This window comes from Denticeps clupeoides, chromosome 6 (assembly GCF_900700375.1).
Source record: "Denticeps clupeoides chromosome 6, fDenClu1.1, whole genome shotgun sequence".
NCBI classification, from domain to species: Eukaryota; Metazoa; Chordata; class Actinopteri; order Clupeiformes; family Denticipitidae; genus Denticeps; species Denticeps clupeoides.
Genome location: NC_041712.1, coordinates 1,552,966 through 1,787,258, shown reverse-complemented (window position 1 = coordinate 1,787,258; position 234,293 = coordinate 1,552,966). Strand labels below are relative to the sequence as shown.

Here is a 234,293-nt window from a genome sequence, read left to right as displayed (position 1 = left end):
CTCTTCTTAATCTTTCATGCGCCGGACTGAATTTTTTAGGGACTTTTCTGGCTGCACTTCCTGGCTTGGGCACGTAATTGAAAATCTTGTCGCAGATTTCGTCAGCATTTAAGAAGCACTTTCATCAGCAAGTCCCAGCCCTCAGGTGGTCAGAGACGCTGAAATTATCACTGGGCAGTGGGTCGGGGGTCATTTCCACGCCCCTGACATTGATTTTGTATCTCAGCAGTAATGATGAATTTTCATTTGCTCATATCAGGGCGGAAAGAAGTCTAACAAGTCTAGCAAGAAAAGTGAATGGTCACATGACTGCTCCATTTTGCCATTACTAAATGTTGCCATTACTAAAACCCCACATGCTAATTTCATCCATACTGACCTTGAAGATGTGTCCTGTTCCGCCATTCTACGTTCTGGATTTTTTTTCTCAAATCACCATTATCTAGGCTTAAGTGCCACATTGCATCTGACAGAACATTTGTCTTCATTTGAATCCAGATTTTCCTTAAATCCCCATAAATCCCCATTTTCTCATATTTCAGATGCATCTTGAAATCTGCGCAACAGCACTTTTCCAAAGTAACTTGTTACCAGAGCAGTGAAGATTTCGGGGGAGAAAGAGGAAGCACCTGCACCTCAGCGCCTCTCAGAGGAACGCAGAGAGCATGAAGCAGAAAGCACAGCAGCAAAAAACCTCGACTGCTCCCGACACCATATCAACACAAATCAGCTTCACCCGCCATGGTTCTATACATAAAATACACAGAGGGAACAGATGGGACTAAGGGCTTTGGTTTTCTCTGTTTGGGAGGGGGTGTTTAATGTATGAAATAACTTTATTTAGCAACTCCTTTTACTTTAATTACAGCAGAAACAAAGCAGAACCCATCCCTGATCTTAGGCACACTGTACACAAACTGTCCATAAACTTGATGCATGTTCTGCCTTTAATCAGGCCGTGCTGTGCTTCTGTTTCATTTTGGATTCATCTCTTGGAAGAGGTGCATGTTTGCCGACTTCGGAATTAAATGCAAAGGTATAAAGGGCCACCAGAAGGACTCGGTGGAAACCGTTTCATTCATGTCACCCCACGGTCACATGAGCGAGACAAAAGAGAGAGAGAGAGAGACAAAGCGAGCAGCTGTCGTTTGCGTTCTGTAAGAGCTGAAAGCAATTCACTGCGCAAGAGGCCATTGCATCACCACACAGGAGGAGAGCATTCAATCTTCTGTTAAAAATCTTCTCGGTTCCTTCATAAACACCAGATACAGCAGGTTTTCCCACTTACAAAGAATGGAGAGAATGTACTTTTCATCATTGAGACAACTGTGAGAGACAGAAAATCCAAAAATCACACTGTATCATTTATAAATAATTATTTTGCATGAAATAAGTATTTGATACAATGTAAAAAAATTATATTTGGTACAGAAAAGTTTGTTTACAGGGGTCAAAAACTACACTTCCTGTAGTTTTTGACCAGGGATTTTGTCCCACTCCTCCATACAGATCTTCTCCAGAGCTTTAAGGGCTGTCGCTATAAAGAGCTTCAACTAGTTTATAGATTTTCTATTGGGTTCAGGTCTGGACACTGGTTGGATACTGCAGGACCTCGAAATGTTTTTTTTATGGAGCCTCAATACTATTACTGAGGGAAGGAGGTTATTAGCCTAAATCTCATGATACATGGGATACTCCGTAATATGCTAAAGAAAATACAGTGTAGCCCAGAGCCTGATGTTTCCACTCCCATTTTTTAACGGTTGGGTTGGAGTTCTTGTTCTTTCTTCTTCCTCCAAATACAGCATGTGGAGTTATTTACATACAGCACAAAAAAAAGAGAATGTTGGTTGAAAATTATTGACAAAAGCAGTGATATAAGTGACCCAGTGGCTGGCCACAACTGGATATATTAAATAATGCAAAATTTAGAAAGTAGAGAGCCGTCAATCATGCTTATTTATTCATTCTCTTTAAACATATTTAAAGTGAATCTTGTCAGATTATATCGACAAAAAAGGGGCTGGGTGGGTCGAAGATACCAATAAGTAGCAAACAGACCTTTCTATTATCTCTCTGTTAATTTCTGTAAATACTGAAGAAAGATTTGATGTGACATTAGGGAACGCTTCTCATCTGCTGTTTTATGGATTACACCCAAAATTGGTCAGTACATGTTAATATATTTAGGCATAATAGGCCTTTAGCAAAAGTTATTCTGAAACGAGTGAGAAAAAAAAGTGTGTCTTGTCAGAACCCCCTATATCCCAGTATACACCCCACTTTTATAAACACCACCTGTTAGCCGCAGGCTTCTGTCTCACTTTGCATGCAGAGACACTGCAACTTCACTGGGCTTTTTTAGGAAACCTTAGCCTTTGCCCAGAAACGCCAAATGTTTAATTTGGCCAGAAGTGACATAGAGCCTTGTCATTATTAGTCATACAAGACAGATAATCATGATGCTGAAAGCATGGCTACGGATTAAAGTCTGAGTTATTTGTCTCATTTTCAGGACACCTTTTTTCAAGAACACAATCAATACATTTCTTCCATTTAAATTTGGATGATATGTATTTATATATATATGTATTATTGGTATATATATATATGTGTGTGTGTGTGTGTGTGTGTGTGTGTGTATGTATGTGTATATATATATATATATATATATATATATATATATATATATATGTGTGTGTGTGTGTGTGTGTGTGTGTGTGTGTGTGTATATATGTATATATGGGCATAGATTAATTTTCTTAATCTAGATTAATCTCACTGTAATCTTGGAATTAATCTGGAGTAATATACATTAATCTAGATTAAAATGGATCATTTGAATTCTGCCGAAGGCATTCAGAATATGTGTGCTACCCAAATAATGACTAAAAGTAAGTCTTTGAGAACGGGTTTCTCAAGCCAGGTGGCGCATAAGACCAGGGGCTCATCTCCTGTTTCCAAAATGCATCACAAACTGCTTGAGAAAGCTGTTCTACTATGATATGGGGTGATGAAAATAAATTATGTTCAATAAGATGTACTTGTGTTTACCAACTGTTTATTCAGTTTATTATGTTTATTATGTTAAACATTAACATAAAGCATTCACAATTTACAATACTGCATACCTGTACAAAAATCAAGGTTGCGTCAGACATCGCGTCTTTCTGCACCTCTCTCTACAATATACAGTATTAAAAGAACATAAAAAAATATTCACAAAATAACACACATGCAAAATATTCCTAATATGTACATAAAATGAAAGAAATAACTTTTTGCACACAAACCGCACGCACCTCTCACAACTCACGCCATGTGCTTCAGGGAAAATTTATTTTTAAAATGAATCTAGATTAATCTAGATTAATTTAGATTGCTATAGATTAATCTAGATTAATTCCAAGATTACAGTGATATTAATCTAGATTAAGAAAATGCCCACCTCTAATATTTATATATATCTTCCAAATATATTAGAAATTATAACAGAATAATTTTGCAATTAAGTGAACATTTGTATAAATGTATCTATTTATTTATAGAAATTAATTGCAAAATTATTCTGTTATTAAATTCATGGCCACTGGGTGTCTGTGTGAAGTTTCAAACCGATGCAGATAACAAAAGTTCAGCAAACTGCAAAATTGCTTTGGCAATTAGGCAGATATCCTCAGTGATTAGTTAAAAATGTTTCAGTTTAAGAAAAAATGTGTATTATTGGTGTGCGTTAATATTGGAATGAGACCCATTTAAACAGCTTAATTGACTCCCGGTCAGTGCTTTGTGCTTTTGAACCTGAGGAGGGCAATACTATAAAAACGTCTAGCCAGAGGGCCTCGAAGAATTTGATTTAGAAACGCTGACCTTAATACTCAAATAAGAAAGACCTGATCCTAATTAAAGCGGGGTTGGAAAAAGTGAAAATGTTTAGCCAGGGGGTTTGAAAACTGCTGTGATCATCGGCTGTCTGGGTTTTAAATGAAATGTAAATTATTACTATTAATTTATATATACATATTATTTGACAAGTATGTACGGTAACATTGTTTCAAATTTCATAAGAATCCTTATCATGCCGGTACTTAACAGTCTTAAGGACTTCTGTAGCATATTGTCAGACAACTTGAAATGATTTATGGCACTAGTGATTTAAAGAATAATCAAAGTATTTTTAGATCAAGTATAAAAGAAACAGGCAGCCTGTGAAGACTTTGTAAAATGTGGGTAATAGTGCAAGTAAATTCAAGTTGTCCATTTAAGGCAGTTTTGTGAGAACTTGTTTTTAAGGTAGTTAAACAACAGCCTTTTGTCATGATCCGCTCCGGAAGGGGTTACTCTGGGTCCGGGATCCGGAGTTTCATGTTTGTCCTGTGTCCTGATCATGTTCATCTGTGTCTGATCTTATAAATCTGCCCTGTTCATGTCTCTTCACCATCGGGTCATTGTTACATGTTCATCATGTATTAAACCCGTTTCGTGACGTTGTGTGTATGCGTCCTTCATTGTCATGTCCAGCCATCATTCAAGATCATCTGCCTTGCCATGTCTAACACCTTTGACAATGTTTTTCTCTCTGCATGTCTTTATCAATACCAATAAGAAGTAGCTCACATTTACCTTCATTACTATTTACTTTACTCTTAATACTGAATAAACATTTTACAATACTGTTTTAGAATGTTAAAGGTGAGTTCCATAAATACATTTATTATGGATATTGTGTCAAAATTTCATTTTGCAACATGAGACGTGTAAGAAAAAACATATGACAGGTGACAGAAATAAAAACTGCTTCAGCTGCTGAATACACACAAGTCATACAGTTTCCCAGCAACGGCTGCCTTGATTGACACCAAACATACCAATGCTCGGCCTTGGTTCTTCTGGCCATATGTTGCACATTCTCAAGATCAAGCTAAAAAAATCTCAAAAGATCCCGTCAGCCAAATTTTCTTAAATATGAAAACAGTTGATTAAATCCTGGAACAACTGGCATGATTGACATACATCAGAGATCATAACCATGGCATAATTTTACAAGCACACAAACACACATACAAATGGGCTCATGCAGGCAAGTAAAGCAGTATTACATCATTGTCCTACAGTTGGGCTCTAGACAGGACCTCCAGGTGACAATTGTCTGTCACGGCCATCAGTTGTCCAAAAGTAATTCTCCTTCAGAATGTACACATTCAGACTGTTTTCCAGAGACCATGCTTGGCAGTTTAATGCCACATTTCATACACAGGGTAGTTCTTCACAAATGCAAGGGAACAAAGACAATAAAAAAATATGTGATGAAATGTATGTAAAATAGCTAAAAGAGTGGAAGTCATGTTGTGAGTCTGGATATGAAAAATGTTGGATGAGCTGATCTGAGATCAGACGTGCGAAGTTGATGTGCGATTCAGAGGCTAAAATGCAAAATACTTTAAAGTGAAGTGATTGTCACTTGTGATACACAGCACACGGTGCACACAGTGAAATTTGTCCTCTGCATATAACCCATCACCATGAGTGAGCAGTCGGTAGCCATGACAGGTGCCCGGGGAGCAATTTGTGGGGACGGTGCTTTGCTCAGTGACACCTCAGTGGAACCTTGGCGAATCGGGATTCAAACCGGCAACCTTCTGATTACGGGGCCGCTTCCTTAACCGCTAGGCCACCACTGGCCTAAATTGTAAATTGCTAACATGTGAAAAAAGGAGACCTAAAAAAAAAATGTCTTGCAGCTTCCATAGATATGACAGGAAGTTAAAGCAACATAAAGGGAAAATGCAAACATATTGTAATTTGTCCCACAGCAGGCAGTGGGACAAATTACACATGATCAATTTATTGAGTTAAAGTGGTTTCAAAGTGACACAAAAACCATGTGTTTATTGTATAAATGGTTGATCTTTGTGATCCAAAATTGGAATGGCTGTCTACCAACCAAAGACTACCAATTCCTTATTATTTGAACAGACCAGTTTGTAAACATAGCTAAAGTAAGATGAAAATTATATGACTATGAAGTTATGTAAACCATAAATTTTTTTTTTTTTTGACTTTTTCTACATCATTATATGGGCTGTCACTTTAAAGGCAAGGTAAGTGTGCAAGAGCCTTTATTTTCAGCCAAGTCAAGTGCAAACACATTCAAATCCTAAAAATATCACTGGGCACCAGATATTAAAAAATAGAAGACAATGAAGATCAAAGCAAGGTTCAAAACAGGATAGGACACTGACCCAAAGCCCATAGGATCATCATGTAATCATCAAACAAAACTCATAGCTATGCATGGAAGTAGCACATGTTGCATGACAAAGTGACATGTGGACCTGATTTACCTTCATATGCCAATATTTATTCTGGTTATTATGCAGATTCACAGTTTTATATGTGATCACACAGTGATCTGCCCACTGCTCACTAAAGGTGATGGGTTAAAAGCAGAGAACACATTTTGTTGTGTGCACGTGTGCTGTGCTGCAGTGTATCACAATGACAATTACTCCACTTTCACTTCAGCTGAAGCATGCAAGCCATCCTTGCCTCATGACAGACATTAAGTTTTTATTGCTGTCACCACAAATATTACAGTACAGTCATGGCCAAACATTTTGAATGTGACACAAACACTGAATGTGTATGTGTCACAATGTTTTTCAGTGTTTTTGTTTGTTTACCAAATTGTTCTTTGATGGTTGGGAGAAGTTGCCATTGGAGGATGTTTTGGTTCCATTCTTTCTGTTCTCAGGAACAATTGTGAGTGATCCCACTCCCTTAGATGAGAAGCAGCCCTACTAATGAATGGTCTCAGGAGGCTCTACTTTTGACAAAAGGGGACTCATCAGAGAAAATGACTTTGCCCCAGTCCTCAGCAGTCCAATCCCAGTACTGCAGAATATCAGATTCTTCTTGATGTTTTTCTTGGAGAGAAGTGGCTTCTTTGCTGCCCTTCTTGACACCAGGCCATTCTCCAAAAGTGCTCTCACACCTGCCTGCTGCTATTCCTGGGCAAGCTCTGCAATGGTGACACCCCAATCCCACAGCTAAATCATCTTTAGGAGATGGTCCTGTGAGCATTCTTGGGAATCCTGAAGCCTTCCTCACAACACTTCACAAAGTTTTTAATAAATGGTTGATTTAGGTGCAATCTTAGTAGCAGCAATGATGACTGCATGTGTTTCCTTGCAGGTAACCATGGTAAACAGAGGAAGAACTATGATTTCAAGCATCAACCTCTTTTTAAAGCATCCAGTCTGCTATTCTAACTCAATCAGCATGATAGAATGATCTCCAGCCTTGTGCTTTTCAACAGTCTCACGTGTGTTAACGAGAGGATGACTGAAATTATGTCAGCAGGCACTTTTGTGGCAGGGCTGAACTGCAATGGAAATGATTTTGGGGGGATTACGTTAATTTTCATGGCAAAGGGGGACTTCGCAATTCATCTGATCACTCTTCATAACATTTTGGAATACATGCAAATTACCATAATAAAAATGGAAGCAGCAAACTTTTAAAAACAGTATTTGTGTCATTCTCAAAACTATACCACGACTATACAATACATACAATCTCTGCTACGTTCAGGAATGGAGGATTATAACATGCTAATTTAACTTTGAGGGTTTACAGGAATTCATAGAAATGTATTCTACTTAATAGAAATAAGGAAGTATTGCCTGGATGTTACAATGTCTTGTTGAGGAGAAACTAACTACTTTTTGTTGGGGTGTAATTATTTCTAAATCCCAGAATTTTATAATGCATCTAGTGACTGTCTAGTGTCTAGTAAGCAATGTTTAATAATGTGAGGAGACCATTGGGATGACTAACAGCTGTCATACACCCTACTTCCTCATTCTGTCTCATGCTAAGAAGCAAGCACCAGAACTTGTCATGCTACTAATCATAAAACCGAGTGAGGAAGAAGAGGTTGTGTGTGCAAGGAAGCCTCTTTCCTCCCGGCACATTGATATCATCATAAATCACAGTCTCATTAGTTCAGAGAAGCCAAACACTTCTGTCATGACCCGGTCCGGAAAGGGTTGAGTTTCATGTTTGTCATGTGTAATGTTCCCTAATCGTTTTCACCTGTGTCTAATGTATAAAGCTGCCCTGTTCTGTTCACCATCGGTTTCATGACGTCGTGCAATTGCGTCCTTCTTCCATCTTTTCTCATCATCTCCGTTCACCTGCTTCGCCATTTCAGATGATTGTGACATGATGAACTCTTTGAGGCAAATGTAGGTTTGTGCATTGAGAGAAGTAATATGGTTTTAAGGGAGAAAAGGACATTACTCTCAGTCTGGTGCACTCTAGACCAGTAATCCAGAATGTACTACATTTATACAGAACACTGTAGTAAAAAAGTCACGCTTTTAAGGTGATCTGATCAAATGAAAGTGTGCTGATCCTGCATCCTTTGGGTCCCACAAACCCTTGGGTGTGAAGCAAGTACACCTGCTGGACAGTATTACAGGCCTCTAGAAGATTTAGTAGCTAGTACAGAATTTACTGGCTAGTACAATTGTTTCAAATGTGACATCACAATCACAGGCAGCATAAATTTAAATCATGTTTTTATTAAGTACTCGGCATCAGCGAGTACTGAAATGCAAGTACTCGTACTCGTTTTCCAAAAAAATGGTATCGCTGCATCCCTAATTAGGAATTAGGATTGAATTGGGATTAGGACTAGAAATTGGGGTCTTTCCAACGAATGCCAAATTACTGTTCAACCTTCCCAAATTCTCCCACATCACCCCACTGCTATACTCCCAACACTAAATGATGCTGTGAATCACAGTAGATTCAGATTCAAAATGATGGCCTACAAAGCCCAGGTAGCACCTTCCTACCTCAGAGCCCTCACACTGCACCTCACACTCTCCAACCCTCCAGTATTACATGCCTGGTCCTCTCCTCTGTCTTGGCTCCTAGGTGGTGGAATGAACTTCTCCTTGAGGTCAGAACAGAACAGTCACTGCATATTTTCAAACAGCAGATTAAGACCTTCCTCTTTAAAGAATACCTAGACTAACTTGTAACTTTCTTATAGTCTGACTTATGCAAGGAAAAAGTACAACAGACTGAATAAAAGGATTGTATTCATGGTTTGAGTTCTAGTGAACCAGAAACAATTGATCTAAAACAAGTAAACAAGTAAACAATTACTTCAATGATGGTAACATGACAGCTATGTGATCCCTTGGTGCTGCCTCGGCTCCCTCAGATGGCACCCATTCACACATTTTAATAAGTACAAATTCTATTAAAAGCACTTTTTCAGTATCCCTGTTAATGTGTATTCTAATCTCTTGCCTGTTCCTACCCTCGGCGGGTGACTTGAATGAAGAATGAAGATGTTTGGTAAAAATAATGCAAAATATCAGAAGACTGAGATGAACCCTTGGTGATTTTGGCAGTCAGGCTACACTTGGACCATCCAGGTCACCTACCACACCAGATCGCAAGAGATGTCAAAAACCCACCATGCCTACTTCTGAACAGGTGGGGCTTCCCCTAAGCATTTTAAATTGTGCATGGAAGAGTTGAGGTGGAGCCTTCTGAGTTCATACACTCTAAAAACTTCTGGGTTAAAAACAACCCAATTTGAAACAAAGCAGGCACCTAAGAACAACTATGCAGTAAGGATCAGAGTTGGTAAAAATAAACTTGCAACTTTTCTAAAATGTGCCCTCTGTAAAAAAAAAAAAAACAATACAATTCTAGACACATCTAGCACAAGAAGAATCAGACAAAATAAACAACTGCAAGCCTATTTGCTCTAATCAGTGCAAAGTAATTGTGCAACAATCCAGACACAGGCATCAAGAGCTGTGCTATAAGCATAATTGTGTCTAACCCTGCTAACTCATTCTTGAGCTTCTGAACCAGCTTCTGAGGTAGCTCACTTTGTGCTAAATATAGCATTAAATGCTGAATGAAGGTAAAAGTGTTTTTCAAGCACTTCAGGTACTGCAGGTGAAGTGTGCAGGTAAAGTAAAAAAAGAGGCACATTGCTTGAGGTAGGTTGGTGAGGGCTTCCATTGCAAGGTTGCCCTCTAGGATGATGCCCACTCTTGAGGGGTTGAGTTGTGGCAATGCTGGGCTTGCAGAACTGTTGTCCTCATAGCAGAGGATTCCTACTGGGATGTCCATGGAGTCTCTCTCAGTAAGCTATTTTGTGTGCGTTTATAAGTAGGCGTCTTTCATGTTGTGACAGTAGGTGGTATATTGCACAATTTGATATTTTATTATTTTACTCACTGAACTGCTCTTGAAGAACATAGATGTGTCCTAGTCTTCTTTTTATAACCTCTTGACCTTCTTAAGGGGGACTAATAATAGTATAGTACCTTTTTGCAGAACCTTTTCAACAACAAACAACAGCAGTAGACCATTTTCCACCCTCCACCCTCAGTTCCACCGTCAAACAGCAAGGAGAATTTTTTTTTTTTTTAATAAATCTAAATAAATAAGTAAAATAAAACAGAAAAGGGGGAAGGGAAGCAGTCTCCTCTCAGTGTTACAGAATTTCACTTTGTATATGCGTTAGGAAATTAAATGCCTATGCTGTACATGAATCTGGATGATTTAACAAAATCAATGAATGGTGACCATATCTCCTTGAACTTTTCCTGATGATTACCTTGACTGCATTGCAGTTTTTCCAACTGCAACATGGAGAGCATATTCTTGATACAACCAAGAGGGGGGCTTGTCTGATTTCCACAACAGCAGAATAAGTCTTCTGGTCATTAATGAGGCTAAAGCTACCACCTTGGCTTGAGATATCGTAAGAATTATATCTGGAGGGGGACCCCAAAAACAGTAATGATGTAGGTTCAATCGTTCTATTACATAAAGATGATGAGACTATATTTTCCCAGAAATTATACAAAGACTGGCAGTTCCAGAACATGTGGCCTAAAGTAGCTGGCCCTTGGTGACATTGTAGGCTCTCTGAGCTGGTATTACGAAACATTTCTGCTATCTTATCTTCTGAGTAGTGCAGATGATGTAGTACTTTAAACTGGATCAGACATTGTCTAATACAGACTGAGGAGGTATGAATAGCTTCTAGGCACTTTTGGCAGCTCTCACCCATAACTACGATGTTAAGATCCTGTTCTCATACCACTTTAGGTTTCTCCCATGAGAGTAAATAAATGTTCTGGATCAGACTATATAATTTTGATTGTCCAGAGCAAGAATTTCATCTGCAGTATTTTTAGCTGGTGAATGTAGAGATCTAAAGTGTTTGCTTGCGAGTGTTTGCTCGAAATGGCTTGATAAAGATCAAGCCATTGTTGTGCCAGGTTTGAAATGCTGCATCCATTTCAGATGGTAAGATGGTTATTCAAAAGGGGAGAGAATAAGGTTAGTTGCTTTATACAAAATGCTTTCTAAACTGGAGAAAAAACTTAATTGAGTGTTTTACAAGAGGATTAAGGAGGTGTGAGTACGGCTGCATAGGTGTAGGCGTGCTCATTAAGGAAATAGTAGAAAGCGCTCAAACATTGTGCAATTCCATGTCTGCCCAAGCATGGTCAGGATTATCATGCCTAAGATCCAGTATGCTGCTTTAGGCATTTAGGCATACCTGCTGCTTTAGGCATTTCAAGGAAAATATTCCTCATCTGCGGAACAGATTTATTCCACAAAAGTGAAGAAATCAAAGCACCTAACTCCTTGAAGTCAGACTTGGGTCGGAAAATAGGAATTGTTTAGAATAAATACAGAAAGCGGGTAGGACTATCCTCTTTTTGCCCATTCCTTATTGCCCATTTCTTCCAGCCAAAGAAATGGGCAATAAGGACCATCGTGAGACATAATTTTTTGTGCGCTCAAGTAAAGGTCCTTATCAAGGTTCTTACAAGAACGGGGGGCATTAATTCCCAGATCGGTAAATTCCTCAACCTGCTTAAATGGAAAGGACCTAAGATCCAGTGATCCAGCTAACTGATTAACCTGCAAAACTGTGCTTTTAGAAAAATTCAGTTTATAGTCTGCAATTATATGACCATAATAGTCACCTCCACCTTATCGTGGTGGAGGAGTTTGAGAGCCCTAATAATCCTAGGACCTATGTTGTCTGGGGCGCATGGTGCCCCTGGTAGGGTCTCCCATGACAAACTGATCCTAGTTAAAGGGTGAGACAACGAACGGTTCAGAAGAACTTTCATGGAAATATCAGCCTGGAGGGTTACAGGAGCCAGGCCTGGGGTTAGGGCCCTGGCCGGGCTTTCACCCATGGGGCCCGACCTGGCCCACCCCGAACTGGATACAAGGGCTCATCCAACTGTGGACCCACCACTCACAGGAGGAACATGAAGGGTCCGGTGCAATGTGCATCGGGTGGCAGACCAAGGCGGGAGGCGGTCTGATCCCCGGACAAGGAAACTGGCTATTGGGACATAGAACTCTCTGGTGGGGAAGGAGCTGGAGCTTGTGGAAGATGTTGAGCGATACCGGCTAGATACAGTCGGACTCACCTTGACACATGGCATTGGCTCTGGAACCCAAGTCCTTGAGAGAGGCTGGACACTCTCCTTTGCTGGAGTTGCTCCGGGTGAGAGGTGAAGGGCTGGGGTTGGCTTTTTGTTAGCACTTAGACTCTCAGTCTGTTTGTTGGGGTTTACCCCGGGGGACAAGACTGTAGCTTCCCTTCACCCTCGGGTCAGGGAATGGGTCCTGACTGTTGTTTGCTCTTATGTGGCAAATAACAGCTCAGAATACCAACCCTTTTTGGAGTCCCTGCAATGAGTGCTAGATGGTGCTCCAACTGGGGACTCCATTGTCCTGCTGGGGGACTTCAACGCTCACATGGGCAATGACAGAGTGCCGTGATTGGGAGGAACGGCCCGCCAGATCTGAACTTACGTGGTGTTTCGTTATTGGACTTCTGTGCAAGTCGCATTTTGGCCATGACAAGCACCATGTTCGAACATAAGGATGCCCATCGGTACACTTGGTACCAGGTTGATGATTGACTTTGTAGTTGTATCATCTGACCTGCGGCCATAAGTTTTGGACACTCGGGTGAAGAGAAGAGTTGGATCAGATGGCAGGGGAAGATTCCACAGAGACCTGGCAGACCCAAAAGTATAGTGAGGGTCTGCTGGGAACGCCTGGCAGAAGAACCTGTCAAGAAGGTCTTTAATTCCTATCTGACCATATCCCGAGAGCAGTGGGGCACATTGAGACCAAATGGACCTTGTTCTGCTCTGCAGTTGTTGAGGCGGCTGTTGCTTGCTGTGCTATGGACTGTCCAATCTCAGGGGCAGAAGTTGCTGAGTTAGTCAAACAGCTACACAGCACTGGAAACCCGAGGGTGGATGAGAAGTGGTGGACAGGAAGTGCTGCTGGCCTTCTTTAAAGAAGGATGTACAGACCAGCTGTTTGTGTCTGTGCTGTTTGTGCGACCACATAAAGTCCACATAGCCCACCTGCTGGGAAATTAATGCCTCTTCCCGTACCGGAGAGACCGTGGTCCCACATAGCAGTGGATTTTGTGATGGATCTGCCGGCATTGAAAGGCTACACTACGACTCTGGTTGTCGTTGATCGATTCTCAAAGGGGTGTAAATTCATACCGTTTTGGCCTCTCCCTTCTGCCCTCCAGGTGGCTGTGGCCCTATTTCAACACCTCTTTTAGGTCTATCGCATTCCGGAGGACATCCTCTCTGACCATGGCCCCCAATTCACCTCCCGAGTGTGGAAGCCATTCTTTCAGCAGCTGGGCGTCGCTGTAAGCCTCACATCGGGGTATCACCCACTGCCGGTACAATCAACACAATTGCCTCGTGTGGGCAGAATACGCCCAGAACTCCTTGTGTCACTCCGCCACGGTCCTGACTCCTTTCCAGTGCCTGCTTGGGCGCTCTGCTCCCCCCTCGCACGTTCACATTCCCCAGAGTATTAGACTGTGCATATGTGTCTGTGTGAAGCCGCAGGTGCCCTGGTAAGTCCAAATTCCCTAGTGTGCACTGAGCATGTCTGCTCTCCACAACTGTCCCCCGTCCATCCTTCATTAGACAAAACCTTCACACTGTCTCACCTTCATCTGTATCTTCCTGCATTCTTTCACATCTCCCAACCCCTGACTCATTCCTCTCCTTACCACTAGAGACCGCTACTAACTCTCTCCTCACCTCACATTCCCTTTCCATTGATCAACTCTGTCCTATATCAACTAAACCCAAAAGGACTTCTCCCCCTGCGCCCTGGCTCTCCGATACATTGCGTAGCAATCAAAGAGTTCTTCGAGCAGCGGAGAGAAAATACAAGAAGTCTCAACTTGACTCAGACCTACTGGATTACCAGAATCTTCTGCACAAATTTTCTACTAACCTCACTACTGCTAAAACTGCTTTCTACAAAACAAAACTAGAAGCCTCTGCCCACAACCCTCAAAAACTCCACAACATCTTCTTATCCCTACTCAACCCCCCGACTTCCCCTGCCCCAACTTCATTAACAGCTGATGATTTTGCCAACTTCTTCACAGGGAAGATTGAAAAAATCTGTGAGACATTCTCCACCACTAATCCTACTCTTCCCTCTGAAAATTCGACAACTACTCTAAATCAATTTTCTAAAATCACATCTGATGAAATCATTCAGATTATTTCCACAGGCAACCCAACCACCTGTCCACTAGATCCAATACCTTCTGCAATGTTTCAAACTATCTCCCCTGACCTCATCCCTTTCATTTCTTATATCATAAACGGCTCAATCTCATCTGGCCACGTACCATCCGCCTTCAAAACAGCCAGGGTTCTTCCAATCCTAAAGAAACCCACTGCTGATCCTACAGACATTAACAATTACAGACCAGTTTCCCTCCTCTCGTTTCTATCCAAAATCCTTGAGCGCTGTGTCTACAACCAGCTATCACTCCATTTATCACAGAACAACCTCCTGGATCCTAACCAGTCTGGCTTCAGAACAGCTCATTCCACCGAGACTGCCCTTTTGGCGGTTACCGAGCAGCTACATGCAGCCAGATTGGCAAAACTGTCATCAGTTCTTATTCTCCTTGACCTATCTGCTGCATTTGACACCGTTAACCACAAGACTCTCTTGTCAATCCTGAAGAGGCTTGGAATTCGGGGCTCAGCATGGCAGTGGTTTGCTTCCTACCTTGATGAGCGATCTTACCAAGTGACTTGGAAAGGATCCACCTCTACCTCACGTAGACTCTCCACTGGTGTCCCTCAAGGCTCGGTGCTAGGTCCTCTCCTTTTCTCCCTCTACACGAGATCACTTGGTGAGGTCATTTCCTCACATGGATTATCCTACCACTGCTATGCTGACGACACACAACTCCTCTTCTCCTTTCCTCCCTCTGATCTTCATGCTGCTTCCAAAATCTCTGCATGTCTAACAGACATCTCGTCTTGGATGGCAGCCCATCACCTCCAACTCAATCCCACCAAAACTGAACTAATATTCATTCCAGCAGATTCTTCACCACATCAGGATCTTGCTATTTACCTAGACAACTCGCAGCTCTCTCCTTCTGCAACAGCCCGCAACCTTGGCGTAACAATAGACAACCAACTCTCCTTCTCAACTCACATCAGCAATCTTTCCCGCTCATGTAGATTCCTTCTCTACAATATCAGACGAATCCGCCCTTACCTGTCAACCCAGGCCACCCAACTACTGGTTCAGTCCTTAGTAATCTCACGACTGGACTACTGCAACTCCCTTCTAGCTGGTCTACCTCTATGTACCATCCGACCTCTACAACTCATACAAAATGCAGCAGCACGACTGATCTTCAACCTTCCCAAATTCTCCCATACCACCCCTCTGCTACGTTCCCTTCACTGGCTCCCAGTAGCTGCACGCATCAGGTTCAAAATACTGATGCTGGCCTACAAAGCCAAACATGGAGCAGCACCATCCTACCTCACAGCCCTTATTACACCCCGCACTGCACCTCGTCTACTCCGAGCCTCCAGTACTGCTCGCCTGGTCCCTCCATCTCTGAAGGTAAAAGGAAAACATTCATCTAGACTCTTCTCCGTCTTGGCCCCTCGGTGGTGGAATGAACTTCCCCTCGAGGTCAGAACAGCTCAGTCACTGAGCACCTTCAAACGACAGCTCAAGACCTTCCTCTTTAAAGAATATTTAGATTAAATTGTAATTTTCTTGTCAAACTTTGTGTACAGAATCTACAACAGAGTGAATTAAATAGATGTATTCATAGTTGGGGTCCTAGTGAACCGGAATTGATCTCTTCATCGATGGTAACTTGAAAGCACGTTGTAAGTCGCTCTGGATAAGGGCGTCTGCCAAATGCCGTAAATGTAAATGTAAATGCTCTCACAGTGCCGGGTCGTGGGTTCGTCAACAGGTTCCCTCCCTAGGCTCCCTCGGCACGGATAGTGATCCTCACGGGATAACGAGCGTTAAGTGCTGCTGGTTATGTCTAATCTGCCTCACCATAAAAGACCCACGTGATCCAGAGTCTACAGAGCGATTCTCCAATGTGACATCCGGAGTCTTATCCCTATTTGTCTTTGGAGTGTGTATGTGTATGTATGTACAAAGGACCAGGCGGACTGTCACGAGCCTGAATGAAATCTCATACAGGAGAGATTGTGAGCCTGAGGGTCGAGTGGAACCCCGTCCTTTTCCTTTGTTCAGCACACGGCGTGGTGGATCTGTTGACTGTTTTTGGACATTTCCCTGGTTTTTGTCATTCTTTAAAATAAATTGTTCTTCCCATGGCACTTTACCATCCATCATCCTTTCCCATCACAGACTCTGGCGTGACACCTCTCTTTAATTTTGAGTGTTCTTTAACACGAAGATGAGTCTCCAGTATAAATATAATCTCAGGTGCCAGGGCTTTCAGATGGGTAAAAACCCTGCAACATTTTATAGAGTGGTGTCATCGCACCACGTCATCACACTTATTTTGCAACATTTCTTTCAATGATGTAAGGCAACCTACTTCTTAGGTTTGCCTAAGAATTAGGTTTGCCGTGTAATATCGTCAGTGCATGTCGAGAGGCTTTCTTTCATGTTGTTCATTTTAACGCTCAGTGCAGACAACTCAGTAGTAACAGTCTCCCTGTATTCGTTCAGCTCGGACCGGACCGCTCTTATGTCCGATTTAATAGAGGCCAGCTCACTCTCCAACACCGCCCGGACCTCGGTTTTTAAGGAATCGACCAAATCCACTCGTTCAGCTTTGAAAAAATCAATGTTAGTCGCTAACGAAGCTGCGTCCATTCCTGCATCTTCTGCGCAGCGAGCCTGAGGTCAGAGGTGGCGCCATAGGCCTCAAAGTCGGAAGGGTAGCTTGTCTGGATGATTTACCAGCCATTTCTCCAGATTATATATGTACAGATTCCTTTGAGACCAAAGCACAACTGACAGTTCACCTAATAAATATGCCTAAAACGGTACTATTTAAAACATGGTCAGCTCAACACTAATCCGTTCACTCCATAGCACGCTCAGCAGCGCCGCCCTGTATATGTACTCTTGCCTGTGTTTTATTGTCATTGATCATATCTCTCACTCACTAACTGTAACCTCTGAATCCAGGTCTGGATTGCGAATTACAGACTCCATAACTGGAACAATGGTTGCAGGAGAGGGGTGCCATTCAGCACACCACAATGTTGGTCTTATGTTAAAATAATAATTTAAAAAAGTTGATGTTGAGTATTTGCCTTTTCAGAAATGTTTTTTATGACTGCATATTTTGTGCGTGACTGTCTGCAGACTGTAAAACTGAAAGCAATTAAAATAATTTTATCCAAGGATGCGGATGAGGCATGTATCAGTGCAAAATAAACATCTCCAGTATAATGGCATGATCTTGCATTTGTCAGAGAAAATGGAAGTAGATCTTGTGTCTCGTCTACATAACAGGTGGATGGAGGTTAATTACTGCAAAAGCAATCGACTAAATCTGGCCCCGGGTGAACATTTCAGCAATTAGAACTCAGTGGGCACTATTTATGAGTTGTTAAGTGGAGGTGCCATCCACAAACTCACTGTTGTTGCAACTAATGTGGCCGTGTGCCAACACTGCATGCTTCTGCCCAGGGAACTTGCTGAATAGGATGGGGAGCACAGAGAATTCACATTTGCCAAAGCCAATTGGTGACAAGAGATCCTGATTTTATTTTTAAAAATGGCATTCATCTACTATTGCTTCTGGAGGCAGAATAGCTTGTCTGGAGTGAATCCATGAGCCCGTTTTTTTTTTGTCCCCATTTTGGACTTGTTTTAGACCATTGATACATTGCATGACTGTACAGTGACACAGTGTGACAGATCACAAGGGCCACTGTTTTTGAGATTGCACTAAGAACAGTTTGCTGATGCAATGACCTCATGATAAATAGATAAAACAAGAACCCACCCTCTTGGCTGGTGAGTAATTATTTCAGTCATTTGATTCAGGTACCTTGCCAGGGTGAATTTACCCCACCCCACTGCACTGAAGTGTACTAAATAAAAGGAAACAACAACCAGAGATACTGGTGTTTTTGAAACAAGACTGTCTTTAGGGGTTGATCTCGGTCTCTGTGTGAACTCACTAACAAAACTTTCACATCAACAACCTACTACTGGTGTGTGTGCTGTACACAAAGCCTGACTGTACCAGAATGGTACAAAAAGAAAAGGGAAATGTGTATGGAAATGAGCGCGTTATAGTAAATAGTGGGATGTTGCATTTTGAGATGCAATTTGTTCCATATTTGTAAAACTGGGATACACAGTTTAGTGTAGGTGGGCAGTTAGGCACCGTCTCCACTTTGCAGTGCCAAAAAGAGAAGCAGGTTCTCATTACTCAGTAAGCTCAATGTCACATCGGCAAGCTGACGGGAAGTAAGAGCAGAGGCGGGACATAATGAAAAGAAGGATTTAGTAATAAACACAAATAAACACGGTGCGACGGCCGAAAACAGGGAAATAACGGGGAGATTGAAAACTAGCCTGCAGGCGTTTGGCAATTGCCAGAACTCAAACACATCAAACAGTTGTCAGGTCCACAAAAATGGTCAAGTTCACGACAATGTCAGAGCTGCAGATAGGCAGAACCACAGCGCCTTTTAAAACACAGGTGAGTCCTCAGGGGCCATCAATCCTCCTGGACCCTCCAGCGACCCTTCACCGCACCTCTGCCTGCTGCATTCGGGGTACATGAGGCCCCTCTCACTGCATGTCCCTGCTGGCAGTGTGCCCAGATTTTCTCCCTCCTATGATGCCTTCTGGTGCCAGTGTGGGGGCTTCGCCAGACCATCCGAACAGCCCTTTCTGTGTCCTCATGCCTTCCAGGGGGCTCTGTGGTGCTCCGCCCCTCTTGAGGCGGACGCAGGCCCATGCCTTGCCTGCCCTCCTTACTGGCTACCAGAGGACCCAGTTTTGTCATTTGCCCACACACAGACAGAGACAGACTGAAGAGAGGGTCATCTGGGACCTCCACAGGGGGCAGCCAGGATCACGGGAGGCATGACCCTCTCACCGCCCGCCAGTGCTGGGTCTTCTTGCACAGGATCCTGACTGGCCCTGGGTGTGGTGGTGGCTCTGACCGATCAAACTCCGCCCTCAGTCTTTCCAGGAAGTCCCAAACACCCATTCCGTCTGTCTCTCCCCACTGACAAAGGTCTTTGCCCCAGCCCCATGCTGACCCAGTCAGACGCGTGCACATTTTTGACCTTATAAGTTGATCTGAAAAAATCTGAGAAAATTTTTTTTGGAACCTCGTTTCAGGGGTCTCTAACGTCCTGTACCACAAAGTGTAGTGATGGGCACTGCAGTTCTTTTAGATGTACAGAATCTGCCTTAGTGTGTTGTGTCTGTGTTCCATTAACAAACACATTTGTAAAAATAAACTTGTTCATCAAAACTTGTTTATTTAACTGGTCTACTCTGAAAATTGGGCTTAGTGAGTGATGCCCAAAAGTACATCGTGGCAGAATAGTGGCAGTCGTGGGTCCAGGGTGGAGGACAACAGGGTCTTCATATATTTCATGACAAGCCTCTTGAAGCACTTCATCATGATGGGTGTAAGTGCAATGGGAAGGTAGTCAGAGAGACATGACACTGAAGACTTGTTTGGCACAGGCACTATGGTGGTGGCCTTGAGATACGTTGGAACAATGGCCATGCTCACTGAGATGTTAAAGATGTTGGTTGCACGCTTTGCTGGTGTAATGACTCGAGAGAGTTTGGCCCTTGGCATACTTAGGGCCACCTTTTCACCCTTCCCGAAGGCGATGTCTCGAGCTTTGAGCAGTTTATGTACCTCTGCAGTCACAGCTTTTTGATTGGTCTTGTGGTGGCTTGGTTTGGCCAAGCCACTTTAAATGTTCCTTTTTTCTCTTTGTGTGGGAGGTTATGTTAACTAGTTTAATTAGGTTTACATGATATCCTAGTGTTTGCGATTTATTTTGATCTAGGTATGTTCAGTTGTCCTATTTTTCATTTGTTTGGTCCCTTTGCAATGTTTATTGTTTGGATAATAAACCCCTGCTTTCCAACAAATAATCTGTTATTCTTTGCCTGACTGTTTGGTCCCTTGTGACATACTGTGTCCCAATTAAGCATAGTTTTTATAAGTTCATTTTCTCTGAGGTACACTTGAGGATTCCTTATCTCGCCCAATCTGTGAACACCGGGTCTAATAGTGAGGGTTTAAAGGCGATGTTATGAAAGACAGCAGCAAAAGAGGAAGTATTTGTCAGTTTAAATGTCTTACTAATCTTACGCTTACGCATATCCTGAGAGAGTTATTAATCATGAAGTGTGATCTAACTGCAACTTTAGATTTCTCTGGGGCAGCGAATAGCAAAGAAGAGAAAGATGAGTTTAAAGCACCACACTCAATCACAAGCCAGGAAGGGAGATCAGCCAGAAGACTATCGGGGCATGGGTCCTGCCAAAAAGTTAAGCAATTAGCAGCCCAGTAGTAGTGATGAGTTTGGCAAATCTAACCCCCCACTGACCTAGGCTTACACACATGCAATTTAGATATTCTATGTGCTTTGAAGCCCCATATGAATGGCAGTATGATAGATTCCAATGTTTTGAAAAATGTTTTGGGCAAATAAATTGGTAGATTCTGAAAAAGTTACAGGAATCTGTGTAATATCACCATCTTAATGGCATTCACCCACCCCATTGTTTTGGCATTCACCCGTCCTCCACTGTTTTATATTGGTTTTCAGATTTTCTAACATCGGTAAAAAAATTATTTGTATATATCCTTAGGGCTCTAGATATTTCAAACTGTGTGTGGCTATCTTAAAAGGAAGACTACTCAAAAAAATGTAGTCTATATTTTAGTCACAGCTACTTTTTTGCCAGTTTACTGAATATCCTGAGAATTTACCAAATGTTTCCAATAAATACTGCAGGGGCGGTACAGACTGTACTGGGTTGCGGAGGTACAAAATAATGTCATTTCATAGAGAGAAATATGATGATCAACTTTATATTAAAGGGTTCTTTTTAATGGCAAGAGTGAGGGGTTCAACTGCGATTGCAAAAAGAAGAAGGCGAGAGAGGGCAGCCCTGCTGAGTGCCTCTATGTAATAAAAATTGAGATGATGTTTTAAAATTGGTTAAAATTTAAGCTCTAGGGTGAGCATATAACATTTTTACCCAAGAGGCAAATGTATCACCCATGTCAAATTCTCTAATCACAGCTAAAAAAACTCAATTTGGTCAAACGCCTTTTCTGCGTCCAAGGCAAGAACTGCAATATTAGCTTGAGGCTCAAACCTAGTATACAAGATATTCATTAGTCGCCTAACATTAAAAAAGGAAAAGCAGCCGGGAATGAAAACAAAGTGGTCATGATAAACAGTTTTTTCAATACAATTATTTAGTCTCTTAGCAAGAATCTTAGTGAGTATTTAAAGAGTTCAAGAGAGATATGGGTCGATATGATGATGGATTTGTTTCTTCTTTATCTTTTTTCAAAATTAAGGTGATGTTTGCCTCGTACAGGGACTGGGGAAGCTGATGTACACCAGCTGAGTGGTTAAACATTCTCAACAGCAAAGGGGTCTGAGCAGCCCATTTTACAATTTTTTTCTTCATACAATTCTTTAAATGTATTGTTAATTTCTGTGGGATTTGTTAAAAAAAACTCCCTCCTTGTTTTTGATTTTATGAACTGGCTTGGAGCCCTCTTAGCTGGCAAGATAGCAAATTGTCTGGTTTATCACCAAGTTCAAATTGTTTTTGCTTAACTTTTAACATGTTACATGTAACTCGATTTGAAAGAATTGAGTTATATTGCAATTTAAGTGCTGCAATTTCATTAAGCAAATCTGAATCGGTAGAATCTCTGTATGCATCTTCCAGCTGAGAAAGAAATAATATGTCCTCTGAGAATAGACTTCCCAGACTTATCATTAAATTTGAGAAACTCAGCAAGCAACTCTGTTAAATGTTCACAGTACCCAGAGTCCAAAAGCAGGGTAGGATTAAACTGGCAATTACAGCTGGGTCTAATTTCTGAAGTGAAGTGATTGTCACTTGTGATACACAGCAGCACAGCACACGGTGCACAAAGTGAAATTTGTCCTCTGCATTTAAACCATCACCCTGAGTGAGCAGTGGGCAGTGTGTGGGGGGCGGTGCTTTGCCACCACCTCTCCTGACAGATATAGGGAAAGTGTCAATGCTGAATGATCAGAGTTTATTCTATTATGATGTTTAATTGATTTAAAACATTTTAGAGTCCATTAAAAAGAGATCTATCCTAGAGTATGATTTGTGGACCTGCGAAAAAAAAAAAAAAGTGTACTGCTTGTCTGTTGAATATTTTAATCTCCAGATATCAACCAAATCTAAGGAAGCCACCAGATCATTAAGAACAAGGGCAGAGTTAGTCAAGGATATATCAGTGTGTGTCACGACTACGGACTTACGGGGGAAGGAAGCGCAGAGGTCTGACATGTTGGGAAGGGGTTTTATTCATAAACAAACAAATCAATGGCGCGGTGGCCAAAAACGGGAAATAAAAGGGAAAAACACAAACTAACCCGTAGGCGTGTGGCGATTGCCAGAACTGAAAACACATACATTCACCCACTGAAGTCAAGTTCATGTCTGAGTTCACGAAAATGCCGGAGACCTAGAAGGGGCGGAAACATCCGGCATTTATGGGGCGTCAGGATTGGAGTCAGGTGTGGAGCCCAGCTGCAGGCAATCCTGACAGAGCCCCCCCTCCAAGGGCTACGTCCTCGGAGCCCCAGCAGTACAATCAGTGGAGGCGGCGGGGCGGACGGCGGCAACCACAGGGCTCCTGCCCTGCTGTATCCTCCCCTTGGAGGACCCGGTCCCTCGGGCTGGCTCCCCGGCGTGGTCAGGCGTGGCGGCCCCGGTCCCTCGAGCTGGCTCCCCGGCGTGGTCAGGCGTGGCGGCCCCGGTCCCTCGGGCTGGCTCCCCGGCGTGGTCAGGCGTGGCGGCCCCGGACCCTCGGCCTGGCTCCCCGGCGTGGTCCCGCTTGGCGGCCCCGGACTCCCATACCTGCACACAATAATCAGGGCCGATCCATCTGGGTACGTGTGGGCTCTGTCTCCACATGTCCCCTCTGACACGTCTTGTGTCACCCCCTGCACCGCGCAGGGAGATTGTCCCAGAGCCTCCGGCGACTGTTCCAGGCACCCCAGGCTGGTGCCTTCTGGGACTATGCAGCCCCTCTCGCTGCACGGCCCTGGTGCCACGGGGGGGCATTGCCAGACCATCCGGCTAGCCCCTTCTGCGTCCATTGGGACAAGCAGGCCCTCTTCCTGCCTGTCCCAGCTGGGTCCTCATGCCTACCCGGGGGCTCAATTACGCTCCACCCCTCTGGAGGCGGACGCAGGCCCATGCCTGGCCCGCCCTCCTCACCGGCTACCAGAGGACCCAGCTCAATCGCTTCCCCACCTACCCTCCCCCTTATTTGGGGAAGCACCCCCCCCCCCGGCTGGACTTAGGGGTACCTTGGGGCTCGTCCACCTCACCTTGGACCGGTGCAGTCAGGTTGGGAACTCCCTCCCTGGGGTTCGGCTCTGCTGCTGGGTCACCATCTGGTGGACACAAAGAGGGGAAGTGGGGGCGACATACGGACACATATACCACGCACACACACACACACAGACAGAGACAGACAGAAGAGAGGGTCGTCTGGCTCCCTCTCTGGGCTCTCCGGGATCTCCTCAGTGGGCACGGCCAGGATCTCGGGAGGAGCGACCTTCTCGTCGCCCACCAGTGCTGGGTCTTCTTGCCCCGGATCCTGACTGGCGCTGGATGTGGTGGAGGGGCAGAGTTCGATCCCTGGCTCAGGCTCTAGCCGATCAAACTCCGCCCTCAGTCTCTGCTGGAAGTCCCGAAAACTCCTGTCTGTCTCTCCCTGCTGCCAGAGGGCTGCGCTCCAGCCCCATGCTGACCCAAGCAGACACGCGAGGATGGTGGTGGTCTTATCAGTGTCTGCTGCCCCACTGAAGGGTCCCAGGACAATTGGGCTGTCCCACACGGGGCTGGGCTCGTGGGTGGAGATGGTGGTAGGTGTGTGGTGTGGAGGGGGGTGGACGTCTTCTCCAGCAGGTGTGGGCGCTGGTGCTGCGCTGCCATTTCGCTGGGGAACGTCCGGGCAGAGGGAAGGTGGGTCGGCGACTGGAGCAGGAATGGAGGATTCCCTGTGAGGCAGTCCCGGCAGCGCAGTTGCTGGCTGGCGACCTCCCGTCGCCCTCTTCCACCAGCTTTCCTCACACTGCTGGGAGGGACGTGGGTCTCCACGGACCTCGTGACGATCCTGGATGGGCGCGATGGGCGGTTCTTGGCTCGACATGCCGAAGATCGTGGGGGTCGCATCTTCTGCGCTCGCTGCCCACGTCACTTCCTCGCTGCTGCCGACGCCAACGTCCTCGCTCCACCCACTCACCCGCTGACGTTGTCACTTCCGGGTTTCGCGGAGTTTCCCGGGGGTGACGTCATCACGCGGCGGCGCGTACCATGGCTTCTCGGGGAGAAAACGCTCCACCAGAACGGGCGGCGCGTCTCTCCCCTGGCGTCCGCGTTCGCCGCGCCGGGCTGCGTCCTTCGCGGCGTTTCTTCTCCTCTGTTTTTGACCTCTGCGCTTTTGGGTGGGTCTCCGGTTTTCTGTCACGACTACGGACTTACGGGGGAAGGAAGCGCAGAGGTCTGACATGTTGGGAAGGGGTTTTATTCATAAACAAACAAATAAACAATGGCGCGGTGGCCAAAAACGGGAAATAAAAGGGAAAAACACAAACTAACCCGTAGGCGTGTGGCGATTGCCAGAACTGAAAACACATACATTCACCCACTGAAGTCAAGTTCATGTCTGAGTTCACGAAAATGCCGGAGACCTAGAAGGGGCGGAAACATCCGGCATTTATGGGGCGTCAGGATTGGAGTCAGATGTGGAGCCCAGCTGCAGGCAATCCTGACAGCGTGTGAAGGAAATCTGTCCACAACAGGGTCTAATACTAAATTGAAATTGCTACCTATTATCAGATGGTGGTTGGTAAAAGATTAAAAACTTGTGGGATCATCAAAATTATGTCCATACACATTCAGCAAAGTGACATGAGTAGAGGATAGTAAACCTGATACAATTACATAACAACCATTAGGATCATTGATAGTCGATATGTCCTTAAAAGGGATAGATTTACGAATTAAAATAACTACCCCTCTGGCCTTGGATGAAAAAGAAGACTGGAATACCTGAGAGATCCAACTGTATCTCAGTCGCCTTTGTTTAGAGTGCCTTATATGGGTCTCTTGTAGAAATAATATGTCGGCAGCAATAGATTTTAAAAATTAGAGAAAATTTTGGCTCTTTTAATCTGATTATTTAATCCCCGGACATTTCAGCTAGCAAGGGTGACACTGCCAGCTTTAGATGAAGACCTACTACAAGTCATAATGTATAATATTTGTTTCTATTGAGTGGCTGCTGTAAGTAAATTTAGAGAAATACTAGCCAGTGAAGGAGGTGCACAAACACAACAAACTTCATACACAATAAAAAACAAAAAAAGAGAACATCGCCCACCCCTCCCTTTTCAACAGCTTCCCAAAATGAAAAAAAAAAAACAGTGGAGCTGCTGGGCAGCATAAGGGGTGAAAGAAAAACCTATCTATCAAATTAACCTCAAATAGAGAACCAGGGGCTCCCTCGCAGCCCCCATCCAAAAAAAATAAGGAAATCAATTGCTCAATGAACCTGAGCTATGGACTTCGAACTCTATTAACAGCAATAAAACTGTTTCTAAGATTATTTAAAGACAATTTAGGAAAATATAATGGTCTCAACATTCACATGCAAACAGGGGCATCAAAAACCATAATCCAATAACAGACCGTGAGCGATCAATAAATGCCCCCCCCTCTCTCTCTCCACATGGGAATATGCTTTTTTATGGAAATAGTGAAACGCATTCGTGCCCAGGTCATGTCACCTCTTGGCCACCCATCAATTGCACCACTGAATGTTGCAGTGTTTGACCAATTTGAGCTGGTCTCTCTCTCAAATGTAGAGCAGCTTATTGCTGAACTTAAACCCTTGGGTTCCCCTTTAGACGTTATTCCTCCTTGCCTTTTAAAAAAGGCATTCCCAACTTTAAGGCATTTATTCTCTCTATCATTAACAGTAGCCTCGTCTCCGGTGTGGTGCCAAAAGTTTTATGTCTGCTGTTGCTAACCCCTGTTAAAAAAAACATGACACCACTGCCTTATTAAGCTTTAGGCCGATTTCAAAGTTACCTTTTATTTCTAAACTTGAAAACGGTTGTTCATGTCTAGTTACAGCTCTTTTTGAACAGCAATTTTAGTCTGGGTTTAATCACATCACAGTTTTAATGACATTCTCTTAGCAAATGATTCTGGGGACTACTTGTGCTTCTCGAATTAACAGCAGCTTTTGATACAATTCATCATGTTATTCTTGCTTCAAGGCTGGAGCATTGAGTGGGTATTAGGGGCCCTGCCCTCAAATGGTTCAAATCATATCTGTGTGATAGAAGCCTGCATGAAAGGACTCTTTCTCATCTTGGGTGAATGGGTGAAAAGTGTGGTGGTTGGAGGGCTGAAAGTGTGACCACTGTTGCTCTATAAAATTCATGGGAGTGAATTAGGATGATGGTGGGATGAAAGGAGGAATGTAGGATAGGGGATGAGTAGAGAAAGGTTAAATGTGGTTGAATTGGTCACATTGGTTGAATGGGTGAAATGTTGTGGTGGTTGGAAGACTGAAAGTGTGACCAATGTTGTTCTGTAAAATGCATGGGAGTGGATGGTAGGATGGAAGGATGAAAGGAGTAGTGGAGGATAGGGGGGTGAGAGGAAGGAGGTTAAATGTTGTTAAATTGGTTACAGTGGTTGAATGGGTGAAATGTGTGGTGGTTGGAAGTCTAAAAGTGTTACTGTTGTTGCTCTGTAAAATGCTTGGGAGTAAATGGAGACATAAAAATGGCAGAAGAAAAAGCAAAAGAGAAAATTTAATGTTTCATGTCAAAATGATGAAATGTGAGAAAATAAGGACAGGTTAAATTTGAAATGGGAAGAAGAAGACTTTTACACTTAGAGCATTTATCAGACACCCTTATCCAGAGCGACTTACAATCAGTACTGAGAGGGACAGTCCCTCTGGAGCATATTAGGGTTAAGTGTCTTGCTCAGTGTCAGGATTGACTGCAGCTGGGCTCATCACCGGTGGCCAATCCTGACAGTGCTTAAAAGCCAGACATTTCCGCCCCTTCGGAAGGGACAGCATTTTCGTGAACTTCACTTGACAACCGTGTGTATGTTTGTATTTTGAGTTCTGGCAATCCCCACACACCTACAGGTTAGTTTTAGTTGTTCCCCTTTTATTTCCCGTTCTTGGCCACCGCACTATTGTTTATTTGTAATTGTTTATTGTTTATTTCATAATAAAAACCCCTTCCCAGCATGTAAGACCTCTGCGCTTCCTTCCCCCGTAAGTCCATAGATGTGACAGAATGCCGTCCCTCCCGACAAAAGCGCAGAGGAAAAAAGCAGAGGAGAAGAAACGGCACATAGGATGCAGCCCGGCGCGATGAACGCGGGCGCCGGGGGAGAGACACGCTGCCCATTCCATGAAGACTCCTGTGACTTCCGGAGGTACGAGGTTGACCCGGACGATGACCAGGATGACGGCGTTTGGGCGGTCGGTGCCGGGATGGCTCCACCCATCGCGCCCATCCAGGATCGTCACGAACTCTGTGGAGACCCACGTCCCTCCCAGCAGTGTGAGGAAAGCTGGTGGAAGAGGGCGGCGGGAGGTCGCCAGCCAGCAACTGCGCTGCCGGGACTACCTTGTAGGGAATCCACCTCTCCAGCTCCGGTCGCCGACCCGCCTTCCCTCTGCCCGGACGTTCCCCAGCAGAATGGCAGCGCAGCACCAGCGCCCATGCCTGCTATAGAAGACGTCCACCCCCCTCCACGCCACACACCCACCACCATCTCCAACGACGTGCCCAGCCCCGTGGGGGACCCAGGACCCTTCAGTGGGGCAGCAGACACGGATGAGATCACCACCATCCTCGCGTGTCCCTCTGGCAGCAGGGAGAGACAGACAGAAGGAGTTTTCGGGACTTCCTGCCGAGACTGAGGGCGGAGTTTGATCGGCCAGAGCCTGAGCCAGGGATCAAACTCTGCCCCTCCACCACATCAAGTGCCAGTCAGGATCCGGGGCAAGAAGACTCAGCACTGGTGGGCAACGAGAAGGTCGCGCCTCCCGAGATTTTGGCTGTGCCCCCTGAGGATGTCCCGGAGAGCCCAGAGAGGGAGCCAGACGACCGTCTGTTCTGTCTGTCTCTGTCTGTGTGTGTGCAGCGGAGCCGAACCCCAGGGAGGGAGTTCCCAACCTGACTGCACCGGTCCAAGGCGAGGTGGACGAGCCCCATGGTACCCCTAAGTCCAGCTGGGAGGGGTGCTCCCCCAAATAATTTTTTGGGGGGGTGCAGAGAGCCCACGGGTAGACGCAGAAGGGGCTAGCCGGATGGTCTGGCAATGCCCCCCCCTTGGCACCAGAAGGCACCAGCCTGGGGTGCCTGGAATGGTCGCCGGAGGCTCCGGGGCCACCTCCCTGTGCGGTGCAGGGTAGCCCTTGGAGGGGGGGCTCTGTCAGGATTGACTGCAGCTGGGCTCATCACCGGTGGCCAATCCTGACAGCGCTTAAAAGCCAGACATTTCCGCCCCTTCAGAAGAGACGGCATTTTCGTGAACTTCACTTGACAACCGTGTGTATGTTTGTATTTTGAGTTCTGCCAATCGCCAGAAACTAACCTACGGGTTAGTTTTAGTTGTTCCCCTTTTATTTCCCATTCTTGGCCACCGCGCCATTGTTTATTTGTAATTGTTTATTGTTTATTTCATAATAAAACTCCCTTCCCAGCATGTCAGACCTCTGTTCATACTCGAGTGTGCTACCACTAGGCTACTACCACCCTACTACCCCACCCTAGAAGAGATGAGCCGTTAGGGCGTGGCCACTTGGGAAAAATATATCAACTCAAAGAGGGGATCATGGAGATACAGTATATTGAGTAACAAGTGTCTACGATAAAATTGTAGATGTGAGAGCTTGTCAAAAAGGATCCCATTTTAAGTCAATGGGAAAAATCGGTCTAAAAAATGGGTGTGGCACACAGGTGGAGTCGCGGATAGCAGTAGTACAAGCTGCGGCTATAGGCCAGATAAAGATGTGTAAAAACAAAACACATTTAGGAGAACACATTGTGATTTTTCCTGGTTGTTTCCTGTTGTGGGGTAAACACATAATTCAAACTGTACAAATAAATCGCATGCAAAAAATTAAAAGCTCACGATTTCTGTGCACTTACTGCACTTCTCAGATGCGACCTAACCAGATGCTACACTACACAAGCAATATGAACACATGGGAAGTAGGAGAAGAAGAACCCACATTAGTAGTAATGCTGAACAAAGCGAAATGTGCTGCTTTGGCCATTTAATGCGTAGAAAAAAATAACAATAAGCCCAAACCCACGGCAAGGAGTACTACCTGGTTCTAGGAAGGGGGCAGAGTTAGAGGAAATCAAATCAACTCAGACTCAGAGGGAATTTGTTTAAATTTAAAAGAGTTTGGTGATGAATGTAATTATTTATTGTTGAATGTAATGTATTATTTAGATTAATATATATGTATATCTGTCACAACCTTTAGGCATGACGAGTCAGGTGAACAGAGAGGAGGACGAAGAGGTGACGAGGAAGAAGGACGCAATCGCACAACATCACTATACAGGGGTTTAATTAGTGCAGAACAAGACAGAGGCAGTTATCACCCCTGTTACAGTATACTAACAGTAATTAGATGTTTAGTTGTGGGAAGGTGAACTGGGGATCTGGGATCACAGAGGGAAGGAGCGAAGAAAAAGGTGAACCTGTCATCTTATTTGCGTTTTTTACAAAATCTTTTTTACTAAATCTTTTCCATGTTTAGGATAAGGGTAAAGGATAAGGATTTGGGTAATTTGTTGTTTTCTTTCATTTTTATCAAAGTTTGATTTAAGGAGGCAGATGTTTGTTTAAGGACGCATTGCCTCCTATTGCCCCAGTGTAGAGCTGTGTTTGGGAATGTTTTTTGCTGCATTTTTAAAGCAACAGTTAACAGTTAAATGTACACAATGTACATTTCGCATAGTGTATGTATCTTTTGCGGTGACAGAAATACACAATTCACATACTTTAATTTAATATTAAACTACTCTATGTGTGAGTGACAGACTTTGGGTTCACTGATTATATGAACTGTTGAATATGTCCATTGAGCTACGGTTGATGATTTCATGAATATGATGTTTTATTCCTATATGTACAGATTTGTCTTATTTTGCTATAGACGAACAGCTGCAAACACCTTACGAACAAACTGAAAGAGCTGGACCCACCAACTTTCATGGCTATTTCTTAGACTTACTGGATGATTCAAACACAGTCCTCCGAACAGCAAGAATGGACAAATAACAGTTCACTTCTGAAGTTCCATTCTGATGGGCTCTGTTCTGTGCTACTGTATGCCTGAACTAATGACCATTAGTTGGCAAGAAAATCTCTCAATCACAAAAACATTTCATCATTTTTTTAATGAGCAACAGCTCCATTTTTTTAGTTGGATTTTGTGGCCTACACTTTATTTTATTCATGTCTAGGTCAAAACTTTCCAAGTCCTTGTCCTATTCAAACTGAATCTTTTTTGAACATCTGCTCCAGTTTCAGTTTTATTGGCAAATGCATGATATGAAATCAGATTTAAAAAATAATTAAAGATCAGGGCCACTGACCTCCTGAAAGCCCTGCTTCAATTGGCTACAGTTTGTTCATCAGCGGTCAGGTCTGGCACACCACAACTGTTGTGTTTTTCAGTGTGAACTTTTAAAAGATCAGAGAAGCAGCAGTTTGTTTACTCAACTTCTCTGTCGAGAACATTGCCAGCTTGAACAGAAGTTCTTCTCATCCTCTCCAGCTCAGCAAGAGTCAAGCAACGGCTGTATAAAGAGATAGCAACACACAATGCAGAATTTATCACAGCTTAGTGTCAAAATCCAATTGAAATTTGTCTTTGTGTGAAAATAAAAGAAAGCAGAGACTCAGAAGCCCACAGAAAGATGGCTGACTGCAGCCATATGAGTGTGAGTTACGTGGGCTGCGCACTTCAGTCTGAATTCACCAAATACTGCTATCAAAATGTATGTGAGCACAACCTTGGCCAGTGTTGTTCATGTGTGAATGGCTTTGTTTCGCTGCATATTGAAGGATGACTTGCAGCACTTTTATGGGACATCATAGGCCTAAAACCTAGTGGGTAAGGATGCAAACTGGTTATCGGAAGGTTTCCGGTTTCAATCCTAAACCGCCAAACTGCCACTGAGCTGCTGCTGAGCAAAGTACCGTCCCCACACACTGTTCCTGTCATGGCTGCCCACTGCTCACTAAGGATGCAGAGTTAAGTGCAGAGGACACGTTTCATTCTGCTGCACCGTATGCTGTCCTGCAGTGTTTCACAATGAAAATCACTTCACTTTTACTTTCACTTTGAAATGTATAGATGCCATGAAAACTAACTAACTGAGACCGCCCCCATAGCAACATAGAGTAAGTTGACTTCCCTAAACTTTCATAAGCAATCTGTTGTTTAAAGTCACTGGTAATGGGTGAATGATGAGTCACTTTATATGTGGATGACCAATTGCCTTTTTTATCCAAAAAATACCATCAGAACAATAGAGAAGGTGAAGCACGGAGACAGAGAATAGCAAGAAAAAATTACAATCAATTACATTAAATAGCCCACGTAATTGCCAGAAAGGGACCAGGTCATTCAAAGCAACCTACATACAACCTCCCCAGCATGGCTAGCTCATGGGTTACTATTCGCCTGCTTTTTGTGAAGAAAGTCTTTCATAGTAATGAGTAGATAACAATGATATGAATCATATGAACTAATACATCTCGACATATCAGCACAGGGTTATAGTTAATCCAGCAATTCGGCTCAAGAAGTATTTAGAATTGTCACAGAGAAAGATTTTACATCTTACTGTTGGTCCACTTCAGGGCACATATTTATTATACATGTCAGAGCTGCTCCAAGAAATACTGCCAAAAGCTGCGGCACATTTAGAGGGGGTTTCCCAGTTTCTAGGCCACATCAAAAATTGAAACCATTAGATGGGTAGTTTTGCTTCATAATTAGAACTAAAAGCATGGTGTAGGCAGGTCTGCATGGTGACATCTTCCATCACTAAAGGACCATGTTTAACTGGGCTGGGACTTCATGGCTTGACTCTTATCTGATCTCCATGTTAAGTTATGTATTTTTACTGTCCTTTTGGATCCTATCCCAGCTGCATTTTCCCAGACTGACTGGACACAATCATCCACACATCAACATGTATAATTAATTTGGTCATTAGCGGCTCTCACTGGCACAAAAAAATAGTCTGTTTTATATTAAAAAGATATTCTATTCTAATCTGGAATGGGAGTAATTTTTCTGGATTTTAGATTGAAGAGGTAATGGCATACAGTATGTAGTTGTGCTTCCTTAAATAACATTGAATGCTATTAAGTGAAAGTGAAGTGATTGTCATTGTGATACATTGTCACAGCTCATGCTGCACACAACAAAATCTGTCCTCTGCATTTAATCCATCACTCTTAGTGAGCAGTGGGCAGCCAAGGAGACCTCAGTGGCACCTTGGCAGTTTGGGATTTGAACCCACAACCTTGCAATATTGGGTCCATTTCCTTACCCTCTAGGCCAAGTATTCAGAAATTAGGATTCATAAATGTATTTATTAGCATCTATTTTGTGTCATATTGTAATCATCTGGGTTTATTTTGTTAGTGAAAGATTACTTGTCTTTTCACTTCAGCTACTTGTTGACTAATCATCGTTTCAACATTTACTCATGAATGAATCTCCTCCTGGAGTTAGCTAGTCAGTAGTGAAACCTCTAGTTACGCTCAAAGTTACACTCACTGTATGGCACATGGACACTATAATCTCAAATTGTCTGTCTACGCTTGGAGCAGTAGACTTATGTGAAGTTAACTTCATAATGCGTTATGGTCTGAGCTGCTATCTGGCAATGTGAATGGAGTGTGTACAGAAATCCACAGGAAAATCATTTCTGTTAAAGATTCTCTAATTTTGTGGAGCTGTTTTGTCAGGTCAATGGTGTCATATCTGCACAAGTGTTAATGGTAGTCTGCTTATTAATGCAAAGCACCCAAAATGGCTACATTTGAGACTTTATTATGAAATGTTAAACCCTAAACATATTTGAAACTAATAATTTGCATTAAATTTAAAACACTTGTATTTAAATAGCTTCAGCAGAGAAGATGGCAGTCAATTTAATGGCAACCTAGTCCATTGTTCCATATGCATTTGAAGTATTATAGACACATGTGAGGTGATTGTTCATTTCTGTTACTAGATGCATTGAATGATATTAATAGTGCTTTCAGAGATTCTTACAGAAGTGTTGACGGCCCGTTTATCAGACAGGTTCATGTGTGATGCGAGAGCTTGTGTTCCTGCAGTTGTCAAGTGCTGTATTAACACGCTGAGCACAACTGTCATGACATGGCTTAACCCTGTATGTCTTTGTAAGTCAACATCTCCAACATCTCAAAATTATCTCCTAAGACCAAAAACCTCCAAAAATGGTTCGGTTTCAGAGATTATTATCTTAAAAAAAATATTCACCATGAACATTCAGTGCCATGTCAAAAGCAGAAATAACACAAGGCAGCAATCATGGAATGGAGAGCATAATATGAAACATGTTTCACCAGTTTGGGGGCATTTTCATTTCACATTTTATTTATTTAATTGAACCACTTTTGTATCTGAACTGAAGCTTTTTTTAAAAACATATATGCCGCCTTGATGCTCACTTAAGTTTCTAAAGACCACAGTCTTTTGGGGAAAAAGGTCAATATCAGTACCCAGAAGGAAGTAAAAGTGTTTTCCCTGCTCAGAGCTCAGGTTACTCCCTGTTTCATCATTTTTACCATTATGCTTGTCTGAAGTGTGTGTGTGTGTGTACAGTATGTGTTAAAAAAAAGACTGAGAGCAGGAGACAGTCACTGCCATTGTTCGGTGTGGGAAGGAAATAATGTTGTTGATATTGGTAGCAGCTATTAGTATTTCTAATTACAATTCATTTGTCATTATGTGTTAAAATAGTTATATATTTTTATTATTATTATTATTATTTATTTTCATTTTTAAGGAGTGCTGCAATACATGATGCAATTGTGTGAAACCCATCCTGGGTGATTAATTACAAAACAGGTTATTCTGACATTTTTCAAACGTCTAATAGAACTGGTGAACAATAGCAGATTCACAGGATCAACATTGTTTTTGTCAACAAATGGCTCTCATTTCAATGCCAATTAGCAATATATGAATTTCTAAATCTGCAGAAATCATTTCCATTTGTTTTACTGCAACAGCAGCCCCACTATAAACAAATGAATTGCTTGACTAATAGAAACGAGCCGGAGGACGCAAATCAGGAGCAAATGAACTGTTAGATGAAGAATTTATTTTGTGTGGTAAATGAACAGGAGGATGGATCAGGCATTAATACCAGTGTTGCAGCTCCAGAGTTACAGCTCCATCCGAAGGCAGAAATAGGAACTCCTCATTGCAGATACCCCATTCTCGCCACATTGGAAATGCAATAATTAGATGGTCTTAAATTTATGCTGATTCAATTGATATGTTCAAACTTCAATTACATTTTTGTCCTGTTTTTTATGCAATAACTACATAAAAACTTTAATGCTCAATCCTGTTTATTATTCCTGAAAGTAAAATGCCAGACATACAGCATGGAGAATACATATGTAATAAATAAACATATATCTCTCTCTCTTTTTGTAATTTAATTAACAATGCCAAAATGGTTCCACATTCCCTAGCTTAATTAGGATGTGGTGATTCTTAATGACCTAACTTGATGTGTGTGCAAGATAATAAGAACAAAAGGCTGAAATGAGAAATGGGAGCAGAACTGAAAAGCAATCCTGCAGTGAATTATGTGAATTATCTTGTCAGCACAACCGGTCTTTGCTCCCCTCTGGTGGTCGAGAAGCTCACAGTTAAGTTAACATGACTGTTCTACCAGGCCACATGGTGGCGTGGTGGTTAGTGATGTGACCTCACCCCTCCAAGGTGGTGACTTTGAATCCTGACTCAAACGTTGTGTGTGTCGAGTTTGCATGTTCTCCCTGTGTTGGTGCGGGTTCTCTGGTTTCCTTCTGCCGTGAGTCCCTGCTCTGCACCCAATGTACTACAGTACACATTCCTTCTACAACAGCCTGCAACTTTGGAGTAACAATAGACAAACAACTCTCCTTCTCTACTCACTTCAGCAATCTTTCCCGCTCCTGTAGATTCCTTCTCTACAATATCAGACAAATCCATCCTGGTTCAGTCCTTAGTAATCTCACAACTGGACTCCCTTCTAGCTGGTCTACCTCTATGTACCATCCGACCTGTACAACTAATGCAAAATCAGCACTACTGATCTTCAACCTTCCCAAATTCTTCTACACCACCCCTCTGATACGTTCCCTCCACTGGCTCCCAGTAGCTGCACGCATCAGATTCAAAATACTGATGCTGGCCTACAAAGCCAAACATGGAGTAGCACCATCCTACCTCACAGCCCTTATTACACCTCGCACTGCACCTCGTATACTCCGAGCCTCCAGTACTGGTCGCCTGGTCCCTCCATCTCTGAAGGTAAAAGGAAGACACTCACTCAATGAATACCAATGTTTGCATATTTACTACTCAGACAGTTATAAGACTGTTTACACTTTCAAGCTCTGTTGCACTACACTGTTCACATTGTTTATGTGGATTGCACTCTCCACCATGTGCCCTTATTTGTATATTGTGTTTTTAAATTTTATATATTATGCTTATTTTTAGACCCTTGTATTTAATGTTATTCTTGTATTTAATGTTACTGTTTGTATTTTAATGTTACTTGTATGCACCATGGGTCTGAGAGTAGCGCAATTTCAATTCACTGTATGTCCTGTACATGTGGCAGAATTGACAATAAAGCTGACTTTGACTTTGACTTTGATATTTAATCGATGGCAGTGGCTTAGACTAGTAATGGCCTACTGGGACTTTCACTTGCTTATAAACCAGAAGACAACAAAGTACCAGGTTCAACCCCCACTTACTACCATTGTCTTCCCTGAGCAAGACACTTAACCCTGAGTGTCTCCAGGGAAACTGTAACTACTGATTGTAAGGCGCTCTGGATAAATGGCATCAATAATTTTTATTTTTATTTTTTTTATCTCTACATTAACTATCATCTGAAGACATATCGTCTAACAACTGTGGAACAGACGAATGTCTGTTTCAGAGCAAATGGGTTCTTCTCTCAAATTATGGCAATTTTGTCTGTTACATCCAGTAACTGTATCATACTGTTCTGTAAGGGAAGAAAACACCCCCTGATTTCAATCTTGTCCGTTCTCTTAAAACTGCTGCCGAAAGCAAACCTTGTCATAAAGAAATTATTATATGGAAATTATATGAATAATTGATTTATGTTAGCCAATTGTAACCGCTTCTCATGCCTGTGTTCATTTGTTTAAATCAATGAAAGATGGTGGAGTTGTCTCTTGAGATGTCTGTGTGCTGTTAATATTTGTATGAATTTACCTTTAAGTGTTCATGGCCTGAATATGAATAGTAATCAAGAAAATAAAAGATTCCACTAGAGGTTTTTTTTTGTATTTTGTCACTCAAGCATCACTCTGCTTCTGGCAATATGCTTTCTTCCCAAAGTGCATCTTGGTGCCAAGAAAGCTACATTTATGAATCCAGAAGACAATACCACATTAGTAAAATACTGTTCCTCATAGCGTGCATGTGGTGACATTACTGCAAGACAACACAAAGATATATTATAACGTATATTACACAAAACTCAACTGTAGTTGCAATCTGCATTTTTCTTTTCTTGGTAAGCAAGAAAACACACTATTTGTGTGTTATAAATTAAATGTACAGTAACCTGGTTTTAACTAAGCCCCAAATATGATTATTTGCTCTTAGCAAATATTCATATTTGCTGAGAGCAAAATGCAAGGTGGGATGCATTAAACATTTAAAAAAGAAGACATGAGTAATATTCATGATGCAAAGTTGTTGAGTTTGAACTGAATTCTGTATGCCATAATAACACAAAAACACTGTCACAAAACTGTATTAAAATTATACTATTCTACTAAGAAAATATATACTATTCATTGCTCCTGGGACACCCATGCCATCCATCATGGTTATATGATAATTGGGGCTCGGAATGCTCCCTACAGTGTGTTACAGCAAAATTTAATTAACAGAGGAAAAATACCTAATTTGCCATGGCCTAGGTTATCCTTAATAAACATTTACAGACATTCAGCTAATTATTGCTTATTGTACGAAACAGTGTCAGTGGTGCTTTGAAGTTTCTGTCCGTCATGCAGGAACAATTCATGCTGACTTTTTAATTTAATTAATAAGTAGAATATCTGAGAACAGACCGTCAGTGACTCCGCAGTTGTGGCTTGTAGAGGACGTTTCATTCCAGAGAAGATTGTAGATGCACTGCTGGGCAGAGCTGGTGTCTGTACCCACGCCACCAGGCTCGTCTCGGCGCATGAAGCCTCCACGGACGCCAGGGGGCGCTACGCGTGTGTAAATGCGCGATTTGGGTAGAATAATGTCTGCGCGCGCGCGCTGTGTGAAACTTTTCTGCGGCTTTATTCGCGGTAACGGGGCCACCCTCAGCAGCAGCAGCAGCAGCTACCGGCAGCGGGGCTGTGCGACGGGGGACGGGCTCGGAAGGAACATGTCAACCTCCTCGCCACCGTCCGCGACAGATGGGATGAAGCAGAGGATGGTGTGGGTGGATTTGGAGGTGACCAGTCATCCTCATCTTCAGCCGTGTTAGCTGGCGTGCTAACCAAACACACGTGCTGGCATATTTGTACCCTGTTACGCTCATTCTGTATGTCCACTTTCACAAAGTCGCCTATTTCTACACGCACTCGATGGTTTTTCAATTGCTGCAGAGAAATAAATTGTGAAAATGTTAAATAATACAGCCGCTGTTGCACTCTGCGCTTTTGATGGAATACGACGTTTAAAAATAAAAGCCCAAACTTTACTCTTACACATGTAGTATGACCCCAGCTGACAGGCACTATATTAAATGTATATTAAATATTTTCAATCTAAATTGGAAGAACGGCAGTATTATTTAACATTTTCACAATTTATTGGCTGCAGTAATTGAAAAACCAACGTGTGTGTACCCATGCATGACTGTGAAAGTGGATATTTAAAAAGAAATTTAATGAGTAAGTGAATATCCAGTAAAGATCTGTGAATGTCTGTCATACAGAACTCACTGCTAACTTTTACTCAGGTTTACCGAGTTAGATATTTGTAATGTTTATCTGACCAAAATCATATTGGGAGTGTGCTCTAATGTCTTTTTAGAGAAATAACCTGATAGTTTGGTGAATATCTGTGGTTTGAACGAACTTTGGTGTGTTATTTCTGTCGCCTGTACATTGCCTCTCGAGACCAGGTCCCAGACAAACATGCAGGTCCATCATTGGCACTTTAATTCAAACATGAAAATGAATCTGTTTCTCTCTTGTTGTTCTTTTCAGATGACTGGACTTGAGATTGAGAAGGACCAGATCATTGAAATGGCCTGCATCATTACCGACTCTGATTTGAACATTTTGGCAGAAGTGAGCATTTTATTGAAATATTCAAACGTTTCGGTTCATTTAGAAATTTTGCATAGTCCAAAGTTTGTGACATACCTATTCTGGCAGTTATGCTCATTAACATGACTGACTGATAAGAAAGTGTTCAGCATAAACCTTCAGGACTGTTTGAAACGTTCCCCATTGTCCAACTTAAGGTAGTGGGTAGGAGACACGAGTGTGAAATTCTGCTGTCACTGCCATCATTAACAGCCAGAATCACAGTAGAGTAAAAAGTGTTTGGTAACCTAAACTTTGTATTAAACGTTTGAAAGGGTCCCAATCTTATCATCAACCAGCCAGACGAGCTGCTGGATGGCATGTCAGACTGGTGCAAGGAGCACCACGGCAGGGTTAGTGCAGCACGTTCCACCAGCACTGAAACACCCCCAGTCTCACAGTTCTTCACGCCGAGCTCTTCATACCCCAGTCAGGACTGACACAGGCAGTGCGGGACAGCAGGATTACCCTCCAGCAGGCAGAGTACGAGTTCCTATCCTTCATCAGACAACACACCCCACCCGGCCATTGTCCTCTTGCAGGTAATGCGTTTTGACAGAGTGCGATGCAATGGAAATGTCATGTCTACAGTGTATGTGAATCTAGGGCTGGGTTTTCTATAATTCATGTGTTGAAAATGTATATTCTTTTTTAGATGTAATTGATCAACTCCTCCAACAAGCTCTTACCTTGTACATTGTGAATTTTTGGGAAGCACATATTTGAAAACCATTAAAAAAAAAAAAATAAATAATTTAATGTATGTGTATACATTAGAGGTGGGCATAGATTAATTTTCTTAATTTTCTTAGATTAATCTCACTGTAATATTGGAATTAATCTAGATTAATCTCACTGTAATCTAAATTAATCTATATTTTAAATAAATCTACATTAATCTAGATTAAAAATGGCTCATTTGAATTCTGCCGAAGGCATTCAGAATATGTGTGCTACCCAAATAATGACTAAAAGTAAGTCTTTGAGAACGGGTTTCTCAAGCCAGGTGGCGCATTAGACCAGGGGCTCATCTCCTGTTTCCAAAATACATCACAAATTGCTTGAGAAAGCTGTTCTACTATGATAATTGGTGATGAAAATAAATTATGTTCAATAAAATGTACTTGTGTTTACCAACTGTCATTTCACAGTTCGAAGACTCGCCCCCTACAGTGCAATTCGGCTAGGTATACATCCGCGCTAAAATATCAAGGTGAAAGTCATCATAGTGTAGCAGTTCTTCTTCTGCGTTGTGTAATTTTTTGATTTTCGTTTCTTGAACCACAAATGATGAGCTGACACCCAAAAGATTTTCTGTGCAAAGTGTATTCTGTACAAAAAGCAAGGTCGCGTCAGAACATCGCGTCACACATCGCGTCTTTCTGCACCTCTCTCTACAATATACAGTATTAAAAGAACATAAAAAATATTCACAAAATAACACACATGCAAAATATTCCTAATATGTACATAAATTCAAATGAAAGAAATTACTTTTTGCACTCAAACCCCTCGCACCTCTCACAACTCACGCCATGTGTCCAAGAGACTTGAACCGGGTCTCAAAAACAAAATAAAAGTCTTTAGGAAATAAGAAACTAAAAGACACAAGAAAGAAGAAATATACTTATAAATCTAGTGTAACCATTTAACTCTGACACAATAGCTTGCGTAGTATAGACCCAGCTCCCAACCCAACTTTGTGAATAGATTAACGGCGATGTTTTTTTTAGCGCCCGATAAGAATCTCACGTTAACGCAGCACGTTTTTAATCGCCCGATAAAGAGTCTCACGTTAACGCAGCACGTTAACACCGATAACGGCCCACCACTAGCATACATACATATATATAAAATAAATAATGCTGATCACACTATGACAGATTTCCTTGGACCTATAAGTGGTTAAATTGTATTTTACTTAAATTGTATTTAAATTTTGGAGCTTAAGAACACTGGACTGGATCAGAAAAATAACATATTTGTTCTGAACAAATCCCTGATTAGAACATTTTATGGTATTTATCAGACGCTCTTATCCATATCCATAGCAATTTACAATCATTAGTTACAGGGACAGTCCCCATGGGATTTGAACCTGGGTCTTCTGGTTCATAGATGAGGTGAGTAGCCTAACCGGTAACAACCACCATGATCATGCAAGAAAACAAGTGTTTCAGCTTCATCACCAACTGGTTGTGATGTTTTTAGCTCCATGTGAAGCTGAACCCAGCACATTTCACCTTGTTTCAGGCAATTCAGTTCATGCTGATAAGAAGTTCCTCGACAAGTACATGCCACAGTTCATGTGTCACCTTCACTATCGGATCATTGACGTGAGCACCATCAAGGAGCTGTGCAGGTACAGTCAGGCTTTTGTTTGTGGCTCTGACATGTTCAAGTGGTAATGAAGTTCTGATAATGTCCGTGTGTTAAACTTCTGTCTTTTTTTTTTTTTCTTCTCTCCACTTTTGGCGGAAGTTTACACGGAAGTTTACATGTGTCCCCAGTGGCTGGGTTACACCAAACATGCTGAATATATCTTTATTTTTTTCAGACGGTGGTTTCCAGAGGAATATACCCATGCTCCCCAGAAAAAAGCATCACACAGGTAGTGTCTATGTTGCACTTTTGCAAATGAATCAGGATCCCTCCAGATTCTTCTAGACTTTGTTTGCAGTTGTTGTGGTCTAAGAAGCCTTAAGTTTTTTTTTGTTTTTTTTTTAAATGGAAAAAAAAACAATTGTGCATGTATATTAACAGAAGTCAGATTCTGATTGATATGTGCCACTTTCTCCAGTGATTGGTTAAACTCATGAGAGCTGTTACTGTTTTTGCAGATTTGTAGGAAAGTTGCAGTGATTGGACAAAACTGGTTGTGCAGCGGCAGGATAATTCCATTAATTGTTGCCCATTTTTTTCTCCCTCCTCAAAATTAGGGCACTGGATGATATTCAGGAGAGCATCAAAGAGTTGCAGTTCTACAGAGAAAATGTTTTCAAAATGAGAATGGACAGGAAACGGAAAATTGTTGAAAATGGAAAGTGAGTCCTTATGGGAACCTTATGTCTTAAACTAAATTAGTGATTTGTGCACTCAATTTTTTTTGTTTTGCATGTAAAAAAGAGCACTGTGGGAATGTTCCAGTCCAATGTTTTTTTTAGCAAAATTATTTGAGTATTTGTGTTCTGTTGGAAGTCTTGGGTTTGTTTTGAGCTGCAATTTGTCTGCTTTGCTCAGATCTGAGCAGCAGGTGGCAGCACTGCCCTGCAGTGAAGTTTGAGTGAGGACCACCTGGCTGTTTAATAAACGGCTTTTTTTTTCTGCGTGCTTTTTTTCTATGCCTGCAGTACCACTGCATTTGGGGTGATGTTTGAAGGCTTCACCTTGAATGGCTATTGATGCTCACAACCTGGGCAGAAATGACATTCACATTTGTGGCATTTGGCAGATGCCCTTATCCTGAGCAACCTACAGCATAAATTCAGATTACCATCAGTGAAGTAAACAATTCTGGTTCACTAGGACCCCAACTATGAGTACAATCCTTTTATTTACTCTGTTTTTCTTACATAAGTCATCTTATAAGAAAGTTACAAGTTTGTTTTAAGTAGTCTCTAAAGAAGAAGGTGTTAAGCTGACGTTTGGAAATACCCAGTGACTGTGCTGTTCTTACCTTGAGGGGAAGTTCATTCCACCACCGAGTGGCCAAGACAAAGAAGAGTTTAGATTATGTTCGTCCGCAGTTCTCTGAATTCATGGACTGAAATCACCAAGCCAGATGTTTACTTTGCTCAAGGCCTTTTGTCTTTTTGCCTTTTTCACTGTGTGTTGTCTGAATACTGCAACAATGAGCATTCTCGGTTGATCTTTCAAAAGATCATGAACTCATGATCCTTTACACCATCTGTCTTCATTTGAATGTCTTTTATTTACTTACTTTTTATAGAGAAATGCTTTCATTTGATATTTTGATGTCAGAGAATCGATGCAGAGTTCCTCATTTTTCAATCACTGTAAAATGATTACAGGAAGACTATGCTGTGTCCAGTGGGACTTGGAGATCCATGATGCGGCTCAGATTCCTCTGCTGACCATCCCGAACCATGCTGGATTAAACCAAGCTGGTTTCAGTTTTCCTCTTCATGAATTGTCAGAAGCTGCCAAGTCATGGTATAATGTTTGCAGCAGCCACTGCAAGTGGAATTCAATGAAATTACTTCAAATGTGTCCTTTGCTTTTATCCATCACCCTTGGTGAGCAGTGGGCAGCCATGACAGGTGCTCGGGGAGCAGTGTGTGGGGATGGTGCTTTGCTCAGTGGCACCTTGGCGGATCAGGATTCAAACCTTCTGATTACGGGGTCGCTTCCTTAACCACTAGGCCACCACTGTAGGCCAATAAAACCAGCATGAGGTCAGAATTATGATGTAGATGTCCCTGGACTAAAACTATTACATCGTAGTGGGGGGAACTGATGAATAATAATTTGTTTTTTTAAGGTTATTAATTTATTGTAAATAATGACACAAATACTGGTTATCACAAAGTTTGCTGCTTATGTTTTTTATGGCAATTTGCATATACTCCAGAATGAAGAGTGAGCAGATGAATTGCAAAGTCCCTCTTTGCATGAAAAAGAACTTAAATCCCCCCAAAAAACATTTCCACTGCATTTTAGCCCTGTCACAAAAGGACCTGCTGAGATCATTTCAGTGATCCTCTTGTTAACAGTGTTGAGTGTTGAGGAGCACAAAGCTGGAGATCATTCTGTCATGCAGATTGAGTTAGAGGACTGGATGCTATAAAAGGAGGGTGATGCTTGAAATTATTGTTCTTCAATAATTCAACTTCATGCATAACTTCAAGGAGAGATATTCAAGTGTTGTGAAGAAGGCTTCAGAGTGCCCAAGAAAATCTGGCAAGCACCAGGACCTCCTAAAGATGATTAGGCTGTGGGATTGGGGTGCCACAAGTGCAGAGCTTGCTCAGGAATGGCAGCAGGCGTGAGTGCATCTGTATGCACAGTGAATCGAAGACTTTTGGAGGATGACCTGGTGTCAATAGGGGCAGCAAAGAACAACAGCAGCATGTATTTCTTATGTAGCCCAAAATCACATACAGGATGTCTCAATGGGCTTTGACAGGCTCTACAGTTGACACCCCCACACTTGACCCTTCTGCACACAAGGAAGAACTCCACACAAAAAAAGCTCTAGGAGAGAGATAAAAGAAAGAAAGAAACCTTGGGAAAGAGTCATACAGAGAGTGACCCCCTTTCAGGGTATAGTGAGCCTGCAAGTGGTGTCAGTGCAGGGTTTGTGATTGTCCAATAAGAGAAAAAGGCATATAGAAGTGGAGAAGTGTCATGGTGTACATTACGTGTCCATTATGATGCTACTGGTCCATTTGAAGATCCCTGAAGCTGTAGTTGTTACAGTGGTGGTGGCTGCGGTGTCCTGGTTCTCTAGCTCTACAACCCCTGGAAGGGGGTCCCTCTCTATCACTTTTTTCTCTCTCCTAGAGCTTTTTTTGTGTGGAGATTTTCCTTGTGTGCAGAAGGGTCAAGTGTGGGGGTGTCAACTGTAGGGCCTGTCAAAGCCGATTGAGACATGCAGTATCTGATTTTGGGCTATATAAGAAATAAATGTTGTTCTTATTATGTTTGTATAGAGAATCACAAAATAGTTAAATCCATGTCTGGGTTTATGTGTAATAACGAGTTTATCATTCTAAATTACTGCGACGCCACCTCTTCTTCTAGTTAAGTGAAGTTGGTGTACATCCAGGAGGGCTAGACTCGTTTAATGCAACAAATTCAATTTGTTTTAACCAAGTTTCGGTCAGGCACAGTACATCAAACCCCTGACCTGTATTAATTTCATTTTAAGTGTGAGAGATCATAACATTTAATAATCCTATTCTTAAATCAGAGGTGCTGGTGGTACGTTCAGAGGGAATGATAGTAATGGTTAATAAATTGCTGAAACACCCCGTCCAGCCCCGGGAACAGACACAGTGTCAGCATATTTATGAGTTTTATTATTAATTTTAGTGTTTCTTGTAAGATCTCTTGTTTTAATAGAGCGAGGTAAAGACACAGTGTCAATAGTCTACACACTGGATGGTGGCTCTACGCAAATGGCAGACGCTCAGTTTAGCCAGTCTGTCTGCCTCCTGGTCTCGGCTCTGGTGAGTCAGGTTAGTTTTTTGTTCTAAAACTATGAACCAGATTTTTAGATAACTTAGTGGTGCCCGCCCAGTTGGGGTGGATGCCATTTCGCCCACAAAAATCTGGCTTCCCCTGAAATGTTGGCCAGTTATTAATAAAACCCACTTTAATTTTTGGGCACCACTCCGACAACCAGCGATTTTTATCAAGGAGTCTGCTACAGGTCTCGTCACTACGCCAAAACTGTGGTAATGGGCGAGAGCAGATTACTTTTTCCAACATCGTTTTAGCCAGTTGAAGCATCTCTATAAAATTATCTTTAGTTTTTTCAGACTGGCGTAGCCCAATATCGTTAGCGCCGACATGAACCCCCATACTAGAAAATCTACTAAAATATATAGAAGAGACTCATATTCTGTAAAACGTAGAGTGATTGGACTGCTGAGGACTAGGGCTGCTTCTCATCCAAGGCAGTGGGCTAACACAAAAGAAAAGAATGGTACCAAAACATCCTCTGACAACAACCATCCCAGAACAGTTTGATGAAGAACAATGTATTTTCCAGCACGATTGAGCACTGTGCCATAAGGCCAAAGTGATAACTAAGTGGCTCAGGGACATTTTGGGTCCATGGCCAGGAAACTCCCTAGACCTTAATCCAATTTCATCTGGTGGTTGGATTTAAAAGTAATAATCATTATATTTTGTTCTTATGCTACTGTTAGCTCATGTTACTGATTGAATTTCATAAATATTTATTCAAAAAGAATGCTTGAATATTTTTAAATGAAACTACACCAGATTAAACTACTTTTACTTGTCATCAATCGAGTAAAATTCTTCATCCAACCAAAAGCCTGAATACATAAAGTGCAGAAATTTATGACCTTGTTATTTTGGGAGTTTATTGCTACAGTTCAATGACAAAGCATGTATTGTCACCACTAATGGGGACAACAGACATGCCCCTGCCAGAGTTGCTGTTGTTTGGCGTTTAGATTTGACTGACATTCTGACATGCTGGCGTCACTCTGTCAGTGTTTTAAAGTGACTCTCGTTCCAGTTGATGCACCATCAGCTATAATTCTGGTTTGATAATGGTTACATCCAAGTGACAGGTGTCATTTAGCTGTCAGTAGGGACAGATCTGACCAGTCAGCATCTAAATGTGGAACAAATCTTTACTGTGGACACTAGATTAGAATTAATCTATAATAATGCTATGTTTTATAGGAGTATATAAAGATTTTTGAAAGACCTTGTTTATGAATTAGGATCTGTATAAATATCTACTGTTTCCACTTCCATATATGATATTCCAACATCATTCTTTTTATCCAGCAGCTTCTGAAGGGCAAGCATATTGTCCCACCAGCAGCTTTCTCTGTCGGCAAAGCTAATGTAGTGGTGACCCAGGGCAGATGCCCTTCTGAACTACGTTATCTGAACACACACTGGTTACATGTAGATGGAGAAATCTTAATTGAATTAATTGAGTTGAGTTTAACAGAATTATTTCTATTTCCTGAATTTTGTTATTTATTGAGTGTATACTGGAGATCATGTCAGGTTTTCAGAGAAAATGGTGACAAATACCATTTCATCATCCCTTGTGATCAGTCACAATCACTCGGTATTGATTTGTTTTTATCCTTTCTTATAAGAAAGTATGCAAAATATTAATTGGAATACCAAAAAAGTGTTTCTTTTACAATGCCACAAAATACACATGACGTATCTGTCAGGATTGACTGCAGCTGGGCTCATCACCTGTGGCCAATCCTGACGGCGCATAAAAGCCGGAGATTTCCGCCCCTTCGGAAGCTCCGGCATTGTAGTGAACTTTTGTGAACTTGACCTTGCAACTGTGTCTGTGTTTTTCAGTTCTGGCAATTGCCACACGCCTGCGGGTTTGTTTGTGTTGTTTGTATTTATTTATTGTTTATTAATAAAATCCCTTCCCAGCATGTCCTGCCTCTGTGCTTCTCTCCCCCGTCAGCACATCGGCGTGACAATATCACAGAATTTTTAGCACTAAGAGTAACATTATGATCTGATGGGACAGTAAATACAGTGGATGCTGTATTTCCAGATGATAACATGTCTTTTATTCTGATTGATTTCCCCACTTCTTTATAAGAAAGTACAAATCATCTTCTCCGCAGGCTGATCCCCAGGGATCCATACTTTGTCACACTCCTTTCATTATTTAATTATTACCCTGAGTTCATATGCTTCACCAGTACATAAGAGGCTCATACTTTGGCAAAATTATATATATGTATATATGTCTGTGTTTGTGTGTGTGTGTGTGTGTGTGTATATATATATATATTAGTTATTCTTCTGTATGTTACAGAAATAATGAACTGTGTTGCCTCTTTGATCCATTTCAATGTAAAACGATTATGCTAACACTCCAAATGATGAAGGATCATAACTCTGCATATTGATTTGTGCAGTGATGGATCTCATTTTCAGTGCTGAGAATAGAAAAGGTGAGTGATGACACGCTTTACTGATTACTTATGATCTCCAGAAAAACACTGATTCATTTCAAACAATTTAAACACCACAGGTGCCTTCAAATGCAGGTAAAAAAATGTACGTTTAAGTCCTATCATATAAAGAAACTGTTGTTGCATTCACTCGCTCACAGACTCACTTGTTACTACCTATTCCTGAGCAGGGCAGGACGACACACACCTACAGACAATCTAGTCACCAATCCACCTAGTGTGAAGTGAAAGTGATTAGTTGTCACATGTGACACAGCACAGCACCCAGTGCATACAGTAAAATGTGGTCTCTGCAATTAACCCATCCCTTGAGAGAGCAGTGAGCAACCATGACCGGCACCTGGGGAGCAGTGTGTGGGGACGGTGATTTACTCAGTGGCACCTTGGCGGGTCAGGATTCGAATCAGCAACCTTCTGATTACGTTTCCTTACCCGTTAAGCCACCGCTGCCCCGCATGGCTTTGGAAACTGGAGAATGCAGAGGAAACCCACCCCCATACGGGAATAACACGTGAACTCCAGCACACACAAGGTCCAAGTCGGGATTCAGACTCACAGCCATGGAGGTGTTGCCTTGTGACCATGTTTAGTGCATATTTCAAATATATTATCATTTTGATATTTCTTATTATATAGGGTCAGCGTTGGCTTAATTTTCAGCTTGTTTTACAATTATCTAAATTAGACTACAGTAAAACAATTGTTGTATTGAGGGTATAGTGTACTTTGTAGGACTATGTGTTTAATTTTTATACTAATGGGCAAGCCTCAGAAAAAAATATTGAATGATAATGATTTTTATTATTGAACCATATTATACATTGACAGCTTAGATGCTCTTCATTTGAGTGTCACTAATAATAGTGGCATCTGTTTTATTTAGACAATTCCATGCCATGGAATGGTTTCTGGATGCTATAAATGTTGTATTTTCATCAGGAAATTTAGAAGAAGAATTTTTTTCCCCATTCGAATATCTGGATATCTGTGTATTCCTTTGGTTGGAGGAACAGCAGATTCACGGCTTCCACCATGTCCACTATAAAACCAATTACAGTTCTTTCAGCAAAACACCCTCTCCATATGCATAAAAGAATGGGCATGAGACCAGATTCTCCCTCTCTATCTCGCCCACTCACTCAGGCCATCAGAACATTACACTGAATTGATTTTGCAGCTAGGCTTCATTGGAGGAAAGTTGCATCTGAGTAATGGCCGCCGGCCTCCGCCGGCATACCAACGAGGAGCTGCAAGGAAAGTGCTGATGCTATTTTCTGTTATATAGGATTGTCTCATCTTGTAAGTGACGGTATGGATTGAATATTGACGCCCGCTTTCAGCCAGCAAAACACCGGGCGCACGGGCAGGAGCAATAAAACTCAAATTGCTCACCTCATACTTGCTCTAAAGACTCCAAAAGGAACTGACAGTGGCTGTGGTCTGAGGGAATTCTGCGCTCCTGAATAATACAGGGCCAGGTGAACAGAGGCAGGGTGTCACGCTGCACAACTTCTTTGTCTGAGATGAAACAGGGAGAGACAGACTGGTCAAGTTGGAAGGCAGACTCTGGTAATTGTCTTGACAAAAAGTGCCAGTTAAAGAGGAAAGTCACTTTGGCAAAAGAAATGTCACATGATGAGAGGTCTGCTCAGGGGGAAAAAAAAGTTAGTCTAAAAAAGAAGAAAGAAAACCTCTTTGCAATGTTTAATTGATGACCATAAAAAGCATGTTTCCCTCCTGAGCATCCACATTCTGTCACGTAAGTCGATGACTGAAGCTCGGTTATGACTCCACATCACTGACCTTAATCAACAGATTCTATTTTGAGAGAGTGGTCACGATGGCCTGGTTAACATTCTGAGGACAGCATCAACTTAACATGCATACATATTCAGAGTGAATGATTTATTTTAATGTGAAGTCTCTTCCCTGTATAAATAAGTTGCCTCATTGCTGGCAGCATTGGTTAGACTGTGGCGTATGCAAAGCACAGGGAATTATCTGCCCTTTATTCCATTTGAAATTCCTGAATTATTATATCTGTCTCTCAGGTCCATAAATTCATTTCTTAATTAAATTTTAATGCCTTTTTTCCCCAGTCAGTAAGTAGGAATCAGTTGAGAGGTCACTCATTAATCACCAAGCGAGCAGAATCAATCACATTAATCACAGTTCTACTCATAGATCTTCTTCCAAACACAATTCCAGATCCTAGATACCCAGTCTTCACACGAGACTCACAGATAATGTCAGATAACAGCTATATTGAAAACAGTCTATTTCCTCCCACCACACAATTATGAACAACAAAATGTGCAAGGAAGTGAGGAGCTGAGGAGGGGCGCGACCTCAAAAAACATTATCATTGGTTTCACCTAATTTAAATTTAAGTAGATTTAAAATTTAAATCATCGATCAACCATGGATTATTTTAGATGCCATTTTGAGTAATTTTTAATAAAACAAAGAATGACGTAAGAAAAAAATATATTGCTCTTGCCTTGACTGGTTTCAGTACAGTTGTCATGATGTTTAGTTTAATGCTCAAAAAACATTTGTATCATCTCATTACCTTCCACCTCATTTTAAGAACAAGTCTTTTACAGTCCTAAAGCATTGCAAAATTAGAAGTATATATCAATACACTGCAGTATATCGGCTGTAACTATCCTCTCTTTTTCTCATCATTGCTCTCTTTTGGGAAGAGGACATTTTCTCTAACCATCTGCTTTCTACCACCTCTCCTTCACAGACTAATGCCAAAGGTCAGTTACTTTCCCAGTTAGAGAGATGGTTCGAGTCATCCCATAGTAATAACAGTGTAATGCAAATGCAAAACAACAAAGCATTTCACAATTCTGCTGAGCTGTAGAAAAACTGTCCTTGAAGAGGTCAAATTCACAGGGATTGTTTTCTTTTTAGAAGCACAATATGGATTTCATAGCAAACTGAATAATAATGGACTTAAGTATATATACGAAATGTATAGTTAAATGTGTATAAATGTGACTTTAAAGTCAGAAAATATGCATGGCTGAGCTCTAGAGTTGGGAGCCAGGCATTGTGAAAGGCGTTTAATGGCAATGAAGCAGAAATGAAAGGTGTTGTGGTCTGTATGGAAGAAAATTGGAATTTTTTTGAAAGCGAGATTGCAGTGTCCAGTCAGCTGAGGAGGACAATTTTCAGTGATTTGTAGGTGAAAGGTTAGTATGGGAACCTGATATCCAGACTAAGCACTTTACCTGCATGTCTATCAAATGCAGAGCAGCAATAAAGTGAAAAGCATTTTTTGTTCCAATAGATTAACTTAAATTGTACAATATACAAAATGTTGTTCATACAGGAGGATTTTATTTGTCTGATATCTGTAACACCACATGCTTCATCTGTTTTCATCATTTGATAATTGTGCAAACTGGATTAAGAGACTGGAACTGTGCTGATGACATGATAATTATTACTCTATCGTGGTTATAAATTAAATGGGCCATCCAATTTATACTTTTCAAATAAAATAATAATAGACATGCTCTCAGTTTAATACGCTTAATAAGCTCATCAGTCAGATCAGTCTCTGTCCAATGTAGCCTTTTTAATTTCTGTACAATGTTTCTATAGAATTTAAATGAGAAATAAAATGTGTAATTTGATGAAAAGGGGTGGTAGTAATTTAGCAGGTAAGAAACTTGCCTAGGAACCAGAAAACTCCAAAGTCACTGGTTGAAACCCCACTTACTACCATTATGTTCCTGGGCAAGGCACTTAACCCTGAGTGCATTAATGATGCATTAACGTTTTGCATGTTGCTGCTTGTTGCTTGCTTAATTTAAAATTTGTGCTATAGACTGTCTTTTTGTTTAGACTGTGGCATATATATATACACACACTCTCTCTGTTACCATAGTTACCAAGTGATGATCACCAGTGCATATAATTTGAGGATACTTTTTTCAGAATTAAAATCAACCTATATAACAACCTATATCAAGCAGGTGCTTTAATAAAGTTTTGTTCATTATTTATTTTACCAGAATGATTGCAACGATGGAAAATTCTGTTCGTCTGGTCTGGCTTTCATCTTCCCCATAACCATCTCTAGATCTTCCTGACAGATCTCAACTCTACCCTGAAATGCAGTGCTTCCTTGTACCACTAATAATGACTGCAAGATACTGGAATATCTCCAATAGAGGAAAAAGCAGTAACTTGTGTGTAGATTTAACCTGAATATAGAAAACTATGCCAGAAAATGTAGCAATTCTGCACCACAGATCATGACTATATGGTCCTTGAACTAATATTCAATTACTTAGTGTGGACAATTTAAGGTAATGCAAAAAGTAGGGACATATCCCTATTATCCCAGCCATAAATAATGTCTGGGCTCCACCCCTTCAGTATTGGCAGCAAATTGCAGCCTGAAGGTCACGAACAATAAAGGAAAATAAAAAGGAGTAGGGAGGGAGTAGACAGCCAGAACCTCTGTCCAAATTCTCTTCTACATCACACATACACTATCAATCAATGTTCGGACACACTTACTTATTTAACGGGGATAACGGGGATGATCTCCAACAGTCTTGAAGGTTTATGCTGAACACTATCTATTCAATCCCTCATGTCATGAAGTGGCTTTTAATGATGACAAAAATTAAGAAAGCAGTCATGAAGGTAAAAAGATGTGACTCAACAAACTTACATGACTTTCTCCTGATAAAACAAATACTAAATATGTTTTTTGCATTTGATTCCTCAAAATGGCTTCATCTTAGTCTCCACAACCGCTAAACGTTTGACTGGCAGTGTAAATCCAACACCTTAAGTCAGACTGTTCACTTTTTGTACATTTTTGGTCCCCCCACTTGCCCCATGCTTCAAATCCAATTCATGAGTACTTATTGTCTGACCCTTTTAGTCCAAAAATCCATTATGTACATTCTGGAGCACTCCAGAGTTTAAGTGGTTTTAGCAAAATTAGAAAAGTTATCAGACCTGTTCAAAGGTTTTCCTTTGTGGGGTTATCGCATTGTATGATTGTATAGCTTTTCTTTAAACTAGACCTTAAAAGTACAGTAACTAAAGGTAAGTGTAACTTGCCAGATATGAGGAAACCAGGCTTCCTCCTTGGTGCCAGGCCAGGGGTGGGTTCCAGGAAATCACATTGTATGTATCACGGCAAGGTGCAGCTGGACTCACAGCCAGCACCAATCAGTCTGACAACAGGGCTCTAATCACAGACAACTGATTAGGTATCCATGATTAGAGCCCTGTAAAGGGGAAGTGAGTGCAGCAGGACAATGCCGCTGCATTGATGTCGACTAACCCTTTTGACACACGCCTCCGGGTTTGTTTGTTCCCTTTGTGTTTCTTAATCCATTTTGGCCCTTGTGCTGTGTTTAAGTTTATAAATCCCTTTTTGTCATCATTATGCCTCACTTCTGCAAACTGCTTCCCCCTCCGACCCAAAGTCGTGCTTTAGTCTATAAAATGCTTTAGTATGATTTGCACAATCGGTAAATTGAGGTGAACTTTTGCTATTTACCAAATACCAAATTTTCTGCACATTTAAGTGGGACAAATTGCACAATCAGTGGCTGATAAATACTTTTCTGACCCAAAATATATATAGTTTTTTTTTTTTTTTTCAGCTCAATTATTTTTATGTTCTTCTGTGGTACTAGTCTGTCTATAAGATTTTACATTTTCATGTGAAGCCACATGATTAAATGTTTATTTGAAGGTGTTAGCATTACAAACAGCAGTATCCTGGCTGTACAGTTCATAATGCCTCCTGATCACCCATGTTTTTATCTACCAAGCAATTAAAAATACACAAGAGTGTATTTATATAAATCTCAGTCTTGATGCTGGACTATATCCAGGACATGGTAAACCTTAAAGGCAAGTTTATCTATGTGCCCATTAAGCAATTTAAGAACCTCAAAGGCTTTGGTATTATTATCACTTGGTGCATCAAGATTGAAAGATTTATTGTGGCTGTTTTGGAATATTGATCCAGTGAATGTAGTTATAAACCATGGGTCAGACCATGGTTTCAGCACACTAACAGTAAGAATGCTTTATAGGTAATAAAGCATATTGTGTGAAGGTGGTGGAGAGCGTTTTTTCCCATCCCCCTCACAAAAATCAGCAGGGGTTCTGACTTCCTGCTTCCAATTGGCGTGCATTGTTCTCCACATGCAGGTTTTGAATTTTACACTGCCACAGATGGAAGCTGGTATGTCTATCTGTTGCTATGATACTGCATCACTTCCAGTGGTGTCTGAAATCACTGCAGCTTGCTACCTAATTAGGAAAATAATCTATTCATAAATTAATTAACACAGAGGTTACAGCTGCAAACAAAGTGAGACGTAATGGTCAGACGACCGTGTTCAGAGACAAGTTGCCTTGCGCCATCAATATTTTGGCAGAATAGACATTAAGCCTGGACTCATCGCTCATCCCCTGCTCTTACCAAAGTAAATTCATTTACATTGACACCAACACAGCCCAGATCTGAATGATGTTTTGTATGCAGTTATTTTTATTGCTAAACTGGGTCAAAGATTTCTAATGGGTTATTGTCCTCTTTAACCATTTCCCTTCATTATCTACAAGCTGTAAATAAAAATGTTCCAGACAAATACAGTTTATTTCAAATTCTTGGTGGTGGTAATATCTTGTAGGTGATAAAGACAAATGCTTTAGGTTTTGTTTTTTTTAGGTGATTTGTGTAATCACAATACTAGTAAGTACAAGTAATCATGCATATATAATTCTGCTGTATTGCATTGTACTGTAATTGTTTATTATGCTAAATGTCCTTTATTCTTTTGGAAGACATATTTTACAGGGAAATTGTTTTTATTTTCAGGCTTTAACTAATGCATTCAGAAAGCTGCTTATTAGCATAATTGGTGCAAGCTCACAAAGAGGGCACTGCTCATTTATGAATATTCCAAAATACAGCCAACTGGAAGGATTTCCAGATATATACTTTGTATTTAAAAAGCCAACATTTATTTTAAGAATTATTCTAAATATATTGTGACAGAGCATATTCAAATGTAATAATTTTTGTGAGACTGTTGCCTTTGCTATTTATCACACTGCAATGCACTGAACCCTGATATTCCACATTGGTGTTGGTGTTGGTGGAGATGGTGATGCACAAAATTGTGCAAGATGTGGTAGACTTGGTAGAGTGATGTACAACTGAGGTTATGTAAATCATAAATTAAATGAACACAGTGAACTGACTGTATTTAAGAATATAAAAATATACTAAAATCAATAACCAAACCAAAGCAAGAATGTAAGCACAAAACAGAAAATTAAATTCAGTTGGAGAAAAAGAATGATGTCAAATAGCGGCAGTGTTTTAGGTTGCCAGCGTAGCTCCAGAAAGCCAATATATGGGTGGAGCAGTAGAAGGGAAACCAGAAGGGCCATGATGGGCTGGCAGGGGTGATCACAGGGCCTTCCAGGGTTGGCTCAGATGACAGCCCAGTCAGTCCTCCAGCCCAGCCATGTGCTGCAATGTGGATACTCCTCCCTCAGGTTGGCAAACCTGGACCATTTGTCCACAAACCTTGTCCACAGAGCCCTGCGCCCAGGTGGATGTAGTGACCAGTAGTGATGTAGCGCTCGAAAAAATCAAAATCGATCAGCCACTGAGGCAAAATGAACAGGGATTCTGCTCATGTGCCAGTTTCAGGCAACTGCCCTGGACTGCAATGACACCCAGCATGAAACTTTCTTTGGCTAGAGTAGTCTGGTAAATGTTAGACTTAAATAAATAGTGATAAAGACTAAAGCAGAAGAAAATGGGTAATAGTAAGTCCATTGAGACTTGTGGATCAAAATGTTTGTTAGTTAACTCTGTGTTTTAAATAAGAACTAGCAAATAGCCAAATATTTGATTTAGGTTTATGCGAAAAATAATGATTAAACTTTTGCAAAAATACATTATTTCTGATTTAGTGAAGTAAATTTTACCATCTAAAACTAATATTTATATATGCAATAAAGCAGCATATGTACATAAGGAAAAATCATAATCCATCATTCTTGCCAGAAAATACTGAAAACAGCATGGGGCTATAGTGACAGCACTTACTCACTGCAGAGTAGTTAGCACTTCTCCTTTCCCAAGATGATCCATATCAAGGTGCTGAATAGACAGCATGAAAGTGTGCCGTAGACTGCCCACAATAAAAGACCACTCTGAAATGGTAATACTTTTGCTTTTGTAGGAAGGGGGGTCAGAAAACCAGTCAGTATCTGGTGTGGCCACTATTTGCCTCACACAGTTCAACACATCGACGTTGCATAGAAAGTGAAAGTGAAGTGATGGTCACTTGTGATACACAGCAGCACAGCACATGGTGCACACAGTGAGTGCACACATTTACATTTACATTTACGGCATTTGGCAGACACCCTTATCCAGAGTTTTCAAGTTTCCATCGATGAAGAGATCAATTCCGGTTCACTAGGACCCCCAACTATGAATACAATCTTTTTATTCACGCTGTTATAGATTCTGTACACAAGTTCGACAATAAGAAGGTCTCTAAAGAGGAAGGACTTGAGCTGTCGTTTGAAAGTGCTCAGAGACTGAGGGGAAGTTCATTCCACCACCGAGGGGCCAAGACAGAGAAGAGTCTAGATGAATGTTTTCCTTTTACCTTTAGTGATAGAGGGACCAGGCGAGCAGTACTGGAGGCTCGGAGAATACGAGGTGAAGTGCGGGGTGTAATAAGGGCTGTGAGGTAGGATGGTGCTACTCCATGTTTGGCTTTGTAGGCCAGCATCAGTATTTTGAATCTGATGCGTGCAGCTACTGGGAGCCAGTGGAGGGAACGGAGCAGAGGGGTGTTTTGGGAGAATTTGGGAAGGTTGAAGATCAGTTGTGCTGCTGCATTTTGTATGAGTTGTAGAGGTCGGATGGTGCATAGTGGTAGACATAGTCCTCTGCATTTAACCCATCATCCTTGGTGAACAGTGGGTAGCCATGACAGGCATCCGGGGAGCAGTGTGTGGGGACGGTGCTTTGCTCAGTGGCACCTCAGTGGCACCGTGGCAATTCGGGATTCAAACTGGCAACCTCTTCCTTCACTGCTAGGCCACCACTGCCCCGAGTTGATCAGGGCGTTGATTGTGACCTGTGGAATGTCAGCGTGCCTCTCCAATGTGCCAGATATCATCGAATGTGAGCATTTACCCACTTAAGTAATTTGCAGACAGGTCCAGACCCTGATGAGGACAATGAGCTGTAGCTGTCATTAGGCTGGTCTCAGACGATCATGGAGATGAACATGCTGTATGTGGAGGTCCTGGGCTGGTGTGGTTACACGTGGTCTAAGATTGTGAGGCTGGTTGCATGTACTGCCAAATTCTCTGAAATGTCTTTGTAGAGGGCTTGTGATAAAGAAATGAGCAAGAGCTCTGGAAGACATCTTGCAGTCAGCATGCCAAATGGATGTTCCCTCAAAAGTTGCGACATCTAGGCCATTGTGCATCGTGATAAAAATGCACATTTCAAAGTGGCCTTTTATTGTGGGCAGTCTCAGGCACCTGTGCAATATTCATGTTGTCTAATCAGCACAGAAAATGTTCATGAGTTCAGTTCATGAAAAATGGGAGCAGAAACAAGAGTATTGCATTAATATTTTTGTTCAGTAGTAACTATATTAGAGGATATTACATTAGTAACCATATTACAGGATTTAATCACTTTGTTTATCCATATTAGATGTAGGATACTGAGCCTTATAATATTAGAAGCAGTTTTTTTTTCAATTTGCATTTTATAACAAGGAGGCATTTATTGTACTGAGAATGGTAGAGCATTGGTTGGGTAGATCTGATGGAGACTCAGTCAGACTTACATAGCATCCTTACTAAATATCGCCCAGCCCGGTCTCAATATGTGGAACCAATCCAGACAGATACCACATGTTTGGTGTCTTTGTTTTCCCCATGTTTACCCCAGGGTGTGGCCATGAATTCCGTGAAGCTGGATGCAGTGTCGTCATGGCCCCTACTCATGTAGCAAATAATTATTTCCCCACTGTAACAGATCTCTAAGTGACTTTTGTTTTTATGAATACAAAATGTGAAAGAATACAGCAAGAACCATGCCTCCTGTCATAAAACGTCTTCCTATATTTGCATGTCCACTATGCTACTATGTTACATTGCCATCAGATTTTCACATTGTAATGCACATATATTGGAATAACATAAGCATATCATCATGACTCAGTTACTGTAAAATACTGTTCTGAATTAACAATGAACACTCATGTTGCAAACAGCATCTTATTAACAGGAAACCACTGGGATCCGATTGTGTTCATTCATTGAAGGTCTTCAGCTTTAATGACAGCCGTGTGCATCATATTGTCCCACACTTCTGAATGAACTAGGGAGGTTCAAATAAATGACTCAGTGCACATTTGAGCTTTGCTCAGTCAGGTTAGATCAGAAGAGACTAGTGGGATCTGATGTTTTCGGCAGGAAGTTGTCTTCATTGTGCTGGTTCCAGCGACTGTCCTACAGTCACGACTGGAGCGTGAATCACGTGACCGCAGTCCCCTCTGCCCGTCAGTGTTGGGAGTAGAACCCGAACCTGCCTCTCCTCTCCAGCTGCCGGCTTCTGTGTTGCGCTGATAGGGAAGCAGGAGAAGAGCAGAGGAGCGAGAGAGAAAGAGAGAGAGAGAGAGCTGGGCATCACGGCGCGTCCATACACTGAACTGAACGGAACTGAACTGAACTGAACGGACGGGGAAGATGCGCCAGCGCCGGGCCGCTGGTTCTGTCCTACAGCCCGCCCTGCCCCTCACGGCGCAGACCTGAAGGACCGTGGCGCCCGCGCCGAGGAGCGCAGAGGACGTTCTGCGTGGGATTTTCGGAGCGGACCGGAGCCGTGATGCTGGCCGCGTTTCTCGGTGAGTTGCACGCGTAACCTCGCCGCCGCCGCCGCCGCCGTGAAGGGGTGCGGGGCTGCGGCGTGTCCACTCCGCCCGAAGCCCACGGTACAGGTGACATTGCGTTTAACCACTTTTACTGACCCTCCTGCCACGATCACATTCAAATTCCATTAAGCAGTAATAACCAGGTTGACTAGTTCCACCCAGGGTTGGACAGACTTTCTAACTTAAACCGTTCTGTACATGCACCTCTCGCACTAAGAAAAGTACGCAACTACATGCAGAGGTTTATCTAGAACAATTCATTAAAATAATGGCAATTAATTTACTGCTACTACACACACACACATATTGTGAACATCATCTTGTAATGCAACTTATTTAATATATATATATATATATATATATATATATATAAAATGATTTAAAATAAACATATTTAAATATTATAGAAAATACCACTTCTAACAAACAATACTTATTTTTTTAATGAACAGTAACTGCATTTATTTAACCCCCAAAGCTGACAGGCACAAACACTATTTTTAGAAAATGTTGACCTTTGAATTCATTATTTTTTTTGTAACAATATAATAGTATTGTGTGGTTTGCTCCAAGGGAGTCAAGTTTATCTCCACAACGAGTCAAACACCATATCTGTCCCCTGTCTATATTTAGACTCGCATCTCCAGGGCTGGGCAAAGTATCTGTCAAGTCTGGAGATGACACGGGGCTGCTGAAGCAGAGGTTAGGAAGTGACATCTTGCTGTGCACTGGCCCCAAATCACAGCCATGCTCCCTCGTGATCCCTCTGAACGCTGCTGTCAAGTGGCCTTGAATAACACAAGTGCCTTTGTCTGAGGTGGGGTGTAGCACTTGCCTCCACATGCTCACGCCGCAGCCTTTCTAGGCTTATTAAGCATGAGCTGATTAACGTTCCTCCGGTATCCATGGCATCTCCAGCTGCGTGGGGTGGCGCCATGTTTGACATTCAGAGGTGGCAGGTATTAAAACATGTGTGGCTTGCCGAAAGCTCTCTTTCCTGCATCATGATTTAATGACATGTAGTCAGTTTTCCCTGTTTATTATATCACTGGAGGGGCTACTGATGGAAATTACATGTCCGTGTCTGTTGTTGACACCGTATATGATAGTGTACACTATCATGTATCTGGAATTGATATCTGTTCAGATTTTGTGGAATTTATACATACTACTGCATGCATACTATAGAATGCATTTATCATATTGATATAAAACATAATGGTAAAAAACATGTGTATATGCTGCTTTATTGCATATATAAATATTAGTTTTAGGTGGTAAAATTTACTTCTCTAAATCAGGTAAAATATACATAATGTTTTTTTTAATTAGTTTAATCATTATTGAACTATTTATTGTTACTGCAGATCTTGAACAATTTTATCACTCAAACAAAACCAATAACATTTTGAAGGATTTTTTTTTGGCACGCAAGCGTCTCACATGGCCCCTGTCACCTCCCTTAGTGTGGCTGTGACTGTGTGGTGCGTCAACGTGTCCCCGGAGGGAGACGAGCTTTAATTAGCAGAGCGCCGCACAGCAGGGGACACCCCTCACAGAGCACCTCATCATTCAGCTCATCAAAATCACAGTGACAGCCCTCCCCTCCCACCAAACACGCGGCACCATACCCAGACCAACACTCGCGCAGCGGCGCACTGACCTTTACACCCTCACGATGGCATCACAGCTAGCGAGGCGCTGAGAAAAAGCGTGATGCCTGACTTGAAGATACAGTCCTCGACTCTCACAGGCACTCCAGTCATCATCAGGCACTGATCGCTTTAAAAACATACAACATATAACCAATAATAAATCAATGGGAGCAAATACCATTTTTTTATTTCTGAGTGGCGGACAATAAGGCCAACAAATATCAGATTTCATATTTTGGTTTGAATGGAAGGGCTAGGTCATGTTAATTCAGTAAAAATGTGAGGTTGCTGGTTCTGATATAGAAATGATGAGATATAATGTTGATTATATATAATGTTATAAATGTTGATTTTATTTCTTGTTGCTAAGATACTTGTGAACCTCTTGTAATTCCACATATAGCTTATACCTTCACTATGTTTTTCTTACATTTGCACCCAACCTCAAAATTTATAAGCATTCCTCAGTGATGTGGGCTACATGCAGATCATATGCGGAACATATGGAATAATGTTCTCACATATCTGGACTTGGTTTTCCAGGGAAGGCCTTAATGAACAGAAAAGTCACCAGTGCACTCATGAAGTCATTTTCTAAGTGAAGGAACATGATTAAAAAAAGTATCCTTTTCATCAGTGTGGGCATCTCCATAAAGTAACCTTTCAGGTTTTGTTGCTGTCGCTGGGCAGCAGAGTTTCAGCTCCTTTATAGATTTTCCATTGGATTCAGATCTGCATACAGTCTTGGCCACTCCTGGACCTGGAAATGTTTTTTTTATGGAGCCACTTAGAAGGTGTGAGTGTGTGTAAGGAAGGAGGTTGTTGGCCAAAATTTCATGATACAAGGACCCCATCCATCCTCGTCCTGTCCCCTTGGCAGAAAAGCAGCCCAGATCCTGATTTTTCCACCCCAATCCCTCATGGTTTGGATGGTGTTCTTTTTCACCCTTATTCTTCCTCCGAACATGATGAGTGGAGTTCATACTAAAAAGTTCTATTTGACTCCCATGCCTCCTCTGGATCATCCAGATGGTCTTTGGTGAACTTCAGACAGGCCTGGACATGTGCTGGCTTGAGCAGCGGGACCTTGTGCTCACTGCAGGACTTTAGTCCATGATGGTGTAGTGTGTTACTAATGGTAACCTTTGTTACTGTGGTCTCTTCAGGTCATTGACTAGGTCCTCCCGTGTAGTTCTGTGCTGATCCCTCACCATTTTTTTAATCATTGACACACCTCAAGGTGAGATCTTGCATGGAGCCCCAGTCCAAGGGAGACTGAGAGTCATCTTGATTTTATAATTTTTTATACGTTTTTTGCTTCTCACCAAGCTGTTTGCTGGTTGTCCTGCCTATCCCAGCCTTGTACAGGTCTTAAGTTTGGACCCTGGTGTCCTTAGACGCTTTTGCCCAAAATGGAGATCTGATTGATTGGGTATTGTAGACAGGTGACTTTCATACAGGTAACGAGAGGAGATAAGGAGAGCTTCTTAAAGAAGAAGTAACAGGTCTATGAGAGCCAGAATTTTTGCTGGTTGGTAGGTGATCAACTACTCATTTCATGTCGTAAAATGCTAAATGATTCCTGAGGGGCAGTGGTGGCCTAGCGGTTAAGGAAGCGGCCCCGTAATCAGAAGGTTGCCGGTTCGAATCCTGATCTGCCAAGGTGCCACTGAGGTGCCACTGAGCAAAGCACCGTCCCCACACACTGCTCCCCGGGCGCCTGTCATGGCTGCCCACTGCTCACTCAGGGTGATGGGTTAAATGCAGAGGACAAATTTCACTGTGTGCACCATGTGCTGTGCTGCTGTGTATCACATGTGACAATCACTTCACTTTGAAAGTGTACCTACAATGAAAATTCTTTCTAAGTGGGAAAATTTGTTATTCTGTCACTTTCAAATATCACAACTAATTGCAAACCAAAGTGGTGTTTGACTTGAATTACCATATTTTTGTAGCCATCTGAAGGATGAATGTTATTTTTGTTACACTAACAGTGCAATGTGATTTGCAGTCACTGCGCTATTGACTATGTTACTTGGAAACAGAGCTTTCCTGAAAGCCATTGAGCAATTCAAACCTTGTTAGAAGGCCAGTGAACGGTATATATGTATAAGAATTTCTTGCATCACTGTGATAGATGTCTTTAAATATTTGATTACTGTTAAATTGTCACATGACCAGCTGCTGCCTTCTTTTTTTTTAGATAGATGGAACTGTTTCTTAGTAGGGGATTTGAAAGTTTTAATTATTGCAAAAGTTACAAATAACTATATAACACAAATATCAAGCTCAGCCGGTATAAGGTATATTTTTGTATGATTTGTATTGATTGTAATAGAATCGTTTTGATTATTCAGCTACGGTCACACACTTTGCATGGAGTGGTGCAGCATGGGATGGTTCGTACTGCAGCTCGTGGTGCACAGCGAGTGCTGAGGGGGCGTTATCTCTTCCTCTGGCTTTGCTGGTTGTGGTGAAACAGATGGTACCACCATCTCGGCTTCTTTACGAGTCGTTAGACTTGACATCTTGGTGGAATTCTTATGCACGTTGGTGTGTGCTCACGCTGTATGTTTGGACTTTGGGTGGAGGTGCTGCAGCACTGCGTTTGTAGGGTTTTCTGTGACAGAGTCTGTGGTAAAATATCTGCACCCACCTGTCTTCTTTCGGTTTCAGACATGGCACCAAGTTAGTGGCTGGTTATTAAAAGCCTATATTTAGCCCACTGGAGGTGTGTTGAATGCAGGCACCATTTCCCTTCTGCTACTGTTTATTCTGTCACCATTTTACAGCCAGCTCTATTCTGAGCCCCTTTACCTTGCCATTCATGTGCTTCAACATCATAACTGCAATGTGCATGGCTCCTGAAAAGGAAAAAAGAAACAAAAGACTAAGGTCTCTGGGAGATGCCCACACAGACTTGGTGGTGTGTTGAAACGCGGCATTTAGAGGCAGACATGCCATTTACCGCGCACAGGGAGGTGGGGTCAAAGTTGCGTGGTAAGAATCACTGCTGATTAAAGGTTAAGCTGATGAAGTGGAAGGAAAGACTGCTAGTCCATCTTGTTTCCCTTGCTTCATTGCATGCACAACATTGTCATTTTGCTAGTGTCTTGTTTGACTGGCACGAGTCAAGACAAAAAAAAATGTACCTCTTTTTTTAATTCTACTTATTTGTCAATCATCTGTCTAATATATTATCTTTTATTAGCCGAGATTAATAACAACAGCAATGTTATTATCTCTCCTGAGAAACACCAATCATACAAAAGTTGGTTACAGTCTTTACTGCTGTTCTACCAGAAATAGTACTAAAAATCAGCTCGTCATGTTAAAGAAGAAATTCATCAAATAATGTCAATTATATTGTTACCATAGAAATAAAAATGCTTTATCCAAAGCTCTGTTGTGTCCAAGGTTCTCCAACTGCAAAAATAATGAAGCATGACTGTTTAGCTCCTGAGATGTTTTTGTGGGAAAGAGAGAAAGAAACACACAAACATTACCCTTGTCAAACAGGACACGCTAGTCAGTCCATTAACCTCTCATCTCCCATGCTCTCGTGACATTGAGTAATGTGGAAATGCCGACCCTTCAGAAGGATGCCAGTTAACGAGGCAATTAAGCCGAGCGGCCCAGGTCCGCCACAGCCAAAGAGATGCTGCTGCCTCAGCAGAGAATGGCTGGCTGCCGTTACACAGGAAGCACAAAAGAGATGCATCTGCCGTGCTTAGCAGGCATATCTCCCACTCGGTCTGTCTCTCTACTCAGGATTTGGTTTTGGATTTTGCAGGGTGATGATGATGGTGATAGAATTGGAAAACATAGATGATTTCACCTGCCATTGGTCTTGACATGGATCCATTTCAGCGTTCTGAACCATGTTTTTCCAACACATGTGCTTCCTATACTCCTGTGATTTGAAAACTCCAATACGTACATTTAGTTTATTTTTTTTGCTGGTACTGGTGGTGTGGTGTGAGTACATGGCTGTGAAATAGTGGTACAAATAGGTGTATTCAGTGATGGAAGTGATTCTGAAATATATTTATTAAAAGTGAAAAGTGGAAGAGAAGTGATTTACATTGTGAAACACTGCAGCACAGCACACAGTGCACACAACAAAATGAGTCTTATTGAGCAGTGGGGAGCCCTGCCCGGCGCCCAGGGAGCAGTGTGTGGGTATGGTGCTTTGCTCAGTGGCACCTCAGCGACACCTTGGCGGTTCGGATTCGAAATCTATTAACACAATTTTATTTAATCCCTAATTTACATTAATTCCATATGCAGTGTATGTGGCTCACATTGTTTGACTTTGTACATGAGAAAATGTGTTTCTTCAGCTACAAACATGATAGCAATCAGCAATAGATATTGCATCCCTGCCTCTTCAAGATGAGGTTATGAGAAATTCTGATTGGCTTATCACATGTGTTGCCCTCTGAATAACAAAGACAGTTATGACACCCTTCGTCCACTTTACAAAGACTTTTTTTTTTTTCTTGTCAGAAAAGCAAAATTAACTTGGACATGCTCATAAATGTTTTTTGTGATTTCCACCTTGCTTAAGATGACTGGTAATAAACACAGACAAAAAAGACACAACACACCCAGAGGGAACCTAATCTGACCAGTAAATACCCAAAGGTTGCATACAGTGTCTCCAGCAAAATTAAAACATACTTCTTTTGTTCTCGTCATCATTCCACAAGATACATGCATAGCCATGGAGCAGGATGCGTTCACTGGACTATTTCTCACTGACATCATCCTGAAAGCTGAATGCTGCTGAGATGTGGACTGCAGTGGTAGGCACCCTGATATCATCCACACGATGATGCTTAAGAAAAGAATAGAGCACTTTGCAAAACATCTGCAAGGATCTGAGGAGCAGTGACTGCATTACCACAAGATAGCCTCCGCCCTGTCATTATGATGTAAAAACGATGGAGAAGCAGTTCTCTGGGAAGAGTTCTCCCAACTGGAGTATTTCATTTGCACCTCACAGAGGGGCATCAGGCTTGCTTCTTGTCTGTAATCATTGTATATGGGTGAGTGTGTGTGTGTGTATATACTGTATATATTTTATTCCTCTCTCTTTGTAGCTGCACACTATTCATGAGTGCATCTGAGAAATGAAAAAACTGCCGACTGTATTCTGATCTCTGTCCATTCTGTCTGGTATTTTCGACACATTTCACTCTAAATATGGCAAACCCACCCGCCTATCTCAGCCCACCCGCCTAGTATTATACATGGTGTTCAGTTGATGCTGTGCGTTGGAGGGTAGATGTTGTGCCTGATTTGTGCCACGACAGGGTCAAGGTGACAGAAAAGCCCTTCGTCGGTCCAGTTTGAGCAGCAACATGCACGACAGTCCACCCCTCGCCCGCATGTGAGTCGGAGAAGCTGCAAGAACCCATCCGTCATCCTCCAAGGAGTGCGGCGTTGTCCCTGTGACATTGGGCTCATTTTGGCAAAGACAAATAAGAGAGCCCAGCGCCGCAGTGGCATCCCCACTGTGCACCACGATGGCAGAGGAACGCTCACCCCTCTCCAGCCCCTGTCTTTGTTTAGCTCTGTAGCCTGGTCTGTGCTGACTGGATCCTCTGCTGACACTGTTTTTGGTTCAGTGATTGTGGGATACAGCACAACTGCAAAACCAAATCTGAAGTCACATCTTTTTGTGTATGTGATGGCTGGACACATACCTAAATGTTGGACTTTTATTGTAATTTCTGTCATCTACACAGTACATATTGAAATGAGGCAATGTTCCACTGGGAACATGGTGCAACAGAACAGAGGTGCCGTGTGGACAGAACAGACTACATCTAGAACAAATGTAGTGTTTGTACAAATAATGTCTTTGCTTGTGCAAATAGGTTCAATATTAATAATGCTAACGATGTAGTAACAAATAGTAATCGCATTAACCATAATCAACACTTCACATTTGAAGATAAACAAAGGTTTACCTTGAACTAAATTAGTAAAAACAAATTACCTTTAATCATTATATTTTTTTATATGCTACTGTTTTTTTTTTGGACGTGCCTTGTCAGTTTCTGATACGGTATACAGTACGGAGTGACTGTTATCTTGTCCTTTTGTTAACGCCGCAGGCAGGCTAATCAGCATAAAGTATTGACGTGACATCCTGAGCACTAAAGATGTGTGTGGTAGAGGATGAATGCATGCAGTGACTAACCAGTGTCCTTCACACTGGAGCCGTCCTGCCTCTGCGCAGCAGAGCAGAGGTCCCTGGCGTTCCCCGCATCTTGGTGCCGCCCAGCCCGTATCTGCAGTGCTGGCACACACCACTCCCTGCTTCGACCTGCTGTTGCTGCAGCTGCACTGTCGCCATGCAGGAGGAGAGCCTCTCGCCACCCTTTCTGCAGGACAGCCTGTCTCTCTGCATGCAGCACTGAACACACACCCATCCTCCTACACACCATAATGGCAGCTCCCAGACCCCCCTCCACCCGCAGGATTACACAGCGCCAGGATCCCCCATTTAAATGTCAATTCCACATAAAGATCACATAACTGCCATATAATCCCGTCATCTGTCTCTGACGTTTTTATGCGGCATGCAGAGTAAGATGCCTGGCTGGGTTCCGCTGCACATTTGGCCTCTCATGCTGCTTTGTGTGTACGGTTATTTATGCCCACACTCTCTGGGTGCGAAGGCTGGTGTAATGCCATCCACAAAACCAGCTGCGAAGGCAAATAATATGCGCCATGGCAGCAAGCACAATACTCTAGTCCTGCCATCTCTGAACCACATCCATATAACTGCCTTAAGTCAGCAGGTTTTTTTAATTAAGCCTTCTCCCCCTCCTTTCTTCCTTGGACCAAAGAGATGTGTTTGCACAACCAATTGATCGTTTAAGTATCCTCAGAAATCAATGTTAAACCATTGGGCTTCTAAGGAAAAGTTTTTTTCCCCCACTAACAATGAAAATCCTTCATTGCAATAAGGTTTCTCTTCATCATTCTCTCTCATCCATAACATTTCATTTGTTGTATTTAGTTCCATGTGCTGTGCAAAAGATAGACTTCTGCTGTGCAAAAGTTCTTACTTCTCAGTTTGGAAATCGTAATTTTGACTCATTGCGTGTTTGGGTGCTTAACTGGGCAATTTGGATTTATAAGGAAAAAGTAAAATGAACAACCTGTCAAAAACACTGTTTTTGTGGCTAGGGATTATAAAATACCATCTTACCATCGACTGATGTGTTGTCCCACTCCATATTTCTATGTATTAACTCGGCTACTTGACTAATAATTTCCCATTGATAAATATGCCATTGTTTGTCCATTCATGTGCTACCTAAACAAATCAGAGAAACTTTTATTTGTTTTATTATTATAACAAAAAAGATGATCTGATCATACTATTATTCTCCAACTACCTAGCATATTAACAAAACTACTGGGATCCTCAAATTCATAACAGTCCAATCTGGCAACACTGAGAACATGATCCTGTCTCTTCCCTTCCTTCTCTTTTATTCTTAATTTTCACAGCACTGTCAGTGTCACTCCGTATAGTAAAAGGCATAGTAACAGTACCACCCTCAGATGGTACTGATCCAATGCAGGCAAAGCCTATCAATGCACTTGAATGAAATGAACACAGCATTGCCTTGCATTGAGGATTTTCCCAGAACCTCATTAATCCATTCATTTTCTGTTCATCTGGATATTGCCTGTTCATGTGTTCATGTTAAGGATTCTTCTAAAGGACCATCCTTCCTGACTTAATGAAGAAGAGCAATTGTGGTTCTTCTAAAGAGTCTTTGCCGAGTCTTTGCGGCAATCTCTTGTGGATAACAAATTAGGCCTTTGAAATCTTTCTTGTTCCATTTGGAAGATTCATTCATGGTTTATGCAGGATTTAATGGAACAGATGCTGAAGTGCATTAAATTTGGCATAGCACATTAGCCACATCTAGATTTGGGTTTGTCTGCTGAATATGACTGCTCATTTTGCCACAGTTTATTATCCAATTCTCCTCAAACCACATAAATGCATTCATTTGTGTTGGCTCATTCTTTCCAGTCATAGAAGGTAAGTGGTACATTGTGAAATGCAATGTAATACAAACATAAGCACTATAAGCACAGCACTATTCAACCAAGCCAGTACTAATAACACCATTAAATATGAATTAGAAGGGGTTAGTTAACATTTCTGTCTTTTCATTTCTGGCTCTGAAGTAATTGGGACATCTCACACATTTTTGTCCATAACTCTATTTTAATGTCATCAATTAAATTCCCTTCTCATTTTAATGAAACCGTATAGGAACATTCATCACTGTACATTGACGAGGGGAGCTTCATTAGTGTTAGATCTCCCCTTGTTGCTTATTTTAGTGTAATTGAATTTTTCTAGAGTGACTCAGTCACTGCTTTCTGTGAATCACTTGAAAATATGTTTGAATTAAATTGGCTTATTAATTGGTTATATAAGCCATGATTTAGTCCTCTTAAATCAACAGAACCAACTAAAAGGTTCATCTGATAAAAATGATATAGCATATACCCGACCTGGAAATGTGCAGTATGTAAAAAGCTTTTTATTTCAGATGAAGCAATGAGTTTCTTGGTATGCTGAAGAAGTATGTAAAAATACTGCAGTACAGCACTGATTGTGTATGAATACAGATTATGGTGACCTTGAGCAAGGTGGTCCAATGAACCCTAAATGACAAATGCGTTCCATTCACCGTGAGCTGCCTGTGCTGCATGATGAAGCAGCGTGTGTGCTGCCTAAGTGAATAAGCAGTGTTTAGCTCAGAAAAGCTGAGGCAAGCGCTTTCATGGTGATGTTTCTGTGCCTTACAGGGGTGGCGTACACCCTTATAAAAGACATGCCTCTCAATGAGTGTCCAAGCTCCACAGGTAAATGTGAACAAAATAACAAAAGGTTCTTGTACCAGAAGACACATAGGCTCCATTTTAGTAGTGTATCCTACTGGGATATGAAGAAGAATGTTCTTGTCTGATCAGTGAACACTGCTGAACATGTTGGAATCGAGGTCTGGTTCCTGTTCCCGTGTCACGTCCCCATCTAGGGGTTGGGAAACGTGAGAACGAAGGAGAGGGATGTGTGAGGGAATACACACATACCAGGCCAAAGTGAAGTATTGTGCTTTTATTTAAGGTGAGAAGTGAACAACAAACCAAAACCTAGAGTGTACACAACAACACACAGCAGAACACACCATAAAAGGAGAGACTATACAGTTTACACAACAGAAACACAGTAACCAACACTGACCACTAACACACAAAAAACATTAACATTTAAGGCATTTGCCAGACGCCCTTATCCAGAGCGACTTACAATGTGCTTTCAAGTTACTGTGTGCTTTCTCTACACTCTCAACACTCCGAAACTCTCCTCTCTATCCTCCTCTGGCTCCACAACAATGGGCCCCGTCTGGTGGGAATAGGTAGGCGGAACCATCAATTCCAATCTCCACCCTGCAAACAGCCTAAAAGGGAAACACACACCAGACAGAGCACCCCTAAACCACTCTATGGCCCAGAAACACTAGAGGGTTAAGAACGGTGAACACAACAAAAGGGAGTAGTAGAACCGATGTCAACTTCACAATATTGAAGTGCCAGAAGTAATGCCAGTGCCTCTTTCTCTATAGTACTATAATTTAGCTGGTGCTTTACAAACTAGCAGATGGGGTGATCAATCCCTTCGGCGTCCTCCTGCAACAGCACTGCACCAGCTCCGGTGGCACTTGCATCTACCTCAAACCACCTGGCAGGCATGGCATGCACGGCAAAGTTTGACAACATCAGATTTGAGGCCAGGCCAGAAGAATTATTGTACAATCATACGTTATCTTAACTCCCAAATTACCTGCTAAATCGTGACCATGTCTCAGAGTAGGAATATGCACCCGAAATCTAGCTGGAACCACCAGCTGGTAAACTGTATTCCAGCCCAAATCCACACTTCGTGGTGGACTCCATTTACGCATGAGTACAGAGTCATCCCAATAATATACCACAGATTCACAGATTGATTTTTTTTCTGTAACCTTCCCACGGAGGACAATAATTTTGACTTGTAAATGAATGAGTTTAATACAATTTGGAATACGTCTTTAACATAACAGAATGTGGAAAAAGTGATGTGCTGTGAATACTTTTCTGTCATGATCCGGACCGGCAGGGGTTACTCCGGATCCGGAGTCCGGACCGGAGTTTCATGTTCGTCTTGTGCAATGTTCCCTGATCGTGTTCACCTGCTGTCTATTTATATAATTGTATAAAACTATCCTGTTCGTGTCTGTTCACCGTTGGGTCATTGTGCAAGTTAATGTTCCCTTGTCTCGTGAAGTTGTATTAAACCCCTGTCCTGTGATTGTGCGAATGCGTCCTTCTTCATGCCATGTCCAGCCCACCCGTGACATTTTCAGATGCACTGTAGGCAGGAAGTTTAAAATTCTGGTGGATTTCCTGAGGACCATGCAGGCTGCTTCTGCTCTTGCTGTATTAGGCTGATCTTTTGGCTTCAGAAAACAGCTCTAAAACTAAAACAGTGTGGCCTAAATATTGTTTATATAGCTACAGGGCTGAACCGGCAACCAACAAGAATTGTAGGATGAACATAGATGAAGAATGGAACATGAATTCAGTTGTTCAAGAGTAAAAACATTATTTTCATTTTAAAATGATAGGTAAATATTGTTATTTATTGTTCCAGAAAAACAAACCAGAAGTGATCAACTTGTCCATGCATCACTTGGTTGCAATACATCAGCTGTTATAATAACTAAAATTCTTTTAGAAATAATGCAAATGACAACAAATTTACATATTCTCTGAATCAGGTAAATAATTCAATAATTATTCACCTGATTCAGAGCATATTTTTATATTAAGTTCTCAAGCAATAATGAAGTAATGTCCACAATTCTTAGCAAATTCTGGACTAAACCAATTATTCCTATCAACTATGGTCTTGCATTGTTTACATTATAGAACAATACTAAAGACACAGGACTATGAAATAACATGTGAGGTTATGTAATAAATGTATGTAATAATGTAATTCAACCATGTTAATGAGCATCTTATGAAGCAGATTATTCCTTAGCTGTAGTTTTGAATGATATGTTGTTGATATGTTGCCCTCATATCATCTGTTCAGACATGGTAAACATGTTTGCCTGATTAAAGTCACAAGACTATCTTCAGACTTCTGGTCGACAGTCCCTGACAAAAGTCTTGTCTCTTATCTATTTTGTAGAAACACCTGCTATTAACCTTTTAATGAATCAATTGGTGTTAGAAATAGCTTATATGAAAAGCTAAAACCCTACCAAATGATGTTTAATGCATTGAAATGAATTAGTTTCTCTGAAAAAAGATTTAACATTTAATCAGGACAGAAAGATAAAATTTTGGCAGTCTTGCATGCCTCCCAGAGTTCATCAATATTGTTTGGTTTCGTCTTCCATGCTTCCTCTTCCATCCTACCACACACATGCTCAGTGATGTTCATGTCTGGTGACTGGGCTGGCCAATCCTGGAGCATCCTGATCTTTTTCGCCTTGAGGAACTTTGATGTGGAGATGGAAGTACGTGATGGAGCACCATCCTGCTGCAGAACTTGGCTTATTTTATGGTTGGGAATATAATAGGTAGCTAAGATTTCTTACATTTTCAGACTATTGATGTTGCCTTCCACCCTGCAGATCTCATCCATACCCCCAACCTTGGAGGTAAATGTGAACAAAATAACAAAAGGTTCTTGTACCAGAAGACACATAGGCTCCATTTTAGTAGTGTATCCTACTGGGATATGAAGAAGAATGTTCTTGTCTGATCAGTGAACACTGCTGAACATGTTGGAATCGAGGTCTGGTTCCTGTTCCCGTGTCACGTCCCCGTCTAGGGGTTGGGAAACGTGAGAACGAAGGAGAGGGATGTGTGAGGGAATACACACATACCAGGCCAAAGTGAAGTATTGTGCTTTTATTTAAGGTGAGAAGTGAACAACAAACCAAAACCTAGAGTGTACACAACAACACACAGCAGAACACACCATAAAAGGAGAGACTATACAGTTTACACAACAGAAACACAGTAACCAACACTGACCACTAACACACAAAAAACATTAACATTTAAGGCATTTGCCAGACGCCCTTATCCAGAGCGACTTACAATGTGCTTTCAAGTTACTGTGTGCTTTCTCTACACTCTCAACACTCCGAAACTCTCCTCTCTATCCTCCTCTGGCTCCACAACAATGGGCCCCGTCTGGTGGGAATAGGTAGGCGGAACCATCAATTCCAATCTCCACCCTGCAAACAGCCTAAAAGGGAAACACACACCAGACAGAGCACCCCTAAACCACTCTATGGCCCAGAAACACTAGAGGGTTAAGAACGGTGAACACAACAAAAGGGAGTAGTAGAACCGATGTCAACTTCACAATATTGAAGTGCCAGAAGTAATGCCAGTGCCTCTTTCTCTATAGTACTATAATTTAGCTGGTGCTTTACAAACTAGCAGATGGGGTGATCAATCCCTTCGGCGTCCTCCTGCAACAGCACTGCACCAGCTCCGGTGGCACTTGCATCTACCTCAAACCACCTGGCAGGCATGGCATGCACGGCAAAGTTTGACAACATCAGATTTGAGGCCAGGCCAGAAGAATTATTGTACAATCATACGTTATCTTAACTCCCAAATTACCTGCTAAATCGTGACCATGTCTCAGAGTAGGAATATGCACCCGAAATCTAGCTGGAACCACCAGCTGGTAAACTGTATTCCAGCCCAAATCCACACTTCGTGGTGGACTCCATTTACGCATGAGTACAGAGTCATCCCAATAATATACCACAGATTCACAGATTGATTTTTTTTCTGTAACCTTCCCACGGAGGACAATAATTTTGACTTGTAAATGAATGAGTTTAATACAATTTGGAATACGTCTTTAACATAACAGAATGTGGAAAAAGTGATGTGCTGTGAATACTTTTCTGTCATGATCCGGACCGGCAGGGGTTACTCCGGATCCGGAGTCCGTACCGGAGTTTCATGTTCGTCTTGTGCAATGTTCCCTGATCGTGTTCACCTGCTGTCTATTTATATAATTGTATAAAACTATCCTGTTCGTGTCTGTTCACCGTTGGGTCATTGTGCAAGTTAATGTTCCCTTGTCTCGTGAAGTTGTATTAAACCCCTGTCCTGTGATTGTGCGAATGCGTCCTTCTTCATGCCATGTCCAGCCCACCCGTGACATTTTCAGATGCACTGTAGGCAGGAAGTTTAAAATTCTGGTGGATTTCCTGAGGACCATGCAGGCTGCTTCTGCTCTTGCTGTATTAGGCTGATCTTTTGGCTTCAGAAAACAGCTCTAAAACTAAAACAGTGTGGCCTAAATATTGTTTATATAGCTACAGGGCTGAACCGGCAACCAACAAGAATTGTAGGATGAACATAGATGAAGAATGGAACATGAATTCAGTTGTTCAAGAGTAAAAACATTATTTTCATTTTAAAATGATAGGTAAATATTGTTATTTATTGTTCCAGAAAAACAAACCAGAAGTGATCAACTTGTCCATGCATCACTTGGTTGCAATACATCAGCTGTTATAATAACTAAAATTCTTTTAGAAATAATGCAAATGACAACAAATTTACATATTCTCTGAATCAGGTAAATAATTCAATAATTATTCACCTGATTCAGAGCATATTTTTATATTAAGTTCTCAAGCAATAATGAAGTAATGTCCACAATTCTTAGCAAATTCTGGACTAAACCAATTATTCCTATCAACTATGGTCTTGCATTGTTTACATTATAGAACAATACTAAAGACACAGGACTATGAAATAACATGTGAGGTTATGTAATAAATGTATGTAATAATGTAATTCAACCATGTTAATGAGCATCTTATGAAGCAGATTATTCCTTAGCTGTAGTTTTGAATGATATGTTGTTGATATGTTGCCCTCATATCATCTGTTCAGACATGGTAAACATGTTTGCCTGATTAAAGTCACAAGACTATCTTCAGACTTCTGGTCGACAGTCCCTGACAAAAGTCTTGTCTCTTATCTATTTTGTAGAAACACCTGCTATTAACCTTTTAATGAATCAATTGGTGTTAGAAATAGCTTATATGAAAAGCTAAAACCCTACCAAATGATGTTTAATGCATTGAAATGAATTAGTTTCTCTGAAAAAAGATTTAACATTTAATCAGGACAGAAAGATAAAATTTTGGCAGTCTTGCATGCCTCCCAGAGTTCATCAATATTGTTTGGTTTCGTCTTCCATGCTTCCTCTTCCATCCTACCACACACATGCTCAGTGATGTTCATGTCTGGTGACTGGGCTGGCCAATCCTGGAGCATCCTGATCTTTTTCGCCTTGAGGAACTTTGATGTGGAGATGGAAGTACGTGATGGAGCACCATCCTGCTGCAGAACTTGGCTTATTTTATGGTTGGGAATATAATAGGTAGCTAAGATTTCTTACATTTTCAGACTATTGATGTTGCCTTCCACCCTGCAGATCTCATCCATACCCCCAACCTTGGATCCATGCAGGCTCCAGTAGGTCTCCAGTAGGTCTCCTGCAATATTTGCGGCGACTGTAGTGTAATTCAACAGAAGATTAATCTGAAAAATCCACCTTCTGCTACGTTTCCAGCGTCCATCCTTTTAGCAGGCTGTGGGCCTTGGCAAATGCCACATGGTTTTTCAATTGTCTTTTGTTTAGTGTTTGCTTCTGAGCACTGATTCGACCATGGAGGCCATTTCAAGACAGAATCTGACAAACTTTTGCGGTTGACAGGGACTTCAGGTGACCAGGTCTCATGGAGGTCTGCTGCAGTGGAAAATGGGCTGGCCTTGGATTTTGAGCCAACAAACGGTCCTCTCGAGCAGTTGTCTTGCGGGGCCTGCCTGACCTGGGCTTGTCAAAAACATCTCCAGTCTCTTCAAGTCTTATTTTTTATCCTCTGTACTTTACGCTGAGACACATTGAAGGTGTCTGCCACATCAGCGGTGGATCTGGTCTTCAGCCTCTTGATAATCAACACTTTAGTCTCAGGGTGAATCTTAGGCATGTTTGAAGGTCTAGTTGCAGTTGATGTGAAGGTCTAGTGTACTGGGTCTAGTGTTTTTATACACACCCGAGACCTAATTGATCCATTATTAGTCACAGGTGAAGCTCATATGATAAGGCGACAACACTTATGTCTTTGTGTCACATTGGGCTGGACATGGCAAGGAAGATCCGGTCCGATCCGAACTCCGGATCCGGAGAAACCCCTGCCGGTATAAATAAAATGAGCCATTTCTTGTACACAAATCTTGATTAGAAATATATTTCAGTGGCACTTGAGGTCAATTTGTACACAAGCAACAAGACTTTTGTCAGGGACTGTAAAGCTCTGACCTTTATACCTTATATATCTTGAGCCATATGGCTACTCCTCTTTCATCATTTCCTCCTTTCACACTGCTGCTGACCCTTGAGTGCAGTGTGGCCACTTTTAAAGAAGAAATGGTTTTAGGCTGCTGTAATACTAGACAGGGAAAAATAAGCCAAAATGAAGACTTCTGATTTAATTTTTCTCAAAAACAAAATAAAAGTCTTAAAATAAGGAAAATAAAAGACACAAGAAAGAAGAAATCTACATATAAATCTAGTGTAACCATTTAACTCCGGCACAATAGCTTGCGTAGTATAGACCCAGCTCTCAACCCAACTTTGTGAATAGATTAACGACGATATTTTTTTTATCGTCCGATAAGAGTCTCACGTTAACGCAGCACGTTAACGCCGATAACGGCCCACCACTAATTTTAATACATCAGTAAAGGATTCTGACTGTCCCATTGGTTCACCCTGGCAAAGGGTTGGAGAAAAGTGCACAGACACTTCTTGAAGGTGAGGGGCCGGTAGCAGGAAAAAGTTTAATTATTTGATTGACAAAAGGTCTGGTGTGGTGTTGCTGGTATGCAGAAGTACCAAGGCTCATAGATGTTCAGGTGTAATGAAGACTGGTCTGATACTATGGAGGAGCTACTGCAGCACAAATCACACTTTCTGGTGACGATAGAAAAACTTCAGAAGAAACTCTGAAGCTAGTTTACTATAAAAAATGCATACAATGTGAAAGTGATTGTCATTGTGAAACACTGCAGCACAGCATATGGTGCACACAATGAAATTTGTCCTCTGCTTTTAACCCATCACCCTTGGTGAGCAGTGAGCAGCCATGACAAGCAGTGTGTGGGGACGGTGCTTTTGCTCAGTGGCACCTCAGTGGTACCATGGCAGCTCAGGATTTGAACCAGCAACCTTCTGTTTACGTGTTAGCTTCCTTACCTGCTAGGCCACCACTGCCCCACGTACATGCAACCATCAGAACTTGTCCATGCAGCAATGGATAACATTTTAAACTACAGCATTTATCAGACGTCCTTATCTGGAATCTGGTCTGAGGAATCATCTTTTCTTGTTGGCCAGACAGTTCTGGACAGTTTTCACATTAGAGATGTAACATTTGCATTTTTAACCAATTGGCAGGCTAATGAAGACCATATTCTTCCTTTTTTTGGAGTTGTTTAAGGAACCCAACAATGAATTTGATGTGTTCACCTGCCCACAAGTTCTCCTGGAAGAGCATATCTGGTATCATCTGCCCTAATTTCTTTATGTTTTTTCCCAAATCTGATAAATTCCCACTGTATTTCTCTGCTGTGTCCAGTTTCTATGTCACACTTACTTAGTTTGGTGTTGAATAGACTCTTATCAAGTATAGGATAAATTTCCATATCCATCAAAAACAGTCACTCAGGATTATTTATCAGCACGGACCAGTGCGCTGATCTATGTGCAGGTCTGTTGCAGGCGTAGGAGGATAATGCTTAGGTTTGGGTCTCCTAACTCAACTTGGTGACAGCATCCCTTCATCCGCCCTGCTGACAGAAGTGAAAAGCCAGGGGCTCTGATGGATGACTGCAGTTAACATGACACGGTGTGACCATCAATCTTACCGCACTGATTAAAATACATGGTGACAAATGGTATTTACTGTGAGAGAGCAAGGACATGGGCCACACAGGAGCTACGCGCCCAACACACCTGGCTTCTGATGTAATGGCGCTTGGCACGCAGCGATTGAAGGTGTGCCTCTGACACAAAGGTATCACCTCGTACTAAGTAACGTTTTTAAAGGCAAAACATTCTCAGTTGCAAAGTGTGCTGTCAGGGTTCTGTTGCCTTGCTCTGACACTTACAGCAGCATGGCTGCATGTCTGTGGAGGAATCGTGTCATAACTTTCATCATTGCTGAGTCTTACAGATCTCTCGGACACCTCTCCGACACCCCCACCCCTCTCCCTCTCTTTTTTCTTTCCAGGTTTCTAACTGCAATGCAGCATAGAGCAGAACCTGACTTCAGCTTTGCACATTGTTTTTTTTATTTCATCCTAAAAGAGGGTTATTGACCACCTTTACCTCTCTGATCTAATACCAACTGTTGCTGGTTTTGGGAAGTGTAAGGTATTGAATTATTGAGAATGGATAGCTTGACCTTTGCTTACTGTATGAATCAAACATTAGCTGGCCTGGAGCGGGAGAAATTTACAGGTGCCATGTCTAATAAATGCAGGCCAGTGGGGTGAAAAGAATTGCTGAGGTTTGAAATCCCAGAGATCCATTACCCAATAATTCACAGGAGGCTAGGAGCAGTGCAAGCTGCCGATCTCTACAGAGTCTTCATAGCATCTTGAAATAATATTAGGAGCATGTTTAATTTAATTAAGTGACATTTTACAGAAAGGGGTCACCACAGAAGCTAACTCTCACTATCCTAACCAAAAAACCTAAATAATCTATCAATCATCAGGTAGTAGCTTTGATATCAGTCACCTCACATCGTGCGTCCAATAGATTTTCTCGGTAAACTGTAAAAAAAAAAAGAGAGCAGGTCCTTTGTTACCAGGTCCCTTTTATAATCTGGTCATAGCAGGATTATGGTTTGAGGTAGCTATTTACCACTGAGTAACATGTTTTTTTTCATCAATTCACAACACACACCAGTAAGTTTCATAGAATGAAATAATGAATACCTCATATACCCCAGTGAAAGATGCCACTGACTACCATTGTATCCTGATAATCCTGAGTGTGTATGCTGTGGTGGATTTAGGATAAACACTCTACAATCCATTGAGTTGCCTTATAATGTGGACTGTGTCAATGCAATTTGGTTGAGTAAAAAATGCGAGATGCACACACATGGGCAGAAGTGGCCTAGTGGTTAAGGAAGCAGCCCTGTAATCACAAGGTTGCCGGTTCGAAACCCGATCCCACTGAGGTGGCACTGAGCAAAGAACCATCCCTGACATTGCTGCCCACTGCTCACCAAGGGTGATGGGGTAAAAGCAAAGGGCACATTTTGCTGTGTGCACCGTGTGCTGTGCTGCTTTCATAATGACAATCAATTTACTTTTATAAGGTCTTTTCCCTCACTCATTAACTCGGTCTACAACTCTAACCAGGACTCGGGAGATTACCCACAACTCAAATGATGATGATGACATTTGCTGCATGTATGTTGTTGTGTATTATACCGAATAATACATTTATTTAATTAAAAGTTAAAAAAAATCTTTCCTGTAATATATTGCTCTGTGTCATGGCCAACACGCATCCAGCCCACCAGAGAGCGCCAGACCAACCAGAAAGACCACGACCCGAAAGAGGAAGCATGCAGCGTCGAGTATAAAAGTCGGGTGACCCCGATGAGACGCTGAACGCTCTTTGTATGAGACTACTCATTCGAGACGCTCGCTCCTTTAAACCACGTCCTTGACCTATCGACCCATGAATTACGACCTGCGCCTGCCCCCGACTCCGAGAATTGCTTGACCCTTCGAAATATACGACGACATCCATGTTCCCCTGCCTTCCGTCGCTTATATAATCACCCGGCTGATGGGACGCGCGCTGGAGTGGGTCACGCCGCTGGTGGAACGACGCAACCCGGTCTGCCTCTCTGTCCCCGCCTTCCTGGACCGCCTCCAGCTCGTGTTTCAGGGCGAAACTGGGCAACGCACGGCGTCACTGCGGCTCATGTCGCTACATCAGGGAAATTGGAGCGTAAGTGATTACGCGGTTGAGTTCCGAACCCTGGCGAGCGACAGCGAGTGGACTGACACCGCTCTCCCCGCCACGTTCTACAACCGCCTCCGGGAGGCGGTAAAGGACGAGATGGTAAACCGCGATTGGGGGGACACTCTGGACAGTATAATCACTCTGGCCACGTCCATTGACAGGCGTCTCGCCGAGCGCGGCCACGAGTGGCGTAACCCCGTCCCTACTTATTATGCTCCGGCAGCACGCCGATCTGACGCCCCGACGGCTCCGCCCCCCCGAAGTTTTGACGAACCCATGCAGCTGGGCCAAGCTCGACCCCTGATCACTCCACAGGAACGCAGAAGACGAGAAAACCTGGGACTATGCTACTACTGTGGAGCTCAGAATCATTTTAGCGCCGGCTGTCCCAACTGGCGAATCCCACCACAACTCCCCCGCTCACCCAAGGTTCGGAACCCCCTGGTGAGCACCAAATCCCCCCCCTGCTCCGCCACCCGCTGCTTGCTCCCAATCGCCCTCTGCTGGAGGATTCCCAAACCCGGACGATATCAGGGACAAGCGCTGGTGGATCCGGGGCGGCCATGAATCTGATGGATATTGACTTGGCCACCCGACTCCAGCACCCGGTGCGATCCACCTCGCGCAATCATGGGATTGGATGGAAGCCCGTTGGGTTCGGGTCGGGTTCTGTTCCAGACTCAACCCCTACTCATCTACCTCAAACCCAACTATATCGAAAACATGACCTTTTACCTGACCACGACTCCCCATGACCCCATCGTGCTGGGCTACCCTGGCTGACCACCCACGAACCCCACATTGACTGGACCAAGAGCCGAATTAAACAGTGGGGACGCCAATGCTTCCGCCACAAACCCCAACATACCACACCAACGAATCGCTCTCGTCCCCAGAACATCTCTACGGTACGACTTGGCCATGCCCCTCGACCAATGCCATGTTGCCTACCCAAGCCCACATCCCCGGTTCAAAGGGAACGAGACCACGCCCCCAGGCAGCCACATGCCCCTGTCCAAGCCAGCCCCTCGTCCACCCTGCTCCCTTGTGCAACCCTGACCAAACCATGTCCCCCTTTACCAGGCATCCCCGATTGTTACCATGACCTTGCCCCCGTGTTCGACAAGGACAGGGTCCACACCGACCCTATGACTTGGCGATCGATCTGCTCCCTGGCGCATTACCCCCGCGGGGCCGTTTATACTCCCTCCCAAGATGGATGAATACATCTCGGCGTCCCTGTCCAGTGGCATCATCCGCCCCTCCACCTCTCCAGCGGCCGCTCCGTTCTTCTTTGTGGGGAAGAAGGATGGGGGCCTACGACCCTGTATTGACTACCGCAAACTAAACATGGTAACCAAGAAGAACTGGTACCCCCTCCCACTCCTGAACACCGCATTCGAACTCCTGTCGGGGGGCACCATCTTTACCAAACTGGACCTCCGAAACACATACCACCTCGTTCGGATACGGGAGGGGGACGAGTGGAAGACTGGCTTCATCACACCGTCGGGACACTATGAGTACCTGGTCATGCCCTTTGGCCTGTCCAACAGCCCAGCCGCCCTCCAGGCGCTTGTCAACGACGTCCTCAGGGACATGTTAGACCGATTCGTGTTCGTCTACCTAGACATCATCCTTATCTACTCCCCCAACCTCTCGACCCATATCTCCCACGTCCGAAAAGTCCTCCAGCGTCTCCTACAAAACCGTCGTTCGTCAAGTTAGAAAAGAGCACCTTCCACGCCACTGAAATCTCCTTCCTGGGATTCCTCATCAGTCCCCAAGGAATCGCCATGGATACGGTCAAAACCACCGCAGTCACTGAGTGGCCTGTGCCCACCACCATCAGACACCTCCAACAGTTTCTGGGATTTGCTAACTTCTACCGCAGATTCATCTGTAACTTTAGCAAGGTGGCCCAACCCATGACTTCCGGACAATCAGCCCTCACCCATCCTCTCACAACCCTTCCTCCTGTGCACTGGACCCTCATGCAGGAAGTCACTGCTGATCACGCACTCCACCCCCCACCTTTAACCACGCCTCCCAACCTCACGTACGTCTCACCCCCTCTCCGTCCACGCGTCCTACAATGGGGGCATGACACACCACTAGCCGGACACCCCGGACACCACGTTTTGGTGGCCGGACCTGGCTGCCGATGTACAGGAGTACGTCACCGCCTGTTCCATCTGCGCAGCACATAAAGTCGATAATCAGAGACCACAAGGCCTTCTCCTCCCTCTACCTCGCCCCCATCGCCCCTGGTCTCACGTATCCATGGACTTTGTCACAGGCATACCCGAGCCAGAGGTATGACCACCATAATGGTCCTAGTGGACCGATTTTCCAAGATGGCCAGGTTTGTGGCCCTTCCCGGACTCCCCAAACTGCCAACATAGTCCTCCACGAAGTGGTACGCCAGTTTGGTCCACCGGAGAATCTCCTCTCCGACCGCGGGCCCCAATTCATCGCCCGATTCTGGCGCCACTTCTGGGGACAACTTGGGGTGTCCGTCAGCTTGTCCTCGGGGTACCACCCCCAATCCAATGGCCAGACGGAGAGAATCAACCAGGAGATGGAGACATACCTCCGGTGTTACTGCTCGACCCGACCCACCTCTTGGCCTCAACATCTCCTGGCGGAACTGGCGCAGAACCAGCACCGATCCTCAGCCACAGAACGCTCCCCCTTTGAGGTGGTCACCGGCCTCCGACCCACCTGGTTCCCTACGGCCGAGGCGGAAAGACCAGTACCAACGGTCAACGCCCGAATCCGCCTGCTTCACAGGGTCTGGTCCCAAGTCCACCGAGCCCTCAACCACACAGCTGATCGGATGAAACGACAGGCTGACCGACGGCGCCGACCGGCCTTACTCTACCACCCCGGGGACAGGGTCTGGGTCTCCACCCGAGGCCTACCCATGCAGTCCAACCACCGAAAACTTGGACCCCGCTTCATACGTCCCTTCCGCATCACCCGCCGCATCAACCCTGTGGCTTATCAGATAGCCATTCCTCGCACCCTCAGCGTCAGTCCTGTCTTTCACGTCTCCCACCTCCGCAAAGCTCACTTGTCCCCCCTGTAGCCCCCACCGTCTCGGCCACCGTCTCCGCGGCGCATCGACGGATCACTCGCCTACACAGTCCGTTGCCTCCTGGACATACGCAGACGGGGCCGCGGCCTGGAATACTTGGTGGACTGGGAGGGCTACGGGCCAGCGGACCGGTCCTGGGTTCCCTGCCGGGATATCCTGGATCCGGCCCTACTCCTAGAGTTCCATGACCGCTATCCTGATATGCCGGGCCCTTCAGGAGCCTAGGAGGTGGGGCTCTGTCATGGCCAACACGCATCCAGCCCACCAGAGAGCGCCAGACCAACCAGAAAGACCACGACCCGGAAGACTCATTCGAGACGCTCGCTCCTTTAAACCACGTCCTAGATCTATCGACCCATGAATTACGACCTTCGCCTGCCCCCGACTCCGAGAATTGCTTGACCCTTCGTTATACGACGACATCAATGTTCCCCTGCCTTCCTGCCTCCCTAGACGTCTTCCCGTCCCGCCCACGTTCCTGGACAACCCTGAAACCCGCCGTCTTCCTATTCTCCTCTGCCCCGGTAACCCCCATGGATCCCGACTTCCCTTCCCGCCGCACTGCAGCGCGTCCACTACTTCCTCCACGTCCCCATTCCCCGCCAGTCTCTCCCCCACAGACCAAACGCCCCCGATCCTCCTCCCCAGCCCCTAGCATGTCTGCAAATGCGTCACAGAACTCACCGTGTGACACTCTGGTAATATCTCATGTTTGAACAGGGACACCTGTGGCTTGCAGACAAGTGCATCTTATGTATGTACAATTTCTAGATATATATATTTTAGGAGGTGTGGCTTATATAAAGGGAATTGTACAAAATTGCCGATTACTGAACCTGAAAGATTAATAGAGGTTTAAGACCATTTGGGTTTATATAATTTAACTGTGAATGCAGGACCTTCATACAAAACGTACTGTCAGTGAGGTGGCATTACATTTGTTTTGAACAAAACTATTTTGAGCAAATTAATCTTTTCTACCTATTACATTTCTCCCTTGAGGCTCTATATGTCTGGTGCCAAGAATGCTTCAGTATATTGAACATGATTTGTAACAAACTAATAAAACACATCTATACCCTATTTGCTCAGAAGACTGGGGCTCTGTAGGTAAATTTGCCCTTTGTACTTCTGGAATCCCGATAGCTTGTGCTGAACCATAAAAAATACCATAAATACCATATCACGAATAAATATTAAATTAATTGGAGTCTGTAATAAAAACATGCTTTCATGTTTTATGACTTCACCAGTTATGGTTCTGGAGACTTAGCTTTGATTCCCCTAAAGGGAAAGAGTGTTCAGATCAGTCTGAACAATGAGCCAGTCAGTTGTACATTGTTGAGCGTGTTACATAGTTTCATGAGATGCTTTCTTATCAATTCATAAGTAAATCTTCTCGGAATTCGGGGTTTGATTGGATGTCTGATGGACATGATGGATTACGATGATTAGATATGAGGCAATGCCATATCACAGATATATAGAGTGCAGACCACTTCATGCCAATGCTAGAACAGTTTTCTGAGCTTCGCTCCAGCCTAGCTATACAGAATGATGGTTTCTTATTAACCTGTATTCAGTGCCGTCTTAAGGCCAGTCTTTACTAGATATGCATACATAAAAGTGCATTACGGTACGGTCATGATGTTTGTAATGTGGAGCGAATGAGCTCATTACTGTTCAGAAAAAGATGGACCTGCTGTAGGCTTCTGCTGCTTCATTGGGTTTTACGTGGCAAGTTACACTAGCTACCCTGCTCCAGTCTACTAGAGTATCTGCTTTAAATGACATTATTGAGGACCATTATTCAGCAGGCTAAGGACTATCAGCAGATTTTATGTTCAAATGTGTTCAAAATTAGCGAAGTTAAGTTTAATTGAGCTGTTGAATCAGTTTTATGCACAAATGACTGTAGGTAAACTAAAACAAGAAGAATAGTGACTGATTTCTTTAAAAACAAAGCAAATGAAAGGCAAACAAGGAAAAGTGCACATGAAGTAGTTCATTTTTATTTTAAATGAACTGGACTTTGAATGCTAGCTGACGGTTAATTGGTTGCATTTTAATAAACCGTATTTTACCAAAACAGTTTTAAAAAGCTGTTGTCTAAAGAGACATATAACCAGCCAAATACTCATATTCTTGGCTATGTATTCTGAAATCACATCATTACGTATTTCATATACAAATCAGCACAGAAAGACACCTCTGCTGCAGGATTTGCTGAATTTTATTCTTTCCCTTTAAAGGAGATTTCTGGTGCCATATGTCTGTAACCTCGAGGTCCGTGGATGTAGGGAGACTGGTGTGTAAGACACGTGCCACTTGGAGTTGTCACTCTTTTTCGAGGCAGGCATTTGGCCTTGTGTAGATTATACGATTTTGCGAGCTTCCCAGAAGACCTCAGGAAGGTCCATTCTCATAAATAAAACAGTGTATTAACTCAAATGAAAAAAGTGGTGCTTGATGTGTGGAGGAAGCAGCCAGCCCTGTGAAAATAATCTGGGAAAATTGGCAGCAGATCAGATATAGCAGAGCTGGACGAATTCTGGTGAGTGTTCCACATGTCCTGTAGCTAGGATCAGATATGAATGACTCTTCCATTTACAGAGTCCAATTAAAATGCACTGACATTCCAGATGGAGCACACAGGACTGAAATGGTTTTTTTTCTGAAATGTGAGGTGGGTACAACCAGCAGTGTTGGACATATAATCTTTTTAACCTATAATCAATATATTCCACATCTATATTTTTTGTAAATTCAAGTACCACCTAATTGTGTTTTCTCTGGGTCACACATTATTATCTCATGGACAATAAACACTCACACACACATCCATCATAAATAATTATTATACTGGCTATTGAATTAGTTAATTCATAAAAACAATTTGAGGAAATGTTCAATATTGAAAAATCAGTGATGGCCCAACCCCATAGCCCTGGGAAATCAGGGATTCTGCTTTATGTCCAAAAACAAGCAACTGAGAAATTGTATCAGTGCAGGCTGAATGCTGATTCTTAGTCCAATCTGGGCCATCCCCCTATTTAGACTAATGGCACAGAGAGAAGTTGGAGGAGGGAGATGCTCATTAGATGCGTCCTCATAAGTAAACAGCCAGAGGATTATTGTTAACGGATACTTGTGTCTTATGCCACTGGACAAGAGAATGGTCCGCAGAGTTGCTCAGAGGTGTTATTGGTATTTTTAATAAATAGAAAATAATTAGAGGTGGGCATAGATTAATTTTCTTAATCTAGATTAATCTCACTGCAATCTTGGAATTAATATAGATTCATGTAGAGTAAGAAAAATTAATCTAGATTAATCTAATCTAGATTAAAATAATTGGTGATGAAAATAAATTATGTTCAATAAGATGTACTTGTGTTTACCAACAGTTTATTCAGTTAAATAGCTGCATCCATGTTACCACGTCACGTCTGATGTGGTAATTTCACAGCTCAAAGACTCGTTCTCGCCCCCTACAGTGCAATTCGGCTAGGTATACATCCGCGCTAAAATATCAAGGTGAAAGTCATCATAGTGTAGCGGTTCTTCTTCTGCGTTGTGTAACGTTTTGATTTTGTTTCTTGAACCACAAATGATGAGCTGACACCCAAGAGATTTTATGTATTCTGTACAAAAATCAAGGTCGCGTCAGAACATCGCGTCACACATTGCGTCTTTCTGCACCTCTCTCTACAGTATACAGTATTAAAAGAATATAAAAACGGGTGTAAAATAACACATGCAAAATATTGCTAATATGTACAGAAATTAAAATGAAAGAAATAACTTTTTGCACACAAACCCCACGCACCTCTCACAGCTCACGCCATGTGTCCAAGAGACCTGAACCGGGTCTCAAAAACAAAATAAAAGTCTTTAGGAAATAAGAAACTAAAAGACACAAGAAATATACTTATAAATCTAGTGTAACCATTTAACACAATAGCTGGCGTAGTATAGACCCAGCTCTCAACCCAACTTTGTGAATAGATTAACGGTGATATTTTTTTATCGCCCGATAAGAGTCTAACGTTAACGCAGCACGTTAACGCCGATAACGGCCCACCACTAAAAATAATATATAATTCTTTTTTCCTATAATGAATGCAATGATCCTGGAGTAATTATTTCTGTCAGCCAGAAGGTGTACTTTAAGGAAAGTTTGTTTGGTGACTCTCATCCTCCCAGCTTCCTCATTAGGTTACATTTAAACATACAGTACTTAAACTGAAATTGAAACATACTTTTGACATGTTTTTCCCCAAACATATCATCTTTAAATCTGTCCAGAATACAATCTTTTTTCTTTTCACTCTAATTCCACTCTTTTTTTATTCTAACATTCTAAACATCAAGAATTCTAATTGTGAATCTGAATCTACACTCTATACACCGCAACACAGTGTAAAAAAATGTGTAAGTGTAATGTAAGCCTAAATTCACAATCCCTATATGGTCGTAAGATGTAACACTCTACCAAATCCACAGGAGGGTAGGAAGTAGATGGAAGGCGCGTGCTGTATGCCGTGATAGACACATAGCTGTCAGTTCTGACTCTGCAGCACACTGCAGAAGATTTTGTCATGCTGGTTACTGAACTTTGTGAGACTTGAAGGTTCATGGGTTGGGACTGTCTTCTAATATGAATGCATTGGGTGACAGATCACAGGCCAGAATGATTACATTTTTCTTCTTACATGAGACTAATTTCAGTGCTTGGCAGAACCCCCTAAGGGGAATTCAGTGGGGAACCACGGTGGGTGTCCTGCAAGCGTAGCACATATATATTTAATTTAATTTACTTAATTGGCTAACTCTTTTGTTCTTGTATTCATTGCTACATTTGTATTCAATGAGATGCTGTCAGGGCTTTACAACAATGCTGCTGAAGTTAACATTCAAGAACAAAAAACTTCAACATACTGTACCATAAGAAAGATTAAATTTGTAAACTATTAATCCAACTGGGGTTAACACAGTACAGTTTACCATATCTAATTTTAAGATGAACTTCCATAAAATCATAATTAATATTTAAGCTTGATATAATGCATTTTTAAAATGTGAAGTGACAGGGACATGTGTACAGTTTTTTAAAATAAAAAATAAATAAAAAGGAAATAAAATGTATTGCACATAATGTCAGTGAATGAACATGTTAATAAAAATTACCTAATTGGTGATTCAGTGCTGCTGTACCGATACTGTGTGTGTTTAAATATTTTCACTGTCTGTTACCAGCTCCATGAATGGATTGTTTCTTTTTGGGATTATTTTTACCTTTCACACAGGAAGTAAAAAAAATACAAATTGCTGTAATTGTAATCAATTACAGCAATTATTTTTGATAGCCTTGATACTAATGCAACCCTCTAAATGTAATGTGTCTGATTAGGCAGAAAGTTTCTGGTTTAATTATAACAAAAAAATCTCCCCTCACAGTAAAGATTGTCACATTGTTTATGAAAAAAAATGGAAAAATCTTTTTAACAGCACTTGTGGGGGAGCACACACCTCCCCCATTCCATTAGGTGAAAGAAACCATGGAACAGAGCTCCTCCATCAGTCAGACGAGATGGTGCCCTGAGTTCACTATTCCCGCTCTTTGTTTTCCGTCTTCCCCACATTTGCCTCTTCCTTCCTAAGTGGAACAGATAGTAGTTGAGGCACTGGCCATGTTCACCCTGAAATGAGGTTTGTATTCTGTTGTGAAAAGAAAACCCATTTATTTGGTACTCAGGGGCTTGTGCAGGTAGAAGGTGATCTGCGTAAATTACATTTGGTGTGCTATAATGCCTTGAGTGTTTAAATGCGTCCAGAAATTTAATGAAAGAAAAGCAAGTGTGTGTTTTTTTTCCAGCAAAGGTGCAAAGATGGCGGAAGAGATGAAGATGTGTCCTTACTGGCCCCAGATAACCATCATATGTGAGCATGTAATGAGGAATTATCCAATAAATGATGTAGGGTGATTCTCTATGTGATGCATGGGACATTTTGATAATACTTTATCCTCATAACTGTGGTCATGTCTATGAACAAATGTGACATGTATGTAGTATTTGTCATGCTTTACTACTGGGTAGTTTAATATAAAGTTATGACAAAAGTCATACAAGCAGTTTGAAAACTTGACATGTGACGCACGGAACACAGAAAACTATTCTCACTTATTAAAACCAACTTCCAAAATAAACATTTGTAAACTCTTTAAGCATTCAGACAAAACTGTTGCACCAAATATTTCAATGTATAATGGGCGTCAAAACAGTTTAACACTAATAAAATAATGTTTATGCAATATCAATATATGCAACTAAAATGACCAAGATGGTGTGATGCATGGGACGCCACATGAGTGAGTTTAACATATAATAGCCAGTACAAAGAGTTAAAATGTGCATTGTATGATTATTTTAATCAAGCCCGATGCACTCATCCGTAGAACATATGCAAAGTGAACTTTGAAAGTCTGTTTTACTATAGTAATTCATGTTTCAAATATCTGCAAAACCTTCAGTTTTTTAAATACATTGAAATTAAATGATGTTCCACATTATTTGAGTAGCTATTGTAAATATTAGGAGAAATAAAAGAGCAAATATATTTTTTTAAATATTTTTTTTATCATTTTTGGTTTCATTTTCCAGAGACTCCCCCTGCAATTTCACATTGTGCCTACAGCCTGAGGTTTTCAGTGCTCTCCTCATTCTTTTCTTCCGCAGAATGTGGCTTCTTGGAGTGCTTTGTGTCCCTGTGAAAATTATTATGCAGTATGTGCAGGGTTTTTCTGGAGGACCATTTTCAGAGGGCTGCGGGTTGCATTTTGGCACACACCCCTCAGGGAATGTATGCCTTGGCCCAGTTTCTCTCCTCATTGTTTCAGTCTAGGAGCTTAACTTTGGAGCCTCATTGATGTGCTTCCAGTCTGCTCCTTGCATTGTGCTAGAGAGGCTCATTCACATCATAATAGCCAGGTCAGAATAAAATGATTGGGATAGATACTGGGGATAGATGAGCTACATAAAACAATGAAACAATACTGAACATTGTCAACAAACACCACTGCTGAAACACAATTACCCATCTATAAGTCCAGGATTTAGTTTTAATCATTTTATTGCTGGCAGACATGGTTATTTTCCACCGGGCATCAGTGTTAATGTAATACAAATGCTGTGCATCTGTTTAGCCACTGGATTGTGTCCCATCCTGCAGAAAAGTGGAAGCCTCCATCTGCTGCTCGGACGCCACATTTCTGCTTTTAGGGGATTTGTAGGTTTCTGTTCTGGTTATTAAAGAGTGATTAAAACTAAAATAGTAAACACTTTATGATGAGTGTAGACCATAATTATGTGTGACAAATATGTAAACTTCGCTCCGATGCATCAAATAGCTGATCTTTAAAATTCAGTAGAATTCAACCTCAATAAAATCACATGAATTGTGCTGAACTCATGATCTGTTATTATTAGCAACATAGACAGACATTCAATTAGTTCTAAAAGAAGCAATCTTGAATTACTAAATGAAAAGATATGCCATGACATTTTTTCAGAATAGTGTTCAATTTTGAGTATGTCTCTATCTAAATAATAAGGATAACTAGAAACCCAAATTCTATAGGAAATTTTTATGGGCTTGTCCGGGCGTGGGTCGCAAGAGCGGGTGTAACCTGAAGAGCTGGTGTCAGCTGTAAGAGCAGGCAGTATTAGTGACCGATAGACCATGACTTTAGGTGACATTTGGAACATGTTGAAAAATTATCATATTAGCACACTAATGCAAGCATGTTAAAATCAAAAATAGTAACCATGGCCAAAATGCATCACATTAAATTTGGTGAGGTTTGGGGCTCATTGAAAAATATGCATGTTTCTTAGCTTGTTTCTTTGCATGTCATGGTCTTAGAGTCTTAAATGTAACAGATGTTCTTTTTTGTCTTTTTCGCTGCTTCCCGGGTTTTTTCTGGGTTTTCCTAACCTCTGTTTGCGGCTAGCTTCAATGGCTACCCACAGGGAGCCAAAAACGTGTTCCCAGCACAACAGTAAATGCTCTGTCATTCTGACAGGCCAAATAAAAGCTAAGGGACTCAACGCAGATGTTTAGGCTAAATAAGATGGGGTTTTACCTATTCATTTGTTTTGATGGGAGTCAAGCGTTTCCTTTAATCCACACTCGCCCCTTAATGGTAAGAAAAAAGTTTTTTTACGTTTTTATTTCACTGAATGCAGTGCAATATTGCATTTTCATTGCGTTCTTACTACTGCAAGGCAATGACAGTAAAACTAGAGCCTACGGTAAATGAGAGCCTGCTTTCGATTAACTCACAGAATGCTTAGAATTTTGCTCTGAGGCGGTTTCCTCACTTAAAGAGTGAGAAACGCTGGCCTCAACAGTTCACTGATGCAACGGCAAGACACATTAGAGGCCAGGCTGTCAGTTTAGGGATGACACCAAAGTGAAGTGACAAAGCTTTATCTTGCATGCACTGCAGGAACAGAACCACATGTGTTTAGTAGCATTATGGAAGATTTTTTAGCAGATTGCAGACCATTAATATTTTTATTGCTTCCCTTCAAGTGGTGAAAGAATATGTTGGGTGGAGTGTATTGAATGACGTCTAGGTGGGGTGGCAGTAGCCAGTGAGTAAAACACTCACCTATGAACCAGCCAGGTTCAAATCCCACTTACTACCATTGTGTCCCTGAGCAAGACACTTAAACCTAAGTTGCTCCAGGGGGACTGTCCCTGTAACTACTGATTGCAAGTCGCTCTAGATAAGGGCGTCTGATAAATGCTGTAAATGTAAATGTCTCATAAATGGTAAAGCGAGCAGGACTGTAAGATGTTACTGTGGAGCACTCAGCAGAACATTCTCGTGGACAAAAATGCATTTTGCTGCATCTCTTTGCTTCCATAGTCAGCTATATTTTCTACCTAATGAGCATAAAAGTTGCAAATTGCAGCAAAATTGGCATGGTGGAGGAAACAGCATACCATGTATTGATCTGCACAGGTCAACGTTAAACTGCAGCACTCCTCTCATTAAAACAGTCATAGAATTAACTTAAATAGCAACACTGACACATGGATAAATGGGTTAAGCTAGTATAACGCAAGCTGTTTCTATGATCATGTTAAAACTTTTTCCACTCATTCCACATGTATATGAGTGGTTGATTGAGGTTTTTCTTTTGCATTATTTATATTTTATATAGTGGTGGGCTATTATCGGCGTTAACATGCTGCGTTAACGTGAGACTCTTATCAGGCAATAAAAAAAATATCGCCGTTAATCTATTCACAAAGTTGGCTTGGGAGCTGGGTCTATACTACGCAAGCTATTGTGCCGGAGTTAAATGGTTACACTAGATTTATAAGTATATTTCTTCTTTCTTGTGTGTTTTATTTTCTTATTTTCTAAAGACTTTTATTTTGTTTACCTGTATTCTGATGTGGGTAAGGTAATTATAATGACAATCCGGGTGTTTGTTTAATTGTAGAATGTTAAAGTGTGTTAATGTTTCTGGTTATGTCAAATATGTTTCTGTATTTTTGTTTGTTCAATTTATGGTTATTGTAAAACGTTATGTGGGTTCTAAAACTTTGATCTTCCCCTGAAAATTGTTTGGATGCAGCCGTGCCCTTGGGTTAGTGGGTTGGAGACCCGGTTTAGTTCTCTTGGACACATGGCGTGAGTTGTGAGAGGTGCGTGGGGTTTGTGTGCAAAAAGTTATTTCTTTAATTTTAATTTTTGTACATATTAGGAATATTTTGCATGTGTGTTATTTTGTGCATTTTTTAATGTTCTTTTAATACTGTATATTGTAGAGAGAGGTGCAGAAAGACGCAATGTGTGACGCGATGTTCTGACGCGACCTTGCTTTTTGTACAGAATACACTTTGTCAGCTCATCATTTGTGGTTCAAGAAACGTTACACAACGCAGAAGATGAACCGCTACACTATGGTGACTTTCACCTTGATATTTTAGCGCGGATGTATACCTAGCCGAATTGCACTGTAGGGGGCGAGAACGAGTCTTCGAACTGTGAAATTACTACATCAAACGTGACGTGGTAACATGGATGCAGCTATTTAACTGAATAAACTGTTGGTAAACACAAGTACATCTTATTGAACATAATTTATTTTCATCACCAATTATCATAGTAGAACAGCTTTCTCAAGCAGTTTGTGATGCATTTTGGAAACAGGAGATGAGCCCCTGGTCTAATGCGCCACCTGGCTTGAGAAACCCGTTCTCAAAGACTTACTTTTAGTCATTATTTGGGTAGCACACATATTCTGAATGCCTTCGGCAGGATTCAAATGAGCCATTTTAATCTAGATTAATCTAGATTAATGTAAAATATAGATTAATCTATATTAATTTAGATTACTCTAGATTAATCGAGATTAATTCTAAGATTACAGTGAGATTAATCTAGTTTAAGAAAATTAATCTAAGCCCACCTCTAATTTTATATTGATTGACTGTGTATTGCATTAGACTTCACAATCAAAAGCAGCACTAATTTATTTTTTATACAGTGTAACAAGTGAACATGATGATGGCCCTATATTTACGCATTGATGGAAGAGAGATAAAATGTATTTTCTTTGAAATGTATTTGTTAAACAGATGCTTGTGCCCAGTGGGAGTTAGAAGAAGAAAAAAACACAGCTCATAAGCATAGAGATCTGAACCATACAGAAGGAGACGGGATATTTACAGAAGCCTGCAGCTGATTTCGAGCCAATTTCATATAACAAGCAGTTTACAGGCAACAGAACAGATCCAGCAACACTTTAGTCAATGGTGGTGATAAGAGTGGACTTGGCTCAGGCTTCGGCTGTTACTGGGAAGTGGTGATCGAGATCTGATGGCGGGTGACAGGTTGTTCCACAATCTTGCGCTGTTGATGAGGATGGCCTGTAGTTGTGTCTTTGCAACCGATGTGGTGGTGCTGAGGGTTATAGCCCTCTTTGAAATGATGAACAGCATGGGTGAGCTGGAACATTTATATTGACAGAGCACTGAATGAGGGGCAGTCATTGTGCCTGTGTAGATTTTACTCATTTTAATCACTTTAATAAATCACTTTATGCTTCATTGCAATACTTCTGCTATTTGAATTAGTAATTATAGTATATTTCTAATGATAAACTGTCTTAGGACTGAGTGGGTCCAACCACAGTCCTGATTTGTCACTCCATTGTCTCTAAAAAAAAGCCCACACACACTGACTGACTGTAGTAGAGTTTTTATGACATGTCTTTCAAACAACAATCATTGCCAAAAAAACATGTCATTCTTTCCTCATAAAATGTGTTTTTGAACATTCTTCTTCTGAATTATAACAGGGCATGGTTTCATTTCCATTTCCATTTACAGCATTTGGCAGATGCCCTTATCCAGAGCGACTTACAACGTGCTTAAGTTACCATCGATGAAGAGATCAATTCTGGTTCACTAGGACCCCAACTATGAAAACATCTATTTTATTCACTCTGTTGTAGATTCTGTACACAAGTTCGACAACAAGAAAATTACAATTTAATCTAAATATTCTTTAAAGAGGAAGGTCTTGAGCTGTCGTTTGAAGGTGCTCAGTGACTGAGCTGTTCTGACCTCGAGGGGAAGTTCATTCCACCACCGAGGGGCCAAGACAGAGAAGAGTCTAGATGAATGTTTTCCTTTTACATTCAGAGATGGAGGGACCAGGCGAGCAGTACTGGAGTCTCGGAGTATACGAGGTGCAGTGCGAAGTGTAATAAGGGCTGTGAGGTAGGATGGTGCTACTCCATGTTTGGCTTTGTAGGCCAGCATCGGTATTTTGAACCTGATGCGTGCAGCTACAGGGAGCCAGTGGAGGGAGCGTAGCAGAGGGGTGGTGTGGGAGAATTTGGGAAGGTTTCAATTGCAGTGACTGACAGCTTAGGTTGGAAGTGACTAGATGACTTTCATGACTAAATGTACCAGACAACTCTCAACTCAAATTTTAAATTCACAACAGCCACCAGAAATAATGTAGTGAGATATAACATTGTAGGTTAAATGTATTTATGTCTGCTGTATGTTTGCATTGCTACATCTGCTGTGAGTCTTTGCTCCCATGAGATCAGCCTAGAAAAAAACAACAGTGTGGCCACCCAGGCCTATTCCACCATATACAGAATTACTCTTGCAGCCTGGCTCCGGGTTCTCTGCATTGCCTGAGGCATTCTGAGGCACTGAGAAGCATATCCAGGGCTCTCTTGAGTTTTATCTTCGGCATGACAGGTCATTTAGAATTTGGTTGCAGTCATTAAGAGTGTCCTTTTGTCTTTAAATTCAACTGTTACATTTTTTCCTCAATAATATGGAGAATTTGGATAGAAAATGTATGAGAACATTAATTAAACACAAGATGTTTACAAGGGTCAACAAAATGAATGAAATTTTTTCATAGTATTTTATTTTTTCCACTTGTAATGCTTAAGTTTTATAACCCTATCAACAAGGCTCTAGTCTAGGCGTCCATGATTAGGGCACTGTTAAAAGGAACAGGAAGGCAGTGGACAGACGCAACATCTTGACCTGAGTGATGTCCCGCTTCAGCGCTTCCTTTTCCATTTGACCCAGAGACGTGACAATTTGTTACAGGCTTTCATCACCATTTCCAGCACAGATTCTGCAGTGCACTCAACAGATATGCATTATCAACAGTATGACTATCATAAAAAAAAAAGTCCCCAGAAACCCAAAAAACAGGCTAGATGTCTAGCATGTACGTAGGAAGTATTACACAGCAAATAAAATACAAACCAAAGTAATATAAAGAAGCAGGGGTAACTAATCAACAGAACTAAGCACAATATACAAGAGAAGAGGTCAGCTAAAGACCACAACAAGATGGTGGAGCAAAATTATTAGTCACTACAACCTGGAGCTGAACATGCTCAAGACATCTCAAAACACTGCTCCTCCCTCACTGTGATCAAGAAGGCGGTTCACCAAGAGCGAGGCTCAGCCTTTGCACTCTGGCTGTGCTGACCCCTGCGAATTCCCCAAATGTGGGAATCTCGACTGCATAATTTCTGAAAGTGGGGGACTGCGTTCGCACTCTATTCTGTGGCAGTGGTGGCCTAGCGATTAAGGAAGCAGCCCATAAAACTGCCGTCTTTGGTGTAGACTGGTGTCATAAAACTGGCCTCACATTGTTTTAGCCAGTTAAGCCTTTCAGTTAAGCCTTTTTTGTTGTTGTTGGTAAAGAGACTGCGTTGTTTTAGATATTCATCTTTTTTAACCATCAGTCTGTCACAGAGAGTGTTAGATTGTAGACCTGAAAGCAGACCTGTCAGACTTTTCTATCAACAGACCATCCCCACTGGAGAGGTAAATATTGACCTGGGTAATGGTCTAATTTCTCAAGATTAGAGGCAAACACCCAGCCCAACACTAACAGTCCTCATCACACATCTGGTGACACATCTGGATATCAACATCAGCGGAGGAAGGACGGCCATCAGTGGGAGCTGAATCCATTCACTGCTCACCCATCACAGTCTCTTTTGAAGCAGCCACCAGGAAAATACTGCAACAGAGAGTAAAAAATAAAAATCAGTGCTCCCATATCTTCCATGTCAAGATCCAAGAGATGGGCAGAACTCTCGCTTTGTATGCCTCCCACGTTGGCAGATGAAGCAGACCTTTGCCAACCAGAACAAGCCAAAAGATGAACAGCTTCCTCCCTCATGCATTCACCTTCATAAAATGCTGACCTCTTTCACCTGCAGTGACACAGATGCACTTGCTTTTTAGACATTTATTACACCCTGCTCTACAGTTAATTTATCCTATAATACCAATACAAAAAAAGCCAAAAAATCAATCATTTAGCTGATTGTACCTTGCATTGTGTTTTATTGTCATTTTTGTGTTGACTCAGAATTCTGATGCAGCGCATTCACACTCACCATTGATTGGAACAGTAAGGCAGACCTCTTAAGCTTAGCATTTTCTTAATTTTTCTTCTTCTACCTTCAGACCACATCCCATTATTATGCACTTTGTGTTGCTTTTGCATGCAGAGTGTCATATAAATACATTCTGATTGTTTGGTTTACCTGTAGATTCTCCCAATAATCAATATGATGCTCTTTAATACTTTTAGGAATTTTGCGTAGAACAGAGAGTGTTCTCTACATTTACATTTACAGCATTTATCAGACGCTCTTATCCAGAGCAACTTACAATCAGTAGTTACAGGGACAGGGCAACTTTAAGTTAAGAGTAGTAATTGTAGTAAGTGGGATTTGAACCTGGGTCTTCTGGTTCATAGGCAAGTGTGTTACCCTCTCGGCTAGTACCACCATTTTTTGATGAGAGATCAGAAAAACCTTAGCCATCCTGAAAAAAATTAGAAGGTAGAACTGATCTGGTGTGTGCACTGTGTGCAGTGACAACACAGTCCACATTGGAAGCACCATCTGATAGGAAAGAAGAACAGCCCTAGTCAGCAGGAGGAAAGGATTATGGAACTTGTCCTTCCTTCAAAGTCTCGCCTCCAGTCACTGAAGACAGAGGCTTTGATTTTAATGGGAAGGAAATATTCATAACCTCAACCCGGCAGGCCAGATGCAGAAGAGGGGCTCAGGCAGAATACTTGATTGAGTTGGGTAAGTAATTGCTGCTGCTGTTGCAGTGATTCAGGTTACCACATCAGGCAGCCACACAATTAATTAAAGATGTTGTTGATGTTTGGAACGATGCAGAATTCCTACATTGCTGCAATTCCCATAAAACAAATGACTTCTGGATATCTAATGGCTATTGAAATAGGAAAAAATAACATTTATTTATGTTCTGAGGATTGGTCAGATTTCAGCAGTTGAATGGTCTACACCACAGATAGGATGTGAAATGTAAATGTTTCAACACAATCTGCTTATACAGTGCAGGTTCTTTGTCTGTCCAGTCACTTCAAGAAGAAACGATAACAAGCGGCAAAAAATAAACCTCCATGGCCGCATTCTTAATTTTGTGCATGCTGTCATGTACCTTAGTGCACATGCCGTAATGTAAAATCTCATTTTGATTGCGGTCTAGCAAGGCATTAGAGTTAATTAAGTCCTTAAATTCGAAACCCGACTTAATGTGCAACTCTTCGTACCCTATCAATAAAACTCGCAATTTGCATCTCCTGGGGTTTCATTATGCAGATACTGTACATGGGATGAACATCTCCTCCCTGAAACAGAAACCTCCCTCATGGGGCCACAATGTTTTCATACATCCATGGTATTTATAGCTATTAGATCATGTTTGGATTCTTTCGTCAGATAGTGTAGCTAAAGGGCATGGACTTCCTTTTCTTTAGTTTTTCATGTTTGCAATATTGCGGAGGGTGAACTCCGAGCCCCAGAGCCAACACAGTATGCTGACTCGGATGTGTAACATGACTTTGGACAGTTTGAAGGGTATGGGACTGATGTGTTCCATTGGCTGTGCTATAATAAGATTGCAAGGGTCTTTGGGGAGGAGAATTTAGTGGAGCACAACTCCCCCTAGGGCATCTTCATAGAAATCCGCTCCTCTGTTGGCTTTGGCTCCATCTCGGCCAAGCAGCTTTGTGTTTTTTGTTAATAATCACACATTCTTGCTTGCCTCTCCATCCATACAGGGCGAGAAAAGCACAGGCTGAAGCTGATTGTTTTTTGGGTGGGTAGAAAGGGAGCAACTGAAGTTCTGAGACTTCATATGTTCATGAGCAGCTGTGGCTGGGGGCTGAGCTTTCATCATTCTTTAAAGACCTGGATACATACTATATCATTTCAGAAATCGAGCACGAAGTATTAAGAGGTGAGAGGAGGCCTTATATTTAAACTTTAAAGTTATATCATCAGCACCTTGTTCTATTTATATATTAATATTATTAAAAATACAATGAAGTAATTTCTTAAATAAAATATAAGTAATACTTGAAAGAAAAATAGATGTAACAGTATAATAAAGCACGTTAATTGTTTTCCCTTTCTGCTATATGAAAACACATGTAATCATATAGCATTTGAATTCTTGTGAATCCATGTCCGCTAGCACCGCAGGCAATTTAAGTTGGCACAGTCCTTAATGTCCTTGGCAATTTCCTCCCTAATAAATAAAAAAGATTAATAGTTCAGCAAAAAGCTTCCTTAAATGCTCCTGAGGACAGAGTACAGCAGTCTTCTGAGAGCGTTAACAGCCCTGGTGACACTGCGTTGTCCCTGTGTAACATGCAGCGAATCTGCAGAGGTGGCAGCATGAAAAAACATTCTCAGAGGGAGGCACTTTCATTTACACATCACCCCTCCAACGTCTGAATGGCAGCATAGTTAATTTAATTATCCCCTGATTGAGTAATCATTAATAATTATCCCGCTGTCCTCACTCCAGCTCACTTTAATTGCATGTGCTAATTGTAACCATCAAGTATCGCGAAGGCAAGAAGAAGCAGAGATAACAGCAATTTATGGGCCCGTTTCTTGCACCACATTCTCACAAGGTCTGAACTGTTGAATCACTTTGCAGTAATTAACAGCTTTTTGCCTAAAATCCCCATTTTCAGTGGTGATCATCATCTCCAAATCTATCCTGAGCTGTTCTCCATTAAAGACAGTATTTCTCTGTGTCTCAGAATACAGCTTTTTAAATAGCTGTAGGGTCACTGAATGATGCGGTTGTCTACTTAAATCATAATAATTTTCAGCGACGTCTATTATTAGACAGCTGGGTGACCATTATAGCTTGGAGATGAGAAGAGTGAAGGGTAGAGGATACAAGTGGATGGGATCAGATGGGAGGTTGCCGTGTAAAGTGATCCAGACTGCAGTACACGGTCAGGCCAGTTTGAGGTCCTCAGTGCACCAGCTCTAAATGTGTGGTATCACCTCTTATTATCACTTATCAAGCAGTTGCCCAGCCTCTCACAGCGTAATCTTTTACTTTTGTTGCTATAATAAAAGAAAAATTAATTTGTAGTAAAGCTGATCTGAGGAGTTTTGGACTCTTCTGCTCCGGACTTATCTGTACTGTTGCACTGTGAAGCTTTAACGCTCCTCAGACGCACCACACCCATTCCTTGACCTTATAATGGGTAGTTACTGCATTAATTACCCACAGTTACTGTGCAAACAAACATGGCTGTGTTAGTTGTGTTTGTTTTAGGACATTCATAAATATTCATGAAGTAATTGCAACAATGATTATGTTTGTTTTGACAGCCCTAGTTAAATTTTGGTTAATGTGGTTTATGGTATTGCTATGCACACACACACACATATTGAATGTAGCTTCAGATCAACACATTAGATGACAGTGAGATTTTCCTTGAGCCACGTTGCAGCTTAAGGGCTTTTTCATGTGGTATTCCCTCTGTGGACACCACAGAATCCAAGGAGCTGCCAGGCGTCCTGCAGTAAAGCTCCTTCACAGTCCGGCTCTCATGGCCTCTGCTTCCTTCCCCAGTTCTGCTGAGCCTGCTGACAGCGTATGCCAAGACGGAGATGAAGAGGGTGGTGGGGGACAACGCCACGCTTCCCTGTCACCATCAGCTGTGGCAGGCCAACACGGCCACCATGGACATCGAGTGGCTGCTGGTGAAACCAAACGCAAAGCAGAATGTGGTAAGAAGACTCATATAAAATATCTTTGCTTTCATTTTTGTAGAGTTTTTGTACGTGGGTGAGTTCAAGTGACTTGTCAGTTGAATTTTGTTGTCTCCCATCATGGAAGGCTCATTATGTAAAAAAAAAATAACACACACACACACAGGGTCATTGCTAATCACCCAGACAATGACTCTAGAAGCTGCATGCCCGAGTACCATAAGTGATTATACTATACTGACAGTACAGTAAAGATTAAAACACACTCTTAATTCTAAAATGTAAGTGGGTGGTTGACCCATTTCAAGCACTGGTTTGTTTGCATTAAGATTATTCATGATGGAATATGTAGACTTTTTTTTGACCACTTTTTTGAGTTGTAATTTTTATGCGTTCTTTTCCCTTCTGCACCAGACTAAATGTTCATATAAACATTCCCTCATCACAAAGACTGTTCTCTGACCGAATGTAATCACTATGACAACCTTTTCAGGCCGACCTTCTCACTGTGTTCAATGCTTTAGCTGGGATTTCATTCCCAATTCTTGCTGGTTTTGCTTCAACCCTTGCCTGTTATTTATTTTACAAGCTCATGATTTATACCTATAAAACTGTTGAGAATAGTATAAAAACACTCTCTACACACAAAAAGCACTGTATTAAACCACTCCAACCTGATGTTACCTGTCAGAAAGAGGCATGGCACAATAGAGGTTAAAAGAATGAACATTCCCGTCGCCCTCTTTCACCAGCTTACCCCCGCGTCACAGTCTCATGGTCCTCACACCACCAAAAGTGACGTGGGTCCCCATGGACCTTGCAACGATCATGGATGAGTGCGATGGACAGAGCCATCCCGGCACCGACCGCCCAACTCGCATCATCATCGCTCTCGTCGTCGCCCGTGTCTTCCCAGTTCACAGGGAGCCTTGCCAGCAGAGTTCCTGGCCTGACATGGCAAAGATCATGGGGGTTGCATCCCCTGCGCTCGCTGCCCACGTCACTTCCTCGCTACCACCGATGCCCTCGTCCTTGCTCCGCCCACTCACCCACCCATGTTGCCAATTCCGGGTTTAGCCGACGTCTGCTCACCACTGCTCAACTCCTGTATAGCCGGGAAGAAATCGCTCAACCAGTACGTGGGGGTTGTACGCACGGTGTGATGGGGATGCGACCCCTGCGACTAGACAGAGCAATGGCATCCATTTGTGGGGGTCACGCCATGGTACGTGACTGACCAGTGCGGACCTTGACAAAATTCTTGCCGATGGCCAAGAGGACTGGGAGAATGCACAACCAGAAGATTTCATGAGGGTCGTATGCACCACCCAACACCGGTAGAAACTGTAAGAGAAAAGGCCAGCGTTGAGTTATTGAGGGTCCTGCCTCCCCAACCCAACTCCCCTTGGGTCTCCCAACCCAACTCCCCTTCTTCCAGGGGATGTCTTGGAGAGCCTTGTTAGAGAGCCAGATGACCCTCTCTTTTTGTATGTCTCGGTGTGTGTTTGTGATATTTTGTGTCCGTATGTCGCCTCTGCTTCCCCTCATTGTGTCAACCAGATGGCAATCATGCAGAGCAGCAGAACCCCAGGGAGGAACTCCCTGACCCAACAGCGCCAGGGGCTGCACATCACCAGAATGCATCACCCTGGGGTGCATTAAGTGGTCACCGGAGGGTCCGGGGGCCGCCTCCCATTGTCTTGTTAGAAGGTAAACCTTCGGTCCAGTCTGAGTTCCTGAGCATTCTGGAGAAGGCATTCACCGAGGATATCCCTGTACTTTGCCACATTCATCTTTCCCTTGATTGTAGCCAGTCGTTCTGTCCCTGCAGCTGCAAAACAGCCCGACAGCATGATGCTGTAAGATGGGAAATCCAGGGTCCATGGCATTTTTTTGCTTTTGTATTTCGTGAAGGTCCCGTTCCTGAGTCAAATGTATAAAATAATTTTCTGTTGGAGGCTGAGACTTCTCACATCATCCTCCATGGGGAGCTGGGGGCTTCTCCCACCAGTTTCTGAGTCTGCTGCTCTGCAGCTTGGCACCTGGCTTTTCAACTCAACTTCCCTTAACCCGTTCTCTTTTCTTTTATTATTTTTTTTTCTGTAACATTTGTACCATTTTAACATACCATATTTACATACATCTACTGGTATTAATACATTGGATACTGTTCATACTTGTAACCTCTATTGTGCCATGCCTCTTTATGTCCAGGTAACATCAGATGGATTGTTTTAATACAGTACATGCATGCGTCTTTTTTACAATGTTACCACCACCATGCTTCACTGTTGGGACTGTATTGGACAGGTGATGAGTAGTGGCCAAATTAGAATTAAGGCCAAAAATTTCTATCTTGGTCTCATCAGACCAGAGAATCTTATTCTCACCACCTTGGAGTCCTTCAGGTGTTTTTTAGCAAACTCCATGCGGGATTCCACGTGTCTTGCACTGAGGAAAGGCATCCGTAAGGCCACTCTGCCAAAGCCCCGACTGGTGGAGGGCTACAGTGACGGTTGACGTTCTACAACTTTCTTCCATCTCTCGACTGCATCTCTGGAGCTTAGCCACAGTGATCTTTGGGTTCTTCTTTACCTCTCTCACCAAGGCTCTTCTCCCCTGATAGTTCAGTTTGGCCGGAAGGCCAGCTCTAGGAAGGGTTTTGGTCATCCCAAATTTCTTCCATTTAAGGATTATTGAGGTCACTGTGCTCTAAAGAACCTTAAGTGCAGCAATTTCTTTTGTAACCATGGCAAGATCTTGCCACAATTCTGTCTCTGAACTCTTCAGGCAGTTCATCTGACCTCATGATTCTCATTTGCTCTGACATGCATTGTTAGCTCTTATATAGACAGGTTTGTGGCTTTCCTAATCAAGTCCAATCAGTATAATCAAACACAGCTGGTCTCAAATGAAGGTGAGGAACGCACTTGAGTTAAATATATGAGTGTCACAGTAAAGGGTCTGAATACTTAGGACCATGTGATCTTTGTTTTTGGGGTGCTTTGTGTACATTGAGAAGTGAAAAAAACAACTTTAAAATTTTTTAAAAAAATGGCAAATTCCTGCAATGTTACAAAGAGGGAGACTAAATGCTTTTTGATCCCAATGTACATAATTGATTATTACGGCGGTGCAGGGCAGGGAGGACACAAACACGCACATTCATTACCAAAACAGATTGCAGAGAAAGAGATCAAATCTACACAAATCTGTTACCCAGACATCTTATGAATTCTAATATAATATTGTTTTCCATCTGAAGCCTTTTGCAACTAGGAGATCATTCATATGAGATCATTCCATTTATTCTACCTTTATCTTCATCATGTCTGTCACTCAGATTTTCCTTTCCTTCCCGCCAGGTGATCACATATTTTGCAGGTCAGGTGTTTGACCCCAATGAGGAGGATGCAGGTCGAGTGTCATTTGCAGCGGACTACCTTAGAGGCGACGCCTCGTTGCTGATCAGTGACCTCTCACTCACTGACACCGGAGAGTACACTTGCAAGGTCAAGAACGGAGGGAAGTACCACTGGAGCACAGTCAACCTCATAGTGCTGGGTGAGTGTGGAGCCTGGAGCCTGGTGTTAATTAACTTCTCTCATGGGCCACAGTGCAATAAGAGACAAACTGGTGCCCAGAAATAGCACAGGGATATTTCCCTCTGGTGTCCTGGAGTGCTGTATGTTCAGTTGAAATGTCACCATCCTTGTTATTTTACTTTATGTTGAACTTGTGCAAGAGAACTTCGAATTTTGTCTGGTAATTTTCTTTCAGAGGCTGAAAAATTCATAGTCAATATTGAACAGAAGGCTTCGTGGCACTATGATAAACTCATGGATTTTCTTGATCAAACAACCAACTTGTTGCTTTCCACATAGCCCAAAGCATCATTGTGCATTTTGACAACTTGATACCTTGAAATATGACATCATGGACTAGCTGCTGTATGAACATTGAAAATGTATGTATATTAACTGTATATTGCTGCTACAGCCAAAAATCTTACTTTCCTACATTGATGACTTACTCCAAAATAAAACTTCAACCACAGCCCTAATCATCTAATGAGCAGCTTCTGGTTGTCCCTCGAACACGCTTAAAAAAGTGATAGGGCTTTTGCAGCTATAGCTCCTTTAACACTGTTCATCAAACTCTCTATTATTATCAGCTTTTAAAAAACAGCTGAAAACATATCTTTGCGCACAGGCATTCTGAGTTCTAATTTATTATTATTATTGTTGTTGTTTTTTACTTCATTTTAATTATTTTCTTGTTTTTTTCTTTTGTTGTTCACTAATGTCCTCAGTGTATTATTCAGTGTATTATTACTACGTCTGTACAGCACATAGGTGAACCGTTCTCTGTTTTTGAAACTGTGCTTTAAAAGATAAATTTATTATTCTAATTAGTATTTAAAAAAGAATACTAATGGGTAAACTGTTTTGAGAGCAAAGTTAAAATACGGAAAACATACTATAACATTTAACATAATTTCACTCTTTTTCCATTAATTGCTTGGTCCTACTCAGGGTTGTCCTACACTGGGCCATCTTAATTTAGCCATACCTGTTAATCTGAATAATTCTGTGAAATGATTTCTGTGTCCATGTGTAACTGTGTTTACATGCAGGATATTCATCATCATCTATTATGTTCATTGTGTAGGCGATGCAAAATAAAGGCTGAATTGCAGTAATGGAAATGTAATTAAATCGTATCAAGGAATTGCATGGGAACACGCTCCAGCTGTTGCTTACTTTAACAGTCTACATAAAGACGTTTAAGTAGAGCATCACAGATTTGCACGTACATTTGAACAAATTGCCAGCAGCTTTGCAACAACAGTTTCGATCTTGAGAGACAAACATTAGCATTTGTCTTGTTCAACACAGAGATAATGGCTTGGCAGGGAACCCAAAGGCTGCCACTGTAGTGCGGCATAAGTGATCCTGACACAGACACAAGATGTAAGGGCCCTGGCATCACCCCCCAGCCCCATAATTGCATCCCTCAGTGAAGAGGCAGATTTCCCCCACTCAGCAGAACTAGGGGAGCAGTGCAGATGTGTGTGTGTTGGTGTTGGTGGATGTGGGAGGAAGAGTGGAGGTCTACAGACTGTCAAAGTTAAACATGCTAACAGGCTCTCACAGTCTCTGTTTTTCCCTCCTTGTTATTTGTAATAAAATCACTGCACACATGGTAATATATTGTGCCTTAGCATATATTGTGCTTTAGCATATAAAAATAACAGTTTAGATCAGTACCAAGGACATCATTAACAAAAATATGATAGTCTCTATCCAGATATATCCAGTGGTCTGCATGTCCCGTTGGAGGTGCCACTTGTCATTCTTACATAAGAACACACTCATAGATGATGAGCCAGGATAGGGCAGACCATACATCTGCCTTGGGGTGGTCATAAAAGGACACATGTTAAAATAAAAAATGATAGGACAGATCAGTCATCGCCGTCATTTCCTGATGAGCCATCACCATGTCAGAGGCCTGCTCTGTGGAACTGATTTGGCTGTGTACACAAAATTGATGGCGGTTGCTGTGTGGCTAAAAAAATTACCCTCTCACTGATGAAATGAATCGTTTAATAAATTATTATAAAAATTTGCAGTGTAATGGTGATAATACATTATCAGGTATGGGGTTTATTGTCCATGTTTCACTGGCAGTGCAAGATGCTTTAGGGTCATTTGTACTGCATCTTGTGACAAAGTGTCACTGCTCACCTGCAGTGAAGCCCTCGAAGCCACGTTGCTTGATGGAGGGACGCCTCCTGGAGGGCAGCGATGTGAAGATGAGCTGTAAATCCTCTGATGGATCGGACCCCATTCTCTACAAGTGGGAGAGAGTGCTGGACAAGGCAAAATATGGGGGAAAGCTGCCCCCATTGGCACTGATCGGTAAGATGTCTTCCATTCCTAACTTCCCTAATCAGCCTAACTGAAATGAGCCTAAAACAAGCTAAGTGACTGGATTACATATCTGTTCTCATATCTGGCGTAGTGATGAGATACCTCACCATCTATATTTTTCCACAAAAACAGGGCAATCCTGGTGGCTAATTCTTGTGATAACGCATAATCATTTATCATTTCTTTACATTTACATGTACAGGATTTGTCAGCACAACTTACATACAGTAAGTGCTTTAAAATGTCTATCATAAAAATCCCTCATTTTAAATACCACTAGAACTCAGAACACAACCTTTTTTTTTTGTTTTGTTTTATTAGAAATATAGGTAAGAGGCCTGTTTTTTCTTTATTTTCATGACCGTTTACATTGGTAGATTCACACTGAAGGCATCAATACTATGAATGAACACATGTGGAGTTATATACTTAAAAAAAGGTGAAATAACTGAAAACATGTTTTATATTCTAGTTTCTTCAAAAAAGCCACCCTCTGATTACTGCTTTGCACACTCTTGCCTCTTGAGCTTCAAGGGGTCGTCACCTGAAATGGTTTTCCAAATTTCTTGAAGGAGTTCCCAGAGGTGTAGCACATGTTGGCCCCTTTGCCTTCACTCTATAGTCCAGATCACACCAAACCATCTCGATAGGGTTCAGGTCCAGTGACTGTGGAGGCCAGGTCTCCACTGCCATTCTACCAAATGTAAATGGTCATGAAAATAAAGAAAACACATTGAATGAGAACGTGTGTCCAAACTTTTGGCCTGCACTGTATATAGTTTTTTAATGTATAGATTTGCGATTTGGTCTGATAATATTTATTATCTTAATTCCAATAAGAAAAAAAATATATTATAATATATTACATTAATATATTAACAATTAAACATTGTTTAAGCATTTCATCATTTAAAAATTTAAGCTTGGTCAAAGTACAAAAGTTTGTATAGTAATGTATAAAGAAATAGAAGAATAAAAAAAATCTTGTAGCTAAAACCAGGATATTTATTTCAAAATGGACAGAAATAGTCATTAGTAGGCAAAGGGGTCATGTCTTAAGATCCAGGGCATCTCAGAGCTGCTCGATGGCAGTTAAGGTCAGGGGAGAAGGGATGCCAGGGTAGCATCTGCCAACTAGCATAACAACGGTGACCATAGCAACCTATTCTTTATCATGGAAAAAATAAACTATCATGTTTACATTTACATTTATGGTATTTATCAGATGCTCTTATCCAGAGCGACTTCAGTAGTTACAGGGACAGTCCCCCTGGAGCAATTTTAGGGTTAAGTGTCTTGCTCAGGGACACAATGGTAGTAAGTGGGATTTGAACCTGTGACTCTGTAGTCTTCTGGTTCATAGGCAAGTGTGTTACCCACTAGGCTACTACCATCCCATGTTCCAAGAAGCATGCATTGAGAGCATGTGAGAGAAGGACTGTTGGGATTTGAACTCTATGGGCAGGTCTTCACCACGTTTTTTAATTCTGGGAAATATCATGAATAATTTTTTTCTGTTAATGTATATTGCCATTTTTACAGATAAAAAAATACACGTGTAAATATGGAATTCAGAACAAGGTGCTGAACATTGATGCACAAAGTGATACCTAATTTCATACTAGCAGTTGTCACATAACTAATATTCTGAGGCGGAATTTCTTTGAGGTGAGGGTGAAAAATAACTTACTACCTAGTCAGTTAGAAGTGAATACAAGCAACTGCAGTCAGAAGACTGCAGATCCTCTGTGTTTCTGCACACTTTGAGAACTGGTCAAAAGGATTTATCCCCAGATGGCCCACTGCTCCTCTTTTGATGCAGTCTTAAGGCACTGAGCCACTTTTGTCTTTTGTACCTGTGTGTAATAATGAACCTTTAAACATGTATGTACATGTGTGTATTTCCCCAGGTTTAATATTTTAATGGAAAGCCAATCAAGAAATATTTAATGATCTGTGACATATTTATTGAACGAAAGCCAATACATTTCAATTGAAACCTGAAATATATACAATAAAAGTCAATATATATAAATGGAATCCTGCAATATATTCAATGAGTATATATAAATACACATAGGGGGAAATAGTTATTTGATCTGTTTATATTTTCAATATTTATTTGAACAGAGAGAGAGGACAAATTATGCATTTCAGAAAAGCTTTAAAATAGTTTTATCCCCTATCAGCAAGATTTCTCTCTCCGAGACATTGCTGACATTGATTAATTCTCAACTTACCTGTATCAAAGACACCAGTCCATAGAAGCAATAATTTTATCCAGATTGTCTTGTCTGCAATTCTGCACCATAATTAAGACCAAAGAGTTTTCCAAGGATGTCAGGGACATGATTGTGGACCTACAGAAGGCTGGAATGGGCTACAAAATGATAACCAAATAGCTGGGTGAAAAGGTGAGATCACAGTTGGTGTGATTATTCACAAATGGATGAACTATAAAATAACTGTCAGTACCCCTTGGTCTGGAGTAGTTTCAATGATAATGAGAACAGTGTGGAACCAGCCCAAAACTATTCAATGAGCTCAAAGCAGCTGGGAACATAGTCACAGTCAATCAAAACAGTTGGTAACACACATTGCTATAAAGGGCTATAATCCTGCAGCCCGCAAGGTCCCCCTGCTCAAGAAAGCTCCTGTACAGTTTACCACTGAACATCTAAATGATTCAGAGGAGGACTGGGTGAAAATGTTGTGGTCAGATGAGATGAAAATCAAGCTCTTTGGCATCAATTCAACTCGCCTTGTTTGGAGGAGGAATGCTGCCTGTGACTCCCAAGAACACCATCCACACAGTGGAAACATCATGCTCTTTTCTGCCAAGAGGACAGCACCGCATCAAAGGGAGGATGGACGAGGCCATGTACTATCAAATCTTGGGGGAAAACCTCATTCCCTGGAAAGACATTGAAAATGGGTTGTGGGTGGGTATTCCAATATGAAAATGATCCAAAACTTGCAATCAAGGCAACAAAGGAGTGGCTCAAGAAGGAGCAGATTTAAGGTCTTGAAGTGGCCTAGTCAGTGTCCAGACCTTAATCCCGCAGAAAATCTTGAGATATGTGCAAACCGTGTGACCAACAAGAAACGTCTGACCTCTGTGATTTTGCAAAAACAGCACAGCACAGCACGGTAAGTGCGGTAATGCAAAATACTGGATTGGAACTTACCACTGTTACCACCAACATGACACACAGGCACAGACACTGTTCCTAATACTCACGGGAGGGGCTTTGGGGGTGGAGCCATTGTGGATTTGACACTACACTACAAAAATGTCCTTTGAAATTCCTTTACGAAAATGTTCAGTTTATCAAATGTAACCTTGGATCCATTATTTACCTGAGCATATATACATGTAATGACTGTATTTGTATTTCTTTGCTGTGTAAGATGACATTTTGGGAAAGGAAATAGAGGTTCAGAAGTTTAGAAGACAGAATCAAGCAAGCGTTAATGTTGTGGCTGATACAGATATAATTTGAGTGCCAGGAGCAATGTAAACCATTTAAATAGCAGTTCATGGATTTGCATGTCATAGATAGTATGGGTCTTTCCTTCACATTATCCTTGACTTGTGTTTGTACTTGCTGCTCCACCATCAATGCTTCTTTTTTGCTCCTCTGACAGTGGAACTGAGAAGATTTCTCTGAAGGGTCAAATTTGCTTTCAGAGGCTATAGAAGAGCACTTCAAACATGGCCATACAGAACAGGAAGTGGCTGATGCATGAGTGCCAGTGCCATTCATAACCTTTGGAAATCTAATACTGGTAGAGAATGTAATGCTTGATCCCTGTGTTATAGATTTGAAGAACCCTGAGATTGTGACCCTGAAGAACCTGACCAAGGAGAGCGCGGGTGTCTATAAATGCACAGCCAGCAACGATGTTGGGGAGGAGAGTTGCATTGTGGAGGTCAAGTTGCACTGTGAGTCACAGCGTTTTCTAAGCAGCAGGGCTGGGAACGTGCTCTTAGTGAACATGCATGTACACACACACACATACACACATTCCTTTAGTCCCGTTCAGATGAATGATGCACACAGACAGCTAGGCCTGAACAAGTCAACACTGCACTAAGCAAAGTGATTCATCAGTTCCATTTAAAATACAAATATTAAAAATAAATAAATAGTTAGCTCCGTAGTTCATTTTTATTATTTTCACTGATTCAGTTTTATTAACTAATAAATAACTTTAATAAATCTTCTGACAACTCATTGAAAGTATAATTAAATTCAATAAAATAGATTTATTAGGAAATAATCCAATGAACGAGAGAAAATATTAAACATGTCTCTGTTACTCTGGAGCTCCGGTGGTTCTGGTACATTTTACTGTGAGATTCCTTGCTTTACATATCAAATCTTGCATTGTTACTCTGGAGCTCTGGTTGTTCTGGTACATGGTACTGTGAGGTTTCCTTCACATATCTGAATATGAATTGTTACTCTGGAGCTCCGGTGGTATTGGTACATGATACTGTGACATGGTTTGATTTACGTGTCTCTGAATATGAACTGTTACTCTGGAGCTTCAGTGATATTTCTACATGGTACTGTGATGAAATCACTGACCATGTGCATGCTGTGTAAATTCTGTAGGGCAGCCAATCAACGTTATAGATTACTGACATTTATTTCTTTAAAATCCAGACTACCTTATTTTTTTCATTAATTTTATGATCCAGTTGAATGCACATTCTGACTGCTACACTGACAACCCTGCCTGACTGGTGTTTCAGGCAGGGTGCAGGTTTGCCAGTGTGTAAGATCCACAGATTGATTGAAATACTTGTGTGTCAGGCATGTGTGCGTGAGCTGCATGAGTATATTTCCTGAAAGGAGGACACTGTGACAGGCTGCTGTCCCTATGGTTGAGTAGGCATTCTGACTACCAATACCAATGAGCTTTTTGGTGTCGTGGTCCAAGGTTCAAGGCCAAATGGAGTGTTCTCTCCATTCGCTCCAGGCTCATACACAGCACTACACAAGATACAAGTCGGATATTATCTATAAATCAATTTGCATTATACATTTAAAAACTTTCACAAATGTGTGTGTATATTATTCACATCAGCGCAAATGAAATATCAACATTATTATTGACCCTCATTCACATGTCCTCATACATCATGCATGGGGATTTTAAAATAATTACATTTGAGTCATGGTCAAAAATAAGGGGAGTACCAGGTGGGACTAACGAATTTAGCCTAAATATGGCACGTCCCAGCTACTACAGTGGACAACTAGAAAACACATCAACACAAATAACTTTCAACATTTGAATCCTAAGAGCAGATTGATTTTAACTTTTTGGGGGCATATGTAACATTATTCTAATTTCTAAATACTGTAATATAAACACAGATACTTTACTTTTGTCTTCTGGATATGTAACACTGTATCCCATTACATTTTAACACTGTTGCCATTCCTTCGCAGATGTTCACGGCATGGGTGTGGTAGCGGGGGCTGTAGTTGGCGTGTCCTTTGGGGTCCTCCTCATCGTTCTCATCATCTGGCTGGTGTTCCGCAAGAAAGAAAAGAAAAAATATGAAGAAGAGGAGGCTCCTAATGAAATCAGGTGCATACGATCTCTGTCAGGAGCACAAAAGAAATGAGCTGGACCACACTGATAATAACTAGGAAAGACAGATGGCCCACCACCACTGTGCTATCCATCCAAGGCATCAAGGAATGCTGATTACATACTTGCTCTAAGTTATGCCCACAAACACCAACATCTTAAAGTAGCCCTTGATGTTCTCTCCTTAAAACTAAGTGTCCTTGTGTTTGCTTTATTTGTGAGTGTCAGGATGAATTATGCAAGTTCAGAGGATGACACAACATCAATAATGCAGACTCCTGAGGAAAGGGTGGTGAGAAAGGAGCAGACAAATACGTCTCTCCTGTTTCCACAGTTGCCGTAACTTGCGGCACATTGAGCCAGGTCACAGCTATTTAAAAAAGATGACAGGGTTTCATCTATAAACCATAATCCTCCTGAATTAAAACTGTTCTGATGGCATCAAGGCATCTTTTAAAAACATTATGACAGTGGAGGGGGTCTGCGTTCAAACTCTGACAACAGTTTCGCTTACGTGTTCCAGGGAGGATGCTGAAGCCCCAAAGGCCAAGCTGGTGAAGCCGAACTCCATCTCCTCGTCGCGCTCCGGCAGCTCACGCTCCGGTGCGTCCTCCACCCAGTCCATGGTCCACAACACCACCCCCCGAGGACCCAAGCCACACCTGCCTGCGGTGGCAGCTCTCAGGGAAAACAGACAGCAGTCGCCAACAGCCTACAACCACGTGGTTCCCAAAACTCTGGAACATAGCAGCCCCAAGCCCAGCCCACCAAAACCCAGCCCCCCAAAGCTCAGTCCTGGAAACCTGACCAGAATGGGTGCCACGCCTGTCATGATCCCTGCCCAGACCAAGGCATTCCAGACTGTGTAGGATGAGGTGATGCTCACATGAGGCGATGCTCTCAAACAGGAAGTGTGTGAACTAAGTCAATCCATGCTGGAGACTCAAGGCCTAATGCAGCATCAAGTCAAAAATACGGACTGAGTGAACAAGCTGATGGAATGTCTCTTTCCAGTAGGAGACAACATGTTTCCCTCTCCTGAATGCACAATGAAAAGTTTATTTTTATTTATTTATTTTGTGATGACACTACTGGTGATGTGCACACCATAGTAGACCAATACCCCTTTTTTATGGTAAAAATTTAGTTGACAGCAGTGTGGGGGTTGCCATGTGTTCTGCGGCAGACGCTTTCACTAAACGTCTCTTCAGAGACACCCTGTCTACCTGGCCACATATTTCCTTGGTGCTTTAGGTCCAAGGAGACAGCTATGAGGAAAACAAGAAAAAAAGACAACCAAAAGCATCCCTTTTTTTCTGCCTCCATGAGGTTCTGTACCTGCCTTTCCCTATCCCTGGCCTATCAGCATCTCCCAGGCTGCACTGTATGCATTGTATCCCACATCCCAGTGCCAGTATTCCTGCCAACCTCAGGTTCTGGGACAAGCAGAAAGCAGAGAGGGTACATACAGAAGCTGAAAATGTCCTCTAACAGACCTTCCAGATGTAGCAGAGTCAACCCAAAGGCGATAAACCTGGCAACATGAGCATGTTAATATGAACCTCTTCACAATGTTTCCTGTGTGTTGGGCTTTGTGTGAACTAAAGCTACTCTCCCTGTATTTTAATGTTCTGCGTCTACACCATTATCCATGTTTCATTCTTTGACAGGTTTTTTTTTACCCTGTTTTATAATATGTTATTGTTGTGTTGCATATTCTCTTTGCCACATACTATGAATGAACTTTCCCTGTTCACTTCAGTATCTCAGTGATGAGCCACATAGTTTTATTTTTGCTCTATTTTGATGATGTCAATGGTTTAAACGTTTATAATGAATAAACAAAAGCTATGAATGTTGACTTGGATTGATAGTATGCATCTTATTTAAGTGCAGGAAGGATTATGTGTTCCAAAAAATGTTCATGAACACATCAGTCGTTATGATATAGATATGGAACTGTTCTTTTTGAAGAGTGCCTTCTGTTAAGTCACCAAAATAGATATTATTCTGAAATGGCTCAGTAAATTTTATATTAAAATGGCACCGATTTGTCCTTTTGTTCCATTGATGATCCATTACTTGTGTCTATGATGCAGACTGCAATTGATACCATATCTTTGGGTTTCTGCAATTCAGCCTATGGCCTACCTTTTGATTTACAACTCTTATTGCATATAGTTAATAACAGTACTGGGGCTCATTCATTATTGTTCGAAAGTAATTACATTTCCAGAGTAACTTGGCCCGTTTCCATTAGATATGTAAAAATGATTTGTCCTCACGTGATCACAGGGCCCGTTACAACAGAGCAATGCTTCTACAAAACAGTGGTTGTTATTTTTGTTCCATCAAAATGCATTTGATAGATTAAATGCCAAGTAGCATTAGGAGTGAATCACTGTGAGATGCCCACAAGGACATTGCAGAGTATTCCTTCTAGATAACCCAGGAAAGGAGCTCTGCAGAGGGAGAGGATCACTTAAGGGACAGCCAGACACCATGCCTGGCATTAGCTGCATTGTCTGAAAGTCCATAAGAGGCCAGTGGATGACAGACTTCATCAAAAGGCATCTGAAATTAACAAATAAATCCATAATAATATAAGATAATATCTTAAAATAAGGGACCATTTGATTGTGAGGGAATTTTGTTTTCTTTATGCATGGTCCAAGATATTTTTTTTACAATCCTCTATGTTGAGCCAGTCTGTATCATTTCTGGTCTTTTTTCAGATCAGGTTGGAAGATTACTTATAGAAACATGGTATTTCCATTTACAGGACAAAGGAATATGACAAAGTTTTAAATATTTGGTACCCAATTTGAAATATTATGCATATTGAAACAAAAGGGAAAGTGATGGAACTGCATGATACTATAAATAAAGGTGAATCAATTGTTTTGCCTCAATACTTATATAAAATATCAGTAGCATTGCAGTGTGCACAAAATGTGGACTTTCTTTATTCTGTAAATAGGTATGATTTTTAATTTACTTTGCCTTATGTTTTGGTTTAAATGACATGTATTGAAGCTCTTTACTCTTTATCAGGACAGTGTAAATTCTATTCTAAGCCAGTTTGTTTGGATGTATTTTAGAGGAGACTGATGATATGGTCTTTAAAGGGAATGAGAAGAGACTGTTTCCAACAGTCACTACTTTTAATGGTTTGAATTTTTTTCATCTAAATATGTACATATGCTATATGTGTTAAAATAATATGTAAATTTGTACAGGACCTGAAATATTCTCCTTTGGTTTATAATAAAGTATTCATTGGCAAGTCAACAACAATGGCTTTTTTTCAATTTAAATAATATAATACACTAATACACTGTTTTCTTGAAATGATCCAATTTTTCTTTGTTCCATATCAGTAACAAAAAGTTGTGAGCCACTACACAAGATATTATTAATTCATCTAAGCCCCACTTTCAAAAACGCATGCAGTACAATCAATAGTTTTTCTGGTAAAGTCCACAACATTTCAAAGGATAATGAGAAGCACTGGCCACTCTAAAGAGGAAAAGAGTCTTTCTGTTATTTGGAGTCATAATCCCTTAGTTTTGAAATTTGCTCACACAGACTATGAAATCTTGTTCTAAATCCTCCCACTTATGTCTTGCATCATTATCATGCTCTATAAAACCAAATTCAATGTGGAATGCTAGCTGTGAATTTTGTGCTGGTTGCTTGAACCCTACCCACGTTTATTAAGGTCGCACCACGTCCATAGAGGCATGAGTACAACATCATCTTGAGACTCAGCCTGCCCATTCATATATCAGCAACCTGCAGCAGTGATAAAAAAAAAACTGTCTATAATGTACATAATGCTCTACAGTTTAGTGTTTAAATGTAGTACAGTGATGAAAACAAATGCTGTTTAGTACTTGGGGGGCAGTGGTGGCCTAGCGGTTAAGGAAGCGGCCCCGTAATCAGAAGGTTGCCGGTTCGAATCCCGATCTGTCAAGGTGCCACTGAGGTGCCACTGAGCAAAGCACCGTCCCCACACACTGCTCCCCGGGCGCCTGTCATGGCTGCTCACTGCTCACTCAGGGTGATGGGTTAAATGCAGAGGACAAATTTCACTGTGTGCACCGTGTGCTGTGCTGCTGTGTATCACATGTGACAATCACTTCAATTTATTTATTATTTATTTGTAACTGAGTACAGCGAAAAAACATCAATAAATGTTTTATTTTTTCACCAAAAATAAAAAATATGAATAATTGTATAAATGTTCTGTTTGCAAGATTTAAAATGTACTGATGTGAGTAGAGGTAAAAGAAGAGGAGTGGTTATGGGTTTAAAGTGTAAAAACAGGCAAGGAATGTAAAGTTAACTGAGGAGTCACTGAAATCCAACCAGTCCTGACTGATCAACTGCGCCCCCTGCTGTAAGCGGCTATAAATCGTTTGTTTTTGTTTTCTGTTATTGGTGCATTGTCTCCCCCAGGTGGTGACACTAAAATAAATCACTATGTGACACTGTGTGTTGGAGGTTATGTCTCTGGCAGTAACTGAAAATCCAGATAATGACCTAGCATCTGCAAAAAGTCTGCTATACAGACACACTTCTGTATGGCCAAGGTGCAAAGACATTGCAAGTTGCTTGAAAAAGTAGCATCTGTGTGCAGATAGATGCCTGAAAGTTCAACATTAAACACACAACATAAAGGTGGGCAAAAAATTATTTTAAGTTTGTGGACAATCAATAATTAGCACATCACTATTAAGTTGATTTTACTGTAAACAGCAAAAATGATGGATTCTAGGAAAAAACCTTGAGTGCATCACGTATTCATAAGACACAGTCTGACAGGCAAAGCTGCATTGCTGAATAAATGGAAGTCGGTTTAATTAAAAGCTCTAATTAAAGTGCTTACATAGAGGATCTGGGATAGGAGTGATAACTCAAGACAACTAATGGTTACTTGGCAGCAGACTGGCAGATCCAGTGATAATTAAATCTGGAACTGATGATTGCAGCTGAAATGTACAACAAAGAGCTTAAGTAATCAAACATAAGCTTTAGGGGAAAAATTAGAGTGAGATTAAGGGCTCTTTTTTTGTTCTCCTGATTGATGCTTCTATAAATATAGCCAATTGTCACTATCAATGGTTCATATCATTGCATGTAGATGCATGCTTATTTTTAAAGATGTGTATGTAACATTACAGCTGCAAACGGAGCTGAGTGAAAAGGTGATGACAATCTTCTAAGGAATATTCAAGCACCATTAGCTGACACTGTATCATTTCTATTTAAACTAAAATTTAAAAAGAATGTGAAGAAATAACTTCTGGTTATTACTGGTGTTATGGTATGTTGTGTCAAATGTGCATATTTACATAAGGTATGATAAACATAAAATGATTTGGTGGAGTTTACATTTGGCAGCTCATCCAATCTTACACATTGTACCATTTAAGAGGCTCTTTCATTTTCACAGCAGTGCCAGACACATTGTGAAAGTGAAGTACACTCTAGCTTTGTTTGATATGAAAACAGGTCTGTTAATAGCACTGCATGTGACAACAAGTGAGTTAATGAAATCTGTTCTGTTTGTTGAGCAGATTCTCCTATAGGATGCCACTCAGACAGAATTCATAACTTAACATAGTATTATTCTGCTGCCTGTTATGGTATAAAATGAAAGAAGGATCAATTTGTAAGAGAAGCAACAGACCTTCTTCAAACTAAAACCAGTGTGGAACATACAGGAGTTACAATTAAAAGCTGCAGGATTTAACAATTATAAGCCAGTAGCAGTATCAAAATAACGATCATTTAGAGGTGTGTGCTTCTGTGCACTTTGTCATCTCTTTAATCTTTAAATGGGATTGGCAAACCAGCTTTGGGCTGAAATGGTTTGGTGGAGTGTACATTTGGCAGCTCATCCAGTCTTACACATTGCACCATTTAAGAGGCTCTTTCATTTACACAGCAGTGCCAGACACATTGTGGAAGTGAAGTACACTCTTGCTTTGTTTGATATGAAGACAAACTTGCAATTCTGTCCCTCTGGGAACAAATGCCCTGCGACCTGGATGTTGTTGTTTTCTTATACATTCTTATACACATTTAACAGCTTTATAGGAAATATAATTTTTGGACTCTTCATTAAGGTAAAAGCCTAATGATCAGCTAACTGACAAATAAAAATACCAAGAACATCTAAAAAAGAAATGTTCCTGTAGCATTTCCATAGCTAATGGTTAATAGAGGGTGGTAGTAACCCAAGTCAACACACTCACCTAAGAAACAGAAGACCCAGGTTCAAATCCCGCTTACTACCATTGTGTCCCTGAGCAAGACACTTAACCCTAAATTGCTCCAGGGAGACTGTCCCTGTAACTACTGATTGTAAGTCGCTCTGGATGAGGGCGTCTTATAAATGCTGTAAATGTAAATGTAATTTAATATCTTATTGTAAACAAGGGTGAAGTTCCAGCTAGCAAAGTTGATTTGTGACTGTTGTCATGAAGAGGATATGGCTACATTTCTCACCAAAGCCTAACAATATTAAACACAGAAACATAAAATAATAATCCAGAAACATGATAAAGCCATCCACCCTCATTAAGTGTCTATAATCTCTAGATAATGTATCTGTAGAGGAAGGGGTATTCAGTCATTTTATATAAGATTTTAAAATGTGGGAAGTAAAAGTTAAAAGCAAAAGTCTGAATGGAACTGTAAAGTGTGTAGGGAATAAGTGGTTCACATTAATCATTTAAACAACATTACCCACGAGGCATTGCAGGAGCTCCAATAAAGCAAACAAAAAGGAGTTTAAGGAGTCTTAAAAAGGAGTCTTAAATGGATATTGCGGTTTATTGTTTACTCCACCAGTAAAATGTCTGCAGTAGCAGAAGTAGAGACATTATGTGTGCCCTGGTGATGTTGCAGGATGGTCCAAAGGGAGCAGTTTAATTGACAGCAGGAATAAAGCAACACTGGCTACATACAATGGAGATTATCAATCAAACTTTTGCTATTCGGTAATGGTCCTGGGACTGAGGTACACTTGATCAAGTTTTCGTCCCTACTGGCCTCATGGCTGCCCTCTACTCACTAAGGGTGATGGGTTAAATGCAGAGGACGCATTTAGTTGTGTCACCGTGTGCAGTGCTGCAGTCGATCACAATCACTTTACTTAATAGTAAACAACATATATAATTGTATTGTGTGTACATCAGTGTGTACAGTGAAGCAGGGCAGTGGGTTCACAATCTTCCACCTTCATCTCCTCCAGCACTGGCTTGGTTTCTGTTTCTGTCAGCCCATTCTCTCTCCCTCCCTCTTTCCCCGCTCTCTATGCCTCTCCCTCTCTCTCTCACACTCTCTCCTCTCTCCTCGCTGTCAGATGTCCTCACGCTGAACGCTGCAGCTGCAGTGCTGTCGGACTGGACATGGCTTCTGGAAACCAAGGACCAGTGATTCCTACGCTGAAGCTGGAGGAGGCAGTGGAGGACATGGTGTGTGAGTGGGTCCCATCGTCTTATCCGAGAGGACGGCGCAGGTACACTGCTCTAAAAAAAGGTTTATTCTCAGAAAATTACAACCAGACTGCCTTGATCAGAGATGCAGATCCTGACTGTAGTTCACTGCAGTTTTGAATGAGTTGAAGACACTAAATGACCTTGGAGAATTGTAAATCTCTCAATCTAATAACACTTTGAACTAATAATGGAACGGAATCCACAAACAACTATGCTGAAAAGGAGGGAAAACCATGCAGGTCCTGTCAGAGAGAGGGTTGAGAATAAAGTTTAACTTTAGCCCTATTTGAGTGTACTTTCATAATAGTCAAGGGGTTCAAATGAACTGAAAAATAAAAAAAAAAGTTATAAATGACCATCTGAACGTAATAAATGAAAATAAGAAACAGCATATATTTTTTGTAGTGACGTCATTATTTTGTTAATTTGGATGTATACTTGGGGTCATTTTCATGTGGAAAGGTGAAGTTCATCTTCAGCAGATGCCTAAAGGGCTAAAAGTTACTAGAATTTAGAATCATTCATAAATCGCTCCACCTTGACTGAAGAAAGGCAACTTCAAAGAATGATACTGTCACAGCATGCTTCACCTTGGGTATAGTGATCTTTTGTTGAAGCGTTGTTTTTGAGGTGAATGTACCTTTTTAAAGTTCAACTGTGGGTCCTATGACTGGCCCTATATTTTTTTACATTCTATTGGGAGACTTAATGTACTTTTTGGAAATTTTAACCACATCTGGAAGTTTTTCTTTGAAGAAAAGTCTTCCATCTTGCAACCCTATGCAGTAGTACAGACATCTGATTGTCACATGCCATTTCTTGCCAGAAATACCGGCAGCTCCTTCAATGTTGCTGTAAGATGAAGAGTTGTCTTGTCTTTTGATTAATTTTGGAGACACATCCAGTTCTTGGTAACGTCATTGTTGTCCTATATAATCTACACTTGATGAAGTCTCTGTCTTCAGTGTTTGCCATAGTATATTCAATAATGTGTATTTTTTGGTACCCTTTTACTGACTGATAACTTTCAACTATGAGATCCATTTGATATTCTATGAACCATGGCTTTTTCTCTAGCAGCAATTGATTAAATGTCTGGAAAATACAATTGAACTTTATTTGAGGTTAATCAGATGCTCTTTAATTGATATTTACATTTACAGCATTTATCAGACGCCCTTATCCAGAGCGACTTACAATCAGTATTACAGGGACAGTCTCCCTGGAGCAATTTAGGGTTAAGTGTCTTGCTCAGGAACACAATGGTAGTGAGTGGGATTCGAACCCGGGTCTTCTGGTTCATAGGCGAGTGTGTTACCCACTAGGCTACTACCACCCATATTAGGTTTGTGACCCCAAGAAGACTGAATCCTGTAATTTAAACAGAAGGGGCTTCAACAAAGTATTAGATTAAAAATGTACACACTCATTCAACCAGTTTATTTTATTTTATTTTTTTCTGTATATTGTCCAGATTTGTTTGTTTTTCAATTGCAGGTAATAGGTCACATTTAAAGGGACAAGTTTGAAATTTAGGCATTTTAAGAGGGATGTGTACACATATCCAGCATAATAATTTTTCCTAATAATCCTCTGTAAAATACTGGAATTTATTTGTACTGACATTTCCATGTTTTTTTATTTCAGTAATAAAAATAAAGAGTCTCTTTAAAAGATCTTAATGCACAGGGTTTGTAATGGAGTTAATGTATCTCAGCGCATTAACTTTCAAATTCTGTAAATCCTGTCATTTTAAATGACATTTAACAATAGTTGCATTGATTTCTATAGACTTTCTGCAGCCCGATCCTGCATGGTGTAAGAAATGCCAAAACAGGTATCATTACCTTACATTTTTAATGCTGCTTATTCTACTTGCTTGTGTCCTCAACCAGTTAAATGAAAGGGAATGTATAGGAAGGTATAGGATTCTATATTCTCACTTGGTTTATTTAAAACATGAATGCTTTTAGATAGTGTAATGTGTATATACACTATAGACAGCTGCATGTAGGTACAATATATTTGATTAGATATATTTATATGTAATAAATCTATGTTTGAAACTCAAGTCCTGGCCTGCACAAAGGCAAATTTTACCTAAGAAATTAATGATTTTAGACTGTGTAATGTGCATATACACTATAGACAGCTGCATGTAGGGACAATATATTTGTACCAATGTCACTTCTTTCATGGTAACATGAAAGCGTGTTGTAAGTCGCTCTGGATAAGGGCGTCTGCCAAATGCCTTAAATGTAAATGTTAATGATTGGACATATTTATATGTAACAAATCTATATTTGAAACACAAGTCCTGGCCAGCACTAAGGGAAATTTTACTCAATAATCTAGTATCCAGTTTCCACTCAAATCACATGAAAAAAAAACATTTTAGATACAGTTTGGTAAGTTTACTTGTCTTTAGTTGTCCTTTCTATTGTCAGAGCAGGAGGAAATGGGTGCCTAACCCTATTGTATGTCACTATTTGATCTTTAACATTGTCTTTTGGTCAAAGCTATTGACTGTGGTAAGAACTATTGACCAGTAAGAGCCACATGATAGGATCACATGCTGCGCTGCAGACAAGAGCTGAAACTCAACCCCTCCATTATGTGCCAGTGACATGGTAGCCAGTGCATTGTGAGTCCTATTATTCATCATTGATTAACTGTCCATTAGCTGTGACCTCTGTGAAGTCTGCAATGCTGAAGCAGAAATAGCTGCAGTGTAATATTTCAAACACAATGCATTCTTCCGTTACTAGATAATGTTCTGTAAAAAATGCAATATTAGAACATAACACAAGCATGTTTGATGGAATTAAACCATCTGGGCATTTTGGCCAGATTTACTCATATAATTCCATTTATTTTTGTTCTATGCAATGTAAATGGTATTTTAAGTTTTATTTATGAATAAAGACAAAATTAATTAACTCAGTTTGTTTCAGACAAATATAGGCATATAGTTGTTAAGAGTGTTATAGACAGATAGTTGTTCATAGACTGTAATAATAATATTTAGTATACATGGTAAATATTGCAAAGAATGTGGTACTCTTTATTGTTAACATGCTGAATGCTACAGCTCACAAATGTGTGATTGTTCACCACATGGTGGCAGACTTGGTATTTATGAATTCTGAATGCACTTGAAGTCTGTATCTTTTTCTTCTTCTCAACATGCATTTACATATACATGCAGACAATACATACAGAAAAAAAAAGGTTGTACTAATTTACTTGGTCTGAGGTCCATGAAAATTCTGTAAGTTATAATTGTTTCATTATTTCGCATGAAAGTGGAAAATGTAATTTCAATTAATTAAAATCTTCGGTTGAGAATGTTTACTATGGTTTACATTGTCACTGTGAAATGATTACTGGGGTAAATCATTTCACATAATCTCTTATCAAACAGATTTTACTGTGTAAAGAGACATGCAGGGACATGTATGTGGGTTCATATTAAGGCGTTGAAGATGTAATATCTCGCCTACAAAATGGCATAAGGCAAAAAGAGTAATCAGCCTCGCCACATCATTCATGCTGAGTGAAATAAAGAGGTAACTTGAATGCTAAGATTTGCACACAACTGTAGCAGAACCTTTTTAACCTTTTAAACCTTTTAAAGTGTAGGTGGACGTTCTTCAGAAAACAAAGCATAAAATAATGCATAAATAAATAAATATATAAAAAAGAGAAAGTTTTCTCTGTAGTTTTTAACAAGGAACCATATGATATATATGTAAATCCAAAATCACATTACTGTGATGGGCTCAATAGGCCCTACATTTGACACCTACCATAATTTGACTCTTTCTGCACACTACTTTCAATGTGGTGGTGGGGTTCAGTGCAAAACCAAACCACTAAACCCAAAAAGTGTGTGACATAATTTTGGCTTGTGCAGTTCAGCCAGGTTCCATCTGATGCTCCGCATGATGAATTGAAGCTAAAAGAGCCGCCTTAGGACATTGTTCAGCATGTAAACTGTGATTGCTTAATACTTATTCTTGGTATGTGTGCTATTAAAATAATAATAAACTGGAAAAGGGCCCATTCATATGGTAAAAGGCCAAAAGGAATGTTGCGTTCCTAATTCAAGGAAAAAATGTCATCACTTAATAAGACTACTCGAACAGCTACCGCTATCATATTTATTCGATTTAAAGAACTTGAGCTAGATTAATGATTAATTCCTTCTCATTTCGTTGCAAAGAATAATTAGTGGTGATAGGACAGTTTGAAGCATTCCAGTTAGTGCATCATGGTGATAGGATATAAATCATATTAAATTGCTTTTATTGTCACATCACATGACAACAATACAGAGGTACACTACATATGAGTGAAATTCTTCTGTGCACAGCTTTCTCACGCAGCAGTGGTGTGACAAAAGAAGTGCACATTTATGTGTTTAAATAAATTGTGCGTGCATTGTAAAAACAACGAACAATACACCTACAGTTGAAACCAAAAGTTTACATACACTGTATAAAAAGACATTTAATTTCTTTTTTCTTTCTGTCTGATATTAAATGATACAAAACCCTTTCAGTTTTAGGCTCGTTCGGATACCCAAAATAATTTCTATTTGCTAAATGTCAAAATAATGTTTTATTACTTTCTTCAAAGTCAAAAGTTTACATACACTAAGGTTACTATGCCTTTAGACTATTTGGGAAAGCCCAGATGATGATGTCATGGCTTTGGAAGTGTCTGATAGTGTCACTGTGCGAGTTCGGGGATGCATTTGCAGGCATGCTTGGAGTGAGGGGACAAGTCGTTGTACGGGGAGAGGACACTGGACGAGCTGAAGAGGAGGACCCAGGCCTCGAGTGGAGACCCAAACCCTGTCTCTGGGGTGGTACACAAGGGCTGAATTGGGGGTGGTACCCCGACGACAGACTGACCGACACCCCAGTTGGCCCCAGACGTTACGGCAGAACCTGGCGATGAACTGGGGGCAGCGGTCTGAGAGGAGGTCTACTGGTGGTCCAAACTGCTGCACCACTTCCTGGATGACTCTCAGCTCAGAGTGTCACCTGCTACCTGTCAGTGGATCACCAGCTTCCTGACAGACAGGAAGCAGCAAGTGAGGCTGGGGGAGATCACTTATGGAATATGGTCTCTCAGTACTGGTGCCACTCAAGGATGTGTCCTCTCCCCACTGCTCTTCTCCCTCTACACCAACGAATGCACCTCCAGGATGTCAGCTGTAAAACCCCTGAAGTTTGCAGACGACACCACCATCATTGGGCTCATTCAGGATGGTGATGAGTCTGCATACCGACAAGAAGTTGAGCGGCTGGTACTCTGGTGCAGTCAGCACAACCTGGAGCTGAAGACACTCAAGAATGTAGAGGTGGCACTGGACTTAAGGAGACATCCCACAACATTGATATGGTGAGGGGGAGCAGACAGCCCAGTGTCTATTGTGGAGACCTTCAAGTTCCTGGGCACCACCATATCCCAGGACCTGAAGTGGGAGACAAACATTTCCTCTATCCTCAAAAAGACCCAGCAGAGGATGTACTTCCTGAGGCAACTGGGGAAATACAGTCTTCCACAAGAGCTGCTGATCCAGTTCTACTCTGCAGTCATTGAGTATGTCCTGTGCTCCTCCATCACCGCCTCGTATGGAGCAGCCACTAAAAGAGACATGATCAGACTGCAGCGGACTGTACGGACAGCAGAAAGGACCACCGGTGCCCCCCTGCCCACCATCCAGGACCTCAAGATCCAGGAAAAGGGCAGGGAAAATCATTTCAGATCCCTCACACCCTGGTCCCAGACTTTTTGACCTGCTGCCCTCTGGCAGATGTTTTAGAAGCCTGCAGACCAGGACCACCCATCACAGGAACATTTACATTTTACATTTACAGCATTTATCAGACACCCTTATCCAGAGCGACTTACAATCAATCAATAGTTACAGGGACAGTCCCCCCTGGAGCAACTTAGGGTTAAGTGTCTTGCCCAGGGACACAATGGTAGTAGGTGGGGTTTGAACCTGGGTCAAACCCCACTAAGCTATTACCACCCTATTAGGAACACTTTCTTCCTCCTCGCCATCTCGCTCCTAAACAGCTGAAACTTTCACACTGCGAATCACCTTAACATTGCACTGCTCTTTATGTACACTCTTATGTACACTCCGTTTATAAGATTTCGATTTTTTGTCTATTATATTGTACTGCACATTGTTCATCTATAAACACTTATAGACCTATTCATACACATATTTATATTTAGTACATATATTTAGAAACAGTATAAATATATTCTACAATTTTCTACAACAAATAACACACACATCCTTACACATTGTTGTTGTTAATTTTTGTTGTTGTTTTTTTTTTACTCTGTACTTGAGAGACACCGTCAACCGGAATTAAATTCCTTGTATGTGCTTGCACATACTTGGCCAATAAACATGATTCTGACATGGGAATGTCCAGCAATCATACCGCTCAGGAAGGAAAGGCTCCTGAGTCCAAGAGATGAATGTTCTGGTGCGGAATGTGCGTATAACTCTCAGAACAAAAGCAAAAGACCTTGTGGAGATGCTGGCTGAAGCTGGTAAGAGTGTATCACTATCCACAGCGAAGGGATTCCTGTTCCGACATGCGCTGAAAGGCTACTCAGCAAGGAAAGGCTACTCAGCCAATACTCCAAAAGCGAAATAAAAAAAGTCAGATTACACTTTATAAATACACACAGGGACAAAGACCCTAATTTCTGAAGGCATGTGTCTGATGAAAGAAAAAATGTAACCGTTTAGCCATAATGACCATCATCATATTTGGAGGGAAAAAAAAGCATTCAAGCCTGAGAACACCATTCCAACTGTGAAGAGGTGGCAGCATCATGTTTTGGGGGTGTTTTGCTGCAGGAGGGACTGGTGCACTACAAAAAATAGATGGCATCATGAAGAAAGAACAGTATGTTGAAATATTGAAGCAGCATCTCAAGGCATCAACCAGGTCTTCCAAATGGACAATGACCCTAAGCATACAGCAAAATTGATTACAAAGTGGCTTAAGAACAACAGAGTGTCCATCACAAAACCCTGATCTCAATCCCATAGAAAATTTGTGATCAGAGCTGAAAAAATGTGTGAGAGCAAGGCAACCTACAAACCTGACTCAATGATACTAGAAGGAATGGACCAAAATTCCATTAAACTGTTGTGAGAAGCTTGTGGAAGGATACCCAAACCGTTTGCATCAAGTTATTCAGTTTAAATGTAAAAAAATCTCTAAAAAATTCTCTCACACATTATTTTGACATTTAGCAAATAGAAATTATTTTGGGGATCCGAACAGGCCTTAAACTGAACGGGTTTTGTATGATTTAATATCAGACAGTAGGAAAAAAAGTTAAATGTCTTTTTATACAGTAAACTTATGGTTTCAACTGTATATATCGAATATCCAGACAGTATTTTAGTTTAACTAACTGTATTGAGCAAATTGGGAAAATTTAGGTTGTGATGTGCTGTTTTGTAGTCCCAGTTCAACAGTCTGAAAGTCTGACTGCTGGTAAAATGCTCGTTCGGGATCAGATGCTGCTGTACCGTCTGCCTGACGGTAGCAGTTTGGTGACTTTATGGGTGACTGGGGTCTTTGATGACCCCAGTTATCTTTTCAGTTCACCACACTACTCTCTACAGAGCTTTGCAGTTGTAAGCGGTGCTGTTTCCATGCCAGGTTGTGATGCATCCAGTTAAGATAATCTTAATTTCACAGTTACAGAAATTCCTGAGGATGCGAGGGCTCATGCTGAACTTTTTCTGTCTCCTCTGTGTGCACTCCCACTAATGGCATCTCTCACTAAGATGCCATTTCAACTGTCTAGAGAAGGTGGCCTAGCGGTTAAGGAAGTGGCCCCGTAATCAGAAGGTTGCAGGTTCTGCTCCCCAGGTGCCTGTCATGGCTGCCCACAGCTCACTAAGAGTGATTGGTTAAAAGCAGAGGACACATTTGCTGCAGTGAATCACAATGATAATCACTTCACTTTCATCATGCCACACAGCTACTTATGTATCTCGTCAAAAAAAAGTTATGAACGACATTGGTGTTATTGTAAAAATATTAAACAAATATTAACCAAAACATGTTGACTCAAAGATGCTGCAAAGTAGCAAAGATACTATTTGTGTGTTTTGATTACCTGGCAGACTCCAAGCAGCATGTGTTATGTTAAAATGCTCTTCATTGACTACAGTTCAGCATTTAACACAATAATCCCTTCCACACTCACCACCAAGCTGGAGCACCTGGGACTCAGCTCATCTCTCTGTCAGTGGATCTCCAACTTCTTAACCGGGAGACCACAGGCAGTAAGGATGGGTGGACATGTCTCAGCCTCCATCACTCTCAGCACTGGAGCCCCCCAGGGCTGTGTTTTGAGCCCCCTGCTGTACTCCCTGTACACCCATGACTGTACAGCCACTACTAACTCCACCACCATCATCAAGTTTGCTGACGACACTGTCGTGGTGGGCCTGATCTCTGACAACGATGAGACGGCCTACCTGGAGGAGGTTGGAAATCTGGCGAACTGGTGCCAGAGGAACAATCTCCACCTGAACGTCAGCAAGACAAAGGAGTTAATAGTGGACTTCAGTACAAAGCAGGAGAGGACCTACCAGACCCCTGTCATCAACAGGAGCCCAGTGGAGAGAGTGGACAGCTTCCGTTACCTCGGTGTTAACATCACGCAGGACCTGTCATGGTCCTGTCACATCAACACCGTGGTGAAAAAGGCCCGGCAGCGTCTCTACCACCTCAGACGCCTGAGAGACTTCAGACTGCCCTCCAAGGTGCTCAGGAACTTCTACTCCTGCACCATAGAGAGCATCCTGACGGGAAATATCTCAACCTGGTTCGGGAACAGCACCATGAAGGACAGGCGAGCCCTACAGAGGGTGGTTCGATCAGCCGAACGAATCATCCGTACCAAGCTCCCTGACCTTCAATCTATCTACAGCAAACGGTGCTGCACCAGGGCCAGGAAGATAGTGAAGGACCTCACCCACCCCAACAATGGACTCTTCTCTCTGCTGCGATCTGGGAAGCGCTTTCGCTCCCTGAAGTCCAACACAGAGAGAATGAGGAGGAGCTTCTTCCCGCAGGCTGTCCAAGCTCTCAACATCAAGAGTACATAGAACTCCAGCACTTTCACCTCCAATCACTCCGGACTCTTTTGCACAAAACCACTTTGCACAAAACCACTTTGCACATAATCACTTTGCCCTTACTGCTCTTTCTTTTATGGCTCTTTCTTCTTTCTTAAACATTGTAAAAAACTGTAACTCCTTTGCACTCCTTCACCCTACCAGTTACACATATTTTATGTTAAAGACGTAAAAGTGTAATATTTGGTTATGTTTGCAATATTTGCATATTGGTTCACTGTTTACTTGCAACATTTGCAATACTGTGGTCTGTAGCAGTTGCAGAAAGCATTTCACTGCACATCATACCGTGTATGACTGTGTATGTGACAAATAAAATTTGAATTGAATTTGAATTTGAATTTGGAAGTAACACTGCTCATAGAGCAGATAATCCGGTTACTTTGTATCATGAGAGGATGCCAGAGTCCCAGTGCTTATTCTGATCATCCCAGTGACAGTTGAGCAGACAAACTCTGTAACACATTCAACCAAAGAACCCATTGCTGGAGGAAAGGCACTGAATTTAGCATACTCAGAGTTCTGGTTTCTTTTGACATGTAAAAAGTCACTGGACACTCAAATTTCTGGTAAATACCCAGATATATATATATATGGGTAAGGAATATTTTCTGATGATTGCTAAATATTGCCATTTTATGTTAAATTAATAGTTACAATAGTTAAATTAATAATATACAAAATACAGTGATGTAAAAAAAATACAGAAGACAGGTCTGTTTCCTGTGTCGAATAATTTGAATGGGCTTGAATTGTAAAATATGCTACCACGTCAGGCGCTACATGTATTAGTTTAGTAAAGTGCTCATGATGTGCAAGGAATTTAATTTAAATAGGCATACAGCAACCAGTGAAATCAGTGAAGTAATATATAGTTTCAATCCAGGACCAAGAGCTGCAGCCTTTAAAGCCAATGGCTTGTCTTATGTAATAATGTGTGTGGAAGTGAAGCTCTATAGAAGAGAAGATTGTGTATTTTCCTTATTTTCAAGATCCATTCACAAGACAGACATATATTGGAAACATTTCCACATTCCACATGTTTAAATTCATAAATTCGACTTCTTGTCCTCGTCCTCGTCTTCCTCCGCCTTCCTATCCGGGTCCGGGTTGCGGGGGCAGCATCCCAAGTAGGGAATCCCATACATCCCTCTCCCCAGCCACCTCCACAAGCATTACCAAACCAGACTGGAGATATAATTTGACCATAGGTGAGGATTGGGACGTAGATCGATCGGTAAATCGAGAGCCTTGCTTTCTGGCTCAGCTCCCTCTTCACCATGACAGATCGGTTCAGCGTCTGCATCACAGCAGACACTGCCCCAATCTGCCTGTCGATCTCCTGCTCCCTTTTTCCCTCACTCGTGAACAAGACCCCGAGATACTTAAACTCCTCCAATTGAGACAGGACCTCTCTCCCAACCCGGAGTTGGCAAGCCACCCTTTTCCGGTCGAGAACCATGGTCTCAGATTTGGAGGTGCTGATCCTCATCCCAGCCACTTCACATTTGGCTGCGAACCTACCCAGCAAGAGCTGAAGGGCAGAGCCTGATGAGGCTAGCAGGACCACATCATCTGCAAAAAGCAGAGATGAGATTCTCCTGCCACAGACTTATCACTGGACACTCTTCAGGACGCTCTGGATGACACAGATTGGAAGATGTTTCGTAACAGTTCTGGAAGCATCAGTGAATATATGTAAGCGGTTGTAAGCTTTGCTGGGAAACTAACGGACAATACCATTCAGAAAACGATCTTCAGAACATTTCCCAATCAGATGCCATGGGTGGATAAAACCATCCACGACGCTCTGAAATCTTGCACCGCAACCTATAACGCGGGGCTTGCTTCCGGGGACATGGGACCATATGAGGCCGCATCATACAACGTCAAGAAAGCGGTGAAGGAGGTGAAGCAATGCTACGGGAAGAAACTGGAGTCACAACTTGAACAGAGTGACTCTAGGAGCCTGTGGCAGGGACGGATCACGGATTACAAAGCACCAACATCCGGTATGACGAACGCGGACGTGTCTATGCCAGACGAGCTGAGCACATTCTATGCTGGCTTCGAGGCTGTAGCTAAAGACGCTAGCGAAACTAAGGCTAGCTGCGCCAATGGCTGCAGACAGGGAGACAATGACAGCACCGAAAATGCGTTCATCATCAGCATGATGTGAGGAGAGCCTTCAGGAGAGTAAACACCAGGAAAGCAGCAGGACCAGACGGCATCTCAGGGGTGGAGAATCCTCAGAGCCTGCACAGACCAGCTAACACCTGTGTTTACAGAGATATTCAACCTCTCTTTATCTCAAGTCAGTGATCCCCGCATGCTTCAAGGAATCCATCATTGTTCTGGTCCCAAAGAAACCCCCTCCTGCCTCCCTCAAGGACTACCGCCCTGTAGCGACTACCACCTCTGTAGTGATGAAGATCTTTGAGACTTCATATTTTCTTCATTACCGGACACACTCGACCCACTACAGTTTGCCTACCGTCCCAGTCGATTTACAGACAACGCCATCTCTCTTCTCCTCCACACAGCACTCACCCACCTGGACACTCGGAAGGGAAATTATGTTAAAATTATTTTCATTGACTATAGTTCAGCATTTCACACGATAATCCCTTCTACACTCACCACCAAGCTGGAGCACCTGGGACTCAGCTCATCTCTCTGTCAGTGGATCTCCAACTTCCTAACAGGGAGACCAAAGGCAGTAAGGATCGGCAGACACGTCTCAGCCACCATCACTTTCAGCACTGGAGCCCCCCAGGGCTGTGTTTTGAACCCCCTGCTGTACTCTCTGTACACCCATGACTGTGCAGGCACTACAAACTCCACACTCCACCACCATCATTAAGTTTGCTGACGACCCCTATCAGACCCCTGTCATCAACAGGAACCCAGTGGAGAGAGTGGACAGCCTCTGATACCTCAGTGTTCACATCACGCAGGACCAGTCATAGTCCTGTCAAGTCTAAGTCAAGTCAAAGTCAGCTTTATTGTCAATTGTCAATTCTGCCACATGTACAGGACATGCAGAGAATTGAAATTGCATTACTCATAGTGCTTACAAGTAACATTAAATATAAACAGACAAAGGTATAAATTCAATTTTAAAAACACAATATACAAATAAGGGCACATGGTAGGGAGTGCAAACCATGTAAACAATGTGAACAATGTAGTGCAACAGAGCTTGTAAGTGTACAAGTGACAAAGTGGCAAAGTGAGGTAGTTGGCAGATCAATGCTGCACAGAGTGACTGGTGCACGGTCAGTTTGTGTGTGTGTGTGTGTGTGTGTGTGTGTGTGTTAGAGTTCAGAAAGTTTGTGGAGCGGGTGAGGGGAGTGGGGGCAGAGCCGGGAGATAGTTGAGCTTCCTGACCTGGGTGAAGCTGTCCTTCAGTCTGCTGGTCTTGGCCTGGAGACTCCACAGTCTCCTCCCTGATAGCATCAGGCTGAAGAAAGTTTGCATTGGATGGGTGGGATCGGCTGCTATGCAGAGGGCTTTTTTTGTGAGGCGTGTGCTGTAGATGTCTTGGAGGGAGGGGAGAGGGACACAGATGATTCTCTCAGCTGCTCTGACTATGCGTGGGAGAGTTTTTTGGCAGGACGCATTGCAGGCTCCAAACCACACAGTGATGCAGCTAGACAGGATGCTCTCGATGGTTCCTCAGTAGAATGTGTACATGATGGGGGCTTGTGCTCTTGCTCTTCTTAGTTTGCGGAGGAAGTAGAGACGCTGCTGTGCTTTCTTGGCCAGTGCAGTGGTGTTATTTGTCCAGGAGAGATCCTCAGTGATGTGCACACATCAACAATGTGGTGAAAAAGGCCCAGCAGCGTCTCTACAACCTCAGATGCCTGAGAGACTTTAGACTGCCCTCCAAGGTGCTCAGGAACTTCTACTCCTGCACCATAGAGAGCATTCTGATGGGAAACATCTGTTTGGGAACAGCACCATGCAGGACAGGCAAGCCCTACAGTTGGTGGTTCGATCAGCTGAACGCATCATCTGTACCAAACTCCCTGACCTTCAATCAACCTACAGCAAGCAGTGCTGTACCAGGGCCAGGAAAATTGTGAAGGACCTCAGCCACCCCAACAATGGACTGTTCTCAATGCTGCAATCAGGGAAGCAAAGCATTTCTGCTTCCTGAAATCCAACAAAGAGAGAATGAGGAGGAGCTTTTTCCCACAGGCTCTCAACAATCACAATATTACATAGAACTCTAATTGTCACAAGGTGAGTTCTGTGACACATTTGCAGACATGCTAGGGGCTGGGGAGGAGGATCGGGGGTGTTTGGTCTGTCGGGGAGAGACTGGCGGGGACGTGGAGGGAGCTGTGGACGTGCCGCAGCGCAGCGGGAAGTGAAGTCGGGATCCGTGGGGGTTACCGGGAGGAAGTCTTGGAAGGCAGGAAGGCAGGGGAACATGGATTTCGTCAAGGTCCGAAGGATCAAGAAATTCTCAGAGTCGGGGGCAGGCGAAGGTTGTTATTCATGGGTCAATATATCTAGTTATTGATTTAAGCGAGCGAGCGTCTCGAATGAGTAATCTCATACAAAGAGCGTGCAGCGTCTCCTCAGGGTCACCCATCTTTTATACTCGACGCTTCCGTTTCCTCTTCCGGGTTGTGGTCTTCCTGGCTGGTCTGGCACTCTCTGGTGGGCTGGATGCGTGTTGGCCATGACACTAATACACTCCAGCACTTTCAATTTCAATCACTCTGGACTCAATCCTCCCTAGACATTTTGCACAAACTCTTTACTCTTTTTTGCTCTTGCACAAATGTTTATTTTTTTTTACTTTTCACTTTATACTTTGACTTCACTCATTTGCACACCTCCACCCTACCTGTTTATGTTAAAGACATAAAAGTGTAATTATTGGTTATGTTTGCAATATTTGCATATTGGTTCATTGTTACTTGCAATATTTGCAATATTACTGTGGTCAGTAGCAGTTACTAAAGCATTTCACTGCATATCATACCATTTATGACTATGTATGTGACAGATAAATTTGAGTTTTGGAGACATCTGACACATTTCCAAAATGCATATGTGCCTTTATTAACAAAAAAATAAGACAGTGAGGGGAATTGCTGCAATCTTTTAGGATGCTTCTCATATATGTATCAGGAGAATTCCATGCCTCATTTTGCTGGGATTTGCTATTTTACCGCATGCTGTGTGTCTTTCATCATCACATTAAATACAGAAAAAATGTGCTTCCTCCCGTATGACCTGTCTTATTTTGTGCACTTTGGCACTGGAGCATGCAGGCTGCTCACTGATGACACATCAAACGCAGCAGGCTTGGTTTATTTCCAGGCCGCCTGCACAGTTTACGCCAGTGCAGGCAGTCACAAAAGAGCATGTCTATCGCCAGCATCACGCTGTGTCACCCCATGTATGCGGTCTCACAGAAAGTCAGAGTAGCACTAAATGTACTGTACAAAACAAACCACACAACAAAAAGCTATTTTAAAAAGAGAATGAATGAAAGTGACAATATTCATGATGTCCATGAATCTTTAAAAGTAGCATAGAAAGCAGATTTGCTTTTTGGAGTGAACTGTGAAGCACAACCTCAGCAGGCTAAGAAAGCGAGTGTGTTATATTCATCACAGGTGCACAAGCCTTTTAAAAACACCATGTTTTTTTTTATTATTTAAGCGCATCTCAAGAAATGGACTAATCTTTATTGCCGTTGCATAAGCTGACATCTTCATGTGCAAGCATCACAGTTTCTTTCAGCTTACTGTAACAAGTCAACAAAAGGCAGCTGCATGGTAGCAGATGGAGGCGATTTAGAGGTGAAGGAGTATGTGTCTGTGAGAGAGAGAGAGAGAGAGAGAGAGAGAGAGAGGAAGGTGGGATGGGGTGCCGAGAGGAAGAGAATGCAGAGAGAACACAAGCAAGCCTGAGCGCATGGAATGCATCCTCTCCTCTCCGTGTGAAATTGTGTGGAGTCCTTGGTACTCAGTACTGCAGCTCCTGCTCTGCAGTTTATATTTGGCTTCAGCACAGAAGTAAGAAGGTTTTAAGAAGACAAGTACTGTTGTCAGTGTCAGGTAGTACCTTGTTTGGATTTTCTTTCCTCTCTGCGTGTTATATAAAAAGATGCTGTGAATAGCTTTGCATTTGTATTATACCCATTGCAGAACAGTTCATGCTGCATGTGGATCTTCTGCACACATGTTCACATGCATGAGAAGACAAATGTATGAAAGGTGGCTTTAATAACTGATTCTTATGCTGAAAAACTTTCTTCATGTGATGCTTTCACTGATGGCATAGAATAGATAGGACAATTAGCACCAATCGTGTGCCAGGCTGAGATGTCTGGCAGTTGTGAATGATAGCATGGTTATTTCTGTGTAGTCTGAGAGTCAGGAAAAAGTCGGAAAGCTTTTGCATGCTTGTGTGAATTTATAGCATTTTTACATTCATGGACACAATGGTAGTAAGTGGGATTTGAACCTGGGTCTTCTGGTTCATAGGCAAGTGTATTACCCACTAGGCTAAAACCAGCCATTTTCCTTCTCAGCCTCACAAAAACATGCTAATCGGCCGTTAAAAAAACCATCAGAACACTCAGCCCCCTCCAAACCCCATACACTCAAAGGGGCAAACAAGTATGTTCCACTTGCTGTTTTCAGTGTAGACATGGTGCACCTCAGAAAAAAAATGCCTCTATGAAAAAAAGTGTGTCAAATCTTTTACAAATATGCACGTAAATTTGACCTTTTTAGCATTCATTGTTCTGCAGAATGTTTTAAAGCAGTGACAGGAAACTGTCATACACCTTCCTGCCCAGGGATCGTCTCTGTGAAAATTGCACCTAATTTTGGTGATTTATGATGTTGAATGCCTAAAAGAAAGAACAACTATAATAAATGTGGTGTCTGCCAAAGGTGTCTGTTACATCTAAATATGAGAATAAATTAAGAATGTTTAATGAACATCTTTTGTCTGGTAATGTAAAATAATTTCCAAATCTTATTTATAAATGGGACGATAAGCCTGTGGCCACATGACTATATGCACAGCCCTACATTTTGGTGAGAAAAGAAAAACCCAGTGGTACCAACACAGAAAGCTGGAGCCGCTTCTGCTTAACTATTTGACAGCCTGGAGCTTTTAACTTCATGAATCCTTTTTCTACAGGTCACTATGGTAACAAGTAATGAAGACTAGCATTACTTACTGAAGAGACATTGTTATCCACATTGTTATTCTGTAGTAAATTAACAGAAAAAAAAAAAACAACAAATGATGCCATAATTTCTGTCATATGTAATCTTGAATTAATCCAGCAATCTGTAATATTTGTAGAATATCATAATACGATTAATCAAAAGTAGGTGAAGAATTCGATAATGAATAGCTATGAATAATGTAATAAAGAGATAACAATGTAGCAGTAATATCTGCGGACACCTTACTTGAGGACATTTTTGGTTTACTGTCCCCTTGCATAATGCAAATATGCACTGGGCTTCTTGATACATTTGGACACATTTGCTTTAGGCACTGTGTAGCATGCAAGCTCATCCATCCACACCGCATTTGTCTGCATCACGCTCTGAGACGTTTATAATGCCCACAGCTCCTGGAGACAGCCTATTAAGCCCAGTTTGTGTTAAACCCAGTGCTGTTAAAAAGGAACAGCACCAACAAATATACCTTAAATTTGAACCAGTTACTGAACAACCAAAATTCTGTGACTATTGGACTGGGATACGTTTCTATAGGGGCAGTGGTGAGTTAAGGAAGTGGCCCCATAATCAGAAGGTTGATAGTTTGAATCCTGATCTGCCAAGGTGCCACTGAGCAATCTCTATTCTCCATATATGTATATATGTGTGGCATGTAAATTGGATTTTGACTGCCAAATGCCGTAAATGAGCAAAGCACCGTCACCACACACTGCTCCCCACTGCTCACTAAGGATGATGGGTTAAAAGCAGAGTGTTTGTGCTGTGCTGCAGTGTTTCACAATCACATTACTTTCAGTTTCAAAGTGATCATCTATGTGGGTGTTTGATGTTTATTTTGGAATTTCGTCTGAGATTGGATTCTAAATTGGAGAGCATCTATTACGATGTCTGGTGCAAGTACATCATCTGTTCCACCAAATTGTAACTGCATTCAGTATTATGTAAATATTCTACAAATTAAAATAGGATTTATGCTTGTCATGCCATGGTGTTAGGGAGGGAGAGGTGCAAACGTTGTGAAAAAAGGACAACCAATCTGTCTTGCAGGTGCACTTCTTAAAGGGCCCTGATCACTCGAGCGTAATGAGCAGTAGCTGTGAGTGATCAGGACCCAATACTCCTGTGAATGGGTGCCAGCTGGGTGAGCCCAGTGGCACTCGTTATTTAATAATAGAAGAAATTGTAACAACAATACAAAAGGTGCCCCATCCTGATGTAATTCATTTCATTTCCAAATATATCTTCTTAAATATTTTTAATAAAACTCTGTGTATGTTAAAAACATAGTATAATTACAGTGGCATAAAATAGCAATACACAAACAATACACCCTACCAAACTTCATTTAATGTAAATTAGTGTAAATGTATCCAGGTAGTAAGAAGCAGAAATGGGGACCATGTGCATAATTCTATACTATATTATTTTTTATTATACTATGTTCAATATTACATTGAAATGTTTTCCCCCAATGGGGTTCTGGCTTGAAAAATTTAGAATAAAAGTCATTACTGATAAGAGTTAAGAGATCATATTTGTCTTAAACAGTTTTGTTTTTAGCTTCGTTCCAATCTCCCCTTTCTAGGAGTCAGAGAGTCAGAAGAATTTAAATCAATTATGAATGTGTAAAGCAGAACATTAACTCCTGCTAATGACAATGCAGAGGTAGGGAAACATTAGAGGCAAAACCAGCAGACTTACGTTATTTAAGAATATTACATGAAAATGTTTGAGTACCAGAGCAATTATTTGTTCTTGTACATCAGAGTGAGATACATTTTTATAGCCATGCCCAATTCTTCCAAACAGACTTATTTACACTGCAGTACATTTACTTATATTGTTTACTTAATTCAGCATATCATAGGGCTGTCGATATTTTATTTTTATAATGCTTATATTTCTCACCCACACACTCAATTTCTATTACCACTTATTTTACTCAGGGTGACGACTGCTGGTGTCTGGGACACTGAGCACAGGACGGGCTATAACCAAAGGAAGGGCAGACACACACACAGACCAACAAGGGGAGAGCATGCAAATTCTGCACACACAAGGTCCAAGCTGGGATTCAAATTCACAGTTTTGAAGGTGTGATGTCACTATGCTAACCGCCATGCCACTGTGCGACACACTTGTAGATTATTGTTATTTTAAGATATAGTTCGTTTTTTTTACTTCTTGTGATATTGTAGAATAGCCTGATTAGTGCTTTCTGTCTGGGCTTTACATGGTCTTTATGTGTTTGCATGGGTTTGATCAGTGTGGTCAGGTTTTACAGTTTGGGTGATATATGTACCCTATATCAGTGTATCATACATGTTCACCCTCACATACCGGCACCCTGCTCAGAAGTCTGTGCCTTGCATCCCTACATTGCCTCTGGTTCATCTTTGACCTTGACCTTGAATTTCTGATTACATAAGTATAACCTCCATCAATATCCATCATGTCTCAAAGTCTAGTTCTTTTTTTTCTCAAAATAATGCTTCCACATATAATATGTGACCTGAAGAAATTATTCCTGTGTACCTGACATTTAAAAAAAAAAGATATTTAAAAGTCACTATGAGGAACTGTCCAATTTAATAGAAATGTCATTTGAAGCATTTGTAGCATGAGCTGCAATTTACATTCTGGGGCACAAAATGAAATGAAATTAAAATAATAAAAAAGATTAAAAAGAAAAGAGTCGTCGGTCAAAAATCATTGGCTTCTTTTTTGGAGGAAACATTGCTGTGTTAGACAGTTAACATTTGACTAATACCAATAATAATGAAAAGATATTCAAGCATGCAGTGAGTTGGTGCCTGGCCCTGGGTGAGTCCCCTCCGTATGGCCAGTGTCCCAGGATGGGCTCCAGCAGCTGCCACCCAGAGTAACAGGACCAAGCTGTTATGGAAACTGAGTGAGAGAAATGCAAGCTTTCAAAATATGCATACAATAATACATATACTACACTATGCATTTCTTATATTAGTCATATATTCTCATGCTTCTAATAATTTCTATTTGTACTCAAATATTTCTGGAAACAAATGAATGAAGTCCTCCTCCACTACTGTCTGTTCAGAGAGAACAAAATAGAGAGGACTTGAAAAATAGCATTCAGTGCCTCGAGATGCAGATCTTGTTCTGCTGACTAAATCATTCCCTCTAATGCTAATGGTTTTCTGTCTTTCTTTATTAATAGATTGATTTACAGTGACAGTTTCCTGTCCATCTGCTCTATTCACGATTGTGGGTGGTGAGCAGGTTTTTTTCTATCATCACCTATGCAGCACAATCCCAATCTGCAGCACAATCCCTAATTAAATTTTACCTACACATCTTGTGAATTAAATGCAAATCATAAAAAATATACTTTTAATACATTTTATACATGCTGTACCCAGAGTTTAGCTCTACATTTTTTTGTTTTACATGTCACAGTTAAAGGGTATTACGTAACTCCAGTCCATTTACAGCGTACAAAGCTTTTAAAATGCTAGTGTCTGTGTAGGCTGTTTACAGGATTTCAGACAAAATTCAGACTTTGTTTTAGTTCAACATATTATTATTTTATATCACTACTACAAAAGGCAATTACAAACCAACACAGTATTGACTGATTGGATGACTAGAGATTGGTTGGTTGATTGGTTTGCCTGTAGTTTTTTTTCTGGGCTGGTGGAAAATGAGTGTATCTGTATCACAAAATTATCTGTTAGATTAGGATAACAGTTATAGAATAGGCACATTCTTTTTATCATTACCAGTGTAAAGGTAAAAGAAAATAAGACTCAGCCCAAATGTTTGTTTTTGTTTACACCACCAGTTAAAAGTTTGTACATATATTATATTGAAACTATCCAGTCCAGTAGTGATGGTAAATTCGGCTCTTGTGGCACAACTCCCCAAAGAAGAGCCAGCTTTTTCTGCTACAAAACAGCTCTTAATTTTTTATCAGAATCAGAATCGTGTTTATTGGCCAAGTAAGTGCAAGCACATACACGGAATTTGATTCCGGTAGATGGTGTCTCTCAAGTACAATATAGGAAAAAACAACAACAACAAACAACAACAACAATGTGCAAGGATGTGGTAAGTGTTATTGTACAAGTTGTGGATTTGTTTGTGATTTATAAATAACTATATCTACTTTTTATGAAATAAATAGGCAAAAAAACTAAATCCTATATACAAGTGTACATAAAGTGCATTGTGCAATGATGGAGGTGATTTTCAGTATCAGCTGTTTAGGAGGGAGATGGCGAGGGGGAAGAAGCTGTTCCTGTGTCGAGTGGTCCTGGTCTGCAGGCTTCTATAACGTCTGCCAGAGGGCAGCAGGTCAAAGAGCCTGTGTCTTTTAGTGGTTGCTCCATACCAGGCGGTGATGGAGGAGCACAGGACAGACTCAATGACCACAGTGTAGAAATGGATCAGCAGCTCCTGTGGAAGACTGTACTTCCCCAGTTGGGTCTTTTTGAGGATGGAGGAGATGTTGGTCTCCCACTTCAGGTCCTGGGAAATGGTGGTGCCCAGGAACTTGAAGGTCTCCACGATAGACACCGAGTTGTCTGATATGGTGAGGGGGAGCAATGTTGAATGTCTCCTGAAGTCCACCGTCATCTCCACAGTCTTGAGCATGTTCAGCTCCAGGTTGTGTTGAATGCACCAGAGTACCAGCCGCTCAACTTCCTGTCGATATGCAGATTCATCGCCATCCTGAATGAGCCCAATGACGGTGGTGTCGTCTGCAAACTTCAGGAGTTTTACAGTTGAGTTCCTGGAGGTGCATTCGTTGGTGTACAGGGAGAAGAGCAGTGGGGAGAGGACACATCCTTGAGGGGCACCAATACTGAGGGACCGTGTTCCAGAAGTGATCTCCCCCAGCCTCACTTGCTGCTTCCTGTCTGTCAGGAAGCTGGTGATCCACTGGCAGGTAGCAGGTGACACGCTGAGCTGGGAGAGTTTGGAGGTGAGGAGTTCAGGAACAATGGTGTTGAACGCCGAGCTGAAGTCCACAAACAGGATCCTGGCCTAGGTTCCCGGGCGGTCGAGATGTTGCAGGATGTAATGCAGACCCATATTGACTACATCATCCACCAACCTGTTTGCCCTGTAGGCAAACTGCAGGGGTCCAGCTGGTGTCCAGTGATGTACTTTAGATGGGCTAAAACCAGGCGTTCAAAGGGTCATTGGCTGAGAAACGATCTTTCAGTTTCTCAGAGTAGCTTCTTTTAGCCACTTTGATCTCCTTGGTCAGCATGTTCCTGGCTTGCTTGTACAGGACCCTGTCGCCACTTCTGTAGGCCTCCTCCTTGGCCTGGCAAAGATGCTGCAGTTTGGGACTGAACCATGGTTTATTGTTGTTGTATGTGCAGAAGGTCTTGGTTGGTACACACCCGTCTTCACAGAAACTGATGAATGATGTCACAGTGTCTGTCAGCTCATCCAGATTTTTAGATGCAGCTTCAGTGCAGTCAAAACAGTCTTGCAGTTCCTGCTTTGCTGCATTGGTCCACTTCTTCACAGTTTTGACCACAGGCTTGGCCCGTTTGAGTTGTTGCCTGTAAACTGGAATAAGATGGACCAGGCAGTGATCAGAATGTCCCAAAGCTGCCCGGGGAACAGAGCAATACACATCTTTTATGGTGGTGTAACAATACATTGACCAGGGTATAAACTGCATTTATGAACGTTTTAAGATGGCGACCCCTCAGTTACAACCATAAATCATACATTGCACTGAATAAAAGTGAACGTTTTGTCATTGTGATACACAAGCACACAGTGTACACAATAAAATGTGTCTTCTGCATTTAACTTATCACCTTTAGTAAGCAGTGGGAAGCCATGCCTAGGGAGTAGTGTGTTGGGAGAGTACCTTGCTCAGTGGCTCCTTGGCAGTTCAGGATTTAATCCAACAACCACTACCCTGAAAATGTGGAATTCTCACAGAGACAGATTTGTTTGCTTTTGCAAGCTGTAAATTACATTACATTTTGACCTCAACCATTTAATGACTCTGTTCATTTGAGCCAAATTAATTAATTAATTGTTTCTGAAGCCCCTTTTTCATTAAAATGCACTGTGGTTTCAGTTTTGAATATCATGGCCTCTATCATTTGCTTTGTAGAGTGTGGATGCAGTGCATGTGCCATGTTTGTGTTCGTGCATGCCACTGTGATTTTCTTTGTACACCATATTTGCTCCCAGGCGCTTTGTATAGGCCACTGTTGGGGTTAAATCCTATTGCTTTTACTTTCCAGCACATTCTGCATCAGTATCTCAGCTGATGATGGAAACCCAGTATGTTCCCTTTTTTCTGGGCACCCTTTGCTCTTGAGGATGGCACTTTAAACATTTGAAGACTGCTCATGTATAGATGGAATGTGAAACCCAGAGATATGATGGAATGACCCTGTGCTTTTTTGTCACCACTGTTGTGTCTTTTTACTGCTGGAGGAAGCACAAAGCAAGTCATTCTTCTTCCATTCGCATCAATTCCAATCTCTGTCTGAGTGGGATCCCATGAAGTAAAGTCAGCCCATCATGTCCGAGACATTGCAGCTCCCTGTGCTCCATGTTCAGGCCCCAGGTGACTGGGACCACAACACAACAGGAGGAGAACCAGCCCTTTCAAGCTCCTCCAGCCCATCGCTGCGTCGCAAGCGCCTCCAAATGCAGCGAATGAAGAATGTTTTCAGCGAGAAGGACTGCCCACAAGGCAACTCTGGATCTAAGGAGTACCTCCAGCTCCCCTGTATTGAGATCACACCTTCCAGTGATGAGGACGCGCCCTGGTCCAGCTGCTCCACTCCCACGGCATCCCCGCGCCGCAAGCGCTTCCTCCTCAGGAAGTGGCTGAAGGTGCGTGAGAAGAAGGATCATGGCAGTGAGAGCAGGTCGGTATGACTGCCAGTCCTGGCTGACACCAGAACAAGATGTGATGAGATTCAAAATGTCAGGCACCAAACATTTTAAGAATCATTTAATAACACCTGCATATGTGTAATTCTAAATAAAATTAAAGATTTTTATATCTCAGTTTTTAAAAACTTTGAATTGGAACATTCACCACTGCCGACTATAATGTCATACATATTCATTGTTTTAATTAGCATTCAATGACAATATAAGGGCATTATAATGCAGAGCAGACATGCAAAATATGACCCACTGACCTGAGGCTATTCAAATAAGCATAAAATGATAACATGATATCATGAGAAATGCACACAGACAGTTACTGCTGTTCCACATTTCTGGTTCAGTTTTTGGTTCGGTTGATGGGAGAGCCTAATTAAATTGGTAATGACATTGGATTTTAAAAATATCTGTTGTGTGTTTTTTTCTGTTTAAAGGGAATTTGGCTATGCAATATAAATGTTTGTAATGTTCCACATTTTGATTATTTCCTCTCATCAGCCAACCTGATGGCAGGTTGGCAAATATGAGTAAATAAAAAGGCTGTTTTAATGAGCATTGTGCTATAACTCAATGCAGATTCTAGAAGAGTGCAGATTCTGAAAAGAAGTTGAATTGCTGGTCTCTGAACTCTTTCAGTTACATTGTTTCTGTTGTCAGTGCAAGTCAGGATTATTTATGTATCTCCAGACACATTGTTCATCTTTGTGTATAAAGTAATGGTCTGTGTATAAATACTTTGATTTTGTATGTTATGACTGGAATAAAGATAAATACATAGAAGTGCATAGAAGATATACTGTACATCATAGTCAATTTGCTATATTATGTTTAACTGTTACTAGATCTATTCTTATTGTTTATTTTAGTTATTAGTGGTTATATAACCTTGAGTGGGTCACAGAGCTCAGGATCTGGATTATGCATTCTCACATCCCATTCCTCATTCCATTCAGAGCATTTAAAAGTGAAATGGATCAGCGGGCATGATGCCTACAGATTTATGGTGAGCATTTAACATCATATGTAAATGAGAGAAGAAAAGAAGTTCATTGTTTGTCTCTGAAGACTGAAGTTTTTTTTCATTTTGTTTTTAATGCATCTGATGCTTTAAAGCAACACACATTTTATAAGGCTATACAGAAGAAGGTAGTATTATATTTTCATATTTTATCAAGAGCTGGTAATAGTATATTAAGATTTATTCTTAATATACTATTACCCCATACGATTGAGTAATAAATAACTAAGTTAGACATTGAGGGTGATTCCAATCTCATCATAGTCTGAGGGTTGATTGATTGTGTCTGAGGGCTATTGCAGCAGCTTCTTCCAGAAAATCTCTGAAAATCATCCAAACCCACAGTTACACTGTGACAGTAAGCTGATGACAGTTCAACACCAGATACAATATACTCTTGTTAATGATATTACCATATGAGAATAATACAAAGAAACTAATCTCTAAATATTATTTTCAAAACTATGCTATTTTGTAGTATCTAGTTTTTTAATAGTGTCAGTAAATTATTGTAATGTTTGTGTTGCTTTCATGTCTGTGCTCCAGTTTCTCTGTAAGATCAACCTGGATAATAATTTTTACAGAATGAATGGATGGTAATTTATGTGGTTTCTAAGACTACATGGATGTCTCTTATACTGGTGGCCAGAAATGTTGATGAAAGTAGGTGAAATGAAGGTTGGATTCATCACTTTCCAAAAAAGTATTGAATTTCAAGCAACATATGGAATTTTGGGGAGCAAAAACCAATTTATTAGTATTTATTTAAACATAAATTAATTTAGAATATACTTATTCTGTATTTTGTGTGATTTTTGCAAGAATCTTCTGATTCTTATCTGAGAGGGTTGACTGCCCTCTTGTGTTCTCTGTTACAGCAGCCAACAGAGCAGCTTGCAGAGCAGTCATGAAGATGAGACACCCCGCTTCCTGAGCCCCTACATCAGTGAGGAGAGGTAGCCAATTCCGTGTGTGTGTGTGTGTGTGCACGTGTGTGTGTTGCAGTTACTTGCGTTCCTCAGTGGATATATGCTGTTGGTGTGTCCTGCTGAAGCCATTTTCTGCTTTCTGTTGTTGTTTAGTCTGATCAGTAGAGGGCAGAACACAATCACAAAATCAAAAGTCCGACCTTTCATTTCACCCAGGTAACTGGCAATAAAAGTGTTGCTCTGTCTTTAGTGGTTATGGAGAGTGTATAAATGTTGAACAATTCATATTACATTTGTTCTCTGTTGAACCAACTCTGTTAAACCAACAAATATTCTATAACCGAGTAGTAAACTGGTTGTCTGAAATTTCTCTGACATCATAAAAAGCTTAGTACTAGTATAGTGTTATGTATTGTCAAAGATGACCGGCCTATGGCACTATAACAGTAAACGCAGAGAAGAAATGCAGAAATGAAATAAAATAGGAAATTGTAACAGCCACTGTCTCACCACAGGGAATGCATGATCTATCATGGGCATGATCACCCGGTTGCGAAAGAAGATAAGATAAGATAAAATAAGATAAAGTTATAATTTATTAGTCCAACAAGTGAAGAATTTGTCACAGCAGGAAGTCGACAGTACAAGATAAGAGCAGCAAAAGACAATAACACAAGCACTGTACAAATAGTCCTAGAATAGCAAAATAAACCAGTGAATGTGAGTTGTAACAATAAAACATTTCAGTATGTACATAAAATATATATTTATGAGATTTTACATATACAGTATAAAGAGTGTAGATATACACATATTGCACTCCAAGAGAAATGGAGATGGTGTACTGGATTTGTGCGTTTGTGTGGTCAGCTGTAATATAGCCTGACAGCAGTTGGCAGGAAAGACCTTCTGAATCTCTCCACATCGTGAGTGCCGCAGCCTGCCACTGAAGGAGCTGCTCAGTCCTGTCAGGGTCTCTGGGGTGGGAGATGTTGTCCAGCAGAGATGATAGCTTAGCCACCATTCTCCTGTCACTCACCACCTCCACTGGGTCCAGAGGGCATCCTAGAAAAGAGCTGCCCCTCCAGATCAGCCTGTTCAGTCTCTTCCTGTCCCCAGCAGAGATGCTACCTCCCCAGCAGACCACACCATAAAAGATGACTGAGGCCACAGAGTCATACAAGGTCTTCAAGAGTAGACCCACAAAAGACCTAAGCCTCTGCAGCAGGTGCAGCCTGTTCTGCCGTTTCCTGTAGAGGTCATCAGAGTTGTTTGTCCATTCCAGTTTATTGTTCAGATGAACATCAAGGTAGGTACCTGTAGCTCTCCACAGCCTCAATGTCTATACCCTGGATGTTCAGTGTTTGCAGTGGAGGATGTTTGTGCCGGCGAAGGTCTTTCCAGTGTTGATCTGGAGATTGTTCTGCTGGAACCAGTCCACAAAGTTCCTGGTTGGTTCTCTGAACTCCTTGTCGTCCACATTTGTGATGAGGCCAACTATTGCAGAGTTAGACAACGTCTGTAGGAAGCAGTTGGTGGAGTTGTAGGTGAAGTCTGCAGTGTAGATGGTGAAGAGGAACAGTGCCAGGACTGTTCCCTGTGGGGCCCCTGTACTGCAGACCACCATGTCCGACACACAGTTCTCACATACTGTGGTCGGTTGGTGAGGTAGTCCAGGATCCAAGTTGTGAGGTGATGATTCACTCTTGTGTGCTCCAGCTTGTCCTTCAGGATTGTGGGAATGATGGTGTTAAAGGCACTGGAGAAATCAAAGAACATGATTCTCACAGTGCTCCCAGCAGTGTCCAGGTGAGAGAGGAAACTCACAAGGGGCCGAAGCTGAGCCATGACCAGCCACTCCAGGGTCTTCATCAGGTGGGATGTCAGTGCCACCGGTCTCCACATCTCTAATTGCCGGCCACTCTTTTGAGTTTTTTCTTGCCTTCTTGACTTTTCTGATCACTGACCTTCACATCTACTTTGAAACTCCCTATTCTGATACTGAAAAAAGCATGTTGCTGACTTGTTCTTCCATCCCTGACAAGTTTCCTGCCAAAGCCTCTGACACACCTGACATGACTGTAAACGAACCATGCCCACAAATCAGGACAGCCTGGACAACCTGCCGCCTTAGCAACCTGCCGCCCTTCCCTCTGTGTCCTTGTCCAAGTCCTCATTGTCCTTTCCTTGTGCAGCCGTACAATCCCCAATTATTGCTATATCGGCTAGTCTGTTATAAAAACTCTGTCGCTGACAGAAATAAGACAAGGATAACATATTTGATAATGTGACCTAGGTGGTGAACAGGTGGTGAACAGGTGTCAGGTTAGTGTCACTTGGAAAATAGCTCTCAGAAAGAAAGATCTTGCATCAAGCGCTTAGAGGTGAAGAAAGTTTTAGAGCACAGCATCTTAATAATGACACTAGGTGCTCAGGGTGAAAGAGTATGACAAAAGCCAAAGCGGCAGCTAGCAATGTTTTCACTTGGTGAAATGTGACAGTAGCAGCTTGTTCAAACAGGGTTTGTTCCCATTGGAGTCTAATTTCTCTTTTTCTCATCTTTCAGATAAATTTGGTATCACATTAAATGGGGCTGGAATCATGAATTACAAGTAGCATTGCATGTCTCCCCATTTTGAAGCAGGTTTGCTATGGGTCCTCTGGTTTCCTGAATTATCCATAGGTGTGTGTGTGTGTGTGTGTGGGGAGGGGTGAATAGTGTGTGTGTCTGTGTGTGTGTTTCTGGGATCTGCCAGCAGTGACTCTGAGCAAGAATAAGTGGTTATGGAGAGTGAGTGAGAGTGAGTTTGTGAGGCCTGGCAATACCGACAATGCTCACCATAAACTAGCCATGTGTAAACATCAAATGAACTGAACTACATTGCTTAGAACTAAAGGAGTTATTAATGAGTTATGTTTACTCAGTTACATTTACTTGAGTAGATTTTTTAAAAACGTGTAGGTTTAAAATTCTGTACTTTTTACTTTTACTTGAGCACAATTGTGAATAAGAAACTTGACTTATACTTTTGTCAGGATTGGGGACACCTGGAGACCTGAACCCAATCAGGACTGCAGTTAAAAGGCGCTATGCAGCCGCTCATCAATGGCTGTGACATTCTTAGTGAACCGATGTATAGTTTTCAGTTCTGGCAATTGCCACACACCTGCGGGTTAGTTTGTGTTTTCCCCTGTTGTATCCACTGTTTTCGGCCCTCGCGCCATTTTCCTTTGTGTGTTTAATAAAATCCCATTCCCAGAACGTTTCCTTCTCCCGTCAGCTCGCGGACGTGACAACTTTGCTATATTGTACAAAACTCAACTCTTACTATTTATTCTATACATTAGATATGCTTTATTTTCGCCAGACAGAAACTGTAAATATTACAGTGGCACCCTGCACGCCTTCATCTGGATCAGTTATCTGTGACTGTGCCAGAGGATGCTGTGTTAGTTACCCGGCTGCAAGCAGCACATAAATTATCCTCTGCCTCCCTGTGCTTTTATTCCCTTTTGGGACCCTTTACTGCGGCAGCGACAGCAGCACAGGTGGGAAGATGAGCCCAAGATGGAGAGCCCTGTAACTAGGTCAGTGCTAGAGTGGGCATCACAGCAGAAAGAGGCGAGCAGAGGAGTTGGGAGAGATTGAACCTGGCTCAGATATGAGGGAAAACCACAGGGATAGGCTGCTTGTGCTCATGTGGCTCTTGTTTGGCCCTTGTGGGTTTGATCAGTGAAGAGCAGCAACATGGTCCAGAGTCGAGCATCCAGCTCCTCTCAGGCAAAGCATGGGTGCCACCTCAGTGTTTCCATACTGAGGAAGAAGCTTCCATTCCGCAAGGACAAGTGAGTACTACCCTCACTGCTGTCCAGGTTTTTAATATTATTAATAACATTAACAGATTTGTTTGTACTTGTAGTTCATGCTGTCTACATCAAGTCCTACAAACATGCAATCTGTAAACTTTCCTGCTGTGATTTCAGAAGTTGTATGTTTGGCAGGGAACTTATCATAAGATAGTGTTACAGACAAGTTTGTACACCAGACGAAGCTGACTGTTCTGTCTGGAACTTTTTTATTGCAGTGCAGCTGTTTTCTATAGAGCCCACATCTCCCTATCATCCAAGACACACCAACAGATGTGTTGTTATGAAAAAATGCTCTTCATGCTTGTGTTGTAGACGTACCTGAAAGCATTTAGGAAACCAGAGCCGCCATGTCGATCGCGTAATTTACTGGAATGTGTGGCTGCATGTCTGTAATGTCAGACAATTACGAATTAGAGCTCAGTAGCTTCAAGTTATTGCTGATGCAGACATTTCAGTAGAGCTGATGAATGTTTCAGGGATTGTACAGAGTGTGTGTGGAAGCGTTTGTCTGGATGGCACCAGACTCTGTACTAATTGAGGGCAAAATCAAGTGTGTACAGGAGCAATTAGGCCAGACATGTTCCCTGTCCTTGTCTTGGTATTTGAGCACCTGGGTAGTAATTTCTGGCCAAAGGTTTCCTTTCCTTGTTCAATTTTGGCTTCAGTATTTACTTTCTTACCTGGTACCTGGTAGTCCAGGTACTACACTCTCTGTCATTTACAATAGTGCCACTGCTGTATGAAGGATCATGGACTACACGGGTGATATAAAAATAAATACTTTTATTTTATCTTATTTTCTTTATATGTTCGTATGACTCAAGTCAGTCTCGATGACCCCTTTGTAGTTTATCTATACTTTTGTTTTGCTTTTGTTTTAGTCTTTACCCCAAAATACGCAATGACTGGCAAACACAGTACAGCTGGTCACTGGCGTATCTGTATTAACAGATATTAAATAGCAACACGGATATTGTCTGCCATCCACATCTTAGTCTAAACCACTAACTGTATTCATGATAAAACCTGGTAAAATGTAACATAGTCTAAATTCTGATTTTATCATTTTTGTATTTTGAAGAGCTATCATATATGATACCATACCAACAGACACCCTATAACAGAGGTAAACAGTTAAAGTGGACAGCTGCAGGAAGTGCTGATTCATCCCAACAGGAAGGGACTGTCTCAAGAGCTCCCATGGAGAAAAAGCAGAGTGATTTTAAAATGGAATGCAGACAGCAAACATTGCTCACACAAACACAATTACGCAACTTTTTATCCAGCCCCACACCTGTTACAGTATCAGCACCTGCTCAAATATCAGAGAGTCAGCACCTGCATGGTGATGGCACTGACGCAAACTCTTCCTCCATGGGATGGGTTAGGCTCCCAGCCATAACAGCCATAATAAAGATGGGCTTTCTATAGTTCTGATTCCTGTTCAGTCAAAGAGTACTTAAAAGTGGCACTAGGTCAAAGGTAGACTCAGAATTGTCACATATACATTGATAAAACAAAAAGTGAGTGCTGGAAGACTGTGAGGTCTGTGGGGACCCACGTGACTTCCAGTGGTGTGAGGACAGCGAGAGAGAGATGGACAACGAGGAGGAAGAGGGCGGCGGAAAGTTGCCAGCCACCAACTGCGCTGCTGGGACTGCCTCGTGGGGAATCCGCCTCTCTGGCTCTGGTCGCGGACACTCCTGCCCTCTGCCCAGATGTTTCCCAGCAAAGCAGCAGCGCAGCACCAGCCCTGCATGGGCCTGCTGCATGGGCCTCCACGCCACACGCCCACCACCATCTCCAGGGAAGCCCACAGCCCCCTGTTAAAAGTGCCTAGACTGCCCAGCCCATTCAAAGTAGCAGCGCTCCGGTCGCGGACACTCCTACCCTCTGCCCAGATGTTTCCCAGCAGAGCAGCAGCGCAGCACCAGCACCCCCGCCTGCTGCATGGGCCTCCATGCCACACGCCCACCACCATCTCCAGGGAATCCCACAGCCCCCTGTTGGAAGTTCCCAGGCTGCACAGCCCATTCAAATTAGCAGCAGGTACATGTCAGTCCTTTTTAAGCTCTCAAACTCAGAGAAGATCACCACCGTACTCTCACATCTGACTGGGTCAGTGTGGGGCTGGGGCGCAGCCCTGTGGCAACGGTGGGAGACAGACAGGATGGGTTACTGGGACCTCCTGGAGCTGCTGAGGGTGGAGTTCGATTGGCCAAACCCCGAGCCATGGATTGGATCTGGCCCCAACCACCACACCCAGAACCAGCCGGGATCCAGTGCAGGAATACCCAATGGTGTGGTATGCAGCACTGGCGGGTGGCCAGAGGGCACGCCTCCCGTGTTCCTGGCTGCACCTCCTAACGAGAGCCCAGAGAGGGAGCCAGAAGACCCCCTGTTTTGTCTGTCTCTGTGTGTGTGTTTGTGTGTGTGCAGTTGTGTTTTGTCCATTTGTCGCCCCAACTTCCCCCTTTGTGTCCATCAGATGGCAGCGGAGCAGAACCCCATGAAGGAAGTTCTTGACCCAGCTGTGCCGATCCAGAGCAAGGTGGACGAGTCCAAAAATACCCTTTTGTCCAGCATGGGCCTGGGTCCACCTCCAGAGGGGCAGAGCACCACGGAACCCCCTGGGAGGCATGGGTATCCAGCTGGGACAGGCAAGAAGAGGGCCTGCTTGTCCCAACGGACGCAGAAGGGGCTGACAAAACCCCCACACTGCCACCAGGGACATGCAGTGATAGGGGCTGCACGTGCCCAGAAAGCACAACCCTGGGGTGCATTAAGCGGTCGCCGGAGGGTCCGGGACCACCTCCCTGCGTGGGGGAGGGAGCGACGCAGGAAGCATCAGAATGGACAAGGTACCCGGAAGAAGGTATCTGGAAGATTCAGCCCTGGCTTTTGTGTGTAGGTTGGAGGGACAGAGGCCACCCACCGGAGGACCCAGAAGTGCAGGAGCCCTGTGGTTGCCGTTATCCACCCCACCTCCTCCACTGATGTTGCTGCTTGGGCTCTGAGGACGTATCCCATTGCCTCTTTTTTTCGAAAATTTTTTTTTTTGAAGTTCATTAATGTACACACAGCACCCCATATTGACAGAATTATTATCATTTACAGATTTATTAACAAAGAAAATCTAAAAAATTTCAAATGGTCCTAAGAATTCTTTTGATCTAATACAGCCATGAGTCTTTTTGGGAAAGATGCAACAAGTTTTTCACACCTGGATTGGGGATCCTCTGCCATTCCTCCTTGCAGATCCTCTCCAGTTCTGGCAGGTTGGATGGTAAATGTTGGTAGACAGACATTTTTAGGTCTCTCCAGAAATGCTCAATTGGGTTTGTCGGGGCTCTGGCTGGGCTATTCAAGAACAGTCACAGACTTGTTGTGAAGCCACTCCTTCATTATTTTAGCTATGTGCTTAGGGTCATTGTCTTGTTGGTAGGTAAACCTGAGGTCCTGAGGACCCTGGAGACCTTGTCCAGGATATCCCTGGACATCCCTGCATTCATCTTTCCCTTGATTGCAACCAGTCGTCCTGTCCCTCATCAGACCAGATAATCTTATTTCTCACTATCTTTCCTTCAGGTGTTTTTTGGCAAACTCCATTTGGCTTTCATATGTTTTGCACTGAGGAGAGGCTTCCGTTGGTCCACTCTGTGAGCTGCAGTGATGATTGACTTTCTACAACTTTTTCTTATTTCCCGATTGCATCTCTGGAGCTTAGCAACATTGATCTTTGGGTTTTTCTTTACCTCTCTCACCCAGGCTCTTCTCTCCTGATAGCTCAGATTGATCAGATAGCCAGCTCTAGGAAGGATTCTAGTCATCCCAAACATCTTCAATTTAGGGATTATGGAGGCCACAGTGTTTTAGGAACCTTAAGTTTAGCAGAAATTTAATTTGTTACCTTGTCCAGATATGTGACAATTCTGTCTCTGAGCTCTTCAGCCAGTTCCTTTGACCTCATGATTCTAATTTGCTCTGACATGCATTCTGAGCTGTAATGTCTTATTTAGACAGGTGTGGTGTTCTCCTAATCAAGTCCAAGTATAATATAAACACAGCTGTACTCAAGTGAAGGTGTAGAACCAGCTCAATGATGATCAGAAGAAATATCACCTGAATTAAATATGAGTGTCACAGCAAAGGGTCTGAATACTTTGTCTTGATATTTGTTGATATGTTTCAGTTTTTAAACTAATATTTCAGTTTTCCTTTGTTAATAAATCTGCAAAAAAGACAACAATTCTGTGTTTTCTGTCAATATTGGGTGATGTATGTACATTTCAAAAAATCTAAGCAAGTCCTTTATAAAGTGACATTTTAGCTGCTCCTTTGGTCCTTCTCATATCCTGTATTCATTTTATTCTTTCTTCTTTTTTGGCCAATAGAGAGTTTAGTACCTCTGTAATTCATTAGTTATGCACAATCTATGCTTTGTTTCATCAGCAAAGTGTGCTGCTCCTGTTACAATAATGGCACACAGAACTGCTTGGCTGTGAGGTGCAAAAGCCTTGGTGCTCATTTTTCACCACTGTGACAGACTATGAGAGTAGCAAAAAGGCCGGGATGGGCTAATTTGTTCACCACCACAAAAATGTAATTAGTTGGCACTCTTTACCAGTTTGCTTTACTGTATGTACGTTCCATTAATGGATTAATAAGACATTGTGTTTTTTTTTTTTATATGTGCGCAGTCGTCGCTGGGTTACTAGGGAGCTGTCTATGGTGCTGAGCATAAAAGGACAGAAACTCATGTTATAACAACCCTCCCCTTACCCAATCCTACTGAGAACCCTTGGAGGATCTTCAGGCAGTTCACATCCAAACAGCAGCTCTGCAAAGGAATTCAAGCAGTTCAAGTTCAATGTATGCAGAATTTTAAAGCTGCTATCAAATGACACTTCAGGTAAAAATCATGCCAAAATAAAGAAATTAGTCTAGACCTCATAAAGAGATAGCAGATGCTTATTGTGATTATATTGTGTGCTACATTGCCATTTGCACAATGCAAAGCACCAGGAGACAAATTCTGTTGCAAATCTAGGCATGGCCTCTTCTGGAGTTGATGTGTCAAGAAGGACAATTGTGGGGTCTCGTTCATGAAAAAATCCTCTGCTGAAACAATGACATATCAATGGGCAACTGACGTTTACCCATGAACATTTGAAACTACTAATGGCAATAGTTTAATAGACATTTCTGGCAAGCCTTGCATGGTTTCATGTGATAAATACATTTTGTGTGTAGTGCAGTGTTGTCATTGTGTTGTAGAGTTATGTGCTGGTTGTTGAACACATTGGTGAACATGATGACAGGCCATACAGTAAGAATATAAATATACCCACAGTTTTAATAAGTGTTCTTGATAACACAATGTTCAGTATAAATTCTGTCTCTAAAGTGCTTATTTACATCAATTTTTGCGTCGTCAATGTTTGCTTTTAATAGGCCTACTGAACAGATGGTCCATATTTTACATTGTAAAACTGCCAGCTCACACTTTCTCCCTCTCTCTTTTTTTAAACTCTTCCCCTTTTTATTTTCATCTCTGTTGACCACAGTTGGTCAGGAAGCAACTTGCTGGGTGATTTGGTTTTAGGTCCAGGAATAGGGATTATTGGGGTTAGCCTCTCATCCCTGGTTTTGAGTGGTAAACAGGACTGACAGCACATTGTCACCTGACCCTGTATTCCGCCCTCTGATTGGGTTGCCGGGATCAGTCCCTGTGTGGCTGTGCCACTGTGAGGCACAGAGACCCAGGCTCCTGACCCCCAACTGCAGTGCCTCTCTCAGCCTGAAAAATGCCACAGCACTAGGCTTTAAAAATGAGCCTGATAGTTACTGCAAAGCACCAGGAACAGACCCAGATCAATGTGAACAGGAGTGAAGACAGTGTATAACATTTATCTGATGTCTCAGTTTTCCCAGTTTGCTTAAATAACATATTCAGATTCTGATTTGGATTTAATATTAAATACACCTGTGGCATGGTGAGGTCTGTAAGATGGGACATCTTGGAGACATGACATTCCTGTGCTTTTGTTGTGCATAGAGATTCAACACCTCTGTTTTTGCATCCCTTTGTCAAACTGCACTGCAACATCCCCCAAGCCAAACGTGTGAGGTGCCGGCCATCGGTACCGCCTACCCTCTTTGTTTTCCCCAGACGGGAGGCCCCCGAGCCAAACGTGTGAGGTGTCGGCCGTCGGGACCGCCCACTCTCTTTGTCTTCCCCAGATGGGAGGTACCGGGGGGTGTGACGTCAGAAACAACAGGTTCTGATTGGTCTGTGACAACTTCCTGTAGGCCAGGGGTATAAAGGTCTGTTCACATGTGGGGAAGGGCCTTTCTTTCCCAGCTGGCTTTCCATCGAAACCGGATTTTCTGGTTTTTAAGTCTGCTCTATCATCTCATTTTTTCTCATGTCTCTCTCTCTCTCTCTCTCTCTCTCTCTCTCTTTCTCCCTTTACTCTTTCTTCTCATTTTTGTTTTCTCTGTAACCTTGGTACCTTGTACATACAATATTCACATGTAACTGCAACAATGTCACGTCCATGCGGGCATGACGCGGCGGGTGAACAGAGAGCAGGACGAAGAGTGACGAGGAATGACGAGGAATGACGAGGAATGAAGGACGCTTTCACCTGACATCATGGAACAGGGGTTTAATGGTGAATCACAGGACAGGGGAGACATCCGAGACGTAGACACTGGTGAACACGGAACATAACGTCAAAGACCTGACAGCGAACAGAAACGAACAGGGCAGCTTTATACATTTGACACAGGTGAAAACGATTAGGGAACATTACACATGACAACAATGAAACTCCCATTTCGGACCGGATCCTGACAGAATCCCCCCTCTTATGGCACGACACCTGGTGGGCCAGACGAAGCAGTCCCTGAAGGAGGGGGGAAAAGTCCATACACAGAGTCTGAAGGGTTTGACTGGACAAGAGAAATCGAGTGGAATCGATTCGAGGAGAGAAAGGATGAGATGAACGGAGAGGAATGATAAATGGGTCCTCCTTTTCACCCGCCGCGTCATGCCCGCATGGACGTGACACAGTTTTGGCCTTCCTTGTGTTTGTTTGTTTGTGTGTGTGAGTGTGTTTACATATTGTAACAATACATGTGCTTAATGCAACACATTTGCAGGTTCAGTTAACCACTGAGAATCTCTAGGACTCAATATTGAGTTCAGGACCATTTCATTTATTTATGTGCAGTTACTTCCTTAACCAAATTTAATAAAACTGAAGAGTTTAATGTACATTGGTGTAAAGCTTCATTAGTGTAAATATGTTTAAGTACAGTGCATGGTGAGTCAGTGACCTTCAGCATGGAAGGTGAAAACCTGGCAGTTGTCTCTGTTTCTGGGGAGCTGTCCTCTTAAATATCAGTAAAATTAAGAAGAAGGGTTTGTTTTGGGAATGACTCGGGACTTTCGAGTCCCTGCTGCAGATCTTCCTTCTGGGATCTTCCTCCCTCCTTGAGCTGCCAGGTTGCCCCACGTGAATGCAGCTACCTCATGCCTCTCCAACCAGGACTGATGAGTGACTCAGACTCCATGACTGCCTGTCATTTCATGGTGATTTTAGGATCAAAAGGATTTATTAGATAAACTGTCTTCAACTTAAATTCAGTAATAGACATTTATTTCATCACCAAACCAGCCTATGAGTACAATATGAGTACAATAAGACTACAATGTCAGAGTTTCAAATCAGACTTATTACCATTGTGTCCCTGAGCAAGACACTTAACCCTGAGTGTCTCCAGGGAGACTGCCCCTGTAAGTACTTATTGTAAGATGCTCTGGATAAAGGCATCTGGTAAATACTGTAAATGTAAAATGTTGCATTGAGGTGGAATTGAGGTGGAAGTTTCTCCAAAAGTGTCAAATGGAAAAATGTGGGTAGAAAATCACATAGATTTCCCATGGTACAGCATGGCCTATGTTCTTGTGATTCCTTGATTTTATTCCTTTATGTTGATCAAAAAAATTGCATTATGTATTTGTGAAATTAGTGAATCATTGCGTTTTTTCACAGCATCCCATCCTTCTTGGAACTGAAGACGTACATTCAAATAGTTCCATCTATGATACAGCTCTTGGTCATTCTGGCAGATGCAGACATTGTTGCAGATTGGAATGGTATGTAAAAGATATTTAAAGATATTTGAATCGTTGTTGTGCTGTGGTTCAGTATCAGTGGACAGCAAGAGGTTTCAGCATTATTTTCACAGTTTTAACTCTTCATCATTAGAGTTGGCATGAGCTTGGATACATCAATTTCTTTCCCTGGTCACCTGAGGTAATTAGATATGAGTTAGATGCTTCTGTTGCTGTCTGATTCTAATGCCAGATGGTTCTACATCTCATCAAGGCATTGTTAGACTGAGATTTACCTGAGGGAATGTAATTAGATGGATCAGAACAAGAAGACAATATTTAAAAAAAGGTTTTCCACTCTCAGTAGTGAAGTCTGGTCAAAGACACCTGTATTAATTTTATATTTTGCTGAGGATGTAAATGTAATATGTAAATCTCCCTACTGTTACTGAAATGTTATGGTTTTTATGATATTAGTCCACACTCAAATATAAATGCAAACAAAAACCCAGGAAAGCAGCTCCTGGCCAGCAGTGTATATCCTGCATTAAGGGATTAACAGGTCAGCTGCTACACTGAGAACCCGCTCAGCTCCAGCACCGGTCCGTCTCCCTCCCAGTGTGGATCAGAACCCCTGCTGAGGCTCTGGCTTGCTGGTGTATTTGGAGCATTTTCTGGGAAGAGGAGTGTCTGTGAGAGGCTGGCGGGGAGGAAGGGCGAGGAGGAGGGGTTTTTCCTGGGAACTGAGCATGCTCAGTGGGTACCGAAGCTCGGCAAGAGCCACTCATGCTCTCCTCTGCAGTAGGATGGAGAGCAAGCGGTATACACACAGCCACATGCGCAGATAGCCAGACAGTCATTACTGTGCTGGCCAGGGCTAACTTTGCATGGAAAGGGCAGAGCCACCTGGGATTTATCCCGTGCCACCCGACATGCCATGGACTGACTGCTGGTCAGCTGATGGGGGAGACAACGCTATGTCATTTGGACAGCCCTTGCTGCACCAATGAAAGGCTTCAAACTCGCCTGGTAAGCCATCGCCTAAGCTCAGCACCCTACTCCAAAAGCTGGCACCCTTCCCCTGGCTTTCCGAACACCTCCAGCACCCCCTGCCATTTACCACCATCCCCATCTTGCTCCTGTTTTTCCTCTTTTTCTGAGAGTGATCACCAAATCCACACTGAGTCCTCTGTGAGTCACACGGCAGCCAGAGATTCTTCCAGTTCTAACCATCCTGCAGAGCTTCAGTCTCTGAGCCTCTGGCTGTTTATGCACCTCCTCCTGCTGCCTGCCTGCCTGCCTAACAGAGTAAAAAAAATTGGGGGGCACACTGCAGGAAGCTGTAGGAGCTAATGCAGCATTATTGTTGGATGCAAACTGTCTCTGCCATAGAGCATATTACCCGTGGGTCTGTGACTTGGTCTGATAAGGACAAGGACAGCTCTCTGCCCCCTGGATGGCAGCAGTGATGCTGGAGCAGTCCAGCGACAGTTAATTGCATGGTAGACAGGACTGTCACGTGCGCAACTGACACAGTTAATGGTTAGTCGGTTATATAAGTGGCCGCCCTTTTTTAGATGGAAGAATGATTATTCCTCCACTGGCAGGGTGAGTTTATTTCTGGCTCCAGCAGGCTGGCAGGGGGATTAGAGTGACTCAGTGCTTTTTGGTCCTGCGATAGTAAACAACACGCAGTTTCCATCTGAAACTGAAATCTGTCTGGTGCACACGTCAAATGGAAACCTGCTTTAAGGTGTTTTATTATGTGAATTGTAATAGTGAGAAAGGGCTTTACAGTTTATTCTTTCCATGATGAAGAGTGCCAGGTAACCATGGCGCAGCCACTGCAGTGTCTGCTGTCTGTTCAGGGGAGCAGAACCTCAGTCCAGAACTGCTGATGGGCATTTTTAATTTCAGCATGTAATGCACAAGATGCATGAGAATGTGGAACTGAACTTTTTGTGTCACTGATAGAAATCCAAAACTATCAAAGCCTCAGATGAGTTTATATCTCACACCGTTAGAGCTGGCAGGAATAGTGAAAGTGACAGTATTTCATGATATCATGACTCCAGCGCATCTCTTGAAATATCATTCTGGCTTATTAAGTGTAAGTGTAAGTGCAAAGTGAAGTGATTGTCACATGTGATACACAGCAGCACAGCACATGTTGCACACAGTGAAATTTGTCCTCTGCATTTAACCCATCACCCTGAGTGAGCAGTGGGCAGCCATGAAAGGTGCCCAGGGAGCAGTGTGTTGGGAGAGTGCTTTGCTCAGTGGCACCTTGGCAGATCAGGATTTGAACCAGCAGTCTTCTGATTACAGGGCCGCTTCCTTAACTGCTAGGCCAATACTGCCCCACTGGCCTAATTATGTTAAAATTAGGCCAATGCAATAACACCCAAGGGACAGAATAAGCATCTCGCTTTTAATGCATTTTCCCATTTCACGAATTAACATTATCTAAGTGCAAAGACTGAAGGACAGTGGTGGTATAGCAGGTAAGGAAGCAGACCTGATGGTTCCCGAATCCCAAACTGCCAAGGTGCCACTGAGGGGGCACTAAGCACAGCACCATCCCCACACACTGCCCCTGGGCACCTTTCATGGCTGCCCACTGCTCACCAAGGGAGATTGGTTAAATACAGAGGACACATTTCTCTGTATCACCGTGTGCTGTGCTTCACAATGCCAATCTCTTCACTTTCTCTTCTTTTGCTGAAGCCATTTCAAACAAGTATCAGGATGTCATGCATTTACTTACAATATGGTTGAAATTGTTGTTTTACAAGAAAACCAGCATCCAAACAATAGGAGATGTATTGTGGTACTGCTGGGCATTATGCTTCCTAATACAGCAGATTTCACTACAGCTTTAACCAGCTTGGCATCACTCATCTCCTTCACAGAGCCTGTCTTCCCCTCTGCACCAAACAATTCATCATCCATTCAGCTCCTCTTCTCTTGTTTTCAATTCTAGAGACTTAGATGTGCACTTCCAGCACCTTTACAGACTTTACAGAGCAGTGTGTGGGGACAGAGCTTTGCTCAGTGGCACCTCATTGGCACCTTGGTGGATTGGGGTTCGAACCGACAACCTTCTTATTACCGAGCCACTTCCTTAACAGCTAGGCCACCACTGCCTCAAATAGTTGTCTATCTATCTATATTCAACCATCACTAACTCTTCATTTGTTTCTTGTCTACTATCAACAGATAGCAAATATTACTGAACTTTCCTGAGGCTGGCTTGTGAGTTACAAAACCACAGCATAATTATAACAGTCAGTTTTAGACAAGATAATGATAAATGTATAATTGCATTAATTAATTGGGCCAAACCAGCCTTGTAATTAGCATAAACAGATAAACTGTGCAAGTGTTAAAGTTACAATAATAGACATCAGACCAGGAGCAGAAGTATAATTTCAGACCTGTGTATACAGAAAAAAGATATAATATATCTAAAATATTTTTTGTGAAAGAGCTGGATAGTTTTGGACATAAGGTAATTTACAGGTGTGAAAAAATAAATTTTTCACCATATGCATTTGATATTAGATGAGTACTGACTCAATGAGGAAAATACTTTTGAACAGTGGCAAGAGAAAAAGGGTGTGGCTCACACCAGCTGCTGTTCTTTGGGGGAGGGTGACACATTTCAGACTCAGGGTTAAATGATGTGACGGTTGGTGACGACAGAGGCTCCATTCATGAAAGGCATGAATAATGTAAAAGCAAGCAGGCTGAGTACCCCCAATAGAAGCCATTATGCAAAGCAGCAGCATCCTCTTTGATTTGCTCGACTCGCTCGAGTACCAGACTGCAGAAGATGCACAAGGTGGAGGAAATACCGCATAAAAGATGAGTGGAGACTGATGAGTGGCACTGAGAGCTGCAGAAAGAGAGAAGGGCAAGCAGCAGGAGGAGGAGGAGGACGAGAGGGAAGCCATATGGGAGGACTGGAGACGGGGGCTAGGCTGCTTGTTGCCTTGACTGGCCGAATGCACAGTCTCAGAGTCGGGAGGCGTCTCCCAACACATCCAGCCTGCCTCCTGCTGCCACCGCTACACCTCTTCCCTGAATGAATGACACCCATTGCTCCCATTCAGACCGCCATGGCTACCAGGTTGGTTGTTTTTTTTCCGTTGGTCTTGATGGCGATGCTTCACTGCAGGCTTCAGTGCTTTAGTAACAGGCTGTGATTGATAGTGGTTGTATGGCAGTGTAGTCAAAGGAGAACGCCATCTTTTAAAAAACACAGACATGGGTCTGCTTCTCCAGGGTATATATCTGTGAATGATTTTCGTGCCACGCTGCTGCATAGTCCACCAACACAAGCCTACAGAAATATGACAGATGTGTTTTATTGTAATTTTAGTGTTGTGGCTGTATTGCACTTGCAGTTACAGAATGCATAGATGCACAGTCTGCTTTCAGTCTATGGTGTTTGTGAATCTGTGGTCTGCTGTTTATTTTTAAACCAGGTTTCAGTCCTGCACCATATATATATATATATATATATATTTTTTTTTTTTGGAGTAGTAGTAGTAGTAGTAGTACATTGCCAGTTCTCGTCACGGTGGGTTTCTTGTCACTGTAGATATCTGGGTGGCACATGCCTCTAGGTTCCCTCCTGCCATCCAATGGCATACACTAAAGCAGTGGGCTGGTGCCCTGTCCTGGGTGAGTCCTTGCCATTCTCTGTCATTCAGAATTTTTAACCATAAATGGCATAAAATGTGTGTGTGTGTGTGTGTGTGTGTGTGTGTGTGTGTGTGTGTATATATATATATATATATATAAAATGACCATTATAAATTATATTGTAAAATAAACAATTGGCTGCTTCTGTTCATGAATTTTCTTGCGCACTTAAAAACACAGCATCTCATAACAAGTCACAATCATTTAAACTTGTTGCTAATGAGGGCTCTGCTGTGAGATTAACAGAGACTTTTACACCTCACCCAACACACCCACAGAAAGAGAGCTATAGCCGCACACACCCACAGACACAGACGGCCCCTTCACACCCTGCGTATGTGCCCACGTGTTGTGTGTCATCAGGGTCCTTGTGTAAGTGATTCAGTAACTGACTGATATGTGAATGGAACAGTCTGTTCTGTGCGTCCCTGTGGGCATACAGGAAAGGACATTTGTAATAATTTTTGCCAGGTTGGTGATGCTTCTCAATGTTTTAACAATAGAATATTTATGAACCATTTATTTTGCTTATCCCTATATCTTAATAATATCCTGCAGTGCAGATATCTAAATAAATATTGTTTAAACTGCCCATTTAGAAACACTGTAAATCAAACTACAATTCAAGAACACCTCAATAATGGAATTTATAATTTGAGTCATCAAAGTAGCCACCTTTGCAGATATAACAGAGTGTCTTCAGAATCAGAATCATATTTATTGGCCAGGTATGTGCAGGCACATACAAGGAATTTGTTTCCGGTAGATGGTGTCTTTCAAGTACAGTGTAGAAAAAACCAACAACAACAACCAAAAAAAGCAACAATGTGCAAGGATGTGTGTAAGTGTTATTGTACAATTTGTTGAATTTGTTTATACTGTTTATAAATAAACAGTATAAAAATATGTAACGATGTACATAGGTCTATAAATAAATAGGCAAAAATCTAAATCCTATAAACAGAGTGTACATAAAGTGCAGTGTGCAATATTGAAGGTGATTTGCAGTGTGACAGTTTCAGCTGTTTAGGAGGGAGATGGCGAGGGGGAAGAAGCTGTTCCTGTGGTCCTGGTCTGCAGGCTTCTATAACGTCTGCCAGAGGGCAGCAGGTCAAAAAGTCTGTGAACAGGGTGTGAGGGATCTGAGATGATTTTCCCTGCCCTTTTCCTAGATCTTGAGAGGTACAGGTCCTGGATGGAGGGCAGGGGGGCACCGGTGATCCTTTCTGCTGTCCGTACAGTCCGCTGCAGTCTGATCCTGTCTCTTTTAGTGGCTGCTCCATACCAGGCGGTGATGGAGGAGCAAAGGACAGAACTGGATCAGCAGCTCCTGTGGAAGACTGTACTTCCCCAGTTGCCTCAGGAAGTACATCCTCTGCTGGGTCTTTTTGAGGATGGAGGTCTCCCACTTCAGGTCCTGCAAAATGGTGGTGCCCAGGAAGGTCTCCACAATAGACTGATATGTAATAATAATAGGCTGTCTGATATGGTGAGGGGGAGCAATGTTGAGGGATGTCTCCTGAAGTCCACTGTCATCTCCACAGTCTTGAGCGTGTTCAGCTCCAGGTTGTGTTGACTGCACCAGAGTACCAGCCGCTCAACTTCCTGTCAGTATGGAGATTCATCACCATTCTGAATGAGCCCAATGACAGTGGTGTCGTCTGCAAACTTCAGGAGTTTTACAGTTGAGTTCCGGGAGGTGCAGTCATTGGTGTACAGGGAGAAGAACCTTATATGCTCTAAATCAGTCAATTTTTGTAAGCCATAAGGTAGGCCATAGTGTGACATCAACTGCAAAACATGAAAGAGGCAGTGTGATAGTCTATACTGGGTTGAGGTTGGTGACCTGAACTGAGTGTGAAGCACCATGAACCCAAATAGCTACCATAGCCTCGTGCAGAGCCATCCAGGACACTCGGGAATACAACTCCTAGTTAGTTAGGGGTTACAGCACACAGTGCACACAATTAAATGTGTCCTCTGCATTTAAACCATCACCCTTAGTGAGCAGTGGCACCTTGCAATTACGGGTCTGCTTCCTTACCTGCTAGGCCACCACTGCCCCATGTCTGCCCTACCTTATGAAAATGGTAGTGCCAATGTTAAGTTGTGTCAACAAAACATTAACAATGTTTTATAGTGGAGCCCAAAACATTTTTTATAGTCCACATGTTCATTGGAAATCTGGTTTCACTAAGATGCTAACATCACAATATGGGAGTTTTTTCATGATTTCAAAATTCCATACATAACGAAAATGATATAGACTTTTGAAAAATAATGAGGAAATAGTTTTGCAAGCTGCAAAAAGTCCAAAAACAAAGTCCTGAGCCTTACTCCATGGCAGGCCTTAAGTAGATTTGGACTCATCTTCTTGCATATCACTTTGAAGTTACATTGTATTATTTGAGTGTGCATATACACAAATAAAGCATCTGAGGGTGTGTAGCCAATATTGCAATCATAATTAGTGTGCTTGCTGCACTGAAACGGAGAGGTCAACGGCAGCGGCACTGACACACACAAGGACATTGCAGTGGTGCAGGGTATCAGCAGCAGGAAATGCAGGGCTTTATTATCTGCCGTGGGCCCCTCTGATGCTGCCAGACTCCTGTCCATTGTCAGGTTGTGTTTACTTTTCCGGCTGGATAGCAGCTGTGCCACTTAAAGCACATTAATTATTAAGACTGTGCCCGGTGCCAGAAGGAGACCAGGGAAAGAGTAGGTGTTACTTTGGGGGAGTGAGTACTGACATATTCCAAACAATTCAATGTTATATTAGAATAAGTCTTATTTAGCACCTGTGTTGATCTTAAATGAAATATGTTCCGGTTAAGAGAAAACACAAAGCAGCTAACCCTGATGCAGCTGAAGGACACAACAGTCATGTTGATGGGTGCAACCTGGCAATCCAGGAGAACATTTAAGAGAACTTAAACAGTAAACACAGGGTTCCAGCTGCATGGGAAACCATGTATGCCTTTCACCCAAAAAGGATCAAGTAACATGTCTTTTAAGAAAATGTCAGCAGAACTGAGTTGGCACAAATAAAGCAATGTTACAAGCATGTTGATCTCATCAACTTCCTGTTCAAATCAGAGTATTAAGAAAAACTCTTCTTCAACCAATAAAACTCTGAAGTCTTCTCCAAGGTGAGCTGAGGTGGAACCCGGAATTTGATTGAACAAAAGAGGTCATCTATGTTTTTTTGGGGATTTCTCTACCACTAAAGTTAACAAGAAAATAATACCTATCCAACAGCCAACATGGCCAGCATTGTGCCTACAAAGCAATGCTTTATTATCATTTACACATTGAACATTATATGCTCTACATCAGTCAATTTAAACTCAGTCCTCTAAGACCCCCAGCAAGTGCACAGTTGCACTTGCTGTACCATCTAATTCACCTGGGAGCTGGGTTTAATAAAATGGCCCCTGGCCATTGGTCCTGAGGACCCAGTGGGGAAGAGACGCTCTACATTCTCTCTATTCTTATCCTTGCTGCACGTTTCTTTGTCCCACAGCACTGCCAGCAACTCGAACCGGAGCACTCCCGCTTGCTCACCTGTTCTCCGCAAACGCTCCCGCTCACCAACCCCCCAGAGCCAGGAGGGTGAGGCCATGGTGGAAAAGGGCTCAGACCACTCCTCGGATAAGTCCCCCTCTACCCCCGAGCAGGTGGTGCAGCGCACCTACAGCCAGTCAGTACACACCACACGCAGCGGAGGCAAGAACTCCAAGGTAAGTTCCCACACTTGGCCTCAGAGCTAATACATTGTGGAAATTCTTTATGAAATTAGAATATCTGAAACTCCTTGAGGAACATGCTGTGTGCCTCATTATAGACTAATTAAAGAATCTTATATACAAAAATGCATCTTATATACACCATAAAATTGATCACACTCTGCAATGAATTAAGCGCAATTCTGAAGAAAAAGGCTTGATATAATCCAGGAGAAAATGACTATAATGTACATACGACATGCAAAAGAAACATAATCTGAATTGGCCCTAAATTGACTCCTGCACTATCCATCTCCAGCTTTATGTAGGGATTGCATCCGGCTAGGTTAAATTTCATGCAGACCCACAGGAAGTAAATATAGCACAGTTGCATTAATTTTTTATACAATGCTGATTGCTGCTCAAAACCATCAATGTTATGGAAATATGCAACAGAAACTATGTGTCTTTTAGCATGTACAGTCCAAATGATTCCTGTCCAACTCCATGTGTGCATCTCCACTAATTACTGTCTGTAAATATGGACTGTGATCAGGAAAGTTATATTTCCAACTGTTCCAGCAATATTAAACTTTACTGCCACCTACAGGATCTTAGGATCGACGATAAACGGAATTGGATGGTGGAATAATTTCAAATTTAGTTAATGATGAGATCCCCACATTCTACTGCTGCCTCTGCTTTAATGTTGCAATGTCATAATATCATAATGCCTTGTTACCCATATATACCATAAATGTTTATTGTAATTATTGAAAACCTTGATTTTAATATAATTACATCATAACTAAAACAACTTCTATTGCATAAATAGCATATTTCCACCATGTTTTACCTACCATCAATTGTTGTGTTCAGAATGTAGTTGATAATGTGATCATCTTATCATTTTAGGATATAGTGCACTTCCCTTCTGTCAGTGTTCAGTGTCTTAAGATTTGCTACTCAAGCTACATATTTTAAATACACCTGTATGGATTTAGAAGCTAAATAATTCAAAATAATAATTTGTGGGGGTGTGTTTGTGTGTGTGTGTTAATAAAGCAGCTTACCAGTTAAACCAATTTTTCCTTTTCCAAATTCAGAGAAAACAAAAGTGTTTAAGAGATATAACTGTATAAAAGTTCTTTATTTCACCACATTTTTTGTTAGTTCCTTTTCATACTGTTGGCTTGTCCCCATTCTTTGTTAACGTGCAATGTGTTTTTCTCAATGTGTTTTCACATCAACGCACATCACTGTCTAAAACTGTTTCAAATGTTTTTCTGTTCCTCATACAGCTCTTGCTGTTTGCGTTTCCTGATTTCTTTGTTCTTCTTCTCATGCATGCTAGTCTCACAAGCGACTTTCCAAAGTAAGCATCACTCTTTTCTGCTTTTTATCCATCCCATGTCAGTCAAAAAGCATTCTGTTCCGGTGCTGTGCACCCACCATAAAAGGTGCAATGTGTAAGATTTTTAAAAATCCACTACAAAAATATATAAAAGCAAAATTGTATTGCAACCACATTCCAACCAACTGGCAGAGGCCTGCCTGACTCATAATAATACTGTGTACTTGCCCAAGTGTGCTCGTTCACCCCAGTTATTTACATTTAAGGCATTTGGCAGACGCCCTTATCCAGAGCGACTTACAACGTGTTTCCATGTTACAATCAATGAAGTGATCAATTCTGATTCACTAGGACCCCCAACTATGAATACAATCTTTTTATTCACTCTGTTGTAGTTTCTATACATAAGTCAGACAATAAGAAGGTTACAAGTTAATCTAAAAATTCTCTAAACAAGGTCTTGAGCTGCCGTTTGAAAGTGCTCAGTGACTGACCTCAGGGGGAAGTTCATTCCACCGCCGAGGGGCCAAGACAAAGAAGAGTCAGAGATGGAGGGACTAGGCGAGCAGTACTGGAGGCTCGGAGTATACAAAGTGCAGTGCAAGGTATAATAAGGGCTGTGAGGTAGGATGGTGCTACTCCATGTTTGGCTTTGTAGGCCAGCATCAGTATTTTGAATCTGATGCGTGCAGCTACTGGGAGCCAGTGGAGGGAACGTAGCAGAGGGGTGGTGTAGAAGAATTTGGGAAGGTTGAAGATCAGTTGAGCTGCTGCATTTTGTAAAGGGAATTATTAACAAATAGTGAGTATACAGAGCGCTTAAAAGTGGTCAGTACCTGATCTGTGACAACTGCAGTCAAATATGTCCTGCACTAAAATGTCAGGAGCTGTCATGTAACAGCCGACACAAAACCTCTCCATCAACATCCACTTGCTCTCCCTCTTCCTCATCATATCTGTGGGGATTTGTGCAGTGAACACCTCATCTTTCTAGCCAAATTCTGCCCCACTTTGATTATTTGGTGGCCAAATCTAACACATTGCACCTTTTATTTACCCTGTGCCATATTATTACTGCCACTCCTCTAGGCAGTTTATATTTAATTCCCTTGTGTATTATCTGAAGTGTAGTATCACAAACAGTTACCTTCTGCTTAAAATGTGAACTGACCAAGTCACAGGACACAAAAATATAACATTGTCTTGAAATTAACTCTACATAGTCAAATTGCATTTTGCTATTTGAAATCTTGCCAGAAACACAGTTAAACTATAGTTAAATAGCCATGATGCCATGTATCCTGAGTCACATTCCCAAATTTTAGCCCATTTTCTTATTAACATTACAGAATATAATTTTTGTGTCATCTTGAGATAAATATACAATATTTCTCTGCAGATTTCTTTACAATAAACAGTAGTTTATAACCCCTGTACATGTATTTTCCTTTCTATGTCATTAGATTAACAGCTCTGCATTTGGTTATGCATAGTTCTGGAATCCATACATATCTAATTAATTTAACTCTAGCTAAATGAATGGTTCATTCCACACTGCATTTGGGTACAAAGGAACACAAGATGAAAATACTAAGAAATACAAAAGTTGGCTGGGAGGATTAGCACTCTCTGGGCTTGCTAACGCTCATCAAGTTGTTGTATTATAAAGTTTTCATATCAACACATTTTTTTGTTTTGTAATCATTTTGAAAAATAACCATAAATCACGATTTACTATGCTTACATGTATTTATTAACAAGGAAAAACTGGAATATCACGTTACTAAATATTCAGACCCTTTGCTCAGTATTTAGTAGAAGCACTCTTTTGACCTAATACAGCCATGACTCTTTTTGGGAAGGATGCAACAGGTTTTTCACACCTGGATTTGGGGATCCTCTCCAGTTCTGGCAGGTTGGATGGTAAATGTTGGTGGACATCCATTTTTAGATCTCTCCAAAGATGCTCAATTGGGTTTAAATTAGGGCTCTGGCTGGGCTATTCAAGAACAGTCATAGAGTTGTTGTGAAGCCACTCCTTTGTTATTTTAGCTGTGTGCTTAGGAGCATTGTCTTGTTGGAAGGTAATCCTTCACCCCAGTCTGAGGTCCTGAGCAATCTGGAGAAGGTTTTTGTCAAGGATATCCCTGTCCTTGCCACATTCATCTTTCCATCGATTGTTCCATCTGTGTTTTTTGTAGCAAACTCCATGCAGGCTTTTGTATGTCTTGCAGAGGCCATAAAGCCCTGACTGGTGGAGGGCTGCTGTTGACTTTCTACAACTTTCTCCTATCTCCTGATTGCATCTCTGGAGCTCAGCTACAGTGATCTTTGGGCTCTTTTCTCCCAATAACTCAATTTTGCCAGACAGCCAGCTCTAGGAAGGGATCTGGTCGTCCCAAACATCTTCCATTTAACGATAAAGAGGAAACTGTGCTCTTATATAGACAGGTGTGTGGCTTTCCTATGCAAGTCCAATCAGTATAATGAAACCCAGCTGGACTCAAATGAAGGTGAGGAACCATCTCAAGGATGATCAGAAGAAATGGACAGCACTTGAGTTAAATATTTGAGTGTCCCAGCAAAGGGTCTAAATAATTAGGACCATTAGGAGCAAATGGATGCAATATAACAAAGAGTGAAAATTTTAAGGCGGTCTGAATACTTTCTGTACCCACTGTATTTTTCAATATACGTAACCTGGACCATTTGACACTTTTATGAGTTTGAATGTGGATTCCATTTAATTTCTCATATTAACTGGAATAACAGGATGAGCTTGGTTTTCATTGTTCCCACTGCTGATACTAATCCATATGGAGTGGCTGCTGGCTGCTGCATAGACCCTTCCACATGTTGCCACTATGATTGTCACATCGAGTATTTTCCCACAGGGTACATTTCCCAAGCGGGTCACATGTCTGTGGCTGGCGCTAATCTCTCTCCCTCCACGTGAGTGTAGCCCCACTGGTGCACTGTGAGCACTGCAGCGCCCTTCCTGTCAGTCTCTTTACATCTAAAATTAGTGAGTTAGCACTGCTGAGACTGGAGTAGGGGTTGTTTACTTGAATCATCCAAGGTCATGGTGAAAAGACATGCATGATTCTAAGTCATTCCCATCAGGCTGGCATGAAACAAAGTGAGTGGCATAGAGACAGATGGTAATGCAGTTGCAATGTACTCAGCTGACCTATCCATAAAATGTGTTCATTATTTTCAATGTAAAGCACATTGCAACCCATGATAACAGGACAATCATGATTAGCAAGGTTTCAACTCTCAAAGCCAACTCCAGCTGGTGTAGAATCATTCGGTTTTGTACAGAGGTTAGAGTCCCCCCCAGTAAACTCCCAGCCTCCTCACTGGTTCTGATACATTAGCATGTCACTAATTAGTCTTTCTGGACCAAACAATAAACTTGCTGCGTGATGGGGACTGGGGACTTTACATTTACATTTACATTTACAGCATTTGTCAGACACCCTTATCCAAAGCGACTTACAATCAGTAGTTACAGGGACAACCCCCCCGGAGCAACTTAGGGTTAAGTGTCTTGCTCAGGGACACAATGGTAGTAAGTGGGATTCGAACCCGGGTCTTCTGGTTCATAGGCGAGTGTGTTACCACTGGGCTACTACCACTTTAACATTGCCAACAAAAGCCACACAATTTAACATAGAGCCAAGTCTGTTCCCTTGTGACAGTCAGAATAATGACATTTGCAAAAAACATGCCATGTTATAAATTGTTGATAATGTTCATAATTAAGATAATAATTAGCATGCTGTAATGCATCATGAATGTTTCTTTCTTGTTTCCAGACTGGACTGTGTTTAAACTCATTTATCTTCTTTTATGTGTGTAAATAACTGCTTGTGTCTTCTTTAATGATTCTCCTACCTTGTTTTTCTCTTTGACTCTTTGCATGCATATTCAACTTGGCATCCACAGAAAAGTCAAAGTTGGTACAACGTAAGTGCAAGACTTCCTTTTGCTCTTCCTTTTGATCTATGTTTTGAATATTTTAGGCCATTGAACCTACCCAGTGTGTACAATATTTTACAGCGATATTGTAATTTTCTGTAGCTTGATCATACTGTACTTGAAGCCAATAGTGAATAGATAATTTGATCTGGTCTGGGCAATTCTCCAATTTTCTCTGACCATTTTACATTAATTTATTGTTAATGTGTACAAAAATTGCATAATGTGTGCATGTATCTGCTTTAGATGTTCATTCCTTGGGCATTAATTCTTTATTTGTTCAGTAAGACAGACAGTTTTTTTATTTGCTGAGGATCAACGCTGTTTTCTTGTACGCACCATTTCTTGTATTCTCAAGAAAAAAGGTCCAGTGACACAGAAGTGTTTGTCATTGTGTCCTTCATAGAATTATATTCTGCTGGATTGTTTTCCTTCATTCCTTCAGTTTACTATAAACTGTGAATGTGAGCGTAATTCAATTGGTTTAGTGCACAAGTCAGATATATCACAGCTTGAGGAGAGGAGCATTAAGAATCTGGAGCACTTCAGAACACTGATAAACTGTAAGCCAGTCTGCGTTAAATTCAGTCTGCCGGCCTGCTGAGGCCTGGCCAGAAGGTTGGGTTTTATTTTTTGTATTTAAACCAGGGCCTGGGTGTGAGAGGATGGAGTGATTCACCTTTCTGGCATGAGAAGGCCGTTTCCCCTCCTGGAGAGTTGTACTTGAGTTCATTCACCCTGCAGCGAGTGCAGTAGGAAGGGGAGAAGTGTGCTCACAGAAGAGCGGGGGGATGTGGCATGGGTGTTGTCTTTCGCCATGCTGCAGTGTATACAAAAAACAGCAATTCTCCTGATTCTCTATCTGGCCAATCACATGAACAAAATGTGACCTAATGCGGGGTTATTTCAGGTCATAGTGGCACTCAGAAGGGAGTTGCTGCAGGGTGATGGATCTGATGGAGGGGTGGGGGGTTTGGCAGGAGCTACTCTGTTGGGGGGTAGGAGGACAGAGACGTAAACCTGATTCCCCACATCTGCTGTTGTTCTGCCGCACCTCTCCCCTCCCCAAAATGCCCTGGCCCCTCCCCTCTCTCAAAAACACACTCGCTCTTATGCACTCCTCCCACACCAGACTGCCTGCTCACTCTGCGAGTCAATTGTTTTTGTGAGGAGCGCAGAGGAAGGAGAATCTGAGAACTGGCTGAGGTGTTATGCTGCCGCTGTGGATCCTGGAAAAGAAACCACATTTGGAATCAAACGTTCAGAGAAGATAAGAACATTATAACCAGGATTTTTTGTGCTAGAAGAGCTCTTCCAAAAGGATATGCACACATGAAGCTGGTCAGATATTGACTGGATGTTGACGGAGCAACAGATCTTGGTGGAGTTTGTGTTCCTTGTCTCCATGTGGATTTTTACACAGTTGCACATGTAGAGGTTCAGTTTTATTTACTACTTTCATCTCATAGTTTTTTTTTGTCCAATTGAAACATCTGTAAATCAGCTCTGGAGAAATATTACCACTTGGAAGGCAGGGGTAACACGATCCTCTTCCTTCCTGTGATGTTGGAGAGGTGATTTCTCATGCTCTCATAGCCAAGTGTCAGTTTGACTCCATTGAGATGTGGAGATCTACTGATAAATGGGACTTGATCTCCTATGATCTCCTGAGCTCTAATAAAGCGTTTTGAGGTTTGACTGCACATCTTGAGTTATGACTAATGCCCCCCTTGGACTGGAGTTGGACATTTTGCTTGTGAGGAATTCAGTCCCTTCATCATTTAGAATCACAGAGGAAACAAACAACATCTGCCAAGGAAGCAGATTGCTGGAGTGGGAGCCTGAATAAAAACGTGTAGTTTTTGATTGCTGTTGGCAGACAAGATGGAGGCAGAGGTGGATTCTGAGTGGGAGTCTATTCTCAGTCGGATGAGCTGTGATTGGGAGGCAGAGAACATTCCAGCTGTAAGTGCCCAGTTGAAAGGGCTACCAAAATTCCCCTGACAATTTTCCAGTTCTGCTCCCAAACAGGAACCCCAATGGGGTTTTCGTGGAGCTTAAGCATGTCGATTGCATGAATCAGTAGCTATTTGGCCTTGCCTGGTGTTGGGCAGGTTAGGTAATTTCTTTAAGAAATCCAGAGTCTGTATGGATGCACTATGGCATTGAAAGAGGATATGTGCTTATTGAACACTCTGATTTGGTTTTATTAGAAGTCTTTTGTTATTCTTCAGGCTTTAGGTTTGTAATACATTAATTAAAAAATATATCAGTCCCTCAGGATAATTTCTTCAAGATCTTTCTGATGATTAAATCATTATTTTTCAGATGGAAACAAAGTATAAAAATAAACACATGAACTCTAACTCTAAGTTATGAAGTTTTATTAGCATTCAGTGTCATAAAAAGTCACCACTAGATGAAGAAGTCTGATTATGACTGATAAAATTAACACATAAAAGCTACTGCTACAGACTACATAAAACACAGGGTCATCTCAAATCATTGGATCAACATATTGCTTATATTATTATTCAATTATGTTACTCATTTTAATTCATGAGTATATTTGCATACTGATCAATAAGTGGAATGTTGATGTCTCAGCAGTACAGTGTCACAGCAGTACTGTGTTTTATAAAGGAACCCCAGAAAAAAATGAGTAGGAGAGAAAAATATTTAATTCGGGAAATATGATTTGGGAAGAATTATCTGCAGCAGGAATTGCTCTGGAGACTCATGTGATTTCTGTGCCTAACAGTATTTTTCTGTTTGACTGTATATAAATAGTAAGTCATGGATTCTTTCCTTCTCCTCACTTCTTTGTAGGTTTTGAGTCCCACTTACAAGCAGCGCAATGAAGACTTCAGGAAGCTATTCAAACAGCTTCCAGACACGGAAAGGCTCATTGTGGGTGAGTGAAGATAGAGTAAAATGTCTTCAACGTGAAAGATAAACCATTTTATCATTCTTTTTTTTTCATTGCTGAGAGCTATATAGGTTAATAATGACCTTCATGGGGCAGTGGTGGCCTAGCAGGAAAGGAAGCAGACCCATAATCAGAAGGTTTCTGGGTTGAATCCCGAACCGCCAAGGTGGCACTGAGGTGTCACTGATCAAAGCACTGTCCCCACACACTGCTGCCCAGATGCCTATTTTGCATTTAAACCATCACCCTTAGTGAGCAGTTGGTGCCCGGGGAGCAGTGTATGTGGACGGTACCATGAAGGTTCTGGATTTGAACCAGCAACCTTCTGATTATGAATAACTAGACATTCATGTCACACATGATTTGGAAATTTTTCAAATGCATTTTGTGTGGCATGAAAAACTAATTCCATCCCTTTAGGCCTGGGTCAATTGACATTACAAAGAATTTCAACACTACATACATATTAATATTACACGGCTGGAAAATACAAGGAAGAAAGTCCAGGATTCAACTGTTTGGTCAGTGCATGTGTGAGTTTAGAGTGGTTAGGGCTTTTGGGGAAAAACTGTTCTTGAGTAGGTTTGTTATTGGTTTGATGCTCCTGTAGTGTCTCCCTGATGGTAGCAGGTCAAACTGATCAAAATAACAACATTTATTTCTTATATAGCCCAAAATCACATACAGTAGGTCTCAATGGGTTTTGACAGGCCCTACAGTGTACACTTGACCCTTCTGCAGACAAGGAAAAGCAAGAAACCTTGTGAAGGAGTGATACAGAAGGTCCCCCTTCTGGTGAACCTGCAAATGGAGTCAATGCAGGGTTTGTGGTTTCTCAATAAGAGAAAAGGTCCTACAGTGGTAGAGGTGGAGATGTCCAAAGTGTAGTCCAGTGTCATGGTGTACATTACGTGTCCATTATAATGCTTCTGGTCCACTTGAAAATCCCTAAAGCTTTAGTTGTTACAGTGGTGGTGGCTGTGGGGACACCTCTGGTTTGTTTTAAGTCCACGTTTAGCAGTTGCCAGGAAAGAGGATTTATCTGCTGGTCTCTTCACTGGAGTCTGCCAGTAGTCTGTGCGCTTGATTCAGTATCTGTGAGAAAACAAACAGAACCAGCGGCAGACGGTGGCATTGGACAACTGATACTGAAATGTGTGGTTATAGTGAACACTGACCGGCAAGCCAACTGTGGAGCTTTATATGAGAAGGATCTGCTCCCAGCTGTGACCTTCTGTACTGTACCAGAAGTGACCCCAGGGTCACAGGGGGCATGGAGGGTTGTAAATAACTAAGAGGTACTCAGGTACTGCAGGGCAAGACCATTTAGAGCTTTATAGGTTAAAAGTAGAATTTTGTAGTCAATCCTAAATTTGATGGGTAACCAGTGCAGTGATTGTAAGACTGGGGTGATGTGGTCAGATTTCCTAGTTCTAGTTAGAACTCTGGCTTCAGCATTCTAAACTAGCTGGAGTTTACTCATGCATCTACTAGAGCATCCAGACAGTAGTGCGTTGCAGTAATCTAACCTTGATGTAATAAAGGCATGGACCAACTTTTCTGCATCATGCAATGAGATTATTTTTCTTGTTTTTGCAATATTTCTAAAATGAAAGAATGCTATCCTAGTGATATTATCTTCATGCGAATCAAATGAGAGACCTGCATCAATGAGAACACCTAGATCCTTTACTTCAGTACTTGGTGAGATAGAAAGGCTATCCAGAGTTATGATGTAGTCAGCCATCTTATGTCTGGCTGCTTGAGACACAAGTACAAGCTTCTGTCTTATCAGGGTTTAACAGAAGAAAGTTGGTGAGCATCCACTGTCTAATGTCCTTCAGACAATTCTCTATTCTGTTCACCTGCTGCCTCTCGTCATTGTGTGTCGTCAGCGTAGCAATGAAAGCTAATACTGTGTTTTCAAATGATGTCACCTAAAGGTAACATGTACAAGGAAAATAGCAACGGACCTAGAACAGAACATCATTGATGTCCACAAACAGATACCAATTGGTCAGATATGATCTATATCAGTCCCTCAGGCTATTCCCTTAATCCCAAAAACATTCTCTAACCTGTCAAGAACAGTAGCGTGATCGATAGTGTCAAACACTGCACTCAGGTCAAGCAGGACAAGCAGAGAGATGCGGCCCTGATCAGAGGCCAACAGAAGGTCATTAACCACGTTAACCAGTGCTGTCTCAGTGCTATGATGAGGTCTCAATTCTGATTCATATTCTTCATGAATGTTGTTGCTGTCTAGGTACACTCAGCTCAACTAAAATTTTTTATATATAAACAGAAGGTTGGATAACGATCTATAATTCGAAAGCTGATTGCAATTGTGGCCGGTGCTAAGCAATGTGTTAATTTTAAGGATAGCATTTATAACATCGAGTGCTACTTGTTTAAGGAACTAACAGAGAAATGAAGCGGCTCCAATGCTCAAGTACATTGATTTGACGATGAGATTAGTTTAATTAGTTCATGTTCTTCAAGAAGGTTGAAGCATTCTAATCAGTGGGCAGCTATTTGAAGATTATTTTCCATAGTAATATTGATGGAACTGTTTGTTATGCTTTTAATCCCAAGATACAACCAGGTTGGAAACAAAGTCTGTAAATTCACTGAGAAACTCAGAGTAAGGTCCAAGTGTTCTATAAATAATAATCAATTTTATTTTGAGAGACTACATGTGTTATGTTGGTATTGAGAATCTCAAAAGAGTTAAATCCATGTCTGGGTTTATGTGTAATACCAAAGTTATCATTACAAATTACTGCAACGCCACCTCCTCCTTAAGCGAGGTTGGTGTACATAGCTGTATCCAGGAGGATATTATTAATCTTAATGTTTCTTTTAGAATCTCTTGTTTTAATAGAGTGAGGAAAAGACAGAGTGGCAATAGTGCTCATGCTGGGTAGCGACTCTATGCAAATAAGAGACCAGGTTTAGCCAGTCTGTCTGCCGCCTGGTCTTGTCTCTGGCGAGTCAGATTTGTTTTTTGGTTCTAAGATTATGAGCCAGATTTTTAGATAACTCAATGGCACCTGCCCAGTTGGGACCTGGGTCCCAGGATTGATAATGCAGCTGCCGTACCATACCGTAATACAGTACGTCAGCAATGGATGAGCAGTAGCTCATGCACATTAAACGTTGTTTGAAACAGACATTCATGGACAATTCTGCACTTGGAATTTGGCCTTCCCAAATTCTCCCACACCACCCCTCTGCTACGTTCCCACCACTGGCTCCCAGTAGCTGCACGCATCAGATTCAAAATACTGATGCTGGCCTACAAAGCCAAACACGGAGTAGCCCCATCCTACCTCACAGCCCTTATTACACCTCGCACTGCACCTCGTATACTCCGAGCCTCCAGTACTGCTCGCCTGGTCCCCCCGTTGCTAAAGGTAAAAGGAAGACATTCATCTAGACTCTTCTCCGTCTTGGCCCCTCGGTGGTCGAATGAACTTCCCCTCGAAGTCAGAACAGCTCAGTCACTGAGCACCTTCAAGCGGCAGCTCAAGACCTTCCTCTTTAAAGAATATTTAGATTAACTTGTAACTTTCTTGTTGATGAACTTGTGCACAGAATCTACAGCGGAGTGGGTAGAGGGATTGTATTCATAGTTGGGGGTCCTAGTGAACCAGAATTGATCTCTTCATCGATGGTAACTTGGAAGCACGTTGTAAGTCGCTCTGGATAAGGGCGTCTGCCAAACGAAACATGCTGTGTTTTTCTTTCTATGTCTAGATTACTCCTGTGCCTTGCAAAGGGATATCCTTCTGCAGGGGCGACTCTACCTCTCTGAAAACTGGCTCTGTTTCTATAGCAACATCTTCCGATGGGAAACACTGGTAGGAGGCTGTTGAGTGTTCAGATACGATCTGTACCATATGATCTTGTCTGAGAGTGACACATTACTCCAAAATTATTTTCTTCTGGCTTTTTCACTCTCTTCTAGCTGACAGTAAGGCTAAAGGACGTCTGCTCCATGACCAAGGAGAAGACGGCCCGCCTCATCCCCAATGCCATCCAGCTTTGCACTGACAATGAAAAGGTCAGTGGTAGTACCTGTGGCAGGATCCTGAAATTCAGAGACGTTGTGAGCACTGGAAGCATGAACTCATCATGATGAAGGGTGGGTAGTCATTATTGGACAAGGTGATAAGAAAATCTGCTTCTCCTTCACAGCACTTTTTTACCTCATTTGGGGCCCGGGACCGCACCTACATGATGATGTTCCGGCTTTGGCAGAATGCTCTTCTTGACAAGGTATTGGCTAAATGTATTTCCCTTTCCCTCATACCTGATACTCAAACAGCCATGTCCTCTACTGAACTGGAGTAAATGCTGATGCGGATGTAAAGCTGACAATTCTGGTAAACCAACATCAAACCTACTTAATTAAATTCATATACAAGTAATAATCTATGACAAGCTATAAAAGCAAAATATAAATATAATAATTATAGTATGTACAATCTATAAGGCAAAATATATATAAATGTCTTGTGGCAAAGTGACACATACAAGATGCAAATAGATTTTGAAAAATGACCACATGTGAAAGGTGCAAATCATAGTTTAATCAATTTTTTTGTTATTTAAAAGGTTGCACTGCTCAGTCAAACAGAAAAATACAATTTATCCCTAAAAATACTGATCCATGGCTCACTATCTATAATTGATTTATGATAAGGTCGTAGTCACCGGAACACAGAGATTCACCCAGGGTAGAGCTTCAACCCACCACCACACAATAAAAAAATTTACTTGTGTATTTGTAAATGTGTATTTGTCTTGCACAACTTCTACTATTAAATGGAAATGGGATTGTTCTCAGCACAAACCAGGTGCTAAATTCTCCGTATGAAATGGAAATATAGAAATCACACCATATTACACATACTCTACTAACCGAAATGCTGCAACAATGAAGCCCAAACCATCTCATCTCCACCTTTTTTATCCAGCCATTGTGTCCGAAAGAGTTGTGGCATTTTGTCCATCAGTGCTACGGGAATGAACTGGGTCTGACTAGTGATGATGAGGACTATGTACCCCCCGATGATGACTTCAACACAATGGGGTGAGTTTCTCACAGATCATGTGACTTTTTTCCCACTCGTCATGTTCTCCATGTCTGCAGCCATGTGATCTTTCTTAGCAGCCCTAATTGTTTATCATTCATTCAATAAGAGCTTCTGTCTCCTGATCAGTCCTTTCCACTGCTTTCATGCCTTATTTTTATTATTTTTTTGCTATTCTGTTATTATATTATGACCCTGATCATAGCTACCCAGCGGATTTAGTTGTCACCCTCCCACATATCCATATCAGAGTGCAGGCTCACCTCCCCGAGCTGGTAATCTTGACCTCCAGCTGTTGCCCCCCTCCGTGGTGTAGGTACTGTGAAGAGATTCCAGCAGAGGACGCCGAGGCGATTGACAACTGTGGCAAGAATACAGAGGCTAAACAGGACATCAGCCCACAGATGCACAAGAAGAACTTCTCCAACATTTCACTCCCTTCCATGGGCAGCACAGACACACCTGTCCCAGTGAGTAGGAGACCTTCTGCGTTTTGACATCTGCGTCTGTGCTCTGTGCTCAGTCCTGTCGGCCACCTTTCTTCTGCAGTTTGACCTGCCTCCAGATGAGGAATTCACCAGCTGTCTCACCGACGGGGACCTGCTAGCCCTTCCCCTGCCTGACAACGGGAACTTTGAGACCAAAGAGGGTCCTGTACGTTCCCCTTCCCTGGACTTCAATGACAATGAGGACCTCCCAACAGAGATCAGTGACTCATCTGAGACACATGATGAAGGTACAGAAAGTGCTTGATCCATCCTAAACTTTTTAACTATGTTTGGTACTTTTAAATAATTATAATTTCCACAGAATAAACCACAGGTATAAAAATGCCAGGGGATTAAAAACTGAACTGTAGTAAAATGTTTTGGTTACAACAACAACATAATTTTTTATTTAACCCCAAATCACATACAGTCAATGGGCTTTGACAGGCCCTACACTTGACAGAGTAGGTTTTATTCATGGTTCACTACTTGTGTTCAAATAAGACATGACAGTTTCATGGTTTGATTATACATGTATGATGTACTGGGGTTTATATGGGGTTTCAGTTTTCACTCTGACTTTACCTCATGTGAAAGCTTTCAGTCATCGGTGTGGGATTTTTCCATCATTACACTTTGTCTTCAAATCATATAGGCTTCAGGGCAGGGTGGACAATTAGCTAATCCTCTTCAAGACATCAATAGCAAGCAGTTCTTTTTTATAACATTGTGTTAATGTAACTCTTTGAGAAACTGTCCCAATGCACTGCATCTAGTAAAGTGCTTTGAAAACAGAGCTCTAAAGCGTCTTTACATATGTTTCAGAACTAGCTGCAATCTTTAGAAAATACTCTCAGTCAGCCAGAAAGTAAGGAACTGCTCTGGTCCTCTACATTGTCCATACTTTCCTACAGGAGAGGTACAGGCATTTCATGAAGACCTGAACGGTAAACAGTACATCAACGAGATGTACAAGTTCAGTGTGGACAAGTTGTATGACATCCTCTTCACAGAGTCCCAGTTCATGAGAGACTTTCTAGAGCAACGGCGCTTTTCAGGTACAAAATGCCCTTGTCCTGATTCCTGGATTCTTTTAATCTAACGCTGGTTGTTCAGTTCAGTTTCTTTTCCTTTTCTTCTGACTTAGATGTTGTCTATCATCCCTGGAAAAAGGAAGAAGATGGCAATCAGGCAAGGGAAATCATGTATACAATCTCGCTTTCAAACCCCTTAGCTCCTAAGACTGCCATGGTCACAGAAACTCAGGTAGGTACCAAGTGTAAAACCATGGCCTTACCTCTCCCTATTTAGTAAAGTGGAGCTTGAGCCTGTTCTTCTCCACTAGACACTTTACAAGGCCAGTCAGGAGGGTGAGTGCTACATCATTGATGCAGAGGTCATTGCCCATGATGTGCCATACCACGACTACTTTTACACCCTCAACCGCTACATGCTCACTAGAGTAGCGAAGAACAAGTGCCGCTTAAGGTCAGTCTGGCCTCCACATCACCATGGTAGATCCAACCAAGTATGTTGCTTGAATCTGTGTTTTTTTTTTCAAGGGTGTCCACTGAATTACGCTACCGTAAGCAACCATGGGGGTTGGTCAAGGGCTTCATAGAACGAAATTCCTGGAGTGGACTGGATGAGTACTTCAGGCATTTAGGTGAGGAAGACTCACACAACATTTCTCTTTTCGTTTCTGTATTATAACACATTTTTATTCGGTATTGTTTTGGAAAATTCTCCCACGTCTATAGAGCTCGAGCTGGGTAAGGTGGCAGCAGGTGTTATGGATACCCACCACAAGTCCCCCAAATCAAAGGCCACCGTGCGGCACAGGAAACGACCCCTCATTCACCTCCGACCCCAGCATCTAGATGAAGCCCTGAGCCCCGTCACCACCCCAGAGGAGGACCAGGGCCTCCACCGCATCAAATGTGTGGCAGGTGGGTCCTGTCACTTCATCTTCTCAATAAAAAAATATTAAAGTCATGTTTGTGGGTCATGAAAAGACTGTTGTCTGCTCTCTATTGGTGGGATGAAATTGAAGAGGACAGTAAACACAGTAGAAAAATGATTTTATGCTGTGGCAGCTACAGTATATAAAATCCCATCATTAACAATTCGGCTGACCTCTGACCACAGGTTCCACGCAGACCAGACACATTCCAGATCATGTCCCAGGAGGCTTTGCTCTCTACAGTGTTTCAAAGCTTCTGGTCATCATCACCTTTGTGTGAGTATCATAGAAGGGAAAGGAAACCATGACAACACCTCTAATCTGTACAGCTTGACTTTGTCTTGGCTTTCTGCTTGTTTTATCTGAGTAGCTGATTTATCAATCATTCTCAAACTTAGTGTATTTATATAACCTTCATATATCAAGTTCTGGATCAAGATTAGAACCTGAATACACTCACATTTGTCTCCGTTAAGATTGACTGTCACTTTCACACCAAGCCTCATTTTTCTCAATTCCATAAATGGTACAAGAGAATGAAATTGCTTACTTCCCTCTTCCTTCTAATGAACACACTTTTGTGATATAAAGCTCACACCATTTTCCTGCTAAAGCAGATGCAGTTTGACTCTCTTCTCTCTCCTCTCCTCTTTCTTCAATGCATCCTGTAGGATCTGTATAAGGTACGCAACATCTTTCACACTATCAGACTCAGAGCTCAGTGTCTGTAGGAAAACTATACTTTACAGAGATGCTTGAATGGCATTGGAAAAAATTGTTACATGATTTTTACATTCTTTAATAAAATTACATGATCTTAAATAAGCATTTGAATCAAAATTCAACAATCCACATTGTCATGAAAAATGCAACAATGTGTTACATCCACGGGCTGACAGGGGATGGAAGCGCAAAGACGGGACATACTGGAAAAACTTATTTGTTGATACACAAAGAAAATGGCACGAGGGCCAAAAACAGGGGAAACAAAGGGGAGAACAAAAACTAACCCGCAGGCGTGTGCCGATTACAAGAACTGAAAACAACTACACACTTATGTCGAAGGTTCCACATCAATGACGCAGCATTGGACTACCTGCTGCATTCCAGTTTTATGGAAGTCCCGATCCATTAAGGCCAATTGGTGCCAGGTGCAATTGATCAGGACTCCCTAATCAGGTGCATGGGCACCTGCTGCTGCTAGTGTTCTCCTTCCCTACTGGAGGACCCGGACCCTCTGGCTGGCCCCTAAACATCGTAGGCAACCTGCACACAAGAACCAGGGCCGGGTAAGTGCAGGCCCTGTCTCTGCACGTCCCCTCTGACGCTTCCTTTGTTGCTTCCTGCACCGGCTAGATCCTCATGCCACCCTGGGGGCTCTGTGGCACTCAGCCCCTCTGGAGGCAGACCCAGGCCCATGTCTGGCCCGCCCTCTTTATCGGCTATCAGAAGGACCAGCACAGTTGCTTTACCACCCACCCCCCTGTCAGGTGGAGCGCCCAACCCATACTGCATCCCAGAAAAAAAAAACTTCGGGAGGCACACACCATACACAATTCGCCCACCAGTCACACTTGTCTTCACTGACATCTTCCGGGTCTGCATTCTCCCAGTCCACTTGGGTGTTGATGAGGATCCTGCAGAGGTCCACGCTGGTCAGTGCAGGTACAGTGGGGTACGTGATCCTTGCGGAGTCGTCCCATACACCTCTCTCACTGCTGACCGCATCCTCCTGGCTTTCCCTCCAACCACTCACCCACAGTGAACCCCACTTCTGAGTGTCCAAGATCACCACTTCTCCATTGTCTTTGGCACCAGGAAAAAAAGGTGAAACAAAGGGGAGAACAAAAACACACAGGTGTATGGGGATTATGAGAACTGAAAACAACTACACACGTAAGTCAAACGGTCCACATCAATGTCACAGTGTTGGACTGCCTGCTGATTTCCAGATCAGGACTCCCTAATCAGGTGCATGGTCACCTGCTGTGACAGCCCCATGGCCCCGGGGCATCATACAATGTCACAGTAATGCTGAACAAATAAACACACGTATACCCTTTATTAAATAATATAGTAATAACAGAATAAAATCAAAGAGTTAAATCCATAGCAGGGCTTCTACAACCTTTTCATGTTGTAGATTTGGTTGATCATGTGATCAGCAGCGCATGTTGAAGAAGGTGTTGAAGGTGGTGTTGAAATTCAACAAATAAAGAACATGGAATGGTACGGAATAGGATTTTTTTTAAAGAGCAGCATTTAACTTTGAATTAACTAATATTAATGTTCCTGATTTCACCATCAGGAAGAACAAGGGTGTGTAAACATAATGCCCAGAGGTTCATGTGAGCAAACCCACCATCATCCCAGAGCTGAAGATGCTCAACAGTATCTAAATAATGAAACAAATAAGTAGTTTTGTATGATTGTGTGTGTTGGTGTTGTGTGCTTTATTTATTGTGAAAATGTCGTTTGCCATACAGCCTGGTGCTGCTGGTCTTCCTGAACATGATGCTGTTCTATAAACTCTGGATGCTGGAGTTCAGCACGCAGAGCCTCACTTCCTGGCCAAGGCCTCATGAGAGGTAAAGCAATACAATATACTGTATACATCAAACATGTTTTCCATGAATTTTGAGCTAGTAGTTTTGATCAGACTAGTAGTTTTGAATTAACCAATGTGTCAACATGCGAGTTCGGGGGCGCACTTGCAGACATGTTTGGAGCTGGGGAATGAGTCGTCGCATGGGGAGTGGGCACTGGAGTAGCTGGGGAGGGTGACCGGAGGCGCTTGGCCTGTGGGAGGGAGGCAGAAGGTGAGTGGGAACGGGAGTGGAGCAGAGGATGCACCGCAGCGCGGCGGGAGGAGGGGGATGCTCTGGCTCCATGGGGAGCAGTGGGGAAGGAGGCGAGGGGATGAGGCTGGGGTGAATCGAGGTCGGTCCGGGAGCATGGGTTGGATGGGAGGGCGTCTTGGGTGGCACAGTTTGACACCGTTGCTTGGCTATGGGTGGCAGGAAGGTGGGGTAGCATATACATATCGTCGTATAAGCAAACTCTAGGTCGAGGACAGGCAAAGGTTGTAGACAAAAGGTTGGATCAATCAGGCATTTGTAAGGAAGGCTAGTGTCTCTGGGAATTTAATTCAACAAAGAAAAGACAGCGTCCCCCCTGGCGCACTAATTTTTCTATTGGACACTGCCCGCTCTCACTTCCGCTTCCAGGTCACTGTCTCCCCGGCTGATCTTGCTCCCTCTGATTTGCTGTAGGTGGTACGTTGGCCGTGACACAATGAGATTTCTTAAAAACATTGTGGGTTGTGTGTGTAACGCATGTATGAAGATTAAAGGTGCATACATAATTATGTGTTACAGCAAACTTCCTCAGACCAAGATGGAGTGGGCAAAACATCTGGAGTCACAGCAGCATTACCATGATGAGGAGCTACAGAAATGGAGAGAGATCATCAAATCTTCCCTCATATTGTTGGATGAAGTAAATACTAATTAAATTAATAGCTTGTTTTTCGCTTCATGGATAATGTGTATTGTGTATCCCTTCCTGTTCCAGTTTGACTACCATCTAATGTAGTCTAATGTAGCTTTTGGAGATCTTATATAGGTCTATTTGTCATATTTCTATCTGAAACTGTTGACAAAATTAATTTTTGGGATTGTTTTATTTTTTATGTATAAAATCTATTCAAGCATATATTTAGTTACATTTAATTACTACATTAATTTTTGTCTGCAGATGAGGGACTCTTTACTCAACCTGCAGAAGAGCATAAGTTTACAGGACTACAAGTCAGAGACATCAGACAGAAGGAGCCGTTACCACTGACAAATCAGTGCCCAGGCCAAGAGGAGATAATGTGCAATACATAACTGATTACCCACCTCCATTTGTAGGACGATGGTGGAGCAATGCCATACGGACATATTGCCACAATACCCCCTGAGTGAAGCCTCTGGAACCTTCTTCTGTACTCCTGCCTTCCTGGCAGTTTCCACAGGGGCCACAAGGGGGTCCAAGTGAGACAGGTGGATAGCTGTGTCGTCAACGCGCATCCCGGTCAAACCACCAGTCCCTTGTGTCTCCTTTCCAGAATGTTTTAATGTACTTTTTTTATGTTTTGTGCCACATGTGGAGAACAGCAGTGTTGGAAACTTAGAACATGACATAGAGGGTGTGGAATTAGGAACTGCACAGAAGGAACTTTCAAGTGTCAGATCATGGCTGCAGTATCTCTTTTAAGAAAAAAAACATATTATTTATATGTGTATAAATTATATTTTAAATTGAAGTGTTTGAAATCCTTAAAAAATCAGGGCTGGCTCCCTGACATCCTGTGCCATGGTGCTACTGGTGTGTGTACGTGCGTGTGTGTTTGTGTGTGTGTCCCCTCCAATATGTGAAGGGGGCCTTGCTTTAGCGCTTTGTGATCTTGACATGACACAATGGGCGCACACAGCCTTTTGTTCATTATCTGAACAATTCAGTCTGGCTATTTTACCTAGTCATTCTTGCCAACATGTATTTTTCTCTCCATAATCCCATCTTTTCCTTTTAGATTGGCATGCAAAATATTGCTAAAAGCAGACGTTGCACAAATCACCTCATTACCTTTGCAAGGTTTACCCAACTGTCTGGACTGTTACTGTTCAGTGTTATTAGTACTTTAGTGGAGAACAGACCTGGGAATCTATTTGGCGCATTCATGTTTTAAGAAGAGATACTGCAGCTGGACTGATCCATTTATTTTGTGAACATTTCTCACTTGGATCCTGAGAAGGTTTGTTGTTGTTTTTTTATTTGCCACATATTTTAAGAACCAAAAGAACTGCAGAAAGTGTATTGCCAGTAAAATCCCTGGATGTAGGACCTAGAGGCAGATTTTTCATTCCTGTCTTACCATTGTGTTACTTACCAAGTATTACTGTCCCTGCGGTTTTAACACAATATGCAATACATAAAGGTGCAATATGAGCAAGAAGACATGAAAATTGCTAAGTTTTTTTTTCATCCTGTTTTTTCTATAATGAGCCTGTTAGTTGACAGCACTTCAATCATTAAGCAACTGGTAAGGGAGACCTTAGCAGTTGACACATTGTACCCAAAAATATGTGCCCTTTTGCATATGCATGCTAACATGTGAATGTATCTCCTAGCTGTAGGAATAGCCTTAAGTAGAATTTATTTCCAACAGTATTATTAAGAAGTCTGGGCAAATTCAGCCAATTTTTAAGCACACAGAAGTACCAGGCATACATTGTCTATGCATGAAGCATTTCTCTCTAAACAGACCACAGAGTAAAGTCAAATAATTATTATTATTTGGTGAAATCACAACATTTTTCTTTCATCTTCAGAATGCCTGGTACAAAAAATTGCAGTAGGATGTTTTTCCTCAACATTTCCATGTTATGGTTTTACTCGTGTTGACCTGTTGTAGTCTGTTCTGTAACTGTATATATTTGTATTGTAGCATATCACAAAGAAAAAACACATTCTCATATGAACCTCGGAGCTTGCATGCATAGTTCAGATGAGAACATCTGTTCTTGCTGAAGCCATCCTTCAGTACAGAGGGACTCCAGGTAGGTGTTGTTATTCTGGGCCTTCCTCAGTTGCATGGATCCTTGCAATGTTCTGTTCCAGTGCCGTCTTTGCATGTTTTTTTTAATGGCCATGACTGTTTGACTAGTTCAGATGAATATTGCTATTATGTGGGCAATGTTGGTAAGGAATTTTGTTTTAGTAAAATTGACAAAAAATACATATATTTGATCAAGTCCTTATTAGAACCCATGACCAAATTAAGAACTTGAATGCTTATGCTATAAAACAGTGGCATACCTTCCAGCAGCAGGATTTTCAAATTTCTTTTTGACTGAAACATAGTTATGCTCACATATGATTCCAGCCTATAAAATAACAGAAGGGTGGCAAAACATTTCCATTTCTAAAAATCGTGTTGTGGCATTATATACCTTCTATATGTCCAAGCCATAATCAGTTATTATTTTGTAGCTGTTAATATTGTTTTATTTACAATGTATGAATTAAAAATATTTATACATAATAATATAATGTATGTATATCTTCTGTACAGGTCCAGTGTATACAAAATAAATTGAACCTGTGCTGGCCGTGGGTTCAGATCATTAATGGAGAAAAAAATCATTTATTATTTGCTGAATGATTTTACAGTTTATGTGAACTAGTGGAATGAAAGATGAATAAATATTTAAGAAATATTTCATGCTGTATCACTGACTCAATTCCTCTCAGTTACTCTTTCCCATGTTGTTGGGATCCATGGAAATTATGGTAGAACCTTAAATCATCCTCAGCTTCTTTGTTTCATAAATTGTGATGGTGTTTTTCTTTCCATGTTACAATATTTTTGTCATTTGAGCTAGTAGTAAGCGAGGTTTGAAAACAAGGTTTGAAGCTGTAATGCATTTTAATTTGTATTTTTCATACAAATTTAATTTATCATTATAATACAAATTAATAAAACAAATTATGGAACATTCTGGCAAACGAAAGGAGACTAAAAATTCCTTCTTCACGGGGTCTCCGATTCCAATCATGTCTGTTCTCCGTTGTTGTCCCTGGCTGGTGGAACAACCTGCCCTCCTCCACACGACTAGCCGAGACTATCACCACTTTTAAGAAGTAGGTGAAAACCCTCTTATTCCAAAAATATTACAGACAAATCTAACACTTACACAAGCACATGCGTACACATTGAATAAACAAATACAAAATGTATAAATACATTATAATTTTTCTTAGTCTAGCACCCAACAATCCCCGAGCATGCTCTTCAATGACAAGTCTAAGCCTTATCAGGGCTCTTAGTTTGTAAACTCGATATTCTATAGAAATCGAACAAGAATTGCTGGTGTCTTCCTATTGTAAGTCACTTTGGATAAAAGCGTCTGCTAAATAAAGTAAAGTAACATTCTGGGAAAAGAAACGGGTAATGGATGGCCTTAAGCTAGGTAATATTTCAGTACTTTCAGGAGCAGTTTAAATGCATTCTGCAACATACTGAAATGATTTCATGTTCCTCATGTGGACGGGTATTTAGTTTTATTAGTCCAACAGATGGTGCTCTACAATATTTTGATTTTAAAGTTAATTGTATATTCTCTTCCATGAAAGAACAGCTAAGCTGCCCTCCATAGTTATTGGCACCCCTGGTTAAGTTGTGTTAAAGGTCTTAAAATAAATTCAGTAGTTATTGCAAACTATCACACTAAAATTTTTAGAAAAATCCCTGACTGTGAAATAATTGTTTTTCATACAATCACTTGTTCTACAATTATTGGCACCCCTAAATGCAATTGAAGTATTTCTGTTTTACAGTAGTTTAAAAAGTTAAAAGGAGCATCTTGGAACATTAAATTAGTATTTTAATCACTTCCTGTTTCCCTGGGGTATAAATATGATGTGTCACAGAGGCCATTTCCACTCTTCAACATTCAAGTAAGACAGATGTGTGTCGACCTTCACAAGTCAGGCAATGGCCTGCAGCTGCCCATGCGTACCGTCAAAGGAATCATTAAGAAGTTTAAAACTACTGGAACAGAGGTAAACAAGCCTGAACCAGGACTCAAGTTTATTTTGCTTCCACGCACTCTGAGTAAGATGGTAATAGAAATGAAAAGTTGTCCAAAACTCAATGTTAACGATTTGCAACAAATGGTAGCATCTTGGGGTTACTAAGTCTCCAAAACAACCATCAGGCGCTATCTACATGCCAACAAGCTGTTTGGGAGAAATGCACAGAAAAAAACACACACACTCACAATCATAAACGTCTGTCTGGCATTTGCTAAGCGATACTGGGGCTTCAACTGGGACGGTGTGCTTTGGTCAGATGAGACCAAGATAGAGCTTTTTGGCAACAAACAGTCTAAGTGGGTCCGGCGGAACACGAAAGAGGAGTATGAAAAGCACCTAATGCCCACTGTGAAGGATGACAGTGTGAAGGGGACAGTACAGAGGAGAGGACCCAGGTCACTGGCTGATTTAGAGATATTGCGCAAAAAGGAAGATTCTATACTCTCCCATTTTGTGAAACATTATAGAAGATTAGGTGTTGTTCAGTTGGCAAAAAGGGTTGTAAAAAGTATTAACATCAGGGGTGCTAATAATTGTGGTACAAATTATTTGGTGTAAGATAATTATTTCTTCTGTAGGATAATTTTCCCATTGAATAAATGCACCCGAAACTGCAACCCGAAAACTGAATTTATTATAAGCTAAAAAACACATCGCAACCATCGAGTCCAGTTAAGGCATTGTGTAGGCAGAATTAACCTGCCGTCTATTCCACTCCTACATCCTGAGAAGTTGTAGACATGCATAAATGGTGTAATCTAACGCAATTGATAATGGGTCACAATTAAAATGGTATTTAATCGGGTATGATCAAGTGACTCCAAATTAAACGGTGCAGTATTAAAAAACGGAAATCTCTCATGATGATACATTTTGATATATGTATGCAGCCATTACACACGGTTAAAGCCCCGTCAATCAAAACAGATCAAGTTTAATTCAGAGTTAAAATGTTCCCGCAACCATAACTCCTCCTTGTCTCCGTTATTTGCATTTGGTGCGGACCGGCTTGCGGAAGCACCGACGAATCAGCACGAAAGGCGCTCACCCTATGACCAATAGGGAGCCGGGATGGGCGGGGCTATGTAAATGAAAAGTTGACAGCTGCGGTGTGGGCATCTAACGGAATGGACCGCGGCTGAGAAGACGATGCTGAGCGCGCTGCTCGCTTCGAACCATGGATCCGTCTTTACACTGAGTCGACGTCTTTAACAGGAAAAAGTGGCTCATTAAGAGACAAAATAAGGCTTCTTCCTGATCGGTTACGTGGTTAGGCTAGCGCAATTATGTTTCGTGCCTTGCCGTTTCCGGTGAGCACGGAGCGCAGTCGGAATAAGGACCGCATCGAGGCGAGCCTGGCCGGACTCTGCGAACTGGAGCGGCTCAAACAGCGGCAGGAGAGTCTGGTGCTCAGCGCCTTGTCCCTCGAGGACGTTGTCCCCGGGCGTCCAGCGTGGGGGGACCCGCAATTACCCCGACCCACACATGAAGCAGCAAGCCGCGGGCAGGACGACCTGGCTCTGCGCCGTCAGCTGGTAAGACTCTCCGGTGGTGTGGGCTGAACTTTTGTCGTGGGACGGGCGACCTACTGCGTCCCACGTGTGACGGGCCAGTAGTAACAATGCTTCTGTTTTCAAATTGGCCCTCGTAGCACAAAAAATGTATGATAATCATTTGAAAAATACGCAACAAGTAGAGACGAAGGAGAACCGGAGCAGCAGACGTCGAGCGCGCAAGTCTGACCATTTATGGAAAACCTGGAGAATCTGGGGTGGGAGACGCGTTCCTCTCTCAACCTATGAGACCGAAAGGGAGGAGGTGGAATATAAAAACCCTGACATTTGTTCTATTTACACAGATCACAAATGCATCAGTGATATTACCATTATTACTATTGTTGTTGTTATCCAGGTGCTATCCTACAGCAGCTATTCATTTTAAAGCAGCCAAGTGTCCCCTTGGTCAATACATTTGTAATTAATATCTACACACACAAATATAGATGTCAGTCCCACCAGAATTTCATGCTGTTGCTATCCCTGATCAATTTTGTTCAATTGACACAAACTTTACACAAATAAACCTTGGCTCTCTTGAGTATCATTAATCAGTGGGCAGTGGTGGCCTAGCAGTTAAGGAAGCGGTCCTGTAATCAAAAGATTTCCGGTTCGAATTTCAAGGTGTCACTGAGGTGCCACTGAGCAAAGCACTGTCCTCATACAAGGCTTCCCAGGTGCCTATCATGGCTGCCAACTGCTCACTAAGCATGATGGGTTAAAAGAGGACACATTGTGATTGTGTATCACAATGACAATGACTTCACTTTCATAAATTTTTCCAAAAATTGGACTTCCGCCACTACGCATGCACACACAGACCAGAAAAAAATGTAGTTTACACTCAGTGCACGTTTACTTACATAGCTGAACAGCTGTTCAGTTAAGCATTCATGCGATCATGCTTTTAATGTATTAAAAATGCAATGCTCTTGTAAATTAATGTAATTACAAAAATGTAATGCTCTTGTAATGAATGTGTAAATGAATCACACAGCCGCACAACACTGTACACAGGAACACAAGATTGTGCAGCTATCACAGATCGGGCAGCCACATGTGTGAACAAATGCCTGGCACTTACCAGCAAATAGTATGGCGCAAGTTGGCTTTGACTTTTAATTCACAGCACACACCAATTTTACAGCAAACATTGCAAAATGCACTGCAGTTTTTTGTAGAGTTTCCATGAAAGTCATTTCAGACTGCAACTATCCCAAAAAGCCAACGAAGGTCTGATGAGCTGATCTAAATGGGCAACACTGTACTGAAACCACATCCTGTACCCAGAAAAAAAGCCTTTATGTGTTTAAATCTCAGCTGATTTTTGCATGTGCTTTCTGCCCTTGTGATGAACCAATTCTCACTTGATGGCACTGCTTTATTATTCATGGACAACAGCATGGCCTGTGGCGGTGAGCAAGAGAGAGTTCCTCCACAGTCAGCTCCACCTGTGGCTGCTGGATGTAGCCCGGAATGCTGCATGTGAGCCACAGAAAACCCTTGAATTAAACCAGCCCCCCACCCCTCAAACCCTGCCCCCCAAGCCTCCCCCCTTTCCCCCTTTTCCACAGTATGGATAAACAATACTGGTATGTGGGACAGAATACTAATGACCCCAAATCTGACCCCCTCCTAGTTCACATGCTTTTGTCCTCGACATTGTGGTCATCTTCAGAATATGTTTGGGGGATGTTTTAATCACATTTGCTCTGATGCATTTGGAGATGATGGGCTAGACAGCATGTGGGCATGCACTTTTTGTGACTGTCAGTTTCCACTGATACAATCATGACTGTATCCATTAAAAAAAACAACATGCTGCCCTGCAAATGGTCCCTGAATTTGTCATTTTTGTGAAAGACTGATCTGCCGAAGGGGGGGGCATTTGGTGCAAGTCTGCAGTGATCTTCCCAGCATCACCTTGTCAGCTGAGGTGTCCCTGTAAAAGCCGTTAGTGGGGTGGGGTGAGATCGCTACTGTCATGGGACATGAACCCACCGCTGTCACCATACATGTAACAGGCCCTTCTGTGTTATTTGTGGCATTGTGGCACTGACAGCAGCCTGACAGTGTGCGGCAGCTGGAACAACACGAGGCATGCTGTCCTCATTCCATAAGTGTGCTTTGTGTGTCTGTAAGTGTATCTGTGTTTGTGTGCATATTTGTGTAGAGGTGGGTGTGGGGGGTCTTTAGCCTGCAAGAATTTTTTTTCCAAGCATTTTTTTCTCGGCTCTGTATCATGAGTTCTGAGTAGTGATGACCTGAAACATTTTTACCACACCAAGCAACCAAGCACATCTTCATCAGCTTCAGGGATGATTTGTACATTCATTTGCATGGCAATGTACATGATATTATATTGATACAGAATTAGGAAGACTGGACTGTAATTTAAATAAAGAATTAAATAAAGCAATAATACAAACAAGATAGCAATCTCAGACTGAAAAAACACACAGAGAACATGAGTTTAGTGTATTTTAACACACACGTTGTGACTTCTGTAAAATGTTGATTACCATTACTTAAAGATGGATCAATAACTTTTGCTGTCCAATATCACATGATCTTTGAGTGCATTTTTGTAATTCCGATATGATTCACCCATAAATATTTATTGCCACAATAAAGTAGAAAAAAAATAGTTCTTAGAAAATAGTCCCATGCAACATGTGTGATGTTGGAACAACAACATTTCCAGTAAGTAAGCTTAAGATTGAAGCTTTTTTCATGCATTAATAATCATCATATCATCATTCAGAGCTGTTTGATTATGAACATGTAAGTTTCTGGACTACATTAAACAGAAGGCCAGCTGAATGAACACATTTTAATACAGATAACTATATTGATAAATTCATGTTCTCTAAAAGTTAAATGTGTTTTGCCACCACTAGTAGCAAGAAGAGGAGATATTTAAAAATGCTGAGACTAAAATAGAGAGGAAGGCTCAAGACCTTCGTCTTTAAAAAATATTTAGATTAACTTGTAACTTTCTTATTGTTGAACTTGTGTACAGAATCTACAACAGAGTGAATAAAAAGATTATATTCATAGTTGGGCTCCTAATGAACCGGAACTGATCACTTCATCGATGGTAACTTGAAAGCACGTTGTAAGTCACTCTGGATAAGGGCATCTGCCAAATGCCTTAAATGTAAATGTAAAATACATATAAGTGGCAACATTACTACTGTGGTGGTGAGATCACCTGCAGGCCACCTCACTGAACCAGGACCCTCCCTCCATGCAGTGTGTGGGGTTGAGTGTTATGTGCTCCTTGAGTTTCACGGCCGGCTGTGTTGTGTAAACACACTCGAGTGTCAGGGCTTGTGTAGAGAGGGTGTTGGGCAGCGAGTGGCAGGCTACTGAGTGGGTGGGAGATGAGGGGAGCACTTGAGCACCGATTAAGTCGGCCTGGCAGGCTGGCACACCACAGCACGAGCCGTTGTGGGTACACATACTCACTAATTACACTCTACCAGTGTGTACCTTTCTGTGTGTGTGTGTGTGTGTGTGTGTGTCTGTGTGTGTGAGAGAGAGAGAGATGTTTTAATAATTCATTAAAACACAAGGTTTAATTGTGCAGCAGTTAATCAGCGTGGCGCTGTGCTCTCTGCATAGTGATCACCAACTGACACTCAGTCCTGGAAATTATTACCACACTCTGTGAGACAAGTCGTTCACTTGGTCAGATTATTTTCTACTAATTTTTGCAAATATATTATTTCATGCTTGGTCTATAACTAATGCGGTCTTGCTCATCCTAGCACAAATCTTCCATAAATTCATAGTGAATGGAAAATGCAGTTTGGGCAATTTATTTTAATGAGAGGTTGCCCCATGTGTCAGTGAATGAGACTGAATGAATGTGTAAAGTAGAGAATGAAGATGAAATGTTGTCGAACAAACAGAGATGTTCTGGTCAAGGTCTGGCATCCGCTCGCCTCTTTGTCCAGAGGTCATCTCACTATGTTACCATGACAACGTTTGGATACCGGACCGGATTTTGAGCTGTTTTACTCGGGTTCGGAGGGTTGGTGGCAGGGAGTTTCATCATCAGGAAACACAAACACACTGCTGTGATTTGACTTGTCGTTTGTTCCCCCACCTCTGTCCCACTCCCTCACACTTCAGCGCTCGCTGTTTGGGTCTGTTTATATTTGCACGGCTCTCCCTGTGTGTCTGTGTGTGTATCAGTGAGTGCATCTATCCAAGTATCAAAGGTTCATTTACAGACATTTTAGGATTCAAGAGATCCACCTTTAAATCTACCTTTTTTATTTTCAGCATAAATGTGTGCATGTTTGGTGCAGTGTGTGGTGGGGTGGAACCTAAATAAATTTGGACTTGGAATAACTACATTTTTTATTATTGTTTTGTGTTGTTGTTGTTGTTGTTGTTGTTGGGAAGACTACAGCACATGCTGAAAAGCCTGAAAACATTTTTTTGCATCCGGGCTACAATAAAGTAGTTATTAATGACCTTGTCATTTTCATTGTCACTACTTCACTACTTTTCACATTCATTCAATCTCATTCACTAACGCATGGAGCAACCTCTTATTAAAAGAGTGATTTCTAGTAGTTGTCATTGTCTCTATGTTAAACAGGGAAAAAAAGAGAGAACTGTTTCAACAGATGTCCCACAAAACACTGCTGTAGTCACATGTGAAAGGGTGCAATGTAGGAAGGACTTAATCACTGCTGTTCAGAATGGTGTTGGTAGAGAAAAACTGCACTGAGTCACAGTCTGCAGACAAGGCACATCAGTGACAGTGGTGTTTCTCTAAATAAATATTATTATAGTTGTAGAAAATGTGCATGCCATGAAATATTTTGTATGTATAGAAATTTAAGATACAATTTAACATACAAAAAAGAGAAAAGGTCAGACGTATAACTGTAAAGCATGTTTTCTTATAAAAACGGTGTGTGCGGTGGAATTTAAGTCATCGGCCCTCCGGGACTGCAGAAGAACAAACTGGCATTCAGATGCCTGCTCACATGAGCCACCCCTGAAGCCACATGCAGGCCTCTCAGCGCTCACTTCCATGATGTTAACACAGCTAATCTACACACATGTCGTGCTGAACATTGAATCTAGTGAAATTTTATTCTGAATCCAAATGTTTAGTCTTTAATCATTACTGAAAAAATTCTGAAAGTTTAATGCTCAAGAGCAAGTGCATTTGTTGGGAAATACTGTTAATATATTTTTTTTCATATCACTTTTAATGTGATTCTCCCAGCCTACCTGTGAAGGAAGGAGCTAATTTGCTGAGCTCCTAGCATGGGGCAGCCACATTTCTGCTTATACCATGAATGATGGAAGTTGCCAGCTTGTCTTATTCACGTCTCATTTTCATTCACACTAGTTCAGTCTAGTGTGTTTAATGTGTTTAAGGTGAGTACAGATCACAGAGCTGAGCGCTCAGATGGCAGTGAGGGTGCAAAGGACATGCAGAAACTGGCGGTTTCTCTTATTCCCACCATCGCCACAATCTCGTCCTACAAGCTGCCTGTCACTGAGCCTCTCGTCAAGCAGGAGTGAGGAAGAGGCTGACTGATGCATACAAAGGAAAAAGAAAATGGGTGATTCATGGTCAAACACTGAACAGTTCTTTCACTCTGCAACTGGCCTCTGACATGGCAGAAGAAAAAAGCTGATTCATGTTGGATCTGTAGGAAAATGACTCCCACCAATCTCCTTATTCTTCAGCTTTATAGCTCCTCTAACAACTATGTGTGACTGTGTGTGTAAACGAATAAGACAGTGTTTTATGTTTTTGGAGAATATTTTTAGATCTTCTCTGAGATCGTAGTCACGTTGGACATTTTGTAATGAAATGACCTGAATGTACCTTCCCATCCTGCTCTCTGGTCTCTGATTCTTCTGGTCGGTTCATCCAGTGGTCCTTACTGAATTTAAACTACTGACTGAACTAATATATTGATTCACTTGTTGCCTGTTTTTTTTTTTTAAATAGATATTGTTTGTATGTAAAGTTTTATATGTGACTTCCTTCCATTCCGTTTGATAATGCAGTGTGGTGCAGAAGATAGTCTTGAAAGTGTGTGTGTACATATTTGTTTTGCAGAACAGTTTGCAGTGCACCCCATGGGGTCTGATGGCAACACTTGAGCAGCAGGTTGGGGATCTGAGAGTGGATGCCGAGAGATCATTGGTGGAGCCTCTTTCTGACATTGGAGACAGCAGACACAGCTCAGGTAAAGAATTTGCCTGTGAACTGGTGATCTGGTGATCTGGTATCTTCACTCAAATACCAGACCATTTGGACCCTAGAAAATTCCAGAAAATCTACAAAACCCCTGAATTTATTGCCAGTAAACAAGGATTCACTGAAGTCTGCACAAGGGCCAGAACATCTCTAAAGTACAAAGTGATTTTTGATTTTGTTCCATTTAGGGTTTTATGAGCTCAGCGAGGGCAAGTCTCCTGCAGGATTGTCTGACTCCTCGGGCTTTGGAGAGCTGTCTCCCAGCTGTGCTTGGGCTGTTAGAGCATATGTGGCAGAGAGACCAAAATCGGCCGGTGGGTGTCGTCATACAGTTTTCCAGCGTCTACAAGCTCTACTACTAGCATCTACTAGCTTTGTGGTGTAAAAGAGGGTTAAAAGTTTGAGCCTTTTGTCTTTATGATGCAAAGTCTTGCTCGAGTTCACAAAGCCTTAAAATGTGTCTCACTACATATAACCAGAGGTGTGTAAAGTAGCCAATATTTTTACTCAAGTATGAGTAGCGTTCGTTAATAGAAGTCATCCAAAAAATTACTCAAGTAAGAGTACAAAAGTATGTAGTGATAAGATTACTCAAGTACTGAGTAACTGTTGTATTGATACTACTATATATTATTTCATTTATTTTTTAGAAACAATGTTTTCAAACAGAAAAATATGAATGTGCTAATTCTGATATTTTGCCCATAATAGTATCAATCATTGGCATATGTTTGTAGTCTGAGCGTATATTTTACTACATTACTACTCGTATGTAGTCTGAGCGTGTATTTTATCTTATATATGTTAAATATGTATGTGTTAGCATTGATATATTAAATAAAACTGCTAAACGATAATGCTAATTCCTTCCATATTTTTACTGCAACCTTTGGTTTTAGCACTTCAATTTTGTGCTCCACTGGTTTGTGTGTGGTCATGTGACTGCGTGTCTATGTCTGATTGGTGAAATGGTGTCATTTGATTATTGTTGCTACGTCGAAATAGTGAAAGGTAGCAATGTGTTAGATCTACTTGCGGCATCCGTCTGGCAAAAATAAAGTGTTGCACATTGTAATGAAGTAAGAATAGAGTTTCTAATTCACAAATGTACTCAAGTAAAAGTAAAAAGTATGGTGTTGTAAACCTACTCATAGAAGTACTTTTTTTTCAAAAAGGTACTCACATAATGTAAAGGAGTAAATGTAACTCGATACCACCAGTGAGAGTGACTGTTCCAAAATAGCTTGTCAGTCAATATAAGAAAGGCATTCAATGCTAGAATGTGCATGCTGTCTCCTTGCAAGGAGTCAAATAGCATCATTTTATAAAAAGTGTGATTAAAAGCACATCACAATACTGCTGTATACAGTCTCTGTATGCTCAATTTTCAGCAAAATGACCGCCTTCTTAGCTCCTAGCTGGCTGATAATTCTCCTGAAATTCAACGTTGAATGTCGTTTAATTTTTTGAATGTCATGTTATTTTTTGTGTCTCACTTTAGCTGCTTGATTCCTTTGTTTATTTTGCTATACCGGTGACCTGTCAGATTTGTGTTTCTTTGTATTACAGTTTTGTGACAACGTGGTTTTAACTTTGTGGTTTTCTATATAGATGCCTTTGTTGCCAGTCGTGATGGAATTCAAGACTCAGCAACCCGAACTATGGTTCCCAGGTCCTTGTCTGCACCATACCCTTCCCTTGAAGGTATAACAGAGGGAACCACAGAGGAGGATCCCTGGCAATGGGAGTCCACTGACCATGTGGAGGGGGAGGAAGAAGGTGAACCAACAGCAGAAGACTACCAGCAAGCCCATCGCGTAGAGACATACATCCTTGGTCTAGTCCAACGCTCCTTGCCCATGAGGCCATGTAAGCCTCGCACCAGCTTGGGACCGGAAGCCAGAGGGGTCACTCGTCAGAGCAGCCTCTGCCGAAAAGAAACCCCCTTTGCCCCTGAATACCATGGGACCACCGCTGTGGCCCCAACATGGGCCAGTCATGGTCTGGACAAAGAGAACTATGGCAGTATGGCCCTGAGCCCAGAGGACCAGTCACCAGCAAGATATACCAAACCCAGGCAAGCTGCTCTGGTCACCGTGCACTCAACTTCATTGGACTTTCCTTGTGGAGCTGCAGATCCCAGCAGCAGTGAGGCTGAATCCCCTCAGCACTTCCAGAGCTACCCAATCCCCCATTCTTTATCCTCAGATGAGCAGCTGGTGAATGCACAATATATACCCGCCCAGCCTTGTCGTGCACCAAACAGATCATCCACACAGCGGCCCGTGGTGGCTCATAAGAGTGGACACAATGCACACTCCCCAGAAAGAGCCCCTGCAAAGCAAAGAGGCGTCACAAAGAAGTGTCGGTTTAGCGAGGAACGTCCGGCCAATAGGAAGCCTGGGCGGAAGGCCTGTCGCTCACAGTCAGAGAATAGTCTACTGGGTCAGCGCATTCCCGAGCGCAAGTACAACACAGTGGAACGAGATGGAAGTCGAGGGACCCAGCCTAAAACCAAACGGACCCCTCCAGGGAGCACAAACTATCGGCGATGGCGCTCCACCCTGGAGCTCAGCCAGGATGAGGCAGAGGGGCCAGGGGAGCAGATATCAAGACGTGCCCGCAAGTCCAGGCCCGGGCCGCCATCCTATTCCTACAGCCATAGTGCATCCCACCATTCTCACCACCACCACCACCACCACCACCACCCGGAGTACATGGAGCGAGCACCGCTCTGTCGCCCTGACAATGGCTACACTCACCCTGTCCCTGGGGAGTCAGAGTCCAGCCTCAGCGAAGCTGAGTCACCAGGTTCGAGCTCACTGTCTAGCGACTCTGATGAGAGCGGCGGGTTGGTTTGGCCACAGCAGCTGCCTCCACAGTTAGCTCCGGCATCTCCGCCCGCGCAGTCTGGAGCACCCCTCCAACCCAAAGCTTTTGTCAAGATCAAGGCCTCTCATGCTCTCAAAAAGAAAATCCTGCGCTTTCGCACCGGTTCCCTCAAAGTCATGACCACAGTCTGACAGATCACCACTGTGCTGCACGCTTTCATCAAATCCTTTTCCCATCAGACCCATCTCTGTTTGTAATAGACAAGCCTCCTTAGCTTAAGACTGTATCACTACCTTTGATCCTTCCTAGGAGGATCTGAGCCTGAGGCCAGACAACTGTACTCTCCTCTGGGCCGAGCATCCAGTCTGATGCACTCTTTTGTTGCTCGGGCATTGTGCCCTGTACACGTATGTAAATACCCACTGTGTTGGGTGCCTGTATTTATGAATGTAATCTGTAAATAAAGACCTGAAACCACAGAACTGGTTGGCTGGTTTATATCAGGCCTGGTTTACAAATGGTTCTCACGGAGGGGGTTTGGGTTAAAGGAGCACTGGGTTACAAGTAGAAGGCCAATTTGTAGCTCATAAAAGTCCCCCTGCTGGGCGACATAATTAGTCCTTGACTCTCATCCCCACTGACAGCTCTCCTCAGAAAAGAAGTAGTGAATGTTGCAGCTCCCCTCGAACATCAATACAACTCAGAGGTCATTCTCCTAGGAATGGGGATCTCTGAGAAGGAAAACGTCTGAGATGCATTTTGCATTTATAATATGCAGCCAGCCTAATGTAAAGCATAATGTAACGTTTCCATATCCTAACCAGAATCTTATGAAAACATAACCAGAACTGTGTTTTTGCTGTGATTTTAAGAGCTGGTATATATTTTGGCACATGATTTGTGTCATTGCTGGCATGTCACCAGCGGGACTTCAGACCGAGGAATGCACTTTCACATAAATACGTAATCAGCTCTCCCTGTGGAAAATTAACAAGATAATTATCCCCAGCTGCACCATAACACACACACACTTTTTCCCTCACACTACCTTGCCCTTTCTATAAGACCACACATGCTAACCAATCCTGTATTTAATAATGGAAGGACTGTCGGGAGAGGAGGGGCGGTGTTTCTGTGTAAATCTACTAAGGGCTACTTTGGGAGTTTTCAGATTGCTACAGATCTTCTCCAGTTGCCTTGTTCTCTCCAATCCAGTCACTGGAGGGGCGTAAGGATTTTTTTTTTTTTGCTCACAGCTGGAAAGACCTGCATAGACAGTGGTGGAGGTTGTGGTGGACCTGAACACACATCCAGCAAAGAGGCCCAACCCCAGGCGTCTGAGAATTCAGAAAAGAAAGACTCCTCTGTGGCCCTTGCTCCGTCCCCTTTTTTTCTTTCTCCTGCGCTGCTCCATGCTGTCCTTCCATATGGATATCGTTAGGGAGCATGTTTCACTTTAGGGCCAGGAACCTGGAGCATTTCCTGAGCAGAGGCAGGGGGAGACCAAAGTCTGGGGCAGGGGGGAGGCTGGATGAGTGGACCAGCGCCGGGCTGGAGAAGTAAATGAAAAAAGAGAGGGCAGAGGAAAAAGAGAGAAGGGAGAGAGTGGTGTGATGCACATCTGGGTTTGATTACAAGGGGAGGAGAAGAGGAGGGGGTGTAGAGGTGATGGCAGGAGGAGAAAAGGAAATCTAGCTTCATTTCAGGCACTTTTCAGGCACTTTCTTTCCATGCGATTGAACTGTTTTTTCATTTTATGCCTCTCGCAAACACAAACGTTGATGAATTTCTGCCTGGATCTGAGGAGAGGGGAGTCGGTATTCTTTCTTTTTTATCTCTCTTTTACTGTCTCTCTTCATTGCTCCCTTCCTCTCTCATCTCACACACTCCTTTTATCTTTTATGATCCCAAACAACACACGCAATGCAGACACAAAGAGAGAGAGTCATGGAGTTTGGTCCTTCACTCTCGTGGCTGGTTTATGTTGAGTTATTCGCCACATACCAGATTCTGGGAGCTGGGCCAGCCATGTTGGGAGAGCGGGGAGTGGAATACTCCAGGTTCTGGGAGAACTCACTCCACAAACAGCTGCTCCTTGTCTCAGCTGAGACAGGCGCCCTTCTCTTCTGCTGCCTGGTGGACTGGAGGAGGGGTCTGATGAGCGACAGGGACCCAGCGTGAAGAAACCGTGACAACCAAACATCAGCAAATGGCCATGGAGAATCAGTGAAAATGAGTGTCCGCCGGTGAAGATATTTTGACTTACGTACAGTGAATAAACTCGGGACATGATAATTGCCGTGTTTTGTGCCCATTCGCTCTCTCCACTGCCTCCTAATTTTTTTTTTTTTTTATCCGTGTAGCCATGGTGTGCTATTTATATTTAGCCTGCTTCTTGCCCATGGTTCTTGCTCTCCCTTTCAATGCAGAGTAGGCGTGGACTGTGTCTCTTCCTCAGTGTCTTCAGGGTTAATCTTATCCTGCTGATTACACTGCATAGCTCTCGCGCTTATCAAGTGTCTTTATTCTTCAGGATTATCTGAACCATGACTGGAATGAATTGTATTTTTGGCATATTTGTGCTGGGAACATCCAAATGAAAGCCATTAAATGAATGGCATTGAATGGGTAATTACTCTCTTCCTGTGTATTTATACACACCAGAGTCTCTTCTGCCCCCATGTGACAGTATCATGTAAACACACATTCCATCCATACCTTAACTCAGAAACACTCTTCAAATATGCATCATCTAGATCTAGATGGAATTTATTAATTAAGAACATATTTTGCCTATTATTATCTAGATAGACACATTTTTTAAATAACAAAATTCGAATCCAATGATTGGAATCCTAGAAACCAGGTTCAAACCCAATTTATTATCATTGTGTCCCTTTGCAAGACATTTAACAGTGTCTCCAGGAGAAATGTCCCTGTAAGTACTGATTAAAAGGCTCTCTGGATAAGATTGTCTGATAAATGTCATAAATGTAAATGTAATCTAAAATGCTTTATACATAAACTAAACCAGTGATGATGAATCATTGCAACATTTCTTTCCTTGTATATACCATCATGCCACCTGATGTTATCCTGGCGTTTGGTAAGTCGTGTTGTCATGGTACTGCGTAAAGTTTACATGGGCCAGATAAAAATCGCATAATGAGGAAACAACAGCGGCCTGGTGCTTTCTGCTCTATTTGTTATTCTGGATTATAATTTTATCATTTTATGCTCTGTTCCACTGCACTCTGTTAATTAATCATACAAACACCAGGGGCTGCACTGTTGCATGTTTTGTTCATGTAATATACCTTTATTTAATAAACTGGTATTAATTCATTTAATAATTAATTTCATTTGTTTAAAAAAATCACACACCCATTTTGCATGCCAATTTAATTGATTTTTTTTGCATTGCATTTTAATTTTTGATTTCCATCCTTTGCACATGTATCACACTAATGCAAAGTACTCAATGTATAATTCCAATATTATTTAAATAATCTATTATACTCCAGCATTTTTAAGGAACATATATTTTTGGTGCCTTGCAAGATTTCAAGGGATCTAAAAATAAATGAATGATCTCACTCTGAGACAGAAAGTGGACCAATCATGAACAGCTGGTCCCTGTCATGCAAAGTATAGTTTTGGCAGATAAGAAATTGACTAAAAAAGAATCTCTTAGAATCTCTTACACTACACCTAATTTCTAATTAAGAACTGTGCAAATCCACAGGGTTTCTGTATGTCCTTAAAACATATAAAATCCACAAAATTGATTGGATTTGCTAATTGTAGAATAATCAGAACAACATGCAACCAGTACACTCTGATGTGTGTGCCTTAAATTAGTTTCTCCTCTAGTCAGAAAGTACACACACCCATTACTCTTAAATTTTGCCAAAACTTGCAGAAACCCTGGTCCAAAAAAAGACACAGAAAGTACTGATCTTTAAAAGCCTGGATGAAAAGAAACTCATGACAGATAAATGTTTATCATATTCAAATATCTTATCCAAAAAAGTCAGCATTTCCTGCATGTAAACCAGAACCAAATATTCAGTACACATGTCTTATGCAATGTTAACATTTTTCATAATTCAAAACACCCCTAAAGAAAAATTACGCAAAATTTTAGCCAATAAAATAAGGTGATAAAGTTCATCAGACATACAAACATGCACCTCTTGGCCACCACTGGTGTCTCACCTTCTGAGACAGGCTGGCATTGCCTCAGAATCAGTTGGGGAAGAGGGTGGAGTAAGACGACTGAAGTCCAGCTGACCAGGTTCAACTGACTGTGCGCATCTGCATTTAGCAGCTCTGTATGAGAAACAGAAAGCATAGAATTAATCATTCATTCATTAATAATCATTAGTCATTAATTATTTATTAGAAAGTTTCACTAAGACTTGCTTCTAGAGGAAGTCCGGGCTTACAGTGATGAGCTAAAGCTTGAACTCAGATTCAAATTAAGACCTCATTCCTGAGAAGCGAAAAACCTGATTTACTGACCCTTTCTTTCCACTCATGTCCTTCTCATTCTTTTTTCTGATGTTGTCACTGGTAGAAGGAACTGACTGGTCCACAAACGGGTCTTCCTCCTCATCGAATGAAACCTGGCCTTGAGGAGGCCAGCGTAGCGCTCCACCTTCATCTTCAGCGAGCTCTGTGGCCTCTGTGGCCTCGACTATGATGGAGGGGAGACGTTTCTTTTCTTGCTCCCAACCGCACATGGTCTTCACCGAATCACTCACAGGTTCTGGAAAAATCTGAACGAACAGAACAAAAGCTTTGGATGATGTTGTTTCTTGGCAGTGGTCAGTGAATTGTGCCTACCTGGAAAACTAGCCTTCGTCCTTGCTTCTGCATTTGTAGCTCATCCATGTTGGTTTGGGGTCCAGTCGTCATCACGCTAAACACACAGGTAAAATAAGGTAACATGACCAAAACCTTCCATCCACCCACCCAAAAAATTCACTTATTCACTCACCAGACAGCCATTCTACAGGTCAACAGGATGGAGAAACTCAATTTCATAGTACAAACTGTACAAATTGCAGAGTGGCAAATATTTAATGTACGTTACTATTAGTACAAAAAGTAGCTTCATTTTAGCACCCATATCTTTATTATTGTAAGAGAATAGACCACCACGTCTCTGTGGGTTTCTACCTTGACATCAGTATAAACTGACCTGCCTGTCCTGTTCATTCACTCATACGCTGGCCAAGTCTCCAGGACTTACTTCTAATCTTCTCTAAACTCAGACTAGGCCAACATATTTCCCAGCTGCACATGTGAGAGGGACTGTTAGCGGGAATGTCCAACAAACTTAGAGGGCTGTTAAATCAGCTGGGATTTTTATTCAGGCATTTTTGGCAATAGTTTGCATGCAATTAATCCCCAATGACATCATGCTTGAAATGCACAGATTTTTTAAAATTATCGAGATTGAATATTTATTAAATCAAATAAACACTTTCAAACATACATTATGAAAAAAAAATGTACTTCAACAATACAAGGTTCTCTTAATGCAAAAATCCAAGGCTTCATTGATATTTTTACTCTTGTTATACTTCTTTTCAAAACTTCTATGAGTATCGAAGAAGAAAAAAATACAGCCATGGTGCCTGTTTTGATCAGTAGTTAGTGAGCATAGTTTTAATTGAATTTTTTAAATACCTGTTGCAAGATCAGTGTTTGTCCCAATGAGCTGCAGTGCTGTTGAGAAAAAAATCACTTTCAGAGTTGAATTTGTCTGACCCTTCTTCTTTGTCCAAGTCACTTTCAGCAAAAACACAACAGACTGGGTTCATCTCCTCTCAGATCCTCTCTGTTCTCTCCCACCTGTCCTTACCTTGCACTCACTCTCTCTCAAGCCAGCTTTGCTCAATGATCAGGATTAACATCTTAGCTGATTAAAAAAATCTGAGTGACGTTATACTGCATGGGGACAGACGTGGTCAGTCAGAGTGGTGGACATCGAAACAGCCAACAATTATGAATTGCTTAAACTGTAAAATGCATCATATCTAAAAAAAATTATTCTGGTAGTTCTTTATTCCAAGCCTATTGGTGTGAAATGGATAAAGAAGGAAGACAATATTTATTGGGATTAAGAAAAACTTCAACAGTACTACTGTGTCATGACAAAAAAAAAGACAAAGAATGACTGATCTTCAATCATTCCGTTAAAAGAATAGTCTCAATTAAAAAAAATCTCTGTATGAAAGTATTGTAAATTACCACTAGATGGACCTAGAGTATAAGAGAATATTAAAATGGTCAAAGATAATAAATAAGAATCTGATTATAGGTGCTATCCAGAGGCTTTCTTATGACACTTTGCTGTTTGAATTTTTTGCTTCTGAATACCTACCTAAGTGATTTTAAACCAAAAAGCAAAGTGAAATGAAATTCTGGGTTTTTCTATGTCAATAATAACTTTTGCTAAATAGCATACAGTTGCAGATTACATACAACTCATGATCATTTTTTACTTTTATTTATTTCACCTGATCTTTGAATTGAATGAATTGTAGTCTGGAAGGTGTCTTTGCTAAATTTCTGTACAATTACAGATTGAAATAAGTAACAAGGACAAGTATTGTCACTTTGCCATGGCGTGGAACAGGATTCGAACTGATACCCACATCTGGGAGGAAACGTGCCCCTGTCAGTATCCATCGACCAAGAGGGTGCTGTTCAAGAGAAGGCCCTGTTCAAAAAAAAGGAAAAAAGCATTTTTTTCTCTTTTTTTTGGTTGTTTGTTTTATCTGTTTATATTTCTGTTTTTTACTTATTGCCTCATCCATTAATTTGTATTTATTTGTATTATTATATCAACTGTACAGAAAGTGTGCTTCATAAATAAATGTATTATTAAATTATTAACATGCAGCTTTTGGAATGAAATGAACAAATAACCAGCCAAAAGTACCAGCCCTCTTGTGTTTAGGCTTTTACAGGCCATTGAATGTTTGTTTACATGGTCCTGTATTGATAGTCTCTGTTCTGAGTAAATCCCCCGTCTTGCCAGCATTACCCACATTTATATGACATATATGTAATATATATATATGTAATTTTATCGCCATTTTGAAATCCAGCTGAGACTTTCTGTAAACCCCACAATGGAAAACTGAAACAATGAGAAAAATGAAATGAAAAGAACAGGAGGAGGGTGATCAGAAATTGTATTAGAAAATGAAATGTTCGTGTGAATCTCACGTTTGCTGTAGAAAGCAAAAAAAAAAAAACATTTATAAAGAAAATAAGACAAGCAAGCTCAATGATAAAGTCAGTGGTACTATTTACAAAATACATTTGATTCCATCAAATTAAGGAGTTTGCCCTCTGGTGTTCAAAGTAAAGCGCTACACAACTAAGAGCCACAAGGTCCAGGCAGATTCAATGTTTCATGTTATGTAACAACATTGACATTAATCCATTATTGTAAAATATATTGTATAATCAAATCATTATAATATGCATTACTTCTTGAAGGCTTGTGTCATACTCCGCATTTTCTTCTGCTATTTTCAGTCTGCTTTGCAAAACAGCATTTTGCTTTATTGTTACTAAGGAAGTCAAGTCAAGTCAAGTCAGCTTTATTGTCAATTCTGCCACATGTACAGGACATGCAGAGAATTGAAATTACGTTACTCTCTGACCCATACAAGTAACATTAAATACAAAAACAGTAACAGTAACATTGAATACAAAGTATAAATACAATTTAAAAAAAAAACACAATATACAATTTTAAAAACACCATATACAAATAAAGGCACATGGTGGAGAGTGCAAAACCATGTAGTGCAACAGAGGTAAGTTTAAAGTGACGAAGTGACAAGTGATGACGAAGCAGTCCCATAATCAGAAGGTTGCTGGTTAGAATCCCGATCCACTGAGGTGCCACTGAGCAAAGCAAAGGGTTAAATGCAGAGGACAAATTTCACCGTGTGCTTTGCTGCTGTGTATCACATGTGACAATCACTTCACTTTACTTGAACTGAAGCTTGAAGCTTAAAGTTGAAGCTTATCTGATTAATCAAATCAGTTAAACAAGTTAAATCATAACCTTGTTCATGCCTTGTTCAATTTATTCTTATCTAAACTGTTATGTCTGATTGAAATGACTGATGATTATGCTACATAGGTCCATCAAAGACAAAGGTCAATAAACAATATTGATCTACTTACTATTTGTAAATTCTCCACATTTTGAGCATGGTTCACACTTGAGCTGTTCAGTAGTGGAGTCGGTGCTCTGATGATTTTTTTTTACAAGTGCAGCATTAGTGGCATCAGTAGCGTTTATTCAGACATGGCATTCACCAGCCCAGAGCGCAGCTGCGCTTCCCTGAATTAAAGCGCCTGCTGTTCTCTGCTCTGGCATGGCAGGCCACAACTTCCTTTTTAAAACATTCCTTAGGCAACTGCTGAAGTCACAGACACACAACCTTAAGACAACATGCGTCTTGCTCGCTCTCTCGCTTTACTGTTTACACCGACACACAAGCATATCTAGGCGTACTTTGACCCTTTGGCGCTTTCATTTATGTTGATTCTTGCACTTCACTTTGGTCACATGATAAGCATTATTTGTTACCCTGCAGAGACAGAAGGAGTGACAGCAATTCATTGTGAGAATATGCTTTTGGAAAGTTTCCCCATTTCTCCATTAGCAGCGAACCATTTTGAAAGGACAGACAGCATGGAGGAGAGAGGCGAGAGGAAGGTGCCATGAGGGGTGTAGTAACTATAAACAGAGGACGGGCAGAAGAGGAGGGGTGGAGAACGCTAGAACGAAAGAAAACAGGGGGAGGGCAAAGCAAAGTTGGGTGGAGAGACAGGAGGGAAAAAGGGAGTGGAGAGGACAGGAGCAAGAGCCATAAACAATGTGAACAAGTCAGTGAGGGGTGGACAAGCGAAAGGGACAGAGCACGGGACAGCCTGCCAGCAGATGGACAGAGAGGGGACCAGTGAACTGTCTGCAGACAGAGGAGAGAAAGGCACCAACGGCCAGACTTTCAGAGGAGCAGAGAGGAGCACAATCATGGGAATCTAGTGGAGACTGAGGACTGAGATGCAGTGGTGTGACAAGGTCAGGGATGGAAACTCTACAACAGACTGAGACTAAAATAAAAATGAATGAGTTTGAGACAAACAGGAAGATGAAGCACAGAATCATGGGTATGTGTCGTCACAAGGCTGATTGATTCAGAAAGGATGAAACAAAAAGTCATCAGGTTTTGCAGATAAAGGCCAAGCAAAGAAAGGACGGATCAATGTTATTTTACCTGTACTGTCAAAAGCACATGTAAACTCATTCAGGGCGCTGTAGTGCATTAAGCAAGCAGCAAAGTTAGCAGAAAGTGAGCGGGAGTGTGAGAGAGTGGGAGAGAGGCACACCAAAAAAGGGCCGGAGTCAGAGTCAGATCACGGCTAGCTTGAAAGACGCAAACAGCAAAGAATCAGGGTAGAGAGGTGGGGAGCAGGGGTCATATACTGGCCGGGGGTCAACAGGAGAAGAGATGCATCCAGGTGCCTCCATCATGAAGAAGACGAGCAGCTAAGCCCGCAGCAGACATTCACCCAACATGTCAGAGGGCCCCGGGTCTGGAGATTCCGACCTGGCAGTGGGCCACCAAGCCCTCGGGCCTGTGGGTCTGCAGACATTGCTGGATTTGCTGGTGGGGGTTTACCAAGAGTTTCGTGCCTCGCCCCTTGCCAGGGAGAAGTACGTCTCAGGCTTCCTCCAATGGGGTTAGTTCCCGCCTCTTTTTTTATTTTTACCTGCTTGCTCTTCCTTGTCACACTGCAGTAGGTCTATAGGGTGAAATTTTACACTGTCTGCATCTGGACTGGAAAAATATGAACAGGTTTTCTTCCTGCTTCTATGGAAAAGTGAGCATATCTCACTTTTTAGACCAGTTAGACCTGTTCACTGTATGTTTTGAGGCTGAGCTGCTATCATCTTAATCGGCTACAACAAAAGCACCCCTGGGTCTGGCTTCACATGCACATCTAATGAGAAGGTTACTGTGCATGTCTGATGCATACTGATACTGGTAGAGGGATCGAAAAGATATTTCACACTGCAGTGGTGAATGATTAATGTGCCGTTACCAAAATAAACATGGACTGATGGCAACAGTAGCTTTGTTTCTTGGCTTACCCAGCACAACCAGCACCTGGCCTGGAATGTGCAGGCTATAAGAAATGCTAATGCAGTGACACACTCCCTGTTATCCCTTTATGGAAAGAGCTCATCGGTAGCATTGTATCGGCCTTGCATCATGTCGTGGGTGCACAGGCCTGTGGGTGCTAGCCTACTTTAACAACTGCATAACTGCTGAGGTGGCTGTGTGTGGGCTAAGGTTTAGCTCAGAGCTTCTTCATGCGCCATGTCTTTTACTGGGTTCCATGTGTTCTCAGGTATCTTTACAAGACTCTTGCCGCCTGGGCAAAGTAACCTGAGTAGCCACACTTGCGACTAGATGTGAACACAGGGTGGTGAAAGCCAGCACCGTCACCATCTCATATTAGCCCATTGGATATTTCTGCTCGTGTCAGGCCCACCATGTGCTTCACAGCTCAGGAATTATGGGCCAGGGGGCATCAGAAGACCTTGGGCCAGCTGCCTTCCAGCTGCTAACAGTGTGCGTTTGTGGTTGTGATCTTTTTGTGTTGGATGGATGGTGTAAATCTGTCACTCTGAGACAAATCTGAGACAAACTACAGTGCTAAGCAACTCTCTTTTTGAGGAATGAGGAATGTTTTAAGTTACTAATGAATAAGTTACTAATGAATAAGCAAGTTAAATAGCAGTCAAAAGCAGGTGCTGATGGTTTACATGCAGAAGTTAATCATTAAGAAGCCAGCTTGACCGGCAAATGTGTCAGATTTTGATGTATGACTATGAATAATTTAGCTTAAATAACTCACTGGATGGGGCTGAGCAAATCTCTTCCTCTTAGCTTTCATCCACAAGCATCAGTTGTCACAAACCCATCAAACCTTGTGTTCCAGCTATTTCTAGCCAGATGTATGAAGTTCATTGTAGGTCTTAAACTGACAACATCTGAATATATTAAAAAAATTTGAGGCTTAGCATAATTTGAACACTTATTTTCGACGTGTTTGTTTAGCCCCACCAAGTGTTCTTTTTAAGCCAGGTGCTCTTCTTCTACACTTCGTGGTGCACAGGTAATTGGCTTTTATTTAGATACTGGGTGGTCTGTTATTCAGCTCTACCTTATTCTTTTACTCTCTTTAGTCTCTCTCTCTCTCTCTCTCTCTCTCTCTCTTTCTTTCTCAATGTCTCTGGTAGCAGTCGGTGTTGACATCTGTAGAGTCAGTCCCTACATGGACCTCCATGGAAGGGTGACTGTGGCAGCAACAGGAGACAAAGCCAGAGTCAACATGCAAAGGAACAAACTGTGACTCAAGGCTCTTTTCACTTCAAAATGTGAAAAAGACAATAAGAATTTCCCCACATCAGGAGTCTAGTGAAATGAACTGGCCACAACATTCAAACATTCAATACTGCATAATCAGCAATCAGCCTTCATCCTTCATCAGATACCTTTATTCATAGCACCATGGTCCAGTTCTGATCACTTGCTGTGCTTTTCCGAACAGTGTCACCATGGATCATGGCACATTGTTCTAGATTAACTCTTCTGGAGGAAAGAACCATAGGGACATGAATTTGATCCTTAATGATCCTTTGGCACCAATGAACTTTTGAGCAGTTCATATGACGTCCTTCCTCATACCCTGCATATTAGGTACTAATAAGTACATAGTGGAACAAACTATGAGATCTACATACAAACAAAGGCTCTTCTGTTTTGAATAGGGAGAGGTTGTGCAATCCTAAACTGAATTTTTGATCCATTGCTTTGCTTGTGGCAGAAAAATAAGAAAAAACACCAATGAAGAGTGCAAGCCAAGAAAATCAGTTTATGCAAATTTTTAATAAAGAAGCTATCCAATAACATTGTGTCCCAAGTGGGAAAAACAATGTGCCCGGTTAAATGTTGACCCAACACATACATGTGATCGAACAGTTATGCTCACATTTGCCATCTGAAAGAAGATTAACAGATTCATTTCATCAGTCTGTAGGTTTAGTGCTGTGGCTGGTTATTTGCCATGAGAATTTACAGATGGCAGCAGCGGCCATGCACTTCTGGGCCTGCAAGCATCCAGCTGCAAACAAAACTTACACAGAACTAAATAAGATCTTCAATCATATTCACTAAAAATACATTTGAGCTCTGTGTCCAAAACACTCCACTCATCTGCTGCAGGCATCTTAGACCACTAATTAAGACAAACTGAAATAACTCCTAGCACACATTGTAAGTATGTGTGTGGCGATCTGTGCATGTGTTTGTGTGTGAAGGGAGACAAAAAAGAGGCAGAGCAGAGAGAGACAAAGTGCTGTATTTGTCAGAGAGTCTCTACTGGGGAGAGATTTCCATTTATGAGGCTGGCAAGTCGGCTGGCAGAGCTCCACCGGGGATGGGAAACGGTAAACAGGGCGAAGGGAGTGGAGAGATTCACACGTCCCCCCCTTTCCACAAAACTTTCCACAATGCTCCTGTTACTCTGGGCTGGATGCGACGAGGACACATTGAGCCTGCATCCTCTAACACCCATTGCTCAAGCAAGTACATGCACATTATGTCCCCTGGCATTTTTTACTTTCATATCGGTCTTGGTGGTCCCCTAATACTGTATCTGGAGTCTGTTTCTGAAGTTCAGCCTTGGTGCACAATTACAGCCTATAGAAGTGAGCGGGGATTCACCAACCACAATGTTTGGTTTGTTTCTTCAAAAAATACTTTTTTTGTATTTACATACTTTGTGCTCATTTTTAATCCAATCACTGAGCAACTGCAATGCTTTGCACGTTTGGAAGCCAGTTGATGGAGATACTGTTTTAGAGCAGGGGTGAGAAATTCTCTGCACGGAAAAAGCATGAGAAATGGGAGGTAACCTTTCCCCTTATGACGACACAAGGGGACAAGTTGCAGATCAGATCGTCTGCAATGCTGACACAGAATGGCCAAAGCACCTATCGCCATTTCTGACAGGTGCAGAACACTAGACAGGCTAGGAGAACTCATAATTATGTTAAATATTTTCACAAAGTGAAATTTTCATGATAGGGGACCTTTAAATCAAATCATGATTTGATTAAAAATACAGGTGAGCATGTCAGTCTGACTGAAAACAAACATACAAGGCAATTAGAAGCAGAGAAATTCTGGCATGTTCATTTGTTCCAATTTGGACTCTGCTCATGCTCCACCCTTCCCTCTCCCGTCTTTGACATGAAAGGGACTTAAGCCATCTGCCTTTATTTAACAGCATAACTAAAAGGCATCTCATTTGGAAAATTAGTAAAGCCTACAGCATGTACGTAATATACAGAACTGTTAGGCTGTTCAACTCACTGCTTGAAATTCAACCAATTGCCCCCAACAAATCATTTTAGCCTGTGACATACTGACAAGTCAAAAGAGATGGAAGGTAAATAAATCAATCCCCATCCCATGCTTTTATACTGGGACAAGGACATAAGTCTGATTACATCACAGGTTCAAACCCCATGTACTACCATTGTGTCCCTGCACAAGACACGTAACCCTGAGTGCCTGCAGGGAGACCGTCCCTGTAACTACTAAGATGCTCTGGGTAAAGCTGTCTGAAGAAATCCAAGTATTCTATCCCACCGTATGTATAATTGTTCTTGTTCTCTACTATTTTTGGCCAAAGACATTTTATGGGCCTTTAGATTATAATTCAGAGATGGATTAGATGAAAACTAGAATAACATTACTGGCCTGACCTGTCCCCAGTTCTGCTGTTCCTGTGACTGGCAGTGAACCATTACCTAGTCCCAACACAAGGAATCTCTAACACAAGGTTTCCTCCAGCACCTTTCGGCTGCTGTGAGCTGCCTGAGTGCCTGTGATGCGGTACGTGGCCCAGGGATTTCTGGAAGCTTCCCCACTCTTTCCACTCAAACAGTTTACACTGTTGCCTTGGTCTCGCTTGCATTCCTCCTGGCTGAGGGGGGAGTGGGGAGAGTGATAAAATCCAAAGCACTGGAAAACTTGCCTTAAAAAAGTATTAAACAGTGGTGAGCTATTCTTAGGCACATCAGCTCTATTTCTGACCAGCTCTTTCTTAAAGGAGACCTGGACACTCCAGAGGAGTGGGTCCCCCTCTGCCTGTCATTTCAGGGCACAGCCAATGCTTCTGTCTCTAAGGAGGCAATGCAACTCCAACAAGTGTTGATGTGAACAGTGTAGAGGAAATAACTGGGTCATCCCAGGAAGTGCTGCATTCCTATTGTTAGCCATGTTAGTGGATGAGAACAAGCATAAACAAACACTCACAAGAGAACAATGTTCCATTCTGTCTAACGTAATCTGTCCTACTGTACATTCTCTTTTTATTTGTCCCAATATCAGTTGAGCCGTTGGTAAGACAGGTGAAGAGGACTCGTATTCAGAGGGATGATTTTGACATCTTGAAGGTGATTGGTAGAGGGACATTCAGTGAGGTAAGCAGCTATGCTTTTGAATGTTTACTTTCTGGTTCTGAGCTGTATTCCCATCTGAGCTGCATGGCTGCAGGTGGCTGTAGCGAGGATGCGCAGCACGCAGCAAGTTTATGCCCTGAAGATTATGAACAAGTGGGACATGCTGAAGCGGGGAGAGGTAAGACCAGTTGCACTGTGGATTTGGAACAGCTGAGTGTGAATAAGTGCTGCTCGCTGTAGCGGCTAATTTCTGCCTCCCGTAATTCTTAGTGGTGCTGTGACACTTTTCAGACAGCTTGCTACCAGGAGGAGAGGGAGGTCCTTCTGAAAGGAGACCGGCGCTGGATCACTGAGCTGCACTATGCTTTCCAGGATGATAACTATCTTGTGCGAATCAATGGTTTTCTTGATTTCCCAAACTTCGTGTCCAAAAAATATATTTTGTATTCTTTATTCAGACACTCACACATAGCATAGTACATTATATAGAAATAAAATAATGATATTATATTTAAAATATACCAATGTAATTTATAGAATTTTTACATTTTATCTTTCAGTACCTAGTGATGGATTATTATGTTGGGGGTGACCTGTTAACCTTGCTCAGTAAATTTGGTGATCGCCTTCCAGAAGACATGGCCCAATTCTACCTGGCAGAAATGGTTATGGCTATAGACTCTGTTCACAGGCTTGGCTACGTTCACAGGTAAACTGACCCAATTTGGCCTAGGCCTTGAAACACGCTCTTCACTTCTTTGCTTCAAAAATAAAGGGAATAACTAGGAATAAGACATCGTAGATTTGAAAGAATGAAATTCATATTAAATGCCTTGGGGGGGGTTTAACATAGCTAAAAAAAACAAACACAAAAAACACACACACAATTATCGATGGTAATCAAATTTATGATTTGGAATCATAATCGAAATTAAATGGGGAAAGACATGCTACAGGATGATCAAACTTTAATGTAATGTCCTTAAAACAAGTCAAAATGAGGCTCAGTGGTGTGTATGGCGTCCACGTGCCTGTATGAACTCCCTAAAACCCCTGGGCATGCTCCTGATGAGGTGGCAGATGGTCTCCTGAGAGATCTCCTCCCAGACCTGGACTAAAGCATCCATGGCTCAGGCAGTGCTCCTCCTTGCACAAAACCAGAGGTTGCGGTCCTGCTGCTGCTTGGGTGGTAGTAGCCTAGTGGGTAACACACTTGCCTATGAACCAGAAGGCCCGGGTTCAAATCCCACTTACTACCATTGTGTCCCTGAGCAAGACACTTAACCTCAGTTGCTCCAGGGGGGGGACTGTCCCTGTAACTACAGATTGTAAGTCGCTCTGGATAAGGGCGTCTGATAAATGCTGCAAATGTAAATGTAATGCTGCTATATTGTTGCCCTCCTAAGGCCTCCTCCACATCTCCTGATGTACTGGCCTGTCTCCTGGTAGCACCTAAATGCTGGACAGTACACTGACAGACACAGCAAACTTTCTTGCCACAGCTTGCATTGATGTGCCATCCTGGATGAGCTGCACTACCAAAGATACTTGTGTGTGTGTTGTAGACTCCGTCCCATGCTATTATTAGTGATAAGCACTGGCCATATTCAAAAGAAACCCCAAAATCAGCTAGAAACAATAGGAACTTTGTCTGTGGTCACCATCTACAGAACTACTCCCTTATTTAAGATGTCTTGCTAATTTGCCTATAATTTCCAATTGTTGTCTATTCCATTTGCACAACAGCATCAGTTACATTGAGTTACATTGTGTTGTTTAAGTGTTCCCTTTACTTATTTATTTTTTAGCAGTGTAGGATATATATATATATATACTTCATGCATCTCTTTTAATTCTCATATCCTCATCCCTACAACAGATGATGCTTGGACAGCTATGTTAACTTTAAAAGGGAAACATTCAGGTGTTTCAGGAGAAACCTTAATTGACAACGATTATCACCCCTTATTTTTTTATGTGTTCAGTACAATTATGCCTAAATCATCTTTTGTGACAATACATGATCCATAGATCATGTGACTTATAATTCAAAGCTACATATTACTCAAGAGTTAGTTCTGAACTGAGTTAGTTCAAATACTCTTCTTCCCTTTTTAATTGTGTTGCACAATTTCAAGATTTCATCACAGAAGCTAACTGTTAGGTTTATGCATATTGTTTTTTTAAAGATCATATTTTAACAAAAGTCATAAATAGTATTAATGGGTGGTATAATTACAAGAATTCGCTATAAATTTGTTATGCAAAAATACAGTTTTAGATTTAAATCTTAAATAGTACATCCAAATTTAGAACACTTATGAACATAATCTGGTATCCCTATGCAGAGATATAAAACCAGACAACATTTTGCTCACTGCTGAAGGCCATATAAGGTTGGGGGACTTTGGATCCTGTCTGAGGCTCCAGGAGGATGGCATGGTAAGGACACATACCATTTCACTTGATTTCAATTATTCATATACAGGGCCATGCTTCATAAATGAAAGAAAATGTAAGGCTAAAACTAAAATAGATTCTCACAGAAAATTGATCTGTATATATATGACAAGCAGCTCCAACTAATTTCTACCAATTTTTGTGAATTATCCCCCATCATGCTGTTTACACTAAAGAATCTTTTCATTGACTCACAACAGTGATACTCGGAGGAGCGAATGGGGAATAAACGTTCTGTTTTTCCATCACATTATGTTTATATGATAATCACTGCAGTCAGTAGAAAGAATGGTGGCTAGACTGAATGAATATAAGTGAAACCAGGACTACAACAACAACAACATTTATTTCTTATATATCCCAAAATCACATACAGTATGTCTCAATGGGCTTTGACAGGCCCTACAGCTGACACCCCCCACACTTGACCCTTCTGCACACACGGAAAAACTCCACACACAAAAAAAGAGAAAAAAAGAAAGGAAGAAACCTTGAGAAGGAGTGATACAGAGAGGGACCCCCTTCCAGGGTAGAGTGAGCAAGGGTTTGTGATGGTTTGTCCAATAAGAGAAAAAATCCTCCAGTTGTAGAGATGGAGAAGTCCAAAGTGTAGCCCAATGTCATTGTGTACATTACATGTCCATTATGATGCTACTGCTCAATTTGGAAATCCTTGAAGCTTTAGTTGTTACCGTGGTGGTGGCTGTGGTGACCCTCTGGTTCATTTCATGCTAAGTTCTCATTTAGCAGTTGCCAGGAACCAGGATTTATCTGCTGGTCTCTTCACTGGAGTCTGCCAGTAGTCTGTGCACTTGATTCAGTGTCTCGGGGAGAACAAACAGAAGCAGCAGCAGACGGTGGGATTGTACGACTGATTCTGAAATATGTGATTATAGTGGTATATTGGTGGTGCTACAGTGGCCTGGTACCCTAACTAGGACAACCTCACTAAGGTGAATTTAACACTGTCTGTGCTTAACAGGGTGTGTGATAAGGTGGACTGAATAATTGACACTGTGTCTGGGACTTTAACAGAAGGCCAGAGAAAACAGATGTGTTTTCAATTTAGACTGGACTGAGTCCAATGGACTGAGTCACAGCACAGGGAAGCAGACATAAGCTTGGTCACCAAATCATCCGATATAGATTTTGTAACTAGCGCATTGACTAGGAAGATTGTACATTGCCCTGTGTGTCCTCAGGTGCATTCTTCCTTGGCCGTGGGCACTCCGGACTACCTGTCCCCAGAGATCCTGCGGGCAGTGGAGGGAGGAGGAGCTTATGGTATAGAATGTGACTGGTGGGCACTGGGAGTGTGCACTTATGAGATGCTGTTTGGTACCACCCCCTTCTACGCCGAATCCATCTCTGAAACCTACGCCAAGATCATCCACTTCCAGGTGTGTACAGATACAAAAGGCACGTACTAAAACTGTATTTGTTCACTCTTTAGGCACTTTTGCCACATAGTGGCAACCCACTGTGGAGACCATGTACAGTGGGGCAAAACATTTTTATCATAGGTACACTTCAAAAGTGAGAGACAGAATATAAAAATCAATCATTTTGAACATTTGTATTAGGTCACTAGCAAAAGTTCTCAAAAGTCCCATTCTTCCAAGCAGAGTTGTGATGTTTTGCGGCTGTTGCTGGGAACAGATACTCTATTGGATAGAGGTCTGGCTCGGCCATTCCAATGTTTTTTTTAATGTAGCCACTCAATCGTTGCCCAGGCAGTTTGTTTGGGATCGTTGTAATGCCACGTTTCATCACGTTCTCACTGATGGAAAATCTCACGATACATGATCATGTTCATCCTTTCCTTGATACGGATCAGTCATCCTGTCCCCTTTACAGAAAAGTAGCCCCAAAGTATAATGTTTCCACCCCCACGCTTTACAGTAAGTATGGTTTTCTTGGGATTGTAACTTCCCGAGGTGAAGGGTGTGCATGTTTCTGCTTGTGTGTCTGTCTCTTTCTCAATGTCTGTATTGTTGCAGCATGACACCTTGACAGCCCATGATTGGACTCCTCCCTGTTCCTGCTGTGATTGGTGGGTTGTAATAGGACAGAAGACTCAAAATGGTGGCTGTTTGGGATGTGTATGAGAGGAGTGGTGGTGTTTTGGGCGTACATTAACAGATAAGCACAAATATCTGAGCTACTACTACTACTTTACTTTACTTGGCAGACACTTTTATCCAAAGCGACTTACAAGAAGAAGACACCAGCAATTCTAATTTGGTTTCTATAGACTTTGAGTTACAAAACTAAGAGCCCTGATAAGGCCTAACATGTCAGGAAAATAACATGCTAGGGAATTGTTAAGTGCTAGACAATTATTTATTTATTTGTTTGTTTTGTGCGGTGTGTGTGCACACGGACATGTGTTAGTGTTGGACTCGCCTGAAATACTTTTTAAACAAGTGGGTTTTCAACTGTTTCTTAAAGGTGGTGGTAGTCTCGACTAGTCGAATGGAGCAGGGCAAGTTGTTCTACCAGCCAGGGACAACAAAGTAGAATAGAGTCGATTGGGATTGGAGTCTCATTTCATTTGCAGATCTGAGAGGGCGTGCAGGAGTGTAGCTAGCTAGTAGTGTGTTTATATAAGAGGGTGCACTTCCATTTACAGCCCTATAGGCAAGCATCAATGATTTGAATTCAGCATCAATGATTTGAATTCAATGCGAGCAGCTACCGGGAGCCAGTGGAGAGAGGTGAGAAGAGGCGTGACATTCAGCTGATTGAAGATGAGGCAGGCTGCCACATTTTGGCCTGGACGAGGACCTGCGTAACCTATTGTGAAAGAAAAGGCCTAATCTTGTGAATGTTTTAGAGAGTGAACCAGCAGGATCTGAAGATCACAGCAACATGATTGTTCAGACTCAGTTTGTCGTCAATCCAACCTCCAAGATTTTTTGCAGACGCCGTAGGTGTTAACAGTAGCGAGCCAATTTGAATTGAGAGGTTTTGCTGAGGGGACTTGTTGCCCGGAAAGATCAGAATCTCAGTTTTGGATTAGTTCAATTGGACATGTCGCTCAGACATCCATGCCGATATGTCAGAGAGACAGGCCGAGATTCTTGTCGCAATAGTGGTATCTTCTGGTGGGAAAGACAAATAGAGCTGAGTGTCATCAGCGTAGGAGTGATAAGAAAAGCCATGTGATTGGATGTGACCGAGTGAGTGTATATTGAGAATAGAAAGGGGCCAAGAACAGAGCCTTGTAGAACTCCAGTGGTTACCCTAGAGAGGACAGATGACTCACCTCCCCATGATACCTTGAAATATCTGTCTTGAAGATAAGAGGTGAACCAATTGACCACCTCCCAATTAATCACAGCAATTGTGTGAGAGGAAAAGGAGGGAGCAAGGAGAGTGTGGTGGCTGTTTGTCCATTGCTATTAACAGCTTGACCTCTGTGATGGTTTACCCCATGTGTGTTTTATTTATTTTTTGTTTTGTAATAAACTGTTAAACGTAAAAGTCTTTGTGTTTTGGGGGGCTTTGCTCTCATTTCCCTTTTGTTATGTTTCATCTGACCACATGACATTCTCCTAATCCTCCCCTGGATCATCCAGATGGTCTCAGGCAAACTTTTGATGGGCCTGGACATGTGTCTTAAATAGGGGGTCCTGTCGACCACTGCAAGATTTTAATCCATGACTATGTAGTGTGTTACTAATAGTAACCTTTGTTACTGTGGTCCCAGCTCTCTTCAGGTCACTGACCAGTTCCCCTGTGTAGTTCTTGGCTGTTTCCTTACCGTTATCAAAATCATTTGTACCCTAAGAGATGAGATCTTGCATGAAGCCCCAGGTCGAATGAGATTGTCAGTGATTCCATTTTCTAATAATTGCTCCAACATTTGATCTCTTTTCACCAAGCTGCTTGCCTATTGTAGATAGTCTCATCCAAATCTTTTTCCCCTGACCAGCTCTCTGGTCTTGGCCATGATGGAGGTTGGAGTCTGACTGTTTGAAGGTGTGGACAGGTGTCTTTTATACATATAATGAGTTTAAAAAGGTGCCATTAATACAGGTAACAAGTGAAGGATAGAAGCTTCTTAAAAAAGAAGTAACGGGTCTGTGAGCGCCAGAATTCTTGCTTGTTTGTAGGTTTGTACTTTCTACAAATAAATAGTTTTAAAAATCGTACGATGTGATTTCCTGTATTTTTTACATTCTGTCTCTCACAGTTCAAGTAAAATGAAGTGATTGTCACATGTGATGCACAGCAACACAGCACACGGTGCACACCATGTAATTTGTCCTCTGCATTTAACCCATCACCCTTAGTGAGCAGTGGGCTGCCATGACAGGCGCACGGGGAGCAGTGTGTGGGGACTGTGCTTTGCTCAGTGGCACCTTGGCGGATCGGGATTCGAACCAGCAACCTTCTGATTACGGGGCCGCTTCCTTAACCACTAGGCCACCCCTGCCCTATGATGAAAATTACCTATGATGAAAATTAGATCTTTTTGTCCCACTGTATTTAACACCCCACCCTACACCATGCCTTGCTAATTGCTAATTGTGCTGGGGACCAGTCACTTCTATTGACTTCTGGACTTCTGTCTGTTACTGCAGGAGTACTTTGAATTCCCTCCTACAGATCCAGATGTTTCTGCAGAGGCGCGCTCTCTCATAACAGGGCTCATCTGCGAGAGGCAGGAGCGGCTAGGGACCCGGGGCTCAGGAGACTTTCGAGCCCACCCCTTCTTTGCTGGCCTGGACTGGGGATCCCTGCACCACCTCCCTCCCCCATTCCGGCCAGAGGTCTCCAACTCAACTGACACCTCCAACTTTGACGTGCTGGATGACTGCCTGAGTGAAACGGTGTGTGTGGCTGACCATCCTCAATACAGCCGTGTGGTCTTGTATCTTCTGTAACTTGGTGTGTATGTCATGATTTCTACAGGAGACATTGTCAGATGTCATGGATAGGGCACCTGTCGGAGTGCATCTGGCCTTTGTTGGCTACTCGTACACTGCTACAAGGTGACTTCATCTTCATCCTGAGGCATGCATTTTGTGGTCATCTCTGTATTGATCCTACTGCTTCCCTATTTCAGAGATACAGGTGCAATAGATCGAAGTCAGGTGATCATGATGGAGATTGACCATCAAGTTCAAGAATGTCATCACTTCGAGGAAAAGCTGGTAAAATGGTTCCTCCACTCCAATGGGATTCTGACTCAAGACATCAGCAGCAGGTTCTTATGATGTTATGGTGCTTTACAGACTCCAGTGTGGCCCTGTATAAAAGCTGATACACCTGCAGTGCTGGAGCTCCCCCTGGCGATGGAGCATGGAACTGCAGAATTGTCCACCGAGCTCGAGAAGAGCAGGAGACAAAACGAGGAGCTGGAAAGGTGCCTGGCCACTCTATGCTTTGTATAGAATACAAAAACTACCTTAGTTACACTGTTACCAAAGACGTGTTTGTCCAGGAGGCTTCAGGAAGTGGAGAAGAGAAATGGAGAGCTGGAGAGAGAGCTGGAAAAGCTGCAGGGAGAGATCCAGGGCCTGAGAAACCAGAGGGAAAAAGGCAAGAAAATTGCAGGTCACCTTGCCAACTTATCCCCTGCTTGTGGGCTCAGGAAGACAAAACAGATGATAGCAGTGACCTAGGGCAACAATGCAATAAGATAAGCAGTGCTACAGAAGGTCAGCCAGGAAGCAGTATATTGAAAATGGTTTTAAACATGCATTCTTGGGTTCTCCCCTCTTTCACTGTCACTCTTAACACCACACGTCCCCTTGGTCATGCTGTCATTCCTGTGGTCACGCATGAGGAATTGTTCCTTGTACTGCACAGTCAGCTGTGGATGCCACTGCACGGTGGTGCCCATCTTTTGTGTGAGCTGGATGCCGGGCTGCCACCATTGGCCTGTTCTAACCTTGCTCTGTCTTCTCTGACCACAGAGATGAGGGTCTGTCCATCGCCTTTCTCTCTACCTGCCCACCCTCTGGACCCAGTGGGGGATGTAAGCTTGTCTCTACTGCGCTGTCTCTACTTCATTCTCTCTCTCTAGAGTAGTACTTATAGAAACTGCTTTCTCAATGCACAAAAGCCACCAGTAAGCCTGCCCTGTGGAACTTATTTTCTTGGACGTGCCAACAGTGTTGGGTTTGTATTGTCCAATAAATCGTAATAGTAGCTGTTAAAAAAGGACAAAGCAAGCTCTTCTTTCTTCCCCTGTCTACCATTATCCTTTGCATGTGACGTGAGTTTTCCCTGTAATTCATTTTTTTTTTCATCAGAACACAGTAGCGCCTCCTGCCTGCCATTACCCACTGGTAATACCTGTCCTTCGACACCTACTGCTGTTTCACAGGGTAAAGATTTTTTTTATTACAGTTTAATACTAAATATCATAAACTCTTGCTGAGTGAGGTAATGATAAAATTAGAGGTGGGTTTGTGAAAGTTAAACTGAAGTAAAGCGAAGAACGGCTTATTGAAAGCAGTCAAACCAGTGCATCAAGCATTAAAATCCAGATTCAACATTTGCCACTAGGGGTGTTGCATAACACAACATCAGACAAATGGGGGACATGCACAACACAGAGCTTATTAAACTGTTCAGTAGTTGCTAATGCTAAACCCATGTTGTGCAGCAGGAGCAAACGTAGAACAAGGGTAACCCATCATTTACAAAGAAGCCATACAACAACCAGCCACAATAATAAAATCAATAACAAGTGACATGGGAATATTAGGTCCACAGTCAGTTATTTTTGTCAGAAGTAGAAAAAAGTAAGGATGTGACAGAGAAAGTGCTAAACACCTCGACTCCAGTCATGAAAGGAAGTCACGGTGTCCTTCATTGGACATGTGAGTCCAGACCTATACCCATTTAGTCATCTGAAAGTAAAGTGATTCTCACTGTGAAGCACAGCGAGCACTGCACATGGTGAACACAATTAAATAATTCCTCTGCATTTAACCTATCACCGTTGGTGAGTAGTGGGCTGCCATGAATGGCCCCCATGTCCGCTCCCTTATCCGCTAGGCTACCATTGCCCCATCTGGGGGATGTGTGATGAATACAAATATATGGAGGAAATATGTGGACTTCACTTCTCAGGTCTTAAAGGATCTGTGGATAATATCCAGATACCACCAGAAAGTTAGAGGTGCTTTAGTAGCATGAGAAAGGTCTATGCAATTAGTCACAAAGTTTTAATTTTGTGTACTTGCATTATAGTTTTTCTTTTCAACCTTTTCAACCTAAACTGCTTTGTTCCTTCCTTCTGCAAGGTCCGCTGGCCGCAGGTGAGGTGTGAGTCGTATCTACTGGTCTGTGCAGGGGGGGGTGAGCTCCCAGCCTGGGAGCGTCACTGCAGCTCTGAGCTCTCCTGATCCAACAATCTCCTTCAGGAACCCCTCGGATGGCTGCAGACGCACCTCATACCCTCCCACATTAATGCCAGCTGCATCTGCTGGTATGGGATGCAGGCCTGGTGTGGCAGAACATAATAATCAGTCAACTTTAAACTGATAAAGCAGTTAAATAGCACTGATTTTTGAACATCACTTTATGCAAAACAACAAAGTCTCTTAGTTGCTTATTCCAGGCTGCAAATGATCCTGAAGTGACCTTAAGATGATGAACAGCATAGCAGAGAGATGATGAGAGAAGATCAGGACAATTAAAATCCCACGTCCTCTCAGCTCTATAAGACTAGTACTGTATCAAATGTCATAAAAAACTGAATCAAGTGATATTGGTGTTTACACTATATATCGCACGGGATTGTGTGTGAGTGTAACATAATTTTTTGCACTAAAAGTTGGCTTTGGCACCACGCGGGCTACCCAGATGACACAGCCAAGATTCACACACACAGCAACAACTTATACATGAAACAAAAGTCTGTGTACAGCGTACATTCACCTTACATGGCGATACAGGGGCAAACATCCTCAGAAGTAGCTTAAGTCTGAGCTGGACCTGAACAAGAAAAAGTGCTTTACTTGACTGTATATACATTATTAACTTTCAATCACTGGTGATGTAAATGCTAATGCATTGTTTGTACTTTGGGAGAGTTTTTTTTTCCAGGATTCTATTGCACATGTTTAATCGTGTAGTTGTGACTGCATAATTATATTAATAAAGCCAAATATTTATTTGCCGGGCCTGTGTGAAATTCACCTTTTTGTTGTGAACGGACCATCGACGGCAGATTTGCTCAGTAGGAGAAGATTCTGGGTCCAGAACGCAGGTATTTGAGGAGCTGTGACTCAACTCCCACTCCGATTCCACACTCGCGCGGATAGGCGGCGGCTTCCCACGTCCCCGCGTCCCGGCACCGTCGAAGTATTACATTCCGGTGTAGTGACAGTAATGGGGAACACGGCGACGAGGGACGACTTTGAATGGGTTTACACGGAGCAGCCCCACTGCAGCCGCAGGAGGCAGATATTAGGTGAGATATATGTATATGTCTGTATTTTTTTAACAATCGATACTGTAAACCTGTGAGTGTCAACAGTTGCCTGTCCACCTGTAAAATGAAAAGATCATTTTTACTCGCTATGTGTGTAACGCTCGGCGATGCTAACCTTGCGTTTGGATGAACGTGAAGTAATGTGCTTTATAAAATTTTGCTCGGTGGAAGAAGTTCGGGCAGCGAGAAGCAGATGTACACATCGGGAGCGGGTTGATCAGGTTCCTCGGGTTCTGCGTTTTGTACCTGTTCTCCAGACGCCGCTTAACAAAAGCTGACGGTTACTCATCACTTTTACTGCGGGAATTAAGGCTTTTGTGTCAGTTTAACTCCCTGAGTTTGAAATTGCAGCCCAGGCTGCAGTTTTTCCCCAGCAGTCGATTTAACTAAACCACCATAAAAGGTTGCATATCCATGTCCTCTTGACGCCCAGCAAATTCATTTTTGAGACAAAAAATTCAGGGAAAGCTCAGAATTTATTCCTAATGTCACTAAAAAGCAGACGGAGGGCCTTACTGAGCACAAAAATAGCTGACACTGCAGCAGCCACATTCTTTTGGTTTCCTAGAAAGCGTTCTGTCAAATCGTTTTGCAATAGTCATAATTTCATTTGGATAACTTTTTGAAGTGAATTTGACCCTTCTGAAAATCCAGTGTCATCTGGCGAGGACGGCAGGGCTTACCAACTCTTATTTTGACCATCGTACACAATTCCGAATCCCAAGAGAGTGCAAGTAATTTGTTTTTGTCATTGTGATGCACAGCACACAGTGACAGAACGAAATGTGTCCTCTGCATTTAACCCAAATTTTCGACATCGTGAACTTCTCCCAGTTTGAGTGAAACAAACAGAAAACAAACTTATCATATTTTAGAGCCAGGTTCCATGAAATGGTGGTCATAGTGTATACACAACTTAAGTGACTGCACTTCTACAAAAGTATTTTTGTAATGGAAACTTTTTTTTTTTCGTTTTTCCTTTTAGCCAAACATCCAGAAATCAAGTCCTTGATGGGTCCAGACCCGCAGCTGAAGTGGGTGGTGACGGCCATGGTTCTCACTCAGGTGTTGTGCTGCTATCTGGTGCAGGATCTCAGCTGGAGATGGGTGATCTTCTGGGCCTATGTCTTTGGTGGCTGCATCAACCACTCCATGACCTTGGCCATTCACGACATCTCCCACAATGTGCCATTTGGCAACAAAGAGGCTTTTCGGAACAGACTATTTGGCATTTTTGCAAACCTGCCCATTGGTTTGCCTTATTCCATCAGCTTTAAGAAGTACCATGTAGATCATCACAGATACCTTGGCGGTGATGGGTTGGATGTAGACATTCCTACCCGACTTGAGGGTCGCTTGTTCAATTCTCCAGCTTGTAAAGTTTTGTGGCTCATCTTGCAGCCCTTGTTTTATGCCTTGCGGCCATTAGTTGTCAACCCAAAGCCAATTACACGGATGGAAGTCCTGAATGCTGTTGTCCAGTTGATCTTTGATGGTCTACTGGTGTGGTGTTGGGGTCCCAAGCCCCTGGTATATCTGATTGCTGGATCCATCCTGTGCATGGGGCTCCATCCCATCTCTGGGCACTTCATTGCAGAGCACTATATGTACGCGAAAGGCATAGAGACATATTCCTACTACGGCCTCCTAAATTTCATCACCTTTAATGTTGGCTACCACATGGAGCATCATGACTTTCCCAGCATTCCTGGAAGCCGCCTACCTCTGGTAAATATGTTTATGTTGTGTACATAAAATATATAATAATATTGAATATATCAAATGCAAAATATACACTGCTGTTGAAGTTTAGGTTCATGGTCACAATTTTATTGCTTCTATAATCAGTGCAACTGTTGAGGTTTTCTTATTATTAGGTTAGGGTTAGTATTGAGACTACTTGTTGCTGTTAAGAGTTTCTCCACATTCATGCAGATGATCCATTCATTAACAGCCATTTCCTGGTATGTTACATAAATAAGGTGATTAATACGTTCATAGTTTAAAAAATAGTATAAGTAAATTCATGCTAAAAACTGTTAAAATGTTTTGTTTTTGAAGTCTGATCCAAATAAGACATCTGTATCACAAATGATCTTGTCATGTTGTACGTGCCGAAACATGAGCGAGTGAGCGCTCTCACATATTTGATGTATTTTCTCTGGTAATGTGAACGAGTGCTTCGGCAGAATTAAGAGAGAAAACAGCGCATGTACACGCTAAATGTGCCCTACACGCTTGTGCCTTGGGAAACTTTAGTCTTTGTGAGTATTGATGTGTTCATAAAGCACTCAGATATGTATTGGAATAACTTTTTGGTTGATAAAATATGGCGCTAAAGTAATGCAATGCGCACGTGTTTAAGCTAGGCTAATAATTAAGTGGCATTAAAACATGTGTATTAGCTAGACATATATTTTTCCCTTTTTGTATGTTTCAGTTACAATATAAGAAAAGAGTTTATTAAATATCTTCAGTAAAATCAAGAAAAGCAAGCCTTGTGTGGAGATCTCTTTTATTTGTTCACTGGCTGTCTATCTTCACATGGTCACATGTTGTGAGGACAGCACAACATTTGTATGTTGCCGTTTGTACAGCATGAATGAAGTTTTGCTGGAGAATATAACTGTTCCCAATATTATTTGATTTGATTATTTGAACTGAATAAAGAAATATGTGACATTAATATGTGTAAGTGGCTCACAGAAGAATGACAAGTTCTCTTTTGTCTGTGGGCAAATGTGGATACAAAATCTCTCATACATATTTAACAAACTGTTTTATTTAATTTAATAACACAAATTGTGGATCATTATTGTCAAGCAAGAATTGGCAAGGAAAACATCAAAACTAGCCTTTATACAGTTTTGTCTCAGGGGGGCAGTAGTGAAATAGATCATGGTTGGGCACGTGTTCAGTGACAAGTTCCAGGACATAACCCCATTTCCTCATCTGACGTGATGTCTTTTCACTTGTGTACAAGATTCATTGTGCGATTATAAACACTAGATTGTGTGTCTCCACAGGTGAAGAAGATTGCGCCTGAGTTCTACGACAGTTTGCCACAACATGACTCCTGGATTCGTGTTCTTTGGGACTTTGTATTTTGTGACTCGCTGGGACCCTATTCCAGAGTAAAGCGGACCTATCCACTGCCAAAGGATAAATAGTGTAGCAACAAATGGTTTAAAATAGGCTTCTTCACATCTCCAGGGACTGTAGTTGTGTGCTAACTCTAAATTCTTTAAAACATTTTGAAGCTGAGTTACTCACTGGATCAGATATATTTTGCAGTCTCAGCCAAGAAGGCCATCCCTAATTGATTAAGGGAGTTGACTGATTAAGTGGTCCGATGGCCTGAGAAGTTCAAGTCGTGATGTGAACCCACACATATTGGTTTTGTGTGTCTCAAGAATGGTTTTATGGAGTAAAAAGATTCAGAACCCATTAGTGTTATAGTTCATTATCTTCAAGTATTCGCTTTGCAATGGGAACCCTGAGTTGTTAAAAAGGTTAATCTACATTTTTTATGTTGCTTGGAAAATAAATTAAAGTTTAAAATGTGTGTTTTTTTTTTTTTTTTTCCTCTCTCTTGTATTTACACGTTCTTGGTATGTGACTGTATATAATTCTACAAATGAGATATTATTATTATAGTATCTTAGAATTGCTAAATACTCAAACATGATCGCCAATATGCATCGTCAGTGCATTGGAAAAAAACAATAAATACAAACAGCTTAATTACTACTAAATCAGAAATATGTAGACAGAGTAAGCAAAGCGTGAATGTCTGTTTATGAATTTACACTACAACCAATAATCTGCATTAAATGTACACATCATATTGCAATAATTCTTGAGACTCACTCACTTACTCGCTGTTCAGATTCCTATGTAGGGTTGTGCTAATTGCCACATTTTTATTCCATTATTAAATCAAACAGCGTTATATTCTTCAGCATAGATATTGTCTCCACCAAATATATTGATCTGGAGTTGCTGCATTTAGTCAGGTCAAGGTTCAACGATGTTATGGGGTCAGCTGACTACATGAGTCTACTGACTCATGTACCAGTGAATTTCTTCTTCCCTGATGGCACGAGCATATTCCAAAATGACAATTCCAGGATTCATTGCAGAAGAGCATGAGAAATCATTTTCACATATGGATTGGCCACTAAAGAGTCCAGACCTCAACCCCATTAAGAATCTTTGAGATGTGCTACAAGATCTTGGTGAAAAACTGCATGAAAATAAATATTGGCATTGCAGCAACAATGCCACAGTGAATAAGTGTCATAATCAAGGCAAAAGGTGTTGTGTGACTTTTTTTTCTTTTTCATTTTACAGTATAGCACTGTCAAATAACCATTGTCAAAACTGTTAAAATTATGCTTTTGTAACAAAAAAAAAACTTTAATGCTTATAAGGCCTTTAATGCCATTGTTCAATTTTTAAAGCTATGAATTCTTACTCAGGACCTTGACAGATTGGGATTCGGACCGGCAACCTTCTGATTACGTGGGGCCGCTTCCTTCATTGCTAGGCCACCACTGCCCCGAATTGAGTTTCTTAATTGTTTGCAAAACTTGTTTGCAGTACATCATGGAATACGGAATTGTGATTTGTATCAAACCATCAGAATCATGCCAATACAGCCATAGCAACACATTGGACACAAAACACACACTTAAACCAGCTTTCTGAAATATTTATTATATGCATTTCATAAATACAAATACCAGACAAAAGCACGTTTCCTGTAGTAAAGGCGTGGGTTCAGATGTAGAAACCAGTCGGTGGATAGAGAATAAAGGGGCTGATCTTGGGGTCGGCCGACGTGCCTGTGCCCTCGGGAACGTGCTTGCGGTAATACCTGCGCAGGGCCGGGCTGCCAGGGTGATGCTGCCGTATGTGCAGGAAATATTCATCTGGCCGGCTGGAGGTAAAGCCACAGTCCTCACACACGAAGATCTTGGAGCGGCGCTGGCGGTAGGCGTACTGTTGCCGCACGCCATGGATCTTCCTCAGGTGGGATTCGAGCGAGCACCGCTGCGTGAAGGCCTTCTCACACAGCTCACACCTGTAGGGTCGAATGCCTGGGAACAAATCGGACGGGGGGGGTTATTTCTGCTCCTGTATTTCCGTCACTCGTGTAGGTATCAGTGGAGTGGCCTTCACCTGTATGGGTGCGCATGTGCCTCTTGAGGTCAAACGTGTCGTTGAAGCCCTTCCCACAGTACCTGCATGGGTGTCTCTTTACTAGGCTGTGGCACTTCAGGTGGCGTGTCAGCATTCGCTGCAGTGGGAACACCTTACTGCACACCGGGCACAGAAACTCCGTTGACCCAGCCACCGAGTGAGTCTGGGGGTGAGAGATTGGTGTTTCAGACCTTCCAAACTTTACAGTGCTTGAAAGGCTCCTGTTACCTTTACATGAGATGCTGTGGGTAGTAGAGTCTGGTGGCAGAAGGGATTGTGGGAAGGGTTGTGGACCAGGACAGGGTAGCAGGACGGGCTGGTCTCCATCACTGGGCTTGAGGTCAGAATTGAGGGACGTTCTGCTGGAGACTCGGGGCATATGATGGGAGGAGAAGCATTTGGTGTATGAACTTCAACTGAAACAGAAAAAAAGAAATAATTAAATATTTGAAAATTCTACTTAAGTTTAACCAACCTGAACATTTAACAAGTAAAACAGAATTGTACTGAAAATGCCTTTCAAGTCAGAATAATTTGTTAATTTAATGACTGTTAGTTAAATTAATCACAGCTGTAATCATTGGTTGTTGTTGTTTTTTAATGGCAGTAATTTCCATTAAAATAAATGATGTATATAGTTTACCTTATTACTCACTCTGCAGGCCTTTATAAAACAGCTTTAGCAAAATGCTATCATCACAAGAAAAAAGTCCAACATTATTGAAAAAAATGCTGCAGACTCTTTTTATGTTTGTCATGCATATTGATTCAATGTAGTTTTATAATCTGTATATACACATTATTTAGCCACAAAGGCTAACTGGTGTTCCTTTTTTAAAAAAAACATAGGTTATTTACAAAAATTGATGTAGAGGGTGCGGTGAATCTGCTGTCATAAAGGCAAAGCCCATAATTATTCATACACCTGCCAAATTTTGACTTTAAGTTATTTTTATTCAACCAGCAAATGACACAGGCATCTCCAAAAATATGTTCAAGATTGTTCTAAAGCATCCTAATTAAAAATTTGCCAGGGGTATGAATAATTCTGGTCTTACCTGTGTGTGTGTGTGTGTGTGTGTGTGTGTGTGTGTATGTGAGTGTGTATATAAAAACATATTAATTTTTTTTTTTTTTTTAATAAATAGCTAAAGTAAATTGCTAAGACTCACCTGATGTTGGGGAATCTCTCCATCTGCAAACAACAGGTGATCCCTGTTTCCTCTTCACTAGGAAGGACCGAGGCATCCTGCTGAGAACCTTCTTCTGCTCTGCCCCAGTGACGGCCAGCACTGAGCGACAAGATGCCCTCTAACCTCCACAAATTACAGGGTTTATTTCCCTGTCCCTGGGGAGAGGCTGAGAGTGGCAGAGGAAGAGCGCACCTGCACGAACTGGAGTTGTGTGCTGCTTTAACTGGTCCGCCGCCAGTTTTGCATGACAGGTAGTGAGAATCTGGCCTCCTCATTCAAGTGGACCTCACATGCAAATGGTCTTCTCCCACCGCCCGGACAGAGGGCACGGTCTGAGTAACAGAAGCACGCACAGCTCGGCACTCTAGTAAAATCAAGCTTTTATTCCAGGTTCCAGCCAATTGTCTAATGGATTTCAGAAAGTCAGATCCTCGGACAAAAGCCATTCAAATGTGCCTTTTACTGTTTACTGACTGTTAACTACCTGTCCTTATGAGAAGAATTGTTCTGAAGCAGACTCCATACATATACAAGCACATAGACAAGCAGGCGCTTCACTTTGAAAGAAATACAAATACTAACTTTATTTTTAGGAACATAAACTGCACACTTTTTAAAAGTTTATGATGATTTGCCAGGGATACAAACACACAAGTGGATAAACCAGGCATTTAATGGACGTGGACATTATGATAAATTTGTGGAGACAAACATCAAGTCCCTAGCATAACAATCAATACATAAGGTTCATTTCGCTGACATTGCCAGTCAAATGTACCCAGCCATGATGCAACTCACTATGCAAATTTTTTTCAAGGTTGTACAAGGAGCATCCCTGACAGAGGAATTAAAATCCTCCTCAGTTCTCATTGTATGTATGAAATTGCGTCCACACTGACAACCTTTCACAGTTTCAATTGAAGTTGAGTACATAACCAACATAACCCTAAAATATTACTCCAGTGAAAATAGTAGTTCTAAAATGATAAAAATACTAAATAAATTATTTACCTAAAACTGTACCAAGAGTAACCAGAACCATGATTTATCTAATCTCCTATTATTATGATTTTAGGTAAACATTTGTCTTTTTATAGAATATCAGTAATTAGTCTGGATCTGATTAAAATCCTAATAATAAAAAAAAGGATGAAAGAAAACTATTTTCATTCAGTAGAACCAAGCAGCTATGAAATAACAGAATTTGAGTTTTTGAATATCACCCTGCATGAACATGAACTGGGAAGTAGTGTCTGTACAGTCACATATGTGTACATAATTCTATATTTTGCACATGCCTGTTATGTTTTTGTCCATTTTTAGGTAAACAGGAACAAAAGATTTAGCATTATGTAGTGGCGCAAAAAGTAAATATCATGGAGTAAAACATCTCCCAGACGTGAAACACTTTAGAAAAGTTTCAACGTTATAAAGCTACTTAAGGAAAATGGGCCACCACTGACTGGACCTGGGCGTGACCTTCACCTGGTCGCACCGCAAATGTTGTATTGTGTTCCATGCTGGGGTGGAAGGTTAGGCTAGAGGTTGCTGCTACAGCCAGACAGGTGACTGTTCACAGTACCGAGCAGCGCTGTAACTGTATGCAAATACAGGCCTGCGTGCTGCGCCTACTGAGTGAATATGAAATGCTCACACCACAAATGCGCACACACCCACCCAGACACCCAAACAAAACAGAGTGATTCAATGACTCTACATGTCCTCATATCTGGCCCTGGCCTGCCAATAATGTTAATTGTAACCTCAGAAGTCTTCTTTAAAGCTCTCATCAGCCTGAATAGACTGAGCAACGACGAAAAAAAAGTAAACATTAGGGAGTTCTCTTTGGATAGACCTTCCCAAAAGATTCTCGGCAGAGACAATCAGTGCTCACCGTCTATTCAGCATTGATTTGCATAGTTATTTGAACTCCGACCAGCCTGTGCATGGCTAAAGGTAGGATGTTTGACTGTTAAATTGCAGCCTGCAACATGAGCCCTGCTCATATTCATCTGATAAGCACAGCATAATGTTAAAAATGTTATGCCATTAAAAATTTCCTTTATTTTTCAATGAAATAAAATGAAATTATGAAATTGAAAGGGGGGAAATTATCATTGAAAGTTTGAAATAAACTTACGATAAAAGTGTACTGCCGAGGTGCCACTGAGCAAAGCATTTACATTTACATTTACAGCATTTATCAGACGCCCTTATCCAGAGCAACTTACAATCAGTATTTACAGGGACAGTCTCCCTGGAGCAACTCAGGGTTAGGTGTCTTGCTCAGGGACACAATGGTAGTAAGTGGGATTCGAACCCGGGTCTTCTGGTTCATAGGCGAGTGTGTTACCCACTAGGCTACTACCACCCCGCCACAAAGCACCATCGCCACACACTGCTCCCTGGACGCCTCATGGCTGCCAGAAAGGGTGATGGGTTAAAAGCAGAGACCACTTTTACTTTACTTCATGTAGTTAAACCCACAGTTGCTAATGCACTAGATATTCACCTTGTGTGAATTTAGCCATTTATTTCTTCTTTAATCAGTTTAATATCATTGAAAAGTGATTTCTAATAATGAATAGTATTACAATGAATTAAGCTTTTAAAATGACAGACTTTGGTTAACAAGACTAATTGTTGCTGATAAAGTTCCTCTCTACACATATGCTGATATTCCATCATTAACAGACATTTCCAGATGTCATTTACATGAACAATGAATAGACAGAAGTTTTGATTCATTTGATAAATGATCCAGTGACATGAAAATATATGGGCATTCTGTTACATTTTTGTCATTTGTTAATATTTTATGTATGGGTTGGTAGTAGCCTTG

The 234,293-nt window shown here is 41.9% G+C and overlaps 8 protein-coding genes and 1 non-coding gene across 33 annotated transcripts; 7 read left to right on the top strand and 2 right to left on the bottom strand.

Annotated features, from left to right (window-relative positions):
* Positions 1-38,323: 38,323 nt before the first annotated feature.
* On the top strand, positions 38,324-43,977 carry smfn (small fragment nuclease). Its single transcript, XM_028983470.1, has 8 exons — positions 38,324-38,519; positions 39,280-39,363; positions 39,657-39,734; positions 39,812-39,923; positions 41,635-41,743; positions 41,939-41,992; positions 42,321-42,425; positions 43,413-43,977. Exons 1-8 carry the CDS (start codon positions 38,451-38,453, stop codon positions 43,450-43,452), a joined length of 651 nt encoding a protein of 216 aa, XP_028839303.1. The 5' UTR covers positions 38,324-38,450; the 3' UTR covers positions 43,453-43,977.
* A 14,585-nt stretch (positions 43,978-58,562) lies between these two features.
* Positions 58,563-115,503, top strand: clmpa (CXADR like membrane protein a). The gene is made up of 7 exons (XM_028984805.1): positions 58,563-59,029; positions 100,527-100,684; positions 104,032-104,230; positions 106,423-106,590; positions 110,426-110,548; positions 112,068-112,209; positions 112,736-115,503. The coding sequence occupies exons 1-7, from the start codon at positions 59,011-59,013 to the stop codon at positions 113,079-113,081; spliced, it is 1,155 nt and encodes a 384-aa protein (XP_028840638.1). The 5' UTR covers positions 58,563-59,010; the 3' UTR covers positions 113,082-115,503.
* On the top strand, positions 95,996-96,153 carry LOC114793222 (U1 spliceosomal RNA). Its single transcript, XR_003750219.1, has one exon. It is a non-coding gene; the product is annotated as a U1 spliceosomal RNA (small nuclear RNA).
* Positions 115,504-119,615: 4,112 nt separating the features above from the next.
* Positions 119,616-187,544, top strand: gramd1ba (GRAM domain containing 1Ba). 19 transcript variants are annotated; one of them, XM_028984129.1, is made up of 23 exons: positions 134,853-135,014; positions 144,978-145,055; positions 156,962-157,065; positions 165,260-165,476; positions 166,816-166,836; positions 170,767-170,787; positions 173,629-173,713; positions 177,488-177,591; positions 177,699-177,794; positions 177,929-178,009; positions 178,711-178,826; positions 179,120-179,297; positions 179,377-179,563; positions 180,230-180,373; positions 180,463-180,581; positions 180,661-180,803; positions 180,878-180,981; positions 181,076-181,264; positions 181,464-181,554; positions 181,950-181,961; positions 183,765-183,866; positions 184,656-184,776; positions 185,035-187,544. In XM_028984129.1, exons 4-23 carry the CDS (start codon positions 165,357-165,359, stop codon positions 185,122-185,124), a joined length of 2,124 nt encoding a protein of 707 aa, XP_028839962.1. In that variant the 5' UTR covers positions 134,853-135,014; positions 144,978-145,055; positions 156,962-157,065; positions 165,260-165,356; the 3' UTR covers positions 185,125-187,544. The 19 variants fall into 19 exon arrangements, with proteins under 19 accessions (XP_028839963.1, XP_028839962.1, XP_028839945.1 ...); XM_028984112.1 differs by lacking the exon at positions 156,962-157,065 and adding an exon at positions 142,617-143,056; XM_028984122.1 differs by lacking the exons at positions 134,853-135,014; positions 156,962-157,065 and adding exons at positions 143,009-143,056; positions 144,035-144,084.
* LOC114792746 (uncharacterized) lies at positions 179,694-205,428 on the bottom strand. Of its 5 annotated transcripts, XM_028984134.1 has the most exons (7): positions 205,249-205,428; positions 204,400-204,475; positions 204,076-204,332; positions 203,770-203,883; positions 201,556-201,692; positions 182,844-183,084; positions 179,694-180,478 (listed from the first exon to the last, which is right to left on the bottom strand). In XM_028984134.1, exons 2-7 carry the CDS (start codon positions 204,469-204,471, stop codon positions 180,433-180,435), a joined length of 867 nt encoding a protein of 288 aa, XP_028839967.1. In that variant the 5' UTR covers positions 204,472-204,475; positions 205,249-205,428; the 3' UTR covers positions 179,694-180,432. The 5 variants fall into 5 exon arrangements, with proteins under 5 accessions (XP_028839967.1, XP_028839970.1, XP_028839966.1 ...); XM_028984137.1 differs by lacking the exon at positions 182,844-183,084 and having other exon boundaries at positions 201,556-201,705; XM_028984133.1 differs by having other exon boundaries at positions 179,694-183,084.
* dact3a (dishevelled-binding antagonist of beta-catenin 3a) lies at positions 190,056-200,028 on the top strand. Of its 2 annotated transcripts, XM_028984131.1 has the most exons (4): positions 190,056-190,454; positions 196,579-196,708; positions 196,908-197,033; positions 198,331-200,028. In XM_028984131.1, the coding sequence occupies exons 1-4, from the start codon at positions 190,206-190,208 to the stop codon at positions 199,740-199,742; spliced, it is 1,917 nt and encodes a 638-aa protein (XP_028839964.1). In that variant the 5' UTR covers positions 190,056-190,205; the 3' UTR covers positions 199,743-200,028. The 2 variants fall into 2 exon arrangements, with proteins under 2 accessions (XP_028839964.1, XP_028839965.1); XM_028984132.1 differs by lacking the exon at positions 196,908-197,033.
* A 2,990-nt stretch (positions 205,429-208,418) lies between the features above and the next one.
* On the top strand, positions 208,419-224,741 carry dmpk (DM1 protein kinase). Of its 2 annotated transcripts, none has more exons than XM_028982959.1 (15): positions 208,419-209,337; positions 214,065-214,156; positions 214,230-214,313; positions 214,427-214,522; positions 214,696-214,844; positions 216,484-216,577; positions 217,798-217,995; positions 221,185-221,433; positions 221,516-221,595; positions 221,670-221,757; positions 221,839-221,969; positions 222,048-222,145; positions 222,523-222,584; positions 222,862-222,936; positions 223,861-224,741. In XM_028982959.1, exons 1-15 carry the CDS (start codon positions 209,172-209,174, stop codon positions 223,960-223,962), a joined length of 1,764 nt encoding a protein of 587 aa, XP_028838792.1. In that variant the 5' UTR covers positions 208,419-209,171; the 3' UTR covers positions 223,963-224,741. The 2 variants fall into 2 exon arrangements, with proteins under 2 accessions (XP_028838792.1, XP_028838791.1); XM_028982958.1 differs by having other exon boundaries at positions 222,048-222,160.
* Positions 224,742-224,882: 141 nt separating this feature from the next.
* LOC114792092 (sphingolipid delta(4)-desaturase/C4-monooxygenase DES2-like) lies at positions 224,883-228,618 on the top strand. Its single transcript, XM_028982960.1, has 3 exons — positions 224,883-225,032; positions 226,039-226,781; positions 228,080-228,618. Exons 1-3 carry the CDS (start codon positions 224,951-224,953, stop codon positions 228,221-228,223), a joined length of 969 nt encoding a protein of 322 aa, XP_028838793.1. The 5' UTR covers positions 224,883-224,950; the 3' UTR covers positions 228,224-228,618.
* A 1,217-nt stretch (positions 228,619-229,835) lies between these two features.
* LOC114792965 (putative transcription factor ovo-like protein 3) lies at positions 229,836-231,540 on the bottom strand. Its single transcript, XM_028984517.1, has 4 exons — positions 231,431-231,540; positions 230,487-230,674; positions 230,238-230,421; positions 229,836-230,155 (listed from the first exon to the last, which is right to left on the bottom strand). Exons 1-4 carry the CDS (start codon positions 231,504-231,506, stop codon positions 229,836-229,838), a joined length of 768 nt encoding a protein of 255 aa, XP_028840350.1. The 5' UTR covers positions 231,507-231,540.
* Positions 231,541-234,293: the final 2,753 nt, after the last annotated feature.

Bases quoted from the DNA above. Each gene is read 5' to 3' on its own strand.
- dact3a (XM_028984131.1), top strand. From the start codon at position 190,206: ATGTTTCGTGCCTTGCCGTTTCCGGTGAGCACGGAGCGCAGTCGGAAT. The intron at 196,709-196,907 runs GTAAAGAATTTG...TGTTCCATTTAG, and splicing joins AGACAGCAGACACAGCTCAG to GGTTTTATGAGCTCAGCGAG. The intron at 197,034-198,330 runs GTGGGTGTCGTC...TTTTCTATATAG, and splicing joins AGAGAGACCAAAATCGGCCG to ATGCCTTTGTTGCCAGTCGT.
- LOC114792965 (XM_028984517.1), bottom strand. From the start codon at position 231,506: ATGCCTCGGTCCTTCCTAGTGAAGAGGAAACAGGGATCACCTGTTGTT. The intron at 230,422-230,486 runs GTAACAGGAGCC...TCTCACCCCCAG, and splicing joins CCACAGCATCTCATGTAAAG to ACTCACTCGGTGGCTGGGTC. The intron at 230,156-230,237 runs GTGAAGGCCACT...ATTTGTTCCCAG, and splicing joins GCACATGCGCACCCATACAG to GCATTCGACCCTACAGGTGT.
- smfn (XM_028983470.1), top strand. From the start codon at position 38,451: ATGTCAACCTCCTCGCCACCGTCCGCGACAGATGGGATGAAGCAGAGG. The intron at 39,364-39,656 runs GTGAGCATTTTA...AACGTTTGAAAG, and splicing joins ATTTGAACATTTTGGCAGAA to GGTCCCAATCTTATCATCAA. The intron at 41,744-41,938 runs GTACAGTCAGGC...TATTTTTTTCAG, and splicing joins ACCATCAAGGAGCTGTGCAG to ACGGTGGTTTCCAGAGGAAT.
- LOC114792746 (XM_028984133.1), bottom strand. From the start codon at position 204,471: ATGACGACTGGACCCCAAACCAACATGGATGAGCTACAAATGCAGAAG. The intron at 204,333-204,399 runs GTAGGCACAATT...CTGTTCGTTCAG, and splicing joins GACGAAGGCTAGTTTTCCAG to ATTTTTCCAGAACCTGTGAG. The intron at 203,884-204,075 runs GTCAGTAAATCA...TTTCTCATACAG, and splicing joins GACATGAGTGGAAAGAAAGG to AGCTGCTAAATGCAGATGCG.
- LOC114792092 (XM_028982960.1), top strand. From the start codon at position 224,951: ATGGGGAACACGGCGACGAGGGACGACTTTGAATGGGTTTACACGGAG. The intron at 225,033-226,038 runs GTGAGATATATG...TTTTCCTTTTAG, and splicing joins CCGCAGGAGGCAGATATTAG to CCAAACATCCAGAAATCAAG. The intron at 226,782-228,079 runs GTAAATATGTTT...GTGTCTCCACAG, and splicing joins CTGGAAGCCGCCTACCTCTG to GTGAAGAAGATTGCGCCTGA.
- dmpk (XM_028982958.1), top strand. From the start codon at position 209,172: ATGTCAGAGGGCCCCGGGTCTGGAGATTCCGACCTGGCAGTGGGCCAC. The intron at 214,314-214,426 runs GTAAGACCAGTT...GACACTTTTCAG, and splicing joins ACATGCTGAAGCGGGGAGAG to ACAGCTTGCTACCAGGAGGA. The intron at 221,434-221,515 runs GTGTGTGTGGCT...TGATTTCTACAG, and splicing joins ATGACTGCCTGAGTGAAACG to GAGACATTGTCAGATGTCAT.
- gramd1ba (XM_028984112.1), top strand. From the start codon at position 142,704: ATGTCCGAGACATTGCAGCTCCCTGTGCTCCATGTTCAGGCCCCAGGT. The intron at 180,804-180,877 runs GTCAGTCTGGCC...TTTTTTTTCAAG, and splicing joins AAGAACAAGTGCCGCTTAAG to GGTGTCCACTGAATTACGCT. The intron at 184,777-185,034 runs GTAAATACTAAT...TTTTGTCTGCAG, and splicing joins CCCTCATATTGTTGGATGAA to ATGAGGGACTCTTTACTCAA.
- clmpa (XM_028984805.1), top strand. The intron at 110,549-112,067 runs GTGAGTCACAGC...ATTCCTTCGCAG, and splicing joins TGTGGAGGTCAAGTTGCACT to ATGTTCACGGCATGGGTGTG. The intron at 112,210-112,735 runs GTGCATACGATC...TACGTGTTCCAG, and splicing joins GAGGCTCCTAATGAAATCAG to GGAGGATGCTGAAGCCCCAA.